Source organism: Phlebotomus papatasi, chromosome 3, assembly GCF_024763615.1.
Source record: "Phlebotomus papatasi isolate M1 chromosome 3, Ppap_2.1, whole genome shotgun sequence".
Classification (NCBI taxonomy): Eukaryota; Metazoa; Arthropoda; class Insecta; order Diptera; family Psychodidae; genus Phlebotomus; species Phlebotomus papatasi.
In genome coordinates, this window is record NC_077224.1 from 82,578,123 (window position 1) to 82,861,925 (window position 283,803).

General features: G+C 33.3%; 10 protein-coding genes across 18 annotated transcripts; 8 read left to right on the forward strand and 2 right to left on the reverse strand.

Moving 5' to 3' along the window:
* The first annotated feature begins 1,086 nt into the window (after positions 1 to 1,086).
* On the forward strand, positions 1,087 to 2,370 carry LOC129806065 (WD repeat-containing protein 82). The gene has a single exon (XM_055854382.1). The coding sequence runs from the start codon at positions 1,271 to 1,273 to the stop codon at positions 2,219 to 2,221; it is 951 nt and encodes a 316-aa protein (XP_055710357.1). The 5' UTR covers positions 1,087 to 1,270; the 3' UTR covers positions 2,222 to 2,370.
* A 4,520-nt stretch (positions 2,371 to 6,890) lies between these two features.
* LOC129806066 (trafficking protein particle complex subunit 4) lies at positions 6,891 to 7,749 on the forward strand. Its single transcript, XM_055854384.1, has 2 exons — positions 6,891 to 7,146; positions 7,218 to 7,749. The coding sequence occupies exons 1-2, from the start codon at positions 6,972 to 6,974 to the stop codon at positions 7,694 to 7,696; spliced, it is 654 nt and encodes a 217-aa protein (XP_055710359.1). The 5' UTR covers positions 6,891 to 6,971; the 3' UTR covers positions 7,697 to 7,749.
* Positions 7,750 to 11,357: 3,608 nt separating this feature from the next.
* Positions 11,358 to 27,204, forward strand: LOC129806064 (cullin-3). Of its 2 annotated transcripts, XM_055854381.1 has the most exons (6): positions 11,358 to 12,111; positions 17,435 to 18,574; positions 21,835 to 22,005; positions 22,076 to 22,504; positions 26,315 to 26,671; positions 26,757 to 27,204. In XM_055854381.1, exons 1-6 carry the CDS (start codon positions 12,055 to 12,057, stop codon positions 26,907 to 26,909), a joined length of 2,307 nt encoding a protein of 768 aa, XP_055710356.1. In that variant the 5' UTR covers positions 11,358 to 12,054; the 3' UTR covers positions 26,910 to 27,204. The 2 variants fall into 2 exon arrangements, with proteins under 2 accessions (XP_055710356.1, XP_055710355.1); XM_055854380.1 differs by having other exon boundaries at positions 26,315 to 27,204.
* Positions 27,205 to 30,403: 3,199 nt separating this feature from the next.
* On the forward strand, positions 30,404 to 67,220 carry LOC129806067 (girdin-like). Of its 4 annotated transcripts, XM_055854385.1 has the most exons (18): positions 30,404 to 30,742; positions 30,870 to 31,337; positions 34,730 to 34,807; positions 34,973 to 35,149; positions 38,407 to 38,499; positions 38,574 to 38,796; positions 38,880 to 38,974; positions 42,614 to 42,847; positions 42,916 to 43,080; positions 56,508 to 56,867; positions 58,962 to 59,156; positions 59,285 to 59,461; positions 59,529 to 59,704; positions 62,553 to 62,981; positions 63,052 to 63,177; positions 63,234 to 63,350; positions 66,894 to 66,984; positions 67,051 to 67,220. In XM_055854385.1, the coding sequence occupies exons 1-18, from the start codon at positions 30,581 to 30,583 to the stop codon at positions 67,144 to 67,146; spliced, it is 3,462 nt and encodes a 1,153-aa protein (XP_055710360.1). In that variant the 5' UTR covers positions 30,404 to 30,580; the 3' UTR covers positions 67,147 to 67,220. The 4 variants fall into 4 exon arrangements, with proteins under 4 accessions (XP_055710360.1, XP_055710361.1, XP_055710362.1 ...); XM_055854386.1 differs by lacking the exon at positions 34,973 to 35,149; XM_055854387.1 differs by lacking the exon at positions 56,508 to 56,867 and having other exon boundaries at positions 30,415 to 30,742.
* Positions 67,221 to 67,315: 95 nt separating this feature from the next.
* On the forward strand, positions 67,316 to 146,808 carry LOC129806068 (protein spire). 4 transcript variants are annotated; one of them, XM_055854389.1, is made up of 18 exons: positions 67,316 to 68,265; positions 88,369 to 88,403; positions 101,413 to 101,530; positions 101,931 to 102,022; positions 110,214 to 110,331; positions 110,440 to 110,516; positions 110,683 to 110,712; positions 110,814 to 110,944; positions 117,553 to 117,664; positions 118,147 to 118,261; positions 136,728 to 136,849; positions 140,459 to 140,612; positions 140,736 to 140,789; positions 141,445 to 141,797; positions 141,875 to 141,976; positions 142,048 to 142,236; positions 145,608 to 145,834; positions 145,903 to 146,808. In XM_055854389.1, the coding sequence occupies exons 1-18, from the start codon at positions 67,878 to 67,880 to the stop codon at positions 146,090 to 146,092; spliced, it is 2,607 nt and encodes an 868-aa protein (XP_055710364.1). In that variant the 5' UTR covers positions 67,316 to 67,877; the 3' UTR covers positions 146,093 to 146,808. The 4 variants fall into 4 exon arrangements, with proteins under 4 accessions (XP_055710364.1, XP_055710366.1, XP_055710365.1 ...); XM_055854391.1 differs by lacking the exon at positions 140,736 to 140,789; XM_055854390.1 differs by lacking the exon at positions 110,683 to 110,712.
* On the reverse strand, positions 113,094 to 115,758 carry LOC129806069 (jerky protein homolog-like). The gene is made up of 2 exons (XM_055854394.1): positions 114,833 to 115,758; positions 113,094 to 114,766 (listed from the first exon to the last, which is right to left on the reverse strand). The coding sequence occupies exons 1-2, from the start codon at positions 115,391 to 115,393 to the stop codon at positions 113,438 to 113,440; spliced, it is 1,890 nt and encodes a 629-aa protein (XP_055710369.1). The 5' UTR covers positions 115,394 to 115,758; the 3' UTR covers positions 113,094 to 113,437.
* Positions 146,809 to 147,224: 416 nt separating the features above from the next.
* On the forward strand, positions 147,225 to 156,805 carry LOC129806087 (prothoracicostatic peptides). Its single transcript, XM_055854418.1, has 2 exons — positions 147,225 to 147,260; positions 156,229 to 156,805. Exon 2 carries the CDS (start codon positions 156,238 to 156,240, stop codon positions 156,670 to 156,672), a length of 435 nt encoding a protein of 144 aa, XP_055710393.1. The 5' UTR covers positions 147,225 to 147,260; positions 156,229 to 156,237; the 3' UTR covers positions 156,673 to 156,805.
* Positions 156,806 to 162,797: 5,992 nt separating this feature from the next.
* On the forward strand, positions 162,798 to 182,976 carry LOC129806085 (zwei Ig domain protein zig-8-like). Its single transcript, XM_055854415.1, has 8 exons — positions 162,798 to 163,110; positions 172,497 to 172,567; positions 172,659 to 172,909; positions 176,416 to 176,532; positions 176,643 to 176,736; positions 176,855 to 176,982; positions 177,127 to 177,295; positions 182,720 to 182,976. The coding sequence occupies exons 2-8, from the start codon at positions 172,498 to 172,500 to the stop codon at positions 182,818 to 182,820; spliced, it is 930 nt and encodes a 309-aa protein (XP_055710390.1). The 5' UTR covers positions 162,798 to 163,110; position 172,497; the 3' UTR covers positions 182,821 to 182,976.
* A 4,746-nt stretch (positions 182,977 to 187,722) lies between these two features.
* On the forward strand, positions 187,723 to 216,139 carry LOC129806074 (lutropin-choriogonadotropic hormone receptor). 2 transcript variants are annotated; one of them, XM_055854401.1, is made up of 16 exons: positions 187,723 to 188,024; positions 192,715 to 193,130; positions 197,719 to 197,870; positions 197,973 to 198,047; positions 198,217 to 198,294; positions 198,372 to 198,446; positions 198,633 to 198,698; positions 204,880 to 204,948; positions 205,017 to 205,091; positions 205,159 to 205,756; positions 205,820 to 205,920; positions 210,557 to 210,699; positions 210,777 to 211,005; positions 211,072 to 211,270; positions 211,346 to 211,542; positions 215,556 to 216,139. In XM_055854401.1, the coding sequence occupies exons 2-16, from the start codon at positions 192,903 to 192,905 to the stop codon at positions 215,704 to 215,706; spliced, it is 2,436 nt and encodes an 811-aa protein (XP_055710376.1). In that variant the 5' UTR covers positions 187,723 to 188,024; positions 192,715 to 192,902; the 3' UTR covers positions 215,707 to 216,139. The 2 variants fall into 2 exon arrangements, with proteins under 2 accessions (XP_055710376.1, XP_055710377.1); XM_055854402.1 differs by having other exon boundaries at positions 187,723 to 187,965.
* A 7,652-nt stretch (positions 216,140 to 223,791) lies between these two features.
* Positions 223,792 to 242,837, reverse strand: LOC129806080 (5-hydroxytryptamine receptor 1B). Its single transcript, XM_055854410.1, has 5 exons — positions 242,253 to 242,837; positions 235,830 to 235,932; positions 235,451 to 235,576; positions 235,195 to 235,375; positions 223,792 to 225,017 (listed from the first exon to the last, which is right to left on the reverse strand). The coding sequence occupies exons 1-5, from the start codon at positions 242,704 to 242,706 to the stop codon at positions 224,340 to 224,342; spliced, it is 1,542 nt and encodes a 513-aa protein (XP_055710385.1). The 5' UTR covers positions 242,707 to 242,837; the 3' UTR covers positions 223,792 to 224,339.
* Positions 242,838 to 283,803: the final 40,966 nt, after the last annotated feature.

A 283,803-nucleotide genomic window follows, 5' to 3' on the forward strand; every position in this document is an offset into this window, starting at 1 on the left:
TGTTAAACGGAATCCACAAAAATAATTTAACAAAATTCTTGTAAAAGTTTTCTCAAAATCTCATTTTCATGGATATTTCTCAATAGTTGGCACTGCAAAATAGATAGTTTTCTATTTCATTTTTATCTCTTTCTCTTAAAATGGTCTTAGAATATTTTCTGTTAAATTTTTATCAATTTGGTGGAAATAATAATCACGATTTTCATGGTCTATGTTATATATAAGTATTATGCGCCGGTCGGTATATTATCTGTAGGAAATGGTTAAATAGGACTTCAGAAGTCATTTCTAACTAAAAAATCTTCTTTTTTTGTGAAGGAGAAAAGAAATTGACCAAACTTGTATTTGATTTTGTATGTTATTAGTAAAAATTGTGGTATATCAGGTTTCAACAAAATATCTTGTTGAAAATGAAGATATTATGGAGCAATTCGATTTTTATCAGAGTACCCACAGGAGAGGTTTTTGGAATGAATTACAGAAATCCCGTGAGGTATGCAAAATATTTTTGGCACTAATTTTTCAGCATTTTCTGCGCCAACAATTCAAGTATTTCAAATTTACTGTGTGTACAATATTTTCATATATTTAGAGGAATTTAAAAAAAAATGTTTATATTAGCTCCCATTAAACCGTAACGCGCTGCACAACTGACTTCGTGAGGGATATTTACAGTGCCCGCTCTCTAATAGGGCTAATAGGTCATGTATGCATGTGTGTTCAGCAATGAAAATGAATTATCTTGTGAAGTTTTTGTTTAATAAATCAAGTATAATAGTTTAGAATTCTCTAGTTATGTTTTTTAAGCTTTTATAAAACTTTTATTCTAATTCTATAAAAAAAAACCTTGTATTATATTTTCGAGACGTTGAACAAATTCAAAAAATCCATCCGAATTACGAAGCGGACATCTGTCATATTGTCTCCCAATCATCCGGATTACAAAGCGGGCACTGTATTAATTTTTTAAATTATTTTTGTCCTTTTTATCTCCTACTCGTACGCAATACGCCTGAGGTACTACTTTTAATGTTATTTCTCGTCGGGTGGTCAGCTGGGAATTGCAGTGCTTTTAACTTTTTCCGTAGAGTGGCGCTGAAGTTTGTTGACACAACATTCTGACACCCGGGGAAAGCATTTTTGGTTGCAGGAAAAGCTGCTGAAAAAAAGGCAAAAAAGGGTGCAAAAACCCCAAGAAGGGTTCTAGTTTTTCATTTGCGTGACTGTCGAGAGGTACGGCTTCAAAATTGAGCAGCATACGCCTGTAAAAATGCGCCTGGTGGATCAGGTGGTCAGGTCTTTCCGGGTAGCGAAGGTTTTCCGGGAAAACACCGACAAAATCAATGCAATCGACTTTTCGCCCAACGGGGAGCACTTGATATCCTGCGGAGAAGACGATCAGATTGTAATATATGACTGTGAGAAGGGACAGCAGACCCGGACAGTGAATTCCAAGAAGTACGGAGTGGATCTCATCCATTTCACGCACGGGAACAATACAGCAATCCACAGCTCCACAAAGGTCGATGACACGATTAGGTACTTGAGTCTACACGACAATAAGTACCTAAGGTACTTTCCTGGGCACACGAAGAAGGTGATATCGCTGTGCATCTCCCCCGTGGAGGATACCTTTCTGTCTGGGGCTCTGGACAAGACACTGAGGCTCTGGGATCTGCGATCGCCCAATTGTCAAGGTGTTATGCACCTGTCCGGACGTCCTGTGGCTGCTTACGATCCTGAGGGCTTGATCTTTGCTGCTGGAGTGAATTCAGAGAGTATTAAGCTGTACGATCTCAGATACTTCGATCGGGGTCCATTTATCACGTTCAAGCTGAACCAGGAGAAGGAATGCGACTGGACAGGGCTGAAATTCAGTCGAGACGGCAAGACAATCCTCATTAGCACAAATGGCTCCACCATTCGCCTCGTTGATTCCTTCCACGGAACTCCCCTGCAGACCTTCACGGGCTATCTCAACAACAAGGGCATCCCCATCGAAGCCTCCTTCAGCCCAGACTCCCAGTTCATCTTCAGCGGCAGCACGGATGGCCGGGTGCACGTCTGGAACTCTGACAGTGGACACAAGGTCTGTGTGCTCAATGGAGACCACCCTGGGCCAGTTCAGTGCGTCCAGTTCAATCCAAAGTTCATGATGATGGCTTCGGCCTGCACCAACATGGCCTTCTGGATCCCAGAGGAGCAGCAAGCCCAGAACTAAGCACCACTGCAGAGCAGGATCGTGACTCTCTCTCCCGCCAAAATTCTTTGCTCCTGGTGGATTGTTCCCGGAGTTGTTCAACTGCCGAGGAGTGATGTACACAGAGGATTCTGATTAACCAATATTAAAGTCTCCTTCCGTCTTTTATAGAACTTTTTTTTTCACTAGAGAACTTTTATCACAGACGAAATTATTTAAAACTTTTGTGCACTTTGCTGGACTCTTTGCGACATATCTCGGCAGACAATAAACCTTTCAAGCTCTTTCAGGATATAACCGGTGGCAGCCAAAATCCCGAAAGCCAAAATCCCGAAAGCCAAAATCCCGAACGCCAAAATCCCGAATTTTAAAAATCCTGAAATTGATGAAATTATATGGAGGAAAATGTTTAGAATAATTTCCTAAGACTCAGAATATTTCCCTTTGCCTCCAGCAAGCGTGGGTACAATCGTGGGAGTAGCTGTGGCACTTTTAAGAATTCGAGATTTTGGCTTTCGGGATTTTGGCCCATTCGGGATTTTGGCTTTCGGGATTTTGGCGTTCGGGATTTTGACCGGGACCCGATATAACAACCTTAGAACTTTAGAATCTTTAGAATAAAATTAATTCTACATTTAAAAAAATGGATTTTTTTAATTTGGAGGGAAAATTGCTCAATTTCGCTTGCTCGCTGTGTCTTCAAGAAGCCACTGATATTACTATCAGCATGAAAATGGAAAGGTCGTTTTTTTAACTCGAAGCAGGTATAGAGAGGCGTTATGGGCGCAAAATAAGTCTTTAGTTTTAATCGATTTCTTTTTCTAATAAATTAAAAATTTCACTATATAATCGCAGTTTATTTTATTAAAAACAGCCCAAAAGTATTTAAAAGGAATTTTAGCATTTTAAAACCAGACGAAAAGAATAATTAACCCTCTATCCTTGCCTCTATCAGAGGGGCAATTCACGAAATATCCAGACAAAATTGATGGGAAGGCGAATATGGCGAAGATATATTTGGTGTGGCGAAAAGTGAAATAACACTAAATACACTCAGTCCCGGCATTATGCACTTCGGAATTATGTACCTGACGGAATTATGCACATACAATTATGCAAGTTTTGCCTACTTTTTGGCGTCAATTTATGAAATCATTTTTGAAATACGCCTGTATGTATGTATACTATTCCGCGACGCGGGAAATTTGAAAACAGTTTGCAGCTTTTTCAGAATAAAACTTTAATTTCTTTTATTAAGGTAATTTTTTTTAAAATATTCTAACCATTTCGTCAGTTAAATCAGCATTTGTCGTAACTTCATTTTTGTGAATTTGAGATATATTCATATTTGGAATCGGCGTAATTTTGTTTATTAAACACACTTGAGAAAAAGAAACTTTTATAAGACCATTAAAAATTATATTAAACAAAAATTATATTATCGTAAGTGCCCTTAATTAATAAAAATTTATCAGAATTTGCCGTAACTTCTTTTGCTCGTTTGCGTGGCTTGTAAATTGTAGCAAAAATGTAATACTTCTCATTAAAACGTTCACAAACTCTCCCAAATATCCAAAGACAGTGCGAATAATGCAACATTAACTCATTTTAATTTAATATTTGTGAGAAAAAAAAAGTAAGAAACAATTCCTGCCCATCTGTCATTAATTCAAAACAAAACAAGTGACACGGCGCGCAAAATTTATTCAATAAAATTTTTGAAATAAAAGCTTTTAGGAACAGGGATATGAATTTAATTGATTAATTTAGTCAAATAAAGGTGCTTATTATCACTAGAGTCATTGAAATTGATATAATGCATTTTAGAAAATTGTCGTAACTTCCAGCATCTCCATATATTGGAAGTTACGGCTTTATAAATGATGGAAGTTACGATAAAACCTTATTGTGTTTCAGCGAACATATATCTCAATAGCTCTCAAATTATTTTATAAAAATTTTCTCGAGTTAACTTACAGTTTATTAGTGCCACTTTTATTATTTTGACTCAAAAGTATCGCATTCGCGGCTCATTTTTAAGAAAAATAATGCTGAACTGAAAATTTCGTCTCCTGAAAAGTTGTCAAAAGGAAGTTACGACAAATGCTGATTTAACTGACGATGAGCTTGAGTATTTATTATTTATTGTTTTTTCTCTTTTTTTTGGTTCATATGATTTAAGTGGCTCTTATATTTTAGTTTTTTTTCGTTTAGTTTTGTTCTTTTTTTATAATTTCATTTTATTTAAAAGTTTATAAATATAAGTTCTCAAAATTGGTATTAAAATGACTATTATTTAATTTATTTATTTCCTTGACTCTTTATATCAAACGGCTGTCACAGCCTGGCCTTTGTCTCTTGATTCAGTGGACATTTTCCATAACTTTAAAATAATTCTAATATGTTTGTAAAAATCTTTATACCATGTTGATTTCTATGGCTTATACCACCTGTGAAGGAGTTTTCCATCGTTTTGCTCTGGAGGTTGGTCAACAACACTAAGACGGCGATGGCCGCAAGGGGTGTGTGAATTATCTGAATCAAGATGAATAATAAATACAAATACAAATTTTCCCGGAAAATCGATCCAAAATTCTTAAAGGAATTCTCCAAGAGTCCACAATATATATATTTTTTTCAGTTATAAGCAGAACATCTTGGGACGGCCCGTCGGGCCGTATCCTCCAGATGTGAGAGTTTGATTTTGTGGGAAAAGCCAACTCTCCGTGTGGAACTCGCCTATTTGATATCCACGAAATTTTCGATTGGAAAATTTCACATCAAAAACCCGAGAAAATTCTAAAGTGGTATTTTCGGTGAGAGTTTGATTAATTTACAGAAAATAAGCAATTAAATTAAAATATCGCTGTTTTTTAAGTTTTGAAGTAAGTTTTTTATAGGGAGTTTATCGGTAAAAGGTTCTTTTTTAATAAGTTGAAATTGCTAGATCTCAAGAACCAACAAAACAAATATTTTAAGCAGTGAAATAATACCACTTATTATAAAATTAATAAATGGATAATAAATTGAACAAATATTTAAAAATCGTATAGTTACGTGTTCTTCCTTAAATTAGAAAAAATATATTGAGTGATATTCTTGATATTCGCATCTATATTATTCTATTTTATTCGACATAAATCAAAGAAAAATTGTAACTTCTCTATTGGAAAACTATTTACAATGCTTGAAACGCTTTCCTTTAGGTTATAGTCTTGATTTGAGAAAATTCCTTTAAATACTCCACGTAAAATAGAAAAGAAAACGGATAATGTTTAGAATTTTTCGCGAATCAATTTTGAATTTTACTCTTGAGTGATTGTATGTATATCAGTATCTTCTAAATTTAAAATTTTCAACAATCTTTGTATTTTTCTTAAATTGACTATAGTTCGTGCATGTGTTCTTATAGAGATTAAACTGGATTCTGAAAGGGAATAAAATTCTATATCTAATTCTGTAATAATCGAAAAATCTTGAAACTGCCATTAAAATAGCGGAAGTGCGAATTGATTATCAAACATTGCGAAAATATCATGAATATTTAACGAGATTCTCAAGTATTGCAAAAATGTTACAAAAATACTTGTCAAATCCAAAAACAATACCAAAAAGATTAAGAAAACTTTTCTTGGCGAAAACTCGTAACCTCTTAACATTTAATATGCCTCATCTCTTGACAATTGGTTTAAAAATCAAAAAAACAAATCAAGAAAATATGAAAATATTGAAAAAAATAAATAATAAGAATTGTTGCAGAATAATATTGCAGAGTAAAATAAGGTGAAAATTAACTTTACACCTTTTTTCCGAATTTCTGTTGAAATTTTACTTATTATTTTCAAAAAAAAAGTGCAAATTATAAATGAGAATTTTTAAATTTTACAGAAAAATATATATTGATATGAATCCAATAATCCTTGCCAAATTGCTAAAAAAAAAGAAAAATTAAATGGAAATTTTTGTTACAAAAATCTCTGAAAATTCACTTTAGCATTATTTGACAATTCTTCAGAAAATTTATACAAAACCACAAGAAAATGAGAAATAATCTTTATAAAATGAAATTTTATAAAGATTATATAAGAAGAATTTTTAATTAGAAATATAAATTGAAATGAATTGGTACAAATTCAAAAGGTTTTTTTTTTAGTTTTTCACTGTAGTACAATATTAAAAAGAGAAATTTAGCATGAAATGCCGTTGCAGTCATTTAAGTGTTAAGAGGACTCGCGACGAATAAATCAAAGCTTATAACATAGTTATTTAATTATTTACTCTTTAATTGAATTTATAATTATTTCAGTATTCAGTTTTTTGCGACCAATAGCAACACGTGGAAAGTCAAAAAGTGATTTCCACAGGGTTCCACACGAAAATCTCGCCTGATTCTCTCCGATATTTGTGGATAAACAATATTATAATATAATTCCAGTATTATTAATCTTTATGGAACCCAGTCGGTATATTAAATCTTCTGTTAAAAAAAAATCCCTCGAAATTTATTTCTATAAATTTGACCAAAATGTAAGTTCTTTTTTATTTTTTACTAGTTTTAATTGTCTTCTTTAAGAATCCCTATCCGTAAAAACGAAAACATCCTTATCGGTAATTTCAAAAATTCAAAAATTACCAAATTCTTCGTCGAAATCTCCACAGAGATGGAAGCGCCACACGGACACAAATTGAAACTATTTTTGACAGCGATTTGTTTTGGTTTTCGTGTTGGAATTGTTTTTGCAAAGAAAAAAGGGAAGAAAAGCCCTTTATTATGGTTATTTTCGGTGTTTACATTGTAAGTAAGTCTGGAGGATTGATCTTCAACCTGGATCACAATGTACCAAAGGTGGAAAATGAGAAAACATTCAGTTATCCGCTGGATTTGAAATTGGAGTACGATTCGAAGAAAGTTTGTGTTGTTTTTGGTCAGAAGGATGGCATAACAGGTGAGATTATCAGCGAATCCTTTCAGTTTCTACAGGAAATATCACAATTTACCTGACTCCTGTCCATTCAGTGGGCCATGTGCTCTCTGCGATAAATGGGGTGAATGTAAACGGAGTGACTCTGGAGGATGGTCGAGATGCCAGAGAAATCATTGAGAACAAGGACAATTACCCGCTGAATTTGAGGTTTCACCGCCCAAAGATGACCACGAATGAGAAAATTGTCCTGGCCAGTACATTCTATCCACTCTTTGCCATCGCCAGTCAATTGAGTCCGGAACCAAAGAGTTCGGGAATTGAGATGCTCGAGACGGAGACTTTCAAACTTAACTGCTTCCAGACACTCACAGGAGTGAAGTTCATCCTGATCAGTGAACCTAGTCAGGCAGGAATGGAGATCCTGCTGAAGAAGATTTACGAATTGTACGCCGATTACGTGCTGAAAAATCCATTTTACTCTCTAGAAATGCCCATCAGATGCGAATTGTTTGACACAAATCTCCAGAGCCTACTAGAGCAGGTGGAGAAAAATGGGGTGTCGAGTATTTAGGCCTATAAATATCTCTTTTTGTTTAATAAATTATTTGGGAAATACCAAAAAAAATCTTTATTTTTAAAATGAAATTTTGTGGCGCTTGGTATTTTTATAAAATTCTGAAAGATGGCGCAATGTTCCGTCTCGTGGTCTGCTGTGTCTGCACCAAACTGAAGTTTTCCAAATTTTGGCAATTCTACAACGAAAAATTTACTAAAGATACACTACAAAAAAATCATGAAAACTTAACGAAAAGTCTTAAGCGTAAAAACTATCAATCGTAATTTCAATAAAATTTTGGCGTTTATTTGAATTAAAAATCTAATTGAAATGTATTTCATATCTAAACAATTTTATAATTTACTTTAATTCGGAAAATGCGAAACAAATTCGGCAAATTAATGATTTCTCGTTAAACCTACCCAGACCGGTCAAATTGACCGGGTTAAAAACTTTTTAAAATTAAAACATATTTAAACGGTACAATATGACTATCAAAATATATTTTTTATGCTTTGAATTTTATCATTTTCCTTTTTTTCCAAGAAATATTTGTTAAGTGTCTTACCTGCCGCGATCTGCCATTTGACCGAGCGCACGGGGAAGGACGACTAAAAATGGTCGATAGGTTTAGTGTTAAAAATTCGAATACTGTGCAAACAGACGGAATTCCCACGAGCAAGTGGTAAATTTGCTATACTAGCGCTCTCTGAAAAAGAGTAAGAAACTGCCCGGACGCGACCAAATATTTTGAAATGTTCGATTTTGTGAAATGGTTTTCATCCCTAACTCATCGCATCGGGAATCACTGAATTATTCATCAAGGATGTTTTTTGTAAGTTGTATATCCTAGTTACTATACTTTGAGTCAAAATATTCAGCAAGATTGTCAGAAAATGCGATCGGTATGGAAAGTATCTCATCAAAAACAAGCAATATTCAAAATTGCAGTCCAGAAGCTGTAGTATAAAATACTATGAGACTAGTTAAAACGTTGAGACTAGTATAAAAATTACTTTATATAAAAAAAATCGTAAGATGTACCAACTTATATTTCTCTACTTCATATATCAATCTCGTCTCCTTATAAACATACGATTTCTCCATAATACTGTGAAATTTCATTAAAAATTTGATTTTATACACTCCAGGAACTTACTTTAACATATTCTTTTCAAATTTTTTTTTAATAATGAGACTATATATTGAATATCATATGAAAATAATTTAAAAACATAACATATTGTATTACAATTTGACCATTTTCATTGATAATCAACTGCAGTAATGCCTAAAATGGCAAAAAGCTATCTCACTCGAGATAAGTTATTTGGTATAGTTTATTTGGAGTGTTTTTGAGCAAATAATATATGAAAATAAATTGTAAAATACACTATAGTAATTGTAAAATTGATTTTGAAAGCAAATTTGAAAACGAATAATAATATTATAATACAGAGGTGTGCAATAACCGTTGAAACCGAATAAACGTCAAAATAACTTTCTTCTGGTAGCGTTTTGACCACTGACGTACATGTTTCATTTGACGTTTATTCGGTTTCAAGAGTTTCAACGATTCTTGCACGCTTCTCTTATAATAAATATTGAAAGCTGTGGAAAAAAATATTAACATTTGTGATAAATTCTGGTAAATGATTGGAAAGCTAGATTCAAAACTTTTTTCTCAATAGGTCCCATTATTAAAAAAATGTGAAGAATATAATAAATTAAATTAAGAAATACAAAGAATAGTAAAAGCTGTTGAAGTTCACCGACTAGAGTTATAGCCAGAACCATATAAACTACCTTCTTAATCTTCTGTTTTTTTTTTAAACAATTCGTATTCCGTTGCTATACAAATACCTAATCTTTATAAACTTCTCTGTTCAGAATAGAATGACTGTTTGGTCTGTTGGGGATACTTTATACATTTTCTTCTAACACTTTGTAAAATTTGAAATTATCAGTACTTTAAAACAATAAAACTACAGCTAATACACAACAATATTCCAAAGACTTTGTCAGAATAATATTAACTTAGTATAAAAGACAATACGTAAGTCGTGAAATAAAATATTTAAAGCAGAAAACTTTAAATACGCATGAGTTTCATATTAAGTTATTTAATCTCCATATTCTAAAAGACTCTTACTATTCGAAACAAAAATATAAACAACAAATAATCAATAGGTCTTATCAGAAAAGATATCCAAGACCAGTCGGTGATTTATCCACTTTAATTGGGGGATTTTGACGAGATATTTTCGCTATAATAACGTTTGTAGTAATATTTTAACCCATTCAGTCAATGTACCAGAAATACTTGAGATAGAATGTTCATATTTTTGGATTAATTTCCTACAGATTAATAGATGAAATTTCTGAAAAGAAAAAAATTTTATCTATGCATTAATTCATTACAAACTCTGTTGCTTTAGATAGAGTAACTATCCAAGAGAACAAATTGGCAACTAGAATTCAAATCAGAACAGAGGAAAGAGACCAATTTTAACAAATTCGACAGGATGTCACATTTTCCGTCCGCCATTTTGAGCAAAAATTTTGCATGACCTTCCGCGAAACAAGAAAATAATAACAAAATGTATTCCCATCTCTGTAGTACTATTTTACCCAAGAAATTAAAGAACTAAAGTTACTAAAAATCCATTCCCGACAGCAATTCGGATTAAAATTGCCCAGGAATAAATCATCTAAAATCACTCAATTTGCGTATTATGTATGATACCATGGTAAGGAATGGGTTAAAACATTTTCCATAAAATGTATTGATTTATAATATTAATAATATCCTTGTGGTATAGAAATATCTTCCAAATACACATTCCGTAATTTATATTCGGAAAAGAACAATTTGAAATTCAAATCTTCGGAACATTTTTGTGTTGCACTTAAAGTCCACCAGAGGCGCATATAGCAGATGGTAGAAATTTGACAGTTCAATATGGGAATTTCCATCCGGAATTCGCATCCGAAATAAAAAAAATCTTGGGAATTCCGTCTGTTTGCACGGTAAAGGTACTTTTTCAAAAATATATTTGTTTTATTTAATATTATATCGTGAAGAAAGGATAATTAAAAGAGATTAAATCGCGATGAGCCACCACGCAAATTCCGATACTCGCGGGAGAATTATCGTTACCCATTGGAGAGCTGCATCCCTGCGCAAACCCACTGCACTCACCAAAAGGCAACGATAGACTGACTGATAGAAAAGGACGTGCGCACAGCTCCCCTCAAGACGTCAACACCTTAAGTGACGGCTTCTATCCCAGCGAGCACAGATACGATGATGGCTCAAGTATTAATTATGCTACTCTAATGGGAACTTTAATAAATTTCATCGAATCTGTAATGCATTGTTCTACAATCGTGGCTACCATAGCTACTATTTGAGAGCCATTCTTCAAATGGGAAATCTTTTTGTTTACTTACACCATTTATTCCACTTTATTCGTGATTAAATTCAATAAAAAAAATACTCTCCTAATTTAGATTCATCATAAAGTTTGTTAATAAAGTATAAATTTTTTTTTTAAAAATTACCAGAAGCGTTAGAAGCGTAACAAAAACTAATAGTTTTTGTCTTTCGTTCAGTTCATTTTACCATCGTTTTCATCGGAGTGTAGTAACGGCTATTTTGAATATTTTTGTAAAATTTGTTTGTAAAAACTCGCGGCAGGTATTCGAGGTCGAAGTGAAAGCAAATTTTGATAAATAATTGCTGAGGATTTTCCAGGATATTTTCTGGCCCTTTTCCACATTTCCAGCACCTTGGGCAGTATCTCTGGCATCTGCTGGTCCACCGTTGAGCACTCGGATGATGGAATAAGGGGGCGAAAGGGCTGAAAAAGTTAATTTGGAAGTGTGTGTGCAGATTTCTTGACAATGACAATTGTCAACGCAGTGGGGAAAGTAGATGAAGAAATTTTTCAGGCAGCAAAAAAAGAAATGGTGCAAAAGTGAGACAATTTGCAAGTGAGAAAAATCCTTGTTCACTGGCGCCTTGGTGCACATTGCATTGAAAGAAAAAAAGTGTTCTTATACTGTTTAGTGATGAAGACATTGGCCATTTGGGGGCACAAATCATCAACTTAGATTTTTTAACCATTTTTGTTCACTCCAAATTGATTTAATATCCCCTTTTTGTTTCGCGTAACACGGACTCGTCTTTTTTCTGTTTACTGGCCCCTCTGTTGTCCTTGTTCCCATTCTTGTCACTGGGAGTCCCTTGAGGATACTTCTTTGGGAGAAAAGTTGCACCCAGGTGGAGGAGGAGACTGAGAAGCACCTTCCGGATAGCCTCCGGACACCTCTCTGAGATTGGCAGGAAGACATCCAACACAAGCATCAAGATGATTAGGCCGAATGCACCCAAGAAGGAGAGCAAGATGCGGATCAGAGCATTTCCTGTAAGTACATCTTCATTTCTCTTCCCCAAAAACGGGGATTCCGGGTGGGATTGTTATTCAATTGTTCAGTACAAAGAGCTCCGTCCCAGAGGCAGCAAATAAAGAACTCCCAGGAATTGGGAATGAAACAAAGCCACCCTGCGATCAGTCGAGGACAATCGCAGGGAAAATTCTCAGATTGTAAATTTCTTGTGATAAATTTCTGTTATTTTTGGCTTTCGTGGTAATTTCTGAGGGTGAATGGGGCTTTGCGATGAAGAGAAGAGCTCTGCAGGGGATGGATGATAGGCCATCGAAGCTGAAATATCCAAGGAAATCCCTGAAATTGAGGGATGTCTACGAAACTTTGGTAGTCCTCTGGGATGAAGAAAATGCTTTAGTTAAGGTTAATGGACATTAGGATTAATTCCCCGAATGCAGAATCACTGAACAGGGCCAAAAGGGCCAAAAGGCAATGGAAAGGTTTGAAATTTTAAGAAAAATGGGCATTATTTACTTTTCCTTTCGCAATTTGTAAAGAAACAATAAAAGGTAAGGGATCGAGGGGTAACTTATTGTAAAAACATAAACCTTTAAGTGAAACATGTTTTTAGAAACATATAATTAACATGCGGTAAACAATTAGAAATTTTTGTAGAGTAAAATGGGATGATTTGGAATCGGATCTAAATTAGAGAATTTTAAAATGTTCTCCTCTGTTTTAGATGAAGAAAAAAAAATCCACGAAGAAGTACGGTAGATGTGCCAAATTTCGGCATAGGGTAAGTGTGCCAAATTCCGGCCAGCTTGCAATTTCGGCCACCTTTTTTGTTCCTCGAATTTCCATGAACTTTTAGATTTAACGTACTCTACAGATTATACAATGCAAAAGAATAACAAAAATTGTAGCTTCGACAAACGAGATGACGTAAAAAAGGCATTGGAAGAATTCCTCAAGGGCAAGAAACTTTGAGAATGAAGGTGGCCGAAATAGGGCACCAAAGCTATGTCTATATTTTTATTCATTTTAAAATGTATTAAGAATGATTTTCAGAGTAAATAAAGACGGTAAACTCTTTACAAGGTTCCAAGCAACACTCTTTAAAAAGAAAGAATAAAAAATCAATTTGAATTTAAAATATTACATTTCAAACTTTAGACTTTGACGCTTGCATGCAACTATGCCGAAATTTGGCACACTTACCCTAGTTGCATGCAACCGCCAAAGTGTCAAGTTTGAATTTGAAATGTATAGTATTTTTTTTAATATACAAATTGATTTTTTGTTACATTTTTTAAAAGGAATGTTCCTTATAACCTTGTAGACAGTTTATCGTCCTTATTTTCTCTAAAATCATTCTTAATACATTTTAAAAGGTATAAAAATGTAGACAGAGCTTTGGTGGCCTATTTCAGCCACCTTCATTCCCATAGTTCCTTGCCCTTCCGGAATTCTTCCAATGCCTTTTTAAGATCATCTTGCTCGCCAAAGCAATATTTTTTTGTTATTTTTTGCATTGTACAATCTCTAAAGTATGCAAAAACTAAAAATTCATGAAAATTTGAGGAACAAAAAATGTGTCCGGAATTGCAAGCTCGCCGAAATTTGACATACTTACACTTTATGGTTATTTAAAACCTTGAAAAGTAGTTTATCATCTCTGTTTTCTTTAAATCAATTCCTCAAATATAAAGAAATGAATAAAAATATTTTTTGTGCATTATTCCGGCCGCTTGCGTGTAATTTCAGCCACCCTGTTTGTGCCAACCTTGGGTAAAACAAATGGATATAAAAGTTCAAAAGGTTATACGGAAGAAGTTTAATATTTTTAACAGATTTGTATGACCCAGAGTCCTGAGTTCTTCCGTTTAATTAATCCTGATGACCAAAGGAGGCAGTGTTGGTTTTTAAGATGAATATGGAAAATTTTTCACTGACAAGAGAAACACTTAACCTCAAAGTGATCCTTTGACGTGAAGCTTTCGAAAGTTACGAATCTCTTTTGCTATCACTTCAGTGAATTGTTCATCAATTTTAAGAGATGATCACTTCACAGTGTTACAGAATTACCCCCCTGAAGACTTGACTTTTAGCACCCCAAATTTACGTGCAGATTCCCGTAGCGACTTGCCTTTCCGGAACACTTCCAAGATTTTTTCCATAGAGACCATGCTTTTTTTCTTTCTTTGAGAATTTTATAACCTTTTAATTAAAAAAAAGAGCTAAAATAAATAAGAATTTTGTTGAAGCAAAACATTTGGCCGAAATAGTAAACTGGAGAGACGCTTAAAAATGTCTTTTTTTTTACACAAAATACTTGATCCAGCTGGGAAATTTTACTCGAAATCTAAAGAACGATTCCCTATTAACATGAATTAAAACAATCTCTAATGAAGGCTAATTAATTTTAATGAAAAACCTCGGAGGAAAATTATTTGCACTTAACTGCAAACCACTAGACTCTCCTAGCTAGTATGTCACATTTTTTGTAAGACTCTTTTCGCATCAAAGTTTCTATAACACAATTTTAATTTTAATTCTTCCACATATTTATCAATTTTTGCATTATTTCTTTCTAAAAATAATAAATATTTAAAGTCAGATAAGATTCATTGAGTATTCGAAGATTGATCCAATATTTTAGTTTAGTTTGCTCAAATTGACCAAAATTTAAAGTTGTCCGAAATTTGGCACATTTACCCTACTCTTATATGTCTAGGACATATACTTCTTTGTGATCTTCTTTTTATCTTAAACCATCTTAAAGAAAGATTAAATCTCAAGATACCAAATAGAGTCCAATTCAAAATTAAGCACTTTAAAGATTTTTAGAAACACGGAAGAATTTCTGAAAATATAATGAATAAGGGGAACCTTTTCTAAAAACCCGGGCACGTTAATAGAAAAACAAAAACGTAGTAAGTGGTTTTAGAAACATAGAAACGAATCTATAAACCAAGAAAACTATTTAAGCATCACAGAAATATACCAGAATCACCTAAAAAAATATGGAAAGCAATAAGGAACTCTTGCAAGTTTTTAGAAAAATGGAAGCATTTCTGATAATAATTAATTGAGTCGAGGCATTAAAAGTTAAAAATATCTAGACCAGAAACGGGCTGCTTCATTTCTGAAAATGTAAGAGAAATGATTCCAGAAGCAATAAATACTTTTAGAAACGTGAAAATGACTCTAAAAACTTATTATTACATGGAAGGGCAAATCGGTTACATATTTCATCCCTGCGGAATTTAGTAAAATGAAAACGGTAGAGGGGATTCATACTCGAGACACTCGCGTCATAGAGCAAGTACTCTACCTAACCCAGAAGTGCGCTCATAACAAGTTCTTGTTTTTTAAAAATACTTTGAATTGAAATTTTAGGTTAGACGTAACATAACCTCAAAGTTTATGACTCAACCAATCATAACCTCAACCTATTAGATAATAATTAAAACGTTTCGAACTTTGAACACTTGCGTCATAGAGCGAATACACTACCAATGGCTTATACAGCGGTCGTAACAAGATTTTTCTATTCTAAATATACCTGAAATTTGAGGTTAAACCTTACATAACCTTAAATTTTTGACCTAAGCTATTATATAATGATAAACTGGTGGTACAACATCACATAGACGAACTAGGCCTTTCCGTAAGCAATATTTCTAGCCTTAACATTGTTACGTTAACTCTTTCCGGACCGCAGCATATGCTGCAAGCCAATTTCACCATTTTTTAATCAAAAATGCTCAGGAATTAATTGAGGTCCTACAAAAAATATCTTACATTTGGACATCCTTATAGTTTGTAATCATCCACAAGAATCGGATTTATATCAGTTCTGAATAATTAAAAAACATTGTTTTTCATAGAATATTCATATGCTTCTTTGGGTACTACAGTCCCAAAAGAGACGAAAGAGTTAAACGAAATTTGCATTATTTATGTATATTGTTCGAGTTTGCTACAATCCGAATTTGCAATGAAGGAATCACACCTCTATAATCTGATCTAGGCTTATCACTGGCTTTAAAATTCCGGGCCTCAGGAAGTATAGATTTATTCGTCTCAGGACCCGGGAAAACAACATAACCTCAAAGTTAATTACTTAACATGAATTTGAAAGACTTGCGTCATACCTAGATTGACCCTAGGACTTGACCCTAGGATCCATAGAGTGCCCATAACAATATTTAGCTTTTATAAAAATGCCTCGAAATTAGAGGTTAGAGCTGATCATAACTTTAAGGTTTTTGACTTTAACCTTATTGGGGTTGTCTGTTATATGTGCCCTGCCCCGTGGAATTTTGTGCAGTAAAAAGGGCGAAGGGGATTTGAACTCGAGCCACTTGCGTCATAGATCGAGTACTCTTCCTAGGACCCTGGACTAAGATTTCACTATTCTCAATATAACTGAAATTTGAGGTTAGAATTGACATAACCTCAAAGTTTTTGACTTAAACCTAAACTGATTGCAAGTTCTAAGTTTCATGCCCCGTGGAATTTTGGTAAATGGGAAGGGTGAAGAGGATTCGAAATCGGGACACTTGCATCATAGAACGAGTACGATACTCAAGACCTAGGTTTAAGCCTAGGACCCTAGTCTAATTCTAAGATTTGACTGAACATTGCATTAGTCAGTTCTTCTGTAAAGTTGTAATGGTCAGAATTTTTAAAATTCCGGGTCTCAGGAAGTGGATTTATTCGTCTCAGGGCACGGGACAACAACATAACCTCAAAGTTAATTACTTAACTTGAATTTGAAAGACTTGCGTCATATAGCGAGTACTTTACTTAGACCCTAGGACCCATAGAGTGCCCATGACAATATTTAGCTTTTCTAATTATATGCCTTGAAATTAGAGGTTAGAATTGACATAACCTCAAAGTTTTTCACTTAACCCAATTGGGGTTGTCAGTTCTATGTGCCTTGCCCCGTGGAATTTTGTCCAACGGAAAGGGTGAAGGGGATTCGACCTCGAGCCACTTGCATCATAGAGAGAGTATGATACCCAAGACCTAGGTTTAGGTCTAGGACCCTAGTCCAATTTTAGATTAGACTGAACATTTTAGAAGTCAGTTCTTTTGAATTTTTATGGAATTTTTAAAATTCCGGGCCTCAGTACTTTATCTACGAGTACTGTACCAACAGCCTGGGTCCAATAGAGTGCCCTTAGGAATATTTTGCAGCTCTATGCCTTGAAATTTGAGGTTAGAATTGACATAACCTCAAAGTTTTTGAACTAACCTGCATTGATTCTGCATTCGGACCCGGGGAATTTGGATTTTGGGGGAGCAGAGCAGTGATGAGGAATTTCCGGGTGTTTGTGTGTATTGCAGATGACGATGGATGAGAAGTATGTAGAGTCCATTTGGGCTCTGCTGAAGAATGCCATCCAGGAGATTCAGAAGAAGAACAACTCAGGTTTGTCGTTTGAGGAATTGTACAGAAATGCGTACACGATGGTACTGCATAAGCATGGGGAGCGTCTGTATGCTGGTCTTAAGGAAGTTGTCACGCATCATCTGGACACGAAGGTCCGCGTGGAAGTTGAGCAGAGTCTCAACAATAACTTCCTGCAGACGCTCAATCAGGCCTGGAATGACCATCAGACGTCGATGGTGATGACCAGGGATATTCTCATGTACATGGATAGGGTTTATGTGCAGCAGCACGATGTGGACAATGTTTACAATTTGGGCTTGAACATCTTCAGGGATCAGGTGGTGAGGTATCCACCGATCCGGGAGCATCTGAGGGAGACGCTGCTGGGGATGGTGATGAGGGAGAGGAAGGGTGAGGTTGTGGATCACATTGCGATTAAGAATGCATGTCAGATGCTAGTGGTTCTGGGTATAAATAGCCATTGGGTGTACGAGGAGCACTTTGAACGTCCATTTCTGGCTCAATCAGCTGCATTCTACAAGATGGAATCTCAGAAGTTTATTTCGGAGAACAGCGCCAGTGTCTACATAAAGAGAGTCGAGGCCAGGATCACCGAAGAGGCCGAAAGGGCCAAATTGTATCTGGACAAACAGACAGAATTCAGGATTATTTCAGTGGTTGAGGATGAGCTCATTAAGAAGCACATGCGTTCAATTGTTGAAATGGAAAATTCCGGAGTGGTTTACATGCTGAAAAATACAAAATTTGATGATCTAGCATGCATGTACACTCTGTTTTCGCGCGTTGAAGATGGTTTGAAGACAATTGTTGATTGTGTTTCGGGGTATTTGAGGGAGCAGGGCAGGATGTTGGTGAAGGAGGAGGAAAGTGGCACAAATCCAATAACTTATGTGCAAAATCTGCTCGATCTGAAGGATAGATTTGATCATTTTCTCAATCATTCCTTCAACAATGACAAAATCTTCAAGCACATGATTTCGTCGGATTTTGAGCATTTTCTCAATCTAAACAGCAAATCACCGGAATATCTCTCACTCTTCATCGATGATAAGCTCAAGAAGGGAGGAAAAGGGGTAAGTTTTCTCTCTATTTTTCTCTTTTTCTTTCAGTCTTTATTTTCTCTGAAATCCTTTTGTTGATTCCTTTCTGCAGTCCTCAAGAAATACCAAAATTTCCGAAGATTCATTTGAAGAACAATCCATGAGTAGTGCAAGCATTTCCTTGGTATCGCATCCTTTTATTTCTTTTCATTTGTTTTTTTCTTAGTGAAAAAGGGTATTTGAAAATTTTGCAACATTTTTTGCTAAAATTAAATTGCCATCGCCGGCTTAACATTGCTTTGGACCCTCAGAAAAAAACGATTTTGAAGCTTTGAGTCTGGCAAAATTCTTGCAATAGTCAATAAAATTTAAAGAATGAGTAAATGGACTTAGGTTCATTTCGGAAAGGACTCTTAGATCTTCATTCCTCGTTAAAATCATCGCAATCGCTTCTTAAATACCGAATAGTTCAGGTCAGGGAACATCGAACGAGGTGTACGACCCTGCGTTGGAAAGGTCTAGACCTCAGCTACAACATACTAAAATTTAAAGACAAAGCATCGTCTACTTTTCGAAATATTCGAAATTTCGATTATATCGGATGAAATTGGGCTGTCAAAAGAGGTGTAGTACTCCATGGAAGCTTTGTAAAACAACAAATTTTTTCGAATTCCGACAAATAGAACTGGAGATATGGCTATCGAATATTTTATTATTGACCACTTCTAGCTCGCGTCAGGGGGGTCCGGATACTTTAAGTAAATATTTTAATCTATTAGAACTCTTCGCTAATTTTACAAAAGGCTTTTTATTTTCCATTTTTTAAACATAAATATTATCTGTAAAATAATTTGAGGTGTTTTTTTTTACATTTTCTGTAAATCATTAAAAAAAAATTAGAAATCCTTAGATCAGTTTTTCGGAGTGCGCTTAAAAACACTGTGACTGATAAAACGGTCCAGACTGCGCTTAAAAACACGCACAGCTCAATCATAAAACGCTTAAGATTACGCTTTGGAATACGCATAGCCTAAATATAAAACGGTTAAGAACCCGCTTATAAACACGCACAGCTCTATCATAAAGCGGTTAAGATTGCGCCTTAAAATATACACAGAACATATGCAAAACGCTTAAGATTGTGCTTAAAAATACGCACAGCTTAATCATAAAACGATTAAGAATGCCCTTAGAAACACACACATCACGAGCACACGCGTAAAACAGTTAAGATTGAGCTTAAAGCACGCACAGCTGCATCGTAAAACGGTTAAGATTGCTCTTAAAAACACACACAGCTCAATCATACAACAGTTAAAATCTTTACCGTTTCATGATTGAGCTGTGCGTGTTTTTAAGCGCATTCTTAATCGTTTCACGATTGAGCTGTGTGTGTTTTTAAACTGAATCTTAGCCGTTTTACGTGTGTGCTGTGCGTGTTTTGCAATCTAAACCATTTTGTGATTGATCTGCGTTTTACACACAACTTAGGTCGTTCATGCTGAGGCGCTGAGGATTCGATGTATATTATGTGCTTAACGGCGTTATCACACTTGCACAATAAAATTTTAATGTGATTCACATTAATTGTCGCTTGTGAGCATCCAAATATGTTATTTGTGTCTTTGAGTCACTTAATATTTGGGTTTTCTATTTATTGATAAAGAAGTGGACTTGGCCTGCAAAAATAAGTTTAAATTTACCTAAAGCATCAATATTTATCACATTAAAAAATTAAAGAGAAAATCGCATTAATTTTTCGCATTAATGCTATAAATCAATTTATATCATATTTTGCGGGCCAAGTCTACCTCTTTATCAACAAATAAATCAAATTATAAATATAAAATGATTCAAACACACAAATTACACATTTGGACTCTCACCAGGGGCAATTAATGTGAATCATATTAAAATTTTAATGTGCAAGTGTGATAACACAGTAAGATGTGCGCGTTTTCTAAAATCAATCCACTCGTTCAGTAATAACCTTCCCGATTTGAGAGTTCTCTCCGGTAGAGGTTTTTCCTTTACCGATTCGAAGGTATCAGAGAGAACTTACCTAAAAGCCCGTTGTAAGTTCGAACGTTTGAACTGACGAGTTACACAAAAATAAGCAAGTTCCTAAAAAGGACATTTCTTTGAGTGAAAGTGCAATTAAGACGTTCTGCCATCCTGAATTTAAACAAAACTACACAAAAATTCACTTTTTGCAGCAAACTTTGCACACTGTTATTGACATTGTTGACGATTGAAATGTAAAAAATATCGAAATTCGAAATGGCAGAACAATCAGTGCTAATGCGGCGGGTACGTGAACTTGCAATTTAGGCTTTCGGTAGATTTTCGAATAGATTTGGCTTGGCTTCGGAGTGGCTTTGTCTCTTCGAAAGGTTATTACTGAACGGAACCAATATGTCAAAATTTAAACTTAAGTGTTCTGTGTCTAAAACTAACCGGAAAAGTTTAATTAATCCTGCAAAGCTTCTAAAGTTAAAAAAGTTTCTAAAATAAATCCAGAAGGTTTCTTGATTTGGTTTTGTAAAATTTTTATGATCAATCGTACAATTTCTAAAATCAATCCCAAATGTACTCGAACTCAGGCTGTACTTATAGACAGTTTTAAGTAATGCTTTCTTATATCAGGGAAAGGTTTAAATCATAAAAAGTAAAATGTAAATTGTCACATGTTACAAAGGAAGTGAAAAATTTAAAAAAAGTATATTTTTAAATTTTAAATACTTACTGAAATAAGATTAGTTGTTATTAAATGTTGAATTCAATCCGTCAACTGGTTTTAACTTTATCTATTGTTTGTTCAAAATAAATTTATTTTAAATATGCTACAAAACACTCTTATTTGGGTAAAAAAAAATAAATTAAATGCATATTTTTCTTGCATATTTTTATGATTTTTCGTGCGTTTTTATGTCGCATATTTCGAAGATTTTCTTTTTGCATATTTTGGCCAGCTCTAATTATTAGATTGTTGCCATAAAGGCTTTAAAAGAAAATTAGATAAATCAACTGATAACACTTTGAAAGCGCCTTATCAAGTGCAATAGAGTTAGTCGGTAATCAGAGAGAGCTTCCAATCAATCAGCAACCCATTTCTATCATTATTATTCAGCTGAATTCTTGCATAAATGAATCATTTTGAATATTTTTCTTTTTTGAAAAGTGTTTGCAATTTTTTCAAATAACCCTTCAATGGTTTTTGATGATTTTCCCTTGGTTTTACCTCGGCATTTGTCAATGCGGTTGATGGAATATTTTTCTGGGGGGTAATACAGATGACAGAGCAGGAAATTGAAACAATTCTGGATAAGACAATGGTACTCTTCCGCTATTTACTGGAGAAAGATGTCTTTGAGCGTTACTACAAGAATCACTTGGCTAAGCGACTCCTACTTAACAAATCCGTGAGCGATGACTCTGAGAAGAACATGATTTCGAAGTTAAAGGTAAAAGTTCTGGGAAATTGTCTTTAGGACAAATATTTAATGGGCTTTTCTTTTTTTTGGGGGCGTTAAGACTGAATGTGGCTGCCAGTTCACATCGAAGCTGGAGGGCATGTTTAAGGATATGTCAGTGTCAAACACGATAATGGAGGAGTTCAAGACACACGTGATGAATGAAGGGATTACGCTGTCGGGAGTTGATCTGACTGTGAGAATATTGACAACTGGTTTCTGGCCAACGCAGTCAGCAACACCAAATAGCAATATTCCCAGTGCTCCGCGTCAGGCCTTTGAGACATTCAAGCGATTCTACTTGGCCAAGCATTCGGGGCGTCAGTTGACGCTTCAGCCCCAAATGGGCACGGCTTACATCAATTCGGTCTTCTATGGATGCTCAAAGGGAGATTCTGAGAATAAAGATGGCGCTAGTTCAAGTTCAGGAAGTGTTGCCGGAGGCCCAACAACAACACGCAAGCACATTCTTCAGGTGTCCACCTATCAGGTTAGTTGAAATTTATTTTTCATTTATTTTTTTCAAATTAAAATTCACTTTTGCGCCTGTGAATTAGGCAAAACCATTTTTTCGGTTTTTTACGTTCAAGTGACTATAGTTCGGATTCTACTTGACAGAATCCGTCCTTTATAAAGAGAAAGTTAAAGGTCTTGGAAAGGCCTAGAATTCTCTAGAACTAAAGGAGCTTGTAAATCCAACACGAGAAAGAAAAGTCATTGTCAAATATTTAACCGATTCATTACTGATTTCAAGACCTTTTAAAAAAAAATCCAAATTTAATCAAATCGGTTGAAAAATAGGCCCTCCAGACCCTATTTTGTACTGGTTAAACTTTGCTCTTCAAAAATTCAAGATGGCGATTTTTTTAGGTTATATTGGTATGGTAAAAGATGGTTTTGGAGGGGAATGGCGGGGGGAGGGGAAATAAAAATCATAATAATGATACTCGAGTCGGCTTTCCGGGGTTTTTTGCAGACCGCAAATTCGTATCTCTTACCGTTTGGCCTCTATTTGGGTGATAAATTTCCCGGACAGAAAAAAAAGAATATTTAAAAAATATTGGACATTTACGGGTATTTAACCGAATGATTATAGATTGTGACCGATGCAATCGAGTTGGCAATTTCAAGGCCTTTCCAAAAAATCTAAATTTATCCAAATCGGCTGAAAAGTAGACCCTCAAAGTAGTAAACATTTTTTCCTTCAAAAATTCAAGATGGCGATTTTTTGGGTCAGGCGTTATTGAAATAAATGGTTTTGGAGGGAAATTGATATCTTCTACCGTTTACGTTCTAGAATGGTGACAAAGTTGAAAAAGCTGCCCTATAGCTAACGGCCGCGGTAATTCCACTAGATTTCCAGCAGTCTTCTGCAATGTCCGCAGATTTTACCGCTCAAAATTCGCGTGGGTTTCCGAGATGGAATTTGGCGCTAAATTTCCTCCTGGTGTTCCATGGACGTTTGAGGAACTCTTGATAAGATCGTCTAATAAGAAATGCCCGCGAGTTTTCATAGACTTTTCCGACGAACTTCCAAGTCTTTTCCTATGGATTATTAGCGGTATAATCGTCAGTCAGCCCTTTAAAAAATCGTAAAATCCTCTTCATTTCCACGGACTTCTCCTCGGAATTTTCCATGCAACGACCTTAGAGGTTTCCATGGTTTAATATTACGGAGTTTCACGAGTTTTCCAGTGGATTTTTTTTTACATTTTTCTTCAAAACAATTCCGTAAATTGATTAAAAATAGCGTGAAATTTTCATAGAAAATTTTTACAAAAAAAAAAAAAAAAAAACATCCACAAATAAATGGAGGATCTGTGTCAATTGGCAACTTGGAACTTGGAGAGTATTCATCTATCAGGCAAACACTCAATTGTAATACTTTTGAATCGAAAATATTGCTACCATATCGTACATTTGAGTATGCCCATGCAAGAATTATAGCTCTACGCAGCATAATAGCGGATTTTTCCATGGAGGCCAATGCGGAAAAATAGCGGATAAATTCCACGGATTTTTCTTTTAAAGTAAAACTTTGCGGCTGATCGGCTATAGGGCAGTGATAAGCTTAGATCAACTTATAAAGGTGCTATTTTTACATTACAAATTCGGTTTGTAGACAAACTTCAAGGGTTTCACATTTAGAGCTAATGCTAATTTGGTTCAATTTGCACAAAGTTATATGAAAATTTTAAAGTCGATTATCTCGGAAACTATGAGAGATAGAGGCCTCAAACTTTACATCCTTTTAGAGCCTCTTTCAGACTTGATATGTGCAAAATTTCACTTGAAAATGAAGTAAATTAGGCGAGAAATGCAAAAAAAAACAGTCAAAACCCATGAAATATTTTGTGAAATTCCAATTCCGCGGAAAATTTTGCGGCCTGCAAAAATCCGTGGACAATTCTGCGGTCCGCGAAAATTCGCAGAAAATTCCGCGGTCCGTGAAAATTCCGCGGAAAATTTCGCGGCCTGCAAAAATTCGCGAAAAATTCCACGGTTCGCGAAAATCCAACAAAATATGTTCACGGAAAAATACGACTATGCATATATGTGTACATGTGTTAATCATATTGTTGATATTTGTAATTTTTCACTTTCTTCAAACTTCAACTTGAAATATCTCGAGAACTACGGTACCGTTACAGATTTTTTTTTAAATTCATCTATACTCAAAGAGCTCTACAAAAATAAAAAATATACAAGAATTTTAGAAAATGCATAGTATAGGATTTCCAGGTAATCTAAAAAAAACTGTGTTTTAGCACATATTTCCATATATCTCGGAACGCGAAATAAGCACCTCTCATTTTCGTTACCAGGGATGCTCCAAACATCTACCCTTTAAATTTGAGACTGATCAGAGCAAGTCGATGAAATTGCCCATGACAATAAGTGTGATTACAGTAGACTCTCTCTCAATCGGGAATATGGGGCGAAATATCATCCGGTTTATCGATAGATTTGGGCGTCCAAAGCCTTTGTAAATTCCATAAAAAGCGCTTAATTATAAAGAATCACGATAAAATAGAAAGAAATACAGCGAATTTGAGCGAATTAGCTTCATAATTAAGCGTGAACATTGTCAACAAAATTTGACGCCCGATTGAAAAAGAGCCGATTGAGTGAGAGTCTACTGTATGTAAGAATCACACCTTATATATAAATTATTTTGAATTTTAAAAAGTTTATAAGATTTCGTGAGATATTTTTGTTAGACCGAAATATCTCTAAATCTGTTAAATTTAGAAATAGAAAATCTGCAGCTTTTTAATTGCAAAATAACTTTCTCAAAATAAATCTTGAAAAGGGGCGTGGCTTATATTTCTTATGGAGTTTTGTAAGGCTTTTTGATGAAAAATCATTCAAAATTGATAGAAAAATGTTTATAGGGTAAGTGTGCTAAATTTCGGCATAGATGCATGCAAGCGTCTAAGTCTCAAGTTTGAAATGTAATATTTTAAATACAAATTGATTTTTTTAAATTCTTTTTTCTGAAAGAGTGTTGCTTGGAACTTTGTAAAGAGTTTACCGTCTTTATTTACTCTAAAATCATTCTTAATAAATTTTAAAATGAATAAAAATGTAGAAATAGCTTTGGTGCCCTATTTCGGCCACCTTCATTCTCATAGTTCCTTGCCCTTCCGGAATTCTTCCAATATCTTTTTCACGTCATCTCGTTTGTCGAAGCTACATTTTTTGTTATTCTTTTGCATTGTATAATTTCTAGAGTACGTAAAATCTAAAAGTTCATTTAAATTCGAGGAACAAAAATGGTGGCCGAAATTGCAAGCTGGCCGGAATTTGGCAAACTTACCCTAATTTCTCAGATTTAGATTTTTTCTTTGCATTTTCTATTTTTAATTTTGCAATACTTTGCAAAATGGGTCAAGTGGTTGAGAACTCGCTCTATGATGCAAGTGTCCCGGGTTCGAATCCCCATTAGGTCACCAGGAATTTTTCTGGCGTTTAAGGTGTTCGAATTGCATCCAGTGAGCTTCACTGCACTTGATTCCACGGGCATGGGACTGACAATCCCATCCCTGTAGAAAAAATAATAATGGATGTCCCGAACTCTCCTTGTGGGAAGGCCTAGTTCCTCTATGGAACGTTGTAGGTTGTACCACCATTATTATTTTTTTTTATTACAATAATAAGAGTATCAGCCGAATATTTATTCCAATAACATGTCTGTAATTGCCTTTATACGATCTTTTCAGTATTAGAAGTTTTACTTTGCAAATCAGTTTTGCAAAGTGCAAAGTAACTGTTTTTTTTTGTTTTGATTTTGTTTTAGATGTGTGTCCTGATGCTGTTCAACAATCGCGATCGCTTGACCTACGAGGAGATTCAGCAGGAAACGGATATTCCGGAGAAGGACCTCATCAGGGCTCTGCAGAGTCTGTCGATGGGCAAGGCGGGCCAGAGGTTGCTCGTGCGAACGCCCAAAACCAAGGATATCGAGCCAACAAATGAATTTCTCGTGAATGATGCTTTCGTGTCCAAGTTCCATCGGGTCAAGATCCAGACGGTGGCGGCCAAGGGGGAGTCCGAGCCGGAACGGAAGGAGACGCGCAGCAAAGTGGATGAGGACAGGAAGCACGAGATTGAAGCGGCGATCGTGAGGATTATGAAACTGAGAAAAACCATGTCGGTTAGTAACTATTTTTTTTCATTTTGGGGCAAGAAAATTGGGAATTGTTTTCTTAATGTCCTCTTGGTGCCTTTCTTTTTTCAAGCACAACATGCTGGTGTCCGATGTAACGAGTCAACTGAAGGCGCGTTTCTTGCCGTCACCTGTAGTTATAAAGAAGCGAATAGAGGGTCTGATTGAGCGTGAATATTTGGCCCGTACGCCCGAAGATAGGAAAACTTACGTGTATTTGGCATAAAAAAAAGGAAGAAAAGACAAAACCAACTGCAGTTGATTGTCTTTGAGCGTTGCAGCTGGACATGTGAGCATAATTCATGGATGGGACGCTAATGAAAAATTTTATTTCGTGTATAATTGAATTTTTTCCTGTGAAGAGAGTTTAGAGATGAAAAAAGCGATATCTTTGCAATTTCTTTTAATTCTTTAAAAAAATCAATTTCATTTCACTAAAAAATTCAGTCCAGTCGAAATTTTAATTCATGGTTCAGAGAGGATTCACTTGAGAAAAAGTCAATAAATGATTTTGAATTAAATGGTTTCTTTTATTTTTGTTTTCATGGCTCTACCTGCCGATTTTACTCGGAGGTTTTTTGAATTGTAACGGTATATTCTAGTAGATTCAGAGAAAATCTGTAGATTTTTCGGCAGAAATTCTTCCGAAAATCTGCAGATTCTCGGCAGAATTTCTTATCAAGATTGATTTATCAAGAAACTGTAGAAAGTTACAAAGTAAATGGTATTCTTTAATTTATATAAACTATATATTATATTTAATTTATATAAATTTATATATTTAATTTATATAAACACTGTGATATCACTAAAAAGCACTCTAATGAATTTTGCAAACAAAATTCAATGAAAAATATTCCATCTTTTCATCGAAAATCCATTTCTAAACCAATTTTTATGAACTCAAATTATTTGTAAAAACGAAAATATTTTTAGAAAAATTCTCTAAAATATTTCCAAATGGATTTTTGGTGTGAAAAACTGGGTCAAAATTTGAATTTAAAAAATTGGGAGAATTCCTATGAAGGAAAATGTGCCTAATAGTTAGATCACACTTTTTAGATCAGGAAAATTTCAAGAAAACAAAATTCACGTCCCTTTGTTTCTGACTGAATCCTTTCAAAAAAATGTCGGGAAATTGATTAAAAATGGAATAGAAAACGTTCTTTTTGGAGTTTTACATTTTTTTTCTGCAAAGTTTCTTTCAAATTCGCCAAAAAACCAACGCTGAACCTATTTTGATTATTTTGCGTGTTTTAGGCTTTCTACACAATAGGCAAATTATTGCAATAATAACATTTCAAAGTGACATTGAAATAAAACGTCAATATTGAAGAGAATATTGGAACCAATATTTCAATATTCGCCTACACATTGAACAAATTGACTTCAATATTAAAACTTCAATACTACAACTTATGGCATCTACACACTAGAGAAATTTATGTCCATATTGAAGCAAATTCCCTACGCCTACGTAGGAAAAACTCTTCAATATGGACATAAATTTCTCTAGTGTGTAGAGGCCGTTACTAAAATACCATTCTAGTCAGAGATTTAGTTCCTGTTAAACATCAAAAAACTCTTGGAATTAGTATGTTTATGAACCAGAAAGACATCTCAGAATATCATCACAGGACCAGAGATTCTGGTGTATATCCTGCTCAATTCTTCCCAGAAACCTATTCCCAGTCTTTGTCAGGACTTCTCCCCTCCTTTCTCCAGAAAATCTCAGATCTTCTGGGATTTTTTTCTGTATTTTGTCAAGAACTTTCAAAATACCCAAGTTGGTCAGAAGATTTCTCCTGATTTCTCCAGGAAATCACAGATCTTCTAGGATTTTCTTCTGGATTTCGTTAAGAACACCCAAAATACTCAAGTTGGTCAGAAGATTTCTGCTTTATCTAGGAAATCACAGATTTTTTGGGATTTTGTTGTATCTTTTGGCCAAGTAAGTCCGGAATACTCATGTTGGTCAGAAAATTTCAGAAAGAAAATCCTTGAAGATATGATTTCCTGGAGAAACCAGAAGAAATCTTCTGACCAACTATCTCGGGTGTTCTTGATAAGATACAGAAGAAAATCCCAGAAGATCTGTGATTTCCTAGAAGAAGCTGGATAAATCTTCTGACCTAGTTGAGTATTCTGGGCGTATTTGATAAAATACACAACAAAATCCCAGAACATCTATGATTTCTTGGAGGAATCAACAGAAATCTTCTGACCAACTTGAGTATTCTTGGTGTATTCGACCAAGTGCACAACAAAATTCCAGATGAACTGTGATTTCCTGGAGGAAGCAGGTGAAAAGTGCTAACCAAGCTGGGTTCTTGGGAAGATTTGACAAAAGTACAGCGAAATTTCGAGAATCTGGGATTTGTTGGAGGAAGCCAGAAGAGATATGTCCTGACTTGAATTTTGATCTTGGATGTGTTTTCGTTCATGAACAAGGAAATCCCAGTAATTCTGTGACGTTCTGAACGAAGAATATTCCTGACCACTAAAAAATATTGAAGGAAATATCAAATCAATTTGATATTTAGAATTAATTTGAAATTGTATTTCAATGTGACTTTGAAAATTTTTATTGACATTATTTGGCATAGTGTGTAGTCATTCAAAATAATGAAATAAAATATTGAGAAAAATGCTGTATATTTAAACAAATATTGCAATAATTGCCTACACACTGGACAATTTTCTTCAATTTGAAACTTTTATGTCAATAAATCTTTACAATGTGGAGGCAATCCTTGTCAATATTGAATATTGAAAAGAAATATTGTGATAAACTTTGTCTAGTGTATAGTCAGCTTTAGGCAGATATAAAAAGCTTCGATGATTCCCTAAAAGCTTTTCTAAGACGACATTGTAGCTTTTTGTTGGGAAAAGTTCATCAAAATCAAAAGCTTCGTCAAAGTCCTCTCAAAATCTGTTTGGAGTTTTAAATATTGGATTTTGTGCTACGTTTCTTTAGGGCCCCAGCACACCTTTTAGATCCGGATAATTTCATGAAATCAAAATTCACATCCCTTTCATTCTCACACGTTTTGCATATGTCTATCTCATTCTTTCGCACTTCAAATTCGATTGAGCGAAATTGAATTTGTTGTGAAGTTTAAAAGAAAAAGAAGAATGCGAAAGAATAAGATAGTCTTATGGAAATCTTTTGAGAAAGAATGGAGAGTCGAATTTTGACTTCATGAAATTTTCCTGAGTGTTTTAATGTAAATTGAATGATTTTTGAGTTTTTTGGACTTTTTGGAAAGCTCATAAGATTCCGTAAGGCTTTTATTAAAACAGTAAAGGCCCTGTTCTTCCAGTGAAAATGTTTTTAGGATCAGCAAAATCTTAGTTTAGGGCCTGATCGGCCTGATCTTCTCCTTGCCCGTACCTTGCTACGTACTTGAGCCCCTTGAGGTCCTCGAGCTTTTATTCTTTCGTAACGATAAGGATTTTTTTCCATTTTTTCTGAAAGAATTCCTGCAAGAAAAACGAATAAAATTTCTTCAAGAACAATTTTAGGCCAACTCCAATTTTGAAAAGTAATTTGAAGGCTTTTCTAATTGTTTTTCTGATTTTTCTTCCTATATTTTTTAATAAATCCCAAATAGAGAGCTTTTAGTAAATTTATTAATTCAAGTTTTCCACTTTTTGATTGATGTACGTTGGATAAATTTCATTTGAATTTATGTTTCATGGTAACCAAATCTAGATGGCGGTTGGTGTGATCTCAGTGCTCATCGCGAAAATTTGTGATTTTGTTTGTGCGTATAAAAATCTATTTTTCTAGTCACTTTTCTTGCATTTTCCGTGCCGTTCTTGTGTTGAATTGTGGTCAATGGTGTGAAAATTAGTGTGCACTTTGGGTATTGTGGAAAATCTTCCAGAAAAGGCATGAGTGAGACTGAGAAAGGAGCCTCCCAGTCTCCGGGGGAAGAAAGGGCATCTCCAGGGGGCTGTGAGGGCAGAGCATTGAGTATTATTGATGAATTCACATCTCTCTACGAGGATCGACTGAAGCTGATTGACAGGGAGATCGGTGAGAATTGTCTTGAGGTAAGAATCGCAGAGAAATTCCCCCTTTTGGCTCAAAGTGAGGTTATGTCAGGGCTCTTATCAGAGGGCGCATGCGCAGGGTGGTTTAGGTATTTTCCCGCCAATTCACCAGGGCTCTGTCTTGTAGATAAAATTGCCAATTTACAAGAAATGGGTAGAGGATCTCACGTTCCAGAACAAAGAATTGGTAAAGGCAGTTGAGGAGGTGGAAACTGTCGTTTCCGAACGCCTCAGTCTCCTGGAGGAGAGGCTGCAGCAGGAAAAGTACAATCTCCACGATCGACGGGTTTTCCACTTGGAAAGTGATATCCGGAATCTGTTGATCTTCCTGAGACGTGCCATTAGAGATAAATCTTGGAGCACTGAGGGGTTGACATTTCATGAAATTGATCTCGAGAAGACATTGTCAGATATCAGGGATGAGAAGGAGATTGAAGTTGCAAAGATCACGGTGGAAGTGACACCTGAATCTAGTAGAATCCTCACGGGAGGACTTGAGGACATCTCAAGAGAAGTTTCCAATATCCGCGAAGATATCCGGAACTCCACTGTAATTCACACTCAAGACGAAAGCTACAAAGTTTTTGAAGAGAATGTGAGTTGCATTTTACTCATAAAAGGCCTCATTTATAGCGGTGCATTTGGTGGGAAATGCCCTCGAAATACCCCTTTGAGCTTTATATATTTTTTTTGCAAAATAATTTATTTACTTTAGGCAAATATATTTTTTCTAGCAAAATAAGCAGTAATAACAATTTTATAATTTTTTTATAAACTTTTCATCATTTTCTAAGTTTTACAAATAAGCAGTACACTTCAGGCGAGATAAAATTTGCTATTAAATTGCTTTAAGTGCTGAAGTGCTGTACTGTAAATGGTACTAAAATATATACATTCCCTGAAAGAGACGAAAAAATGTCTTGTTTATATAGAAAAAACATATTTTGTGGAAAATTGTAATTATTTTCGCAAAAATATTTACAATAATTTAAAAATAAATTGTAATATTTTTCAAATTCTCTCATTATTCGGAATAAATTCACGATTTTTTGCAACACTCAAAAGATTCACAGTATTTCCAAAAATATTGGTAATATTCATTATAGAAATATTCGAAATTTTTGCAAAATATTCGCAATTTTCGCAAAATGTTCGTATGTTTACTACTCGTAAAATATTATGATTATTCAAGAAAATATTTTACAATTTCTCAAAATAATTTGTGATATTTATAAAATATTCATGATTTAATTAATTTATTATTTAATACTCTGAACTCTTAAAGCCCCAAAATTTCAGATTTACTATTCTAACATTTAATTACGAACAGTAATTAAATGTTACTGAGCCACTGTGTAATTACTGAGCCTCAATCTTGTAGAAAAAAAATCGTCCGGAAATGAACTATATAGTCAAGTGTGCTAATCCGGGCGCTTCGCTATCTGGATCGTTTATGACTAATCCACTTAAAATAATTTTATTTTTATTTCCGTTGCCGACAAAAAAAATCCGTCTTTTTTCAGTGTATTTTATGCTAACTGCAGAAAAATTGGTAGATAGCGCAGTTGCTGATAAATTTATGTGACTATCGTACAGTTAGAACATTTTCACGGGAAAATATCTATATTTAGAGAAAATGCCCAATTTTTTTTATCATAAAAAATTTAATATTAGAGAAAATACAATAGTTCCAGAATATGCAAAAAACAAGAAAATCGCAAAAATGCAGTTAGCACAGTTGCTGATACAACCGACGAAGTGATTCTTGCCGAACAGATGTTCCTTCGACCCTAATTCGGAGCAAAAATCACTGAAAAAATACTTGCAAATGAATCAGAGAACCAAGTTTTAGCAATTCTTGAAATAATCTTGAACTTAAATATATTGAATTTTATTTGACAGTTGAAAGTTAGGTTATATTTCGTTGTTTGAGAGATGCTAACCATTTCTCGGATTGTTTTCACTAATTTTTCATCAATAAAATTAGCGAAAAACTAAGACATTTTGGGAGCATCCCGTATGCAAACAACTAAGACAGAGGTGAGTAAGAACCGTTTGAAACCAAATAAACGTCAAAATGAAAATTACACGTCAATGGTCAAAACGCTACCTGGGTGGGAATTCTCTAACTCTGTGAACGCTTCAGCAGTGAAAGGTTCACAAGCTTTCCTTCACGAACCTTTTGGAAATTACCTAGGGAAATTTTCACAAGAAATTATCAAGTTCTTCAGGATATTACCGATTTTTTCCGAAGCTGAAAATACCATTGGGACATATCTGTAATCTCCATAGAAAATTTCTATTTCTAAACGAAGTAATTTCTCCAGTGATTTCTTCCGTATTCCTATGTGTGGAATCTTCGGAGATTTTTAGGACAAAATTCCATACATGAATAATGAAATTTCCATTGAAAATCCTGAGGAATTTCAGAGGAAACAATCAATGGAAAATTCTCAAGGAATTCTTTGGGAATTTCGTGGGAATTTTAATTAAAAAAGTTCAAACGAAATTTTCTGTGATCTCGTTAGGAAATTTCTACATCCCAGAAAGTTAATTTCTTCAGTTATTCCCTTCAAATTTTCAATAAAGGAATTCTTGTAGATATTTGGGGGAAAATTCACTACGCAAAACATTGACATTTCCTGGGCAAATCCCAAGAAATCTCAGAGGAAATAACACACAGAAATTTCTCTAGGAATTCTTTGAAAATTCCCTTAAGAGACTAACGAATTTTCCAAGACTGACAATTCATAGGGAATTCCTAACAGCTCTAAGGGGAAATTTCTTAAGATATTTCCAATTTGGGAAGTGTACGAGAATTTTCGGGTGAAAATTCACTGGGTAGATGGTGAAATTTTCTCAAAGAATCAATAAGGAAATTTCTCTTAGAACGTTTTTTTATGGGACGAATTCATCCACAAAACGGATGATATTTCGCTGTTTGAAAGGACGTTTGCCACTGTAATAAAATTCGAAATTCAGGGAAGAATGGTGAAAATACTCGCATATTCATCAAAACGGGAAGAATACTCATTATTTACCAATATAATTGGTCTGTACTCTGTACTCACCAGTTATCACCCCCTTGTTCACAACTGCTAGAAAAGTTATTCTGTAACTTTGCGTGAAGCAGAGATGAGAAGTGTGTTGAAAAGGGGCCTCTCGACATTTAATTTTTCCATAAGTTTTTGCATAGAGGCACTGAAGACTATTGGCAAGTTTTTTCCTAAAGAGAATTGTCTTATCAGTCTGATATATTTTGAAATCGTGCATTAAAAGCTATTTAAAAATACATATTTCATTATGCTCGCCGAAGCAATAAAAGAACTACGAGCAAATTTGTTTAAGGCGCGGTGCAATATCTGCAAAATTTTAACAAGGAAAAGTGAAAAATGGCTTCACTTTTTATTACGCTTGATGGGCCCCTATGTTCATCAATATTTTAACCAAATGGAAAATACTGGAATTAACTGTTAGAAAGTATGTAGTGTTGGATTTTTAGGTGAATATGGAAAAATTTTTCACCGAAAAATTGACAAGTGAAACACATAACTTCAAAGTGATTCTTTCACCTGAAGCTATCGCAAGCTACAGAATCTCCTTTGCTATGACTTTAGTGAAATTTTACCAATTTTGACAGATGATCACTTCATAGAGTTATGGAATCCCTCCCAAAACTTTAGAGCAGGATAAAGAACCGTCTGAAACCGAACAAATGTCAAATAAAAATTGTACGTTAATTGTCAAAACGCTACCTGGACAAACTTATTTTGACGTTTATTCGGTTTTAAACGGTATTTGCTCAGCGGACTAAGAATTGAAAAAGTTGCACACTAAATGCAAATTCACTTTGGCAAGTTCAATTTCCTATGCATATTCAAGACACGAACCACCAAGTGGGATGCATTTTGAAATGCCCTGCTGTAAATGAGGCCTAAAAGCTTCTTCTTTTGCTTTTTTTAAGATAATTAACCCGATTATCCTTAGGCAATCCTCCGTGAGAAATTGGAGAGCACTCAGAGAGAATTGAATTTGTTGCAATTGAAGAACAAGGAACTCGAAAAGGTTAGTAAATTCAATTCAAAGAAAAATACTAAGAACAGGAAGATTATGCATTACAATTAAAAAGAAATTAACAAAAAAAAGTCCAAAAAAGGTGAATCCTTGTGAGAGAAACAAAAAATTAAGAGTACTTAACAACAAAATTTAAATAAAAAAAACTATCGATAGGCTGCCAGCGATACTAAAGTTCTTGTTGAGGAAATTGCTGCGAAGCATGATACAATACAGAAAATGCGTACAGACAGTGCATATTTAGAAGAACAAATCCGCCAAGCGAGCATGCAAATAAACCTTAAGGATGTTGTAATCCGGGCATTGAGACAAGATGTCGCTTGTCTCAAGAAGGTAGACAAAATCCACCAAAAATTGGTGGGATAATCCAAAAGATTTTTCCTTTAGATTTGTGTCTGTTTTTTTTTCTTTTCTTTTTTTTCAATCAATTTTTCCAGTATCCAAATATTCTTGATTCTTCAGATGATTGTGACTCATGTGGTGATGGGGATTCTATCTATTTTCTCCCTGTGGTGACTAACCCTGTTCTTGATCAATCCTCATGCTTGAGACCGAAGAAATTTGTCAAAATATTCCGGAAGAAGTCTAAAGATAATCTTCTTTAGATTATTTCTTTCCTTCCTTCCTGGTTGTTGGTTTATGTTCCAAGGAATACTTTTAAATTAAATCAGATTTTGGGAAAAATAATTAAATAAAAAAAACCTTATTTCAGCATTGTAAAGACTTCACTTTATTTTCTGCATAGTAAAGTGGTTTCATTCTGCTTTGAATTGTTTTACAAACTTTGCCGAAAGTGGGATTACTTTTGAATTGGGGCACTTTAGAAATAGTGCTTTTGTTCCCTGTTTTTAAAAAAAATTGAGTCGAGTTCCATTCAAAAATAGTGAAAAAATATCGAATTTTAAAGCTGCCCCAATTCAAAAGTGCCCCACTTCTCTCTACTCATTTTGAGATAAGGAGACCTTCAAAATATAACCTAATAATTTGAGGGAACTTTGTATATAACTTACTAAATCCCACGAGTAAACAAATTTAAGCCACGCCCCTTTTCAGGAAATATACACAACTGAAGTTGAAATATTTGCATTTTCAATGTGAGAGTGGGATGTTGCTAAAGCATAAAGGTATTTTCGGACTTAACCAGAGGAGTTTTGCCTGATGGAAAATAAAGTAAAGCTTGTAAAGCTTTTATGAAGTCTAAAAGTGGTATATCTTTTAAAGATTTTTTTCTAATCCATTTTCATTTTTTGTGAAAAACATTTTTCTAAGAAATTTGTAGGATAGGAAATGAAATTGGGAATTTGGGTGGTAACAATGAAAACAAGTGGGCGGAGCTTAATAAGAGGCGTTGCGATTTTTTATCCTTTCTATTATTATCATTGTAAAGAACATCAGTTGGAGACCGTGCCGAAAGTCTATCGACTGACTCCCCTTCCATTTTATAACAAGAAACAACTTCCAATCAGGGATAATGTAAACATGAGGGCGAGTTTTCATAAGAGGTATTGCATAAGTATTATTCCTATTTGCTTTTTGACCTTTTAAAAAAGATCTTACAGAATGGCACAGAGAAAAATTTAAAGAACTCTGGGTGGGGTCAATGTAAACTAGGCGGGGCATCGAAAAGGAAGTGGCGTCGCTCTATCTTTGCATTTGCTTATAATTTAAAATCTATAAGATTTATTCCATTACTGCTCTAACTTACCGCTCTGGAGCTCAAACGGTAAAAGATATCAATTTCCGGCCTTCGGTGACTTTCCAGTTTTTAAAAAAAAATTGGATATTTCTTAGAAATTACCTACGCGGACAGTTTCTTATACGAAAATATTGTTGAATCATTTCTAATGTCAGTTTTTCTAGGTTAAAGGTGAAAAAGGCTCTAGGAAGCGTATTTCTTAACCGAATAGGGTCGTTTTTGGGCTTGTTGGAAAGGTCTTGGAATTTCTGACAAGACTAAACCGATCCATAACCTATAACTAATTTTGGATAGTGTTTCGAGGGTTTTGAGTGAGTTAAAATCGGTTCAAATCGCGTATGAAGCGGTAATGAATTGATAAGTAATTTTTGTCCAAAAATCAATTCAATTATTCTTAAAATTATTTCGGGGGATCTGTTGAGTAATTTTTGAATCGGTTTAAATCGGTTGATTACCGGTAAACGGTAAAGGATGTAAATGTACTTTTGAGGTATAGCATCTAAGTCACGAGTTCGAGCATTCTGCAAGACCGAATAGGGCCGTTTTTAGGCTTGTTGGAAAAGTCTTGAAATTCCTAACAACTCTAAATTGATTTCAATCGGATCTGCAGGGGTTATGAACCGATAAGCAGTACCGACAATATTGAGGAACGATCAGAGAAAGAGATGACAGTGTTCTCAGCTTTGCGGAATGCTCAAACTCACGAGATAGAGCTCACCGTGAATGAGTTTTTCGCATAATATTTTGGTGCATAGTGGTCTAGAGATCAAGTTGATTTATAAACCACAAAAGCATTTGCAATTTAAAAAAAAAAATGGTACTTTACCGATAAAGACCGATGCAGCTGGGTTCGAAATTTCAAAACTTTTCCAAAAAATTCAAATTCAACCAAATCGGTTGAATTTGACCTTCAATAATTCAAAATGGCGAATTTTCCGGTCATAGGTATGTTTGGGCGAAATGTTCGCCTGGACCAGCTCTAAAACATATTCAAAAATCATTGAAAAAGCTTGGGCCAATTTTGAGAAAAATCGAAAAAACATGGTTTTTAGGGAATGTTAATAATAAGGGATATAAAATTATTCAAAAATCGGTACTTAACCGGTTCATTACCGACATTACTCGTGTAGACATTTATTTAACTTTTTTACAGTAGACTCTCCCTCAATCGGCTCTTTTTCAATCGGGCGAGAAATTTTATTGACAATTTTCACGTTTAATTATGAAGCTAATTTGCTCAAATTCGGTGTAGTTCTTCCTATTTTATCGTGATTCTTTATAATTGAGTGCTTTTTGTGGAATTTACAAAGGCTTTGACGCCCAAATCTATCGATAAACCGGATGCCATTTTGCCCCAAATGCCCAATTGAGAGAGAGTCTACTGTACTAGATTTTGCTTTAATTTTCGGGACAATGTGGGGTACTTTAGAGATCGGGGATAAATGGTTCTCCCCCATAAGATCACCCTCAGAAAAACCAAGGCAGATCTTCAGAATTTTGGCTCCCCCAAACTCCAAACGCATTCCAAACTGACGAGTGAAATATTTCACTCTCTTATAATTTGCATCGTTTCCATGGTTACCATTGTATAAGCGTTGCTCGCAAGAATTATAACCTAAAAGCGAAAAATTGTTTTTTTTGCAGAAAATGGCATATTAAATCGCAACAATATATTAATAGATTGTTCCTGAAGTTCCATATTATTTCTGTGTTTCATATTTTTGTGAAATATGAACAAAAAATCAACTTCAGTTGACTATACTTCCTGAAGGGGGCGTGGCTAAAAAATCTTCTTTGTTGGTGCTTAGCTTAGGAAGTTTAAACTACTAAAAAAAGATGTTTAATGCTGAAATAAGGGGTGGAGATTGGACAAAGAATTTCTTCTTAATTTCAGAATGGTTCCCAAAGTGATGGAGATTCCATTGAGTTGTCAGTTGTTGATTTATCTAAGGAAGTTCTTGCGACAAAGGCTGATCTCACTGAAATGGTTATATCTTAAGCAATTTTATTTGTTTTCTCTTTAGCTTCTAATTTGGGGAATTTTTCTTGTTGTTGTTTTAGGGAAAACAACAGAAAGAAAGTGAGAAAAATCTCAAGAGTATTTTTGAGGAGTTGAATCAGCTAAAAGTGGAATTGGGATTGAAAATTCCGGAGAAAAGTCCATCAGAGACTTTTGTGCCCGAAGTAGAAATGTTGAGTGCCATTAAGCATGAATTTTTCAATTTAAGACAAACCAATTCACTGCTTAAAGTTGAAAATGCCGAAATGAGGCAGCAAGTCCAAAGTAAATGAAGAAATCAAAATGATGAAGAAGAAAAAAAATGTTTGAATGCCTATTTGAATGTTTTTTTGTTTCTTCTTTGCTAGATTTTTCTCATCAGGCAGATCACTTGAGTAAACAGGGAAAACAATTAGAAGAAATGCAACAAGTTATGTCCAAAATAAGGAACACCATCAACTCTGTGAGTACATAAAAGGCATCTTCTCAATGCATCAGCATTTATTAAGATTTATTGCCCATTCTGAGATTTTTCTCTAAAGTGTTTTACGCTGTCCCACTTTTATGGAGCTTATGGAAAAATGAAGGGGGGCAAAGTCGAAAAGACTTTGCAGCGTACTCGATTTTATTGTAGATTATTTGGACGAATAATCACTATTTTGCAAAATAAATTCATGTGCTTAATGTTTTATTGAACAGTATATTAACCGTTTTGAACAGATACGGTAAATGTATCAAAGTGTAAATAGCGTTGTCAAAACTATTACCGAAACTTAGATTTCTAGATTCGATTAGTGGGGATCTTAAGGAAAAAAAAGTTCAAAACGAATGCCAAGAGTTCTTTGTAGATCTAAATGGAATCCCAAGAGAACTTTGTGTGTTCAAATGGAATCCCAAGAGTTCATTGAAGTTCAAATTAATTCCCAAGAACTCTCTGTAGGTTTAGAAAGAATCCCAAGAGTTCTCAATGGTTATAAAAACATTTTCAAGAGCTCCATGTATGTTCAATTCGGATAAAAAGAGTTTTTGTAAGCTCAAACTGAATCCCAAGAGTTCTCTGTAACTTCAAATGCAATCCCTTGAGCTTTTTGTAGTTTAAAATGTAATCCCAAGAGTTCTTTGTAGAATCAAATCGAATACCAAAATCTCCCCGTAGGTTCAAAACGAATCCCAAGCGTTTTTTTGAAAGTTGAAATAAAATTTCAAGAATTCTCTGTAAAAGGAATCCCAAAAGTCCTTTGAAGGTTCAAATAGAATCCCAAGGGCTATCTGTAGATACAAGTGGAATCCCAAGAGTTCCTTTTGGGTTCAAATGGAATCCCAAGAGGTCTCTATAAGTCCATATGGAATCCCAAGACCTTTCTGAGAGCTCAAAGAATTCTTTGTTGGTTCAAAAGGAATCCCAAGAGTTCTCAATGGTTTTAAAAACATTTTCAAAATCTCTCTGTCCATTTAAATCGGATCAAAATAGCTCTTTGTAAGCTTAAACTGAATACCAAAACTTCTTTGTAGGTTCAAAACAAATGCCAAGAGTTCTCTGTAGGTTCAAGTGGAATCCCAAGAGTTTTTTGCGGTTTCAAATGGAATCCCAAGAGTTCTTTGTAGGTTCAAATGGAATCTTAAGAACTCTCCGTATGTGTAAAAGGAATCCCAAGCGTTTTTTGAAGGTTCAAATAACATCCCAAGAACTCTCTGTAGGTTTAAATTCAAGTGAATTTTAAGAGTACTCTGAAGGTTCAAAAGGAGCCCAAAGAGTTCATTGAAAGTTCAAATAAAATCCCAAGAACTGTTTATAGTTTTAACAGGAATCCCAAGAGTTCTCTGAAGATTCAAATGGAGTCCTAAGAGCTCTCTGTGGGTTTAACGGGAATCCCATGATTTCTGTGTGGCTTCAAATGGAATCCCAAGAGCTCTTTGTAGGTACAAAAGGAATCCCAAACGTTTTTTGCTGATTCAAATAGAATTCCAAGGGTAATCTGTAGATACAAGTGGAATCCCAAGAGTTTTTTTTGTAGATTCAAATAAAATCCCAAGACTTCTTTGAATGTTCAAATGGAATCCCAAGAGTGCTCTGTAGGTTCAAATGGAATCCTAAAATCTCTCCGAATGTTTAAATGAAATCAAAAGAACTCTTTGTAGGTTCAAATAGAATCCCAAGAGGTGTAGATGCAAATGGTATTCCAAGGGCCCTCTGTAGGTTCGAAAACATTTCCTAGAGTTTCTTTTAGGTTTTTATGGAATCCCAAGAGGTATCTGTAAGTTCATATGGAATCCGAAGAGCTTTCTAAAGCTCAAAGAACTCTTTGTAGTTTCAAAAGGAATCCCAAGTTTCTCAATGGTTTTAAAAACATTTTGAAAAACTCTGTAGAATCAAATTGGATCAAAAGAACTCTTGGTAAGCTCAAACTGAAACCCAAGAACTCTATGTAGGTTTAAAAGGAATCCCAAAAGCTTTCTGTAATTCCAAATGAAATGCCAAGAGCTGTCTGTAAATTTAGTTGAAATCCCAAGGTCTCCCTGTAGGTTGAAATGGAATCCCAAAAGCTTTCTGTAATTTTAGATGAAATGCCAAGAGCTCTCTGTAGGTTCAATTGGAATCCCAAGGGCTCCCTGTAGGTTGAAATGGAATCCCAAAAGTGCACTGTAGATTCAAACAGAATCCGAAGAAGAATCCGAAGACACTGTAGTGTCAAATGGAATCCCAAGAGCTCTCTGAAGATTCAAATGGAATCCCAAGAGCTCTCTGTGGACTCAAATTCAATCCCAAAAGCTTTCTGTAATTTCAAATGAAATGTCAAGAGCTCTCTATAGGTTCAATTGGAATCCCAAGGGCTCCCTGTAGGTTGAAATGGAATCCCAAAGTGCACTGTAGATTCAAACAGAATCCGAAGAAATCTCTGTAGTGTCAAATGGAATGCCAAGAGCTTTCTGCAGATTCAAATGGAATCCCAAGGGGTCTCTGTGGGCTCAAATTCAATCCCAAAAGCTTTCTGTAATTTCAAATGTATCTCAAGAGTTGTCTGTCGGTTCAAATGGAATACCAAGAACTCTCTGGAGCTTCAAAAAGCATCCCAAGAGTGCTAAATGGGTTTAAAAGCTTTTCCAATGGAGATTCAAATCGAATCCCAAGAGCTCTTTGTAGGCTCACCCTGAATCCCAAGAGTTCTCTGTCGGTTCAAAACGAATCCCAAGGGTTCTCTATAGATTCAAAACGAATCCCAAGGCTTGTCTATAGGTTCAAAACGAATCCCAAGGGTTTTCTAAAGGTTCAAAACGAATCCCAAGGGTTCTCTATAGATTCAAAACGAATCCCAAGGGTTCTCTATAGGTTCAAAACGAATCCCAAGAGTTCTATGTAAGTTCAAATGCAATCCCAACGAATTCATTAAAAAAACATAGGAAGAAATCATCGTGATCTACAGTCAATTGATAATATAAATTGCAATGTCTTTGAATTGGAGCAATTAAATAGATCCATGATTCACTCTCTGCGATCTAAGACAATTTCCTGGGTTAACATATGGGAGAGATAGACGTTTTATTTTTGGAGTGACTCTGTTTTGATGAATTTCACCACAATTTATTAGAAGAAATAGTCTGGGCAAAAGAAGAAGAGTTCTCGGAGGTAAATAGCCATCAATATTTCATAGAAGCGCATCCAGAAGAAAAATGAAATAATTAAAATATTTTATTTTTTCTCTTTTGGTTGATTTTTAATGAGATGAAGTTGAAAATATCCATAATATGGAGGTCAAATGCGTTTTTGCTCCTTTTCTTGCCTTCCTCTTTTTGCGTTTCTAATAATAATCTCTGCATTGGAGAAAGCACACTTTATAAACGAAAATATTCTCTCCACACTTGTTCCTGATGCCACTATGAGACACTTTAGTCAAGTTTTTCTCTTCTGAAGGTGTGGCAAAGGAAATTAAGTTGGATAGAATTAGTGAAGTTCGTGATTTGAGACAGTTTTGTTGTTTTGTGGGACCGTACCAAGAATATTTCTTCTTTAGCACAATAGAGAAAACGTCTTATTTTGGGGGGAATCTTTGAGAAGATTATCTAAAAGACAGGATATTTTAAGGACAAAATGGGACTATTTCAGTTTGGTGGCAATCAGGACGATGCCGAAGCAAGTGATGGTGATTTTTTGGCAAAGTATTGTGATGTTCTTGAGGAGTTGAAGAGCGACAATGCCAGAAAAACCGATGACTTAGCCAAGAAAGATTCTAAAATTGAGTCACTAAAGGATGTGATTGAGAAGCAAAGCCTAGAAATTGATAATTTAACTAAGAATCAGGGTTTTATGGCTTCAGAACGGGCAAAAAATGAACAAGTGGTGAGAGTTTTTAGTGAAATTCAGTGTGATTTAAAATTTTAAAATGTTCAAAATGTAACGTTTTGTAGATTGAAGACTTGAAGAAAGCCGTCTCAACTCATACGGATACAGTAAATGAATTAAAAAGTGCCAATGATGTACTAGTTAAACGCCTAAAAGACATGGAAACTAATCATCAATCCAATGAAATTTTTGCCAAACTTCTTGCTGATAAAAATCGATTGGAAGTTGAGGTAAGTGCTAAGTTGTCCTGATTTCCCCTATAGCCAAACTTTCAGCGAAAATACACTTGTGTGGAAATACCCGTGGAATGTCCAAGGTGTTTCTAGTATTTTTTGGAAATGACCTCAAATATTTCGCAGATTGTTCCGTGGATATTTTCCTAAATGTTCTGAAAGATCCCCATAGCAAAAGAAAGCGGAATAAGGAATCACAGGGAAAAATTCCTCGGAATTTTCCAGTATTTTTCCTTGGTAAATTCCACCGAAATTCGCCATGGTAAATTTCCAAGGAAATTCCCAAGGATTTATAGTGGATTTTTTATGTGGAATTTCCTGTCCAATTTCCAAGGAAATTTACGTGGATTGAACATGGATTTTTACACCGAAAAAAAAATGGAAAACAAATGAAGCTGTCACATGCATCTCATATTTTCATTTCCCTATAATTAAAAAATTGTAAATATCACGAGGATTTTGATATGTTTTATTAAATCAGCGATAACGAATTTACACTTTAGATAAGAAAAAGCTATCGTACAAAAAAATTATTTTCCTAAAAAAAAATACATTCCATGAAATAAAAACACGTAAACACAGAAATCACTAAGATCTTTGCATAAAATTCGCGAGCAAAATAATTAATTTTTTTTTGTAGCGCCACAAACATTTTCTAGCCGTAAAGCGAAGAAACAAACGTGTGGAATTTTCTTAGAAAACTCTATGGAAAGGTAGTAGAATTTTCCGTGGAATTATTCCTTGGATTTTCCCCAGGAAATAAGCAGGAATTTTCATGGTATGGAAGCATGGAACATCCATAGGAAAACTTCTGGAAGATTCCATGGAAAATTCCAGTGGAATCCGCGGATATTTCACGTGCAATTTTCCATATAAACTTTCCATGGACTTCCACTAGAAAGTGACGCTGGATTTCCATGGGTTGTTGTTCAAATTTTCCATGGAATGGACGTTTTCTATGCCTGTCCTTGGAAAAATTCCATGGAAGACTTTGCGGAAATTTAGCGTCCGAATTCCATGGAATGAGCGGAATTTGACGCAAAATTTCCAATGGAATTTCCGCGGAAGTTTGCTATGGGGATATTCCGTGGTATTTTTTTTTTCTAAGAACCTAGGGAGTGGTATCGTACACTCAGAAAAATAATCGAGTAAAACTTACTCGACTCGATGTTGAATTAACTCTTTTTCGTTGTGATTTTCGAATAACTATATTTTAGAGTTGATTTTACTTTTATTTAGGTGTAATATTCAAAAGAGTTGTTCTTTTTTTTCCTAAAATTTACATGACAAAAGAGTGTAAATAACTCTTTTTAAGACTGAAAATAACTCGTTTTAGGAGTTAAATTATCTCGTTTCAAAAGTTAAAAAATATTTTTTTAGTGTTAAAATAACTCTTTCAAATTCCAAAATGAATATGTTTTACAATTTTATGTTTTTTTAATTTTATCATTTTCTTTATTAATATTTTCTTGACCTCAAGTTCCCTATGTTCGTTGATGTACGTTGATCTTCCTTATGAACTTTGTCACACGAAAATCTTCTTGACTGAAGTATGTTCTTAAAACGAAAACACTTAAGCATATACTTCAGTCGAGATGAAATTTTACATCGAAAAAGAGTAATAATTATATCGATATCCGATGAATTAATTCAACTCGTACGGAGAATTGTTTTAACTCTATTTACTAAAATTTACAACGAAAAAGAGTAACAATTACATCTATATTAGTAGAGTTAAATCAACTCTGCCATAGAGTTGTTTTAACTTTTTGGGTTTTTTCTTAGTGTAGAGAGATATAGTATAGTATTCAGAGTTAGGTCATGTTGGATCGTCCTTGGGAGTTGATTGTTAGGAGGAACGCTGACGAATCTAATACATGTTGGCAAAAAATAGAGCAACATTTTGCTCAAGTTTTCTTTTGGTTTTTTGAAAGAACCATTATTTGAGAAAAAGTGTCCACCGCCGTCTTAGCGTTCTTAATGTTCCTCTAAAATAAAAATATTATGCTCATTTGCCAATTTTCTGCTCATTTAAAATTTAATGGAATTTGGTACGGAAGAGTTGCCTGAAGTTTTTCCTGATAAGATAGTTTGGGAAATTGGCAGCAAGTGGAAACTTGGAAAATTAAATTAAAATACATATGAAAATTTCAATTGGAATCCCCAGAAAGTAAATAATCAAATTTACTTAGACGTAAAATATTTTGGGAGGTATTATTCTGTGCTATTATTTTGTGAATGACTTTCAATAGGTATCATTACTGGAAAATTTTGATTGCTTGTAAATTTTATTGGAAAATTCGTAGAATCCTTCCATGGGAAAATCCAAAGAATTTCATGGATATTGTCTATGGAATCCTTCTTTTTAATCCAGAAAAATTCCCGGAAATATTTTTTTATTGTAAAAGGCGTAAAAGGCGTAAAAGGCGAGGATTATTCCAAGGAAAATCCGTGGAGCGTTGCGGATGCGACTTATTTCAGTTTCTTCTCGGAAATTGTCCATGGAAAACTGTGCAGTACAGTAGACTCTCTCTCAATTGGGCATTTGGGGCAAAATGTCATCTGGTTTATCGATAAATTTGGGCGTCAAAGACTTTGTAAATTCCACAAAAAGCGCTCAATTATAAAGAATCACGATAAAATAGGAAGAACTACAGCGAATTTGAGCAAATTAGCTTCACAATTAAACGTGAAAATTGTCAATACAATTTCTCGTCCGATTGAAAAAGAGCCGATTGAGGGAGAGTCTACTGTGATTCCACGTCAAATTTCTTGGAAGTCCGTGGAATTTTTCTACGGAGAAATTCGCAGAGGTGTCTAAAGAATATCCTTGGAAGGTCAATAGACTTTCCACACAGTTTGGCTATAGGGTTTTTTCACTTACAATTTTTTTTATTTAACTGAAAATGTAATATTTTCTGCACGATAAAAGTGTCATCATCAAATGACAACAATTTCCAATTTGAAGTCAGCTGTGGAAAATATGAAAAAAGACGGAAAATCTGTGAGTTCAGCATCGGGTTCGGGGAGTCAGCAGAGTGGAAGTAGCTCCCTTTGGGGCTGGTGGCGTACAGTGCATGATGTTTAGATAGGGATACGCTTTTTCTCACAGCGCCTTTATGTTTTTAATTTGTTGTTTAATTTATCATTACTGCTTCACTAATTGTTTATTGAAACATTCCATCCAATTGTGAGACGAAGAGTTCAAAAAAAAACTCTGACGTTCACGATAATTTTTGGATTAACTTCGAGGGATTGTTATGTAGAAAAAATCGTTATTGGGATCGTTTTTGCAAAAGATATTTATTTTCACCAGTTATTTTTGACGCGATTCCTATCAATTTATTAATTACGTAATACCACAGAGAGCTTCATACTAACCGTGTTCTTAAGAATATATATTTTTTAAGATGAAAAATAACGTTAATGGTCGAAATACGCTTATTAAAGTTGCCTGTAAATGGGCTGAGCACAATAATTGATATAAGGAACTTATTTTTCTGCCATTTACGCTGCCAATGTTTTACGAATTCATCAAAACCATCTAGGATTAACTTTGGATTAAAAAATAGTGGTGAAAAAAATCAGCCTCAACCGGGACTTGATCCCATGTAGTTTCTTTAGGAACTTTTAAGTTTAACGATAATGATTATGCCATAATAAATTGTGTTCAAGCACAATTTTTCTTCACTTTTTTAATCTTCTATCTTGTGAATGACAATTGATAATAATTCAGGCTAATAATAATAATTGATTATAATAATTGTACAATCATAATGCTAAGTAAAATTCTTACGTAGCATGTCACCGGTTCGATCCTCAGTAGTGTCAGATTTTTTTCACTTCATATCAAAGATTTTCATTCTATATTTACCCTAAATGTATGTCAAGCATCCTTAATTTGAATAAAAATTCATGAGATCTGGTAGAATGGGACATATGACTCAAGAGAAACTCCATTTGAAAAATTTTCCAAAATATGTATTTTAGCTGAAATTCTTTACAAATCTCAGCTTTTTGTGGTCCGCTGTGAAATGCGACCCCGTCAGATCACGGTCAAACTTTGTATAAATACGTTTTGACACTTCTAAATTACGAATATGATGTGTGCTAGAAACCAATTTTCATGGACGTCCTGTTCAGTCCGTCGTAAAAGCTTTTCTGGAGAGAGAACGAAATGAGATATCGACAAGCGGTTTTCGGCAAAGGTTAAATTTCGATGGGCGGCTAGAAGTAGGCGATATCAGATCCACCTCCCATACCCCCCCCTACCACCATTTTGGACCACCCTTAAATTTTATTTTCTCAATAACTCAACCCCTATGGCATCGATCGATCTCAAATTCTAGTTGTTACGAGTATGGGTAGAGGACCCCCCTAACAAATGCACCCTGGTGGACCGACTACCCCCTAGGGGGGGTGAAGAAACCCATCCGTGGCCTCCATGGAGTAAAAACATCGTGGCTTTCCTTAGTGATAATTTATTTCCTAATCAGTATCTCAACTCGGGAAAAAAAACCTTTGAATTTCAAATCCGGGACCCCTGTAGACGTAGTTAAGGGTTGATGTAGGCTCCGGGTGGTTGATGAAAAGTCTCCGAAAGATGAGTCGCAGGAGAAATCTTCCAACTCCTACGATTCTGGCCCCTTGCCAAGAGCATTCTTTTTCACTGGTCATTAGGGCATCTCCAGGGTTTTCAGGGCAGTAGGAGGTAATCCTTATATCTCATCTCTTGGTCGAAGTTTTTCTGTATCCCAAATCTCTAGAAGCCCTAAGATCAAGGCCACACCAAATGCTCATCAGCTCGATCCCGAACAACGAAGCAATGGAAAACTCGTCCTCCGGAACTATTTCTATTTCTCTCTATCTTCTCTACATACATTGCCTTCCTTGTCTTTCACACGTAGGTGTGTTGCCCTCCCGAAGTTTATGCTTAAGTGTAAAAATTGCACTCAAGCAAATATGCTGCAATTTCCCCCCCAAAACAGGTACATGGGGCTATGGGAGGTCCAAGGGTGCATTGTGGCGGGGAAAACCACAAAGGTGAACTTTGTTGGTAGAAAAAGGTACAGGGATCGATCAGCTGAGCGTTCTTTTAGGAGAGATTCCGGCGGGAGAAAGAGGCGTTGTCGATCAGCTGGTCAAAATCGAATGCAAGAGTCCAGTTCCAGAAGTGGATCAATGTCACGAGAGAAAAAGAGGGAAGTACAATGCTCCTGGTCCTCATTTCGTCTCCTCCATGTCAATGGTACGCCGGATCATTTAGTGGTCGTCACGATACATGATGTGGCCGTACCACCTCAAGCGCTTTTCTCTTGCTTTCTCCGCAAAGTGCTAAACTCCGAGACTGTCTCTGATGGCATCGTTCTTCCCTGAATTACTTCTTCTGCAACTGGCCCAACGTAGTGCAGTTCAAGTACTTTCTAGGGCGGTCTCTTCGTCACGACCTTTAAACAGCAATAACGGGGACTTTTGTGTAGCACAAAGAATTCTGTGGGCTTTTAATAAGCATGGAATACTTGAATTTTTTCCCCAATTCATTCACGGTCTCATACCGTACTTAGCCTTTATTTCCCCTTACCAGGGGTTTCTGTCGCGGAATTCGCCATCACGCACGCGATTCACTCACGCACTTTCTACAAATTAAACACTTTTTGGACTTTTAATTCTCGTGTCCAAAATGTGGCATCCGAGTGGAAATAACAAGATGGTTAGTTTGGGGTGAACTGGGTGAACTGGACTGAACGTTTATTGCATCCTTAGTTTATATACATTTGAGATCCTATTACGAGGACCGCTACTTTATAGTCCTGATGGACTTTGCCATGTTATTGTGGGTCTTCTCCAATGGATGGTACATTGGACCCTACTCCCTGGCAAGTGGCCTTCAAAGTTGAACCCTCTCACATTCACATACAGATTCGTATGAAAATTTTTCTGCATTCGTGACCGTTACACGATATATAATATGTCACAATTGAGGTGTGCCTTGTACACAGGACTCTGTGCCTTGTAAAGAGGGATAAATATTCTATATTTCCCTCTTAAAAAGTTTTTCGAAACTCGAAGTATAAGCTGAGTTTGGAAGTAATTTATGAGTTGGCTTCAAACAGTTCTATATTTAAAAAAAACCTTTTGCCAGGGAGTAGATTGGACCCTATTTGATCTTTGTCTCATACATTTAAATAACTCAAAATATACCCCACCTTTTTTCCATTTGGAAAGCGTTCCAGAATATGTACTTTATTGAGTATCGAATCAAATTTTCCTTATCAAAGAAGAGAGCATTCGTGATTAAATTTTTACAGTTGGCTACGCTAAGCAAAATTCTCGCAGAAAATGTCACAGGTTCGATTCTTGGTAGTGGCAGATTTTTTTTCACTTCATATCAGTAATTTTTTGAAATTATATTTATCCAAAAGATCGATATTTAATGTAAAAAACTATTGTGCTCTGCTCATAATGTTTTTTCTTGCAATATCATGTTACTTGCTGTGGAAATGAGAAAAGAAATTCTATATCGTATATTTTTTCTATATTTTTGTTATTTTTCCCGAATAAATTTATTTTTTTCTTTAAAGTCAGTTTTTGTATAATGACTTTTTGATGTGTGTAAAATATTTGTTTTAACCAAAAAGATATAAAATCGGAGTTATCAGGTGAGAGACTTCTTTAGTAAAATCGTTTAGGGATTTTTTTCTTTTAAATTTATTAAGTATTTTTATTATTAGGGTAATTTAGGAGATGGTGTCGATTTGTTAGGAGACCTGCTGAAGGATCTCTTCAGTGAGAATATCAAATTAGATCGTCAGATAGGCTATCTTCAGGATGAAAATCTTAAATATAGGATTGATATGCATGAGGCTTTGGTGGATTTTGCTGAATTGAAGGAGAAATTGCTGAGAGGGGTGAGTTTTACAATATTTTATTAATGTTTTTGTGTCGTCATGAGAGAATGTGAGAGGGAAAAGAGAGAGTCAAGTTCAACCTTCTTTGAAGGGTGAGAAATCTATTTTTGATTGACGGACAAAACTAAATGCAATCACACAAATTTCCATACAATGCCAAATCGCTCTATATATTGATTCACCCTTCGAATTAAAAGGCTATAAAGGAGAGAGCTTCCTCACTCAACACTCTCAACCATTATTGCAACAATTGACTGCAATTTTCACTACAACACCACAAAATTTTGCAGAAAATTTCTAACCCTAAAGCACAAAAGGAGCTTTGACGGGAAAGTTTACGAATTGAGGGGTTGATGTGAAGAAAAGTTCGTAAACGGTTTTATGAGTTAGTTTGTCGTAAGGACGGAGGGAGAGTAGTATTTTGTTGTTGATGGGAATGAATAAAGAGCTTTTGGTATTTTGGAAAATATTTTTGGCGCGTTGCTGTCGTGCTGAGGGGTTTGCTTTCTCTTTTTTTTATATTTTCCTGGGGGGAAAAATTTCGCGCGCGCCGAAAAGTGATGATCACTGCACCTTTGCATGAGTGTGTGTCGATGGCGTGCTGAATGATGCGATAAACACAGCAATAAATCTTATTTTTCGTGCCCAAACTCAATATTATTTATTATATGTTATTCAAGTATAAGGCAAGATTATCATACTAATTTTTTTCTCCCTTTCTTTTCAATCATACCCCATCGAAAATCAAGTTGGAAAAAAATCATTTGATGTTGGGATTTCACGTGAGAAAATCAAGGGGTTTTCTTGCACTTGCAACCCTAAATTATCCCCCTCCAAAAACTGAAATTAATCCTAAAAGCCTGAACCTTCTTGGGACAGAAAGTCCATTAAGAGAGATAATCGAATGCTCAACAATTTTTTAGAACATCATAAGTTCAAGTGATCACCGTTTGGGGCGTTAAAATCACTTAGAGATGAAGGAAAGTTAGAATGTCACCTTTTGTCAAATTAATTGAAATATCACATGGCTAGCCAGTTTCTGAAAGCATTCAAAATTCGATAGGACTATCACCTTTCACAAGGACGAAATAGAAAAATAGACTTAGACGGTAGAAAGGTTTAGGCCAAATAGGCTACTTTAGAAGCCGGTGGAGGGATGGGACGGCTTTCTACTACAAGATAACCCTTGGACAAACCGGGGTGGATTTCCAAAATTCTTCAAGCTCTGTCTCAATTTAACAACTGAATCGATTTCAAAAAGGATGGCAAAGGGTGATAGGGAGACGGGGGTATTATCGATCAGTTAAGGAAATGATCAACTTTAACAGACAAATCGATTTTCGATTAATCGATCTCGAATATTTCGAAAACTAGGCAATGCTTTTTCTTCAAATTTTAGTATGTTGTAGCTGAGGTCGAGACCTTTCCAACGGTGGGTCGCACTCCTCCCTCGATGTTCCCTGACCCGAGCTATAACCCAAAAATATCATGACCGGACTGCATTTTTGGTGTTTCTGAAGCGATTTTGACAAAATTTTTGTATAATTTATATCTGAGATCAAGATCCCAAGGAGCATTTATCGCCATAAATGAGTAGAGATGTCTGATATCTATACAAAAATGATGGCAAAGACTTTACAAATTTCTTCTATATAACCGCATAAAACAGGTCCGTATTCGGGTGAATGGGGAATTTTTATAGCCGAAATATAACAATTTTTTATTTTAGAGTTAATCAAGTCATCGTGTACGGTAAAATGTATTGTTTATGACTAAATAAAATATAATCAATAATCACTCTGTCATACCAATATTATAACTATCGACTAAAGAACTGTGATTTCTTGTCCATTTTTCTTTACGACTTGCTCAAATATTTTCCTCAAATGAATAAATATTTATCCTCAACGATTCAGTCACATTTTTTGTGCCTCGTGCACTTTTATCGCGTATGAAAGTTTAATGCAATTGTTTTCCGTTAGAGGCTAAAATATTAGTGAACAAAATTTAATTCCCGACTTGAAATTCTTAAGGGAAAGCTGAGAAATTAAATAAAACAAAATTGAATAAATTTATTGCTTTTTACATTACATCATTTAAAAAACTTATGGTTCTCAAATTTTTACTGCGTGTATTGATAGAATACAGCCCTTTAAACAATAGGGGAATGTTGGCATGGTTCGCACAGAGTGAACTTTCAAACAACGCAAATTTTCACTTTGTTTGCAAGGAGCTAATTCGTCTTTTCTTAGCCAAAAGATAGATCATTATTAAGCTCATGAAACGAGATCAGAAATGGACAGTTAGCTCTTTGCAAACAAAGAGAAAATTCGCATCGTTTGAAGGTTAACTCTGTGCGAACCATGCCTACATTCCCCTAATTTGGACAAATATCATTGCACTGCAATGTTTTGTGTATCATTTTTCCATTAATTTGAGTTTGGCGTCACCAATTTTCTGTATTTTCCACGCCATAATCTTCTTTTTGTTCTGATAAAATAAAATCAAGATGTTGTAACCCGAATAAGTAAGAAAAGCAGAAAATAAAACACATGTATATATTTTAGTGATTATATTTACAAAATGTCGTATATCATATTTACATTTTGTAGACTTCTTACGTCAATAATATCACTATACAGCAAAAATGTCAAAACACTGAAAGATTATGCTTTTGATAAACTTTTTCTGCATTCTGGGCACTCATTCTGCAATTTGATTTCATAACAAATGATCTGGAAGCTGTCCTAATGCTTGTACTTGCGGTACACTGCAATTAAAGGAAGAAAATATTAGCTCTCACAAACGAAGTGTTAATTCACTACTTTTTCATCATTTGCACTTACTTTGTAAAATTTAATGCCTTTTCTCTGTATACTCGATTTTTCTGCACACGCTGGTGCATTTCAGGACTCTAATTAATGTGAGACATCACTTTTTTCACAAATTTTCACTCGCAGATGAACTTTTGCTTAGTAAACAAAGTAGAATTTGACAATCTGGCAGCGCCATACAAAAAGAAGACAAGTTGTATATAACTTGTGTCTTTTATGGAACAAATGTAACTAAAATATATCAGAACATGATGTTCATACAATTTCACGACATTATGTGAACATAATGGCATGAATATGTAAGATAAATATACTTTAAAAATATTTGACATAGTTTTACACATTTTCACTCAAAAATAGATTATATTATGACTTGTTTATAGATCAAAAATGTTTGATCGTAATTTTAAGGGAAAATAACAATATTTTAACTGGAATTTATCAAACAAAATGTATTATATGTATTAATAGAAAATAACTGATATTTTCTATACAATTTTTAGTCAAGTTATTATACTGGCATTCAACGCACATAATTTTCATATAATTTACATCCATTGCGTTCATACATTATATTTTTAAGAAATAGCTCGATTAGGGTCGGAGGAACGTCTGTTCGACAGGGAACCCCTATTGACACTTTTGTCAAAATGTTGAAAATTATTTAATGTATTTAGTAAAATATAAGTAATATAATGTTTTTTTTCTGTAATATACCTCTTACTATAAACAGAGATGTTCAAATTTCATATCCCAAATGGTACAAAGTAGGTTGTCAATAGGTGCTGACACGAGTTCTTCAAGTGTCAATAGACATTCCTTTCACCCTACGTTGAAAATATGTTGGTTACATTTGAGACATACATTATTTGGATATCAAATGCCCCTTCTCTAATATTTATTGACCGATTTCAATTAATCTTTTTTCTTTTGTTGGTCTTCCCCACTCAGACTATTTAAAATAGAAAATGACCAGTGATAAGCCCAGATAAGCTTATGGTAGCTGAGATTCTTTACAGGTGATCTCGAAATGCGTGCAACTCGGGGTGCTTGCAACTCGGATGCGTGAAATTTCGATTGTGAGTTGAATTTTGTGGGTAAAGAATCGCGTCGAGCTAATTTTATTCGTTTCGACCGACAAAAACAGTGTACTCGACGCGATTCTTTATCCCCAAAATTCAATTTACAATCGAATTTTCACGCATTCCGAGTTGCAAGCACCCCGAGTTGCACGCATTTCGAGGTCATCTGTAAAGAATCTTAGCTACCATAGACTTATCACTGGTTTTTTATTTGACATCGTGAAACATAAAATAATTAAACAATCATATAATAATTAATGTTCATGTAGAAAAATTACTTCTTTTATCCATCAATTGGAAGAGAAGTCGATATTACAAGCATCGCTTGATCGATATTAGGAGCGTTTTGGTCAGGGGGTGACATTAGCTTAGCTCTGAAAAATGCGTCCAGTTTTAGTGTGTTTTTTTCCCTGTTTTCGTACACATTTCACGAGATATCTCCAAAAATATGTAGGTTACCAATTTAGGGTTTTCGGTTGCCTCTTCGTTATTAAATTGGCTTTTATTTTGTATTAGTATTCTTTGCTAATTAATTCTACAATGACAGAAAACAGCTAATAATCTCAAAATTTTTTTCGGCTTGCTAGAAACATATGGGAAACAGGAAATGTCATGCCCCTGGTTTTGGTAATACCAGCGTACCCTACATTCGCAGCATTTACCGTTTACCAGTCCTTAATCGATTTGAACCGGTCCACAAATCACTCAAAAGCTACTCCAAAATAGCTTAAAAGTTAAAGAATTTATTTTCGAAAAGAAACTGCTTATTGTTTCAGAATTGTTTCTCAGCCGTTTTGAACCGGTTTAATTTTAACAGAAATTTCAAGATCTTTTCACTAAGATCTTTTTTCACTCGGTCTAGTAGAAATTGTGTAAGTGTTACTCACATGAATTATAGACTTATGATGAAAAATCGTGTTTCTGTGGTAAATGACATGTAAAATCGTGATAGTATGAATATTAATATCCTAAAGTATCTTAATGAAAATATATGGAGTTATATATGCGTGAAATTACCCAACCTTCCCCTAATTACCTCAATAAAGGCAAGTTCTAAATATTAGGCAAAATCGATTGATCGTTGAAAAGAAAGTGTCTTCATTAGCTGAGACATGAGTTTGTCATCGCCATGGGAAATTGCGCGGAAGAAGACTCAAGAAAATGATTAATTATTATGTTAGCCTCCCATAAAGGCCTCAAAGTGCTCAAAATGTTTTTGGGTTTGTGTAAAATAGTCTTCCAAAATTGGAACTTTGTTTGCCACACGGAGGGAATGACACAGAAAGAGACTTTTGTGAAGAAATTGTGGAATATATTCTAAAAGGTGGATTTATTGCAAAATCAATATGTCTTTTTCCAGTGTGTGTCAGGAAGAATGTGAGAGGGTGAAAGGAGGAGGAGGGAGAGACGATCCAAAAACGCAAATGTGTGAAAATTCTTCCCTTATGGTATATCCTTTTTATTAATAACAATCACGCGGGGAGTCTTCCAATTGGTGCTTTGAAGAGAGAAATAAAATATTTTTTCTGGGTCAAATAATTGGGATGTTCCTGGAGGGGATTGGGAAGATAGTGTTCTTAAAAAGGACGAAAAAGTTTTGTGAATAATGTGTTTCACTTTCTCTCGAGAGGATTATTGACAAAATGATCCTGGTCGTACTGAAAGGTATGTCGTGTGGTACATAAATATACAACATTTTACTACATAAGAGGGTAACAATACGTGCAGACTTATTATTTGTAAATGGTATAACACATTTCAATCTCAAATTTCAGGTGCATGTGTCGAATCCTTCGATTTCTATTTCAGTTGAGCAGACGATTGCTTCCAATTTGGTCATATATATATTCGCTCTTGGGGCTTTTCTTCTAACTTTCGTGCTTTTTCTCAAGACACTTTTTTTTCCTTTTTATTCTTCTCCTTCGCGAAGGGGGAAAAGACCTCACCTAAGAAAGTGTTTTTCTGCCGTTCCGATTTATATTATATTTCAGAAGTGGGATGGGGCTCCTAAGCGACTGGAAAGATTTAGTGTGAACAAAAGGATTAATTGTGACTATCAGCAGTTTTTCATTTCTCTCTCTGTTCCGAAAATTGGTTTAAGAAACTTTTGCTAAACTAATTTTTGAGAAAATTGTCTCAATTATCATTTGCTAATTTTCCATTTGAATAAAATAAAAAGTTTTTTTTCACCTGGAAAATTTGTGTCTTTTGCCTTGGAAGTTTCTTGTGTGCAGTGAAATGTTTATAGAGATCAATTAAACTATAATTTTCAATTGAATTTCCCGTACCACCGCGTCTGAATATTTGCAAAAACAAAAATGAACTGAAGAGTTGTGACACTAACAAGTGCAGGAAAAATGATGAAAAGTCATGAAAATGGGGAGAAAATGTGCATTGTGGGTGGAAATCGAATAAATTGAGTGAAAAATGGAGACATATTCCCATGCTATTTAGTTGGAATTTCCTCTGCAGAGGCGCACATAAAGGCTAATAAATTGCTCAATTCCACACAAATAATTTGTGAAAATAATATTTTATAACGGAATAAAAAGCAGTGAAAATGGGCTTTTAATCCGCATTTTTTCCCCATCATTTTGCAGTCATCGAAAGTCAGTGGAAGTTCAAGCTCGGGAATTATTTCGCACAATGGTGCTTCTGAGGGTGGTTTAGGGGTCAAAGTGTTGTCTGGGAGTGAGATGGAGCAGGAGGGGGATTCGAGGATGCATCAGCAGAATCAGCAATATTCACAGATCATCGATGATCTGTCCAATGAATTGGCATCGCTCTCGGAGCAACTTCTGCAGCAACCGCAGCAGAAGGAGCTCATTGAGGAGTCACTGCAGCTGAAGACTCTCATGGAAGATCTGGAGATACAAAATGACAATCTTCAGCAGACCATTGAGACCTACATCGAGCAACTATCCACGGCTGAGACGAAAATTCAAAGTCTTGAATTCGAGGTGAGTGTTTTTCTTCCGAAAATTTTCAGCAATGTATCAAAGTAAGGAGGTACAAGTTCTTTAGAATTTTCAAAGGAATCATCAACAATCTTCCACAAATTGTTGAAAGTTAAAGTGAAAAACATGTGAAACTATTGAGAACAAAGAAAAACAATCATGTCAGAAGTGGGATTCGAACCCGAGACCTTACAATGAAAACCCTGTACTGAACTGAAATTTGATGTCAAATGAAGTCTTATTGAGATTTCTGACTTGACTCTCTCAGTTGTGAGTACAAGTTCCGCTCGGTACGAGTAACTAAATGTCCGAATGAGATATTTTTTAGGCAGATAGATCCCCAGCTTGACTCATGGTTATGAATTAGACTCCCGCCCGGTGCAAAGATCTGAATATCTAGAAAAAAGTGGCCATACTTTTTACGATTACGATCTCAAGTCTCGTAGCATTTTAAAATATGCACGCGATTAGAGTTTCCAATACGGGATCCTGAGGTCCTGAAATCCCGGGATTTCGATCCTTTTAAGATTAAGATTAATCCTGGGATCGACGCATTGATAAAATGGGAATTTGAAATCTCGAAAGATGATCAGTAAAAAACAAAAAGTGGTCAGTAAAAAATAAAAAGTGGTCAGTAAAAAATTTAAAATGAGCAGTAAAAATATTGAATTTGGTCAGCAAAAAATTAAAAATGATCAGTAAAAATATTTAAAAAAGCAGCAAAAAATAAAAAATGGTCAGTAAAAAACAAAAAGTGGTCAGCATAAAATTAAAAAGTGATCAGTGAAAAATAAAATATGGTCAGTCAAAAATTAAAAATGAGCAGTAAAAAATTAAATTTGATCAGTAGAAAATCAAAAGCGGTCAGCAAAAAATAAAAATTGATCAATGAAAAATAAAATATGGTCAGTAAAAAATTAAAATTGAGCAGTAAAAAATAAAATTTGATCAGTAGAAAATAAAATGTTATCAATAGAAAATAAAAAGTGGTCAGTAAAAAATTAAAAATGATCAGTAATCGTAAATCGTAATCAGTAATCGGGAAATTTTTAGTCTTGTCCTTTGGGACAAGGGTGTTTTGGGATGTTAAAAGTATCGCCTATCAGGACGAAAGGAAATTTTCTGTTTTTGGGAGATTTTTAGTTTCGGCCTTCAGGGCAAAGGGAAATTTTCTGTTTTGCGAAATTTTTAGTTTCGTCATTTTGGGCAAAGGAAAATTTTCTGTGTTTTGGGAACTTATCAGTATCGTCTGTCGGGGCAAAGGGAAATTTTCTGTGTTTTAGGAAATTATCAATATCGTTTGTCGGGGCAAAAGGAAATTTTCTGTTTTTTGGAGGTTTTTAGTTTCGTACTTTGGGGCTACGAAAAATTTTCTGTGCTTTGGGAAATTTTTAGTTTCGTCCTTTGGGGCAAATGGAAATTTTTTGAGAAAAAGGAAATTTTTGGAAAGGTATAAAATATACTTGTGCAAAATGTGTTACAGACAGAATTTATGAAAATTGTGAAAAATGTATGAAATACAAGATTTCCAAAGACAAAGTTTTTAAAAACAAAAGTTACCGAAGACAAAGATTCCAAAGAAAAAACTGGGAAAAACAAAAGTGTAAAAAACAAAATGGAAAAAACGAAGATTCCCGATCCCGAAGGAAATGCACCTCTATAAGCTAATTTAGGATTATCACTGGCTTAATTCTTCGCTGACCAATTTATATTTTTTACTGACATTAGTGGTCATTAATGCAAATCTTTTTTATTACGTTATTATTTGTTGTTGATCCTGTAATGAGGACAAGACCGATTTTTCTGTCTTTTAGCACGGTTTTGGTTATAACTCGATATTTACTTAACCGATTTTATTCGTATCAAAGACAATTTTAAAGGTGTTGAAGTGGGCGACAATTTTCTAAAAGTGTTGAAGTTTGTAAAACCATCACCAGGGGCGTTGTAGTCGAGTATATAGGAACTATGAATTTCTTTATTTTGAGATATCTTAAGAATCAATATAGATTTTTAAATTTTCTTTTTTGCGTCTTCTTAAAGTTTTTATACACTTCCGTTTCACTTGATATATCTGTTCAATTGTCCTTTAATCCTAAGAAATCCAACCTTGAGGGTGAGGTGAAGAATGCTCGGTTGGAGTTGGAGAGAAAAGATGCCAAAATTGAGGAGTTGATGAGGGAAAATAAAAGCGCCCAGTCACAATTGGAGATTCATCGACGCTTCTGCACGTGCAGAACCTCAACGTTGGTCGTTGACAATGGCAATGGAATCCGCCGAGCAAGTGTGAATATGGTAAATACGCCAGAGTTGTACAGAAAAAAAAACAATAAAAGCTTGACGCTAAATCAATGCAGAGTTAAAATAAACACAAAACTCTCTCTTTCTCTCTCTCAATGATTTTTGGCGGGGTTTTGATCAAGGACAAAGACACGCAATGTATTGAGGAGTTGCAGAAGTTATTGAACCAGAAATCAAGTGAAGCCTCGAAAGCCACCGTTGCATTGCGATGGAAGAGCCTGGAATGGGGCAGAATGCAACAAATTGCAGCTGAGGAAAAGATCAAATTGACGCAGCAGATGAAGGATTTGATAAAAAATGTATCTCAAACTTAGAGATTTTCCCTTAAAAATTGAGATTTAAAAGGATTCCCTTTTGGGTTTTTAGGTGGGAGACCTGAAACAGAAGATAGCATCCTTGGAGGCGAATTTGGAGAAGAAGGAGCAGGATCTTCAGAGAACAACTCAAAAACTCCAAATTGCTACGCAAAGGGAGGCTGAGCTGGTGGCGGATATATCAGTGAAAAATGATCAAATAACTTTCTTCGAGAAGGGAGAAGCCAAGTAAGAAACTTTTCACACTCCTTTAGCCATTTTTATCCTACATGAAGCATATGCAGCATGTAGATTTTGTAGCATGCAGCATATGCACATTTCGCGCTCTGTTCAAGGGGTGGCTCATTGAGATTTTTCACTGACGGAGAATTTTTTGCATGAAATATCTCCTAGATTTTACGAAAGATTTATCTAAGTTCTCTGACGGTTTTCTGGTTTCGAGCCTTTAACCTTGTTTTAAGGGGTAACTCATATCGAGAAACCCTTCTTAATTGTTTCAGAAATGCTTCGCAAACTTGTAAAACCTGATTTTTCCATAGCAAAATAACCCTAGAAACTCATGTTTTGCATCGTGAAGCCCTGAGAAATCCAGTTTTTGCGTCGCGAAGCACAGAAACCCAGGAATTGCACCGCGGAATCTGAGAAACTTAATTTTTGCATAGCGAAACCCGAGAAACTTAATTGTTGGATCGTGAAATCCGAGAAACGCGTAAGGATTGCATAGTAAAACTCGAGAAATCAAGTTTTTGTATCGCAAAATCCTAAAAGTTTAATTTTTGCATCGCATAATCCCAGAAACCTAATCTTTGCATCGTGAAATCTGAAAAAATCCAAGAATTGCATCAGGAAACCCGAAGAATCCATTTTTTATATCGCGAAACCCGAAAAACCGAAGAATTACATCGCGAAACCGGAGAAATCTAGTTTCTGCATCAAGGAGCACGAGAAAATCCACTTTTGCATCACAAAACCCAGTTTTTTTTAAATTGCGAAACACCTGAAACCCAGTTTTTGCATTGCGAAGCAGTAGAAACCCAAGAATAGCTTGCGAAACCTGAGAAACCTTAATGTTTTTGCATTATAAAACACGAGAAAATCTACTTTTTGCATCACGAAACCCCCTAAACCCAGTTTTTTTCACCGTAAAGCCCGAGAAAATCAATTTTTTGCATCGAGAAACCCCAGAAAAACAGTTTTGCATCGCGAAATCCGAGAAATCCAATTTTATGAATTGCGCGAAGCATGAGAAAATCTACTTTTTGCATTTCGAAACCCGAGAAACTCAATTTTTTCATCGTGAAACACGAGAAACCCTGTTTTTGCATCATGCAAAACACGAAGTAATCCAGTTTTGCGCCGCGATACCCGAGAAATCCAGTTTTTGACTCACGAAATCCGAAAAACCAGAAAGCTTTGTAACTAAAAATGAGTATGAGCTACCCTTTGGCTCGGTTACTTTTATTTAGAGAATATTTGTGGGTTATGTTCGGCATAACCTCATATTGAGCTAGATAAATGAGAGAGCTATCCGTTTAGTATAATTATTTTATTTATTTCGGAAAAAAGTTATTCCAAAACTTGAGGTTATATATTAAATGTAAAGTTATCCGAGGCTAACTTAACCTTACAAATGTAAAAAAGATTTTTTTTGTCAAATCAATATGATTTTTGGTCTTCATTGTCTTACTTTGCCAATAAATTAATTCAAATAATAAATTAATTTAGGTTATCTTAGATCTAACCTTAAAATTTCAATACATTTTAAATTGATTTTTTGTCGATAATTCAGCCTTTATGATGTTTATGAAAACTGTCGTAACAGTAGAAGCCAATAAAAGAAAAACTAACCTAAAAATTATTGAATTTTATTCTAACCTAAGATGTTGAAATTTGAAAATATTTCTACCAGCGTTTGTGAATTTCTGAAAAACGTGTTTGAAACATTTGAATTCCATAACCTCATATTTTTCATTTTACTGAAATCTAAAATACTTTTTGAGGTTACGATCCGATACAGTTTTAAATGTATAAAGGAGTTTCAACTCGTTCTAAAATTTCTCACATAGGAAAAGTTAGAATTCCAGTTTTTTGTTGTGTCAAAATTATCGCTGAAATATATTTTAGGTTAGACCCGATATAACCACAATGTCAATAAAAATCCTTTCCTAAAGGATTTCATCCTCGAAGATCAAAAATAAATAAAAGTCATGGAAAACTTAGAGGATCTATATCACTTCTAGTTCTTGAGATAATCTGCTTTAAATGAAATCATGTAAAGTTTATGATGTTTATCTCTCCTCTTAATTCTAGACTGTTTTATTTGTTCTTAAAATGCCTGAGATCGGAAAGGTTAGAACTTTAAATTCTTCTAGCATCAATATCGTTCTTCGTATATATTTTAGGTTAGACACATTATAACCTCAATATCATAAAATTTTTTTGCTAAAGGATTTTATATTTAGAGATAGGAAAAAAATAAAAGTCAAGCAGAGCTAAGGAGATCTATCTTTTCTAGTTTCCGAGATAATCAGCTTTAAAGTTTCGCGGACAATTTGAGGTTAAATCGTTTTTTTCCCAGAGGAATCATGCAAGGTTTAAAGAGGCTTCGTCTCTTTTAGTTTCTTTTTGGATAAACAAATTATTCAAAGTTTAGGTGTTTTGTAAAAGCTTCTAACCTGAAATTTTTTTTGAGGTTATGATTGAATGGAGCTTGAAATGCAATAAGACGTTTAAAACCTCTCTCTAGAAGTGAATTAAAGTGTTCCAGTTTTCTGTAAAATTCCTGAAAATTCTGAAAATGTTAATTTCTTCTTGAATTAAAATAAATTGAGCAAATATATTTTAGGTTAGACACAATATAACCTCAATTTTTATGAAACTCTTCACCAAAATAAGAGAATTAAGTCCTTTTATGTGAAAAGGACATCTAGGAAATATGCTGAAAAATCTTTTAAAAGTCAGATAGGAGAATTTAGAAAAATTGGGTTTTTAAGGTTAGGTTCGACATAACCTAATATTCCATTGAGATTTTCCGTTAAAAGCTTGACACAGACATTCCTTGATCATTTTCAATCAGATACCGAGAGGCTATTGAGGAATTGTCTGAAGAATTGTCAGCCATTCGGACATCTCGTGTGAGGAGAGAGAGTATCAAGATTCAAGAGCTTAATGCTGCCAATACCTCACTCAGAGGAGATACGGCAGAGCTGGAGAAACAAAATTCAGCTCTGCAAAGAGAGAATGCAAATCTCAAGAGCGAAATGTCCAGCCTGAGGGACGAAGTGGCTTCCCTGGAGGGCAGAAGTAAAGCCCTGACGGATCTCTTGAAGGGCAATCAGGGAGAAATGGATTTGTTGAAGCAAGAGATAAATCGATTGATTAATCTGGAAACCGAAATAACAGGCATCAGGCAGGACAAGGCGATCTTTGAGAAGCACAACCAAGATCTTGTCAATCGCTATCAGACTCTTCAGAAGGATTACGAAGAGCTTCAGAATGAGTACAAGTGGGTAACTTTGGGTGACTAAATTTTGGCACTTGACAAAGATAAAAGTGGTAACATTTTTAATCTCTAGATTGCTGTTGGAGATTAAGGCCCAGACGGAGATAATTCTGGAGAATATGAAGATGTGGGAGAATGAGCATGAGGAACGAGAGAAGATAATTCAGAAGAAAATTTCCAAACAATCTGAGCATATAAAGTGAGAAGAGTTTTTTTTTGTTGAAAATTGTTTTTGCAGGTTTAATTTTTTTTCAGTACTCTCCTGGACGATAGGAAAATGCTGATCATGAAGATTAATACTATGCACCAGGATATTGTGGTCCTGAATAGCGAGCGCCAGAAATATGAAGATAAATTCAAGGAAGTGCTGAAGTAAGTAATTTGTTTTAATCTTAACGAAATTTGTTCTATTTTTTAGAGAATTTTTGTAGGTTATGTTTAGCATAACCTCACAAAATTACTTTCAATATTTTATTTAATTTTTTTTTATTAGAGAAAAACTGCTATTTTTTAAGTTCAAATGAAGAGAAATTCGAAAAATGAATGTTGAAAGAATTTTTAAAGGTTATATTCATTCTAACCTCACATTGGCCTTTACCGTTGTGCGAAAATCCTCTACTCAATGCGGAACTTCCTGCATCACTTATCATTCCCTACTTTTGCAAATATATTGGAAGAACTTTTAATGTTGGATCCAGTTAACGGTTTGAAGGTTATATTGAACATAACCTCATTTTGAAAAATTGAAGCGAAATGAAAAGTCGTCGGTGAAGTTTTCGCGGTTTATTGAGCAGCACTGAACCAAATTACAATGGGTCGCGAACATTTTATAATGTCGCGATATTTCTTGTATAAAAATAACAATAAATTTAATATAAATAATGGGAAGAGGAAGAGTAAAGGTGTCAAAGCAGGAAAATGCATTCTAAAATGCATTGGAACTTTTCCTGTTTTGCAACAAAATATTTTTTTTTTAGAAAAATTAACATTCAATGTGGTTTGCAATGGATCTCTATGTCTAGAATCTTGTTAAAGAAAAAGATATAGTAAAAGGTTCATTTTAAAATGTGAGGTTATATTAGTCCTCAACCTCAAATAAATTAAAAAATATTCCGGATATCACAATCTACTGCAAAGCTATTCAAATTGAGATATAAGTGACTGAGAACATAAGTAACTATTTTTTTTTATATCTAAAAATTCTTAAAATTTATTGTATATTCGCGATTGGATAAATCTTCTTATTTGAGGTTACTTTAAAATGTCGGGTCATGTTTTCACTTGGGGCCTCTGAATCTGAGGTTTTATTGATAAGTCAAAGCGATTGATTCTGTTTCTTTTTGGGACAATTAATAAAGTTAAGAAATTCTAACTACATGCATCTTGACTTTGACAGATCTTTAACCTAAAAAAATCAGTCAGGACGGTCAGGATCAAGACATTATTTTGAGATGGGATATATTACTGATAAAAATTGCATCTGACTCAAGAACTGAGTCAAATTGTATCACAATATGAATCGTTCTTTTATTCACAAGTAAATAAATTTTGAATTTTTGAGATTATGTTAGGTATAAACATTTAAAATTCTAACTAAACATATTTTGCATTATTTCGAATTGGAAGAAATTTCTAATTGGCTTTTAAAAGGAATGACTAATTTGTACTTCACCTTCGTAAAGACGGATCTGTAAATTTTAAACAAATTAGATACTAACCTCAAAAAATTGCTCCTGAACGATAAGTTTTTTTGGTTAAAACCCATATTGAAGTTTGAAAAGTCATATAGCAATTTTTACTGCTTGAACTCCACAGAGAAAGCAAATCTCTCGATTTTGAGATATTTTTCGACTACTTTACCACCAAACACTGAAACCGTCTCTATTGGATTTTCAAGGTTTGAGGTTAAACGTTTTATATTTTTTCTCTTTCTGAGCAAAAAATTTTTGGATTTGAAGGAGTTTTACTCTATAATTCTCAATAATTTGGATGTACAGCATAGTCTCTCAAATCCAAATTATGCATTGGTTGATAAAAAATGTTTATTTTTTGAGGTTATGTTAAAATATTCTTGTTGAGAATTAGTGAGAACCATAACTGCGTCCTGGGTATTTACACACTTTATATCTATGAATTCATATAGATGTCATCCTCCAAAGTCTAATAACTAATTAATTAAATAATTACTGCCCTAGTCTTCCCTGTCACAATAAAAATTTGTGAGTAAATACAGTCATTTGATTTATTAAAGTATACTTTAATCCAGTTTAATCTCTTGTAAATTCTGTTATTTAAGTTACAGTACAGTTCCTCAAATTTGAACGACGTTTGAGTTCAAAATGTAGTATTTGAGGTTATGTGAAGAAAGTTTTGCGTGGAGTCTGAATTAGAACCATTTTTCTCTGGTGTTTCCCAATATTATCTCATTATATTAACTTCTGCAACAAATTCCTTTTATTTTACAAAAAATTACATTGATATACAGTGCCCGCTCTCTAATTTGGATCGGCGTAATTCGGACGGTCCGGACGAATTCTCGCCGGTTACATATAAAATAATTTTGAGGTTATGTATGCATGTCTGTCATGTCTGTTCACCCTGTTCACCAATGAAAACGAATTATCTTGTGAAGTTTTTCTTTAATAAATGAACTATAATAGCACAGACTTCACTAATTAGGGTAAATGTCCTAATTCAAAACCATTTCCAGACGCTTTAACTTTGACAGAAGATTCAACACATTAAGTTCAATTTTTTTCTGAAGAGAATTACATAAATTTGCTCCTTGACTCTTCTAGAATGTTACTGTTTAGTGAAAATTCTTTAAAAATAATTTGAAAACTTCTTAAATACAAGAAAAATACACAAGTGCAAAATGCTTCTATTGGAAACAAAATTAATCTAAATGAAGACAAGGGAATTTTTCTAATTGGAGACAAACAGTGTAAGTGAAACCGCGACGAAAGGCTTCCAAAACCTTGTTGAGTTGCTTTTGAGGGTAGGATTTGTTCTTATTTCTCGTGTTTTCTCCTTTCCCATCTAAAACAATAAGAAAATCTCTCCAAAAAATCGTATTTCCGGGGTTTCCTATTGAAACATTTGCAGACACTTCAGAAAAAACCCTTTTTGTTCACGAAATAGGTAATTATTTCATTTGATAACTTCACGTACCATTAACAATAAAGATTAGCACACAATTTAACTAAAATTAGCCAGAAATATGACATAAATGTTAAACAAGACGAATAAACAACAGTCACCTCATTGTGTTTTTCATTGGAAAACATGGTCGATCTATGAAAAATTCAATGTCGTAAAGGTACACTTTTAATTTTTCTGAGAAATTAACAAATTAAAATTTGTGACTAAGAATGTATTTTCGCTTTATTTGGAGCAAAATTAACTAAATAATGAAACTGTGGTATAGAAAATACCTAAATATAATAATTTACTACTGTATTTATCATGAAAACAATGACGTTTCCATTTGGAGTAGCGAAAAATTTCCATTTGGAGCAGGTTTTGAATTAGCTTAATTTACCCTATGTCTTTTTAATCTTCTTTAAAACTTTTATACTAATTCTACAAAAAAATCTTCTATTATATTTTCGAGACGTTGAACAAATTCAAAAAATCCATCCGGATTACGAAGCGGATATCTGTCATATTGTCGCCCAATCATCCAGATTACAAAGCGGGCACTGTACTCTCTAAAGTTATTTTTCTTAATTTTTCTTAATTTTAATGTCATCTATACCTCCCAAATGTTAAAATTTGACGAATTGTACTGTATCTTTCGAATTTGGAAGACTCCTCTACCTTGTTGTGATTTTTTTTAGGTTAAGATCAACTTAACCTCACTTTTTACAAAAAACCTTCTGGGGCATTTAAGGAATGTGATTTTATGTATTTCAGCGGTCCCTCGTTCTACTTGGCCAATTCGCAGGACAACTTTTCACTTCCCACAAAGATGATAAGGTACAATAGCGATCCTCAGCTCAATAATGTAAGTTTTAAAGCTGTTTTTCGATTTCCTAGAAGTTACTGAAAAGCTTTTCTATTTGCCGTTTAGTCTGAAAGCATTTGGAGGAGAGTGAGAAATACAACAAAACGATTGTCCAGGACAAGGCGTCTGTGGGAGGAACACATGAAAGAGGCATTTCATTGACGGCAAAAGATAGCAAAAAAAAATTATTAATGTATTTGATTGAGAAAAGATAAAATTACTGCGGAAACCGTTAATGATTTGTTTGAAATATTTTCCGTGGTCTTCGTCCCGCTTTTAGCGCCATCAGTGTTGAATGGTGGGAAGCATGGAGAGTGGTCGTGAAACGGAGTTTCGTCCATCGTCAGTTGATGTTGAACTTTGGAAGAGTACGCAGGTCTTGCCGAGTGTTTGTCTATTAAGTTTTTTTCCTTGCTCTGCTTCTGTGTTCTCCTTTCCCTTTTTATATTATTCGTTCTTTTTTTCTGGGTGTCCAAGAGTGCATTGAAATTGTGGTGTAAAGTGTTTTTTTTTTTGGGGGAGACCAAAAAATGGGATTAAAGTGAGTGCAAAAGAGAAAAAGTCAAGTGCAACGAGCTTCCTGCTCCCCCAACCTTGTGGAATCTCCGTTTGGGGTCACCTGCACAAAATGCGCAAGTGCATCAAGTGTCAGAAGTACGCATCATTTGCCAAATCAAGCTATTCCTGAGGCAGCACTTCCTGACCTGCATTTCCCACGGATTTACTTGTGATTAATACTTTGTGTAGCCATGTGACTCAAGTGGCTGGAGAGGTGCTCGTTTTGTGGCCAGGAAAGTGTGTGTATTCTGTTGACAACAGTACTGTGATAGTTTCTGACAATAGACACCGCTGATCATCTCGGGAATAATTTTTTTGTTTGTTTTTGTGGAGAGATGAGCAAAGTGAAGAGTGCAAGTGCCGAGATGGCATCAAAGAGCGAAAACAGTAAAAATCCCAGTTCCAAGAATTTGGAGGATACTCCAACTCCCGGGCCCAGTCACAGTCACCGATCCAGTGACGATGTGACAGCCTCCCAATCCCCACATCCTCTCTACTCCTGCTCAGATCCCGATGGCTGTGTCAGCCTTCAGGACATCCTCAAATCCTTCAATGCTTCCATTTCCGAGGAGCAGGCCTGGGCTCTCATCTATCGTTTTGTCTCTGCGTACAGAGCTTCTGTGCGAGAACCGGAAGAGAGCGGGGACTTCAAGGTACCAGTGTCGCCCAGAAATTACAAGCTCCATCGTGACGGAATGGTTCACGTGCAATTCAGCGGTGAAGGTATGTTTAATATGCAGCACTCTAAAGAAAAAACACGCAAACCCTGCAGTTTTATCGATTTGGTATCCTTCCAAGCTTCTTCTTGGTGGATTCCTATTAGAAAAAAATATTACTGCGGATCTTTCCATTCAAATTGGCCTGAAAATGGCAATTGGGGAACTTAAATAATGATTATCTCATTTACTGACCTCACTGACCCTTTAAGCCTAATTCAGACCTAAGGATTAGTCATTTGGTTTATACGGGCTTTAGACGTTCAGTCCCGTATCACTTCCTAATCATTCTAGAAGAATAATAGGAGAAAGTACTCTACCTTCGAACGTTCATGCCTTCGAATAATGTGAATTTTCTTTTATTTTTCCTAAGAGATTTATTTATTAGTCAGTTTATCATCAATTATTGATATTTACGTGATAATTATGTTATGTCCAACGCACAATAATTTTTATTTTGTAAACATGTTTTGGACATTTCAATGAGAATGAGTGAGATCTGAATCTAGTCATCTCGCTCACTCTCATAGGAAACTTTGAAAACATATTTACAAACAAAAGTTATTGTGCGTTGGGCATTAAACTCTTTTAGGAAAACTAGAAAAAAACACATTATTCGAAGGCATGAACGGTCGAAGGGAGAGTACTTTCCCCTATTGAAATTCCCTTCAATAGGAGAAATGTTTGTAATTTGGGACATGGTGTATATAAGCACCAATTCAAATTAACTCCTTTTCAGGGTTGTTTGCAACCTTGAAAAGTAGTTTTCCGTCTCTGTTTTCCCAAAATATTAACCCCAATACGTTTGAAAATTGATAAAATCATAAACATAAATTTGACTGTAATTTCGGACATCTTTTTGGAGTTTTCGACACTGCTTGTAATTTCGGACAGCTGATATTTTGTAATAGAAAATCCATCCTCGTCTTTTTCGAGAACACAATTTATCAAGTCCTCTTCCTGTTTTCGAAAAGGAATAATAGGATGTCTCAAGGAGTCCGGAATCTTTCCAATAATGCCCTCCAAGTATGCGTATTCACATATTCCCTTGCCCTTCCGGAACTCTTCTAAGTTTTTTTGCACTACGACTACACCTTGTTTGTAAAGGGAATGCTCCATTATTTCTTTCAACATTATACGAACTATTCATCGCAAAAATTAAAAATTTATACAACAAACAACTAAAAGATTCACTACTTAAAATTCTGTCATATCCTCGTAAGGATCTGCTCACACTGAAGTTTCAACAAAGCAATTTTAATTCAAATCCATTCCATAATTTTAATCAAAATTAAAAAAAAATTCCATAATTTTAATCAATTTGTTTGTGGTGTCCAAAATTACCCTCAAAGTGTCCAAAATTACAAGCTGTCCCACATTAAAAACACTACCTCTAGTTCTTTATGATTTAAAGATCTACTGCAGCGAGTTAAACCTCCAATTCAAATCCAATGTAAAATGGGTTTGTTTCCGAAGATTTTCGGTTTTTAAAAATTAACTAAGACTAGTGGAAAATGTCCTTGCTTTGCACGGTCCCAAGCATTAAAATGACTAATTTTTTCCTATGTTCCTGAATTAATATGACTCCGCAATATATTTTAAAAACAGGACACTTTCCCCTAGTTTTTAAAATATGGGTGCAATAAGGCATATTTATTGAAAAACATAGGAAAAATTTAGTCATTTTAAAGCTTGGGACCATGCAAAGCATGGGCGCTTTTTCTTATTTAATTTTAAGAATTCAAAGAGGAGTAATTGCAATTGTTCTACGATCCTAAGTCAAAATTTTTGTAAAATTCGCTTTGACAGATTTTAATTTTGACTGCTTTCTAAAAAAAAATCCGATTACCAGCTTAGTAAAGTTGAATTTGTAATCGTTTCAAACAAATTTATATTCTAACCTAAAAAAAACTGCTCCTAAACTATTTAAAATTTTGGGAAAAAATGAACTTAGGAAGTTTTCTTTCTGTTCTGAAAGTTCTTTGATCCATTTCTGCACCGATTTTTACGGTTTTGACAAGTTTAAAGAAAAGGTGCAAAAACGTTCTAACTAGCGTTTCTTGGAGGAAGTTGCTTTTAAGCTCTAGGGAATAATGTCCCAAATGCAATATTTTTAGACCGAAAAGGCTTTAGACTTCACAGAAAAAATCGGAGTAATGGTACTATTCCAATGAAAAATAAAATAGCGAAATTTTTTTCTGAACATTTTTTTTAGTACATGACTGTCCTCATGTACTTCTGCGTTTTCGACTTTTTTTGTGTTGGTTCTTGTCACGACTGTTTAGTGGTTTTGAGACACAACGAAGACTGGGCAAACAGTTGAGGCAGGAACCAACACAAAGCAAAGTTGATAACGCTGAAGCACATGAGAGCAGTCATGTACTAAAAAAAATGTCCAAGAGAAAGATTTCCCCTGTCATTCTTGATTAGAAGAGCACAATTCCATTCTTAATCCGATTTTGATAATTTTAAGTGATTTATGTTGATCAAGTTTTCATTAGATTTTCAAAGAGTGAATTTTAGTTTTTTTTTTTAAGTCAGTTATAGTAGCTTTGAGTTTTCTTTGAAGCTCTTGAAATGTTGCTAAATTGATTAATAAATGCTTTCTTTAGAGTTTGAAGAGATATATTCTGCAAGGTTTCATTTGAAAAATTCATTAAAAATTCAAAGCAACAGATTTTGATTATTTTGGGAAGATTTAGAGAGCTTGACAGATTCCGTAAAAGCTCTTCAAAAACATCGTTTAAAGCTTTCTTATAGAAAAGTTTATCAAAATCTTCCAAAAGTCCTCCCAAAAATCTTTAGATTGGATTTTATACAACGTTTTTTTTAAATCATCATAAAACCATTTTTAATCCTGATTGAATCATTTTGAGCTTTTGGAAAAGCTTATTAAAATCCATAAAAGACTTTTAAAGCAGTAAAGAGTTTTGGGTAAAAATGTCCTTAACGTTAGTTGAATCTCGCCTATTGTGAAATTAAACCACGTGCTAAACCTCAGGTCTGAAGAGGTCTTTAAGACGCCTTATTAAGGGCGAATCGATTCGTGGCAAAGTCCAATTGAGGAATTTGCGATAAAATATTTCGATAAGCACATTTTTTATTTACAAGTCCATGGAATGCTGCTGAATGTTGTTGCATTAATAATTTCGATTAGAAATGGTATAATATTGAATTTTACCGACTGACTATAATTCTGACTATAATTTTAATGTTGCTTGCACTGTTAAAGTAAGAGGGAAGCTTTTTTAGTGAATTAAGGTTACTATGATAAATTTTGATTACCGTTTAGAACGAATTCTTGTAATTATTTGTTACTGAAAGTTTAAATTCTAACCTTAACTTTTTTCAAACTCAGAAGGCATTTTAGGATATGTTTTATATAGTGCCTAGACAGATATATCATCCCTTTTTTCATTGTTAATATCGGGTTTTCAAGGTCAAAAGTTCAAAAGGTATTAAAGAGCCTAATTTTCAACCAAATGTCTAGAGTTTAGGATTTTTGGAAAGGTCTTTGAACCCCTGCCTATTGAAACTATTCTTTATTAAACTCCTCATCACGATTTTATTGATATTATTTATATTATATTATATTGGTCATATGTGTACCAATTGCAACTTACATTTAATCTGAATAATTTTCAGTTGCTTAATAATGCAAAACAAAATGAATTTTAATACGTGCATAAAACAATGCTAATAATTTCCAAAACCATTAATATAATATTATTGAGCTGCAAATATTTTAAAATCATAAATCTTGTTTGATGTGAAATTACTGACTTCGCGCATGATATTATAAATTTATTCAAGGTATTCGATCTATTCAATTATATATAGAAAACTTTAGATAGCACCTAAAGATTTAGTACTTTCATGTACTAAAACTAAATTAAAATGACAGGAAATTGGAAGATTTTAATTTGAATTATTAGACAAAAATAGATTTTCAGAATTTTCGTTCTTAAAATATTTAAAATGTATGCTTTAATATGATCCTAACACGATGTTTAAAACGTGGTAAGAAAATCAGAGTTTTTTGAATAAGGTCTTCTTTTGTACTAAATCTTAAACTTGCATAAAACTAACCTAGTTAACTCATTTTTAAATAAAAGTGATAAAAGTAGTAAAACGTCAGATAATGTAATAATGGAACATAAAATATCTGTGCTTCATAGTGGAATACATCGCATTATTATTTTTTTTGTATTTTTTCTTTATATTTGTTCTATAAATCATTATTCAAGCTTTCTTCTTTACTGGAAAGTTCTCAAGTTTGTGCTTTTATTTTACACCATTTTTTTCAGGTTCAATTAATATTTAGTTTTTGTTTTGTATCGCAAAAATGGGAATATTTATAAAAAAAATTTTTAGTACATGCACGTACTAAATACTATGTACGTATCCATCACATTCTACCATTTTTTGGTTAAAAGATCGTTTTATTGTTCCTTTAATTTTGAGTTATATATACTGTTGCGAACAGTCTAAAAAACTATAGTAAAACTAAACCGGTCCCAATCGGTTCTGAACCGGTATTACATCAGTTCATAACTTATAATTATTTTTTACCGAAATCCAATTGGATTGCTCCTAAGGTGTATTGTGAGCATTATTTTGAGTGATTTATAAATCGGTTCAAATCGGTTTTGAACCTGTTATGCACCGACAAGTAATTTTTGTTCGAAAATTAATTTTATTACTCTTAAAACTATTTTCTGGGATCTTTTAGTGTGATTTTTTATTTAAATCGAATCAGAACCGGTAAAGTACTTTTGAGGCAAAGTATCTAATACGGGCTTCAGACCTAAGGCTTATCCATCTGGTTTAACTCCTTTAATCCCTCATCAAGCATGATATTTTAGGAAATTGTTGTTTAGAATTGGATATTAATGACAAATGTTCCATTAGATTTTGAAAAATCAATAAAATTGCTTGTCATTTAGATTTTTGAGACCTTCGAGAACTGGGTTAAGTCTCCAGTCTGAAGCCGGCATAAGTCACGAGTTCGAGCACTTTGTAATGCCCAACACACAATAACTTTTGTTTAGTAAACATGTTTTTGACATTTGAATGAGAGTGAGCGAGATCTAGATCTAGTCATCTCGCTCACTCTCACAGACAATTTTGAAAACATGTTTACAAACAAAAGTTATTGTGCGCTAGGCATAAGGCCTGGGACGCTTTTCTTCCTCTTTTTAGAGTAATAAATAAATAAAAATATGTTTTACCAAACGCCTAAATGGTTTAATCTGTTTTTATCCTACTTTTATATGAATATTAAATCCCAAAGATATTTTGATCCCATCTCGTTATCTGATTGGTTAAGATTTGAAAGCTCTGAATGCTTTCAAGCTTTAGCCAATCAGAGAACGCTATGCTACTAAAATACTTATCGAGGTCATTTATTTTATTGTTATATAAATATAGCTTAATTCAGTATAATTTCTTTAAAATTAGAAGAAATAGTTGAAATTTTTTAGTACCAAATTTTCAAAATTGTATTTATTTTTTTTAATTCGCAAGAAAATTCATTTCATGCGAAGTGTGCCTGAATTATTTTACCTATTAAATAATTCATTGACGAGATGTACCATAGAAGTGAAACCAACAAGATTCACTCTTTTTATTGCTAAACTAATTGCCCAAGAAGCCACTCTCAAATACCTCAACTTTCCGCATTACATTATGAAGACCAAAATGTTTCGCACATTTTTTCCTGCTTTGGAACAAATACATTTAGAAAAAAAAAGAGACCATCGACAAGGTTACTTAAAGACTTTTATACCCTATTAGAAAAAAAAAGAAAAAAAAGAATTGTGTGATATTGAACATTCGTGACAAGAATTCTCCGGCAAAATTGCATTGATTTTAATGGTGTACTTTATATGTAGAATGGTGGTAAAGTCATTGCATTGCTCGTTGAATTAAAATTCTTTGCTGAAGAATTTTATGTATATAGGGAGGGAAAAATGTAGCATTCAGAGAGGTGAAACACTCTGAATTAATATTAAAATACTGTTGAAATATAAATTGAAAGAAAAGTGCATGGAATTAAAAGAAAAAAAAGTATCTCAAGTATGAAGAAGATTTCTTCATGTTTTGAGATGTTATTTGCGTTTGTGGTGCTTTCCAGGGAGTGTAACTTTTATTTTTTAAACCACATTTCCTTACAATTCTTGCGTATCTGTTACGTCTTCTCTCATTGTCTTGGGTATGCTTGATATGCTTGGAAGAAAGCCACATGAATGTAATTTTTTTTTTAGCTGGGCTCTTAATAGAGTGATTCTTGATATTTCACATGGGGCTTCCAGTGCGAGAAGGTAACATAAATTTACCTGGAAATTAACAGACCTATTGTAATTATTCAATTAAGCTGTTTTTTTTCTTCATCTTCTCCTTGAAATGAACTCTTTGGATGCATCATAGCATTGTGGATTTTTTTTTCAAAAAAAAAATCTTTTAAAGGCGAAAGAAAACTCTCTGGATTTTCATTGAGAGAGAAATGAACCAATTGAATTGCAAAAGATCAAGCTAATATTTCTCTGAAATAAAAAAAGATATTATGCTAATGCACGTGATAATGAATTTTTCTTTCATCTCCGGCATATTTCATAAATATTTGATATATTTACATACCAAATATTTTTGGCTATATATGTATTTGTAGGTTTTTGGGACAATTGAGATAGAGATTTTGAGATGTTGAACAACAATTTTTCACCACGATGCGACAATTTGTTGACTCATCCGATCATTAATGTTGGCCTCACACAACAACCAAAACAAAAAAAAATGATAGTTGGAGAGATAGATGAAAGAAAAAGGGAAATTGATGCTTATGGTTTTGGCTACATAGATGCGTGTGGGTTGAATACAAGAGAGATATGCGAAGGCTGAAATGTTTATCCACTCTTTTTTATTACTGCTCGAACTCTAATGATACAGAACAATATGTCTGTAAGCCATCATTATTGAGATATCAATGTTTCTTGACCCCCACCACCAAGAAACATTTTCTTCTTCCAGTTGGAATTGAACTTGGGGTAGTATCTGGTCAGATCCCTTGACAATAGTAAAAATAAAAGTAATTGTAAATGTAGGGGAAAGCGCCTTACCTTCGGACGATTCAGGCTTCGAACAACTTATTTTTTCAATATGTTCTTCATGCCTAAAATTTCCTAAACTCAGTTAATACAATAAGTGCTTATTAAGTAGTTAATAAGTTTTTAGCTCAATGATTTAATTTTAAGGAATTGTAGAACATTAAAAAATATAATAAAAAATAATTTAAAAAAAACTACTAAAAAGAAACTAAGTGCCTTTGTAAAAATTCTTAATTTAGTAGTTTGTATTAAGGACACAAAAGATATTTTCACAAAGTACTTTATTAAGGATTTTCAACTAAGCACTTTTTAAGTAGTTACCCTAATGTCTATAAAACATTGTCGTTTTAATTTTTCTTATTTTAATTCTCAAAGAAAAACAAGGAAAAAACACTTTAGCCTAATTGGCAAAGGGACCACATTGTTACCATCTGTGTTATATTGCCAGGCACCACAATTTTTCGCTGGTTGCAACCTGTGGCCGGACGAAACTCATGTCCCTCGAAAGAAGTGTTTCAGATTCATTCTGGAACAAGAAATCTAAAAGATGATCAGTTAAAGAATTACCATTAGTACACTCCTGGAATATGACTTTCTAGAACTCAAGGGAAGATATGAACTACATAAGCTTCCGGATTATTCGCTGGTAGGACTAAAGAAAACTAGAGAGATGATTAACCCATTCAGTCAATGTACCAGAAATACTTGAAATAGAATGTTCATATTTTTGGATAATTTTCCTATAGATTAATTAAAAATTTTGCATGACCTTCCGCGAAGCAAGAGAACAATAACAAAATGTATTTTCATCTCTGTCGGACTATTTTTCCCAAGTAATTGAAGAACTAAAGTTACTAAAAATCCATTCCTGACAGCAATTCGAGTATCAGTTGCCCAGGAATAAATCATCTAAAATTACTCAATTTGCGTATGATGTATAATACCATGGTAAGGAATGGGTTAATCAAAGTTTGGGAATCTTGTAGATAATTTCAGCGGGTGAATAAGTATAGCCAGCAAGTGAACCGTGAGCGATAGATCGGCAGATCGTGCCGATTAGTCTACCAGATCGCGCTGATTCAATCTCTAAGATCGTGTGGATCAGTCTCTGAGATCGCTGTGATCAAACGAGCAGTTTCCAAGATCGCACTGATCGACACCCATAGTGGACCATGAGTGACAGACTTGATCACTCCCTTATGAGTAATTTACACTCCCGGATCTCGTGTCGAAGGGAGGATTCCACAGAATCTGGTACAGTTGTTTGAAATTTATGCTTCCATATCTCACGTTCTGACATGCAAGGAAAGATTTAAAAGGTTTTGGGATACTTGTGGTCATAATTACAAGTTCCTGGGAATAAAGAGCATGCCCTGAGCAATCTAAGCTGTATCTGCTAAAATACTAACAAAAATTTTTATCAAAATGCTAACAAGAATGTTAAATTAAACCTCACTGATATCACTAAACTTCCCTTTTTATACAAAGTAAAAAATTTTCAACTACTTCACCATGATTTTCAGTGTAAATCTTTACATAAACATGTAATCGTGTATACTGATACACATTTGTGTAATTTGTACACATTTTGTATGAAAATTGTGTAATTTTACACGAAATAATAGTTTCCTATTACATAAAATTTAAATTGCACATTTTCAGATTATGCGTTTTACTGAAATACATATTTGAGTAACTTTATAAGAATAATCATGGTAAAATAGCAAACCAACAATTATCCTTGTAATCTTTTTTACTGTGTAAATTTTTCACCAAAAGAAAAGGTAACTTATGAAAGCATTTCATGTAGTAAATAACATTTTTTGGTTAGGTTTTTCCGAAATGTCAAATTGTTTCATCTCTTTTTATGTGTCCATTGCATTCTCTATTCCAGTTTCAATTTTTGCCATAGGACGTCGCTAGTGTTGTCCTAAAAAATGTCTTAAGCAAGGATTTATTAAGTACTTATTAAAGACTTATTTTATGCACTTGGACAAAACCTTTTTTTAAGAGCATATGCAGTGCTTTTAATATTAGCTTTGTGCTAGTAACAGCTTACCTTTTGTTAGACGGAGGCTCATGGGTCAAATCTATTCAGAACGTAGTAAAAAAATTGAATTGTCCGAAGCTTGAGGTGGCCGAAGGTAGCGAGTTTTTCCTTACTAACGTAAGAAATATCATGAAATAGATAAACTCCCTCTGGTTGCATTAGGGATGTTTATACTTTCAGGACAGGAAAACACAAAGTATTTTTTTTTTTCGAATTTTGTCTCTTCTAAGTCCTTCGATCCTTATAAGGATGCACTGGGAAAAACTTGGAATTTTGCCGGGAAATATTTCTCTAGATATGCATTGGCCTGTGATCAATGTTTAAAGAGATATTTCCATTTCCATTTCCCCACATAATTTCAAGTTTTTCCCGATGCATTCTCTTTAGTAGCAGAGGAGTTAGATAAGACATTGCCAAAAATATTTGTGTTTTCCTGTCTAGAACGGTTAACCTTGAATCTTTCAAAATATTGGATCTATTTGATACCTCGAAAGGTTTAATATGAACCTTTCCGAGTTGAGTTTAAGCCCCAAATGGTTTGAAATAAACTTTTAGGGGTTGATTTTGAACCACAAGAGGTTCATTTTGAAGAAAAGAAGGGGTAATATTTAACCTTTCGGCGATCTAATTGATCCACTTCTTCGAAAGATTCACGGTGAACCTTGCATATTCACTTTATAGGATTGAAGCAGGATTTTTTTTCTATATCTGTTCAGGGAAAAATTGAAGATTGGGTATCCAACGTTCTGATTGATGTTCTGTACGATAATATTTTGTTATGTAAACTTACCCATCAGTTTTAAGATAAAAGTAATGTTGGTTTAGGCCAAATATTTGGTTTCTAAATTAAATGATTTTATATTCTGAGATAAAGGCTAATTTAGGCTTTATGTATTACATATTACCAATAAAATTTTAAGTATTGAAAGATCTTTGAAAAACTTCGCAACTAAATTAAGAAGAAACCTAGTAATTTTGACATGTTTTATTTCAACGTTATTGTGATATCTAATGCGTTTTATTTTGAAATTAAACATCTTTGTCAGAGAATATTTCAATATTTTTAATTTAAGTGATAAATATTCAACTTAAAAAGAATTTCTAAATGTTCGAAGTGAGAAAACTTTTCGAAATTTTGGATAATCTTTAGTACCTTCCCACAAAACAATTACCAAATTAAACTGGTGTGACATGATAACTTATTTTCGATACTATCGACTTTCGATTCTGAAAATTTTAGACGATATCAGGACTTGCTGTAACTAATACTGAAGCTTATCAACAGTCATATTCTTTAAAGAATGTCATAATAAATGATCCAACAATGGGTAAAAAATCGACATCCTCGTAATCTAATATAGATTTATCGCTACTAGCGATTCGATAGTATCGAAGTTATCATTCCACTTCTGATTTATTATGCATTAAAAAGATTTCCCAAATTAGATCAGGAGTAATGCTCTTGAACTTGGGACAGAACTTATTTATGTTTTCATTATTGTCTTATAATCGTTCCATAACCGCTTGGGAGTGGTTCAGACTTTTTATGGATTCCAAGACCTTGCACATGAAAGCAAGCTTGCTTAAATCCGCTGAGAAATACGCTTTTCTGAGTTAATTGGTTTGTGACCTTGAAAAATCTTCTTAGGATTTATTAAAGGACATTTCCGTATAATATCCTGTGATGCATTTGCAGTTCTGAGAAAGGAGATGATTGCTTATCCTATTGAGAAATCTTGGGGTTGAAGTAAGAGATAACGATTTGAGGTCATCGAGACGTTCAATGTACCGTAGATTCGGCAGACTTTGTCCTCCAAGAGTGACGGCCTCTCTGCTCTTCAGAAGCTTTTTTTTTTTAATAATTCTTATACTTTAAGGATGGTCAACATCAATCCAACCTACTATATCGGTATTTCGAAATTTCATTAGAGCATTCTCCAAAGTCTTTTGCACTCTATCATCAATTTACTCAATATTCCAATGTGTGGAAAAAAACAATTTTTTTCTCACTGGCTGATTAGTTTTTCTGTTTGTTTTATCAACATGCGTGCTGGTGATAAGATCAATTGGCAAGAGGGCTTATAAAATCATTCAAAGAGCCACTGGTGGACAAAGTTTACGATTTATTAGATACTCATACTCTTTTAATTTCTTCCCATCAAATGGCAATTTGAAATTCATCTCGATGCATCTGCCTAAATCAATGGGGAATGCTTTCCATTTTATGGCTGGAAATTGGAAAAAGTGTTCCACTCTTCGGACGTCAATGGCTTTATAATTTAACATAGAATTTTATTGGTTCGTTTTCTCCTTTTTGCCAAACAGAGATTTCTGCAATTGGTTACAGTATTGTGTTGAAATTAGGAAATCTCTAAATATTTAATATGATTGTGTTTTTTCAGGATTGAGATTATGGTAAGGCTCAGTTTTATTTAAAAATAAGTGAAAAATGTTTTATTTCAAAGGTGTTCAATGGTACTCCATTTTCCCGTACGGCTTACGTTCTTTGTAATCTGCCTTTATTGCGCAGACATCCATTAAAGTTTTTTTTATAATGAAAACTAATTTTAGGACAAAGAAAATAATATTTATTTAATTTAGCAACATATTAAATATTCTATTTGAACGAGTTACGCTCTTTATTCTTTATTTGATTAATCGTTGTTTATGAGCTAAATATTAAGTATTTTTCTTAGGATTACCATCCACTTATCAATATGAAGTTGTGCTAAATAATTTTTTTATTTATGTTTTTTTTCATAAAATAAAACTAATATCTCATATTGTTTAGTTCATTAACCATTGAATGGTTTAGTGTGAGAAGTAGTGTAAATAAGGTGAAAATTGCTTTTTTATTTGAAGAAAAATAACAGCGTAAACCATTTTCTACACAATTTGTGGCACATGGAATTTTTGTCTCCAATTCACAAAGTACATAAAATATTTTTATGCGAAACTAATGTGTACAATAAATATGACTTGGATTTCATCTTCGTACGCAATTATGACATAGACAATTGCAGAAAATGTTCGCATTATTAATTGGCGGTAGAGAAATGAGTTGAAAAGAAGATGCTGTGAGAACAATGCGTACAGATGCAAAAATAACCCAGAAAAAAAAGTAATTCCAACAAGAAAAAGAAAAAAAAGAAGAAAAAAAAGAAATGGAGATATTAGGAGAAGAAAAAAGAATGTACAAAGATTCATTTCACGGGAAACAATAAAATAATTAAATCCACCAGACAATTCGTATGGTCTGTAAATGAAAGCAATGCCTAGAATTATGTACATCTTAAATTGATTTTCTTTCCCCCTAATCTATGAGAATTTTACCTCCATGGGAATTCCTCTGGTGGAATTCTCTTCTCTTACGAAAGATTATTTCTTTTCACCTTTCAACATTTCAATATAAAATGTTAGTTATAAACATTTTGATGGAGCTACTACTGATCACAAAGGCGTTTCCTCCACAATCAAATTGGTCTGTCTTGGACTTCCGTTTTGTGGTTAAATTTCCACAGTAGAGTAAATCAGAAATGAAAAGGGGAATTCTTTGAATTTAAAAAAAAAAATAATGTTTATGATGTTCATCACAACTGAATGAACAGAATATTTATTCAAACTTAGGGAGAGTTAGAATTTTTAATTATTTCTCCTGAATTTTGTTCCCATTACATCATGTATTATTTATACAATGAAAAAAAAAAAACCAGGTAAAGAAGTCCAAAAGTTATCGCAAGAGATTTTGACGAATGCGCTCGTTTATTTTTATCAGAGACTTACCTGCTAATTTTGACTCATGTCGTCTCAAGAGAGTTTACTCTGATAACAAATCAATCTATCTACCGCAATAAAAAGTGCGTAGATGTCGTCACTCACCATTTGGTCATTCAGGAAACATTAGAAAGATTACTCACTGTGACGCTTTGTTATTGAGTTTTTGATACAAAAAGCTCTTTTTCTTGATCTAGATTTCAGGAGGGTATCAAGCTTAACTCTTTCGCGTCTTTAGGGTAATGTCATGACTCGGGGAAAAAAGTTTTTTTTGGGTATTTACATTAATTGAAATCTATCTGTTCGTGCACGACATCATAATAGAAGGATGTAAGATTCTTGGCTCATTTTCTCAAGACTCCAGTTAGATTTCAATTAATGTAAATAGCCAAAAAGAAACTTTTTTCCCCGGGTCATATATGACCCTAAAGACGCGAAAGAGTTAATAAACATTTTGCAGATATTCCACAGCGACTCAAACAAATTTGCTCGTAATTCTTATATTATTTAGCTGAAAATTTTGAATTATGAATCTGGAAAAATGAATGTCGATAGGTGCGTGTTTAGGATACTTCTTTTCGATTTTAGAATTATCTTAAGGGAGAACTAACGTTGGATCTTGAAAACCCAAAGGAATAATTGAAAGACATTTGTTCATATGGAACAGACCCATACTCCGTTCAGCTGAGTTCTCGAAGATCGAAAATCCCGAATGAGTCAAAATTTCGAAAATTAAAAATCCATAACCGGTCAAAATCCTGAAGAATCAAAATCTTGAATCACATGATTTCGAGGGTCCCAGTCAAAATCCCGAAAGCCAAAATCCCGAATGGGCCAAAATCCCGAAAGCCAAAATCCCGAATTCTTAAAAGTGTCATAGCTACTTCCACGATTGCACCCGCTCTTGTTGGATGCAAAGGGAAATCTTCTGTCTTGGGAAATTATTTTAAACATTTTCCTCCATATAATTTCATCCCTTTCACGATTTTGAATATTCGGGATTTTGGCTTTCGGGATTTTGGCTGCCACCGGATTTCGAAATTTTAACCAATTCGGGATTTTGGCTCTTCGGAATTTCGACTACGGAATCTTGGCTGTCACAGATACCAAATTCCAAATGAGCTAAAATCCTGAATGTTCACAATCCTGAAAGGGACGAAATTATACGGAGAATAATGTTTGGAATAATTTCCCAAAACACAGAAAATTTCCCTTTGCCTCCAGGAAGTCCGGATGCAATGATAGGAGTAGTTTAGGAATTTTGGATTTCGAGATTTTGATCTTTTGGGATTTTGGCTATTCAGGATTTCGACCTATTTGGGATTTTGGTCTATTCTGGATTTTGGTGTTTGAGATTGACCCTTACGGGCTTTTGACTATTCAGGATTACGATCTATTTGAGATTTTGCTGTTCGAGATTATGGTCTTTTCGGGATTATGGCGTTCGACGAGATTTAGATCTTTACAGGATTTTGGTGTTCGAGAACCCTTTACGGGCTCTTGGGTATTTAGGATTTCGACCTATTTTGGATTTTGGCGTTCGAGACTTTGGTCTATTCGGAATTTTGTAGCTTTTGGGATTTTGAAGGGGATCCATAATAGATTCGGATCATAATGTCTACCGAGATTATCTCTCTATCATATTCAGAATTGAGGAAAATTTTTGAAGTCCCTTTTCTCATAATCCAATTTAAGATAATCCGAAATAGGGTGGAATCACCACTACCCGCAAATGCCCCACTTCTCGCCACGTATATTGAAATCGCTATTTTTCACGATTTATGAAATGTATGAGCCACAAAGTTAACTTGTATTTTTATTGCTGCTACGTATAGAGTCGAAAAAAACTCATTTTTTTGTTTTGAATTTAAATGTTTGAGAATTTTTTAGAGGAATATTTTAAGCAAGTGCATCGAATCCAATATTTCTTACCAAATATATGTAGTAAGTGTCATGAAACTTTTATCGAACAAAATTTCCTATTTTGAATCAATAATTTGTCTATTGAACAATAACATTCGACGAATACATAAAATTTGTATTTAGTTAGTTAATATTTCATTTTTTATTATTTTTATGTAAAAATGAGCGATGGCGGAAAGCGTTAATATTCTAAAATTGATTCACCACCTGTCGCCATAGCTTTTCAATAGGCGAAGCTAACTTCACTTCATAGATTCTCAGTTGTCAAATCTGCTTTGTTTACTTTCTGCAATAGTCTAATAATTTGATTTCTCAAATAAAAGTGAGGAAAAATCATTTAAAGTGAGTAATAATAAGGTGATCATGAGGAAAAGAAATACTGAATGTATTCTTTGCATAATTTTGCTCTAAATAAGCGAGTGTGAGCCTTTCCAAGTGAGTGGCGAGAAGTGGTTACAGAACTGGCGAAGAGTGGTAAAAAGTGGCGACGAAGTGGTTATTTTTGCATTGTTAATAAAAATCAGTTTTTTATGTACTTCCGCGTTAAATTGTAGGACAATTGTTTTGAAGAATCTAGAGCCAATATATCTAAGTAGGTTTGTGTCAAATTTGAGTTATCTGATAATAGGGTCGGAGGAACGTCTGTTCGACGGGGAACCCCTATTGACACTTTTGTCAAAATGTTGAAAATTATTTAATGTATCTAGTAAAATATAAGTAATATAACGTTTTTTCTGTAATATACCTTTTACTATAAACAGAGATGTTCAAAATTCATATCCCAAATGATACAGAGTAGGGTGTTAATAGGTGCTGACACGAGTTTTTAAAGTGTCAATAGACGTTCCTTTCACCCTAAGGGGTCAAAAGTTATAATACAATTAATTTCACTTTTTCCTAAAAGTGGCAATAAGTGGTTACTCCACCCTAGTAGGTAATATTTACTTATGGGGGAATCGTCTTTCACATTTTATGCTCATAATTTTCCGGTGACTGTAGCGCCGTCTTGCGGAACTATGGTGAACTTTAAATATTCTGGAAAGTTGTAAAGTATTCAAAAAATTGCTTTTTAATTATTTTTTACATTTACACGTTATATCAACATAAATATTTGTAGTTAATTTATGAGTATTGCTGTAGATTCCATGGGAAATCTGTTTTGTTTTATTTTTTTTATTTGCAGAAGAACACACAAAAATTTACATTGATTAGTGTTTAACTAAAAATGTTTAATTTAACAGTGAGCTCTCTACCCTTTCACACAGAATAATTTTAATGTGATTTTGGTGACCCAATTTTTACCAAAAGAAAATACAAGAAAAAAAAACAAATAATATTCTCATCAACGCTGTTTCTTCTGAGTGAAAAATGTGTATTAATTTTGTGAGATACAATTGTCCATTGACTATTTTTGCAAAAGAGTTCTCATGAGATGAGATGGAGAAAGACCGAATAACATTCCAAAGTCACGGCCATGTGGGACATCATGAGGTTCGCTTTCTTTTCCTTCTTACCTAATGGCTCTCTGAAGATGAATGAATAGACTTGGAGTGGCCAATTAAAGTAAGAATCGTGTGTATGCTTGACATTTTGCACCTTTAGCCGGGTTTTCTCTCTGAAAATTTCTTTACCAAATAGATTAGGCCAATTTAACTAAAGCTATATCATTTCCAAATGAAATGTATATTCCTAACAAACTGTCTTTTAAATTATTTTAGAGGTCTTTTTTTTTAAAAGCTGAAGCATAGGAAAAATTGTTGAACGTGTTTGTTCATTGAAGTGCAAAAGAACTTGCAGACTGACAGGATTGTTTTTTCTTTTGCTTTGAGACATATGTAATGTGCATTCAATGGTCAGACATTATATGTATAAAATTCAAGTTGAACTTGTCGAGAGAGACGAACAATTGAGAAACTTTTTTTTTATCCGTGTTATTCACTCCAAAGGAGAATTTATTGTGAATAAGACACGCATTGAACTGTATCTGAATCTCTCGGCAATTTTTCCTCTAATGAAAATAATCTAATAACAGAGAAAAGAATGGGTTTGAAAAAGAAAAGACAACCGTTTGAAACAAATCGATTTAGATCCGGTGTAAATCAAGCGCGAATGATTAGACTGCAAGAGTCTCCCCATATGGCTTTCTTAGTGCACTCAGAAAAAAGGGATATTTTAAGCGGGTTAATAGTAAGTGTAAAAATCAGGGTTGGGCTCTTTAATTCACACAAAAACATTGTTTTGTAAGGGAACAGGTTGGTGAGAGGAAAAACAAAAAAATAATACTTCAAGATAATTTTGATTTCCAACGGGGTTACTGAAGACCGGGAGTCGATATCTCTGACCGTTTGGCCTCTAGTCAGGTAACAAGTTTATGGACAAAAAAAGAAAAATAGCAACATATTCTAAAGTAAAATAATTTTTTAATGAATTTTAGGGAAACGGTGCAATATTTCGGACAGGTTCGAAATAAACTCCACTGTCCTAACTTTGACACAATTAGAATTTTTGTCACCATTTTTGCAAGAGGGTTGCTTGGAACCCTATATCATTTTTTTCTCTGAAATCAGTCTTATTATATGCTTAAAAATTAATAGAAATATACCGTAGATATCTTTTTGGGTGTAATATCGGACATTTTGTCAAAGAAAAAATATAATGTTGCGGATATATTTTTATTGATACCCTGGCTAGGGGATGCTACACGGTGGTCTTTTTAAGGTGACTGTCGTGTTATGCCAAAATTTACAATCATCCCTATACTTCATGTGAGCAACTCATACTCGTAACGAAGTAAGTCGAGTGTGAGACCTCAGTGGATTAGTGAGTATTTTTGAACAGACTTCTGTTCACTTGGTACGTTTGTGTTTGAGAGAGAGAGGCGACAATCAGAACTAATGATTCCCAACTCCACAAATTTCACCCAAGTATAGACAGAAAAAAAATCCTGCCTCCACCCAGTCTTGAACTGGGAGTTTTTCGCTGTCTAGACAACTGCTCTACCAACGGAGCTATAAGGGCACCGGCTTTGATTGTCTTTTGCCACTGATCTCAACCAATTGGCATATGCACTTCAACTCGTTTTGACTCACTACGAGCCTAAGAAACCGAAATATACAGCGGTACAATAAGTGACCTAGGTGTAGCGGTTCCGAAAGAATAGAACCCACCCATAGACCATTCTTAATCTTAAGTCGAGTGTGCTTTTAGCTTAAGTTTGAAATTTCGTGCATAATACGAGTTTGAGTGAGTGAAAAGTTTGGTACAGCTATCGTGATGGCGAAATTGTCAATCTTCTCCGAACTGTGAATTCTTCCTTATAAAATTATTATTGTTATTAATAAAAAAAGACAATACTTTGAGGCAAATGCTCTTGAAATAAAAAAATACATGTATAAAAATATAAAGATTTGTCAGAAAGCAATGTTTCCGTCCATCGCTGTTTTATCGTTGGTACACAACCTCCAGAGCCAAATGGTGTAAATAATCTTTCTTTCTCAGTGCACTTTAAGCCTTTAATTTAAGACAATATTTGACAATTTTATACGGTCAAATTCATTCCCATAATATCGTCCACCTTGTTCGAAATATCGTACAGAAAGTTTGTGTCCATTTAAGTTTTGCAGCATTCTTTTGGTAGATTTGACGCTTATTTGTTCTCACATGAATTCTGCTAACCTTAAAACGAGACTGGTGAGGCAGTACTATTTCTATATGTTTGGTTAGCATTTTTTGTTCGAGAACAACTAATCGGTTAGCATTTTTTTGCTGTTCGACTAAGAAAAAAAAATTCTGAAAACGCTGCTGTTTTCAGCTAACTGTTCTCGCTGCGATTAGGCATTTATAAAAATTTGAAATGAAGAAAAAAGTAAAATTTTGGAGAATTTTTATATACAAACCAAGTGGACGATATTAGAAACATAGCCTCAAAGGTGAACTGTCGTCAAGATATAAATTTTTACATGAAAAACGTAATCTGCTGGGAAAATTTTACTTTCGATCTACAAAATCGTGCCGCTGTAAATACAAATTGGGACAATAATATTTATTTAATATCTATGAATATTGAAAAAAATCAAAAGCCTTTCACACTGAAGTTTCAATAAAACAATTCCAACCCAAATTATGATAAAACTGAGTAAGAGAGAAAATTCTACCGTAATTTTTCTACCGTAAAATAATTCCGTAATATTAATAATCTTGCAGTGTCCGATATTTAAGTCAAAGTGGAAGATATTTCAAGGTGTACGAAATAATAAACATATCCTTAATGTTTTTTTTGTGAACTTCCCGAGGGGCACCGCGTAATGCACTTCTAAACCTACTTTCTCCAAGCCTACCACACTTGTTCTCCCGTCCCCTGATAGCGCCATCTATCCAGTCATCATATTATCCTGCTATCGTTGGTCGATTTAGAACAAATCTAAGCGCTTTTAACTAGTTTACTTTCAGGCATTTTTATTGACGAGGTTAGAATCAAGTGTTAAAATCTAACCCCAGTTGGTGTATATTTTACACTTGATTTTTTTGAGTGTTTAGATATCTCAAAGACTAGCCAAAAAAAGACAATCTGTCCAAGTGGCGTGTCTTATACGAGAAGGTATTTCATGTTGACCTTCTTTTTTGTACCTTTTTTTCATCGCTTATCCATCCACTGGGTTTATCTTCACGGGAGTTTTCTCAATTAAAATCATTTGATGTATTGTTTTTACAGTGAACTTGACATTGGTTGGTTTTTCTCGTTTCTTCTGGAAGCTCTTTGGGTTTTGAGATTTATTCAGAATGTACGGATGTTACTCTTTTTTTTACCGTGGTCTTCCTCTGTTGAACTGAAAAGCGCAGAATGCTAATAATATGTAATGTATAAACCACAGGTGAAAATACGAAACTCTTCTCTTTTGCTAAACTGACCATTGAGGTCATAAAAAAAGATCCTAGTTCAAGGTCCTCTGTTTCTTTTTTTTCACACAGTAATTACAGAATTGTTTTATTTTGCAAATACAGATCAGATTTCCAGATTACTTTTTGAGAATGAAGAGTGAAATGAATTAGCATTTTTATTTATTCAAAAAAATTCTAGAGAGGTAAATGATATGGGGAAGTGAGTAGCGCATACAAATGAGATTCATTTATTCTAAACACGGTCTTTTATATTTCTATTGAGACTGCAGACATGTTTTGTTCACCTTAATAAATTTATTTTAATATTTATTTTTTTTTAGGGATATTATCTAATTAGAACATTTATTTTGCATTTCAGATGTGAGGAGTTGCGTTGTGACGTCCCAGAAGAAGGTATGTTTGATTATTAAATTCCTATTTAATTCTCAACAGAGATTTTAATGACGATTTTAAATGCATTATTCGCGTGTCATAATAAATTTAATTAGAATTTATTTAATTAATTATGGAATATTTTTATTTATTTAATTGAAATTCATAAAAAAATGTGCTTGAAACTGGGTGTTTTTCAAATTAACAAAGAGAAGATTTATTATAATTAAAATAGACGATAAACTTTGGCCGGGAAATAAGCGTTTACCATAGGGCAAGATGGGGTAATTTGGAATCATGTCTATTTTGGAATCTTTAGATTTTCTCACTGTTTAAGATGGTCAAAGAGAAAAAGAAAATCACGAGGAAGTACAAGACTAAGACGTACAAGAGTACATCGAAAACTGATGGGAAAAATCAAAATTCCGAATTTAGACATTAATTCCAAATTATCCCATCTTACCCTCTTATTGATAATCAACCTGCAGATAAAATTAGCAAAAAAGGAAAGTAAATAATAAACTGCAAGAATTTATAGATGGAACTGTTAGAATGATAATGAATTGCCGAGAAGGACAAAAAGAGATTAAATATTTTGGATAACTGAGGTTATGTTCAATTTTTTTTATTTGAACTGAGGAATGTCAAAGAAAAGATAGCAAGTGTTTAATCTTTTCTCCCACTCGCACTTTTCAACTCCGAACACTGACGTACACAGTTGGCAAACATGAAAACTACTCGAAAACTGCCCGAAACACAGTTGGCACGCATGGAAAAGTGCTCGAATTGCTTTGCTGATGGTTCAGAAAACAGTCAATATGAATAGTAATATCTTACTGATCTTATTACTTCAGTATAGTGCACTCTTTCTATCACACCTGTTTTTACATTTAAGATTTAGTATACTACACATCTCTCTTTTCAGTTTACTAAAATCTTATAGAAGATTTCAGAGTTTCTGTATCTAGTTCAGTTCTTAATTTGAAGTAAGTTTAGTGAAATCCACTAGTAAGAACCTTATACAGACTTCAGAACTAGGGCTTAACCGTATGGCTTAACTTCCTTAACACCTTAAAACCCAAAGTGGCATTTTATTCCAATTTTAAGTTTAGAGCATCATAGCCAGAATTCTACTCAATATTGTGCTAAAGTGATATCACGAATAGGGGAAAGTACTCTCCCTTCGAACGTTCATGTGTTCTAATAATGTGAATTTCTTTTATATTTCCTAAAATACTTAAACATAAATATCACACAATTATCAATAATGATAATAAGCTAACTAATACGCAGTAGAAATGTTTATCTCTTAGGAAAAATGAAAGAAAATTCACATTATTTTGAGGCACAAACATTCAAAGGGAGAGTACTTTCCCCTATTCATGGTATCACTTTATAGAGAATTTAATTAGCTTTCCTTTTGTACAAAAGGACCGTTAATATCATTTGTATAATTAAAAAAAAAATAGGTCAAAAACTAACAAATTGACGTAGAATACCAAAAATTGGCGTGAAATGTCATCTTTTTTTTTACATGGTGTTTGACATTAGAATTAAACATTTGAATGGTTTTTACTATACATAACCAAAAAAGTTTTAACATTTATTGGTTTTCGTCACTTAAAAATCGGTTCCAAATAATAAAATAATTTTATGAGTCCTAGAACTGCTGTAGAATTTTTGCGAAACGAAAAACAATTCAAATTTCGCTTTTTTTTGTTAAGAATATCTACATTTATACTACTGGGCATATTATTTTAATTTGGTACTCAATGTGATTTTCTGGCTCGGGTTTTGAAGTGTTCAATTCTTATCAGTCAAGATTTCTTGGAGAATTTTAATATAGAGTTGGATATTAGTCTAAAATAATAATAGATTCTAAAACAAAAACAATACAAATACTCAATATTTAGAATTTTGAAAACTTCGGAACTAACATGAAGGTTTAGTCCTAGTCTAAAGATCGCTTTAGATTATTTAAAATTTTAATTATTGTGATTCAATTTTTTTTTGTAATTAATCGTGAAATTTCTATGAAATATTTTAAAAACATTTGAATTTTGATAGTAAACGCTTCAATTTCATGACATTTGAAACTTGTCAAATGAAAATTCCGGTGGTTTGACGTTTTTCAAAGTTTATGGTTATATTATTTAATATTCCGTAGATGCAGGTGCCTTAACGCCCCTCTTTTTCTAAGCTTTAATTGAATTCTAGCACTTGAGGATAGTCTTAAATCGGATTTAATAGACTGGATTGATGAAAACAATCCTTAAGTGGTTGAATTATAGAAGAAAAGCTTACGAAAAGCAGGGGTATAAAATAGTCGAAGTTTATAAAGTTCAAGCTTCTTATAAACTCAATTAGAAGTGAATTATATTGTCACAATTTTTCAATTTCTTTAATTAAATTATTGAATTTTAATGAAATATTTTGTACAAACATCCTTAACTCCTATAACTCTTGAAACCTGTTAAATGATTTTTTCTGATTTGAAGGTTTTGAATATTTGTGGTTATGTTAAAGATTTTTCGTAAACTTTTTATCAATTTTCGTTACTCAGAGGATCAGAAAGCTAATGATTGTTTTGTTAAGAATTTTAATTGGTTTATTGCATTTTTCTAACTTCTTGAAAAAGTCTTGAAATATTTCTTTAAAAATTTTAAAGCACTCGATTGTTTTTTTTGTTGATTTCTCCATGCTGATGATTTCAAGGTCAACAATATTTTACTATTTGACCTCTAAGTTTTTTTTTAAGAAACGGACAAACGCTTTGGATGAGGATTTATCTCAAAACTAAAAATAAATATTGCTGAAATCACAAAATCACCGAATTTTTCTGTCTTGAATTAGAGCAATCAAATTGTTTAATTAAACATCATTGATTAGGTCCAATGACCATTACAATATTGTTATGTTTATTTTGTCTTAATAGCTGAGAGAATCAATTTTTCTCTCAATGCTGTGTCAAGCTGAGTGCCTTTTGCATTTGAGAAGGTTTTAATAAAAATAAAAGAATGATTTGAAAATTGAAACGGGCAATTAAAAAAGGAAGAAAATGTTGGAATAAAATGTTAAGCAGCGGGTGTCCTGGAGATTATTGAAACGTGTGTCGTTTTAATTCTTAAGCAAAAGAGAAGAAATGCTGTTGAAGAAAATATCATATCACAAAATGAGAAGTAACAGAACCAGTGTGACTTGATGTTCTTATGGTTGTGATAAATGATACCACACACATTAATTCCAATAATTATGTCGCATCTCTATCATTCTCCTGGAGGTCTTTGCATGGTTATTGCTATACAAACATTTAATAATAAACTTGTGTGTAACATGAGAAGTTAATAATTCATCTTCACTGAAAATTTTGTGCTTTAAGAGATGTGTCTGTGGATGGGTTTTGTGGAAATTTTGCCCAAAACAACAAATTTAACTATCTTATGTTAAACAAGGCAATAAACACAAAATGTATAACTTCTCCCAAGATCGGGGTTATGGTACTAATTGGCAATGTTTTACCACATTATTTGGACAGGCAAATAAAAAGAAAACCAAGAGACGCATAAAACTTCGATACACTTTAATTAAAAGCAAGCACCTCATAAGCCTTTATTTTGCAACAAAGAACTGACTGCGTGATATAATCAATCTTTTAGCGATACATTTTTGTTGCTATCTTATCGAATATGTTTTGGTCTTTTTGACAAAAGGCCCAAAACACTATCACGGAAAATTTTTTGGAATGAGCTAGTTTGTACTTGGGGAGCTTTTAACATAGATTATTGTATCTCACCTATTGTTTTACCCTGAAAATTAAAAGGCATAGGATGGACCTTGAAATGAAATGGGAGTTTGAATGAGGTTTCCTATATTACAAAATTGACAATATGTAGCTCAAATAACTCTGGATGGTGTAATAAATGCGTTCTTGTTGTCTGAATATGTTAATAAGGTGGACAAATAAAAATGTTTGTGGCAAATGAATCTTTCAAAATATCGAGGGTTTGGACAACAGCCACTATTGGCGCTTCAGTAGAAAAACATTTGTAATAATACTATAATATTAAGCTAATAGCTTAAATACTTATTAAGTACTTATTAAATTCCAGACTCAATGACTTAATTTTAAGGAGTTGTAGAACATTCAGCTATTTAAAAAATATTTAAAAATTAGACAAACGTCTGCGCTTTGTGGCAAATAGCGCAATTAATATGGCATGACTCAGCATTAACATTAAAAGTACTTAATTAAGGACTTTCGGTTAAGCATTTTTTAAGCAGCTAACCAAATGGCAATAAAACGTATATTTTTAATCCCTCAATTTGTTATTTCTCAAATAAAAAAAAATGCCTTTGAATACGTTACTACTATCTTTGTTCTCTTACCGGGCACCACAACAGAAGATTTGTTGTACTAAAATCTATCTGGAAATAAAAAATCGATAGGACGATTCGTTAAAAAAATTATAATATTCAAAATTTTGTAAAATGTAGACTTCGGGAACATGAGGATTTGGGTAAGCACAAAAGGTTTCCGTATTTTACGTTGTTGAGAGTGAAGAGAGAATTCGTCGGAATTTGAGAACATTGTGGGTAATTTCCTTTTTTTAAAATTTGAAATTATTTATTAATTTTCTCTCCTGACGTATACGATGAGATTGAAAATTTTTGTATTTGATGTAATTCTAATTGGTAATATTATTACATAGTAATTTTACACTATTTATTTCTTTAATGAGCATTACAACCAATTAGTAATCTTGAATTGACTCCTGGGTCAGGTTGTCATTATTCGCCTTTATTAAGTAGAAACTAAATATAACGTGCCATTGTTCTTCAATTCCGGTTACTGCTCGAACTCCGCAGACAGACCTGCATAATATCCCTCGATTTTGAATTATATGTATATTTGGAACGCTTGCCTTCGAAGGCAAGAATTTTGGTAGAATTTTGGAATTGTGAAGTTTCGAATTTTTGACGTCACGCTGTTTGTCCGTCTGACCGTCCGGCTGCAGCTAGCTCTAGAGGCCAAACGGTAAGACATAGAGACTTGGGACATTTGGGAAATCCCCTACCGAGAGGTTTCCCCTGCCCTTTGGTCAATGTTCTTTGGGATTGCTAGAGAGAGAAAGAGCTTACTTTTAGAGATTACCCAGGCAGACATTTCATCCATATACGAAAATCCCATTGAACCATTTCTAACAAAGATATTTCAAAGTCAAAGCTTAAAAGGTTCTAGAGAAGGCATTTATCAACCGAATAGGGTTATATTTGGGTTCATTGGAAAGGTCTTGGAATTTTCGATTAAACAGAACTGGTTCAAATCGATTCAAACCGGTAAACGGTTATAAGTTACGAGTTCGAGCACTTCGGAAAGCCTGGGACGTTTTACCACCTCTTTTTATGTGATATTCAATTAATATCACGGCACTTTGTGCAATGTTTTGAGTGATTTATAAATCGGTTCAAATTGGTTTTGAACCGGTTATGAACTAATAAGCAATTTTTGTTCGAAAATAAATTCTATTACTCTTAAACTATTCTATGGGATCTTTTGAGTGATTTATATATGTGTTCAAATCACATTGAAAAAAATTAATTGTTCGAAGCATAAATCGTCCGAATGTAGCGCACTTATCCCCAGGGGCATGACATTTCGTATGTTTGTCATATGTTTCTAGCACGCCGAAAAAACTTTTGAAAAGTTAAAATAAAAGCCAATTTAATAACGAAGAGGCAACCGAAAACCCCAAATTGGCAATCTACGTAGTTTTGAAAATATCTCTTGAAGTGTGTACGAAAACAGGAAAAAATTTACACTAAAACTGGTCGCATTTTTCATAGCTAATGTCACCCCCTACTTACCCCTATAGCATTTATGTCAAGAGTTCGAACACTTCGCAAAGCTTGGGATTGCATGGGATGCTTGTCACTTTTTTAGTGAACTGTAGTTCTGGTTTACGCAGTAGTTCATCGGGGACTGGATAGCTTGGTTCTTTTCGAAGTATAGAGTCTACCTTCATAGGGTATCCTAGGCTGGAACAGTCGCATCATGTTTGCGAAGCATATTTGTTGCACATTTACTCCTCGGTATTGCTTGTAGACTTCATAGATTTCGTAATCGTCCTTCCTTAAATACGGACAGGAAACGAATATCCGTTTTGGAATCCTTCTCTCACACATGAATAATCTTAATTTTGTTTCAAGCTTTGTTGTTAGAGTTTTAGGTGTGATTCCTTCTAATCATACCTATTTACATATAGTATAATACTTATGATATACTAAATTAGGTTCTGTTGATTTTCTACGAAGGTATTTATGGCGTCTGTGATGGTTTATACAAGGAATACAAGCGATCGGTGGCATCCAAAATCCCGAAAGCCCAAATCCCGAAAAGGCCAAAATCCCGAAAGCCAAATTCCCGAATGTTCAAAATCGTGAAAGAGATAAAATTATATGGAGGAAAATGTTCAGAATAATTTCCCAAGACACAGAAGATTTTCCTTTGCCTCGGGATTCTGGCTTTCGGGATTTTGGCTTTCTGGATTTTGATCGGGACTCTAAGCGATACAAGGAATCCACAAGTTCTATATGTTAGTTCCCCATCGGAAGCGTTATTTTCTTAAATGGTCTCCGTAGATATAGTTAGACTTGGTTCGAACGAGACGATCCATAAGCTTTTTTCTGATTTGTGAACCTTTTTTTTAGATTAAGAAGATTTCGTAAAATAAAAATTCACATTTTTTGTCTCAAACGTTTTAGATATATATACAGTAGAGCCTCGCTATAGGCCATATTTGGTTCCACATTTGACACTTGGGTCGTACTATAGTCCATGTCATTTTTTAAAATTATCAACGACTTTTAGTAATGAAATTGCTCGACGGCTTCCACTTTCTTTGCGATTGTGATACTTGTCCTCGCTCTCTTCATAATGGATCACAATTATCACAACTACTCAATAAAGTTTGTCAAAAATATTAAAATAATTATGACAACATTACATGTCGCGTACTAAAAAACATAACCTAACTTAAAATCAGTGTTTTGAAATCAACGGTCGATAAATTGTGGACTATAGAGCGATGGCCTCTAGCGGGGTTCTACTGTACCTTATTCTTTCGAACCCTTCTTCTTCTTTTTAACGTCACAACAAATTCAATTCAGTTTATCCAATTTTGATCGCGATAAAGTGGGATAAAAAAAACTCATAAAAACGAAAGTAGATTTTTATTTGTCCCTTTTTGCCAATATAAAGGAAAAACAGTAAGAGATATCGACTTTAAATCAAATTTCCTTTAAATTTTTCGATTAGAAATCCCAGCTCGGAGGGTACGTGAAAACTTAAGAGTTCTCACTTATTTTAAAATACTGTTTGATAAGTTTTTGCATTTATGGTTTTTGTGCTGTATAATGCTGTTTCTTCCTGGTGTTTGCAAGAGCACTTTTCAGAGTCATTGAATGAGTTGTAAGTTTAAATTGTTAAATGAACATATTGAATTGCGTTTAAAAGACATGTGATTTTCCCTTCTGTGATTCCTCATCACGTGAAAGTGATAATAAAATTGTCGTCATTATCAAAAAGGAAAAAGAAATGGAAAAGATTTCATTGATTCAGTTACGTGTTTAACGCAATATCTCAGACGATTTGAATTGATGATAAGTTTTACAGCATATTCATGCTTAGACTGCTAATTATTGTGAAATCTCTTCTTCATTTCTCATACCAAGAGTTATATTGCATAGAGAGTTGAATTGAGAGAAGGCCCAAAGAGGTTCTTCACATGGAGCAATTCTATTCTGTTTTGTGTAAAATTGTCGATAGTTTTTTGTTTTTGTATTTGGAAGAAAATGATCTCTGTGTGACCTGTGAAATGTATGCCACATGATCTGCCATAAGCGAAAATTCTCTTGGTACCATTTTGCTCGCCATTTATGATCTCGCAATGACTTTTGTCATGGATTTAGAGTGGCCAGCAGCGATGATGATGAAATTTTTTTTGACTGAATTTGGCGCTTGAGAGAACTTTACATAATAAACTATGCGGCAAAATGACACTTAAAGCATTTTTTTTAGCACATTATGGGGTGGTGGAGCAAAGAGAAAGAGGTGCACATAACTATGATGGCGAGGATTCATGAAATATCGCGCAATTCGCAAAAGCCATTGCATTAATTTTATTGGTGATTTTCTTTCGAAAATTCACATTTCTATCCTTAAGTGCATGCACGATACTGGTGAGAGGGAGTATTGGGTTGTAATTGGCAGAAGATTAGACTCTTATATGGAGTTTTATAAGAGGAAGGAGAAATTGTAAAGAGAAGAGATAACTATCATAACTGCTGTTAGTGCGATGACCTAAATAGCATAGAGAGATTCATATATATGAAAAATTATTCTTCTACATAGAAAGACAATGTTGTCTCTCACTCAAAATGGTTATAAATCTATGCAAGAGATTTGTCTTCTATTTAAAAAGCACTAACAGAGATAGATACGGAGAGAAAACTCCTCATTCACATTTTTTCTAAATGGATAAAATGCATATATGAGAACTGTGAAGAAGGTGTTTTGATAAATCGAATTAAAATTGTTCACAGACATAATTTCATACAACTTCAAATGATGAATAATGCTGGAAGAATATGGTGTAATGCTATGCCACTATAGAATGATAATTTGCGCTATTTCACTCACAGAGATTTTGTGTCCTTTAAATGCCATTCATGTCTTTATGGTAAATGTCTTTTACACTCATCTTCACAATAAACTATTCTTTAATAACCATTTGCGTTTGCAACGCATTTTGCATTCACTTTACTAGCAACCTGTCATTGTTCCAAATGATATTTTGATAGTTACTTCTTGAAATTCCATATGCTCGAACGTATCATCGCATATTTTGATGGAAATTATCATAAGATCAGTTTTTTGTGTTCAGGGTACGCAACGGCTTTAAGGTTAGACCTTTCGCTTTATGATGCTAATGTCTCGGGTTCAAATCTTCTTCAGGCCACTAGAAATTCTTCTGGCATTAAAGGTGCTCAAATTGCTTCCAGTAAGCTTCACTGAATATAATTTATTAGGGTTTTAAACCAAGTTTCAATGAAGTTCAACACTTTTTGGTTAGATCATTTGGTTAGGTATCTAGAGATCCTCAGTTCAATTCTGAGTGGAGATAGGGATTTTTACCGGTTCTACACTAATTAAGGGGATAGATAATCCTAACCGGCTTATGTAGGTGAGATTCTTAACGTGAGCTAACTCGGAATGCTTGCAATTTCGATTTAGAGCTGAAGTTGGGGGAAGCCATTCAGTTATTTTGAATCAAATTCGTGAAATTAAACAAATTTTGGATTTAAACCAAAATATCAAGGATTTGAATGGACTGGCAGAAAAGTGATATATGGGTGAAATGTAGATCAGAATGTTCTCTATAATTTTGCCAAAGAACTTGATCTTATCGATTACTCAGAAGCAGAGATAATCGAGAGAGTTTATTTCTGAACTAATTTTTGATCTTAGCGCCCCTACTGTCCATATGACGAACTTCGATTATGTCAGAGAATTGTTGAATTTTGTGAAACCTTTCATTTTAACGTCACTTTAAATGAAGTAGTTGAATAAAAGCGATCATATCAGTACCTGTGCACTTTCTCAGCGCCATTATTGGAAAAAATTATTTTTTTACAATAAAACGGAAATGTAGAGACAAATAAATGGCGTCTACAATTATGTCGAAGAAATCATCAAAATCGGTTCAGCGACAGTCGAGATAATTGAGGTTATGTGATATTGAAATTGGTATTTCGACTGTGGCGCCCCTGCTGGTGTTGGTTCCACGAAGTTCAAGCATTCTATAAAGTTGTAGTATTTTGTGAGATCTTTCATTTGAGTCCTCACTCATTAAATTCGGTCAAATAGCACAGGAGATGTGACGTTTTGAATTTCGTGAACATTGACCCCTCATATTTCCGCTTCTATTGTAACCACTGCGAATCCGAACCACTGCGAACCCGGGGGATCTCAGTGGCGCAATAGGCAAGACCGTTAGCTCTTGGGCGGATCGATTTCCGGCTTGGCTCACAGTGTTGTGAGTTCAAGTCCCGCCCGGTGCAATGATCTGAATGTCCAGAATAAGACATTTTCATTGTGATATAACGTAATAAAAATGCACCGTTTCTGCCCCGAAAACGTGGAAAGAAGCATCTGGATGGACGATAGATCCATTTAGATGGATCCATGATGGTGGATGGGCGATCAAAGATCAGCAGATTCTTCCAATAAGAGCACGTTGTAAAGATTACATTGTAATATAAATGACGTGTCTCGATACGATTAATAATAACTGCGAACCCACGCCACTTATTGTAAACTTCATAGCCTAGACTACAATACACTAAAATTTGATCAAATTGCACAATTGCGGTTTCCAGAAAAATGAGTTTGACTTTTTACGCTATTGCTTTGGTGAAGTTTTGAACTTGATGTTTTGTCATCTGAAAGCGCTCGTCGAGACACACAAATGAAAAAAAATGCAAGTCGAAATGTTGATTATAACCGGAGATACAGTCCGGTCAATTTTTCAACTTTGACCGCTTATACCTCGGGTCAGGGATTTCAGAGCGACTTAAGTTTTTTTTGTTTGATAGGTATAATATATTTTGTCCATTTTTTATTTTTGAACTACAAAATTTCTTAAATTCAGATTTTCGTGTATCTGTTAGAGTAGGCCTTGGCAGATAATTTCACCGGAAAATTTTTGGAAAATTTTCAAAATTGAACTGTTGAGAAATGGTATGATCACACCCTCATTTTTTCCGTTCTCATGTTTTTTCTAGCAGATTCATCATAAATCCATACAACTAGTATTTTCTTTTAGGATATGAATGTGGGCTTGTGCTTAACAGAAGACTTCTTTTTAAATTTTTTTCGATTTTTGGCATTACTTTTTTCAAAAAAATTATCATTTTCAGTCACTTTTTGACATGTTTTATGCTATAAAATCCGTTAAAATCAATATTTATAAAAAACCTCATGTTAAGCACGAGCCAACTATATCTAGAAGAAATGTGCAAAGTTTCAGAAAAATCGTTTCATGCGTTTTCGTAAAATCTTGACAACCGATTTTGAAAATGGTGTTTTGATCAAACTGATTGTGAAAGTATATCTTTCATTCGATGTGCACATTGTGATTGCACTCTATGTTATAATCATTGCTTTACTGAAATCCATATTCACAAATTAGTTTGAAAAAACTAATTCGTGTATTATGGATTTCGATAAATGATTAAAACAGAAAGTGCAATCACAACGAGAGCATATGGATTGAAAGTACGGCTTAAATATTTATTTGAGCACAGGTTTCCAAATGATTTTTCCAAAAAAATTGGTTTGGGTCTTCAACCTTTCTAATCTTTTATAAAATTTCAATAAAAAATTTAAATATTATTTACAATGATCCTCAGATAGCTGATTGTAAGTGCATACAGCTTTTTATTCTTCTATTTACCTAACAAATTGATAATTCCATCGTTTTTATCCCGGAGTAGGTTGGAACCGACGCTAAGACGGCGATGGCCGCATTGGAGGTGGGTCAAAAAAGAAATAGAGAGATGATAATAAATAAATAATAATATAATAAATAATAATAATTCGATTAATTATGCGATGAATTTTCATTGCTATAAAAATTTGTTGAGGATTTTCATTCGGCACTCTAGATAAGCAACTTACACTACAATAATAAGTACTACTTAATAAAGAATAGAATTTTTTATTGAAAACAAAAAAAAAAGATATCAAAAGGAAAAAAAAACAGACGGAGCCAGTGATCGAACCCGAGGCACTCCCGTTGAATATCCCGCGCTGTACCGCTGAGCCACCGCTGCATGTAGTCTCATTCGAATTTTCTTTATTATGTGCTACGTAAGGTGTCATTCTCAACTTTAGGGAATTAAAAAAAAATTAACCAAATTTCGCACTTTTTGAATATACCACGTTTAATTTGATGCCTTTCTGCGTAGTTGAGCAAAGCCCCAGAATTTTCTGAAATTGATGACTCGAGTACTTCCCTTGTAAGGCCTAGCTATAACATACTAAAATTTGAGCCGGAGGGAGAAGATTGAGGAAAAAGGAAAAAGGACTTTGTCTAAATAATGTTGACTTATAGGGGGGTCGTCGAAGCCCGGGGAAACTCGTTTCGAATCCACATCAAACTTTTATACCTTAAAGTCTCAGTGCTTCAAAAGGCAAAGTGCTAGCTTTATGATGTAGAATTCATATGATCAATCCCTGAAAATCATTACAATACAGTCAAAAATAATTTGCCATAATTTCAAAGTAACACCATAAAAATAATTCGGATTATAGCACCTGATATCTGAACCAAAGTGCTTTGGCTAATATTTCTTACGGTTCAATAGACAAACTGGTTGTGAATCAATTCATTTTAATGCGTTTGTACATACGACTTTTGCATTTTTCACTACATAATGACATTGTACATTTAGGCGATTTTTTTTAATGTTGCCTGGTTGATTAACGTTGCAGTTGGTTGTAAATAGCACCTGAGGTGAAACTGGACGATTAAATGTTTGCAACATGAAAATAATATGATCATTTGGGCATAAAATCCAACAAATTTACTCATTGTCCGACTTTACGTTTGATTAAACGCACAATTGTACCACTTAATTGAAGAGAAGATTAATCACAGAGTTCAGATAGCAAATTTAGAATTGGTGAATGTTTCTTTCATTCCACGCATTTTTTTTTAGAATTCAATGGGATGCAAACGAACATTGTAAAATGGAATTAGAATGAATTTTGAACAATGAGGCGTTTTTTGTTGTTGTTGTTGTTAAAGTGTGATTAGAAAATTATTACAATTGCGAAAGAAATTAAAGTGGAGAGATTTGGAGAGCCATCGTGTGGTACTAAAATAAATATTGTTGGAAAAATGAGATGTGAATAACCGCGGTGGAAAAATAGTTGAATAAGACTGTTTTTCTAATTTTTTATTTGCAGGTTCTTCAGAAAATTGGGTATATTGTCTACAAAGCTCTCGATTATAATTTCTCGTCGGATGAGGAGTGTGTAATTTCTCCAGAACTTGATCAACTTATAAATGAGATGACTTATGAAGGTAAATTGAGTGTGTAAAATCTAACAATTCTTTCTGGTGGATTCTGTTATGTTTGTTGGGCATAAAAATTCTATCGTGAAGATTATTTTATTGTGCGTTGTGTTCTTTTTTTGTTGTTGAAGATCGTCTGTATAAATGCTCTCAAGTCCTATGAGAGCCCAAAGACTCTTGTTTGCTTTACCAAGATACACAGAGATTGAGAATGATGTTACAATTAAAATATAATGTGTGGGAGTAACAAGATAAAAAATTTATTATCTCTGTCATTGTCTCTTTTTTTATCACCACAAAAGATGTGATAAAGTTGTTCATGGAGCACGTCAAGAAATGCCTTTGAGATGCTATTTTTAATAGAAATGTCTTGACATAATTAGCCCCTAATGATGACTCTATTTCTCAGATGTTGATGATGAGGGAATCGAAAGGGATTCCGATGATGCTGTTGATGGGGAGAAATTTACAGAAACCAAAGAAATGGATCATGTATTGGATGTGAGTACCGACTTAATGCTATTTATATTGACATTGAATATTGGGGAGATATATTAATTGTTCTGCAATCGAGAGTGTCTCGAATTGTACATGAAAAGCACCAGAAATTTCTCTCTTTCTCACTTTATTATTATTAATTTCCATTGCGAGCGAAAGTTTTTAATAAATTGGAAAGGAAGTTGGTGTTAATTCAGTTTTTATTAACCGACTGCCGGAGGGTTGTATTCCCTGTACATAATGAGGCACGTACAAAAAATATTTGTTTTGTAAACATGTTTCTGCGACTATAGGGGGGATCCGGGGGTAAAATTGACCAGTAAATAAAATTTTTCTTTACAGATTATTTATGAAAATGTACTTGGATTATCACGATGTGCAATTAAAATTTTATTAAACATTAAAATTTTATGATAACTCGCATAAATGTCGCTAATAAGCATTTTAATGTCTTATTTTGGGTTTCAATTAATTATTTTCTTAAACGAATATCATTTTAAATGTTAGAAGAGGAGAGACAGGGTTGTTTAAGTCCGAGTTTAGCTATGAAACTTGTTTTGTGAACATGTTTCTAAATCTTGCAATGTGAGTGAGCGAGACGACTACAATTAGATATTTTTAATATCAGCGGCACAAGGGGTTAATGCCCAGTACACAATGACTTTTGTTAGTAAACATGTTTTCAACATTTCCTATGAGAGTTAGTGAAATGTTGATCTAGTCATCTCGCTCTCTTATAGAAAATTTTGAAGACATATTTACAAACAAAAGTTATTGTGCGTTGGGCATAATACCCAGCGCACAACAACTTTTGTTTGTAAACTTGTTTTCAAATTTTTCTATAGGTGTGAGCGAGATAACTAGATCTAGATTTTACTCACTCTCATCGAAATGTCAAAAACATGTTTACAAAACAAAATCTATTGTGCGTTGGGCATTATGCCCAACGAACAATAACTTTTGTTTTGTAAACATGTTTTAACTCAGTGAGAGTGAGTGAGACCTGAATCTAGTCATCTCGCTCACTCTCATTAGCAATTTTGAACAAATATTCACTAACAAAAGTAATTGTGCGTTGGGCTTAATGCTCAAAGTACAATAACTTTTGTATTGTAAACATGTTTTCTTATGACCAGCGCATAATAACTTTTACTTGGAATCATGTTTTCAAAATTTCCCATGTGAATGAGCAAGATAACTACATTTAGATCTCACTCACTCTCATGGAAACGTCAAAAACATGTTTACTAAACAGAAGATATTGTGCGTTGGGCATATTGCCCAGCGCACAATAATTTTTATTTATAAAACATGTTTTCAAAATTTTCTTTGAGAGAGAGCGAGATGACTAGATCTACATTTCATTCACTCTTACTGAAATGCCAAAACATGTTTAGGGGGAAGTGGGGCACCTTTGAAAGTAGGGCACCTTTGAAATTGGGACAATCTGTTTGTGCAGCTAAATTATATCACGATAGGGCTCAATTTTGTTTAAAAATAGGTGAAAAATCCTAATTTCAAAGGTGCCTGACTTTCAAAGGTGCCTCACTTCCCCCTACAAAGCAAAAATTATTGTGTGCTGCAGGCAAATTCTGCTATTCTGGAGTTTCTCACGTGAGTACAAGAATCGAGAAACACATAAAGGTTACTAAGGAAAAATCGAGTCAACCACTCTAAAATAATGTACATTTCTCGGTTTTTGTACTCACGTGACAAACTCCCGAATAGCAGAATTTGCCTCCTGGGCATAAACCTGTGAGAGTGAGCAAGTCAACTAGATCAAGATCTTTTTCAGTGTCATTGATATGTCAAAATATGTTTACAAAATTCAAGTTACAGAACGCTGGCATCATACGTAGTGCCAAGTGCACAATAAATTTTGTTTTGTAAACATGCTTTTGACATTTCAGTGAGTGTGATTGAAATCTAGATCTAGTTATCTCTCTCACTCTCGTAGGCAATTTTGAAAACATGTTTGCAAACAAAAGTCATTGTGAGCTCGTGATAATGCCTAATGCACAATAACTTTTGTATACATATTTTTCACATTTCAGTGAGTGTAAAGGAAATCTAAATCTAGCCAACTCACTCGCTAAGTGGGTGTGAAATTGGCTACGAGAGTGAGCGAGATGAATAGAGATTTCATTAATTTTCACTGAAATGTCAAAAATATCTCAACAAAACAAATATTTTTGTGCTTTATACATTGAACTCATATTTACAAAAGAAGATTAAATAATTTATTTTATCTTTTTATAATATATTTGTGTTTTTTGTCGTGTTTATTCCCCTGTATATTATTTTTAATATTTTTATTGCTCCTTTTTAATTACTAACTTTTTATTATTTTGTTTGTTTACTTATTTTATTGATTTGTTTATTGATTTTGCTATTACAAAGTACAGATATTTGTATCGTAAACAAGATTTCGAAATGCGTATAATAATGAGACTAACAAATACAAGCTTTTCGATATCCAGATGACAGCTGTCAAACACTGGATAAATTCAAAATTTCCCCATCACATTTGTAATGTAAAATCATATCACCAATCCTCCGGATATCGAAAAGTTTAGTGTACCTCTACTTAAAAAAAAATGTTTTGTCAAATTAACAAGACAAGTTTGTAAAAAGGATGTTCTTCTATACAGAATATGGAAAAGTTTTGTCAAATCGACGGCCAACTGGATCTTGTTAAAAGTTTGTCAAAAGGGTGTTTTTCCATATTAAATTCGAATAAAAGTTTTGGCAAATTGGTCAATAACATCCTTTTGACAAAATTTCAACAAAATCCATTTGTTCGTTTAACAAGATATTTTTTTCAGAGTAGATATTTTTCATTCTTGGTGAAATGTCAAAATATGCTAACCTTCAAAATTTTAATGTGTTATATTCCTTGGTATCTTTCTTCTCATTTGGTTACTTGAAAGGAAATGAAACGTTCAAATCTAAACCTTCCTTAAGACTTAATAAATTTTTGTCATTATTTTGGAGGTTAGAAATGGAAGAATTTCAGTTGAAAAGAACAAAGGTATCATTTCATCACGAATACTACATATCGAGGTACTTTTTATGATGCTCAAAATTTATTTTTTGTCACTATAAAGTCGCATCATTATTTTATTAGTTTTGTTTTAGGACTTTTGTTTAGAATTTACCGTGACTTTTTTAAGGTTAGGTTAAAGTAGAGATGAATTTTTAAGGTTAGGTTTCGTATGTCTATCCCATTCTTTCACACTCTTCGTCCTTTATTAAACGTGACAACAAAACGTTTATACAAAACGTTAGAGAAAGAAAAGGATATTAATTGTGATTTCATGAAACTTTCCTGGTCTAAAAGGTGTTTTGGAGCCATGAATATTAAATTTATTACAGAATATTGATGGTAATACTGTCACTTTCCTCATATATGGACAACAGCTATTGATTTTTACCTCTGAAATTTGAAGTTTTAGACCCGTTAGACCCATTTTTTCTGGTTCTTCTTCAATATTATCGTTATTAACTTCTTCCATTTATCTAAATAAGTCCATTTATTTCAAAATAAATTACATTAGTAAATTTTCTAAGCTTGTTTATTTTAATTTATGATCTCTATACACACTAGAGAAATTCATGCCCATATTTGACAGAAATGTAGGCAATTTGCTTCAATATAGACCTAAATTTCCCTAGTGAAGTACGCCATTAATTGTGTATAAAATTGCCCCATTTTGTGATTCCTTTTATCTCTACGAAATGTACATATAGACTTTCCAAAGTTGCTCATGGATGGCGCTTTTATCAGAATAATGAAACAATTCAAGAAAGAGACCAATAGGGTAGTTATACCAAATTTCGGCATAGTTGCATGCAATCGCCAAAGTCTTTAATTTGAAATGTAATATTTTTAATATCAATTGAATTTAATCATGTTTGTTACTTCTTTTTAAGAGGTGTTGCTCGTAACCTTATAGATTGTTTATCATATTTGTTTTCTCCAAAATCATTCTTAATGTATTTTAGATAAGATAAGATCTTATCTAAAAAATAATGTATTTTAAAATGAATTAAAATATAGACCAGAGGCGTGCAAGAACCGTTGAAAACGCTACTATAACAAACTTATTTTGACGTTAATTCGGTTTCAACGATTTTTGCACACCTTTGATATAGATTTAGCTTTGGGTAATACAGTAGACTCTCATTCAATCGGCTCTTTTTCAATCGGGCGACAAATTTTGTTGGTAATTTTCACGTTTAATTATAAAACTAATTTGCTCAAATTCGCTGCAGTTCTTCCTATTTTATCGTGATTCTTTATAATTGAGCGTTTTTTGTGGAATTTACAAAGGCTTTGACGCTCAATTCTATCGCTAAACCGGATGACATTTCGCCCCATATTCCCGATTGAGAGAGAGTCTACTGTATTTCGGCCACCTTCATTCTCATAGTTCCTTTGCCCATCCGGAATTTTTCCAATCTCTTTTTCACATTATCCTCGTTCATCGAAGCGACATTTTTGTTTTTATTGCATAGTATAACCTTTAGATTATGAAAGAAAACTGAAAATTCATGAAAATTTGAGGAATAAAAGAAGTGTCCGAAATTGCAGGGCGGCCGAAATTAGGTACAGTTTCCCTAAAATTAGAAAGTATTAAGTTTTTATAGTATGATTCCTTGCCTAATCCTTAGTTTGTTTTATTTGTTTTTTTTTGAGCAGTCGGATTTTCTAATTACTATTTATTTTCTTTTTTACTGCATGTTGATATTTCTGTTGTTAAACATGTTTACAGGAGGTTGCCTAATTGAAATCATCCGAAATGGCAAATATTAGACAAGTGAGCGATTATAAAATGAAAGAATAAATATTGGACGATGGAGAATAATATGCGAGAGAGTAATAAATATCGCAATAATATGAATCTATAATAGACCTTGAAGTAATAGACTATTTTTCCACACCTTTAAAAATATGTCTTAAATTTATGCTTACAAGCAAACTATGAGGAAGTGTTTTTGTTAAATGAAATCATACCGAATATTTAAGTGTACATGGTTTCTCTCTCTCAAACCATTGTAATCGCCACACATGCGATTCATAATCAGCATTGTTAATTAATATCTCTCATAGAGTGAATTTATAATTGCTTGGCGCCGATAGTTTCAGGTTAAGAAGACCTTTTAAAAAGCTACAAATCTTCTAAGGCGTGATAGAGGTATTTATCTCAAGTCAATCTTTTATGATTTGCAAATATAGGGAGGAAAAATAAAAAGTAAGGAGGTACAGAGGCGTCGAAAGAGAGTCTTTTTGGGTAAAACTGGTGGAATATCTGCCGGGTGTTCTATGAGTAAGACAAACATGTGAATAGTTGCTATTGCATAATAATCGTTTTTATGCATTAGAACCATCCCACATTGCGGACAAGCCCAATTTATATTTGCTTTTCACTGACTCTTTGGGAGCACATTTTGAGCTACATTCATGACTCTGTGAAAATGCTGTTGGATGAATAATCTTAACACCATATACAGAGCTCATTGCACATTGCAAATCCTACAAGAGCCCTCCTTAACAGCTTTTGGACCGCATTTCAATGGGTTTTTAGAGTCAGTGGATTTTATTTAAAATTTTTTGAACGATAGCAATCTTCACGTTGGACGAAGTGAATTACAAAATGTAATTTATTCAGGGGGTTTCTTAATGCCATCTTTTTCTCTGATTGAGAATTTGTTAAGTTTTCTTTTCTCAAGAAAGGAAACAGTGAAAAGAGAGAATTGCATTCAATGAGTTTTATGCAGAAAATTGAAATGTAGTATACCAAGGGGTGAATATATTAAGTTATTGTATTAATGCTATGCAAAGTTGAGGAGTTATGCACGGAAATTTTGACATTGCTTCTATTTTGATAATATTTTCCTTCATTTAATTTCCTAATTTGAATTCTGATTTACGAATTCTTTTCTTAAATAGTTACACTGTTTAAATAAATGGTGTTTGAAAAGGTTAGTATAAAGAATTTAAATTCAAGGACCGTTGAGCTACAGTGAAACCGATAGTTATTCGAATGATTTGAAAGCAAGTTGGGCCTAGCCATAAATTAATTTAGATCCACAATTGTGGAGCTCAGAGGCAAAATGACACATATCCTATGGCTAAAGCATAGGATATGTGTCATTTTGCCTCTGAGCTCCACAATTGTTTTGTACGTCAAATCCGGACATTTGGCACCAAAATAAGGCATTTGCACTTAAGGCTAAAATTCATGCGAGCAACTCATATGCCAGCGATAGACATGGAGGCTTTGTTGAAAAACAAAATAGGCTACGCTGGAGTGTAGAGCGACTCGTGCTCAATGAGCGGCTTCAATCGGCTCTCCATTGAGTGGGACTTTAGTAGCCTACGCCTATCGCTCCTTCGCCATTTCAGGAATTCTGATTTTTTTTAATTTTTACAATATTTTACAAATATTTTGTAAAAATGTTTGTAAATGTTTGTGAATGCCTATGGGGGAGTTACGAAATGCTCGTGAATCGTATAACCCACAAACATGTTCGTAAAAGTTTTTACTTTTTTCACAAACATTGTTCGTAACATGATCATTTGACAAACATTTTTTGTACTTTTACAAACATTTGTTCGTAAATGCTCCTAAACATACAAAAATGTTTGTAAAATGCTCAACAGGAAAACAAACAATAACGAACAAATGACAAAATATAACGAACATTTTTTTGTGTGTTTACGAACATTTACGAACAAATGTTTGTAAAAGTACAAAAAATGCTCGGCAAGTGATCATGTTACGAACAATGTTTGTGAAAAAAGTACAAACTTTTACGAACATGTTTGTGGGTTATACGATTTACGAGCATTTCGTAAGTCCCCAATAGGAATTCACGAACATTTACGAACATTTTTACAACATATTTTTTCTGTATACGCCGCTTTCATCTTTCTGACCTTTTGGGTGCAATACCGTTGAAAACGGAAAGTCAGTCTGATGAACGGTGAGCCTGCTGTCCTGGCCCCTACGTAGCTACCATACCGATACCCCTAGATGTGGGATGCCGCTCCAAGAGGTCTATTCTGCTTTATAAGAGGAACTAACAACTGCCCGGTCTTTCGTGTTTTGCCAAAGTTCTAGTTCAATAAATCGTGAAGTTCGAAGTTAACGCTACGCCTTCTAAATGTCGCTATCCCAAGACTTAGTCTCTTCCTGTCGCTGTAAAGCTTGAAAACCTCTCTCTATGAACATTTCACATATAATACAGCTAGCGGATTGTTGTAATAGATTGACTGAGCCCCATTTAAAAAAAAAAAAGAAAACGCGTCAAGTTTATTTTCATTTGAAGGTTATGTTTAACATAACCTCACATTTCTAGCGAACTTATGAATACAGTAGACTCTCTCTCAATCGTGAATATGGGGCAAAATGTCATCCGGTTTAGCGATAGAATTTAGCGTCAAAGCCTCTGTAAATTCCACAAAAAGCGCTCAATTATAAAGAATCACGATAAAATAGGAACAACTACAGCGAATTTGAGCAAATTAGCTTCATAATTAAGCATGAAAACTGTCAACAAAATTTGACGCCCGATTGAAAAAGAGACGATTGAGTGAGAGTCTACTGTAAATAAATTTGTGAAAATAAATCCTTGTGTCCGAAGAATTTTGAATTAATCTCAATTCGAAACTTTCAAAATAATTTACTGGAACTTATTTTGAACATAACCTCACATTGCTGACACATCATCAGTTTTAATGATAATTTTCTTTCTTGATTTTCATTGCGAAGAAAATATTTATTAGCCAAGATAAGAGGTTAATTTTGGACTTTTTGGCGGGATCCCTTCATTCTTATTAACTTGAAATTTTTGAAAACTTCAGAAAGATTTCATGAAATGTTGGAAATCTTTTGAAATTTTGGTTTTTTTTCTCAATTTTCAACAAAGCTTTAACCAATTACTGGGATTATGGAAATTTCTGGATGCTTTTTTTATACGCTAAAATATATTATCTCCTTAAGTGTAATATGCAAATTGCAGAGGTTAGCTCTAAAACAAACAATTTGTAATGTCATTTGCACTTTCGAAAAACAACACAACTTGTCATATTAGAAATATATTAATTTCACAAAAGTCTAGCAATTTTCTTCCTAAATTGAATGATATTTTTCATTGGTCATGACTTATTGTGAACTTTCTTCACTAGCTCTGCTCAAAACGTGTTTCACCATCATTTCCAAATGATCATTACAAAGCTGTGTGTCGTGCTCTCGCCACTGAAAGTATAGAATTGCGAATATTTCTGCAAAAAGTACTACAAGGAGGTAAATATATATATTTTTATTTGTATATCTATCTACAGCATTTCTTTCGTGGACTTTTCCGAGACAGTAACGTCTGTAATTTATTATTGTTGCCTTTTTTTCGTGCAGAAGCAGAAGTTCTGCGGATACAAGCCGATGCAGAGACTTCACAACAAGAATTAGATAAGCTAGGTTTCAATGATTGGGTAAGATTTTATATTTTGCTAAATTTGTTACAACTTCCCTCTAGGGAGAGGTTCATTGCCCTTTCAACTCTTGACTCTGTGATTTATCTCTTTATGACAAAGAATTTTGCACTAAAAGATGTTTCTCTCTGATCATCTTCCTTGCGAACTAACATAAAAAATATAGTCTGACGTTAGAATATGGAGAGCACTGCAAGTAGGTTTAAGATTTCACAGAGATTTTGAAGTTTATTTTTGGCAATTGATAATTACAGAAAGGTTATTTTGTGAATTTTAAATCATTTTGGGCTTCTTTAGGCGCGGTTTTGGATGCAAGTGGTTGATGAGCTGAGGAGAGGTGTAAGACTAAAGAAGTGTTCTTTTTCTCGAACACCTGTTGAATACGAATTGACCCCATATGAAATTTTGATGGAAGACATTCGGTCCAGGTGAGTGATATTCAAAATTATAATTTTGTAGAAACAGAAAATTGAGTAAGCTTCATCTGCAGAGTAAAATTATCGGTCACGTACCCTTCAGGGTTGCTTCAAAATTAACTATTGTTATTGGTATTTATAAATATTTATACAGAGTACTTATACAGGGAATACCAACATATAAATTTTACAATTTAGCGAATACCACTTTGTGAATTTTGCATTATAGGGAATATCACTTTGTAAATTTTATAATTCAGGGAATACCACTTAGTACATTTTACTATATAGGGAATACCACTTGGTAACTTTTGTATTATAGGGCTACAATTTATTGACAACGAATACCACTTTGTAAATTTTATAATACAGGGAATACCACTTTGTAAAATATATTTTGCAGGGAGTACGACTGCGTAAATTTTGCTGTATTGGGAGTACCACTTTGGAAATTGTATTTAAAGCGAATACCACTTTGTAAATTTTGCATTATAGGGAATACCACTTCGTAACTTTTGTATTTTAGGACTACCATTTATTGACAACGAATACCACTTTGTAGATTTTACTTTATTGGAAATACCACTTTGTAAACTATATTTTATAGGCAATACGACTTCGTAAATTTTGTTTTATAGGGAGTACCACTGTGGAAATATTATTTAAAGCGAATGCCACTTTGTAAATTTTATAATACAGGGGATACCACTTGGTAAACTATTTTTTTTTGCAGGGTGTACTACTTCGTAAATTTTACTTTTATAGGGACTACTACTTCGGAAATATTATTTAAAGCGAATCCCACTTTGTAAATTTTGCATTATAGGGAATACCACTTTGTAGATTTTACTCTATAGGGTATACCACTTTGTAAACTATATTTGCAGGGAGTACGACTTCGTAAATTTTGCTTTATAAGGAGTACCACTTTTGAAATTTTATTTAAAGCGAATACCACTTTGTAAATGTTGCATTATAGGGAATACCACTTTGAAAATTTTGCTTTATAGAGGTACCAGCTTATGAACGATGAACACCACTTCGTAAACTTTATTTTACACGGAATACCACTTCATAAATTTTACTTAATAGGGAGTACCACTTTAGAAATATTAGTGAAAGCGAATACAACTTTGTAATTTGGCATTGGTGGAAATACCACCTTGGGAATATTACTTTATCGTGATAAAACTTTGTGGACAGGGAATACCACTTTGATAATTTTGCATTACAGAGAGTATCATTTCGTAAATTTTGCATTGTAGGGAATACCACTTCATAAATTTCACTTTATGGGGAGTACCAGCTTGAAAATGTTAGTTAAAAGGAAAACCAACATCTAAATTCAACAATTAGGGAATACCACTTTGTAAATTTTACTTGATATGGAATACCACATTGTGGGTTTAGTAATCCCAGCGAATACCAAGAGGTTAACACAATTTTCTAGCTCACTCTTAATGTTAGCAAAATTTTATTAAATTTCATCAGATTTCATGGTCTTTTAATGCAAATTCTGAAGAGGATATGACTTTTTTCATGATTTGCGGGTGGAGCTTATTCACTTTATTACTATCTACCTGTAAAACTTTTTAATATTAAGCCGTTCCATAATGAATATCTGGTTTTGCATGATTTTTAATATTTATAAAGTTTAATTTGTTATGTTGTCGCCATTTTGACCGTCTATCGCAACTGTCGTAGAATTCCTTGTTTCTATCTTTAAAAAAATGATACAACTGATTTTTATAGCCTTTTTATGATAGATTTAATAATGTTGCCAAAGGCGTTTTGTGGAATGAGGTAGAGATTTGTGATGCGATGGAACGATTTATTAAACCTTCCCAATTGTGAGAGCTTTTGGCAAGTCGCCAATGATTTGTGTGGTCCTGCGTTATCCTGATAGAACACAATCCCCTTCTTATTGAGGTATACTGGTCGCTTCTGCTTGATGGCTCTCGTGGCTCTCTTTAATCGCTTTTAGGTTGTTCAGCAACTATTATTGAACGATTGCCTTCCAATCTAACCAAAGACACAAAAAAGCTTCCTGGCTGACAAACCTGACCACCAAATTCAAGAGAACAGTTTTATTGCATGATTGAAGCTTTTCTGCGAAACTTTTCTAGGTTATGTGAGACTAATCGGTTCCGCGGGTAAAGTAGGGTCATGTGTGGTATTACGGGACACTTTTTAGAACTCCCAAGTTTGAAACAGCTTAACGACTTCAAAAATTATTTTTTCCTCTGTTGATATAAATATTTATGTTCTTTATTCTATCCAGAATAAGATTCTTACCGAAAAATAATGAAAAATGCAACATTTTATATACAAAATAGTAAAAAAATGTAACAGAGTAAAAGTAGTGTATTTCTGGACAATGTTTGTATTATGGGACAAGTAAATGTGGCTATTTCGGGACAAGCCATATTTGTGTGTATTATTCTGTATTTAGACAACTGAAGCGAATTTGATAAAAAGGAAAGTAATTTTTATTATTAAATAATTTTATTTCATGTTTTTTTTCAATTTTGGTTTCTTATTTTTTTGTTCTTCTTCTTTGATCTTTCTTTTTATCTCCCTTTGCACCTTCCTTTGCTCCTTCTCTTCAATCAATTGTTTCTTTTTATTTTCTTTTTCCTCTAGAGTGGCGATATTTTGATCACTGGTTAATATAGACGGCTCTTGTGACACGTTTTTCTTTTTTGGCAAATCTTTCGGAGAATATAAATAATTCTTCAAAAAACATTCCACTGATAATGGTTCCGAAAAAGCAGGATCTCCATGAGGACTGGTGGACTGATGTGGGGCAGGCTGGTTAACTTCAGAAACATTTGCTACCTCTTCTAAGTGTCCATCAGAATTATCGAGGTTCCAAACTGTTGGCTCTGCATCCCAAATCACAATTGGAACATCATTGATGTCCACAAACGATTCATTTTTGTCACAAGTTGAATCAATTTCGGGAGATCTTGCTTTCTCATACAAACGCTTCGCGTTTTGCCATAATTTAAACAAGCCTTCTTGCTCTACGGGACCATCCCATAAATTACTTTCGTCACATTTAGTGAAACTCTCTAGCGTGGTCGGTGAAAGATGAGCTCCAAAAAATCGAAGAGCAGCTGCATAGTCATCGGCAGGCAGGATTAGATCTTCATTGACATCATTTTGGGCCGTTTGGATAACTGTTGTATTTTCAGATGATTCATTTTTGTCCCGAAACCTTTCCTTCTTTATGGCGTCTGGATTAAAAGGTAGTAATCCACATCCCCTGAATCCATTCTCTGCAATGACTTCCAGATTTAAAGCCTTCAAGGCTTCGAATAGAACTTTTGGGACTGATCTTCGTTTCAACTTTACCCAATCATTTGCCATCATCCACTTGCACAAAGCTTTACGCCATGCAATTTTAAGTGGGGCAAAAAATGCAGTGTCCAGGGGCTGCATCAAGTGGGTTGCATTGGGATAGAGTCGAATTAACTCTATTCCTTTCTCTTTGCAAAATTTGCTGACTTCCAGGGTGATATGCGATGAATGCCCATCTAGATAAAGCACCACTGGTAGTTCAATCCTTTGCTTCTTCAGCCAAGGGTAAAAATGATTGGCGATGTACTCAAAGAACAGACTGCTCGTCATCCACCCTGAATCGCTTTTTCCGGACAACCATCCATCGACATTATTTTCCGCGATGTCTCGAGTAAATTTTTTAATAGGATGGACTACCATGGGTGGTGGTAGTTCTCCTGATGCAGAAACAGTAAAAAGTACTGTCACACATTCTTTTTCTTCAGAAGTAATAATTTTCCCCGCCACACGATCACCTCTTCTTACCAAAACCTGCAAAATAGGATACAATATCTTATAAATATCATTCTATCTTCCTTGTATATTTTTGTTACAAACCTTTTCACCTTTAGGCGCCAAGAAGAAACCACTCTCGTCGCAATTAAACACGCGATTGGGAGGAAGATCTTTAAGATTATTTTGTGTCAAGTAATCCCCTACATGGCTAAACCAATTCCTCACATTTTCATGAGTAACGCTGGCTCTGCGCATGGTATACCTTTCAGGAATACGGCGACTTAATTCTGGATGTCGTTTCATAAAGCCTCTGAACCATTCATGCCCTGGTCTTCCATTGCTGAATTTATTGGGTATCTTGAAATGCTTGCACGTCAATTCAACGCTGTCCAATACTTGATCTTTGGTTATTGGATGCCATCGATCAGAGCAATCCAAGATCCATTTCACCAACTCCTGCTCCTGCCCAGGAGTGAGAGTTGTGGGTGGACCATTGCGGCACTGTACAGGAAACTTGCCTGTCAATTTATTGAAAATCGTAGTTTTTGGCACATTGAATTGTTTCGCTGCTTCTCTTACAGACTTTCCGCTCCTGAATGCTTTTAGAGCCTTCTCCACATCATCCTGAGTATACTGTTTACGTTTTACAGGCTTCCCTGGCATCTGAAATTCAAGAAAAATAGGAAATTATGTAAAGATTTTTCGTGTCCCATAACATAACCAATTGGTCACTTTTGTAAATTCGCTTTTTTCACTAAAAATTTTAATAAATTTCACTGAACCTGATTGCTTACCTTCGACTAGAAGGTCCAAACTTCACTCTTTCATAAAAATTTTGTTTAAATTTCACTTTTAAAGTGGCTTAAATCGAAAAAAAACTAAGCACTGTTTGTGTTGACATCTGCAAAATTGACCACACTGAAGGTTTTGTAAAAAGTGAAATGTGACACTCACAATTTTCGCGCGTATTTCACACTTTAAATTAAATTAAATTTAAGAAATTATAGGTTCATCCGATACGTAAAGAGTTTAATATTTAAAATAGAACTTAAAAATAATAAGAAAACAAATATTTATATGGTTTTCAGCGATATATTTTTGATGTGTCCCATAACACCTACAATGTGTCCCGTAAAGCACGTTGTCCAGTAATACCACACGTTACCCTACATGCCGCTATTATGAATCCGAAAAGACTGGGTACACAATGGGCTTTGTCGCTTAGGATTAACTCTCTTAGAATTTAGGAAGAGAGCTAATGTGCCTTCCGATGGTACGCTCTCAACAGATTGTCAATTGATCCTATGCTGTGAATATGTCAACAGGGGATCTCAGTGGAGCAAGAGACAAGACCGATGGCTCTTGGGCGGATAGATCTCCGGTTTGACTCACATAGTGTTGTGAGTTCGAGTCCCTCCTGGTGCAAAGATCTCAATTTCTTCGGTAACCGTTGAATTTTTGGGCCCTGCTCTACGTTTTCCATCATGCTGCCTCATTCATGCGGTAGAATTGCCTGGTCCACTTCCTAGAGACAGAGGAGATAGGAACCAGCGACTTCCGGATATACCTTTTCCGGGATCACTACTCGGCACTCCGCCTGGCCATTGAGTTATTATTATTATTAATCGTGTAGAGGCCTAAAATCAAGTTTGTCTTGCCCAAAAACGGGCCCCGTCAATGGCAAGCGGACTTGCCGATATGAAATCCCCTGATGATGATTTAAAACACGGATTATGACCTATGTTTGGATTTATTCAATTTTAACTTCACACGACGTTTCGAAGATGCTTGTCTCCTTCTTCAGGTCTACAAATATTGTATAGGAACAATTTAAAAACATTAAATAGCAAAGATTTTAAATCATCATCAAGTATAACTAACTGACTGTATCATCCCAATATCAAATCCCCTGTTTCGCGTGGAGCAGGAGACAGCGAACAAACACAGAAGTAGGGGGTGGTTTGGATCACCCCACAGTCACAAAGTCCATGTCTTTCAGTTTTGGTCACCACCAGGAGGAAGGTCTTCCCTTAATTCGACAAAATTTGGTGGAAAGACTTCCTTCCACAGATTGAGTCTGGCCTCTGTGGAGATTGGTTAAGTAGTTTGACAGAGTGGCAAAAGCTCCTGCAAGACTTCAGCCTTGCTCTTGGTTTTTTGTGACCATGGAGAAGATGCTTTGGTTCAGAAAGAACCTTGGACATCTCTCTGCTGGAGATGATTTGTCTCCTAACCCGTGGTGGAGCAATTCCTGCTAAGGGATAGTGTTTGTCCACTGGCGTGCCCTTTAGGCACCCTGTTACCGTACGGGCGGCATCGTTAAGAGCGACGTCAACTTGCGTAGTTCCAATTTTTACACGTCTACATTACTAAAACCCGTAAAAATTAAATAAAGAAGTTTTTTGGTAAAAAGGAAAGACAGAGGCTTCTTATTCTTGGGCAAGGGTGTCTTTAGTAAACGTTCTCAGGGTACCCCTTCACTCTCAGGGAACGTAACAATTAATCTTGCGATGTGATTCACAGATGGTTTCACCTTTTACTAAGAATAATGTCACAATAGAACGAAATCTAGCTTAATAAAGCTTACTTTGATGAATATGGAATACCAAGCTATGCGAAATGTCAGAAATGCATTTGCAACTAACTTCATAACATTTCAAAGGCGCTTCAGAGTTGCCAGATTCAAATTCCTTTTTGTATCCTATCTGGTTTGAGCTCCACCTAGCGTAAAATTTAGCAAATAAAATATGGAACGGCCTAATAAAATTGTTTATTGTAAATTGTAAATTCAAGTAAATTTCATGGAATAATAACTTTTGCAGAAAGTACAACTTAAGAAAAGTAATGGTTAATGGAGACATTCCGCAGCGTGTAAAAAAGGATGCCCATGCAGTTATTTTGGAATTTATACGATCGAGGCCACCACTGAAGAAGGTGAGAATTTAATTTCCCAATTTTTTTTTATTGTTATATGTTGAAAAAACAAAATCCTTCCTCATAATGTCTCAATCTAATTTTGTTATCGTGTTTGGTTGAAAATAAAATAGAATCATGTTTATTTTCTCTTATCAGTGAGAAAAGGTATAAGAAGAGTCAGTTTTAATGAGTCTAATGGAAAGAGTGATAAATAGAAACCTTCGCAAGGTCGATTAGATGTGCCTTTTGTGTAATGATCTATCATTAGAGTTGCGGTGAGATATTACACAAGAGAAAAGAATGAGTGTTATTTGCGTCACATATTGCATATGATTAAGAAAAATGAAAGAGGGCCTACATTTAGATATGGAATTTTTTCTTTCGACAAATAATTGATAAAGGAATGTGTTTAATTGTTGACGAAACTTGTAAAAATGTTGACCTAATTTTTGGTTACATTTGTCTTCAAATATTCTTTTTTGTTGTATTTATTTTTGTAGGCCTCTGAAAGGAAATTGCCACCACTTAAGGCAAAGCCAACACCAAGAGATCAACTTTTGGACTCAATACGAAAAGGTCGAGTTCTGAAGCCAATTCCACGACACAAATCAAGACGTGAGTTTCACTTCTATATTTCTATTAGTTACTTTTTTTTCTATATAGTCTAGTGCTTTTTTTTGTGTTAGAGGGTGTAGAATTTAATAAATAATTTGCAGCTAGGGAATTGCGCAAGAAGATTCAGATGATTGTTGAGAAAAGATTGTAAGAGCCCCAAATTCAATGATGTCAATCATCGTGATCGGGGCAAAAAAAAAGAAAGAGAACTTCTCTATGCTCGATGATGAATAAGAAAGAATATTGAGGCTCAATGCGAAATATGTACCACACCTCTTACAAGTGAGATTCACCTTTCCCAAAGACATGCAATTGAAAGTCAATTTGGTACGTTGATTCTTCCAAAGGTATTGGGGTCTTTCTGCACCATTTGGTATCAATTTTGTGGGGCATCAGAAACAGGTTGCTGCAGTGTATTCTTTATGTTTGCATTTTTGTCTGATCTCACATGTTCTTCGCATGATGTATGTGTATGTCAATAAAAAGGAGTAAAGTATCGTGACATCAATAATGAGACACTCTCAGCATATTATGTCTGATGAAAAGCTCAAATGAAGAATTCTTTTAGTATTCTTTTGCTTTGAAAAGACATTTCACGTAAATTAAAACCGGAATTTCATTATTGTTGCGATATAAAAAATAATGAATTTTGCAAAGAAACGGGTGGTTAAGTGAACAATACTTTGCGGAATGCTCGATGACTTCCCAAGTGGAACCGCATTACTAGCGGCACGACATATAGGTCATGAATACGTCACTGTAACGTCCTTAAAACTACGTCAAAAGAATGACTAAAATTTTACTAGTTTGACAGAAATCAAGATGATGTCAGTTTAATGTCGAAATGCCGACGTCACGATGACAACTCTCAGTTCGATCCTTGATCGCAGCGCGTTCGGTGAATAATTGGAAAACGGGGGTAATATGATAACTTCTTTTCAATAGTATCGATTCTGAAAAATTCAAACGATAGCTGTACTTTTTACAGATGATACATCAGTGTTTATCAACAGTCACATTCTATTAAGAATGTCACAATAAATGACTTAACAATGCATAAAAAGTCATCATTCACTTCAAGGGGGTGCCATTAGCTCTGAAAAATGCTACCGATTTTAGTGTAAACTTTTCCCTGTTTTTGTGCACATTTCACAAGATATCTCCAAAACTACGTAGGTTGCCAATTTGTAGTTTTCGGTTGCCCATTCAGTATTAAGTTGGCTTTTATTTTGTATTTATATTGTTTGCTAATTCATTCTACACTGACAGAAAACAGCTAATAAACCCAAAAGTTTTTCCGGCACGCTGGAAACATATGGGAAACATAGGAAATGTCATGCCGCTGATTCACTTAATCTACGAGATACAGATTTGTCGATACTATCGATTCGATAGTATCAAAAAGTTATCACTCCATCCCAGTTTTCCACCGTGCTTCACCGTGCTCTCACATATTAAGATTAAGAAAGAAAGAAAAGAAAGGAGTTTCATATTGAAGCGCCCCAAATCACCCCCGGACTCCCGGAACGCGAAAAAACCCTTAAACGAAGCACTTACGATACACAGTGGTGGTGGTCCTCTGTGCTAGCTCCTTGCACACATGATGTACACTGGCGAAGCTCTCCAGACTTACTGAAGAAGGCGCACTGTCGTGCCGAAAGCTTTGGCGAAAAGAAACATTGTTGTTTGGTCTCTGAAAGGATCAGAATCCCTGACGCACCCTCAAGCAGGTCATCTCCCTATTGAATTAAGATTCTGCTGTTCGTGTTAATTATTTTCTGTACAATATCACAGACAGGCAATTCGAACAATTTTCCATACATGCCAACTGTGATTCGGTCAGTTTTCGAGCGATTTAATGACTGACAACTTTGTACGCTGTGATCACATGCGAAAGGGAGCAAGACATAACACTTGCTATCTCTCTTTGCCATTCTCCTACTTCATATAAACATTTTTACTTTTTGATATTTCCGCAAGGTGGCCGAATTCTTTTCTGTTTGAATTTTGAAGTGCATGATTGTCAAACACGTCCGTCTTCATTTGTTGTGAGAAAAACATAAAGCATTTATGCTTACTATTCTTATTCCTTTATTTAATCACTCTATGTTCGTGAGTAACTCTTTTCCCAGCTTTTTAGTAGGATATTTCATGAATTTTCCTCATCTTGTGCGGAAATGTTAGTGTGAAAATTCGAAATAGAGTTTGAATTCTTCGAAGATTAACAACTTTTTGTGCAAATAGCTAGTTACATTACCTTTTAGTTGGAGAATCAAATTCCACTTGTGTGTGCACCCATTGGGACATTTCTAATTAATTGAATGGGCGCAATACTCGCGTAATAAAAAAGTATTAACAGCGTTGTTCTCACATGTTTTCCTTAACACAGTCTTTTCACAATATTGACAAACGTTTGGCCAAGTACAACATTGCCAACATTACTAATGTTGTCAATATTCTGCTAAGAATTAGTCCTACTGCTTTCAGGAATATGGCAAATTGCAGTTAACCCGAATTCCGACTACGTCAGACATACTTTCCTACTTCAGACTTAATAAAATTTGATTCTGTACAATTGAGAAGTAAAAATATGAAAAACGGTTGGCAAAAAAATCAAGTTTAATGAGTAGTCAATTAAGAACTTTATGCCTCCACCTTTAAGATCAAGAATATTTCATTAAGCCAAAATTTACATTCCCTTCTTCCTCAACCGTTTTGTATGACTCTATCCCACTTTTTTGCACTTAAAATTGGATTCAAGTAAATTGAATTTGTAGTGATGTTTAAAGGAAGAAGAAGAAGAGTGCGAAAAAGGAGGATAGTCATACATGCAAGGCTTTTAAGAAAGAAACGGATGTAAATTTTGATGTCATGAATTTTTCCTGATCTAAAAGGTGTGTCGGAGCCATTAAAAGCAAGAACATTTTCGTAGAGCTTTTTTTTTTAAATTGAAAATTAAGACGTTTTCATTTTACCTCCAGCCTCCGTCATCTGACGCCGTCTGACGGCAATAAAAACGTCAAAATTCTGTCAAAAAATTTAATAAATTATACACATATTTGTTTTTTCTCTGACAAAAAATTAACATTTTTCTGATCAAGTTTAAATTTTTACTTCCATTTGTGTTTTACCTGAAAATTTTCCTTGTCGCAAGGCGTAGTTTTTATTATTTGGAATAATTGATGCATAATTTTTGTTTCGATTTACGAAAACTTTCTTTTACGTATTTGTCTTTGCAAAGTTATGCCCTAGCGCCCTCGGTCAAATGACAGACCGCGGTAGGTAAGATACTCAACAATGTTTTATTAAAAAAAGAAGAAAAAAATTACAATTTAAACACAAAAAATATATAATGCATATTTTAAGAAATTCATAAAGTTTGACAGTGATATTGTACCGTTTAAATATGTGTTAATTTTAAAATTTTTTAAGACGGTCAATTTGACCGATTTTGGTAGGTTTAGTGTTAACAAAGCAAGAATATTCTAGTTTTGACCACTGAGTAAGGCTTGAAGTCCGAGTCAAAAGTGGAAAAGTCCCAGAAAAATATATGAGTGCCTCGTGAGTCCCCTGGTCAGATTGGCTCGAGTTCCCCGAAATGAGTTACCCTTGGTTTGGATCGTCTCAGACTTTTAATGTTTGTGGTACCAGAGAAATACGGGCTTCCGGTCTAAGGTTTAGCCACATGGCTTAACTTCTCTAATTTCTTATCAAGGACGATCTTTGAGACAATTTTCACTTCGGACTATTATTACACTTAGCACTCGAATTCTTACTTCATGAACAAATCTCCCAAGATTTGGATGACTGTGTCAGGTACATCTGGGCTTAAATCGTCGAGATCACATAAGCCCTCATAGAAACGTCTTTATTGGCTGTACTCTTGTAACCCTAATGAAATGAAAGCTGTTGCGGCTGTTGCCGAGTACCTGTCAAGTTTTCTGCTTAAAGGGGGTTCGGCCTGGGTTCGAGGACTCATAGTTTCTAAAGCTCTAAACAGACACAGGGATCGACTTAGGGATCAGCTCGAAAAATCAGGATTGGTGTCAATACACTCAGGGATCAGCTCAAAATTTAGGATATCAGGCTGAGCTTTTAAATTATTCATGATCATGACATTCATGAGGTCTAGTGAAAGTTATAAGAATTAGCGACATCAGTGCCAGTGGCAAAAATACAAAACTTCCCCTTGAAATTCATAAAGTTTGAAGTACTTAATGAGAAGGTCAGAGTGATATACTAATCCTTGATCCTAAATTCTCAATGTATGATAGCTTGGGCTGATCTTGTACAGCTAAATATTTCGAGCTGAGTATTCTCGAGGATCAGCCTTTATGTATTTTCGGCATATGGTTCAAGGTAACTGCTTCTATCGATCGTTCTTTAAAGGACGTCACTGTAGTTAATTCGATTCCGGGTATAGTGGCCGTATTTCAGCGGGTGTAGTCCGCGAGATTCTCTTGTCTTTCAATTTTGTTATTTCTTCCTCATTTTTTTTGTCTAAATTATTACATTTGTAAGTGGGATTACCCTATTTTTTGTGAATAAAAAAAAATAATAATAATATTAATAATAATAATAATAATAATACTAAGTATTATTATTATTATATAAGGGTAAATGATCCATTAGATATTGAAAAAAAAACCATTTAAAACTTGATTTTTATTTGGGATTTCTTGACATTCGGGAACTGGGCTAAACGTCCAGTCTAAAACTCGTACAAGACGAATTAGATAATCTTACTGGCTAATGTAGCCCCGTTTTTTCTATTTGGTAGCCAAATTGTGTCAGTTTAATTTTGCAAGATACTTTACTCACAAATTAGAAATACTCACGCACAGATCTCATCATATTTAACACGAATTTACTAATGAATCTCTATGATTTTCAATAAAATTGCTAAGCATTGCAACAGCAAAAGTTCCTAAAGTGCTTTTTGACGCATGGCGCTATTGCATTAATGATAAGTTTCTGAGTTTTCGGGAGGTTTCGGAGTTCAATTGGTTTAGTATTTAACTCAGCTTAGATTACCGTAGGAAGGTGATTCTGTACGGTGCTTTTCATTCTAGTAGGGGAAAATACTCTCCCTTCGAACGTTCATGGCTTCGAATAATGTGAATTTTCTTTTATTTTTCTTAAGAAAATTGCACATTTCTATTAAATATTAGTTAGATTATTACCAATTATTGATAATAATGTGATAAATGTGTGTAAGTATCTTAAGAAAATAAAAGAAATTTCACATTATTCGAAGGCATGAACGTTCGAAGGGAGAGTACTTTCCCCTACTTAAGGATGATCTTTACGGTATCTTTAGGTTCCTAATTTCTTTGACTAATTTATATTTGAAAAATGTAATGTTAGTTCGTAATTTCCATCAGCTTGTGTTCTATTTATTGTGCTTTTATACATTAAATAGAACAATTGCTGATTCAAGCGACGTATTTCAACTGATCTCTTATTTTAAGAGTTTCAATTAAAAATACGATAAACTCCAGAATGTAGGCAATTCTGCCCCGAGGTATTCAAAAGATTGAAAGAGTTTATGGAGTTTGTAAACTTCTTGCGGTTCCAAATAAGAAATAGTAACTAACAATCCGTGCACGATTTCTGTTGTCTGTGGATCAAAGAATGTTGCAATGCTAAACCACGGGAATATCACTACAGCAAATGATTCTTCTCAATAACAAATTATGATTGAATTTCGCTTTTATCCTATTCAATCGAAATTAGAGCGGTTTTATAGTTTAGAGTGTTTGTTGTAAAAAGTTTTGTATATAATGTTTTGTTAGATATTGTTTCCTCATCCCAGGTGTATTGACCTCAATTTGCAGCAAACATTCTCTCTTTCATTCGATCTCATATACTCAGTTTCACGATTGAAGTTTCTGGGATGATTGATCTGCTTAGTTGTTGTACCTTTTTGGAGGTGTATTAATTAAGAGGCCGCATAGAATAAAATCTCTTTCACATCGCTGTAAAAATTATCTCTTGTCTTTTGGTGTATATAATAGTACTTACCTGGGGGGCTATTATCTTGGGTAGATTATCCAAAGTGGGGAGAAAATCTCTCATGGTCACTTGTATGAGTCTCTTTTGTGAATGGAATGTTTGAGAAAACTGGTTGTTCCTCTAACGAGAAACTATTTCCTCTCAGACCATCTGAAGAAGTGTGACAAGAAGGTGTCTCGAGTGGATGATATTTCTTTCACGATCAGTCTTGTGGCTTATGGTCAGCGGATTTGTCAGTATTAAGTGGTATTGCAGATATTTCCGATTTCTTAGTGATGATTCATAATTCCCTTCCCGGTGGTCTTCATCTATTAGAAAACGTTTAAGAACGAAATTGATGTGTGCAAAGTGATCGAGTTTTTAAGCGAAAAAAAATGAAAGGTTTCTATCAATTTTTTTCTTTCTCCTCAAAAAAAATTGGACTCAAAATAGAAATTCTAAAAAAGGAAAATAATGAGGAAAGATTCACTTACTTTACGTATGAGTTAAAGGTTCAATTTTTAATGTCAGAGAAAGTGTGTCTCATCGAAGAAGTTCCATGGCTATTTAAATGGATAGTTTTTTCCATCAAACCACTCTTTATCTCTTTGAGCACAACACAATAACCATTACTTCATGTTGAAATTTCGCTTCCGAGATGATGATGCTGCATGAAACAGAGATAAAGAATAAAAAAAACAGACATTTTTTTCCAGTCAGTGTGTTAATGATAAAATTTTTTGCATAAATAAGAAATATGTTTAACTGTTTAAGGGCATGGTGTGTGAATTTATTAAAGAAGTAATGTTTACATTTGATAATCATGTGCAGAGTTATTTTAATGTCTCTCAAATCTGGAACTTTTATTCATCTCGTTACACATTGATGATTTGTTGTTTTGTACATCTTGTGAAATAGAGTTTCATCATGTTCTACTTACCAAATACTAATATCTGTTTGTTGGAGATTGATGTGTTTTAGCAGATGAAGAAGTGACGTAGATGTTTTTTTTTGCAAACTTGTCTAGCAAAAATATGTTTAGCCCATTCGAGGGAGGTACGACTTTTCTCACAAATTAACTTGGGATAGGAAAGGTTTTGCATTGCGGTTTTATGTGAAAATACATTCAAATCAGCAATTACATGCTCTTACATAAAAAGGATCATTAAAAATATTACGTATACTATATAGTAAACTTTTGACCTTAAAGGGCTTAAAATTACTATCTTTAGCTTCAATGTGTTCAATGTAGTTCATTCCTTTATTGAAAGTCAGAAAAAATGAAATAAATAAACGGTAGAAACTGATTGGAAGATTGATGTTCTCAAATACCTTTCACATGAATCCAAATTTGTCTTATTCAAAAGATAAATACATTCTACAGAGCCCTTTAAACATTGACCTTGAAATAATTAAATAAATAATTCAAGGCCATCGATGCGGCATATCTAAAATCTGTACTATTGCTTTTCAAGATACCTATGGCTGACATAATAGAATCAAGGATCAAGTCTTTCGAAAGTATTTATTATCCCTCTAAAATGATTAATAAACAATTTTTATTGTTCCACGCAAAAAACCTAACAACTAACAGACGATACAATAATTTTTGAACAATATAATCAGAACAATTTTAATTGAAGAGAATGCTTCCCGTTTCCAAAGGGAATAGGGAAATATTTTGCATAACGATACGAATATTTACGAATATTAAACGAATTAAGAAGAAGCCAGGAAAACCAAAATCTGAAAGCCAAAATGTTGAAAAAAAATCCTGAATGGTCCTAAATTCAGATTGAGCCAACCAAATCCCGAAAAGCTATAATCCTGAAAAGCCAGTATACCCAAAAACCAAAATTCCGAAAACCCCACAGCATCTTGAATGGTCGAAAATCCAGATTACGCCAACAAAATCCCGAAAAGCCAAAAGTTTTAATAAGCCGTAATCCCGGATGGATCAAAATCCTGAAAAGCCGAAATTCCGAATAGACCAGATTCCCGAATGGACCAAAACCCGGAAAACCACAATTCAGAAAAGCCAAAATCCCAAAAACCAAAATCCTAAAAATCCCAGATCACAACTATTCCAAATTTCTGATTGGGCCAAAATCCCGCAAATCCTAAAATTTCGAATGGGCCAAAATCCTGAAGAGCCAAAAATCCCGGAAAGCTAAAATCCTGAATAGCCCGTATTTCCAAATGAGCCAAAATCCTGAAAAGCTATAATCCTGGAAATCCTGAATCGCGAAAAGCCAAAATCTTGAATGGGCCAAAATCCAGATTGGGCCAACAAAATCCCGAAAAGTCATTATCCTGAAAAACCGAAATTTTTAATGGGTCAAAATCCTAAAAAGCCGAAACTATCCCAAACTATCCCTTATTCCTGATTGGGCCAAAATGCCGAAAACCCCAAAATCCTGAATGGGCCAAAATCCTGAAGAACCAAAAATCCCGAATAGGCCAGAATCCCGAATGGACCAAAATCCCAAAAAGCCACAATTCTGAGAGGCCAAGATCTTGAAAACCAAAAAATTCTGAATGGAATAAAATCCAGATTGGGCCAACAAAATCCCGAAAAGCCAAAATCATAAAAACCCCAAATTCTCAATGGGCCAATATCCCGAATAACCAAATCTTAAAAAGCCAAAATCCCGAATTGATTGAAATCTCGAAAATCCAAAATTTGGGAACTTATTGATTTCACTTCAGTTCAGCCGTTGGCTTGGAACAAGAATTTTGTGTAATCACTATAGTGATTGAAGAAGGGGTTATTCAAACAGACTAAAACCTTAGACTTTCGTTAATAAAACAAAAAAATGAAAAAGAAAAAATAATTGCATTTCCATTCAATTATTTAGCTCAAATTGTGTCCTTGTAAATTCGAATTGTCGCTTTCTTTTTTTTTGGAATTAGTGTTACAAGTTGGACAATTTGCCGGTACAAGTTGGACATGGTTTTTTTTTGATAAATACAGTACAAAATTTGTTTTTAGGCACAAGGAACCAAATTATAAAACTAAAGCATTAAAAAATATACAAATAAAAATGAAGTACTAAATTAATCAAGACAAAAAGCCCTGTCCAAATTGTACCATTGTCCAACTTGTACCACTTTACCCTACATTTTTTAATAAATAATTTAAATTTAAAAGAATAAAGTTTAGAATGGGTTTTATTGTTGAAAAGTATTTGATATAAATAAAACCGGTCAAAAGATTTTTAAATTAACAGAACTTTGCATAATTATCGAAGTTTCTTTAGCTTCAGTTTAGTTTGAAGATTATAAGAATGCAAAAAGTATAAATGGAAATTTAAATATCATCATTTATCATAATTTATCATTTCATTTTGGGGTGACTATCCAACCCTCAAGCATGGTGGATACATGCTTTATTTACTTTAAAATCTGTTACTTGTCTGTGTCTTGGGACCTTCGGATGACCCCCCCCCCACACATAAGTCGACCCAGGGATCTTTTACCCTGGACTTATTCCTTAAAAATGGGTTTTTAAGGTCAAGGGTTAAAAATGCCGTAGAGAGAGTATATCCCAATTGAATGGGGTCTTAGGGCTCATTGGAAAGGTCTTGAATTTTCCGCCAATATTGTTTCGGTTCCAATCGGTTATTAACCGGTAATGAAATGGTTTAAATTTAACAGATAACTAATTTTTATCTGAAATTCAATTAAATGACTCCCAAGGTATTTTTGACAATGTTATGAGTGATTTATGAATCGATGTGAAGAATTTCGGTCCGATGGGGTGTAGCAAGAAGTGACGGAAACACTAGACCTTTCTTGACTTTCGCAATTTTATTCTTTACGACGTTTCGAGGATGAATGTCCTCTTCATCAGGTATCGAATTTTGTTGGGAAAATCACGTACAGGCGGGAAATGGTTACACTTTTCTTGGACTTGGATCACAGATTGCACTTTGAAGTTCACCATTCGACTGATCGACACAGAAACTGTCCACACACAGAAACTGTTCTGTGTCGATCAGTCGAATGGTGAACTTCAAAGTGCAATCTGTGATCCAAGTCCAAGAAAAGTGTAACCATTTCCCGCCTGTACGTGATTTTCCCAACAAAATTCGATACCTGATGAAGAGGACATTCATCCTCGAAACGTCGTAAAGAATAAAATTGCGAAAGTCAAGAAAGGTCTAGTGTTTCCGTCACTTCTTGCTGATTTATGAATCGATTCAAATTGATTGAGAAACGGTAAACGGTAAATGATCCGGAAAGTATTTTTCAGGCATAGCATCCAAGTCATAGGTTCGAGCATTTCGCAAAGCCTGGGACGCTTTGCTACGCTTTTAATTTAAAAACAACTTATATTATTTTGGGGTGGAGATTTAACCCTCATGGTTCGTACATGCTTCACTTACCTTAAAATGATCTTGAAAAGGGATTTTTGGAGAAAGTTTAAGTTTTTCTTTGCTTTGTGGAAATATTTAGTAGGCTTTTTTTTAATTTTCTGAGAAATCTTTATCTTTAATTAGTTTAATTTTAAATGTAAAGAGATAAGCATTTGTCATTAAAAAGCTAATTAATCTTCAGGCATACAATTTTTTAATTTTAACTGTTTTAATTTTGAAAAAAGTCGCTCTAACTAGAATTAGTTTTCTCTTAAAATTAGTAAGATAGTTGTTATAAGGTAAAGTGCCCTCAAGTCGATCGGTAGAGTTATTTATTCAATTTATTTATATTTGCACTAATATTTGGCGTATTATCTAACATTAATAGGTCAATTATTCCATAAATAAATACGAATCCGTGAAAATTTTTATAGAAAACATTCAAATATTGACCACTGGTCGAGTCAAGGAACCGGTCGACTCGGGGCACTTCACCTTATAACATATTTTTTTAGATAATTGTTTAAAAACTGAATCTAGCTGAACAAAATTCGAGGAACGTAAAAACGAAAATACTGCAGCACCACTAGAAGCGGTTCGACGAACTTCGTAGGTTTCATAAACATTGTAGGGCTATCAACTAGCATTTTAGGGTGACTCTTACGTGAAGAAAAGCAGTGTCGTAACATTTTTTCTGATTGCAATTGAAAGTTGAAATAAATTGGCGAAAATAAGCAAAGTGCATTAAGAATTAATGGTTCCTCGAAATTTTAAATTGGCATTTTTATATTAAGAGATTGATTTTTTATTAATTCAGACAAATGTATATATAGATATGTATATGTCCGTGGGCGATGGTTCCGCGCCGTCGCGAATATGCTGAGGAATTGAATGGCCAAGAGTTGTGGTATGGAGAGCAAAAAAGAGAGAGTTCCACGAGTAATTGTCGTAGCCACGGAGTTCAGTTCCTCTTGGTATCTCCAAGAGATTCGTAGTGCTTCAGAGAGTTCTCCATTGTCTCCCCGGGATAGTCCAATTAATTCCAGAAGCTCTATCACATGCGTTTTTTTTTCTTGGTCTCTTGAGAATGCTGTTCTCTAAGATATCTCACCATTTGTGGGTTTAATTGGTGCGACAAATCTAATGTCCGTTAGACGAAAATGTTGCTCCATTTCTTACCTTATTGATAGAAATATTTTGTGTGAGAATTTTTGTGACTTTGTGGCATGAAAGTGCAAGAGAGATTTTAATCTTTTTGCAGAGCAAAGAGAAAGGGCAATCAATTGTTATATCACCATCCATGGGATAACATGAATCATGTGGTGCTTCTCTCTATAGATTTTATAATATAGGTAATATGTATAAATCAGCTGTTTGTAAGCCTACATCCTCCTCAGGACGGCGCATCTACCGATCGATAGAATGTTCTTGTGCTCCATAAAATTGTGTGAAAATGTCGGATTTCAAGTGGCCTTAGTGTTATAAAGACAGAAAACTTTTCTCCAGAAGGAGTATCCCAACATTTTGTTAGATCAATCGATATCTCAGCACTAAGGGGGAAAACATAGTAAAACAGGATTAACACCATTTCATTTAGGGGAAGGGAGAGTTCTGTGATATCAAGGCGTGTTTTAGTAACATTTTCTCTCAAGGAGTGACGCATTGGGTCGATTTTCACAATTCTTACAGTTTTTTGCCCTAAATCTCAAAGAAAAAGAAGCAAAAGACCACTTAAAGTGTCTAGTGAAAAAGTTTATAAAGTTGAATTGCAATTTTGTGTGATAACTAGCCAAGAATTGGACTATGCTGTTGGCTAAAAGCTCCCCAGATGCTCCACCATGTGGAGTTGATGCAGCTAGAGATTCACTGTATTGTCCCCAAGAACCACCAAGGGCAGCTCCAAGGGGTCACCCACCTACTCCAAAACCTCGCTCAGGTAGACATTTTACTGGTCTGATTGCAAGAAAATTCCATCCAAGGGAAATGTGGCCTAATTAGGAGGGTGAAAAATCGATATAAATAGAATTCCGGGGACCCTCTCAATGTTGAAACAATTCTACCAAATTTGTATGCAATTGCTCTCTTCCACTTCATTTAATATGTATTAGGAGCTGGCATAAAGGTTTTTTTTATTAAGTACAGCATAACCCGATTTTTAAGCTGGCATTTACCATCACAGCTTCTGTGATCTGAAATGAAACTCAATCTTAACAGATTGCCTTGACATTTCAGATTGAGAAAGACCTTTTAGAATTTAAAAGATTAAATTTGATTTCCGCGTAATCTTGGTTTTATTGTCCGACTGTCGTGGGTCATCCGGTAATGGAACCGCTTACAGACTGCAGATACGGTAAATGTCATATAACCGCAATACACAAGATTATTGTCAAATTTGTGCTAGACTTTTAATATATAATAAATTAACCTTAGGCCTTATCACTAACATTTCGAATTAACCCTAAGATCATCGAAAATCGGTTTTCGGACCAGGGGTTTAGCCCAGTTCCCGAAGGTCTCAAAAATCTTAATAACAAGCAATTTTATTGATTTTTCAAAATCTAATGAATCATTTACCCTTAATATTCAATCCTAAACAACAATTTCATAAAAAACCATGCTTGCTGAGGCATTAGTGGAGTTAAGCCAGATAGCTAAGCCTTAGGTCTGAAGCCCGTATAAAATGTCCTTGTTGGTGACTGAGGATGAGTTAGAAATATTTTCGAACCTAAATTGAGATTTAATGCTTAGATTCTGACAACATTGGAATCGGAAGGGCTGTCAAATGGCATTTTCCGAAAACATAAACAAAATGCGTTTTCAAACGTTTATGCGCGAAATTATTTCTCTCTCGAATTCGGAGGATAATTTTTATTGTTTCTTTTTTTGGTATCTTAGTTTTTCGTTCACATCAAAAATACTACCTGGATAGGCGTATAACTCTTTTTTCATCTCTGTAATGACTGATTTCATGTTTCACTGTGTCACTGCAAAGGTGTGTAGTGTAATCATCGATAAGCCACTAACAATGCACTAAACCTTCGTTTCAACAAGGATTTAACTAATGCCGGCTTGAGACCTGAGGTTTAGCCTAGTTCTCGAAAATCTCAAATTTCAGAATAGCAACCAATTTTATTGATTTTTCAGAATTAACCGGATCATTTGCCCATAATGTCCAATCTTAGTCATATTTTCCCAACAAATCTAAACTGATAAGGAATTAGAGAAGTTAAGTCATATAGCTAAGCCTTAGGTCTGAAGCCCGAATAAGTCTGCAAATTTTTAGGCTTTGCCATAACCCGATATTTTGAAACTAAAGGTGTCTACACATTATAAGAAATTTCTATCAAAAATGAGCTTCAAGAAGTGTTCTTCAAGAAAATTGCCTACACATTGGTGAGAATTTTTGACGAAAAGATGGATTCTTGAAGAAAATTTGTCTAATGTGTAGACAAATTTCTTCAAAAATCATATCCAATTGAAGGAAATTTCCATCAAGAATTTTTGAAAGAAATTATCGGCTACACATTGGAATAAAATTCATCAAAGTCATTCTTGACAGAATTCTTGAAGGAAACCATCACGATTCAAGATTGTTTTTCACGAAAATTTGTTATTTTCTGCTGGAAAAAGTGAGAAAAGCGTTTGGTGAAGTTCCTTGGGATAGTATTTAGTGAATTTGTGAAGAAAATCTTCTAAATATGCAAGGGAATAGTGTTTTTCTGGAGATGTGGTTCCTGGTGGAATCCAACCCAGTCTTTGAAGGAACATTTCCTGTGATTTTCCTCCAGAAATTGCCGGAAGTTAATCCATCTGTGTATTCTTGAGGTGTTCCACAGTACAGTGGCCTCGTACTCCATGGATTGCAAGATGGATGGAAAGGAGAATACGGGCACTTTGGAATCTCTGCCTTGGTTACCAATCAAAACAAGAGCTAACCAGAGCCACCGAGGAGATCTCAATGCAAACGAGAGCTGTCCGAAGCTACCAGAAGCCATCACTTGAACCCCCAGAAGAACATCAGAATGATCTTTTATATCATTCACTTTCTCAACCACTAGGAACTCTGTGGGATTGCTTCCTTTCGAGAACATCAGAACTGGATAGCCACATGCCTTCAATTCCTCATGTCAATGGAACATGGAACCCAGTAAATAAATCAGTAGTGGAATTATTTTGGAACATCCATGGAATTTTCACAGGAATATTCTTCTATTATATTAATTTTAAAAAAACTACATTTTTACATAATAGAGATCCTTTATGTAATTTTTTTTATTTATTAAGGGGTCCATCTGGAAGATGATTGCCCCGCCTTTATGTAATTTCTAATGATTATTTATTAAAAATTCCTACTTTTAATAACATAATGCAATATAAAGGACTAGATTCAAAACTAGATTTTTTGGGAGTCTTAAAGTGTAATTTTTGGAAAATACTCTTAAGATCTCATAAAAAAATCCTCCTGATATTGATAAAATCCTTTCCACAAGCGTTAAAAACTTGAATGAAACTTTTTACTGATCAAAAAAGACAATAAATTTCAAAGGCTGTCTCTTATTTGAATTTTATTGCGAAATTAAAATTGAAATAAATTTTATTTAATTTTTGGGAAACTGCTCTTAACATTATACTAGATTTTTTTTAGTTCATTTATTTTAAACCGCTTGTATTATATTATAACATCCCCCCATCAGATATATTTTCTACTACTAAAAATAAGCAAACCTAAATATTTAAAAATCCACGTAATCTTCTAAATTAAAAGTCCTTTACATTGCATTATGTTATTAAAAGTAGGAATTTTTAATAAATAATCATTAGAAATTACATAAAGGCGGGGCAATCATCTTCCAGATGGACCCCTTAATAAATAAAAAAAAATTACATAAAGGATTTCTATTATGTAAAAAATGTTGTTTTTTGTAAATTAATATAATAGAAGAATATTCCTGTGAAAATTCCATGGATGTTCCAAAATAATTCCACTACTGATTTATTTACTGGGTTCCATGTTCCATTGACATGAGGAATTGAAGGCATGTGGCTATCCAGTTCTGATGTTCTCGAAAGGAAGCAATCCCACAGAGTTCCTAGTGGTTGAGAAAGTGAATGATATAAAAGATCATTCTGATGTTCTTCTGGGGTTCAAGTGATGGCTTCTGGTAGCTTCGGACAGCTCTCGTTTGCATTGAGATCTCCTCGGTGGCTCTGGTTAGCTCTTGTTTTGATTGGTAACCAAGGCAGAGATTCCAAAGTGCCCGTATTCTCCTTTCCATCCATCTTGCAATCCATGGAGTACGGGGCCACTGTACTGTGGAACACCTCAAGAATACACAGATGGATTAACTTCCGGCAATTTCTGGAGGAAAATCACAGGAAATGTTCCTTCAAAGACTGGGTTGGATTCCACCAGGAACGACATCTCCAGAAAAACACTATTCCCTTGCATATTTAGAAGATTTTCTTCACAAATTCACTAAATACTATCCCAAGGAACTTCACCAAACGCTTTTCTCACTTTTTCCAGTAGTGAAACAACAAATTTTCGTGAAAAACAGTCAGAAGAGGTAGAGACTTGGAAATGATGGCAATCTGTCAAAAAAATTTTTGATGGAAAATAAAAAACCCAATGTGGAGGCATTTTTCTTCAAAAATTCCTTCAAAAATATGAATTTTTCTTTAAAAAATTCTTGAAATAATTCTTGATGAAATCAGCTCCAATGTGTAGACACCTTAAGACAAAGCGCTAAGTTTCAGCTATAAAGCGGTCTTCAGACTAGAAATTTAGACCAGTTTCTCAAAGTCTGAAGATTCGGAACAGCAACCAATTTTATTAGTTTTTGGAATCTAATGGTTCATTTACCTATAATATTTACTGCTGTATCAAAGTTTTTCAGAAAATCATGATTAAGCCTTAGGTCTGAACCCCGTATAGGTATCTAGTTTTAGTCCGAAGCCCTTATAGGCCTTATGCGGGTTTCAAACCTGAGACTTAGCCATATGGCTTTACTTTTCTAATTTCTTATTAGCCAAGATTTTTTTTGGGAAATTTTTGACTTAGGAGTGGATTAATAAAAACAAATGATCTATTAGTTTCTGAAGAATCAATTCAATTGCTTGCTATTGAAGATTTGAGATCTTCGGGAACTGGACTAAACCGCTAGTCTGAAAACTGCTTTATGCACTAGGCAAACTTGGTTTATGCGGAGGGACGGCTTAGTGAGGAGGTGATGGGAACGTAGGCTAATCATTATTTAGATTATAATTCCGTTAATCTGTCTTTCGGCTTAAGTCGTAAGTGTGTTCAGCTCATTAGCTCTGAAACTCGCAATTCAAAAATTTTCGGAATTAGAACTTCTTTTTTGATATGCTTCGGCTACCGAACTTACTCAGGTTGATACAGCCTAAAGCATTCGAAGATGGATTTTAAATGTCAAAGAAAGACATCTTGTCATGTAAAATTCGAAAGGGGCCTCATAGGATTTTTTGCTTGAATTTCGAAAAATTATTAATAATAATAATAATAAGTTTATTGGTTCATGCCCAGGATACAGAAAGTAACATGTAGGACTATACAATATAAAATATGTAGATAGAGATAGTTCGAAATAATTACAAAGGTGTGTAGCACAAAAAAAAATGACTCAACATGGGAAGATTTCGGAATGTACATTTGTTTTGAAAGAGTGTAGATCCTTAACATTATTTAAACTTGGGTATTTTGTAACAATTTTATTGTAAGCGCTGATGGCTGTAAATTTTATGGATTTTTGTCCAAATCTTGTAGAGTTAGGTCTGATGTTTTGCAGGGTGTGAAGATTCCTTGTATTTTTATTGTGTTGTAGTGTTTCAAATTTTTGATTAGAATGCAAAAAATTATTAAAAACTTTGAAATAAAAATTACTTTCTAATTACTAATTATTAGTTAAAGTTTTGATTGGCTTTCCACTTTTGACGTACGGAAAATCAAATAAACGATGTTTGTAGTTTTTACTTGATGTAGTTTGTAAATTATAGCGAACACCGAAAGCTAAAAAAACATTTTTAAGTTTAATTTTGCTAGAAATTAACAGTTATCCTTAAAACTTAGGAATTTGTCTATTTTCTGGGAGCCGAGGTTTAATTTGAATATTCGAAGTTGGAGCTTTCTGAAGAGAAAAGGCGTTCGAAGATCGAATTCGAAAGCTAAAGCAAAAAAATTCTCGTTTGGTTCGGAGTATTCGAATTCGAACTTCAGATTTGAGAGACTCTATCATTGAAAGCTGTCTACGTCTTAGCCGAGACACAGTGTATTAACCTTTCTATTCGAGACACTTTAAAACAGAATAGAAAACCAAATTACGGATGTGAAAAGGCTGAATCTGAATCTCAGCTTCTGTAAGCTTATAATAGAGTCTCATTGCACATTTTAATCGCCTAATTTAAAAAAGCACTTACCAGGAAAATGTGTATGAATGAACTTTCAAAAAATTATCAGGGCTTTAATGCATTAAACAAAATACTTAAAGAGGTGTGGTTTTTGTTTATGTGTAAATGATGCAGAGAGTTTTAATTTATTGTTATTAAAGAGACTGTGATGCATGATATCCAATTCTTATTAATTCGCGTGTGCTTTAAATAGCAAATGATTTATTAATAGTTAAATTAATGAAGAGGGCAAGCAATAACACCATGAAGCATTTCTGCTATGGTTGTTTTATTTAGACCGAAAAAATCTTTATCGTGATCAAATAGTTATCAATTCAATGCTAAATGATTCTCGGCGAAGTCCTCTTTTCCTCGAAAGCCAAATAACACGTCCTATATTGCTACTTCTGTTTTTTATTCTTGCTCTAATGTTAATTTTGCTGTGGTAAAGGCAACGTGGAATGAGTCAGAATGCAAAGAAACATGTTTCTCAGCCGAGAAGAAAGATAAGAAGAAGTGCTTTCCACTGGCAATTATTTGCTCAATTGTGTGATTAGTCAAGTGTTTTAGCTTAAGAAAAAAATATCTTTCAATGAATTGAATACAGACTCAATATTTGAGTACGTGTTTTTTTTGGATCTTATGCAATGTTGTTTGTCTTTTTCCCAACATCTTCCGCGATATCTAAGGCTGTTTTTCTCTTGCAGTTCTGAATTCTTGTCAGATGGACAATGTTAAAAGAGGAGAGACTCCCTGTGATTCACAGACAACGTCTTCACCAAGAACCAGTCGACAGAGATTAATCCCAGTAGATCCTGCTTTATTCCAGGTACGTAATTATCTATTTCGTAAGAAACGTTGACCGCAAAATTTCTTTGTGGTTAATATTAAAGGGGTTAATATCTGACAGAAATAGCAATTTATGAAAATTGTAAGGAATTTTGACTAATGACCAGCGTACAATAACTTTTCTTTGTAAACATGTTTTCAAAATTTCATATGAGAGTGAATGAAATGTATTTCTAGTCGTCTCGCTCTCTCTCATAGAAAATTTTGAAAACATGTTTTCAGACAAAAGTTATTGTGCGCTGGGCATAAGAGAAGAACCAGTCTGCGAAAAACAGAAAACATATTTTTATTTCCATTAGAGAAGGGTGGGGCTACTTTGAGCTGAAGGGCTACATTGATACACGATATTTTGGCATATTTCAAAGATTCCGAAATTCGGAAATTACGTTTTACTTAGGTAGCTGATAAAAATTGTTACTCTATCATATTTCACTGATTACATTAAGCGAGAAATAAAGAATACAGTAGACTCTTCGATATCCGGCTTACTGGGGGACAAATGACATTAAGGTTTTTTGAATGATCAACGGTTTTTTTATTTTGTGCAGTGTGAATTTATTTTCTGTCTGACAAAGAAAAAGAGAATTTTCTTCATGGTGTGCTTATGTTTCATTTTTTATCACAATTATGTATTAAAAACTTCGATACAATGTTAATAATACTTTAATTCACTCTGGACAAACTTCATGTTTAGTGAAAATAATTTTGAATTATATCAACCGCCAGTGTTTGGCAGCTGTCACCCGGATATCGAAGTGCTGGATATCGAAGAGTCTACTGTAGAATGAAGTAGAAAATGTCACTTTGCAAAGTGAGGTTATGTTTAAAATAACCTTGAAGATGCATATTTTACGAAATATCTTCATCACAATTAGAGTTTCTTGACAGTATTACTCGTAAAGAGCTAAATATGTAAAACTGTTTTCAACTGTAAAATGCCGAAGAGCTGTTTTACATTGTTCTGAAATAAATTTAGTGAAAAAAGTAGTAGTCTTCTAAATTCGAAAGCTTGGGGAGTATTTCTGACATTTCTCACCTTCCAAGTTCAAGATACTCAGGAGTTAATACTCAAAAAGCAGCGCAGAAATATTGTTTTCAATTATCCACAACACAATTTTTTTTAACATAACCTCACAATCGACATTTTAAATTCAACCGTCCGTCGGCGTTCGTCGTTCAGATTTGAGAGATTCTATTGCAATGTAGTGGTTCTTAACCTCAAAAACAATTTCATATTTCACAGGAAAAAACATCTCATCTCACTGAGTAAAATTTTTATCATTAATTAGTTAGTGAAATGGTTAGTGAAGTACTTTGGGGTGTTTTCCTTTCAGTATTCCTCAAAAACAGTAGCGAAAACTTTAATTTGAATAATTAGTATTTATTTGATTATCAAATACATTTCAAAAGAATTTTTTAGTTGGAATTTAATAAGATGCAGTGGATAGAATTTTAATCATTTCTTCTTACGATCATAACCTTAAAAATTAGTGAGCTCTAACAGATCTAAGAGATAGCCTTCCACTCCACGTATGTCTTTTGGAATTTGGGAATTCTTGTACAGTAATTTGCTATCCATACCCGTACATGGTTTTTGCTAAGTAAAATTGCTGACAGGGAGGGGAATTCTGTAGCAGTATGACAAAGTCATATGACAAATTTAAGCATTTTTATTGGGTAAATTCTCGGAAACTATACAAAAAATACGATTAATATCAATCACTAAGAGCTTCATAAAACTTTTTCCAATGACCGATGCTCGTCGCATTTTAATATTGTCCTGCTTTTGAATCTTACCATGATAATTTGTCATATCGATCGCTCAGAATAAGAAACGAATAACTCAAGAAACTAAGAAACCCACACGAATAACTTAAAGGGAGGGCAACGATGAGCTGCCAGGTCCAGGAAAAACACCGGAAGTCCTCTTGGTTGTAATTTTATATGCGTTGCTCGCAAGAATTATAAAGTTAAAGCGAAAAATCACATATAAAATCGTTACAGTATTAAAGCAAGAGAATTACGAGCATTATTGTACAAAAGCAGTATATGAACTAAATTATTATAATGAATATGAATTAACTTCCTTAGTTTTAGCAAGATTTTAAAAGGTGAACTTCTTCTTCAGCTTCTGTTTTACGTTTAGGCTGTCGGACTCACTCAGGTCCATACAGCCGTGAGCTAGAACCGTTTGAAACCGAACAAACGTCAAATGAAATCTGTACGTCAATGGTGAAAACGCTATCTGTAGGGGGAATTCTGTAACAGTATGGCAATGTCATATGACACATTTAAAATTTTTTATGTGGTAAATTTGGAGGAACTAATCGAAAATCCGACTCATGTTAGTTGTTGAGACCTTCACAGAGCTGTTTACAATGGTCATTAGCTGCACACTGGGTTTCAATGTTGTCCTACTCCAGAATTTATTATGAAGATTTTGTCATATGACATTGCCGTACTGTTACAGAATTTCCCTATTAGACAAAATTATTTTGACGTTTATTCGGTTTCAAATGGTTCTTGCTCACCCCTTGCTTTAATGACTTACTTTACAATGCAAAAATTAAAGCAATTTGGACGTACGACATCCATATATGAAGTTCTCCAAATAAATCAAATAAAGCATTCTGCAAAGGTTTCAATGCAAACAGTTTCGAAAAATTGTAAAATGCCAGTATAACTGTCAATTTACGAATAAATGTCATACTTAAGTACCAGATATCAGTCAAGAATCACTGTACATTCTAACCATTTAGCCAGGAAGCATACGATCCTCCAAGATATAGAATACTCAAAAGAATCGATCCTGTCAATCTCCCTCATCGCTGAGAGATAGTTTCCCTGGCTCTGCCCCACTTTTTCAAAATTTTCTGACAGCTTTATAAAATCCGCGTAAATAATTAAGGTTAGAATCTTCGAAAGACAAACATGGCCAACAGTTGATTCACTGAAAACTTTTTTCTGTTAAAATTTGCATTTGTGTTCAACATAACCTCACATCGCAAAATAACCTCTTATCCAAATGGCAGAACAATGGCAAATTAAAAGAGATAAAAACCCCTTGGTTAGAGTCAAAAAAATAGCTTCTTATGTCCATGCAAATTAGACTAGAACGCGTCAATTGTCTTAACACTTGAGAGTATTGAGGTCTTTTTTCACAAATTGTGCATTCTTCTTTTAATATCTACGACCAAGAGGGCATTTCACAGTTGCTATTTTGAAATTCGCATGAGAATTTTGCTATTACGCAATTTGTGTACCTTCATTTGGAAGAATAATGTGTATTCCACAAGAAATGTGGTTTAATTGTAGGATTACTGAATACGCAGCAGATACAATTGTGCAAAAAAAATGTTTCTTGCTGAGAGAGAGAGAGAGGTTTTTTTCAAATGGGTATGTTGTTTCTTTTGGTTAAGAATTACGACGATTGAAGGAGAAAAAATTCCAATCGTGACTTGTGGAAAAATATTTTGTACAAAATTTCCATAATAAGGAAATCAAGTTTTAGTTTCTCTCCCAAAATGAGCTTCTGGCAGCGAAAGTTTAGCCATGTTTATGAATTTTTATTTGGTATTTTGACCAATAGGATGAGGATCTTTGCTATCAGCCCAGAGATGATGATGATGGTGTTGTGCTGAGAAATGCTGGTGGGTCATCTGGGAGTGGAAGGAAAGGCGATGATTCGACTGCCAACAATGAAAATAATCCCAACAGTGTCAATACCGTTCTACGAAGGACCAGTAAATCAAAATTTTTTTCTTTAGACGTTTTTGTTGAGTTCTTTAAAAAAGGCTCAATTTAAGATTATAAAGCTAATTTTGAATGATCTGTCGATCAACACAAAGTATTAATTGTTGTTTCAGGAAACACAATCACTCACGATGAATATCACAGATTTTGTGACACGGCTTTAGAATGTAAATAAGAGTCTAATAAATTTAATTTTATTGTTATTTCAAATCAATATCAAATGTTTAGTTTTGTTTTATTAGTACAATAATTTAATTTGATTTATGAGCTAATTTCTTATTGTTTTATGTGTCTAAAATTTGCTTCTAGAGTTATTATTTGCTTCAATATGAGCCTTATTTAATACGAATAAAATATTACAACTCAGATTGAGTCTTTAATAGTGGATCAGTTAAAATGCGTTCAGTAATAATCTTTCTGATTTGACAGCTCTTTGCGGTTTAAGTTTAGGCTTTTCCGACTCGAAGGACTCTTTAAAAATACCTTGAGAATGTTTTAATAACTAAACTTTCAACTAATTACTTTTAAAAATATCACAAAACTAGAAATTAAAACTTGTTGCGTTGTAGCTGTCAATCGCGTCCCTATAACCAGAAAATCTACCGCAGCAGCTACTTTGTCACGTGTCAAAAATTGAAAGTTCGAATAGAAAGCGCTCAAGCGGCGAGCACGTGAACTTCCTTTTGAAGCTATGCTGTTTGATCTTCGAATTAATCTAAAGATTATTACTGAACGCAGCCATTTTGAATGCATGTCTTCTTTCAATTGCTTCTAAAATAGTTCCCAGAAGAATCCTTCAATGTTCCCAATGACTTCTTCCAGCCTACGACTTGGCCACGCAATGTGAATCCAGAAGAGCTTCAATGCGACGACATACAATTGTCGGATGCCATCAGGGTATCTCGGAATGTCAATCAATGCCACCATCTCGTCCAGAATCGCGACAATCTGAACATACATCCGTCACTGTGGTTGCTGACAATCTCACATCCATGGAGACCTGGTCGAAAAACAGCTTGGATGAGAAGGAATGGAAGGAGGGTCAGGCGAGTATTAGTGATCGCCTATCGCTAACCCTCAAGGAGATCATGCATATCAGATCAGTGATAACCAAAGCGGACCTGGAACTTCTTCCAGTTGAAGTGAAGATTAAGGAAGATGTTGAGAAGAGAAAGGTAAGTCTGATCTGTCCTCAATTCCCCAAATATCAACAGCCTGCCTCAGGAACTTTTTCTCTGTTCGCTCTCAAAAGGTCTGCTTCCTGTGCTTAAAGACACGCTTTAGCATTTTTGGCCCATGGGGTGTTCTCTGTAAGCTGTGTCAAAAAACTGTTTGTTCCAAATGCTACTCAAAAGTAAGAAAATCCTCCGCCGCTGTTAACTGCGAGAAGTCGCAAAAATCTCACTTAAAACTTTTTATATTTAGATGAGGATTCCAACGGAACATTTCCGCAATGTTCCGGTGATGCTTCTGTCGCCGTCTCTGGTGAGCAGTCCTACGGCTTCCGGAGCTCCATCTCCCAGTCACTACGGACATGGTTCGTCTGGCGTGGACATGGAGTCCTTCCCGCGGTCGCTGATGGAGCGGCTCTTGAGGCCAGAGTCAGACAGGAAGGTAAGTTACAAAATATTTTTATTAGGAAGACACTTGAAGGCGTAGTCTATCTATGTAATGTAAGGATATCAATTCTATATCCTTAAATTCGTAAAAGGATACACATTAATTCTACATAAACTTTGAACAATTCTGACCAACCAATTCTGATAAAGGAATAAATTGATGCGATTCGGATTGTTTGCCGTTGATTTAACACTGATGACAATCAACCGAAGTATTCCGGTATTTCGGTTGGGATACCCATCGGGCACGTCCCAGGTGGCAGAGAAAGGCTGTAATTGGTTCTAGAATCGTCTATAGTTTGTTTGGAAATAGCTAAAGTCACGTATCGGTATTCTTGCGTCTACGAGAAATCCTTAGTGAATACTAAACCGCGGACCACTACAAAACCCGTCTCAGGAAGAAATTAAGAATCGTTTTTCGATTCGTCTTTTGATCGACTCCGAACACTTTTCTGACGTGGCGGAGGATCGATAGGCGTAGGCTGCTAACCAAATATAATGCGGTCTAAGCGAAGATAGCGCTGGACAGTCTCCCAGAAAGTGCTCCACTGTGCACCATCTGTACTCCGGAGTGTAAGCAATCCAATGATAGTTCTTGTAGATTTCCTAGGAAATTCCAATAATTGCCCAAAAATGTTCATTGAATTAGTATTCAGAGGCTTTGTGCATCTGCAGACATTTATGTTGTCCCAATATTTCTTGTGTTCCTTAAGAACAATGTTTTTTAATTCATCATTCTTTATTTCTTTGCGCACTCCTATCACATGTCCAGATCCTATGACAGTACTTTCCCTACCGAGTTTCAATAGCCTGTCCGCAATCTCATTTCCCAGGATATCTGCGTGTTATGCGACCCAGAACAAAATAATTCTATTATGTGCTGAGAATTTACTGAGGTAATTTCTTGCTCCCTTTTTCAATAATGAATCAGTTGATCCCTCTACAATTTCTCTTAAAGCTCTTTTTGCTGTCCGATGCAATGCATATGTCCTTGTTTTCTACTCCATGATTCAGAAGGCAAAAAAATGCTGGCACCACAGCAAAGATTTCTACAGTGAAAGCTGTTGCAAATTGCCCCACACTAATGGATACCTCTATATATTTTGGTTTGTCCATACAAACCCCGGATCAGACTTCCCACCTTTCTCTGAGTCATCCGTGAAAACTTTAACGTCACATCTAGCGACCAGATCAAGGTCATACTGGTAGTCTGTCGTATTGATCTCAGAACACAGAATACATGTAGAGTCACTTGTCATAGCTAGAATAGGATATTTACGTGTCATTTGATTTAGTATACAAAAATGTCCGGTTATAGTTCCTCTGAGATTATATCGTTGAGATCAGACGCATGACGTTTCCTATGTTTCCCATATGTTTCTAGCGTGTCGAAAAAACTTTGGAGTTTATTCGGTATTTCTGCCAGTGTGGAATGAATTAGCAAAAACTACAAATGCAAAATAAAAGCCAATTTAATATGGAAAGGACAACCAAAAAGCCCAAATTGGCAACCTACGTAGTTTCGGAGATATCTTGTGAAATGTGTACGAAAACAGGGAATAAATTACACTAAAACTGGTCGCATTTTTCAGAGCTAATGTCACCCCCTAGTTGAGATTTAGAATATCTTTTCTCTTCAGTTTCCGGTTGGTTCCAGGATAAACTCAGCACGTCGAAGACTAAGTCATTTAGCTCAAGTGTATCTCGTGCTCAGTGTCCGCTTTCTCGTTCAGAAGATGCCTTATAGGGCTTCCAGAGCAGCTGCAAGCAGGCATTGGGCCAATGAAGAAAACTTCTTCATATAGTTTTAGTAGCTTTAGTAAATTTGTAATAGCTTGAAGACGGAAGTGTACAATTCGATATTTTCCAATGTTCTTTGATGAATCTGACCCATGATGTATTGTTGAAAAATGATTCGCAAAACGCACGGCGATTATAGCATGAAATTTTAAAGAGGAAACCTTTAGTTCAGTGCTGTTTACCGTCTTCTGAGAGGTGTTGACACAGTTAGCACATCAGAGAATCAATCAAATTTTTAATATCCGGCTGAGAAGGACGAATTATTACGCTTTTCCGTTGAAAAATATACATTTAGGGATCGATTTCTATGAATTTTCATTGAGATATGAAAAGGAAATTAGGGCAAATTAGGAAGAAATTAAACCAGATATTACAAGAAAATCAAGGACGAGAACTCCTTCCGGATGCTTCGGAGGGTGTAATCATCTCAGGACAGGGGATCTCAGTGGTGCAAATGGCAAGACCGTTTCACAAGGACATTTTCACTGTGATAAAGCGTAATAAAAATGCATAGCCTCTGCTCGAAAACTCCGGGAGCAGGGAAGAATATTTTTAATTTTGTGGTTTTTCGAAATCATTTTGTAATATTTGATGTTTTTGCGAGGAGGCCATTAGTAGACAGAAACCACAAGTAATGCCCTAAGAGTTGCTCTTGCCGCCGAATCGGCTATGCTTTTATTTGCTTATATTTTGATTTTTTTTTTGGTTTTTTCCTATCTTCGTATTTTTTTTCCTTTTTCTGCTCCTTCTGCAATGAATTTTTCGCGCTCTCGCACTCTCAGTCTCGTCTTCTCCCTGACCTTTTTTTATCTATCTCTCTCTTCTCATCCTTATAATCTTGAAATTCTATAATCTAAATTAGACAATTAAAATTCGTATCTCGAACTCAGTAGCAACAAAATGAGCCACCTTGTGAGCCTGTTGTTTCTTAGCCCATCTGTCTCATCTGCCTGCCTATGACTTCCCTTCCTCTCCCTATAAGTGAGATTGTTCTCATAAAATTTTATATTGAATTTTGTTTTGAATTACATTTGTACTAAATTTTCGGCTTATACGGTCTGTGAACCAAGGTTTCTGCCGTTTACTTGGGGAGACCGGTTGTGAAGTTGGTCGGCAGTCGCAATCTGAGATTTGATGATGGAATAAACATATTATTATTATTATTATATTTCAATAAATTGCAACACGAGTGTTTATGTGTTGATGCTCCTTTAACTCATGCGGCCTCCGTTTGCTTCCATCACTCTCAAGCTATTTCACGAGTTTACAACCAAGTTATAACAATCTTTATCCTGAATCAGGACTTAGCTTGATCGTCTCCCAAGGAGTTAAGCTAAACGCAGATTCCTTTCCTAAAAGAATTACACAACTGCACGTCACGCCACGCTTTCCACAAAAAGACTGACAAATTTGCCAGAAGGGCTTACATAGCAAATTTTCAAATATTTCCGTCAGTTGGCGCTCGCGTTTCCAATTGCTGTCAAATTTTATTTAGGGTTGCCAGATGATTTTACCGCGCTTTTTTCTATGAAACACGATTCTTCATGAAGAACTTTCGTTTTTAAGACTCGCAACACTGTGGGAAGTGCTCCGTCGTCTCCTAAGCACCAGAGATCAGCTTCAAGTACACCTGGATCGAGCATTGTGGCAGATGCAGTTCCATCAACCCTCAAAGATCCCATTTCAGCCACGAGAACCTCCTCGATAATGTCAAGGAGCATGGAAGGACCACGAAGTCTTCCACCGCAGAGCCCAGCTCGGCCTCATTCCAACAGCAGTACCCTGGACAGAAGGTTCTTGTCCCTTTTCTTTCCCAAATTGTCAATCTCTTTTCAATGTCAATGTCTGGTGGCTTTTGCAGAAATAGATTTACGATGCTAACGGCTGAGCAGAAGGAGGGACTCAGGGGGGAACTGATGGCTGTTTGCAATGATTGTCGTGGACTTGTGCTGGAGATTATTCGATCATCTCGCCAAACACGTTCAACAGCCAGGAATATCGTGCTGAAAAACTTGACTCTCGATCTGTCTCCGGTCTACAAGAGATGGTAAAATTGTTTTTTGGGACATGATAGAGATGCAACCAAGTGAGTATCCTGCGATATTTAATTTTTCTAATAAGAGGCTACACAAAGAGAGTATTGATAATTATTTTCATATTAATTTTATTGAGCTAGATAAAAGGCTCTAAAAACATTAAAAAAAAATAAATAAATAAAAATTCTGCTGATGGATGATTTGAGAAAAAAAGTTAAATGCAATCTGTTGTAAAAAAAGAAAATTGTCTATAATATACGAGAGAAAACTTCCCAAAGTTCTTTTTTGTATTATTATTTTTTTCTCTTCAATCTCCTTTAGCAAGAAGTGTAAAGTTTTCTCGTTAAAAGAGAATGTATTACAAATAAAATTGAAAGTATGAAAGAAAATTGCTTTAATGTTCAAAAAAGAAAATTATTTAACACGTGTGAGAATAAAAGAGTTCTAAAAACAAATAGAGGCACAATATTTTAGGATGGAAGTATTGAAATAAATTTCCCAATGTTCTCTATCTTCCTTCCCCCCCTCTTCACTGACGAATGTTAATAAAAAGAAAACTTATCTTACATTCATAAAATGATGAAAAGACTAATGTAGTATTTAATTTTAATGAAAAGAAATAAATATTTAAATTTCATATCGTTATATGATAAATTGTAACTAATTATAATTTTTTCTCATTATGAATGATATATAAGAATGTCAGTTAATAAATCATATTTAAATGATAATTCTGGGTTCTCTTATTCTTTTGCATAATTCATTTTTCGTACTTTATGTTCTTATTCTCTTGCACGATATTTCACCAAAAGAAACCCGATCAATCATTTTCTTTCCCGCTTTATCCACTTAGTTCATTATCCATCCAATAGATGGCGCCAGGGTCGCTAAAATGAGCAACTACATTTTATTTGAATCGACTCAACCGTTAAAGATCCCTCTTGAAAAGTTCTTCAATCTTCTTGTCCTTGCTGAACTTGCAACATTGTTTCGCAATACGCTTTTAGTTACAATTTAGCAGCATATTTCCTTGAAGTTCCTTCCCTACATCTTGCTTTACCTTATAATTATTCATTTTTTGATGTTTGTCAGGTAACGTGAAGAAAAAGTTTGTGATACTGAACGAGGAGAGTTTTCTAAAGTAAATGAAGGATTTCCAAGTCACTTGGAAGGCTACAGTAAGGTAAGATTTTCATTTTAATTTAGATCATCTTAGAAACTTTTGATTTTTAATGCTATAAAATACAAAACACCGTAGAATTTGTTGGTCTATTGATAGGAAAAACTTATTTCTTTCAATTATGTGTCAAGCGAAGTCAATGTAGACGCAAATAAAATGGACGTAAGAGAGACTGGAGCAGTATTAGCCACAAAATAAAATTTTTCTTGCTTAAAATTTGAGAAAAACATTTTTGAATCAGGTTGATAAATATTTCATAAATATAAATATTGATAAATTGAAGATTCCATTTCATACTACTCTATTTCAGAATGACAACTTTTCATGAGAGCTCTTCGAAGTTGACGGTTTTCCTATGCTGCCCGTGTAATTTTTTTCGAAAAAATTGAATAGAGGTAGTGTGCCAAATTTTGGCCAGCTTCTAATTTCGGCCACTTTAAGTGTAATTTCGGCCATGGAAATACAGTAGACTCTCGCTTATCCGTGGACTCTTTTTCCGGGTGACATAAAAAAATCCGTGAGACAGTTGAATTTTAAAAATTTTGTTGACATATTTTACCCGTTTTGGGTTTTTTTGTTAAAGCAAATGTGCTCTATCTACTGCTAATTCTTTCTCATTGTAACTTTTTTGGACAGTACGCATGTTTAGAGAGAATGTCGATTCAGTCAGATCAGAATTCACTCCATAAATTTGCAATGTAAACAAAAAAATCGTTAGATTTCAAACAATTTGATGTGTATCACTCTCAAAATCCGTGTAACATTTCGGTCCCGTTCCACGGATAAACGAGAGTCTACTGTAAATAAATTAAAATTATGTAGGGTAAGTGCTCATAATTTTGGACAGTCTGCTTATAACCATCGATGTTCCAAGTTTGAAGGGCGATATTTTCAATACTAATTGACTTTTTTTGTTACTCTCTTTTCAGAAAGGGTTGTTTAGAAACTTTGTTTTTACTAAAATTAGTCTTAATACGTTTAAAAATGAATTGATATGTAGAGGTGAATTTGACTCGCGAAAAAAAGCGAAGAAACATTGTTCGTACTTCACCACAGGTAAATAAGAGTCAAGTAAAAAAGAAGTTCTGTCATTTCTCGTAAGCAATTGCTCAGACTGAATTTTCAACAAAGCAATTTCAACTCAAACTCAAACTATATTCAAAATTTAACGTATTTAGTGTTAAAATCTTCCGAAAAGAACAAATATTTAGATAGAATTCATTATTCATCAAATATTGGAATAAAAATCCATAATTTTAATCAATTTATTTTTAATGTCCAATTTTACCCTCATAGTGTCCCAATTTAGAAACTGGACAAAATTATGAGCCTTTCCCCTATCCTATTTTAGCATATTTAAACATGAGGCCAAGTAAATGTAAATATGCAAGTTTATGTGAATAAATAAGCGAAAATCTATCAATTCAAATGATTTTTAATGCAAAATAACACATAGGCACAATTCATCTGAAACAAATTAGAATTTACAAATTGAAAAAATCTTAGTGTGATGGCACGGTTAGAATAGTATGGAATGAAGCCGTCGAAATATTGTCTTATTTACGTTCTCGGAGCTTGTTTTGTGCTTGGGCTGTTCGTATTTTGCACACGATTTTACAGAGCGTTTTTTGCTTGCGCTGTGTGTGCTTTATGTTTACGCCGTGCGTGTTTTTTACACCATCTTAGCAACTGCTTTGTGCTAGCGCTGTGCGTGTTTTACTCACAATCTTATAGAGCGTTTTATGCTTACGCTGTGCGTATTTTAAACACGATTCTAGAGAGCATTTTGTGCTTGCACTGCGCGTGTTTCAAACACGATTCTAGTTTGCTATGCGAGTTTTACACACAATGTTAGAGAGTGTTAAAATAATAAAAAAGGAAAATTAAGATTTAAAAAAATAATAAAAAAGAGCATCGTGGAAAATTTACGTGAAATAAAGTTTTTTTTATTGCAAAAAAATTGTGGAGGAAAGGTGTCAAAAGAAAAGGATTTTAGAATATGGGTAAAATACCTTAGGAGTAATATAACTGAATTTCAGATTAAAAAAAAGTGGTTATCCGGTTCATTACCGATTCGTAACCAATTGGAACCGGTTCGCTGCGCTTTTTAGGGTCTTTTTAACCTTTGACCTTGAAAAATCGTTATTAGAAATGATTCAACGGTGTTTTCGTATAAGGATAAAATGTCCGTCTGGGTAATATCTAAAAATATCCGATAATGACAAAAAAACGAATGACACATTTTCGAGCAATCCCGAAAAAACTGGTTTTGGTGGGGAAGGGAAGAGGTGGGAGAAAATTAGAGATTAGATTTATGGGGGTCCCCCGAAGATCTTAAGTCGCTATCTCTAACTATTTGGCCTCTAGACCCGTCGACGACCCCGCCATCTCCAAGGCCGATGCGAAACCTCTAGACCGCGTTAAATAAATTTCATGTCTAAGAAGTATTTTGTTGTCTCATTATATAGAATATTTTGACAGGTTAGGTATTCGAAAACAAAAAAAAAAATTTAAACACCCTAATGTACGTTCATTTTACTAATTTTTGGTTTTCGTAAGCTATTTGTCTTCTTGTATGTCTATAATGAATTCTGAAATTCAGGGGGAAGTGGGGCACTAATCGGTAATGAACCGGTAATTCACCCGCAAATGACATACGTTTCTCGAATTTACTTTCTTATTTGTCCGTATGTTTGTTACTCATGCTGAAATAATCTAAAATGTGCATAAATATTTATTCTTAATTCTTAAGCAACTTCTTATTTCACAATTTTTTTTTAAGTTTTCAACCAAAAGCAGTATGTACTGAACATACGAATTCATTAATAATAATTTATTCATAAATAGTTATTGGATTCCTCTTCTGCCTACACATTGCTTGGTCATTCATAATCATGCACTCATACTGTGTTTTTTTTATTAAATAAAAACTACTCATCTGCATCTTATCACAAAATTCGTCACCATAATTTTATATTGCGGGCTGTAAATCGCTGATTTATGATGTCAACCGCGAAATGGATCAATGCTACTTCTTGTAAAAAATCAACCTAGGCCTCTAATCCGCTTTTATAGCAGCCAGATGGTGCGAAATGCATCCTATTTGGACGAATTCTCATGAAGGGAGGATGGGAAACACCTTTAGCACTATTTCATAATTTTGGATGATTAAGGTACGGTCAGAAATTATGCCATAATTGAACCGGATGCTGAGGGTCCTTTTTTTCTGAGAAATTAATCCATATATCCGCGAAAGACTTGGACAAATCCCAGTCGCCTGATGAGGGCATCCTTTTACGTGGGCTCAATTGCGTGCGATTTTGATCTCGTTTGCGGTGTGAACATGCGCCAGAAAGTGCCTCAAGAATGATATAAAAGAGCGATATCAGTTCATAAATTCCAACATTCACCAACGATTTCTGCAGCCAAACACCATCCAACACGGTGGTTAAGTTTAATTTAGAAAACCGTGAATGGCCTGTAAGTGTGATTAAGAGGATAGTGCTTTGAGAGGAGCAGTGAGATAGGTATCTGCTGAGAGAGACTCCCAGAAAGTGCCCAAAAATTCAACCAAGAGGACCATTGAGGAATTCAAGAGGACAATTTGACCAAGAGTGTAAGTGAATTAGGAAATAAGGAATTTTCTGGGATGGGACGATAGCAATATGTGGAGGATCCTTTCTGCCCCGGGAGAGTATAGAGTGGGAGGTGGTTGAATTTTTCCAAGCACTTGAGTTACAAATCCCTGGAATTTTTGATTGTGTGGCGATGCATAAAAAGGCGAGATTTATTCAACTGCTTCTCCTTGGTATATATTTTGTGTGGTGAATATGATTGAAAGTTATTATAAAATATGTCCAGGCACAATCCATCAAGTGGTAGATGGTATTATTGGTAGAGAAAATTGTGTGAAAATGGTTGGAGCTCCAAAGTGACCACAAATTGCTCCTCAAATACAATTTTGTGGATGGATTCTAAAACCACAGAAATGCATCTAAATTATACCGCCTTTTTTGTTTAAAACACAAATCACTTCTCAAACACCCTTCTCTAAAACTTAGACAATACCAGAATCCTACCTCCTAAAATAATCTTCCATCATTCTTTAGCCACAATTTACAGCAATCCCCAACCTTTTAGCCTCAACATCAGCCTCTTCCTAATCATTGAAAACACCACGGGTGCAAATTAGCTGAGGAACATAAATAATGTATTTAATTTAACTTTACGCACCTCCCCCAAACTCCCACAAAACCCACCCCCGGACCACTCCTTCTCGTTGTCATGCTGAGATCCATGATGCGGTGGAAATTGGCGCCAAAAGGTGTGAGATATCGATGAGGAAAAAGCTCACAGTATCGGACATTGATGGGGGTCAGTGCAAAAGGAAAACTTGTGTTGTCCCAGCATGCACCCATCACCAGATGGATTCACCAGAGAAGAATTGTTTGGCTGATGAAATGATGGAAAAATCATTAGATTTTCCGACTGACCGACAACTTCCACAACACATTTATTCTCATGGATCCAATTGGACCATTGCCAGGCTTTAAGAATCATTCAGAAAGGATTATTACTCCAAAAGCTACTAATACACAAAAAAATTGTTGCATCTGCCAGTCCATGAGGCATACTCAGGTACAATGCTAACGTATGCATTGATGCAGCAAATGTGCAGAGGATCATTGGGGTGTGGCATGTCAAGAGTTGTTCTGATTTTTTTTTCTCTAAAAACTGACATCCTACACCACAGAACTTCTAGAGTAGCATCAAAGTCTTGTATGTTTCATATTTTCTTATTGTAGTTCAATGTGTTAAGCAACCATTAACCTTTAACCCTTTAAGGGCACCAAGCAATTTACTGAAGAAATCTCCCTACGTTTAAGTTTAGGAATTTAAAATTATGCAACCCTTTCTTGACAAATGCATTGTACGTATTCGGCAAAGGCTCTGCATTAGGGGGAGGTGGGGCTGTTTTGAGCTAAAATAAAGCTGGTCCTTACAATTATTTTATTTAGATCCACAATTATTTTGTCTATCCAAATTGCATTATGTTAAAACACATTTTCCATTAGAAAAATGCGAAAAAATCGTATAACAATATAGCCCATAGCTTAAAGTAACCCCACCTTCTCCTATTTGTCCAAAAGGATTAATAAAAAAAAGATATTTAATGAGGTTTAGGAGGTCAAACTCAATTTGTTTTTAAGATTTTCTCTGTCTTGTCAGCTTGTTCATTTTTCCATTAACCCTTTAACAACGAGACACTTTTTACGGAATGAAAATCAGCAATAAGAATTGAATTGAGAAATATAATCAATTGTAAGTTTTACATCTAACCTTGGAAAGTCCAACAGAGTCTGATTCGATATATTTTGTGCTTCTATGAACGATAGGGACAAAAATAGCCCAAAAATTTAAATAATTTTTCTGACAATACCAATGAATAATATTTTTCGCTTTAATGAAAAATATTACGTATGAGTAAGGTAAAGTACCCTCTAGTCGGCCGGTTTCTCAACTCGGCCAGTGCTACTATTTATTCAATTTACTTAGATTTGTTATAATATGGTCTTACCGATTTAACATTATAAGGTGTATTATATTATATATAACGTAAATCAGTGAAAGTTTCATAGAAATTGACTATAAAACGTTAAAAAATTGGTTAAATAATTCAACTGGCCGAGTTGAGGAACCGGCCGACTAGAGGGTACTTTACCTTATTGTAGTTTTTATTGCCAAAAGGGTTTCGCTTAAAAAAAATTGGAAGTATAAAAAATAAAGAAAATCAATTATGAATTTAAGAATTTAAAAATTCGCCATTTTTGAGCTTAAATATTTACTGCATAGCAAATAGCTACAGACTTGCAAAAAATATTCTAGATTCACTTAACCTTCTACTTTACAATTATGTACAGACATAAGAAAAAAATAACTTTAGGTAGTCAAGAAAAATTATTTTCTTTATGGGACACCGGTGTTCCAATCGTCCTTAAAGGGTTAAGCCTTTTTTTTGTAGGGTAAAGGTATAGTTTATGGCCATATCATGCATACATTTACTCAGTAGAGACCGGGGCAGACTTAACCAGAAAATGAAATTTTTCTTTGCAAGGATTTAATTACTCTATATAACTATATAATTAGTCGTATAACGCACTAATAAGTTCGTATAAGTTTGTACTTTTTCACTAACATTGTTCGTAATATGATCGTTTGATTCGTTTTTTTTACAAACATTTGTTCGTACATTTTTATCTGTCTGGCAAAACTTTACGAGCAAATAACAGAATTTTACGATCACTTTCTTATGTGTTTACAAACATTTACGAACTTTTACGTACAAATATTTCTGAAAAAAAAACAAAAAAAAATTGTTCGTCAAGTGATCATGTTACGAACAATGTTTGTGAAAATGTACAAACTTTTACAAACTTTTCTCTGGATTGTACGATTTACGAGCATTTCGTAAGTCCCTACACTGAGAAAAAAAAGAGGGTGCGATAACTTTTTTTCCTCATAACTTTAACACTTTTTATGGTAAGGAACCGACGTAATAATATTAGGTGAGATTCTTAACAATCTCACCTACTATAATCCTAACAAAATTTCATGTCGTCCGATCGACCTCAAACTTGGCCAAAATGTGTTTCGCCACTTCCTGATCACGAATATATATGTGGCTAATTTACGTTCCAGGCCGGCTGGCCGGCCGCTCTTTGGAGCTTAATAGCTCGTAAACTAAAAAAGATATCGACTTGCGGTTTTTGGCAAAGGTTAAATATCGGCTGAAAATTGCAACATGGTGCATTGACCCCCACCCCCACCCCTCCTTCCGCCATTTTGAAGACCCCCCTTTTTTTGTTTTCTCAATAGCTCCGCCCCTATGGCATTCAGCGGACTCAAATTTTATTATGTTATAGCTGGGCCTTAGAGCTTTCCATCAATACCAAACTTAAGGTCCCCCGACCCCCCTGACCCGAGCTATAAGGGTCCAAAAAAAATTTCTTAAAATGGCCATAACTCCGGTTCTAATTGTCAGAATTTAAAAAGTGAGGGCTTTTTGGAAAGCTCTCGTGAAATGCCACTTCCCTTTCTAACATCGCAAGTTCATAAAACCACCGCTAGGGGCGCTATTTTTAAAAAGAAGATTTTTTAATTTTCTGAGTTAAATAACTCAAAAATTCCTTTATGAATCGGGCTGAAATTTTAGTATGTTGTAGCTGCTAATTATACCTATCAAACAAAAAAATACTTAAAACGATCTAAAACCCCTGACCCGAGCTATAAGGGGTCAAAGTTCGAATATTGACCGGCCTCTATCTCCGGTTCTAACTAACATATCGACCTAAATTTTACCTTTTTGGTTTCGTCTCGATGAGCACTTTCAGATGGAAGTTCAAAAAGTCTCCACAGGTAGCGCTGCGATAGCGTCAGAATTCATCAAAATTCAAACTAATTTTTCTCAAAAATTCCTTTGTGCAAGTTAATGAAATTTTAGTATGTTGTAGTCCAGTCTAGGACGTTTACAAAATGGGGCGTAAGTGCGCTCTGGTTTCAATAGAACCGGAGATATGAGGGGCCAAAGATCACGAAATTCAAAAAATCATATCTCCGGTTCTATGTGATCGATTTTGATGAGTGAGGGCTTAAACGAAAGATCTCACCAAATGCTACAACTGTATAAAACATTTGAACTTCGTGGGACCAATACTAGGGGCGCTACAGTCAAAAAACCAATTTCAATATCACATAACCTCAATTATCTCGACACGTGCTTAACCTATTTTGATGATTACTTTGACATAATTGTAGAAGACATTTGTCTCTATATTTCGTCCATACATTATTTTTCGATCAGATAATGCGATCTGTCCGATTTTGCCGTTTAAGTGTGAAAAAATTGATTTTTCCCATAATAACGCTTTGAAATCACTTAGATGCCAATTTGACTGCCTCTACTCGACCAAGACACTTAAAATAGGGTTTTAAATGGAAAGTCTCACAAAAGACAACAATTCTTTGATATAGTTGAAGTTCATCAAATGAACACTTGAAGCGACCTGGTCGAAAAAACGAGTTGAGAAACAAACAACCTCGATTATCTCGGCTTCAGATTAATCAATGATTCAATGTATTATTGAATTATTGATTAATGTGTGAATTAATCAATGTTCTTCGGCAAAATTATAGAGAACATTCTGGTCTACATTTCACCCATATATCACTTTTCTGCCAGTTCATCCAAATCCTTGATATTTTGTTTTAAATACAAAATTTGTATAATTTCACGAATTTGATTCAAGATAACTGAATGGCGTCTCCCAACTTCAGCTCTAAATCAAATTTGCATGCATTCCGAGTTAGCTCACGTTAACAATCTCACCTATAATAAGCTGATCCATTCTTGTTACTAGCTTTAATAATAATATTAATAATTTAGGGTAAGTGTACCAAATTTCGGCATAGTTGCATGCAATCGTCAAAGTCTTATGTTTGAAATGTAATATTTTTAATACAAATTGAATTTATTTGTTACTGTTTTTATAAGTAGTGTTCCTTGGAACCTTGTAGGTAGTCTATAGTCTTTATTATTTCTAAATTCACTCTTAATACATTCTAAAATGCATAAAAATGTACACATTACATTTGTGGCCTATTTCGGCCACCTTCATTTTCACAGTTCCTTGCCTTTCTGGAATTCTTCTAATGACTTTTTTAGATCATCTTGTTCGTCGAAGCGACATTTTTTGTTATTTTTTTCGTTGTATTATTTCTAGAGTATGCAAAAACTAAAAATTCAATGAAATTCGAGGAACAAAAAATGTGGCCGAAATTACAAGCTGGCCGGAATTTGGCACACTTACCCTAAATAGGGAAATAATATTTAAAAAAAAAAACATGCCAAAGCGTCCCAGCTTTGCTTAGCTTTCCTTAAAACCGAACTAACCACAAATAACTTTTCTTGCAGATTTTGCCGATGAATCGTGGCGTGGGATTGACTTTGGTGTTCCTGTGGGGACTATGGATGGCCACGAACACTTTAGAAATCCCCGATGAGGATGCCGGAGACTCCAAGCGCTCCTCGTGGAACAATCTCCAGGCGTCCTGGGGCAAACGCTGGCCGGACGATTTCGACGATGTTGACGATGCTCGACTGGAGGCTATTGCTGGTGGGCAGCAAATGCCCCTGGTCGGGCAAAAACGGACATGGAAAGCGATAAATGGGGCTTGGGGCAAGAGGGTGAATGCAGGATCAGGTGACTGGAATAAATTTCGAAGCGCCTGGGGCAAACGTGAGCCAGGATGGAATAATCTCAAGGGATTGTGGGGCAAGAGGTCCACCAATAACTGGAATCGACTGTCATCAGGATGGGGAAAACGATACGATGCTGACTTGGAGATGGACATTTAAAAAGCATTTCACATCAAATCATCCTGACTATTTCCTGCCCATCTCTTTTGTAATGTGTGTGTGTGTCTCTGAGCCATTGATTTGACGTTGTTCCTTCTCCTTGATTACTAAGAAATAAAAGTTATGGCTGGAAGAAATACGTTAAAGTTGTTTTCATTCAGACGAATTGAGGAAATTTGATTAGTACATTATTTTGAATATGAATATTTGGTATGATGGATTTTCATAATGAACGATTGCGTTATGCGATGGAGTAATTCTGATGCGATAATACTAATTCTATGCCTTCGGGATAGATATTCTTACAGTTCAATTAACACTCAATGCTCCCATTTAACGCCACTGAAGCATCTTTTAGTGGCTCTATAAGCAGTTCATCAATGAGCTCCTTTTACATAAATTGCACCAAGAGTATTAATTTACTAATATTTGAAATTACATTTAAATTTCTTGTTTCTATTCTTATCTTTTTTGTTTCTTGTAGGAGTCTGAATACCCAATTTGGAGGCTCATTGCTAAGATCTTTTAAAACTGAGTAGTTTTTTCTCATCGTAAATTTCCTATTAAGGAGCTAGAACCAGGGGAGTGACATTAGCTCTGAAAAATGCGCCCGATTTTAGTGCAAATTTTTGCCTGTTTTCGTACACATTTAACAAGATATCTCCAAAACTACTTAGGTTGCCAATTTGGGGTTTTCGGTTGCCTCTTCGTTATTAAATTGGCTTTTATTTTGTATTAGTATTATTTGCTAATTCATTCTACAATGACAGAAAACATCTAATAAACTTAAAAGTTTTTTCGGCACACCAGAAACATTTGGGAAACATGGGAAATGTCATGCCCCTGGCTAGAACCATCCATGAATTAACTTTTCGCATGATTTTTGGTTGTATAAAGGTTTATTCAATCAATTCCGAACTAGAAAATTGCTTAAGATGTGTGCATGTTAGAATGTTTGTGACACTAGTAACATGCCTATGCACAAATGAAAAGGGTAGTCGAGAAACATAAATCAATTACGATTACTTGACCAAATTATTACCGATTGGGAATTATAAAGCAGGAGAAGAAACGTCAATATCTCTCGAAAAAATCCGAATTTAACCAAAACGGTTAAAAAAATTAACCCTCAAAAGTTGAACTTCAATAATTCAAAATGGCGAATTTTCCGGTGATAGGTATGTTTGGACGAAATGTTCGCTTAGACCACTTATAAAGTATATCCGAAAATAAAATACTTATATAGTGTAGTTTTCGAAATAAACCAAAAGAAACAGTATTGGAGAGGGTGAGGGGAAAATGAAAAAGAATTTGGAGATAATATCGGTTCTTTTATGGGGGTCATCGAAGATCAGACATTGATATCTTTTACCGTTTAAGCTCCAGAAGGATTACAACTTGGAAAAAAGCAAAGAAATTGTTTTCTAGTGCCTAATTATCATCTTATCATCATTGTCTGTGTTGTGCGCAGTGTGTATGTAAAAAAAACTTATTAACCTTTTGAGGAAATCTTGAGAACGTCACATATACAAGAAACACAAGTTTAGAAAATCTAAACTTTTGGAAAATCTTCAATACAAATTAATTGAGATAAAAACGGATTGTCAAAGTCCACGAAATTCTCTATCTAATTCTGAGTGCGATTTAATGCATTTCATGAAAGTAATTTGAATTAAATGACCGTTGAGCGTATGTCGCTAGAGTCTCGCCGCTTCTTATTAGACTTTTAATTTCTCTTCACAATAATGGTGGTAATCCAATGAAAAATGAAAGAGGAAGTCTTTTCCCTGAACATTTTTTTCTGCACATGACTGTTTTCAAATGCTTCTGCATTATCGACTTTTCTTTGTTTTGGTTCCGGGCTCGACTGTTTTCCCCAGTCTTCGTCGTGGTCCAAAGCAAACGAATAGTCATGACAGGAACTAACGCAAAGAAAAGTCGATATTGCAGAAAGGTTTGAAAACAGTCACGTGCAGAAAAAATGTTCAGGAGAAAGACATCCTCTTTTTCTACATATTAAGACTAGAAAGCGACAAGAACCGGGGAAAACAGTCGTTACACGAACCAATACAATAAGGAAAGCACTTTATAACAGTCATATGCTAAAAATATGACCAAGAGGGGAATTCTGTAACGCTCTGGCAATGCCATATGACAAATTGGGTTCGAATCTTAGGAAAGCTTTTTCGAAAATGCGATTCTGTAGCAGTGACATTGCCATTTCAGCTCACGTGACATTATCAGAAGTCACATATTTGAGATTTCTGGCAATTCAAATGACAATGAATTTTGTTAAATAAATCAACCAAGACGTACTGTATTTTCACAAGATCATCAAGTAAAGCGATTTTAATTAAAAATCAATGAATTGCATTTTCGAACTCATATGGTATAACAAAAAAGCTTGATTGGCATTGTCAGGTTTCGAACTCACGCGTGACAATGCTACGAAAATTACAGAATTCCCCTACAGGGTAGGGATTCCATGAACATTTCATGAAGAAACAAGGCCTTCCCGCAACGGTTTTTTCTAGATCTACACACACATTGTTATATTTTCTTGTACGGGATGAGGTTGTCAGTCCCATGCCCGTGGAATCAAGTGCAGTGAAGCTCACTGAATGCAATCCGAATACCTTTAACGCCAGAAAAATTCCTGGTGACCTAAAGGGGATTCGAACCCGGGACAATTGGGACATTTGACCCATTGAATGCCTACGATTTTTTGAAAAAAATTAACTTAGGCTTTGATTATCAAAGATAATTAACCTATTAGGATCTCAAAAAGGAATAAAATTGCTCCCTATTTAGGATTTGGAGGATATTCGGAAACTAGGCTGAACCTCTAGTCTAAAGACCGCTTTAGGTCTGTAGAGGATTAAAAATGCTCAAAACCATGGTAAGTATTGTATTATAATCGCCTAAAATTTTGCTATAGTTTTTGTCTTTAGAAACCAGTATAAAGTGACTGGTTTTCCTCAATGAATAGCCTCTCAGATACACTTTCCTATCAGTTTCCTTTTTCAAAAAATAACGTATTTGGTAGCAGTTTTATTGAATCTTTGCTTTAGTCAGAACATCAAATTGCCTTACTACGAGAAAATTCTTTTATAAGGAATTCAATGTGTCTTGGCTTTTCGTCTCTTTTGCTAAAGATAAAAGAACTGTGAAAGGTAAAGGAATCCAAACAACTCTTATCATTATTTCTTGCTCTAGGCGTCTATGCAATTTAGCTATTAGAAAACACTAGCGAAAGGGGGGATGTTTAAATTTGGAGCAGCTTTGAAATTGGGATTTTTCTCTTCTTTTTAATTAAAATTGAGCCATATCAAAATATAATTTAGTTTCTCAATTTGTTTGTGAAACAAAATGATATCATGATAAGGCTTAATTTTAAGATGCCCTAAGTTCAAAGGTGTCCCATTTCCATTAACTGGTAATTTGGTAATTGAAACTATTTTCATAAATTGTTAAATTTTTTAAAAATATTGGGATATTCTAGAAAAGAGGAATATTCTTATATGAAGCCGAGTAATTTTTTTTTATCAATTTTACATCCTTTTCTGACTAAAGGTGTCTACACATTGGAGCTGATTTCATCAAGAATTATTTCAAGAATTTTTTAAAGAAAAATTCATATTTTTGAAGGAATTTTTGAAGAAAAATGCCTCCACACTGGGTTTTTTTATTTTCCATCAAAAATTTTTTGACAGTTTGCCATCATTTACAAGTCTCTTGCTCTTCTGACTGTTTTTCACGAAAATTTGTTGTTTCACTGCTGGAAAAAGTTAGAAAAGCGTTTGGTGAAGTTCCTTGGGATAGTATTTAGTGAATTTCTGAAGAAAATCTTCTAAATATGCAAGGGAATAGTGTTTTTCTGGAGTTGTCGTTCTTGGTGGAATCCAACCCAGCCTTTGAAGGAACATTTCCTGTGATTTTCCTCCAGAAATTGCACCACTTTCTTCTTTTTCGAGGTATTTCCTCCATCATTTCTTCCAAGTTTACAACAAAAGCGCTCAAAATAATTAATTTTCGTCTTCCCGCCCTTCGACACACAAGATCACAAAACACGGTGGGAAATTATGAATGATATTTGACCAACTTCACACTGGACGACTGACGGTCGATTTTTGTTTTCGGAATACGGGACCATAACCTCAAAACATTATTTTTATTTTCATCTACAAATTGTGTGATATTCGCAGTTTGCTGTGGAGAAAAAGTTGTTTTTTTTTTCGGGATAATCTCATTGTAAAAAGAAAAAAGATTCAATAAAAATTTTTTTTTAAGGATTTTACTTTAGATTATTTTTTATTTCTCACCACCTTTTCATGCACTACTACTCAAACTGGGAGTCCCACGGAGGAATCGAGGGCCTGTGGCTATCCAGTTCTGGTGTTCTCGAAAGGGAGCAATCCCACATAGTTCCTAGTGGTTGAGAAAGTGAATGATATAAAAGATCATTCTGATGTTCTTCTGGGGGTTCAAGTAATGGCTTCTTGTAGCTCCGGACAGCTCTCGTTTGCATTGAGATTTCCTCGGTGGCTCTGGTTAGCTCTTGTTTTAATTGGTAACCAAGGCATATAGAGATTGGAAAGTGCCCGTAAATTTTCTCCTTTCCATCCATCTAGCAATCCATGGAGTACGAGGCCACTGTACTGTGGAACACCTCAAGAATACACAGATGGATTAACTTCCGGCAATTTCTGGAGAAAAATCACAGGAAATGTTCCTTCAAAAGCTGGGTTGGATTCCACCAGGAATGACATCTCCAGAAAAACACTATTCCCTTGCATATTTAGAAGATTTTCTTCAGAAATTCACTAAATACTATCCCAAGGAACTTCACCAAACGTTTTTCTCACTTTTTCCAGCAGAAAATAACAAATTTTCGTGAAAAACAATCTTGAATCGTGATGGTTTCCGTCAAGAATTCTGTCAAGAATGACTTTGATGAATTTTATTCCAATGTGTAGCCGGTAATTTCTTTCAAAAATTCTTGATGGAAATTACCTTGAATTGGATATGATTTTTGAAGAAATTTGTCTACACATTAGACAAATTTTCTTCAAAAATCCATCTTTTTGTCAAAAATTCTCACCAATGTGTAGGCAATTTTCTTGAAGAACACTTCTTGAAGCTCATTTTTGATAGAAATTTCTTATAATGTGTAGACACCTTAAAGGCGTCTACACATTGCGAGCAATTTTCGTCAAAAATTGCATTTTTGACAAAATTTTGACGTTTTCCCGTACAGCACTGCAAGTAATTTCCTTCAAAAAAGCGATTTTTGGCGAAAATTGCTCCCAATGTGTAGAGGCCTTACAACGCTACAGGGAATTTTCTTCAAAAAAGCAATTTTTGACAAAAATTGCTCCCAATGTGTAGAGGCCATAACTGTGTTATTACACTTACACATTAAAATTTTAATATGATTCACATTAATTGTTGTTGGTGAGAGTCCAATTGTGTAATTTGTGTGTTTGAATCATTTTATATTTAAATTTTGATCTATTTGTTGATAAAATGGCCTGCAAAATTTGATATAAATTGATTTATAGCATTAATGCGAAAAATTAATGCGATTTTCTCTTTAATTTTTTAATGTGAAAAATATTTATGCTTTAGGTAAATTTAAACTTATTTTTGCAGGCCAAGTCCACTTCTTTATCAATAAATAGAAAAACCCCAAATATTAAGTGACTCAAAGACACAAATAACATATTTGGACGCTCACAAGCGACAATTAATGTGAATCACATTAAAATTTTAATGTGCAAGTCTGATAACGCCGTTGGGAGGGAATATTTTTATTTGTATTTCTTTTAGTGATGTTCTTAAGGAATCGTATTCAAATTTCTTTCAATAGTACGCAAAAAATCGAACAGTTGTCCATTCGACCAGAAAATTACCCCTTTGAGAGTTCGGTATTTGGGTCCGTGAGAAAAAGTCGCTGAGATTTCCTTTTCGACCACTCTCAGAGGATTCAGGAGGACCTTCCAGTCCTACTCGAAGGGGACTTGAACCGATTCGCAATGCGCAGAATCCTAATGGAATTTCCCTCCACAAACCCCATTAGATTCGCATTTTCACCCAAATATTTCCCACTTTGTATTATTGTCGGCAGTAGCTTCACAATCATGAAACCGAGTGGTAAATCTTTCCGATAGAACAAGCAATTGAGTTATTCCAGATAGTGACTTTGAATATTTGGGAACCAAATGGATAGTTGTGGAATTTGTGAGATGGTGCAAAGACGATGGAAAGCAACGAAATGTCATTTCCACATCATCCAATAAATTACTCAGTTGTTGGCAATTCCAGTGAAGTTGATATCAAATTGGGAAAATTGGGGGAGAACAAGATCTATAAGGCTTTGTGGAGCCGCAATGTTTGCAATAATACCATATAAGATATGTGAGAACAAAAGATAGAGAAGTGAGTGAGATTTTTTTTTGTTCTGTTTTTTGGGTTTTTTGCTCGTGAATAAATGGATACAATTTATTTTTGGAATATAAGCTTAAGATGGAATGATAAGAGATAAATTGTTGAATTTATTATTTGGATTTCAACATTATAGCTCAGCAATTTATCTCTTAAAATTATTTTATGCAAAATATTTTCATATCATTTTATTCGGAGGACGGTTGCAGTGGAAACTTCATGAAATAGCTCTTCATCGAATTTATTTTTCATTGAGAAAAAATAAATTTGCTAATATTTGTGTCTAATTTATTTCTTCAGAATTTTTTTGAAAACAAAAAAAAGTTTATTTAATTAGTTTATTGGACGAAAAACACTTTGAGAATTTGAAAAACAATTTTAAAGAATAATTAATGTTTTAAGATAAAGAAAAAAATCTATGTAGTTTTTCTTAAGGATACAAGTGTAAGCATTAAACGTATTTAGTGAGTTTATTATTTGATTTACTACAATTAATCTTCTAACTGAATCAGTAAAAAAATTAAAAAATATATATATATCTGAAACTTCTTTTAATTTATTTATAATATATAATATTTCATTGAAAAAAATTAGTGAAAAGTAATTTTTTGTGATATTGCTATCAAATTTAATTTTTATTACGTTTATTTTTTAATCAAAAATTAAATAGACGGCATTTGATTCCATCGGTAGATTTATCAAGTTACTACTGTTTGATATCATAAGTAATATATAAAAAGCATTAGGATAAAGTGATATAATTTGGAATTAGTGTTACAATTTGGACAATTCGCTGATACAAGTTGGACATGGCTTTTTTTCTTGATAAATACAGTACAAAATTTGTTTTTTAACACAAGGAACCAAATTATAAAACTAAAGCATTAAAAATATACAAATAAAAATGAAGTACTAAATTTATCAAGACAGAAAGCCCTGTCCAAATTGTACCATTGTCCAACTTGTACCACTGTCCAACTTGTACCACTTTACCCTAATTGGGTATAATTTTTTTCTCAGTAAAAAATTAAAAAAAAATTATTTGCATTACCTTTAAGGGGTTATGTCGGTCATGCAGACTAAAAAACCAGCATATTTTCCTTACATCTTAGTTACGGCGTTATCACACTTGCACATTAAAATTTTAATGTGATTCACATTAATTGTCGCTTGTGAGCGTCCAAATATGTTATTTGTGTCTTTTAGTCACTTGTGATAACACAGTTAGGCTTATAAAAGTAGGGTGAAAGGAACACCTATTAACACTTTAAGAACTCGTGTCAGGACTTATTGACACCATACTCTGTACAATTTGGAATACGATATTCGAACACTTGTCTTAGACGAATAAAGCAGATTAATGGAAAAACTTTATAAGGTAAAGGTAAAGGTACCCTATGTCGACCACTTAAGGATAGATTTTGCGAAAAACTTATGAAAAAACAATTATAATAATGTACTTTTTGATATGATTTTTACCTAAAACTATAGAATAGATCTTTACTTATCTAATTCTGAACTTCATTTAGCCATAATATAATTTAAAATTACAAAAAAATTAAAATCTTTCAAAAATGTCAAGTTTTCTCTACTCAACCATCCATTTTTTTCTCAAAATTAAAAAAAAAAACAGAAAACTATAAAGTAATTAGGGTAAGTGTGCCTAATTCCGGCCAGCTTGCAATTTCGGCCACCTTTTTTGTTCCTCGAATTTCCATGAAGCTTTAGATTTTACGTACTCTAGAGATTATACAATGAAAGAGAATAACAAAAAATGTAGCTTCGACAAACGAGATGACGTGAAAAAGGCATTGGAAGAATTCCCGAAGGGCAAGGAACTATGAGAATGAAGGTGGCCGAAATAGGGCACCAAAGCTATGTCTATATTTTTATTCATTTTAAAATGTATTAAGAATGATTTTAGAGTAAATAAAGACGGTAAACTCTTTACAAGTTTCCCAGCAATACTCTTTCAGAAGAAAGAATAAAAAAATCAATTTGTATTTAAAATATTACATTTCAAACTTGAGACTTTGACGCTTGCATGCAACTATGCCGAAATTTGGCACACTTATCCTAATTTAACTTAGTCTTTTTGTACACTTCATGGATAACACTAAAAATTAACTAATTCGAGATCAAACTGTACGAACTGACTTGGCTATGAACTAGCTTGGTCGTCTCTGGACTTTAGTCGTAAGTGTGTCTAGGGCATTAATCTAAATACATACTCCCCTTATTATTCATTGAAATATTTATTAGCCTGATACAAATATTTTTTGTACAAATTATACACAATGAAAAATTTTATTTGGTGGCTAATTCTACCCCGGTCTCCCCTAATAACAAATAATACGAATCAGTGACAATTTCATAGAAATTGACCATCAATACTCAAAACTTTGACCCACTGGTCGAGTCCAGGAACCGGTCGAGTAAGGGTACTTTACTTTACGATGCATGGGCACTTTCCCCAATGAGCTTATCTCATATGATGATGAGAAAAATTTGGTTTTTTTGATATCTGCTGAATTTACTCTGAATTATCGTGCTTACCGAAAAGTAAATTATCTTTTTCAAAAATGTTTTCGAAAAACTGATCCCAAAGTTGAATTTTTAAAATTTTTAAATAAACATTTCAGAAAATATAGTTTATAATGTTGAATTTTTATAAGCTTTAGAGCTCATATTAAAGAAATTTCATTATGTTGAAAAAGAGACTGTCCTAGATAATGTTGTCTTATGGGGGGCGGGGGTCATCGAAGACCGGAAGTTGATATCTCTTACCGTTTCTCTAGCCGTGTCACAAGTTGAAAAAACTGAGTTATAGGGTGAAGTCTACACTAATGGATGCTATACACTTATAGACAGCGTCAAAAAATCTTGAGTTTTTACGTAAAACAGATTTCGAAAAGTTATAAAATTATTAGTTTATGATGTAATTAACACTTTTTTGATTTTTCGAAATCTGTTTAGTGTAATAACTTAAAATTTTTGCGTTGTTCATAAGTGTATATAACATCCATAAGTGTAGATTCCACCCTATAACTGTTTTCTCTTTGAGTTCGAGCAGTAAATTATTTAAAGAAAACGTCCTGATTTTTTTAATCTTCGTGACCAACGTAACCCCTTAAATTAAATAAAGAGCGTGCATTTTTTTTTGTAATTTTGCCTCTCATCAAAAATAGCTTTCATTACGCAAAATTGAAAAAAAAGAACTTATTTTTCTGGCATTTAATTAATTATGAATTTAAATTGCATTAAATTTTTATGCTAGAAAAGAAAATGTGTAAAATATTTCTGGATGATTAATAAAATTATTAAAATGTGCAATGAATAATTTTTGCATAAACATTCTTGGTTGGTTATTTGGTAAAATATTCCATTTCGGTTTGTAAATTAAAAAGGAATTGACTAGGAATCTCTTTAAATTAAATAAATAATACACAATATATTTGGAATTTATTTCTCTCTGCAAAAGAAAATTAATTGAAAAGAGATTAAAGGAAATAAACAGAAAATTTATTTGACAATCAAATTAATTATTAATTTTTATTGTATTTTTAATGTAAAATATTCATTCATCGTGTTATGCTTTTTATTTAATTGATTTCAAAATTGAAACATCAAATGCAATTGATATAAAATATTTTTAGTCAGTGAAAAATTTAATTTTGATCACAAATTCACTTTGAATTGAGCCTTAAAATATTCTAAGATATTTTTTGATTTTTTTACTTCCAAAAAATTAAAGTAAATATAAGTACAGTCCAGAATACTATCCACCTTATACAAAAGAACATTATTATAAATAAAATGTTAATTCACTTAACTTTATACTTCTTAATCCTTTGTGGGATTTGTTTTGTGAAAGTGATGGAAAATTGTGGAAAATTTTATGCACTTGTACATGGTGAAGATTTTCGGACGAGTTCTAGTTTATGTGCAAGTTTATCAAAGTGAAACTTGATGCTACAAAACTTTGCTTTGAAACGATAATCGTCTCAATTTGGATAAAATGTGTTTCAATTTAAAGTTTTTAAAGTGTATAGCTACTGTACAAAGCTTTGGATTATATCAATCCGAGGATAATATATAATGCTCGTTTAAGCGGAAATTTAGACAAAATATTGTGCTTTGTTTTATTTGAATTACATAATAAAATTTCATGAAAATTTATTCATATGAAATAATTGATGGAAAATTTGCTTTTAGTGCTTAAATATCGGATCATATATTTTATTAAGCACACATCAAACATAAAATCAGTATTTTCAAAATACCTTTTAAATAAAATCAATTTTCGGTGTTTTGACAGTTCAATACAAAACAATCTAGCATTAATGCCAGGGTGTAATTAATTACTCTCTATTATTTAGAAATATTTTGTAAATGAAAAAAATATTTTTCAATATTTGCGACAATTAATTTGGAATGTGTTTGTTTTTAAAGTTATTGTATAATTGAATTTTATATAATTTTCAAACATAAATGTAACTATTTGAAGATTACTAAGTAACAAAATAGAGTCAGTGAATTATTTTTTGTTTTTTATTTTTTTTTTATTTAGGCACTCAATCGTCACATTTTCAGAATTAGGAATAACCTTAACGTTGTAGTGTATGAAAATTATTGTAGTCAATGTAAATTACCATATGGTAAGTTTTACATTATTTAATTTTTTAATCAATTAAGGGGTTACGTGGGTCTAGCAGACTAAAAATACAGCATATTTTCTTTAGGGGAGACTGGGGCAAAAAGTCACAAAACAGATATTATATTTTTAAACAAGCTACGCGAGCACCTCCTAAATTTCAAATTAGCGCAGTTTTATAGGAAATTAACCGCTCTACAACTCTATGAAAGTCACTTTGTTCTATTTTATAAGGAAATACGTTTATCGAGCCGTTTTCTAAAAGGTAATTTGTGACCATTCTCAAAAATGCTGGAGCAAATAGTACCAGGCATGAGATACTATCACATTTTAATTAGCTTTATTACAGGGTTCTGTAAATTTAAATAAAATACCTAGATTATATATTTTCATAGGAAATTTATTCCTCTACATCTTTGTAAAATACCGTTTTCACACAAAACACACAAAAGACTGCAAATCGTTTGACCAATGCAAGTAACAAGAGGCGACACATGACATTGACGTTTCTTTCACCATGGGACATCAGAAATAACTTCAGTTTCTCTTAGTTTTTGCTTTATAGCTTTTGTTACTTTTTACCCCAAGTGGTCGTTTTTAATAAAAGGATGCCTGGAGAAAAGAACTTTTGAGAAATTCTAAAATAGATAGCGGATTCGTTCAAAGAATATCAAGATAATTTGGGAAATATTCAGCAGTGCATCAAATTTAAAATAAGTAGCTAATTTGATATCTTCTGCACGGAAAATATTTCAAAAATAGGGCTAAAAATTTCGATATTTTTTTATTTTCTAAATTCCTTATTCGAATTATAAGAAACTTACTGCATTAAAGAAGGGCTATGGAGGCTATCTATGGTAAAAATTTTAAGCCGCTATCTTATTTATCTTGGAAGATATTGAATTTTGAAATTTTCGATTTGTGATTTTTTGCCCCAGACTCTCTTACATCTTTTTTCGCCAAATTAAAAAAAAATAATTCAAGCTCTTAAGCATATAAAAAGTCCAACATTTTAACTATATTTTCTGAAATTTTTATTTCAAAATTTCAAAAATTGAGACGTTGGGACCCGATTTTGAAAAAGTCTTACGTTGCGTAAGTACGAGTTTAACTTATCAGCTAACAGGTAATATTTAGTCTTTGATTTTTCAGATGGATATATACTTTGAGAAATCTTGTCCACGGAAAAATAGGGGAAAGTACACTCTATTCGAACGTTCATGCCTTCGAATAATATGAATTTTCTGTCATTTTTCCTAAGAGATTTACACATTTTTATAAAATATTATTTGGCTTATAATCAATTATTGATAATTATATAGTAATTATGTGAAAGGGTCGTAGGAAAAGTAAAAGAAATTCACGTTATTCGAAGGCATGAACGTTCGAAAGGAGAGTACTTTCCCCTATGTTTTTTCAAAAGATCGATTTCGAAAATTAGGTTCCAAACAGATGAATTTTTAAGATGTTGAAATAAAAATTTAAGAAATAAGAAAAGCTTAAATGTTATATTGATATATTTTTCATCTTGAATTAAAATAAAAATTTATTACGAAAAAAATAGAAAAAATATGCTATTTTCCAGGCTTTTTGACTCACGTAACACCTGCCTTAAGGGGGTTTCTTGAATTACAGGGTTAAAAAATTGATATATTTATCATTGGTAAATTCAATGCATACACTTTCTAGAAATATGCCATAAAAATTTCAGAAGTCAATTCGAAGTATTTTCGAAGATACCGAAAGGAATACATCCAAAATTTTAAAGCGCGTTTTACAATTTTATCAAATTCACGGGAATGATAGCTATAAAAGCTTATTGCCTGAATAAAAATAAAAGCTTATTCTCTTTGGAATTAAATTCACTTCTAGTGGAACACAAAAGATTTTTGAAAGAAAATTCTCCTTTTTATAGCATGCGAATAAGCCAATATTTTATCCGAAAATAAACATTCTTTTCAAAACAACCTTAAACTGAGATTGTAAAGATTATCACAATTATCTACGGTATTGGTTTAAGAATAAAATACGAGTTGTATTACAAAAGATGAATTTTTATTTTTCTCGAAAAATATTTATTCAACAAAATCTATTTTGTTCCCTTCAAAGTAATTTCTGTCAGAGATATGCGCTTTTTGATATGATTTCGAGCTCTTCCGGCGATGGGGTTTTATCTCCTTAATTGTGCCAAAACGCCATCTCTTCATGGAGCTTTTTAGTTCTATAGGAATAGGAAATAGTCTGTCTGGATCAATTCAATTAAAAACGATAGCCGAGGTATGATTAAGGCTTTGTTTTTGGCTGAAAAATCACAAACGAACAGGGATGTATGGAGGAGCTTTTCGAGCCTCTACCGAATGTTTCATGTCCAAAATATCCAGAAAGAATTGCAATGGAATGAAAGAGCTGATATTCCGATAAGCTCAAATATTTCTTTAATAGTGATTCCAAATTTTCCGTAAAAAATATCTTTACTGCTTCGACATTTTCATCAGTTTTCGACGTCCAGGGAGTATATACTCATTAACATGTTAATAGGCCTTTTGAAAAGAGCCTGTGCTACTTATAAAAATTCTTTTTGTTTCAAATAGACTCCCTAAATACCATTGTTCCTATTTCAAGTGCGATGGATTGTTTAATTCTATTTTTCCACGCTAAATTTAATGTTGAATCGTTGATCTTATTTTTTTTTCAATATCGAAAAAAGAGATATTTACTCATAAAAAAGTTCAAATTTCACAGCTGAATGTTGGAACAAAGAATGTAGCCTCAGTTGTACCACAGATTAACGTTATTTTAGATTTAAAATTAAGCTAGAATTAATTTTTTTATGCAGAAATGTGGAATAATACTTTCGTATAAACTGCTTTTCTCATATCCTAATCGCATATGCTGGCTTTTCTTTTAATGAATCTGACCTAAATTTTTCAGGAAATATGTGACTTAAGATTAATTATTTAAATATGCAAAAGATAAGTCAGATTCATTAAAGAAATATGGGAAAAATATAAAGTATTCAAAGCCAGAATGTGTGCGAAACCTGAAAGACTTCCCTACCAAAAATTTTATCAATCTTGGTCTATTCTTTTTTTTTTAAGTTCGCGAAAACTTTTATTTTACTTATTTATTCATTTCACAAAGTTTTCCACTAAAGTTACAAGTATGTTTGCCAAAAGTTAGCTGAAAAATTCATTGAGAGGATCGGACTCAATTCTGATACCAATAGAGATTGGGCTGACACAGTTGATTGGGGGGTCAATGATAAGATGTAACGAAATACCCCATCAGTGAGCATTTGACCATCACGCTGTGCGTATCAATTGTTCCAAAGTGAATGTGGTAGAAATTAATTAGAAGACAATATTTGTTTTGTTTTTTATTTTTATGTAAGTCATGATATTTAATTATTTTAAGTCTATCAAATAAAATTAAAAAAAAACACTCTCATATTATCGATTAGAGGTCCTTTGTATCATTTCGGAGACAGACAAAATCCCGAACGCAATAATCCTGAAAACCAAAATCCCGAATGTTTAAAATCCTGAAAGGGATGAAATTATATGGAGCATAATGTGTGGAATAATTTCCCAAGCCACAGAAAATTTCCCTTTGCCTCCAGTGAGCGCGCCATTCGGGATTTTTTGGGTCCAAGCGCCTGGCAAGTTGGCCTTTTTATATGGAGCTATTTGAAGCCAATTCCTAAATTGATCTCGGACTCATCTCACAGTGCTCCAAGGAAAACATTTATTTGAACAAAAATTTAGTATATTTATCCCTCCATACGGAAAGGTATCTTATAATACGGAAAAACTTCTCACTTTTTAAATATTTAGCATAACGATCACGAGTGCAGAAAAATTCCCATACGCATTTGTATTTGAAAGTAAGAAATTGGCTTCAACTTTGAAGGCCACTCAAAGTTGGGATTTTTACCGGGACTCTATCATTTACCTCATCTTTATTGCAAAAGTTTACATGATAAATATTTTCGAGAATCAGTCTAATACGGGATTCAGACCTGGGGCTTAGCCATATGGCTTAAATCCTCTAATTACTTATCATGCAAGATTTTTGAAGAAATTGATGATTTGGATTGAGTATTCAGAGAAAATTAGACATTAGATTTTGAAAAAAAAAACAACAAAATTGTTTGTTATTAAGATTTTTGAGGCCTTTGGGAACTGGGCCAAACCTCTAGTTTGAAGCCGGTATAATGCCCTAAACACACTTCCGAATAAAGCCTTTAGACTGTTTAATGGTATTATAATCAAAATAATGATTCTACTATATTCTGATTAGGCTGCTACTAAGTCGTTTCTCTGCTTAAACCGAGAGACAGCTTGGGCAGAAACTGATGGCAATGTAATCTAATCATCATTTTGATTATAATCACATTAAGCAGTGACTCGGCTTAAGTTGTAAGCATGCCTAGAGCATAAGTCTAATTGAATCCTAATATGCTAGACAGAAATTTCGAATATTTCTTTTAAAGAATTTCAAAAGATAAATTTTTCAAAATTACTATCAATGTTTTTTGTGTATTGTAAAAAGAACATTAATGTTAAACCAATTGATCTACATTTATAAAAGCTATTTCATGGAATTCCATCTCAATTGAATGGATAATCCTCTTTATAAATACAAAATTAATTAATATAACCTAAATCAATGGAGATTAATAAAATAATTTTAATAATGTGGAATATTTTCAACAATGTAATTTTAGTATGGAGATAGCAAAGAATTGGACATCGACGTATTTTTCTTTGGGATTTCTGCTTTTGTGTATTCAGAGCGGTTAGTAAGATTAATTAAAAGTGCCTCGAGTGAGTGTCCTTTTGTTTGATAAAATGTTTGAGAAATATTTTCTGTCAATTTTGCTGTGTAGGAAAAGCAGCTGCCATTTCCACAAATGGTATTCAAATCAAAGACACTCACATTCAGAACATTGACTTGGAAAATGAATACGAGCTAGTAGAAATGGATCATCAGGCACATCAAGAATCACCAAAACTGATAGGGACTCCGGTGATAAATCGAGGACCCTATTTCGATACATCAGCTTCGAAGAATGTAACTGCTTTAGTTGGAAAAACTGCCTATTTGAACTGCAGGGTCCACAATCTTGGCAATAGGACGGTAAGGCATCTTAAAATTAATTTGCAGTGTTATTTTTTAATTAGAAAATTTCTTATAACTTTACTTTTGCAATTAAATGTCTACAAGATTAACAATTTTTGGAAAATAAAACAAAACTTTCTAATTTGTTATACAAAATCGAAATAATTGCTTCTGGAGTATTAAATGAAAATAGTTTCATTGGAATATTGTTAGAACTTTTCACTTTCAAATGACAGAATTAACACTTAAGAATATTTTAAATAGTTTAATAACACTGCTTAATCTTGTGCTTAATAGTTTCTAAAGATATTTAATTAAAAGATTTTTGTTTAAGTAAAATCTCAAACTGGTAGAATATTTCCCTAATAAAGCTCATTTCCTTTAAATTGTCTTGTAAAAGAGATGGCAAAGTATTCTGGCTTCTAGGAACATTCAAACTCACGAGATAAAGCTCTCTGTTAATTATCTTTCGCAAAGTTTTCAGCTGTAAACTGATTATTCACCAATTTGGTTAACTAATTAACAGAAAAGCATTCTGAAATTAAGATTTGGAAAGTTTAGGCATACCTTGAATATTGAAAAATCGATAGAAGGAATTAATTGAAATCGTAGATTATACGGGCGAAATATTTATCCGGTGTATCTTCGAAACTTATTCCAAAATAACAGAAATCATTAGAATCGGTATTTGGAAAATTCAAAAAAATCAGGGTTTTCGGGGATCTCGGTGGCGCAATAGGCAAGACCGTTGGCTCTTGGGCGGATCGATCCCCGGCATGACTCACAGTTGTTGGAGTTCGAGTCCCGCCCGGTACAACAATACCCACAACAATACGGGGAGGCCCTCCTAGGCGGTCTATAACGGATTAGCGGATACTTCTAATACGAGAATTAACATTCAAAAAAGTGTTTTTAATGGGAAAAATACAAAAAGACCATCCGAGATAATATCCATGGGGAGGGGTCACCGAAAACCCAAAGTTGATATCTCTCACCGCTTGGCCACTACCTCAATAAAAAGAGTTCCGACAAATATGCAATATTAAAGAAAGATAAGTCAATTCCGGGTACTTTTCCGATTCATTACCGATTGGAATCGGTGTAGTTGTTTTGGAAATTTTCAAACTTTCCTAAATAATCTAAATTTGGTTAAATCGGTTGAGAAGTTAGCCCTCCAGATTTTTTAAACTTTTTAAAGTTAAATTTTGACTTCGAAAAACTGGAAGTTTCGAATTTTCCCGTCATAGGTATGTGAATGTATGAACGAAATATTCGTTCGGCCTATATACAAAAATAAAATAAATTACTTAGAAGAAAAAACATTGATGGATACACTTAGTCCCGGCATTATGCACTTCGAGATTATGCACCTAATGAGATTATGCACATACAATTATGCATGTTTGCCTACTTTTGGGAGTCAAGTTATGAAATCATTTTTGGAGTACGCCTGAATGTATACTATTTTGTGACGCGGGAAATTTGAAAACAATATACTTGTTTTTCAGAATAAAACTTTTATTTCTTCTATTAAAGTATTTTTTTTTTAATTTTCTAACAATTGTTACTTCCTTTTCATACATGTTAATTGCAACCTTGACAATCTGTTTATCGTCTTTGCTTCTTCTAAAAATTAATTTTAATACGTTTAAAAATGATTCGGTAAATTTGACTCTAATTTTGGACAACTTTCTTGTAATTTCGGACATTTCGCTTGTAACTTAGGACAGTTAATCCATTGCTAATAACATGTCCATTGTAATTAATTTTAAGAAGAGAACTTACCAAGTTCTCTCCCTATTTATAATGGACCGTAGCAATTTTCCGGAAATTTATCGGAAATTTTCCCTATTCATATTTCTTAACTGCTCATACTGAAGTTTCAACAAAGCAATTTTAATTCAAATTTCTTTCTAAATTCAACGAAATTAGTGTTAAAACCTTATAAAAAGAATAAATATTTAAATAGAATATATTTTTCATTAAATATTGGAAGAAAATTCCATAATTTTAATCAATTTATTTGTAGCGTCCAACTTCACCCTCTAAGTGTCCAAAATTACAAACTGTCCTAAATTGCAAGCAGTTCCTCTATTTGAGGTAAAGATCATACAGCAATGTGGGCATTAGAATGGCCTATGGAAGTCAAGTATTATCGTTTTAAAATATCGCTTTCCACTGAGGTTTTTGAACACTAAGATCACAATGAATGTCAATTTTGCATATCGGAAAATTATTCTTGAAAGAGTTCTGATACCATGGTCGTGCAAAGATTTCGGTTAGAGGGAGTAGATGTTCCAATAAAAATTATCAACAATATTCCTTGCTGCTCTTTTTTTTTATACATCGCAACATTTAATTTAGCTCAATTCAATTTCAGGGCCAAAGAGTTTGACAGCTGTATGCGAAAAATATGAGAAAGAAAATGGAATTTCAATATGTGAACTTTGATTTCATGAATTTTCCTGAAATGAATTCCATGAAAGTGTGCAAGAGGCGTAATAAATCAAATTTGGTCAACAAAAAATCAAATTTGATCAGTATTCAGTTCGGAAATTTATGCATCTGGCACACCTTTTAGTTCAGAAAAATTTCATGAAATCGAAATTCACATCTCTTTGTTTCTCAAACGTTTTGTGTTTATCCAGTTCTTTGGCACTGAAAATGGATAGAACTAAATTAATTTTGCTATTATTAAAAAAAAATAAGAAGACTGAGAAAGAGAGGGTTAGATAAATGCAAAGCGAATGAAGTTGAAATTTCACAGTCTTCTTCTTCTTCTTTTAAAGATCATAACAAATTAAATTTAGCTCAACCAAATTTGTAGTTCGAACGAATGGGATAGACATACGCAAAATGTTTGAGAAACAAAATGATGCGAATTTCGATTTCACGAGATTTTCCTGGTCTAAAAGTTGTGGCGGAACCATTTAAAGCAATAAAATTATCGTTCCAGTTTCGATCAAAAGAAAATTGATAGGTTTTCATTTTAGCCTGAGACTATCTTAAATTTTAATGGCTCTGACACACCTTTTATATCAGGAAAATTGCATGAAATTAAAATTCACATCCCTTTCCTCTTTAAACGTTTTGCATATGCCTTTCCCATTCACATTCTTCTTTTTCGTTTGAACGTCTTAACAAATTTAATTTCACTGACAATTTTGATTTAAGTCATTATGGCTCCGGCATACCTTTTAGATCAGGAAAATTTCATGAAGTCGAAATTCACATTCCTTTCTTTCTCACACGTTTTGCATATGTCTATCTCACTCTTTCGAACTCTTCTTCTTCATTTAAACATCAGACAATTTGAATTTAGTTCAATCAAATTTGGAGTGCAAAAGAATAAGTCAGACATATGCAAAACGTCTGAGAAAGAAAGGGATGTGAATTTTGATTTCATGGAATTTTCCCGATCTAAAAGGTGTGCCGGATCCATTACTGACCAAATTTAATTTTTTAATATACTATTTTTCTGCGAATTGTCCAGGAAATAATAAAAGTCGGATAAAATCTTTTAGGTATCCTGGATCCGTCATCGAGATCTTCATCTTTTGACTGTTGGAAGGTTCACTTACACATCTGACCTCAGATTTCAGAGTGTTCACAATCCACAGACGGAAGATTGGTCACTACAGGTACTTATTTATGCTGAAACTTTGTGCAAATGATAGACAGAAAGTTATGCTCACTTGCCTTGCTTATGGTATCATGTGTAACTTTTTGCAAATTTCATGTGCTATTGCAGGTCAGATACCCACAGAAAAGGGATTCAGGCATTTACGAATGTCAAGTGTCAACTACTCCACCAATTGCACATTGTATGCAACTCTCAATCGTCGGTAAAGATTCTAATGTTTAATAACTTTGCCAAATTTGCGAGAAAGTCGGTTTAATTGATGAAATTTCCTGAATTGATATGTCCAGCATTTGTGACAACATAATACGATTTATTTGCAGAGCCCATTACATCCATTCTGGGTGGACCCGAATTGTTCATCAATACAGGATCGACGATTAACTTAACGTGTATTATTAGACATTCACCTGAGCCTCCGCCAGGCATCTATTGGACACACGATAATTTGGTTAGTATATCTGATGCCCTATTTGGGAAGTATTAATTCGAGTTTATTGCTATGGGAGGGACACTGAGAGAGACAATTGTTCATTTGAAATAATAAGGTAATAACTTAGCTCTTGATTAAACTTATGTGTCTTTAATCTCAAAGGAAATCAGCTATGATTCACCCCGCGGAGGAGTTTCCGTCATCACGGAAAAGGGCGAAATTACGACATCCTACCTACTAATTCAGAGAGCCAAGGACCCAGATTCTGGGAAGTATACTTGTTCACCGTCAAACGCCAATCCAGTCTCCGTTACTGTCCACGTTCTCAACGGTTTGTAATCCATTAAAGTGTAATTAAATCCCCTATTCTGAGCCACGTCTCTTAAGCTTTTTAACATTTAACAAAAGGAGAAGTACTATAGTCAAGAGTAGTGTACAGATATAAAATGTTTGCTACATAAATTGTGGAAGAGAGCCGAGGAAATCTTATTTACATTTATAAGTAGTGTACACTTTTTCCCACAATCACAGCGAACAGACTGGGCTTTTATACATGATCATTGCTTTTTTACTTTTTTACGCCTCGAATCAAGAGCAAAAAGCAATTGATCGGTCAATTGCTTATTGCTCTTCGCTCAAAGTACTTATAAACGGAAAATTTTACTAATATAGTAAAGAGAGGTAATCCCGATGCTTTTTATAGAGTGCGACTTTAAAGCTCGTTTTTGGACTGATGAAATATATTTTTCCGCATTCCAAATCAATAGAATTATTCTTCGTTTCATTTAGAATCATGATAGAAAAAGAATTTTAGCAATAATATTGAAGAAAATTAATAAAATTACGATAGGGTAGAGCGGGGACGTTTGGGACAGGGGTAGTGTGGGACAAGGCGATTTTTTCAATTAATTTTTTAAATAAATGGGATTTAACCATTACTGTATCGTAGGAAATATTAAGATGTATCTTGACTAAAAGAATGGATATCCTCAGTTTTATTGTTTTAATTCTATGAACATTTTTTTTAAAAATTGATAAAAATTGTATATTTTGACGTCTCAGTTTTCCTCTTTGTATTTCATATCAGCGATATATAATCAAAACTTTTTTATCTCATTAGGTAGCAGTGTAATCTGGGACCATATTTTTAATAAAGTTTCAGAGATTATACGCTCTTGTTTTTTACATAAAGGTTTTAAATACCAAAACTACACGTGGAGATGTTTGGGACACCTGAAAGGGGATGAATGGGACGTTGATTTTCGACAAGATTGTATGTGGTATGCAATTGTTTGTTGTCAAAGATAGATGGAAAATAAGAAGAAAATACTTTAAATAATTGATTGACAATAAATGACTCTACTGCACAAATAAAATTGATATTAATTTCTAAATATGAAATAAAAGATGAAACATTTTTATTTCTATCAGAAATATTTTTAATTTGGTATTTAAAATTAATTAACGTGCTCCAATAATGCAAATTATGCGAGGAAAAACGCGTCCCAAACATCACCTTTTGCGTCCCATACTGCCCCACATCGGGGAGGTTTGGGACAAAGCGTCAAGTTAAATGTTTTATCTTCTCCAAGAAAACTCAGTTGTTTTTCAAGTTCTATCGAGTACTTTTTATAAAGTCAATACCCATAGGTATCCTATATACCGCATAAAATTGTAATACACTATCGTGGTTTTTTGGAATAGTGTCTCAAAGTCAAAACATGAAAAAGTGTCCCAAATCTCCCCGGTCTCCCCTATACCATTTTCTTTTTAAAGAATATTTTCTCATACGGCGTAAGAAATATGAAATTAGTGCAAAAATTGGTTTAGTGCCGCAATTTCACGTGTAAAAAAGCAATGAGGGCGTAAAAAAGCAATGGCCATGTAGCAAAACTCAGTCTGATCGCTGTGAAAATGTCCTTTTGCCTTTAACGATTAAGGGCGCAAGGAATTTCATGGCCCAATTACTAAAAAAAATACTTTTTTTTGGAGATTAGTGTAGAAAAAAATTTCATTTAATAAATACAATAGGGGAAAGCGGGCTACCTTCGGACGACTCAAGCTTCGGACAATTCAATTTTTTCCCTATGTTCCTTATGGAGAAACTCATAGCTCTTTTCTGAAAATTTGAAGTATTGGACTATTTATTAAAATAATAATATTATAATGGACCAAATTCATCTATAACACATTGAAAAAAATTATTTGTGCGAAGCATAAATAGTGCGAAGGTAGCGCGTTTTCCCTTTTATTTTTTGCACTCCAGATAATGCATAAAAAATATAGGGAGTGCTTTCATAGGGCTCCGCACACACTTTAGTTACGAACATTTCATATATCTTTATGACGAAAATTTGAAGTGTTTGAAGCTAGAATGATGCGGAGCTTTTTTTTTAATTAAAATATTTTAATAAAGAAATTCTCATATTCTTTCGTATAGAAAGAAAGTTTTAAAATTTAGAAAAAAGTGCAATTTAAAAATGAGAGGACGGATCAACTTAACGTAGCCTAAAACTTATTCATGGTTATGTGGCCAAAGAAGGTAGTATCATAAGTTTTGAGAAATAGTGTGCATTGAGGCAGTTTCATGCACAGCATTTTAATTTTCTTTCGGCTATGTCACTAAATAATTTATCAACTGCATTTAGGATATACTCTATTTATCTTGGATAATGGCTATTCGTAAATGTATGACCCAGGATTTTCTTAAAAAAAAACACATTTTTTTAACAATTTACACTTTCATATGTAAATATGCCTCACTCTTTCTCTCATTTGAATAAAATAAAACGTAAAATTGCTAAAAAAAAATTATATAATAACTGTACACTAAAATTATTTAGTAATACCTAAGGTAATACAGTAGACTCTCACTCAATCGGCTCTTTTTCAATCGGGCGTCAAATTTTGTTGACAATTTTCACGCTTAATTATGAAGCTCATTTGCTCAAATTCGCTGCAGTTCTTCCTATTTTATCGTGATTCTTTACAATTGAGCGCTTTTTGTGGAATTTACAAAGGCTTTGACGCCCAAATCTATCGATAAACCGAATGACATTTCGCCCCATATTCCCGATTGAGAGAGAGTCTACTGTACCACTTAAAAATATTTTTATTACAAGCAAAAAAAGGTATGACTCGCACTTTTCTCATATGAATTTTGAAAATGAATTTGAAAGAGTTTGTGTGAAATTTAAAAGATAATGTCCATCACACAATAATTTTTGTTTCGTAAATTTATTTTTGACATTTCAGTGAGGGTGAATGAAAATTCAGATCTAGTCATCTCACTCACTCTCATGGACAATTTTGAAAATATGTTTACAAACAAAAGTTATTGTGCGTCGGGCATAATAATTAAATTTATAAAGGCTAAAGTACAAATTTTGGTTAAAATAATTTAATATGTATATTAGGGTAATTTGCTAAAAGTCCGACAGTTTTAAAAATCGGACTACTTTTAGAAGAAGATGAAGAAGAAGTTTTGTCAATTTGGCAGGAAAATTTTGTCAAAAGGATGTTCTTCTTGTTTATAGAGTTAGTAAGATTAAGAATGATTTTATAAAGACGAGGAATTTTCTACAAAGTTCCAAGCAATACTTCTTATAAAAAAGTAACAAAAAAATTCAATTTGTATTAAAAATATTACATTTCAAACTTAAGACTTTGGCGCTTACATGGAACTATGCCGAAATTTGGCACACTTATCCTACTTGACCAATTCATTACCTATTGAGACTGATACAGTTAGATAAAAATTGTCAAGATCTTTCCAAAAATCCAAATTCATCCAAATCGATTCACAAAATTTTTCCCTTCAAAGTAATTTACCTTTAATGCCTTTAATCTTTATTGATTCAAAATGGCGAATTTTCTACGCTTATGGGTACCGATTTAAACTAATTTGTTCACCCATTAACACTTTAAGGACGAGAGAGCCAAAAATCGAGGGTAAAAAAAATCACTTTTTTTGACTTTTTAAAGCAGAGGTGTGCAAGAAACCGTTGAAACCGAATTAACGTCAAAATAAGTTTGTTATAGTAGCGTTTTGACCATTGACGTACATGTTTCATTTGACGTTTATTCGGTTTCAACGGTTCTTGCACGCCTCTGTTTTAAAGCAAAACGCAACATTAGAAGACCGTAGGAAAAATTTCATTTTTGGGTCACCGGTGACCCAATCGTCCTTAAAGGGTTAACTAAATTGTAAAATGACATTAGACTACTAAAAGTCATAAAATAAATTAAATGCTTATAATATATTTTTTCTAGTGAAAGTGATTTTACAATTTTAATTGTAAAAAGTAATTCAGTGAATAAAAAAAAATATTTGTTCAAATATATAGAAAGAAAAATAATTTAATCTTTCATTTATAATTTTTTTAAGTGGCATGAGAACAGAGCTCTATTTGTTGTGATTAAACGTATAGATAAACGAGGATAAAATATTAAAATAATGTTTGTTAATAGGAAATGCAATTTGATAAGTTAATTATTTAAAATAGGTCACAAAAAATTGTTTTAATTATATTCAAGAAATTCTCTTTCATTTAAGGCTAAGGTAAAGTGCCCTCGAGTCGACCGGTTCCTCGACTTGACCGGTGGTCAATATTTGAATGTTTTAATGGCGAATTTCTATAAAATTGTCACTGATTCGTATTTATTTATGGAATAATTGACCTATTAATGTTAGATCATACGCCAAATATTAGTGCAAATATAAATAAATTGAATAAATACCTCTACCGGTCGAATTGAGGAACCGGTAGACTTGAGGGCACACCTTATAAGAAAGTTTAAGAAAAAATAGTGTAAAAGTTAAAGATTTTTTAGTTAAGAACTTATGACAGTGACGCCTTATAATTTAAGTTCATCTGATTTTTTCTAGTATTTTTATAGCTTTGAAAAGCTTTCGTGACAAACTTTAAAATTAAAGGAAACTTGGAGAAGTTTGACTCATTAAAGATTGGATTGTTGAGAAGTTTATTGAGTTTTTTCCCTTGAGGCTCAAAGAAGTTTGACACTTGAATGCCTTTATAGAATCCTAATTGAGTTTCAAAAATTTATATTATATAGAGATTAAATAGTTATATCAGGTTTATTTTTCTTTTTAATAATCTTGCCATGTTTTGAACAATATCATGACGTTTTAGGAATTTTTGAGATACATATTTTTTTCTTTTGCACTTACTTATCATAAATGTTTTTCATGAACATCACTAGAAGAAAGTGCCCATGTTTCGTACGATCCCAAGGTTCGTAATGACTACATTTTTCCTATGTTTCTCAATAAGTGTGATTCCGAATTTTAAAAACTAAGCAATTTTCCTTTTTTTTAATATCAGTGCGATGAGCCACATTTATTGAGGAACATAGGACAAATTTAGTCATTGCGAAGCTTGAGATCGTATGAAGCATGGGAACATTCCCCTAATTCTAAGGATTATAATTCCTCATAAATTTCTTCCTTGATTTTAATCTCAAATAATAAAACTTTTAGTTAATACAAACACTAAACTATGACAAATGTATTAAGTTTGATCTTTGGAAGCTAAGAAGCTTATTCTCTTACGGAATTGTGCTACTTCCTATTCGCAGTTTTTCTTTATCCCCTTAATTTTCGTAAATTAGCAATTAGGCGTGGTTTTCTTGAAATTTGTGGTTGGAATAGGGGAATTAAATCAGCATTACATCTATGATGTGATAAATTACCAAAATTAATTGTTCCTACTAATTGAAGTATATTTAATTTCAGGTGAACATCCAGCAGCAATGCAGCATGGGGATCAATTGAAGATAAGTGATCCAATCTACGTATTCGTCTTAGTTTTCTTCACAATAATGTGCGGACGATGAAAATCTATTTACCAAAAAAAAAAGTTGTGTAAAAAAAATTACTTCCATCTCGTTTGGAATAGAAAATCAACCTCCAGACCGTGTAAAGAGCATATTTTGTTATTTGAAGTTATGTTTTCTCATTAAAGAATTTACACAAGTGAGAATTGGATGAAAGAGGATGTTTTTTTATTGCTATAGTTACATGATTACTCCCCACGTATTTTCCCTATAATTACCAACATGAGCCAAAAATAATGATTGTTTGATTTCAGGCAATAAGAAAATGTCATTAGAAGAAATAAATAAGATTTCAATGGGTGGGCAGATAAGTGAACAATGTACATAATTCCTACAGAATATACGATTCAATTTATGTAGGATTTTTATTGCTCGAACTCAAAGAGAAAGCAATATAATTCTCAGTTTTTTTTACTATTCGTACTCCACGTCTCCTATTCGGAGGAATAATATTTTGATAGAATTGTACGAAATTGAGATTTCTAACAAAATTAATGTGAATGTAATTTTTCAAAAATCTGAAAAAGTGTCTCGGATGGTATGTTGTACGTGCTAAAATGTTACATGAATTCTATCATTCGTTGCTTTAATTTAAGAAATTGAAAGATCGGTTTCGAAAGCCAAAGAAAACACATTTTTACTTCTCATTCCGTCCGCGAGGTGGGCAAACTACTTCTTTTTCGAATTTCGAAGTTCCTCAGGTATTAAGATGTATCTTTTTTCGCTTTGTTCTTGGGAAAATCAAAGCAATAGGGCTTTAATTGTAATTTCCCACAACATGACTGAGTAATACTTTTAAAAAGCTGCGTAGTGTGTTTCTTAAATTTTTCCATCGTGTCCTAAAATTTATTTTGGAAATTCGAAAATGATTTTGAAATTTTCAAATGTCAACGACTTTGTATACAAATAGGATAAAGTGATATAAGTTGGACATAGTGTTACAAGTTGGACATGGCTTTTTTCTTGATAAATACAGTACAAAATTTGTTTTTAAGCACAAGGAACCGAATTATAAAACTAAAGCAATAAAAATATACAAATAAAAATGAAGTACTAAATTTATCAAGAAAAAAAGCCCTGTTCAATTTGTACCATTATCCAACTTGTACCACTTTACCCTAGAGTTTTCCAAAAGAAAAGGCATTCGAACATCGGTGGCGGCTGAAGTACTTCCTGTTAGAATTTCGAAATGCCACAATTGTCAACATGTATCAAAATTCTTTTGTATTAAGAAAATTAAAAATTAGGTATTAAGGAAAAATAAAGTAAAACTTCTTGATTAATTCTGGTCCGAGAAGAATACTTTGCAAAAAGTTGGTAAAAGTTGATTATTACTCCAAAAGTTAATAAAGCTTTTTAGCTGAGATTCTTTACAATTACAGTTTATATTTGATTTTTCGTCTGGTTAAGATCTGTTGGTATGTGAAAGTAAGAAACATATCCTCATAGTTTTTGTAGTTGCTTCTCAATTTATAATCTACACAAGTTGTTCTAAGATGCAATTCAGTGCATTAATAACAAAGAATTCATTTTATATTGAGAGTATCACACTATCAGGCGAGTATGGGAGAAGGCTTAGTTAAATATGCTTAGTTAAAGGGTCTTCCCTAACCTGTGTTACCATGTCGAATTACAGCTTTCTGCCTCCTCTTACGGCGTTATCACACTTGCACATTAAAATTTTAATGTGATTCACATTAATTGTCGCTTGTAAGCGTACAAATATGTTATTTGTGTCTTTGAGTCACTTAATATTTGGGGTTTTTCTATTTATTGATAAAGAAGTGGACTTGGCCTGCAAAAATAAGTTTAAATTTACCTAAAGCATAAATATTTTTCACATTAAAAAATTAAAGAGAAAATCGTATTAATTTTTCGCATTAATGTTATAAATCAATTTATATCAAATTTTGCGGGCCAAGTCTACCTTTTTATCAACAAATAGATCAAATTTTGAATATAAAATGATTCAAACACACAAATTACACATTTGGACTCTCACCAGCGACAATTAATGTGAATCATATTAAAATTTTAATGTGCAAGTGTGATAACACAGTTAGAAAGGAGTTGTAAGGCAAAATGGTTTCATTTTGTATGGAGGCTACCATAAGGGGTGATGGAGGAAGGGTTTGTTATGCATGGTTAAAAATTCTTCTTTAAGCCTTGTTACCATGCCGTATTTCTGTACTTGTAGGGAACTACTTACCCAAGCAGCAAGTCTTGATTATTCAACTGTTTGATAACTTTTTTATAACTTGTTTGGTTAAAATAACCGTGCTTTAACGTTACCACAAAGATAATTTCTGGTTAAGTTATTTTGTGATGCTTAGGTATAATTTAGGAATAGAATTTTTGCTTTGGGAAATAATAGAAAGAGAGATGGCAAAGTGACACTTCCAATAATCACCAGTGGAAATTTTGTTTCACCTAAAGCAGAAAAACAAATCTTCTGTCTTTCCCAGAGCTTTCGATCGGGATTTGGACCTTCTTTAGTGGTTACAGAAAGGTTTTCATTTATTTTCAAAATATTCTTATACAAGGCCGCTTCTTTTTCATTTAAAAAATTTTTAAATTTCGACTAGGCTATGTTTTTTTCGATTTCCTGAAGTTCGTTATTTTTGCAAAATACAGGATCATCACAAGCTGTAAATCACTTGGGAAGATTTTAACTAAGAGATGGTTTTCTTGTTTTATTGGATTGAAATTTGAAAATTGTTCAAATAAAAAAAAAAGATCTTGTATAAGAATATATTGAAAATAAATGAAAACCTTTTTGTAGCCCGTGAAGAAGGTCCAAATCTGGACCGAAAGCTCTGGGAAAGACAGAAAATTTGTTTTTCTTCTTGAGATGAAACAAAATTTCCACTAGCGATTACCCGAAGTATCCTTTTAGAATATCCATTACACCAGCTCATTATCCTGCAATCACGAGATAGAGCTCCTCGTGAAATAGTTTATCGCATGATCTTTTGGTGCTTATTGGTCTACTAGAGATAAAATTGATTTAAAGATCACAAAAACATTTGATAATCAAAAAATCGGTACTTAACCGAGTCATTACCCATGAAAATTAAAGCAGCTGGGTTCGAAATTTCAACATCTGTCTAAAAAATCCAAATTCAACTAAATCGGTTAAATAATGAGCCCTCCAAAGTCATTGACCTTTGACCTTCAATAATTCAAGATTATCCGGTCATGGGTATGTTTGGACAAAATGTTCACCTGGACTACCTCTAAAACATATCCGAAAATTTTTAAAAAAGCTTGGGGTAATTTTGAGAAAAACCGAAGAAATATGGTTTTGGAGAAGATGGAGGGGGGCGGGAAGAAAAAAAACCGTCTGGAGATTTTTCTGTTTCTGTTAATCTCGTTAATCTTTATTCTGGTTGTATTTTAAAGTAATAATCATTGTATTTGTATAGTCCCTTAATTGTAAAATGCTTTGCTTGGGGCATGAATAAATGTTTATTATTATTATTATTATTATTATAGATATTGTTTTTTTATTGGGGTCATCGAAAGCCGGAAATAGATATCTCATACCGTTTAAGCTCCAGGACGATGCCAAGTTAAAAAAGAGACGATTATTAACTGCTCTCTCTTTGATTTCGAGCAGTAATATTAAAATATTCAAAGACAGGCCACTTTCCCCTATTAGGGATAGGCTTTTCGGTTTTTCAATACTCTGCCTTCGCACACTTCATATTTTTTCCATATTCCTTTAATGAACCTGATATATCTTTTTCATGAAATGTTCGACTTAATATTAGCTTTCAAAATATATTGTCATTACGTTAGATTCATTAAAGGAATATGGGGAAATATATGAAGTGTTCGAAGCCAGAGTGTGTGCAAAACCTGAAAGCAATCCCCTATACTTGTTTTATGGCATATTTTAAATGCTTTTAAATGCAATTTTACTTTGCGTAGCTTAGCGTAGCTTTTAATATGATTTATGAACAATTACGAATGGGTTATAGGTCGGTACACGCGCAAGGGATAATCCTGAAAGGAAATGAAGGAGGGTTTTTAAGCCTTATAAATTCGAGCATTTTACGAATTTTTCTTGGCAATTGGTTTTCCTTCTGCAAACCTTCATAAACAACTCTTTAAGGACGATATGTATATTCTTAAGCAGGATTAAGTTGTGTCTTCGAGACCATTCAAGAGAGCTACAGGTTTGTTTATAGCTATTAATCGCCTGAACCCAGATCAAATTGTTCCTTCCTTGTCATCATTTGACCCAAATTTTCAAGATAACAAAGGGACACTATGCTTATTTATTTTGTAAGGGCAATATAATATATCTCTATTGACTTATTTAGTGTGCAACATGAAGAGCTTGAGTGTATTCATGGAAGAATTGGTAGAGACAATTGCAAGAAAATTGCTGAGCAATTTTAAAGTACATTCTGATGCATTTCCAATTCATTTATCAATAACCATATCAATGGAAGTTTTCCATTACATATTGATGTATCAATTAATATCATGAGCATGCGTTTTCCAGTGACATAGGTGACAGTTATTTTTAGCTGTGATTTCTTATAGAACAATTCACACCTACTTCTGCACGCAATTCTTCCAACCCAGAAGTCTCACATATTTTTTTTCATCTTCTTCCTGCACAAGAAAAATATTATGTTGGAAATGGTAGAAAATTTGTACAAAATAGCCTTGCCTATTATCGTCAATAATTAAATAAATTGTTTCTGCTAATTGCAACCGTTATGGTTGACATAAGGGATCACATAGAAATGCCTTTTTGATTTTCCGTAATTTTCCTTTATGGCACTTTTAGATATCTTATGTAATTTGGATATTATATACTTGGGTCAGTGCGAAGTGAAATGATTTGCCGTGCTATTCGGAAATTCTTATCAAGAAGATGCGAAACGTATCTCAGTTGCGTTTCCACCGTTGTGGCGTTAAAATGTACCCTCTGCTCTGGATTATAAACTTTTGTGCTCTAACTTTTATCTCGATATTCAGTGAACATTTTCTAAATCAAGTGATTTGAACTATGGTGGTAGAAAAATAAAGTTTCCCCATATACATTTTTTTTTTCTAAAGTATAAATGAAACTTAATCTGAACTTGTGAAGAAGGTTTTCGTTAAAGTGGCCATTACACCGAGAGTCATGTGCATATGGAAATTTGATTTTAAATTAAAACAGATACTTGATCACTTAATCTAAACAAGTACTTCCCTAATATTATACTTCCCATATATTGGTATTGTCTTTCACAAAGTATGCAGCAATGAGTCATTTTAATTTGAAACTCTAACACATTTTTTTTTTAAATTATGGATACTAATTTTTCTTTTGCTACAAATATGATGAGATACTTATATTACTCAAATTCTCATCGTGTCGGAAGAAATACTGCGCAATTTAGGAGTCTTTTCACTGCTTCTTCTTTGCCATATTGTGGTTCTCATATAACGTTCTTTTATGCTTGATTACACTTTGAGAAAAAACTGTGGTCCTACGTGCTTTGAGATGAGTGTTGTATTTACACTTACCTTTTCAATGATTAATTATGCATTCATTTATAGCTTTCACATTTTGCTTTTTAACCTGTAATTGTTACAAAAAGCTTCTGAAATACAAGGGCTAAAATAAAACACGTAGGTGTTGAGATGAGCCATAAGGAAGTGTTGAAATTAAGCTATTAGCAAAAATATTTATGACTTATCTGTAGAGTCGTCTACACACTAAAAGCAATTTAAAAAATGCTTTTTAAAGAAAATTTCACCTAACATTATAGTCAGAAACGTTAAATATTTTTTAAAGGGCAATTTTTGACGAAAATTGATTCTAGTAAGTGCTATAGGCCTTTGCAGCTTCGTATACACTCTGGCTTCAAACACTTCACATTTTTCCCATATTCCTTTAATAAATCTGACCTAATTTTTCCAGAAAACGTGTGATTTAAGACAACCAAATTCGCTGTTAAAACATATTGCCGCAGATAAGTCAAATTCATTAAAGGAATATTGAAAAAATATAAAGTGTTCGAAGACAGCGTATGTGCAAAGCTTGAAAGCCCTCCCCTACTGAGCAAAATTCATTGATCTCGAAGTAAATCCTTACTTTGAATAATAATAACTTCCTGAATTGAATGTTCTCTCCGGTTGATGTTTATAATGAACTAATTCGAAAGTATATCAGAGTGAACTTACCTAAAAATCCGTTGGATGTCCGAAAATTTAAATAGAAGAGTTGCACAAAAGTGAATAAGTTCATAAAAGAACACTTATTTTAATAAAATAAAAATTCAAATGTTTTGACATTCTGAAATTCCAGAAAACTACATCAAAATTTCCTGATGTTGATGATTGAATTGTCAACAATACCGAAAATTTTAAATAGATGGTCAAACAGTGCTAAAGCGGCGAACATGTGAACTTGAATTTTAGATTTTCGGGCGCTTTTCGAATAGCTTCGGCTTGGCTTCGGTGTGGCTTTTCCTCTTCGAAAAGATATTCCTAAACAGATCCAATATGTCTTGAGATCTAAGGAATGATTTTGATCAATTGAAATTGAGATATTTGAGGTTATGTTACTAAAAGCAGTTTTTGAAACTAAAGTTCGTGTGTTCTAAAACTATGAAAGACTGTCAAACCTTTTTCCCTTTAAAATAAATATGATAGCACCTCTTTTAGAAAATACCTACTTATTTTTAGCATTTACACTCACCTGCTACAATTTATTATTCAGTTTTTTAATATTATTACCTTCGATCCAAAAGTTCTAGACAGTTTTCCCCTTACATCTGAGTCCAAATTCACGAGCGCAACCAGATAAATTTTGATCAGTTACAGCTTAATAGGGAGAACTGGGGCTGTTTTAATTTGTCGTGCTAGATTTATATACGATTTAACATGATGTAATATAGCTCTTACAAAAAAATTGTGGAACTATATAAAATAATTTGAAGAGCCAAATTCATTTAGAAATATGCGAAAAAATCGTAGATTAATGTAGGCGCATAGTTTTCCATAGTCCCACCTTCCCCTATATATTTTGTAAGATTTTGCCTCGCTGCTTAAAAGGAAGGAAAGTGTCTCAGATTAATATGAGATATTTGGTTTTGGCTATGACTAAATTTCTGATTATCCCGGCAATCGACAAAAACTAGACATATCGTCGGTTGCGGCTACCTCTGTCGTGTCTGCATTTGTTTTGTATCTGCATTCGGAGCATGCTACAATACAGACGTCCCCTCTTGCGTGAAATGCTGACACAAAAGAAATGCAGATACGACAGAGGTAGCCGCAACCGACGAGTAACCAGTTGTAACTAGTTACGTTCAAGAATTTGACCTTTGGAGTTTGTACAAGAGAAAAGACTTTCGAATATCAGCTGCGAAAGCCAATGGAAAGGCATTCCTACTTCTTATTTTGTCCGCATGGGGGCTCAAATACAGTAGACTCTGTGAAATTTTGTCATATGGAACCGAAATGTCATCCGAACTATGGAGAAATTCCAGCGAGAAACCGTTCGAAATTATTCATAAAGTTATTGTGAATACCTCAAAAAATTTTTAATAAAATGAAAAATCACAAAATTTAAAAAATTGTTTCTTTCTACAATCATAACCAATCTTAAAAGAACCCAATTAACTAGAATGTACTGTACTTCCTGTTCATATTTCGAAATGTCTCTAATGTCATCATGTAACAGTTTTCATTTAGTTGTGAGGGAAACACGCTAGGCTAGAATATACCTATTCCATTGCAATTTCCCCTTGAAATAATTAAATAGCCTTTTCAGTGGCTCCTTACCGTGGTTGAAAAAATATTATGTAACATTTATGCGAAACTTTTGTTCGAAAATTGAGTTTGAATTATTCGAACGTCAGCAATTTATATTTTAGCCTAGACACTATTCGAAAATCAAACTCCGTCTGTGAATAAACAGGGTGCACTACAGAAAATTCTCCAGGAGGGGAATTAATAAGGTGTAAAATTAACATTAAAAAATGTTGGTGTATTTTTACACCCGAAAGGTGTTAAATTTATGACGAAAAAAGTTAATCGTTGCCTCTTTTTTCTCAGTGTAGATTAGTGTGTTGTAATTAGTATTGATCTTTAGTAAATTTCTGATTATAACTGAAAATTGGATTGTGAAAACTGCTCTCTCTTGACGTTCGAGCAGCTAAAAATGGTAATTGGAATATATTGTGATCTGTAACTAGTTTATATCTGGTTATTCTCGTTTGTTTGGCCTCAGACTTTCAATAATGGTAAATATTTATTAAAAGAATATCTAAGAACTTATAAGAAAAAATTCCAAACTTTAGCAGTGATTTTTCTTTAATTTCATTTTTTTTTCAATTTAGTCTAACATTTCAACGTTCATTTTTAAATTTAATTTCCTACTCAGAGATCTTTTGAATTTTCAATGCGAAAAGAAGTGTTAGAGAATTTCAATGCCTTTCCGAAATCCTCAAATGTATATAAAATGGTTAAGTAGTTTAGCAGTTATGAGGAATTCAGTGACTGAATTTTTCTTATCAAGCCGGTTTCTTGAACAATGTGACAGGTATTAATTTCCCTTTATGGCAAATTTAAGTAAATAGGAAAAGAAAGCCCAATTTCGAAGTTGTCCCAATTCAATTCCCACTAGGATGTTAATAAATTAACATCAAGTAGAGAAAGAAAATTGCCTATGCTTCGTATGATCCCGAGGTTTATAATAATTAGATTTTTTCTATGTTTTTGAATAATTGTAACTCCGCAATTCTAAATACTGGGCACTTTTCACTAATTTTTAAAATATGGATGCGATGAGTCACATTTATTGAGTAACATATTTAGTCATTATGAAACTTGGGATCGTACGAAGCAACGAAGCATAGGAACTTTCCCATAATAATTTTAATGTATGAAATTTTACTAAAACGTCAAGTTTGTGTTCACAACAAACTTAGTTAGTTTTATTTAAAACAAGTGTAAATTTTGGAGTTATAGTAACACGTATTTGATGTAGCTTGCAACACTTACTTTTATCTCTGTGTAAAATGAAGGAATAATAGAAACACTTTTGTGCACAACACTCTAATTTTTATTATAATCAGTTTAGAGACAGTGTTCTTGATAAGAACTAGAATAAGGGCAATTCACCTCTCTCTCTCAATTAAGACAGCAATATCCAGCAGTTGACGAGACTTTTTTCATTAGTACCATTTGCATGAAACATAAGTAGGCTCTAGAACAAACAAAAACCACAAAGGACGGCCTACTGCGATGAATTTTTTTTTTTGACAAACGGAAAGACAGAAGAAAATGTCATCAGTATAATCTGGAAATTAACCAAATTGATGGAATATAATATGGAAAATGTGCCAGACAATTTGGGAAGAGACAAATAGTGGTATCCTCGTGTGACCAGAAAAAATAAATAATTCACTTCTCATGAATATATCTTTCATAGTGCAAAATTAATTTTTTTTTTGTAGGGGAAAAATGTATACATAATACTGCAATAATTTTTCGTCATAATATTCTCCTGTCGAGATTCTTTTTTGAACTATATTTGCGACTACTATGTTGGTTTTTTCCATTAACTGTAACCTTCAGAGCTATTTTCTGTGTTAATTTTAACCACACATGTAAACTAATTATCATCTTGGCGAAATTTTTATACAATTCCAATCATATTCTTCGCACAGTTCGTCCATATCTCTCATGTCACAGAATTTTATATTGTTTGCAGCACAATTCCTTCATTTATGTATACTCGGAAAATGTTTTATTTACCTTCATTTTGTCCACAAGAATACTTCTTCCTTCTGCGCCTAGAATAAGAAATTCAAGTTTGACTTTAGTCAAAGGTCGTCGATCTCATCAACTTTACCACTATTACTTTGAAAAATCTTTTAGCAAAAATATCAAGAAAAAAACTTAAGAAATGTGATGAAATTTGTGAAAAAAAATGAAGAAAAACTGCAAAATTGCAAGAACTAATAACTGATGAACCATCCAAATACCCAAAAATGGATAACTATTTGTAGTGTTGTGCTAAACCTGCCAAAAAAAAGACTTCCTAGTTTGTCATAAGAAATTGAAAAATGGTGAAGAGAAGAGGTGTGATGCAAAAAATATTCCACTTAATTGTGTTTACTGTGAAATTAACTGTATTAGATATTACTATGTATAGCTTGTTATCACCTGCTGTTAGTGTTTCAAATACCACAGACTTCCATAAAACAACAATCTCAAGTGGGATCGAAAGCTTTGAGTCCAAGCTCAATGGAGGCTACGAACTACAATGCTGGAATTCTACCTACAACATGGAGGTGATGTACTATTTTTTTTCCTTACTAAATAAGTTATCTAATAATCTTTTAAGACAAGGGGTTATAAATTCTTAACACTTGAAAATCTTCTTTACACATAATTTACACAAATTGAGAAAACATTTAATTAACTTAAGAATAAATAAATAAAATATTTAGTCATAAGAAAAGAGTAAATAAAATAGACTTGAGACCAAATCAACAGGAAGATCAACAAAACATTGGGACAAACCTATCAAAACTGGTCAGAAAATATGATTTTATTGGATACCCATAAACAAGTTAGATTTAGTATTATGCCCAACGCACAATAACTTTTGTTAGTAAACATGTTTTCAAATTTGTCTGTGAGAGTGAGCGAGATCACTAGATCTCGGTTTCATTCACTCTCACAGAAAAATCAAAAACATGTTTTCAAAACAAAAGTTATTGTGCGCTGGTCATTACACGCAATGAATGCAACCTTATGATATTTCACTAACATAGTAAAAGTAGATAAAAGGGACAGATAATTCTAACCGGCTTATGTAGGTGAGAATCTTAACGTGAGCTAACTCGGAATGCATGCAAATTCGATTTAGAGCTGAAGGTGGGGGACGCCATTCAGTTATCTTGAATCAAATTCAAGAGATTTTGGATGGACTGACAGAAAAGAGATACAGTGGCGACAAGATAAATAGCACACCTTCAGCGATTTTCCTATTTTGATGTTTTATGATACAATATCAATCTTTATACCTGATTATTCTTTATTTTTTAGAAAATATAATACCCATTATAAATAAAAAATGATAATTATTTAATATTTGTATCTGTTAAAACCATGTGTTTTTGTCATTTATAATTCATGCGGCCAATTTAAATAGCACACTTTCATTTTCTCTAAAAATATTACCTGAAATTTACTTTTATTTTAAAATTTATTATAATTCTGTATTTTTGATCATTTGCAGACATTAATGCCACAAATTTTAAATAAAGCCTTTGCTGTAGATGTATAGGCTTTACGTAAAAAAGTTTAGGATAGCTAAGATTTTTTTTTAATAAATTGTATTGTTCAAGGAAGAGAATGATTAATTCAATAACTTTTTATGCTCAATCTTAAAAATCACGCAACAAACTCGAAAATTTTGAGAATAATGTCCATTTCTAGTAAAGACTGTGACATTGTTCGTATAATAAAATTGAATTCTTCTGCAGCCGTACCGAAAACAAAAGAACAAATTGAACGAAATTTGAAGAAGTAACTCAAGTGAGCATTACTGAAAGTCAATTATATAAAAATACCCGTTTTTGAAGCGTTGCCAGACGTACTGAGTTAGTATTCTAACGAAACCGTACCTGTTGATAGATTTTTGTTAAAGAGCATATGCAGAAACACCTGTAATTCTGGAATAATATTCTTTGAACCGATGTAGTCCTGTTTAATATCATTGGATATAACATAACAAAATATTAGATGTCTCAAAAGTCAAGACTTTTGTCCTTGATACATAATTAAGAACGTAATACTTATCGGTGGTAATTTTATAGTATGGGGTTACTTTTTGCGAAGTGGCTTATGGCCTGTATATGGAATATCAGACAATATAAACTAATTTGTTTGCAAGGATATCTTAGGACAAGAGATGTACTTTAAGATCGAAAAGAATTTGCTTTTGGTTTTTAAGGTTTAACAAAGCTAATAATCCCAAACACAGTGCCAAGAGTTTTTAAAAGTGGTTCAATCAGAACAAAATTAAGCTTTTGGAATGGCCAGGATAGTCTAAGGACCTCAATTTTGTTGAATTTAAAGGAAAAGATTGACCACAAGATAAATCTCTCGAATGTGACTAATTTGGATTAGTTTCAAGCAGCAGATATCCACATTATGTGAAATACAATCACATTAGAATAGTGCCAAATCCTGATTTCCTTCATGATCCTTCGTTGTCAAGTGCTTATTTTTTCCAAAAGTTACTTAACTAAATACTAATTAATCCAAATTTAATTTTTAAATAGAATTCGTAAGTTATAACTTGCAGTAGAAGCCAAAAATAACACTTCAGAGTGTGCTATTTATATTGTCTTCTTAATATGTGCCATTTAAAGAATTTTTTAACCGTACTAAATTTTTTGATAGAACTTTCAGGTTTTTTCTTCATATTCAAAATGTAATTATATACAAGTTCATTTATTATTATTAGTTTCATCATTTAAAAGCATAATTTTCGGACAAAAATAAAGCATACATTACATTGTCCAAACTGTGCTATTTATCTTGTCGCCACTGTATATGGGTGAAATGTAGACCAGAATCTAAGAAATAAATTGCCGTCGATGTAACAGTGGGATTATTCGGAGAGAATCTGGTGGAGTTTTCAACCTGAGATCAAAAACTCAACTTTTCAACAGAGCTTTCGACACGCTCCGTGTCTTCCTCAGTGACTGGGAAAGAAGTTTTTATTTAAAATCATCCTTCAGAATTTTTCTCAGTGTACATTTTTGAAGACTTACTCGACTGTGTCAGTGATTTTTGGGTTTCGTTAGGTTTGGGAATATTGTATTTGGTAAAAGTCTCCCATGAAGAATTTTATGAGATCTTTTATTTGAGCCCTCACTCATCAAAATCGGTCAAATATAACCGGAGATATGAGGTTTCGAATTTCGTAAATTTTGACCCCTCATATCTCCGGTTCTATTGCAACCACAGCCACTTTTTTGGAAACTTCATAGCCTAGACTACAACACTCTAAAATTTGATTAACTTGCACAATGCCGTTTTTGAGAAAAATGAATTTGAATTTTTGTGAATTTTGATGCTATCGCAGCGCGACCTGTGGTAATTTTTTGAACTTTCATCTGAAAGTGATCATCGAGACGAAACCAAAAACCCAAAACTTAGCTCAAAATGTTGATTAGATCTGAAGATATAGGATGGTCGATTTTCAAACTGTGACCCCTTATAGCTCGGGTCAGGGGTTATTGGTCGACTTAAGTATTTTTTGTTTGATAGGTATAATGTGCGGCTACAACATACTAAAATTTCAGCCCGATGCACAAAAAATTTTTTGAGTTACTTAACTTAGAAAATTGAAAGATTTCCTTTTTAATAATAGCGCCCCTAGCGGTGGTTTTATGAATTTGTGATGTTAGAAGGGGAAGTGGCATTTCACGAGAGCTTACGAAAACGCTCTCACATTTTATATTCTGACAATTAGAACCGGAGTTATGGCCATTCAAAAAAAATTTTTGAACCCTTATAGCTCGGTCAGAGGGGTTCAAGGGAACTTAAGTTTGGTACTGATCGAAAGCTCTAAGACTCACCTATAATATACTAAAATTTGAGCCTGATCGATGCCATAGGAACGAAGAAAGTGAGAAAACAAAAAAAACCGAACACCGCAAGATATCTTTCTTAGTTTGGGAGCTATTAAGCTCCGAAGAGCGGCCGGACGGACGGACGGACGGACGAGAACGGTTTTTAGCCATCCATATATTCGTGATCAGGAAGTGGCCAAACACATTCTGGCAAAGTTTGGGGCCGATCGAAAGACATGAGATTTTGTTAGGATTATAGTAGATGAATTGTTAAGAATTTTACCTGATATATGGATACATAACCTTAAAAATTGATTTATTAACCCCTTCATGTGCTAGAAATACTGGGGATAGAATGTTCATATTTTGGAATGACGTCCTTACAGATCAATAGAAATTATTTTTGAAGAAAAATATGAGATTGTTAAGAATCTCACCTAACTTCGAGCAGGGGAAAGTACTCTCGTTAGAACGTTCATGCCTTCGAATAATGTGAATTTTCTTTTAGTTTTCCTAAGAGACTTATACATTTCTATTAAATATTATTTGGCTTATCATCAATTCTTGATAATTCTATGATAATTTAGTGTAAATCTCTTAAGAAAAACAAAAGAAATTCACATTATTCAAAGGCATGAACGTTCGAAGGAAGAGCACTTTCCCCTTTAGGAGCGCGGGGAGCCGCTGTCAAACACGCGTCTTAACGGTCACTGAATTTAAATTCTTTGCATTAATTCATTACAAACTCCATTGATATAGATAGAGTAACTATTCAAGAAAACAAATTGCCAACTAGAATTTAAATCAGGAAAGAGAATGAAGAAAAATATTAGCAAAATCGGTGCGATGTCAAACTTTCCATGCGTCACTTTGAGCAAAAAAAATACGTAAAAAAGAACGAAAAAATGTATTTCCATCTCTGTCGGGCTATTTTTCTCAAGACAGAAAGTATAATGCTATAATAATGAACGGATTGAATGTAAGGTAAAGTGCCCTCGAGTCGACCGATTCCTCGACTCGACCGGTGGGTCAATATTTGAATGTTTGATTGTTAATTTCTATAAAATTGTCACTGATTCGTAATTATTTATGAAATAATTGACCTATTAATGTTAGATCATACGCCAAATATTAGTGCAAATATAAATAAATTGAATAAATAACTACCGGTCGAATTGGGGAACCAGTCGACTTGAGGGCACTATACCTTATATAATATAGACATACGCCTGTGTAATACTGCATTATCCATACGAAATTAGTGATTTTCTTTTTTATTGATTTTCAGACTGAACTTGAGTGCCGATGCAGCGGAAGCTCTTTAATGAGGATCCCTCAAATCTTTCCAAAAACTGTTCAATCTCTTACAATTGTATCAGCTGGTATTCAAACTCTAAGAGCAGCTGGACTGAGGCTCTATTCACAAAACTTAAAAGATTTGTAAGTTGAAAGTGCACCCCAATTGACCCAATTAAACTTTTACCCACCAAGACAAATTCAACTATAAAAAAGTTTTTCTTTTCACACACAAAACCACTTTAGAACACTCACCGATCTACCCAACTTTCGAGAAATTGAATCAAGAGCTTTTGAAAATATGAATCAACTCCGCACAATGTAAATAAATTCACCCTAATATTCCGTAAGCTAGTACTTTTATTTATTGAGATTTCTTTTATGTACATAAAGTTATCACATAGATTGAAAGTTTAGATACTAGCACATAGATTAATTTTTGATATCTTTTTCTATCAAAATGTATATTTCTAACCCCATGGGGCTTTAGATATATTTCTCAAGCACCAAATTTGCAGTTCTTGTCAGCAGATGTATTTCAAGGAATCTCCAAATCCCTCAAGACACTGTAAGTTCAATATTTCTCAATTTACCACCCAATGATCCTGGATTGGAAACACTATGCTTTGGTGTCTGTTTCTGCAGGAGAATCCTCAACTGTGGTCTAGAGAAAGTACCCGATTTGAGATATTTGTATTCGGATGTGATTTTACAGATGGTGTGAGTAAACGTAAGATGTTTCAATTATTTGTTAAAAACTTCCCACTTTGTTTGCAATTAAGATACCAAAATTATTGGGCAGTACCACATCCTAAATTGTGACTTTTATTAATGCTTAGTAAATTGTATCAACAAATAATTCTCTCAATTTCTTTTCTCCAATTTCAACAACATTCGGAAAGGCAGTGACTTGGAGGGGAATCGTATATCCAGGATAGAGGAAAAGTCTGTGAGAGTGAAGACTGAACAATTGTGAGTTTTGTTTAAACTATCTAATTTTTATTATATACAAAATTTGTTGCATTTTTTGCTAAAGAAAACAAATTAAGAAAATAAAGCTTAACCTATGCGGGTACATTAGTTTACGATTTATATTAACCAAGGTACAAAAATAGAATTAATTATAAATATATTGGTCGTAAATGTAAAAATAAAGGCAGAGTCACATTAACCGTCGAATTTAAAAAATAACTATATTTAAAGTCTTTATCACAATTTACAAAAAGCACAAAAATGAAACAATGAGAAGAGATTCAGGGTCAGCAAAACAGAAATTGTTATTGAAAATAGAAGATTTTAAGAAATAATAGATATAATGGTGATAAACACAATAGATAAAGTGTGTCTTAGCTAAACTTTATCAGCTAAACTTTACACTTATAAAAACTCTCTTTGTCTTTTCCTTTTTCGGTTTTTATTTTCTGATAGTGTGATAGTTTGATGTAACAAGATAAAATAATTTTACTGAATAAAATGAAATCAACGGAGTGATTAAGTGAGCATGGTTTATGTCTCAGCTAAACTGAGACTGTGCGATTATTTTGCTCTCCGTTTCTAACGTTTTCGACTTGTTTGTTATCCTCTATAATTATCGTAATGTTGTGATTAAGAGACAATAATAATAGGAATATTCAAAATTAATAAGACAAAAACTAAATTTGTATAAAAATTTGTATAAACGATGAACGTAGTTTGTGTCTCAGCAAAATCTTTCAATTAGTATTTTTTAGTTTTTTTGCTATACGCTGTCACGAATTATCGATGATTTATTACGTCTTTCTGTTATAACGATATCTTTCGATTTGAAATAACAACAATTCTAAAAAAAAATTAGGAGATTGGGCAAAGGGGTCAAAATTCGTGTTTGTGTCTCAGCTAAACCGTACGACTAGTATTTGATTCGTTTATTTATTAGACGGTTCGGTGTTCTACATTTTTCCGCCAATTTTTACTCAACTATGACTTTATTAAATATCTATAATAAAAATCTGTATATAATAAAAATAAGGATAGGGCAATACTGTGAAAAACGGAGAAAAATAGATTTAAGAAATAGCTTGTGTCTCTGCTATACTTTAAAATTAGTTTTTGTTTAGTAATTCCACTATCCTCTCTGCTTTAAATTATCGACTGATTTAATAGCAGATATTACAATATTACAATGCATAATAACAATATTAAAAAAAATTAAGAAATAGAGCTGAATTTAAATAACCCGTGGATGTAGTTTGTGTCTCCGCTAAACTATACGATTAATATTTGTTTGGGTTTTTAACCATCCGATGTTTTGAATTTGTCAATCAGTTTTATTCCTTCCTGATTTTATAATACTCTCATACATTTGGTAACTATAAAGGCATCTGTACACTAGGAGCAATTAAAAAAAAGCTATTTAAATTCATCCTATCATTGTAAGAAAAAACATGAAATTTTTGATAAAAAATGCTTCTGTGTAGATGCCATAATGCAAAAAGGAATTAAGAAATAGAATAAATTGTGATAATTGGCGAGCGTGGTTTGTGTCTCGACTAAACTGTCCGATCAATATTTGTTTAGTTGACTGTCCAATATTTAGAATTTACCTACCAATTCTTACTCCTTTCTGATTTTATGCTACTCTGAGATATTAAGTAATGATAATCCTTGAAAAGGTCAAGAAATGAAGCAAAATTGTGATAAACGGTGTACGTGGTTTGTGTTTTAGCTGAACTGTACGATTATTATTTGTCTAGTTATTTCACTGTCCCCTCTGCTAAAAATTATAGACTTTTTTGCAATTTTTTCGATACTCATAGATTTTAGATATCAATAATACTAGAAAAATTAAGAAATAGACCTAAATTGTGATAACCCATGAACGTATTATGTGTCTCACCTATACTGTACGATAACCACCAGATTATTTATTTCGACTTACCTGTTGTGACTTTAGTTTTTAGACATTTTTTTAATTATTATAATTTATTGTTTACAAGTGTACTCCGTTTGTCCAAAAAAAAATTGTCGTTACCTTTGTGAAAATACTTTACTTTATTTAAAGAAAATTGCTTTTTTTTCAGTAAAGTTATTGAGAATAACAAATCTTTTAAGGTAAATCTTTAATGTACCGCAAATACCTCATGTGTAAACATATTTAGGATTTTCACCAATAACAAAAGAATTCCCAGAAATCTTTTCTTAATCTCAATTTTCCCCCAAACGTAGGATTTATTGTTACAAGTGGAGTATTATCTTCGACGTATTATTTATTTTGCTTTCTTATTTCGACTTTATTTCTTCTCATTTCTTCATGTATTTAAAAATGTTTTAAATCCTTGTATTTTAGGACAATTTAAAGAAAGAAATATAAAATTTTCTAAACTTGATAATATCATTTAGACAAATTTATTCAATAATTTAAGAATAAAAATAAGTAAATGAATAAGAAGAAAATTCCACGACTTCAGGAATATTCTCAATGGGATTAAGCAACCAAAACGTCCTTTTTAGCAAAAAAATCTTTTGTGATTAAAATGAAATTCTGCATACCAATGCTCTGTAGACTGAGCAATACAGCCAGATTGGACTTGCTTTCCTATGAAATCCAAGAAGGTCACCCTACCATTCTTACCACTATTTTCAATTTTCAATTGATTTTTGTAATATTTGTGGCTTTTGCTCCTTCAGCATTCGATTAATTCTGAATTTTCGGAGCTGATATCATGAAGTGACTATCAGAGATACTTACAATGCAGTTATCAGGCCTGTGAGTTGAAACCCTGGGTCTGTCAGTAGCGTTTTCCAAATGTACTTGTGCCTTATTATCATAATTTTTTACGATTTCATGTAGAGGAGACCGCGGCAGAATTATGCCCTAGCATACTTACGACTTAAGCCGAGAGACGACTTAGTGAAAAATCTTAGAAATGAAATTTAACCATTATTTCGAATATAATTACGATAAGCGCGGTATGCCGTCTGTCGGCTAATCCTCAGATCTGTCAAGACCCTTAGCCACGTATAGTATTAGATGGGCACTCAATGGGTTAAGTGGTAGAGCACTCGCTCTATGATGCAAGTGTCCCGGGTTCGAATCCCCTTTAGGTCACCAGGAATTTTTCTGGCGTTAAAGGTGTTCGGATTTCGGATTACATCCAGTGAACTTCACTGCACTTGATTCCACGGGCATGGGACTGACAACCTCATCCCGTACAAGAAAAAATAATAATGCATGTCTAGAAATCCCCTTGTGGGAAGGCCTAGTTCCTTCACGGAATGTTGTGCCAGCATTATTATTATTATTATTTATTATAGCATTAGATAGTGGTATCTTATAGTTTGCCTTCAAAGGAATATTGAGGAAACCACTCTTTATTCTAAATATATACTTCCCTTCCTATTCATTGAAATATATATCAGCCTCATACAAACATTTTTTGTACAAATTAAGCGCAATGAAAATTTTCATTTGGTGGCTAATACTACCCTGGTCTTCCCTATAACTTGTTGTGATTTTCCATAAAATTAAGCAATTATTCCTTCCGGCAGTATCTCCGGACGATTACCTATTCTTTAACTTATTCTAACTTGCCATTTTAATCTAAATTATTAAGTAACACAAATACATTATTTTATTATTATTTATTGCAAATTTTAGAAATGTGCAAACCCACCATTTGTCTCTCAAATGACATTACTTCAAAATATAACTGGGTTAAAAGAAGTTAATTGCACGTATTTGAACAATTTGAATAGGTTTTACGAATGTGTCAAGAAACTTATGGCCGATGAGAAATACTCAATTTTGGGAAAACAATTATTTTTGATATGAAATAAAATGAATTAATTTTTTTAAATACATAAATAATATCTATGGATTACAGAAACCTCATTTGCAAAACGAAAAATTTTATGGAATTATTTTTTCTGTCATTTTTTCCACCTGGGGTGGAATGATAACTTTTTGACACTAACGAATCGATAGTATCGATAAATCTATATCAGTTAGTTTAAGTTAATTCGACTTTTTACGCATTGGTGGTCCATTCATTATGACATTCTTAAAAGAATGTGACTGTTCATAAATATCTTAGTTATAGAAAGAGCAATTATTGTTTAAACAGAATCGACAGTCGACAGTATCGAAAATTAGTTATCATGTCACCCCTGGTTTCTTAAACATGCATAGGGCAACAACGGCAACAAACTTATGCTCTGAAAAAAATGTCTTGTTAAACGAACAAACTAATTTTGCTGAAATTTTGTCAAAAGGATGTTATTTACCAATTTGACAAAGATTTTCCTTGCATTTTATATGGAAAAACACCCTTTTGACGAACTTTTAACAAGATCCAGTTGGCCACCGATTTGTCAAAACTTTTCCATATTCTGTATGGAAGAACATCCTTTTTACAAACTTGTCTTGTTAATTTGACAAAACATTTTTTTCAGAGTGGGCGACACTGTGCAATAGTTCTTTGAAATAGGACACACTCATTAAATTAGAACTACTCATCTAGTAGTTAGGGGGAGGCTTTCAGGCTTCGCACATACTCTAGCTTCGAACACTTTATATTTATTCTTTTCAAGGAATGTGTAACTAAGATAGAAACACATAGAAAATAGAAAAAATGAACTGTTTGAAGCCAGAGTGTTTACGAAGCCTCGAAGTCTTCCCCTATACGAACTTATTGTTTTTATACATTGATGATTTTATTTTAAGTATCCGAAAAGGTGTTTACGTGACTAAAATGGTTATTCTACCCACAATCTCTTAAAAGAAAAATGTATTATCACACCATAATTCATTGCATGTTCGACTTGATTCAAATTATGCAATCAGATAACTTAATATTACCTAAATGACATGTTCATAATAAATTAGAATCATACTAAATGTTCAGGGAATTCAGTACAAGATGTTTCTAGAGGAATAGACGGTAAGGGCAGAGATAATAATGTTCACGTTCCAATTCTTGATTGATTTATAAGGAGACAATCTGATGATCTCAAGCAGAGTTAAGATGCTTAAAACATAAATCAATATAAGGACTCATAAGAGAAGCAAAATCGTATAGGGATTTATGTATAGAGCTCTCTTAAAAGGCAATCAAAAACAGGGGATGAAATATGATACACGGGAAATGATATTTTAGAAACAAAATACACCATGTTGGAAAATTTTCAGAATGAATTTCCTGGAAAATAAATAGGTAGAGCGGCTTTAATGTCAATATCCTTCTGCGTTTTAAATTTAGAATTTTTAGGAAAACAAATCGAAATTATTTTCTTAGAAAGCTTTAAAGATTTTAGAAGCAAAATGATCGGATAAGGGCAGAATCATATTGACAATAAAATGCTCATCGTAGCCTCGCTAATTCTCGGTAATCGAGAATTTGCGTAAGAATTGCAATGAAAATGCGTAAATTAACGAAATACGTTGAGCATTTTACTGTCAATGTGATTCTGCCCTAAAAATCAAATGGACTTCTGGAAAATGAGTTCGAATTAAGGATAAGCCTATGATGACATATTAAAATAAAATATTAAGTAGTTCTGCTTTTTTAAAAAGAAGCAATTAATATCGCTCAATTTTTCAATTCATGCTTCCAACGTAATGATCAAGGCTTTTCTTGTATTAGGGGAAGGTGGGGCTACTTTACTGTACGATTTTGTTTGCATATCTCTAAAGGAAACTGTATTTTAACATCATGTAATTTGGATACACAAAATAATTGTAAATCTAAATAAAATAATTGTAAGGACCAGCATTATTTAGAAATAGGCGGAAAAGTCGTATAATAATCTAGCCCCATAGCTCAAAGTAGCCCCCCCCCCCCCCTATCCTTAACAAGGGGGAAACAACTCGCGAGTCTAGAACATCTACCAACGTGAATATTGCGAATATGGCGAATATCGCGAATATTTAGGGAAATATTCGAATATTTTCTTCTTCCCATATAAAATTGTGAATATTTTGTGAATATTGATTCTACGACATGAAATTTTAGTCAGTTGTTTGTCCCTTGATCCTTAAATAGTTTCACTTGATTTTATTCCATCTCCCAGTGTTTAATTAATTTTCTTTAGCAAAAAATACATCAAATTCCTGTTGAATTTGAGTATAAAATAGCACTAAAACATTTTAATCATCTTCTTGTATTTTTCCAATTAGTATTCTTGACAATAATGACTTGAGAATTGTGGAGGATTCTGCATTTGAGGGATCAGAAATTGCTACATTGTAAGTTTATCATTTAATCTCACCATGTCAAAAAGTTCTTTCATTTAGCAAAATATTTTTATTTTCAGAAGCCTGAAGGGCAATACTCAATTGAGGAATTTCCATGACCTAGCGTTTCAGGGTATTCTCAGTATTCAAGAACTGTGAGTGTTGAATAATTTAAAAAGTTCTGTTTTTTAAAACATTTCAATGTTGTTCTTTTGCTGGCAGTGACTTGTCGAGTACATCGCTTGAAGCCATCCCAACTGATGGTCTTGGTGGTCTTGAGATTCTTCGTATTCAAAATACTCACTCCTTGAAAGTCATTCCGTCTGTCTACAAGTTCAAGAGCTTGAGGGAAGCCTGGCTAACGCATCCCTTCCACTGTTGTGCTTTCAAGTTTCCCTCTCGACATGATCCCCAGAACCATGCTAAGCGCCAGAAGCACTTATCCCTCCTTCAGAAGAAGTGCCAGGTTTTCACCAATCAGGAATCCAACACAATTTCCATAGACGAGAACACCAGCTATGGCTGGCACAGTCGGGAACGTCGCAGTTGGACTAAGGGTGCAAGAATGCTGAAAGTCAGCAAAATGAGAAGAGCACGGGAATTGGCAGATAATTCATCAAACAGACATTTCGATAGGTTGCTGTCTACAGAAGAAGGTAGCAGCAGTAATTCCTTTGAGGACAACGATGGGGACTTTGGTGTCTTTCATGACGACTCAGCTGATGTCTCGCCCCATCTTCAAGCAACTTGTGGGAATCTTACTCAGGAGAAAATTGACATCAAGTGCTTTCCCATTCCCGATGCTTTGAACCCGTGCGAGGTAACCAAGCGTGTGCTGCAGTCAATTAGGCGGTTAATTTAATTTTGCTATTCAATTACGCAGGATGTTATGGGTAGTCACTGGCTGAGGGGTTCTGTCTGGATAGTTGTGCTATTGGCTGTCTTCGGGAACACGGCTGTTCTCATTGTTCTCTTCTCCAACAGGTAAGATAGTTAACCCTTCATTGCTCTTTGAACAAACTTTTAATACGGAATATCTCAGGGTGGATTCTGTACACTTGTGAGAATTGTCACTCATTAATTTCGTTATGAGAAAAGTCATATGAGTTTGAATTTTGAAAATTACAGTAGAGCCTCGCTATAGGCCATACAGTAGAGCAGACCTGAGCTAAAAGAAAAGCCGAAGTAAATTTGGTGGTGCCTGTTGACATTCCTTGAAATGCCGCGAAAATTCACGTAGAGAAAATGAGAGTTTTTTTAATGTGATAATTGTTTAATTCCTTAGAGTTAAGTCATTTTCACAAGAAAATCCTTTTATTAATTTAGTTGAATACAGTTATTTGGGTTAATTGTAAGTAACTGTCGATATTCCAACAAAAACATTGGGATGAAATTTTGAGCTGGAAGACTCATATTCTTTTGAGCTGTCCCAAAATTCAGGATAGGTTTGAGAAGAAACCCTTTTGTACAACACTATTTTGATTAATAAGCAATGCAAAAGTACATATTACAAGAAGAGACACGACCTGCTAATAAGGATAAAATAGAGAAGAAAATTTTTTGTCGCATTTCAGAGATTTTTTGCAACCGCAGCGCCGCCAGACGTTTGTCAAGTGAGTTATTTGTGTCTCTATCTCTCTCTCACAGTTGAATTGCGCGCGATTTAGAACTTTCCATTTGAAGTGATATTTGCATTTAATTTCTTTGTATTTCTGCAAGATTCAAGTAAAAGGACGTGTAGTGAACAGCTATCCGTCTTCCGATAAAGATATCAAGAAGACAATTTCTTTCTATATGGTTTTTTATGTCTGTTATGTCTTTTTGGCGAAAAAATATTTATCATGGCACCGTGAATGAGCGGGATTAGTGTTACCAGTATGGATATCTGTAATTTCCATTAAAATTATCAACACAAAATTTCCGATATTACACGACTTTTAACGAGCACAGGTCTGCAGTAGAGTCTTTTAAATTCGAACACTCGGGGGGTATTTTTGACATTTCTCACCTCCCAAATTCGAACGATATTTTCAAAACTAACGAAATTTGTGTGAGATTAATTTGTACTTTGAATAAAATTCGCGTACTTTCACGCAAGCCTTAGTGGTAACGTACTTCCTTTTCATTTTATACGATCATAATGTACGTAAACATTCGGGAAGAAGCACATAAATATGATTTTCATTCACCTAGAATTCGAACTATCTAACATAACCTCACAATTGACATTTTGAATCCAAACGGCGTTCGAATTTGAGAGATTCAGATTTGAGAGACTCTACTGTATTTGGTTCCAGATTTGACACTTGGGTCGCACTATAGACCATGTCATTTTTTAAAATTATCAACGACTTTTAGTACTGAAATTTCTCGACGGCTTCCACTTTCTTTGCGATTGTGGTACTTGTTCTCGCTCTCTTCATTATGGATCACAATTATCACAACTACTCAATAAAGTTTGCCAAAAATATTAAAATAATTATGACAACATTGCATGTCGCGTACTAAAACACATAACTTAACTTGAAATCAGTGTTTTGAAATCAACGGTTGATAAATTGTGGACTATAGAGCAATGGCCTATAGCGGGGTTCTACTGTAGATTTTGCAAGATTCGTTTGATAATAAGTACGGGAAGGTGAGGCTACATTGATAAACGACTTTTTCGCATACATATTTCCGCAAAGGGATCTGGGCTTCAACGTAGGCATACAAAATAATTGTGAATCTAAATTAAAAGCGCTTTTCAAGTCATTTTCCAATGTCATGAATTGGAAAATGACATTTTTGGAATGAATTGGAAAATTCGTCAACCATTCGGAAAAGGCGAAAATGGCGAAATGAATTTGACGAAATCTGCCGAAGAGTTGTCGACTAAATGTCACTTGCAGAATAAAAACAAAACAAAAAAAATATAAAAAAGTGTTTTGTGTTCTTTTTAAACTAAATATCTTAAATTCAGTAAGAATTTTTATTTTCCAAAGTATACATTGCACTGAGAGAAATTCGAAAAAGTCAAAATCAAAATAAAAAAAAAACATTCCGATAATATTAATTTTACCCTGCAGTATTGATCCTAAAACGGTGTAAATATTACCCTTTTTATGTGTATTATGGGTTAAAGTTACCCTTCTTTCCTCTTGATTTTACCCTTAAAAGGTGTAAAATTAACATTAAAAAGTGTTGATATATTTTTACACTCAGAAAGTGTTAAAGTTATGACGAAAAAAGTTAATCGCAGCTCTTTTTTTCTCAGTGTGGGCTGTCCATATTACTAAATTTTTTCGGAACTCTATTATCACAGTATATACAACAACAAAGCGGCGAAATGTAGCAATGACGTTTCTTTTCGACATGAGATATCAGAAATTGCTTCAGTTTCTGTTACTTTTTGCCCCATACCTTTTATTACTTTTTACCCCAAGTGATCATTTTTAATAAAAGGATTTTTTGAAAAAAAACAGTGGAAAATGCTTAAACGGATAGTGGGTTCGTATTCAAAAAATCCAAATAATTTAGGAAATGTTGAACGATGCATAAATTTTTGGAAAATAAGTGGATAAAAATTGATATCTGCTGGAAGGAAAACCTACTTAGAAATCGAACAAGGAATTTAAAAAATAAAAATATCGAAATTTTTAGCACTATATTTGAAATATTTTCCTTGCAGAAGATAACAATTATTACCTACTTATTTTCCAAAATTGATGCACCGGTGAATATTTTCTAAATAATTTGGGTTTTTTGAATATGAATCCGCTATCTATTTTAGAATTTCACAAAAGTTCTTTTCTCCAGAAATCCTTTTATAAAAAATGGCCACTTGGGGTAAAAAGTAACAAAAAAGCGAAGCAATTTCTGATGTCTCACGGCGAAAAGTAACGTCATTATCATGTCTCGCCGCTTGTTGTTTGCATTGGTCAAACGATTTGCAGTCTTTTATGTGTGTTTTTCTAAAATAGTTCGAAGAGTGCTTTACTCGTTTTCTCACTTTTTTCGTAGAGAAAACGGTGTTTTACAAAGGTGTAGATGAATAAATTTACTATGAAAATATGTCCTCTAAGTATTTTTTCAAATTTTCAGAAGCCTGTAATGAAGCGAATAAAAATATGACAATACCCATTTTCCTGTACTATTTGCCCCAACATTTTTGAGAATATTCACAAAATTACCTTTTAGAAATTGGCTCGATAAACGTATTTCCTTACAAAATAGAGGAAAATTACTTTTACAAAGTTGTAGAGCGGTAAATTTCCTATAAAACTGCGCTAATTAGAAATTTTTGAAGCGCTTGAGTAGCTTGTAAAAAATAAAATATCCGTTTTGTGACTTTTTGCCCCAGTCTCCCCTACAATTTTTTTTTGCTCACCGTTTATCGAATTTTTATTTTATATCCTCAATTTTCTTATATTATTTTCACCTAATGCCACCGAGTATGAGATAAGGTAATACGGTAATCGAGAATTGCAATGAAAATGCGTTAATTAACGAAATACGGTGAGCATTTTACTGTCAATGTGATTTTGCCCTTAACGTTCAGTGAATAAAGAACCTTTTAAATAGTATTGATGCCTATTAAACATATTAATTTAACACTATCCCGTACTTAAATTCTCATTTGAATATAATTTGTTTATAAACATGAATCCAATGGAGCCCGTAACAATTCTATTGTAATATATAATTTGGAGATAAACTGTTTACAGCAATAATTAAAGTTATTATACTATTTAGGATCAAATATTGATTCGATGTTGTTGGGAAAGTAACATTAAACCTATTATGAATCTACATTAAACATTATTGCGTGATTTATTAGCCTATGTCTAATTTGTTGTTGTTGTAAATCTCAGGGGATAGAGCGCTACCTTTGGACGGCTCCAGCTTCGAACACATGATTCTTTCAATGAGTTCTTAATTAATTCGACCAATTATTAATATTAGATTTTAATAGCTAGTCCAGTGTCTCAAATTTCTTAAAAAATAGCCATGGGTCAAATCCATTGATATTTTTGGAAAAAAATTGATATGTCCAAAGCTTGAGTCGTCCGAAGGTAGAGCGGTATCTGATATATTTTTTTAAAATTTTTTATTAAGAAATTAAAACTTATAGGTTGATTGATCTTTTTTTTACAATTTAATAATAATAACTTAAAAACAAATGAGATACAAAAGCAGAAAAAATGTTAGGAGATAATGTTTTTTTAAGGGGGGTTTTCGAAATGCGGAAGATAATATCTCATCTCGTTTAATGGCGTCTACACTCTAGTAGATTTTTTTTTTAAAATGCCTTTTTTAAAAAATTCTGACGATTCTGCCTACAAGGATAGGAGAAATTTTCTTTAAAAAGGCATTTAAAAAAAATTTCTACTAATGTGTGGACGCCATAAGCTTCAAAAAGCTTTTTTCTTTGAGTTCGAGTAGTAAAAAGAAAACCGTAAAGACAAGTCAAGTTTCAATAAATCGTATCATTTTAGAAATAATATTAAAAAAAGAGAATATTCAAGGGTTAATTGAGGGTTAAATCTATTTAAAGATTTTCAAAGACGTTGTATACAATATATTTAAGCCTTGTTTAGACTATTTGATGTCAAAAAAAATGTTTCCGTCCAATTTTTAGATCTGACGTCACTGTTCCAAAATTCTTGATGAGCAACCTGGCTTTTGCTGATCTCTGTATGGGCTTCTATCTGCTGCTGATAGCTGCCATTGATGCCCATTCAATGGGAGAATACTTCAATTTCGCCTTCGACTGGCAATATGGTGAGCATAAAATGCTTTTGATCTCTTACAATTGTGCCAATATTGGAATACTTACTTTTAAATTTATTTGCCATCAGGATCAGGATGCAAGGCAGCTGGCTTCCTCACCGTCTTCGCGAGTCATTTATCAGTGTTCACATTGACAATAATCACCATTGAAAGGTGGTTTGCCATCACATATGCCATATATTTGAACAGACGTATTAAATTGAAAGCGGCTGCCAACATCATGATTGGTGGTTGGATATTCTCAATTGTTATGGCTGGTTTGCCATTGCTTGGCATCAGCAATTACTCCTCAACGAGGTACCCATCATCTTACAACACGATTATTGTCATCAAGAATGTAAACATGTCTCCTTTTCTTTAAAGTATCTGCCTCCCCATGGAAGCTCGAGATTCATACGATATCTCGTATTTGATCACAGTTCTTGCAATCAATGGATTGGCTTTCGTTATAATTGTTATTTGCTATGCCCAGATTTACTATTCTCTGGGCAAGGAGACTCGACAAGCTGCAAGGAATGCTTCGAGTGGAGAGATGACCATCACCAAGAAGATGGCTCTTCTAGTGAGGATACTTTTTTTTGTCTAACTAAAATCCATTACGGAAAAGGCATTGAAAATCAATTCAAATTTCTTGCAGATATTCACAAATTTTGCCTGTTGGAGTCCTATAGCATTTTTTGGTCTAACAGCTCTGGCTGGATATCCATTGATTGATGTGGCCAAATCAAAGATCATCCTTGTCTTTTTCTACCCTCTCAATTCATGTGCAAATCCCTACTTATACGCCATTCTCACTAGTCAATATCGACGGGATTTGTATCTGCTTCTATCAAGGTAATGGCTAAATAATTTTTGCACATAAAATATCACGAAATGGGACATTAAGGGGAAATAGTATGACCGGTAGTAGTGTACAGATATTGAAGATATTTTATATAAAAATTGTGGAAGTATATATAAATTGTACCGAAAAAGTATCACGAGGAAATGGTATATATTTTACATCCATATTCCCTCCTTTTGAAAACGTTTAAAAGTGGACTAAATCACAACAACGTATAAATTAAATTTAAGCTTTAGGGATAGATGGGGCTACTTCGAGCTGTGGGGCTACATTGTTATACGTTTTTTTCCACACATTTCTATAGAAAACTGTGTTTTACGGCGTTATCACACTTGCACATTAAAATTTTAATGTGATTCACATTAATTGTCGCTTGTGAGCGTCCAAATATGTTATTCGTGTCTTTGAGTCACTTAATATTTGGGGTTTTTCTATTTATTGATAAAGAAGTAGACTTGGCCTGCAGAAATAAATTTAAATTTACCTAAAGCAAAAATATTTTTCACATTAAAAAATTAAAGAGAAAATCGAATTAATTTTTCGCATTAATGCTATAAATCAATTTATATCAAATTTTGCGGGCCAAGTCTACCTTTTTATCAACAAATAGATCAAATTTTGAATATAAAATGATTCAAACACACAAATTACACATTTGGACTCTCACCAGCGACAATTAATGTGAATCATATTAAAATTTTAATGTGCAAGTGTGATAACACAGTTAATATGATGTAATTTGGATAGACAAGACAATTGTGGATCTAAATAAAATAATTTTAAGTCCTAGTAGGGTGAAAGGAACGTCTATTGACACTTTAAGAATTCGTGTCAGGACCTATTGACACCCTACTCTGTACCATTTGGGATATGAAATTTGAACATCTCTGTTTATAGTAAAAGGTATATTACAGAAAAAACGTTATATTACATATATTTTACTAGATACATTAAATAATTTTCAACATTTTGACAAAAGTGTCAATAGGGGTTCCCTGTCGAACAGACGTTCCTTCGACCCTATGAGGACTTTCGAAGTGTTTGCAAATCGTATAACTCAATAAAAAGATCGTAAGAGTTCATACATTTTCAACCAACTTTGTTCGTAAGATGTTCAAGATCTACAATATTCTGTCCGCCATTTTGAGTAATTGTCAAGACTTAAAACTCGTTCGATTAGGCTGAAATTTTCGTATGTACCTGATGTCAAAACTTCTTTAGAACGTTCGGTCTCGTTCCGGTCGAGGTCACTCAATTAACTATATAGAGAGAGGCTCAAAGTTTTAAATTTTGAAATAGACTATTTCGGCGGTCTTCTGCTTTTATTTTAAATATTAATTTACCCCTACGTAATTGAAAAAAAAAAACGTAAAATTAATTTATTATTTTTTATCTTTAGAAAAAAACAGTTTTCAGGTCTTCGTTAGATTTCATTACCTAGCACAGTCTTTTTTGTGATGGTTTCAATAAAGGAAACAGCTCATAGTTTCTATTGATAAGAGTGTCAAAATTTTGACTTGGAACTCCTGTGTCCAGGCAATCTCTTAGCTTAAGACCAAATCCCAGATACGTTTTGAAAAGGCCTTGCCAACTTTCAGGTCAATCGGAAAAAAATTGATTTCAAATACTTTTCTACTAAGACTTTTAGAAAGACCATCATGCCATTATACGACTTAAATCACGCATTAAAAGGAAGAGAGTAGTAAAAAGCGTATTTTAATAAAAATAAAATAACAAATTTTAAATGGATTATTCTAGCCAGATAAATATAGAATAGATCTAGGCAATTTATTATTCTCAAATCGCTTTCGGAATTAGATCTTTAAACAACTTTTCACAGAGCCGTTTTTAGCAAAATATCAATATTTCCATTTTATTGACTACTGAAAGTACAAGCAAACTTTTAAGGACTCTTGAACACTACTTGGTACATGAAATATCTCAATATATTTTGATGTAGTAGATAGGATCGGCGAAGACAATCAATGAGTGCTTGAATTAATAAAAGTCTTACGGACAGTAGGTTAAAGTGATATAATTTGGAATGAGTTTTACAAGTTGGACAATTCGCCGGTACAAGTTGGACATGGCTTTTTTCTTGATAAATACATTACAAAATTTGTTTTTAAGCACAAGGAACCAAATTATAAAACTAAAGCATTAAAAATATACAAATAAAAATGAAGTATAAATTTATCAAGAAAAAAGCCCTGTCCAAATTGTACCATTGTCCAACTTGTACCACTGTCCAACTTGTACCACTTTAACCTAGTGTGCAAAGTCACCCGGAGCGACGGTATTTTTCTTAGAAAAAATAATAGTTACCATTATTTATCTACAGCTTATTCTAAAAAAAAAGGAATTATATCTTCTATAAATTTAAAAAGATCAATAGGAATATTAAGCACAAGCAATAAACTATTTACATCATTCTAAAAAATTAAACAATGATCAGTATTTTTTTCAATTTCGGTTGAAGTAAATAAATTAGGAATATTAAGTAAATGAAGAAGTTAATGTAGGCAATCTAAACCTGGAAATACAGTAAAATTAACTAGAGAATTTTAGTAAAGTAAAATTTAAGACAAGTCACTTTTTCTTACTCTTTATACATTAGGAGAATGGGGCACTTAATTAGCAAATTTTTAATTAATCTAGCTTAATCTAGCTATAGTTTTTCTTGGATATTTGTCATTTGCAAATAACTATTCAACTCTCCCAAAATTATATTTTTTGTTTGAAAGTCGTGCATGCGTGAAACTGCCCCATACTCCTCTATTTACTGAATTTACTGAAATGTTTTTTTTTGTAATTAACGTTTCTTCTGACAATTTCGTAATTTCTACTGACGGTTTCACTTATATTTCTCTAACCCTTTAAGGACGATTGGAACACCGGTGTCCCATAAAGAAAATAATTTTTCCTGACTACCTAAAGTTATCTTTTCTTATGTCTGTACATAATTGTAAAGTAGAAGGTTGAAGGAATCTAGAATATTTTTTGCAATTCTCTAGCTGTTTGCTATGTAGTAAATAATTAAGCTTAAAAATGGAAAATTTTTAAATTCTCAAATTCATAATTAATTTTATTTTATTTTTTATACTTTCAATTTTTTTAAGCAAAACTGTGAATTTCGATTACATAATTTTCCTGATCTAAAATATAAATCAAAGAGCCATAAAGACATGTTTTAACACAAAACCTACCAAGATCGGTTAAATTGACCGGTTTAAATTATTTTTAAAAATTAAAACAATTTTAAGCAGTACAATGTTGCTATCAAACTTTATGAACTTCTTAAAATTTGCATATAATATATTTTCCAGTGTTTTATTCTAATTTTTATTCCTCTTTTCCAAAAAAAAATGTTGAATAGGGGAAATCGGGGTAGAATTAGCCACGTATAGTATTAGATAGTGATATCTTATAGTTTGCCTTCAAAGGAATATTGAGGAAACCATTTGTTTATTCTAAATGCATACTTCCCTTACTATTCATTGAAATATATATCAGTCTCATACAAACATTTTTTGTACAAATTATACACAATCAAAAATTTCATTTGGTGGCTAATCTACCCCGGTCTCCCCTATCCTACTTACAGCGGTCTGTCATTTAACTGAGCGCACAAAAAAAAACAAAAACAAAAAACGGTCTGTAGGTTTAGTGTTAAGATATTTAATTTTTAATAGTTCTGCAGCGACTTAACTGCGATACCTGTACCTGTCATAAGGGAAAACGTTGCTGTGATGTATTCCCCAAGGGTTAATTATTTCAACGTTTAAACATAATCAATTTAATAGCCTCAGGAATCTATCATATGCCAATATCAAATGAAGTTTAGAATCTATAAATGAATGGAATTTAGGTAAATTAATCAGAGGCATTAGATATTGTACCTGAAACCTATTGTGCGCTTTTAGTGACATTTGAAGGCTAGAAATTTACTATATAGCATAGGTGTAATTAAAGATTCATTTAATAATAAACTAATTCCTTGCAGATGCGGTTTCTGCAAGAGGCGTGCCATGGAGTACAAATTGACGTATTCAGTTGCAACGCAAAATACATTTCCTCTCATTGCTAGGAATTCCCTTCCTGAAAACCAATCAAGGAAAAGTAGCAGAGGGATTACGTCTGAGGTTTTCGTTTGATGCCATTCCACAATTCCAGCATAAAATAATAATAAATGAGCAGAAGGAAATTAAAATTTGTTGACAACCACTAGCCTGGCTTCAGTTTTTTTTTGGAATCATCATTGTGATACTTGTAATTACATTTAAGGATCAAAAAGTAGAACAAGTAACAATTGCTATGTATACATATTTAAGATCTCTTTTTTTTTTGGTATATCAGAGCTCGATATTAAATTTGCATTGGAAGATTGCGAAGTTTGAGTCCATTTAGGTTTATGAATTGTTAAAATATTTGTTTCTCTGTCGAGAAACATTTCATAACGTAATTTTATTTCATGTACAACTTGTATGTATAACACTCTTGAAATCTCTTACTCAAACCCATATATATAGCGTTGTATTATTAATGTTATTAACTAGTGCAATAAAGGATGAAAACAGTATTACCTGCCATGAGTGTCTTTTTTTTCTTGTGCAGAGTAATACTCACACAATAGCCCTTTTAATATACCTTCAAAGCCTTTTAACACCTGGATTTATGACTTAGACTTTTCCAATAATAAATTATGCTTTCTTTTATTATCTTGGCTAAAATATTGTGATAAGTACATTTAAAAAATTCAACATTCTTTCACAAAAACACTTTCTCATTAAGTACAAAATATAAATATTTTTTGGCCATTCTATTTCTTATGCTTTAACTTAAGATACTAAAAAAAATACAGCAACAGTCGATAGAAGAAAAATCTATTTTCTACTTGTCACTCACTTTCTCAATTAAATTAGGGGAGAGTGGGGCACTTTCATTCAGGGACAGTCTTGTGCAACTTGCTATGCCATCCCTTGGAGAAAGATTAAATAAATCATTAATGTGACTAATGTCATTTCCTACATAACAAAAATTATTCATCAACGTAGTAAATTTAATATTCTGTGAACGGTGGCAGCCTAAATCCCGAAAAGGCTAAAATCCTGAAAGCCAAAATCCCGAACGCCAAAATCCTGAAAGGGATGAAATTATGTGGAGAAAAATGTTTAGAATAATTTTCTAAGACACAGAAGATTTCCCTTTGCCTCCAGTAAGCGCGGGTACAATCGTGGGAGTAGCTATGACACTTTTAAGAATTCGGGATTTTGACTTTCAGGATTTTGGCCCTTTCGGAATTTTAGCGTTCGGGATTTTGGCTTTCGGGATTTTGACCGGGACCCTCTGTGAAATATCTCAAATGTTCTAAACATTGAAGCTTCATGTTATCACCGCTAATGGTGCTGCTGAAGTATAATAAAATTCTACGAAGTTTGAAAATTTAATAGTAAGAGCCCAGGGGGTGACATTAGCTCTGAAAAATGCGACCGATTTTAGTGTAATTTTTTCCCTTTTTCGTACACATTTCACGATATATCTCCAAAACTACGTAGGTTGCCAATTTGGAGTTTTCGGTTGCCCATTCTATATTAAATTGGCATTTATTTTGTATTTGTATTATTTGCTAATTCGTTCTACAATGAGCGAAAACAGCTAATGAACTCAAAAGTTTTTTCGGCACGCTAGAAACAATTGAGAAATATAGGAAACGTCATACCCCTGGTAAGAGCAATAGAAAGGTTTTTATGAAAGCTTACAATTTTTTTATTTTGGTTATTTAATTAAAAAATGCATATTTTAGGAATTTGAATGAAAATCAATTAGGGTAAGTGTTCCAAATTTCGGCCAGCTTACAATTTCGTCCAGCTTACAATTTCGTCCAGCTTTAATATGACTTCTTCCAAACAACTGAATTAATTAAAATTATGGATCTTATTCTTCCAATAGTCAATGATTTTTTTTCCTTTAAATACTTATTCTTTTTAGAATGCAACAACATTAAAACCGGTAAATTTTGGGTAACATTTCTATTAAAATTGTGTTATAATAACTTCGGTGTGGAAAGATTCTAGTAAAAAATGTAACAGATCGCTTGTGCTCCTCAAAACTGAACAGATTCTAATCGGTTTTGAACTGGTAATGAACCGGTACATAACCGATAATTTATTTTTATTCGAAATTCAATTGTATTGCTTCAGATGTGTATTTTGGGCAATATTTTGAGAGATTTATAAATCCGTTCACATCGGTTGTGAACCGGTTATGAACTGATAAGTAATTTTTGTCCGAAAATCAGTTCTATTACTTTTAAAATTATGTTGTAGGATCTTTCGAGTGATTTACAAGTCGTTTTAAACCGGTTGAGAACCGGTAAACGATAAGGCTTGCGGAATCTTTATTTTTTCCCATTTTGTTTTTTACACTTTTGTTTTTCCAAAGACAAAGTTTCCAGAAAACAAAGATTACTGAAGACAAAGTTTCCAAAAAACAAAAATTACCAAAGACAAAGATTCCAAAGACAAACTGGGAAAAACAAAAGTCTAAAAAACAAAATGGAAAAACAAAGATTACCGATCCCAAACGATAAATGATGCGAAAGTGCTATTGAGGTATAGTATCTGAGTCACGAATTCGAGCACTTCGCAAAGCCTAGGATGCCTTGCCACCCCTTTTTTCAATATTTTAGGAACTGATTTAGACTTTTTTGTTTTTCTTTTTAACTCGTTTTTGATATAATAAATTTATTCAAGAATATGATTGTATATATGGGATAATTTTTCAAAAAATAAAGAATATTGACATATTTAAAATTTTGTAAAAGTCCTTTTTATCTTGATCAAAAAAAAATCCTATATATTTCACTTTTTTAGTTAATTTAGGATTAATTTTTAAAATAATCTTTTAGATAGGACTTTTTTAAAAATTTGTCAATAAATATTTTTTAAGACCAAATACAGCTACTTGAAAATTTATTTTTTCCAGATTTTTTTGTCAGATGAACATCCTTAAGCAAGGGCGGAGCCAGGATTTTACAAAGAGGTCTAATTTAAACCCAATTGTTATTAACCTGGTTCATTGAGTAATTACTAAAAAGGCCAAGAAGAATTTTTCTTTTTGAACAAAATGCCAAAAATTATCAAAAATTGGATAAAAATGCTTATTGAAGCCTCAAGAGATTTTCTGTAAAGTTTCTTGCAAAAATGTGCCAAAAAGTCAATGAGGTCATTTATACCGCCGCAATGGATTGAGATTGAATTGTCCCAAAATCGAAAATGCGACAGTTTGATTGAATAACCTCAATGAAACCGTTTAGATTGCGGCCCTAGATTGAGACTTAATAATCCGAAATCCGATTTTGGAACAGTTCAATCCTAATATAATGCGGCGGTGTAAATAGCTTTAATGTTAAACTGATTTTGATTATTTAGGGAAGATGTATCATGCTTGAAAGATCCCTTAAAATTTTTTCTAAAGCAATATTGTAGCTCTCTTTGAAAAAAATTGATTAAAAGCTTTCCCAGAGTCCTCAAAAAAAAATTAATTTGAAGTTTTTAATAACGGATTTTGTGTTACATTTTATATTTAAAAAAAAGGCACAAGCAATCCATTTTTAATCCAAATTCAATTACTTTCAGGCTTTTTTGAAAGCCTAGAAGATTCAAAAAGAGCTATTTCAAATTGGACACCGGTGTACTAAAAACGAAAATATTTTTTTCTGAATATAGAAAGTTATTTTATCCTAAAAATAGTCAGAAAAAATATTTTCGTTCTTAGTACACCGGTGTCCCACTCGTCCTTAAAGGATTAAGCTAAATCTTAGTAACTGCGAACTATTTTTAGCTTTAAATATGTATGTTTTTTTTATTTATTGAATATCGTATAACGTGGGGCATTAGCATCTTGCTGCCCCTCCTACGCTATGCCTTGCTTCTCAAAAATTATTTCAAACAGAAATTTAAAAAAAAATGTGTTTTCGAGGATCTCAATAAATAAATTGTCAAAAGAAATCTTGTGTTCAAAAAAAATCTTTCATTTGCTTTGACCATTGCAAAAACATTTACTTTAACATTTTGAATATAAGAATATAACAAAAACAATACCTACTCCACAAGAAGCTCCTTACTGATTGCAATACTTTTAACTAAAATTTCAATATTTTTAAATTTATTTGTTTTTTTTATAGTTAAAGTCACTTAGCGATTTTTTGATTTTTGTTTTTAACATATTGAGAAACCTAAATAATTTCATTGTTACAGGAAAATATTTTCTTAATCTCATTGTGAAATGGGAATAAGTAAATTTCAAGAAATAAACTGACAATGACAACCTTTTCATCCGCAAGAGGGCACTATTTTCTCCCACAAGTGTCGCTAGTAACTGTTCCCAATTTTTGTTTTTATTTTTTTTTAAAGTATAATTAGTGTAATTTGTTTTCAATGAGAAATTGTCATTTTTTCCATAAATTTTCAAACAAATATCTATCATTGGAATAGACCAACACACCCAACATTTTTTGATTCAAAATTACTGCATGAAAATGCCTTTCTCTCCCCTAAAACTCATGTACTTAACAGATAAACATTCTTACTTAAGAATTAACTGAAAAATATCAATTTAGATGGAATGTTTTCTTCATGATATCATTGATAAATGGGAAAAGTGTCAATATAAAAAATGATTGTGTAGAGCAGAAAAGCGTCATTTCTGAAAAATTGACTAGTTTACTTTGGAAATTCTTGGTCACTATAATAAACTTCTTTTAGTCCTCTGTCTCAGTAGTTTTTCTTCCCATAAATCATTTCTCTTATCTAAATTTTCATTAACATTTTCTCAATTCTAATTATGTTAACACGTACGATGTCTCTATGTTAATGTTAGAACCATATAACACGATTTTCCTATGTAACCCTTTTAAAATTTCGCATTTGACCTTATTTATAATTTCTATCAATTTCGTCTATAATAAGCTGGGGCAAAGGTTGAATGTCACAAGATGAGAATTTTCAGGAAAATCCCAAAAATACTCGTATTTTCATTTAAAATTTATTCAATATAAATTGAGATGGAACGTCTCCTTCAGAATTAACTTAAATGGGTGTTTTTGTTGTAAACAAATTACATAGTACTCGGAAAATAAATTTATCGCCAAGAAAGATTCTTGGGGAAGAGAAAAATAGGGGAGACAGTTCGTCCGTCTTTAACAAAGACTTACGACAAATTACCCTTTTGCTCGATTCTTCCCCTTCCAGAAACAGCTATAGCTTGCCTTTTGTAAAGTGTTTTGAAACATTTTGATGGATGATTAACTTTAAAACTTACACTCTACCTACTTAGCTGCACAAGAACATACCAGAAATCTCTGTTTGAAATACCTTCATATCAGTATAAATTGATTTTTAGGACATGGAATGTGAATAAAACTTCACTTCAACAACAAATACAATTAGTAATATAATATAAATTATTCTATGTAATGTCTTGAGTAGAAATTTAGGTCAAATTATATTTTTGATTTTCATTTTTCTTAAAATATAATTTTTCAATATATTAAAATTAGGTCTTAAGTCTATTTATTCTTAAATCTAATTTTTGACTAGATTTCTATTGATTTTCATCATTCTAATGGCCATTTTCTTTGATTTCTGATACTATTTTTAATTTTTCATCATATAACTAATCTTTAAAAAAAACAAGTATTTACAGTTGCTTTTTATTTTAGTTTTGGGAAAAGAAATACTTATTAAATAAAAGATTTTATAATATTATTTATAGGAGCATTGAGAATTAGAAAAATATTAAAATAATATTGTTTTGTTAAGGAAATTTTTACCTAATTGCGATAAACCAATTAAGAAACTTAAGCTTGACTATGAACTTGAAGGTAGAGTAACTTTAAACTCGAAGGAAAAGAAAAACATTAATCATAATTAATTCTATTGTGTTTATTTTGGTGTATGTCTCAGCTAATTAATTTTAGTTTGGACAATCAGTATGTATTATCCTTCCATCCTTTAATTTTATTTAATTCAATACAGTTTCTGCGAAAAAAAAGCAATGTGAAATTAATCCAATAAAACAAGCATGTGGGATTCTTAATACAATTTCAACAAATTTTCAACTATATATTGCACAAATTGCCAATTTAAAATGCAAAATAATGTGAAGCAATTACAGAAAGTAATTTTGCATTCTCTTTTCATTTTAAATGTAACAATTTCCGACAATAGTTCCTTTTAATCAGGAGGAAAAAATGTTCTATTTTATTTTAATTTAAATTTCTTATTGTCAAGAACTGTTTTCTTTTGTTGATGGTTAGTTTTCTCTAAGTCCTAAATTGTGCTGAAATATCTAAATGTCGGAGTCAATAACACTGATTTTCAGGTTAGGGGAATGTGGGGTACCTATGAAATAGGGTTTTTTTCAGCTGCGACTTTTTGGTCAGTAAAAAATAAAAATTAGTCAGTAAAAAATAAAATATGGTCAGTAAAAACTCAAATATGGTCAGTTAAAAAATAAAATACGGTCAGTAAAAATTTAAATATGGTCAGTAAAAAATAAAGAATCTGGTCAGTAAAAAATGAAAATTTATCAGCAAATATTTTGGTCACTAAAAAATAAAATTTGGTCAGTAAAAAATCAAATTCGGTCGGAGAAAATTCAAATTTTGTCGGTAAAAAGTCAAATTTTATCAGTAAAAAATGAAATTTGGTCGGTGAAATATAAAAAATGGTCAGTAATGGCTCCAGCACACTTTTTTGATCAGGAAAATTTCATAAAGTCGAAATTCGAAACCCTCTCTTTCTCACATGTTTTGCATATGACTATCTCATTCTTTCGCATACCAAATTCGATTGAGCTAAATTGAATTTGGAGTGATGTTTAAGAGAAGAAGAATAGTGCGAAAGAATGAGATAGACATATGCAAAACATGTGAAAAAGAAAGGGATCCGAAATTCGACTTCATGAAATTTTCTTGATCTAAAAGGTGTGCCCGAGCCATAAAAAATAAAGAATCTGGTTAGTAAAAAATCAAATTTTATCAGCAAATATTTTGGTCAGTAAATTTTCATGGTCAATTTTTAATATTCAAAGCTCTAAATCGGCTGTTGAGGCAAAGGGAAATTTTTCGTGCTTTGGGAAGTAATTTGTATCGCCTGTTAAGGTAAAGGGAAATTTTGCGTTTTTTTTAAAGTCATTTGCACCGCCTGTTGAAGCAAAGGGAAATTTTTTGTGTTTTTAGAAGATATCAGTATCTTCTGTTGGGACAAAGGAAAATTTTCTGTGCTTTAGAAAGTTATTATCAGTATCACCTGTTTAATTTTTGTACAAAATTTATGAAAGACGAAATATGAAATGCGAAATAGTAAAATATGAAATATACTAAAATACGAAATTTCCGCAATACGAAAAGTGCAATACTTTTTATCTGGATATGCAAAGTTATAACTTTTATTGATTTCCTTTTAGTTTTTTATTAGACTAAATTATTATTCACTGATCATATTTAATTTTCCACTGAATAAATTTTACATTTTACTGAAAAAAAATATTTAAAAAAAATTACTGACCAAATTTGACTTTTTACCGACCAAATTTGACTTTTCTCCGACCGAATTCGATTTTTTACTGACCAAATTTTTATTTTTTACTGACCAAATTTTTATTTATTACTGACCAAATTTTATTTATTACTGACCAAATTTAATTTTTTGCTGACCAAATTTAATTTTTTATTGACCAAATTTTATTTCTGACTGACCAAATTTGACATTTTACTGACCAAATTTAATTTTTTCCGATTTTTTAAAAGTTTTTTTTACTGACAATATTTAATTTTTTACTGACCAAATTTGAGTTTTTGCTGCCCAAATTTTATTTTTTACTGATTTTTTTAAAAGTTTTTTGCTGATTTTTTAAAAGTTTTTTACTGACCATATTTAATTTTTTACTGACTATATTTTATTTTTTACTGACCGAATTTGATTTTTACTGAACAATTTGAATTTTTTACTAACCATTTTGATTTTTTTACTGACCAAAAAGATTTTTCCGGTTCTTTCTTCTATTTTTGAATGGAACTGAACTTTATCAATTTAGCTTGACAAACTATGGAGCTAAATAACATCATAGAAAGCTCTAATTCCTTTTAAAAATAGGTTATAAAGCCTGATTTCAAATATATTTCAATTCAAAGGTGCCCCATTTTCCCCTACTAATTTTTTCACAAATGTTTATCATTTTTCTTTTTTGTTCTCAAAGGCATTTTAATATCGCTTTATAGTTCTTTTAAGTTTTGTGCGTTTTGATTTTTCATGAGTTTTTAAAATAGTAAAAAAAAATGGTTTTGTGAGAAAGGATTAAAGAAAGCGAAAAAAATCATCTTTATTCTACAAACTTGTGCTTTGTAATTGTGATATTTGTTCTGATCTTGCTGACTAATAGTGCTATTGTAATTAAAAGGAGAAATGTTTCTTTTTTAATATTTCCTTTAGAACATTTCTGTTCTCAAGTGCTTCTGCATTATCGACTTTGTGTTGGTTTCTGTCTCGACTGTTCTTCCCTGTCTTCACTGTTTTGTTTTTTTTTTTTTAGGTAAACATAAAACAAAATATTAAATACATTCTCTAATTTTTTAATTAACCTCAAGTTTATTAAATATCGCTTAATTTTCTTAATTAGAATATCGCTCACAGAAGAAAAAAAGCTCCTAAAGTATCAGTTTCTTTCTTTTTAGAAGGACAAAATAGCCTAAAGTTCTAAATATCATGTAAAATATTATCTAAATTTATCGTTTAATAGACATGGTGTTGCTGGCAAATGGAATTTTGTGCGAATTTTTATTTTTAAAGAATTTCCTCAATGTCAGTCTCCAAAACGCTGTCCTAAAGTCAACACTATAGAAAGCATAAATGAATGGATTGACGGCACTATTGAACCAACCCAACCATGTGAGGAAGCCCGAAATCATTGGATTGACGGACTTATCGGGTAGGAATGGGGTAATGAGATACAGTACAAAAAATGGCAACCAACACGCTATAAAACCACCCACAACAATACTAAGGGTCTGTGTTGTCTTATTTTCTCGCTTGAGGGATAGGATCCTATTGGACATTGACTTCTGATGTACGCGAATTTGCTTGGAAATTGCAAATCCAGATGCCGGAATGTCCTTACTAGTGGCACTTAATTGATTTGACCATGTTTCATTTGTAGGCTGTTTGGAATTGAGACCGCCATAACGCTTCAGGGATGGTGTTCTCGATGAGCAATCCACAAGTTCATATAGTCCATTTCGGGATTGTTTTGCATTCCGACCGTCGATATCCTCGGCTGAGTTTGTCTTCACAAAGTAGTCGCGCTTTGTTAATTGACCAAATGATTGTGACCTCTTGGGACTTGGGGGCTCCTGTTCCGATGTATCGTGGTCCAGGTAAACTTCTGCCTCTGCATTGGTTCTCTTCTGAAAATATTTGTACAAGTTAGAATGCAAATAAATATTAGTTCCGCATAATTTAAAATCTAAATTGTTTTTTACTGTAAAATAAATTAAAATTCCAAATAGTTTCACAGCAATAATCTGGTTTTTAATTTTTATTTTAAAATTTAATTAAAGTTTGGAAGACCTATCCCATTATCCATTACCTCTGGGTAAAAAAGACATTCGAAAATCGATTAATTAATTAATTCTTTTTTGTTACATTGATTAAAAAAAAAGAAATGAAATAAGTCAATTTATTTTATTATTTTATTATCAATATTTCGAAAGACAAAGAAAATATATTTTTACTTCTCATTTCGTCCGCCAGGTGGCTGAAGTGTCTGTTCCAATTTCTTTAGTCTCTCAAATGTCAATATGTGACAGTCTTATGAGAAATTTGGAAGACTCTAGGGGAAAGTAGGGTACCTTTGAATTGAGGTACCTATGAAATGGGATCTCCTATTTATAAACGGATTTGGATTTGGACCTAACCATGATATTGTTTAGCTCGACATAGCACTTGTGAAGCTAAATTATGTAATGATAAGGTTCAATTTCTTTTGAAAATAAAAGAAAAAGCCCAATTTCAAAGATACTCTAATTCAAAAATGCCCCACTTCTCACTACTGCATTACCTTTTAGCCGAGACTATATTTGACAATCAAACTCCGGCTGTGAGCACACTTAAATCTTCTCACTCAGAGCTAGAGTTTGATTCTCCAATCGTGTCTGTGCTAAAAGGTAAATGGAACTCTAATTGGACAAAAAATATCGTTATTATTCGAAGAACTCAAAGTCAGTTTCGAATTTTCGAACTTAGTTTTCGCACAACGTTGTAAAGTTTGTGAAATACAGTAGACTCTCGCTCAATCGGCTCTTTCTCAATCGGGTGACAAATTTTGTTGACAATTTTCACGTTTAATTATGAAGCTAATTCGATCAAATTCGCTGTATTTCTTCCTATTTTATCGTGATACTTTATAATGAGCGCCTTTTTGTGGAATTTACAAAGGCTTTGACGCTCAATTCTATCGCTAAACCGGATGACATTTTGCCCCATATTTCCGATTGAGAGAGAGTCTACTGTATCATGCTAAAAAGCTTTTAAAAGTATTACTCAGTGATTATGAGGGAAATTATAATAGAACAAGAAAATTAAGAGCGTTGTTGCTTTGCTTTTCTTCACAAGACTGACATTCGAATGTACTCGAAACTCGAACAGGAAGTATTCCTGCGACTACGCGGACAAAATAATAAATAAAAATGTCTTTACTTTGGCTTTTGAAACCGATTTTCGATTTTTTTTTAAAACTCCAGTTGTAAATAAAGATAGTCTTTCCGTACAGAAGTAGATCTTGAAAAATTCGAAAATCTTTTTGAAGATCCAAAAAAGAGACTTTCTTACTTCTTAACACTTTCGCAAAGTGGCGGAAGTTACATCCTGTTCGAATTTCGAAGTTCTCAAGTGTCAAAATGTGACGGTCTTCACATTGTTGTGAGGAAAAAAAACAGAACAACGACGTTTACTGTTCTTGCCCTAGTATTTAATCACTCCATACCCAGCGAGCACACTTAGCTGAAAAAAGTAGCGTTTTCAGCATATTTTTGCTGAATCGACTAGCAAAAATTTGCTGACTGATCAGCAGTTGTCGAACAAAAAGTGCTAACCAAATATATGGAAATGGCACTGAATCGCCAATTTTGTTTCAAGGTTAGCAGAATTCAGCTGAAAATACATATGTTTTCAGCTGAATTGCATTCGGTTAGCATTTGGTGCTCGCTGGGTAATCACTGAGTAACTCTTTCTTCGAAATTCAACGACTTTTTGTGCAAAGAGAGTTCAATTTACCTTTTATCCAAGACACTATTGGAAAATCAAAATCTACTTCTGTTTGGGCTCAGTATATCTTTCGATTTTGCAAAGCTGTTCGAAACCTCAGTCGAAAATTGATCGTATGCGTGTTCGTTCTTCAGCGTTAGTGAGTTCGAAAATTTAATATTTTAGGCAAGTAAAAGAATAAGAGATTTTTGTAATTCAGAAGAACTTTTTCGAACAATTAACAAGACATTTTTTTAGCAAACTTTTGTTAAATTTTTACATATTATTGTTCGCTGAGTAGTATTCTATCAAAATGTAAATTAAAAAATATATAAAATAAGAAACAAATAAGAATGTAATAAAATTGTTAAAAGTAACTACATATTTAAATTAATTTTAAAGCAATTTCTTATGTATTCTGCACGAATTTCTACTTCCTGTATTAAAAATTAGGAACTTATATTTGATATTTTTAATTAACTTTAAGTCGTTGTTCAATTTTTCTAAAGTTTGTTTTTGTGAAGAATTATTAAAAACACTTGTTATAGGGTTGAAAAGTCCGTAAGGGAAAGAAAAAAAATTGTCACTGCTCTGGGGCTTAAACGGTAAGAGATATCTAATTCCGGTTTTCGATGACCCCCAATAAAGAAACATTATGTCCAGACGTTTTTTTCCCTTTTCCCCTCACCTCTCTCCATGTCTACCAAAAGCATGTCTTTTTTGGTTATTCTCAAAATTGGCCCAAGCTTTTTCAATGACTTAGAAATGTTTTATAGGTATCCCAGGAGAACATTTCGTCTAAACATATCTGTGACCGTAAAATCGCCATTTTGTATTTTCTAAGTAGAAAGTTTAATTACTTTAGGGGGCCTTTTTTTCAACCGACTTGGTTAAATTTGGATTTTTCTCAAAGGTATTGAAATTTCGAATCCGGCTGCATCGATATTCATCGGCAGTGAATTATTAATTACCGATTTTTGAATAATTTTTTTCGAAAGTTATTTTTTACTTAATCTATTTAAAAATAAATAAACAATAATAGCTTCTTGAGCGTGAAAGTTAGATTTCGTACTCTGACTTGTTCGTAATTTTGAAAGATTATCAAATACAGTGTTCAATGACTGTATATACTTTATCATTCCTTATGGCCACTTCTGAATGAAAGAGTATTATTGAGAATAAAATTTGGTGAATAAATACGGTTCTAGGCAATTGGTGGGAAAATTGATATGCTTTTATTGATAGAGCAAACTGCTGTAAAGCACGAACAGTCCAAAACAAAGAAATAAAAATAAAATCACAATAAATTACGATGTGGTTGATTGTTATTAAGCCACAAAAGGCTAGATATAACATCCATAAAATATTTTTTTCACTCGATCATATTACTTCCTTCGCTTTATTTATTCGTATGAATAGATGGCTCCATTCAATATTATTCTAAGACGACTTAACCAGAATAGTTTTACGGCGAGAGGTATGATATTACCATGCACAATCAATGTGTAATCGTGTGTAACAGATATTCGATTAACAAGTGGCACAAAGAATTCCTGAAATTTCATGTGAATTGGTGGAATTTTATTATTTTGAGATAGAATAGTAAGGTATGTATGGTATGGAATAGTTGCTTTTATAAAGTAAAATATAGAGCTATTTTCACTCAGTTCTTGAAACCACAATAATTACTCAGGATCTGATAATCCCCTAAAGTTGTGGCATGAAAAAGGAAGATTAAGTAAAGGTATATGACTATAAATAAAGAGAACTATTCACATTATTTTAAAGGCGACGAAAATACTTGAGCTTATCTTTAAATTTATTTCTTTAGAGTGATACAAATAAGTAAGTCTAATGACCATTGTAGTCTACTGTGTGAAGCTCTGAGTAGGGGAAACTGGGGCACCACCAAACAGGGGTACCTCCAAACACTGCGATTCTTTAAATAGGTATAAGATTTCAGAGAATAAGACTTACATGAAATCATAGATAGGGGAGACTGGGGCAAAAAGTCACAAAACGTATATTTTATTTTTTTACACACTACTCGAACGCCTCAGAAATTTCTAATTAACGCAGTTTTCTACGAAATTTACCGCTCTACAACTTTGTGAAAGTAATTTTCCTCTATTTTGTAAGGAAATACGTTTATCGAGCCGTTTTCTAAACGTAATTTTGTGACCATTTTCAAAAATGCTGGGGCAAATAGTATCAGGCATGGGATATTATCAGGGGGGTGACATTAGCTCTGAAAAATGCGACGCGGTTTTAGTGTAATTTTTCCCTGTTGTCGTACACATTTCATGAGATATCTCCAAAACTATGTTGATTGCCAATTTAGGGCTTTCGGTTGCCTCTTCGTTATTAAATTGGCTTTTATTTTGTATTAGTACTTATTGCTATTTCATTCTACAATGACACAAAACAGCTAGTAACTCAAAAGTTTTTTTTGGCTCGCTAGAAACATATGGGAAGCATAGGAAATGTCATACCCCTGGGATATTATTATATTTTGATTCGCTTTGTTACGGGATTCCGTAAATTAAAAAAAATACCTAGATAACATATTTTCATAGGAAATTTATTCCTCTACACCTTTGTAAAACACATTTTTTCTAACTGAACGATATAAACGATTTTCAAGCTACTTTAGGAAAAAAACACACAAAATACTGCAAATCGTTTGACCAATGAAAACAACAAGCGGCGACACATGGCATTGACGTTTCTTTTCACTGTGAGACATTATAAATAGTTTCGGTTTTTCTTACTTCTAGCTCCATACCTTATGTTACTTTTTACCCCAAGTGGTCGTTTTTAATAAAAAGATTTCTTGAGAGAAGAATCTTTGTAAAATAGATAGCGGCTTCGAATTCAAAGAATCCAAGTCATTTAGGAAATAATCATCAGTGCATAAATTTTGAATGATAAGTAGGTAATAATCGATATATTCTTCAAGGAAAATATTTTATAAATAGGTTTAAAATTTTGATATTTTTTTATTAATTCCTTGTTCGAATTCGAAGAAACATACAATATTGAAGTAGGTTTATGGAAGCTATTTGTGGTAAAAATTTTAAGCCGCTATCTTATTTATCTTGGAAGTTATTGAATTTTAAAATTTTCAATTTGTGACTTTTTGCCCCAGTTTCCCCTACCATAGGGATGTTTGTCCCTTTCATTCAAAATTCAAGAGAAATGGGTGAAATATGTAGTTTAACGAACCTGATTTTATCTTTAATGAGTTTTTAATCAAGAATTGGTGGATGATTTTACGATTTTATCAAAACACATCTGAAGAGCTCGCAAAATTCGAACTTTGAGTAAAATGTTCGCCATGATAAAGTGGCGCTGCTTACCAAAAAGAAGTCGATTGTTGTCAAAATGACGGAAAGTCAATGGGAAAAATATGCTTGTTTGTGTGATACCTAATTAAAGGTATATGATCCTAGGTTCCATAAAAATCCGATAAAATCGGTTGCTGTTCAAGATTTTGAGACTTTGAAGAACTAAGCTAAAGCTAAACCTCTAGTCTGAAGACCGCTTTACACTCAAAGATCTTTAGGTGAAGCATAAAAGGTGAAACAGTGAGAAAATCTCAAAATTCCGAATAATTCCGAATTAATTCATTTTTCCTTATAGGGGGACAGTGCCCTGCCCATGCGTCGTACGATTCCAAGCTTTGTAATGACTAGATTTGTCCTATGTTTCTAAATAAATATAACTTCGCAATATAATTTTAAAAAAAATCATCACGATGCTTGAGATCGTACGAAGTATGGGTACTTTCCCCTACTGCATTATTCCTAAATTTCCTGATTCGCAAAAGTATACTAAAACACAATTACAGGGTAATGAAATATTAAGTTTATGTACAAATTGGACTGCTTTTAGATTGAATCCCTGAAAATGTTGCCTTATGAGTTATGCTAAAATCGTCGTGGGTTGTTGAAAATACCATTGCAAGCAAATCCATGCTGTCTAATTTATTGCTAATTGACTGAAAAAGGTATTTTGTAGCAATAAGCTCTACATGATTCTTTCCAGACGTGAAAAGTTTAAAAATTGCTACTTTTCACACAAATTCATATTATTCCACGTGATGGATTTAATATGGCATTTTTGATTGATGGATTTCACTTGACATTAAAGCTCGTTGGACCTTTTTTTCTGTTACAATGAAAATGTAAGGTATATAATTTTAAGTAATTGTGATGATTTGAGTCAATCGTGGGAGGATTGGGTGGGATCGTTTCATCCGTCATTTTTACAAAACTCACGATTTTCCTTGTATATATTTAATATTCAAAATTTGATTCGGAGATTTTCCATGAATTATTACATTGCATAAGCATTAAAGTGTTCTTAAATTTTCCTAAAATACGATTTATGTACCCAAAGCAACACCCAAAGAAAGAGATAGGTAACTTCTGATATTCAAAATGCACTCAGAAGAAATTTTAATTGAACCTTTATTGTTTTATGCTTTGCGATTTATACTATAAAAATATTCAAGAAAGCATTAAAAAAGTATAGAAAAAATAACATAAAAAATTGAGTGAAGCTTACATCTTCTCGTTTACATAAAAATGATAGTCAAACAGGAAACTATTATATTAAGCTTTCCCCAGGCTAGAATAAAATCTCTTCAAGGAAAAAACTGTTCTAGTTCTAGTGCTTCTCATGGGAAAATACGAATAAGAAAAAAATTGAATTATAAAAATAGTTTTTATTTTATCAACGCCATTAAAAAATAATAACGTCAAGATGAGCAATAATTTTTATTGGAAATAAATTACACATCTGAGTGGTTAGAGGCATCCATCAAACGCATCCCAGATGGCAGATAGGGGATTGCTGTAATTGGTTCTAGGCCCTAGATAGCTTAAAGAAACACTATACCTTCAAAGTTTTTTTTTTCATTTCGATCCTTTCAAAGAGATCAACACTTAAGCGTATACTTCGGGAGGAAAAGACAATAAAAGGGACAGATAATCCTAACGGCTTATGTAGGTGAGATTCTTAACGTGAGATAGCTTGGAATGGACGCAAGTTCGATTTAGAGCTGAAGTTGGGTGACACCATTCAGTTATCTTGAATCAAAATCGTGGAATTATATAAATTTTGTATTTAAACCAAAATATCAAGGATTTGGATGGATTGACACAAAAGTGATATATGGGTGAAAATTAGACCAGAATGTTCTCTATAATTTTGCCGTAGAACTAGATCTCATCGATTAACCAGAAGCCGAGATAATCGACGTTGTTTGTTTCTGAACTCGATTTTTCTCCCAGAGCGCTCCAAGTGTTCATTTTTTGAACTTCAAGTATATCAAAGAATTGTTGTATTTTGTGGGACTTTCCATTTAAACCCCTATTTTAAGTGTCTTGGTCGAGTAAAAGCAGTCAAAATGGCATATGAGTGGTTCCAAGGCGTTATTATGGGAAAGATAATTTTTATCACACTTAAACGGCAAAATCGGACAGAATGCATTGTCTGATCGAAAAATGATTTATGTATGAAATACAGACATAAATGTTCTCTACAATTATGTCGAAGTAATCATCAAGATCGGTTAAGCACGTGTCGAGATAATTGAGGTTATGTGATATTGAAATTGGTTTTTCGACTGTGGCGCCCCTGGTGTTGGTCCCACGAAGTTCAAATGTTCTAGAAAGTTGTAGCGTTTGATGAGATCTTTCGTTTAAGCCCTCATTCATCTAAATCTTTTATTTATTTTAAATTTAAAAAATCTTTAATTTGCATCCCCCAATCATCAAAATCAGTCAAATAGAACCGGAGATATTTTTTTGAATTCGTAAACTTTGACTTTTTATATAAATGTTGAGGTTATTTTAATAGTTTACACAAATTCAGTGTGTTGATTTTGTTTTTAAGCACTTTTTGAGGTTAGTAAATTACTTTCGGTAATTTGAATACATGAACTATATATTTTTTGCGCAAATTTAGAGGTTATTTTAGTGTTTTTGGCAATTTCAATTAATTAACTAAGTTTATTTTCAGTCTTAGAAATTATTTAAAAGTTTTCTTACCAATTTTAGTAGGTAAACTATGTTTTTTCTGCAAATTTGGAGGTTATTTTATTGTTTTTGACAATTCCAATGAGTTAACTATCTTTTCTGTCGAATTTTACAGGTTAGTTTATTATTTTTTTTGGTAATTTTAATAGGTTAACAATGTACAAAATTTTGAAGTAGAGAGATTCAATAACAATGACATCAAAATCAATGCCATAAGTATGCCAAGATCTCTTAAATTTAGATCCATTTTGGCATTAACTTCGAAATATGCTCAAAACTAATGAAATTGTGCCATTAATTTTAGTACATTTTGTCATTGATTTTAAAAGACCCGAATTTTAGCAACAAATAACATTGAATCTAGAGAATCCTTTATTGAACTCCAAGAGATTTTGGCATCAATTTTAGAGCATTTTGGCATTGATTTGAAAACCTGAATTTTAGTAGCAAAATGGTATATTGATTCTAAAGGAACGGTGTCAATTTAAGATCATTGTAAGCATAAATTTAAGAGCATTAAGGAGCATCTGTGGGATCAACTTTTAGAGCATTAGTGGCATCAATTTAAGAGCATCGTGGTATCAACTTCTTAGAGCATTATAGCATCAATTTAAGAGCATTGTGCGATCAACTTTAGAGCATTATAGCATCAATTTAAGAGCATTGTGCGATCAACTTTAGAGCATTATAGCATCAATTTAAGAGCATTGTGCGATCAATTTTAGAGCATGGCTAGGGCATAAAATTTTAGAGCAATTGTGGCATCAAATTTTAGAGCATTGTGGCATTCAATTTTAGTGCATTTTGTTAGAATGCACTAAAATCAATCACAAAAGGTATAGGAGCCGTTTTGATGCCATAAATAGCGTAAAAATGCATTGATTTTAGTCATTTTAGTCCATTTTCTCTTTCTGTGTATTAATAGGTTGAATATTTTCAATTCAATTTCAATTAATTCATTTTGGAGGTTAGTTTATTGTTTTTGACAACTTCAGTGTGATGTTTATGTTTTTAGAGGTTAGTTTAGTGTTTTTGACAATCCCAATGCGTTAAATAATTTTCATTAAATTTTAGAGGTTAATTTTGTCTTGATTCGGCAGAACATACACTAAAATTTGAACGATGCAGAGTCGAGTACCATCTTATGGCTAGAGGTTAATTTTATTGTCAATTTGACAATTTTAATGTACTCTCTATGTTTTTTGTACTATTTTATAGGTTATTTGAGTGTGTCTGCAAATATAAAATGATTAAATGTGTTTTTATGCAATTCTAGGACACAAAACTTTGAATTTCTAATTTGTGCATAAGAATGTTTTTTTAAGTATTAAAAATTTAAAAAAAAAACAAACATATTAAAAGCTTAGGAGAAGGTGGGACCACTTTGAGCTGTGCGGGGCTACATTGTTATACAATTTTTCTAATATTTCTAATGGAAGCTAGGTTTTAACATGACGTAATTTGGATAGACAAAATGATTGTGAATCTAAATAAAATAATCGTAAGCACCAGCTTCATTTAGAAATAGGCGAAAAATTCGTATAACAATCTAGCCCCACATCTCAAAGTAGCCTCACCTTTCCCTAATAGTGGCGCTGCACGAAGAAGTGGTATTGCCCGATGCAAATTGGCTGATATAACACCATCTGACGGTAAGTTGTAATAAATTCATACCATTCATATTACTTTTAACGTATTTGATCAGTAGATTATTCACAATATTAGTCTTTTTTAGATGAAATTGGATGTTGAATTCTAATTTCTTCTTTTAAGATCAAGAAAATTTCATGAAATCAAAATTCACATCTCGTTTATTCTTACACGTTTTGTATATGTCTATCTCATTTTTTCGCACTCCAAATTCGATTAAACTAGATTGAATTTAGAGTGACGTTTAAAAGAAGAAAAAGTGACGTTTAAAAGCATGTAAGTAAGAAAGGGATTCGAATTGTATTGTATTGTATTGTATTTATTTTCATCTTGCATTTCACATTTCCCACCTTCCATGCATCCATCAACGTCTTAGCGTTGGTGACCAACCTCCAGAGTGAAAACGATGGAAAACTCCTTCACAGGTTGTATAAATAATCTAATTTCGACTTCATAAAATTTTCCTGATCTAAAAGATGTACCAGAACCATAAGGAGCATAGTAACATTTTCCAATGTCTTTTTCCGAGTGTATAACGGAGTTCATATTCAGTTGTCCATCAAAATTGAATTATTTATCAAGTGGCCAGATTTTCTGCTATGTGCAGACCCATGTAGTGTAACCAACATCAAGTCATCAGGCTTACCTTGTGTACCTCAATTTCAGCCATATGGTCATGTCGGGATGCAACGACACATGATATCTTCACGTAAACATATATCATAACTGTCATTGGAATGAAGAAGGAGCCCATTGCGGAGAATACAACATAGCCCTCATTTTGATTGTAGCGACATTCAACTAAATCTCGTCGTCCTGGTTCATACCTGTGCCATGGAAAGTAGAAGGATTTTTTGAAAATTTCTGGCAAATCAGTTAATGTTGTCTTTTGTTGTACAAACCATCCAAGTATGGGGGGACAGGTAATTGCCAGTGCCAAGATCCACACGACAAGTATCATGAGGAGAGCTAATCTCTTTGATCTCCTCCTCCGTGAATAGTTAAGAGGCTGTGTCACCGCCAAATACCTGAAATTTTCGAGAAGACTCCTTGTAAGAAAATACCGCGAAACTTTCATTTTGTGCGGTTGACATGTTCATATTTTGCATTTTGTCGCGCACAAAATACTTCTGATTTATGTAAATAAGGAATTGCGTGTAAATTGTAAGCAGCTGGTATTTAATTAAATTTCATGCAATCTACCACCTCATGTGCTTTTGTTAAATATGTGCGACTAGTTGGATTATGATGGTGCTTATTTAGAAAATCATAATGTCTCACCTGTCTATGCTAATAGCACAGAGGCTCAGAATGGATGCTGTGCAGAGGAGAACATCTAGTGATATCCATATATCACATAGTACCCAACCAAGTTCCCATGAACCTGCAAACATGAAATTCTTTATTAAAAGCACAAATATAAGAAATGTGGCTTGGATAGTCTTTTTGAACAAAAATGGCTCGAAGATCAAACAAAGTGTTGAAAATCTGTAACACAAACAATGAGTAGCTAAATTTGGACTGAAATAAACGCTATGGTGTCGCTAAACTTGAGCTCAATTAAGCTATTTTCCATTATATACTTTATTATTGTGGTTTCTATGCCAGAATTACAATTCAATATCCTATAAAATCTATTACAAAATCCTCTGTAAAACAAGCCCCTCTTTGAAAATCAATATTTCAATTTGCTTCAATAAATAGCGAGGCAGTCTGTAAAATTAGTTTTGCAGCAGTAAATTCTGAAATAAAACTCTATATACCCTTAAGTGAATTAAGCTATACCCTAAAGTAATTTTAATACTATCATGTAAAAATAAATTCAATTGTCTTGGAAAACAAAGTTCTCACACAACGCCCTATAAAAGCAATCCAATACGACGAACCTGTAGAATGCATTTCAGAATTCAAAATCTCTGTTTTATTTAAATTGAATAAAGGTTTCCAATCACAATAGATAATAAAATTCACACCATATCATAATGTAAAATAAAGCAAATATGCCATGAGGCAGATTTCTCATTTTCCTATAAAATTAATCTCATCACATTCTAAAATAAATTCTGTATTAGAATATTCTATTAATAAACTTCCCTTTCTCTAAACTTCGAGAAATTATTCTTATCGTATCCTATAAAATTTATCCCATAATTTTTGAAATTACTATTGCATCGAGAAAGATAAGTTTTATTCCATAATGAAAAGAAATTGTGCTATAAAATGTCCTATAAAAATAATGAACGGGTGCCATAAAAGCTAAATATCTCTGAACTTGAGGTATTTTTTGCTACAATCTTTTTTTTCAAAATTTTCAATTTATTTTTTTTCTAAAACCAACACTATAAAAAAATATAATAATAAAAAGTAGGACAAGGACATTTTTTGACACGTTTGATCTTTATTATAGGACATAAAATTTTGCCGAGATTGCTGTAGGTACGAATAATTTGAAAATAAATAGTACTATAAGAAAACTATAATCAGGGGCCCATCAAGCCCAATAAAAAATGAAGCTATTTTTCAGTTCTCCTTGTAAAATTTTTGCAGCTATTGCACCGCGACTTAAACAAATTTCCTCGTAATTCTTGTATAATTTTGGCGAACATTATGAAATATGTATTTTTATATAGCTTTTATTGCACGATTTCGAAATATATCAGACTGATAAGTCAATTCTCTTGAGGAAAAAACTTGCCAATAGTCTTCAGTGCCTCTATGCAAAAACGTATGGAAAAATGAAATGTCGAGAGGCCCCTGACTATAATATAGTTTTGACAATAAGTCTAGACACATTCAATACTGCTATACAACAACATTGAATAAACTGGTACACACGATCTTATGCAATTTGACAATTGGCATTGTCTTTGGATCTAAAGACAATGGTACAAGTAAATTATAAATAAAATTATATTATTGATTGTATCAAAGATAAATCAATTATAAAACAAAACGACTAAAAATTTCAGCATTAAAACATCCCAGTTCACCTTAGACTAAAGATAACAGAAGGCAAGATTGTAAAAAAACATCAGTAAATATTTAAGTAAAAGAAATAAGTCCCATGTTTCTATGTTGCCCTGGATCATGACATAATGTAATTTATCCATGACACGGAACCTGATGCATCCTCTTCTTCTTTAGGATACCACCCTGCATAAATAAGGCCTAAGGCCTTGAATAACATTCGAATTTGACAAATTTATAATAATTTAGTAATTATGCAAGTCTCGAGTTACTTCGAAGATTAGGGGAGACTGGGGCAAAACTTGTCAAAACGCATACTTAATTCCTTTACGAGCTCTGAGGAAACTTAAACGTTTTATAATGAGCATATTCTTATAGGAAATTTACTGCTCTACAACATTGAAGAAGACTATTTTCCTCTATCTCGAAAGAAATGTGATTTTCGAATCATTTTCTAAAAATTGCTGGGGAAAATTTTGTCAGTCTTCGGATAATTTGTAACGTTTTACTCTCCCAAACGTTAAAAATAGAAAATACTTGTAAAAATATCAAATAGACATATTTTTATAGGAAATTTGTTCCTCTACAACTTTGTCGAAGATAATTTTTCTCTATCTTAATCTTAACGAGAAATGTGTTTAAATTGAGCTAATTAGTATTGATATTTTCTGTAAGTCAAATATTCCAAAAATAGAGCTCAAAATTTATTATTTTTTTTTCTACATAATCCTTCCTCGAATTCCTTGAAACTTTGTAAGTTTAAGAAGGTTCATGAAGGCTATCTATAATAAAAATTTTAAGCCTCAGTCTCTGTTATTTTAGAAAATAGTGAATATTGAAATTTTCGTTTTGAAAAATTTTGCCCCAGTTTCCTCTATTTATTTAACTGATTTTATTTTATTAAGTTTTATGGTAGTTATCGAACTCAAAATTTGTTTATCCGAAATTTAAAAGGGACAGATAATCCTAACCGGCTTATGTAGGTGAGATTCTTAACGTGAGCTAACTCGGAGTGCATGCAAATTCGATTTAGAGCTGAAGTTGTGAGTCGCCATTCAGTTATCTTGAATCAAATTCGTGAAATTATGCAAATTTTGTATTTAAACCAAAATATCAAGGATTTGGATGAACTGGCACAAAAGTAATATATGGGTGAAATGTAGACCAGAATGTTCTCTATAATTTTCTCATAGAACATGATCTCATCGATTACTCAGAAGTCAAGATAAGCGAGGTTTTTTGTTTCTTAACTCGTTTTTTCATCCAGAGTGCCCCAAGTAGTTATTTGTTGAACTTCAACTATATCAAAGAATTGTTGTATTTTGTGGGACTTTCCATTTAAAACCCTATTTTAAGTGTCTTGGTGGAGTAGAGGCAGTCAAATTGGCATCTGAGTGATTTCAAAGCGTTATTATGGGAAAAATCAATTTTTTCACACTTAAACGGCAAAATCAGAGTGATAGCGTAGTCTGATCGGAAAATGATGTATGGACGAAATGTAGAGACAAATGTGCTCTACAATTATGTCGAAGTAATCATCAAAATCGGTTCAGCGACAGTCGAGATAATTGAGGTTATGTGATATTGAAATTGGTTTTTCGACTGTGGCGCCCCTGATGTTGGTCCCACGAAGTTCAAATATTCTAGAAAGTTGTAGCATTTGGTGAGATCTTTCGTTTAAGCCCTCATTCATCAAAATCGGTCACATAGAACCGGAGATATGATTTTTTGAATTTTGTGAACTTTGACCCCTCATATCTCCGGTTCTATTGAAACCACAGCGCACTTACGCACCATTTTGGAAACGTCCTAGACTGGACTACAACATACTAAAATTTCATTAACTTGCACAAAGAAATTTTTGAGAAAAATGATTTTGAATTTCGATGAATTTTGACGCTATCGCAGCGCCACCTATGGGGACGTTTTGAACTTCCATTTGAAAGTGCTCATCTATACGAAACCAAAAAGGTAAAATTTAGGTCGCTATGTTAATTAGAACCGGAGATAGAGGCCGGTCAATGTTCGAACTTTGACCCCTTATAGCTCGGGTCAGGGGTTATGGATCGACTTAAGGTTTTTTTTGTTTGATAGGTATAATCAACGGCTACAACATACTAAAATTTCAGCCCGATTGCATAAGGAATTTTTGAGTTATTTAACTTTTAAGATTTAAAAATTTTCTTTTTAATAATAGCGCCCCTAGCGGTTGTTTTACGAACTTGCGATGTTAGAAGGGGAAGTGGCATTTCACGAGAGCTTTCCAAAAAGCCCCCATTTTTTAAATTCTGATAATTAGAACCGGAGTTATGGCCATTTTAAGAATTTTTTTTGGACCCTTATAGCTCGGGTCAGGGGGGTCGGGGGACCTTAAGTTTGGTATTGATGGAAAGCTCTAAGGCCCAGCTATAACATTCTAAAATTTGAGCCCGATCGATGCCATAGGGGCGGAGCCATTAAGAAAACAAAAAAAGGGGGGTCTTCAAAATGGCGGAAGGAGGGGTGGGGGTGGGGGGTCAATGCACCAAGTTGCAATTTTCATACGATATATAACCTTTGCCGAAAACCGCAAGTCGATATCTCTTTTAGTTTAGGAGCTATTAAGCTCCAAAGAGCGGCCGGACGGACGGACGGACGGACGGACGGACGGACGGGAACGGTTTTTAGCCATCCATATATTCGTGATCAGGAAGTGTCAAAACACATTCTGGCAAAGTTTGGGGCCAATCGGAGGACATGAGATTTTGTTAGGATTATAGTAGGTGAGATTTTTAAGAATCTCACCTAATATGACCCTAAAACTTGTTTAAAAATCACTATACCGTGAAGGCTTAATGGTGCTATTTCAATGAAAAATGAACATCTTTTTTAAAACTTCACTGTTCTCAAGTACTTCTGCATTATCGACTTTCTTTGTGTTGGTTCCCGTATCGTCTGTTTGGTGGTTTTAGAACACAACGAAGAATGGGGAAAACAGTCGAGACAGGAAGCAAGAGAAAGAAAAGTCGATAATGCAGATGGACTTGTGAACATGTTGAAACATCTTGAAGGATGTCTTTTTATGGGATCTTACGGATGTTCTGTTTTCTTCAAGTCTTCCGGTGTTCGTCAGAATCTACTTTCTTTCTTCCAAAATAAAAAGAATCAGCTTTTTCTCCAGAGCTTTCGACCCTTAGTGTGGTTTTTCTTCAGTGGTCTGATTTTTTTATTTGAGAATCATTTTAACAATTTTACATTGGGGGAGAAGAAAGAAAATTTAGAGAATTTAGTACACAAAGCGACAGTGATAGATCCAACTCGTTGAGAGGAAAGAAAAATTTTAAAAAATTGTAAAAAATTACTAAAGTAGTGAATATCGACGACGTTAGACGTTTTTCAAAGTTCAAATTGTTAAAATGATTTCCAAATAAAAAAAAAAATATTTTCTCAGCTCACTGAAGAAGACCCTCACCAAGTGTCGAAAGGTCTGGAGAAAAAGCTGAATCTTTTTATTTTGGAAAAAAGAAAGTAGATTCTGACGAACACCGGAAGAATTGAAGAGAACAGGATGTCTTTTTAGCACTTTACTGTTCTCAAGTGCTTCTGCATTATCGACATATCTTTGTGTTTGTTCCCGTTTTGACTATTTCCCCAATCCTCGCCGTGTTCTAAAATAATCAAACAGTCGTGACGTGAAAGGTAGTTAAAAACACAAGTTAAGTTTTCATTGGAGTGGCACCATAATTCCTCTTCTCTAGTGCAAGATACTGAATTGTTACACTGATGAGAGAAATCCGAAAAAGTTAAAATAACATTCCGGAAATGTTTATTTTACCCTGCGGTATTGATCCGAAATCGGTGTAAATATTATGCTTTTTAGGTGTATTAGGGGTTAAAGTTACCCTTTTTCGTGTTGATTTTACCCCTAAAATGGTGTAAAATTAACATTAAAAAATGTTGATATATTTTTACATCTATAAAGAATTAAAGTTATGAGGAAAAAATGTTAATCGCACCCTCTTTTTTTCTCAGTGTAGAAACTTTGGGGACTCGGGGACTTAGGGTAAGTGTGCCAAATTTCGGCATAGTTGCATGCAAGCGTCAAAGTCTCAAGTTTGAAATGTAATATTTTAAATACAAATTGATTTTTTTATTCTTTCTTTTGTAAGAGTGTTGCTTGGAACCTTGTAAAGAGCTTACCGTCTTTATTTACTCTGAAAATCATTCTTAATACATTTTAAAATGAATAAAAATATAGACATAGCTTTGGTGCCCTATTTCGGCCACCTTCATTCTCATAGTTTCTTGCCCTTCGGGAGTTCTTCCAATATCTTTTTCACGTCATCTCGTTTGTCGAAGCTACATTTTTTGTTATTTTTTGCATTGTATAATCTCTAGAGTACGTAAAATCTAAAAGTTCATGGAAATTCGAGGAACAAAAGCAGTGGCCGAAATTGCAAGCTGGCCGGAATTTGGCACACTTACCCTATATGACTAAATATGTATAGGGTCGGAGGAACGTCTGTTCGACAGGGAACCCCTATTGACACTTTTGTCAAAATATTGAAAATTATTTAATGTATCTAGTAAAATATAAGTAATATAACGTTTTTTCTGTAATACACCTTTTACTATAAACAGAGATGTTAAAATTTCATATCCCAAATGGTACGGAGTAGGGTGTCAATAGGTGCTGACACGAGTTCTTAAAGTGTCAATAGACGTTCCTTTCACCCTAGGTACAGGTAAAACACTCACCCATTAGATGAACAGCAACTGCAGGTGGCATAACAAAGATACCGACAAGCCAATCAGCCACGGCCAGGCTCATCACGAAGCAATTGGTTACAGTTCTTAGGCGTCTCGTGGTAATCACGGACAATATCACAAGGGTATTTCCGATCACTGTTATCACAATGAGGATACAGAAGAGGCTCACAAGAGCTATATCTGTCCAATACAATGCACCAATGCGATTTTCTATTGTCCCATCGTCCGTTTTGTTGGTTTTTGTGGCGTATGTCGTATCATAAATGATATCAATGGTCGCACTTGTGCTCTCACTTGTGCGCAATTTAGACAAATCCTCCAGCAGTGTTACACCATCGTGTACATTATTTTTAATTGTTGTTGTAGACACTTTGTAGGCCATGTCCAAATGCGTATCCGTTGACATTACCAATTTATTTATCATGTTGAATGAATTCATCATGTTCAATGTTTTTTATCACTTCACCAATTTCAAGTATCATTTTTTTCCCACTAACTAAATCATTCACATCCACAATTTCTCTCCTACCTATATTTCCACGTCATTCCAGTCCATTCATCCAGGGGATACCCGGAGGTACCAATGAAAATTTTGAGAACACAACAAAAAAAATAATCTCATAAATATTTAACAAAGTACAGCATAATCCTCTTTGAAAATACTACTGGTTTTTTTTTGTCATTTGCCATCCTCCCCTCCTGTGCAATGTATCTAAAATTTATTTATGAGAATCACAGAAAACACTCTTCAACAAATAAATTAGCTCATTGATATTAACGTCAATTTTCAATTAATTTTCGAATAGCCACACATTTCCGATTTATTTCTGGTTAGGCGAATTTTCAATTGTTCATTCCGGTGCGTTTTGCCTTTATTTGAACGATGGATTTGTGTAGATGGAAAATGTTTTTCACGCTCAACACCTATGCCAATAGGTAAATATAGGATGGAATGTGATTTAATACTATTTATAGAAAATTAACTTTCCTACAAACTCAACAAGACTCCTCTATGTTCCATTTGAAAGGGAAGTTGATGTATTTGAGGGATGCTTGAATACGGATGGGATGTCTTGGTAAGTTCAATTCAAAACCAGGGGAATATCTTAAGAAAAGTCTCTAGTCTCTTAATTGATGAATTTCCTGCTTAAAACGTCTTACATTAATTGATTGTGAAAGCTAAATAAGCTTAATTTGAAAGATTCTCCAAAAAATATTTCCTTCCTCGAGATTTTCCACTTCGTTAGCATTTCAACTTCACATTTTCACATTCTTTTTCCTCCTCTCCGTCCCCCACTTAAGCCACTTCAAATGCAATTTTTCATCCTAAAATAGTAAAACTATCAAGAAAATGTGCAGAAAGAAATACAATTTTATTCTTAAAGCCAAGTGTTGAGAGATTGTTCTGCGAAAGACAAATGTTTACCCCATCAATTCACTTTATATGGGAGATTGGGAAAGATTTAAGAACATTAAAGTTTCCATGAAAATGATAACAAAATGCTCTAAATTTCGATACAAAGGCTTTCCTTTCTGTATCGGAAAAAACTTCACTTCAAAGTGCTTTTGCATATGGCTTTGTACTATCAAAATTGCTTTTCCATGAAAAAGTTCAACGCTGAGCCTATAAGGCGCTTGCAGTTTTTCCATCTCTTTTTTTTTATAAAAGCAGAAAGTTAAATCTTACAACATGTATGACATGGGAAGTACAGAGATGTAAAAATGAAAATTTAAATGAAGATGCTAAAGAAAATTATGCAAAAGTCGTAGCGGGAACAACCAAAAACATTCATTCTTATTAGCAATGCACAGAAATAACGAAAGAGAACGTTCATTTTTTCACCTAGAAAAATATTATAATAAAAAATATTATTGTAAAATGTTTTAATTTCACGGTGGAAAATAACACTGCTTATCTTCAACTTTCTTTACGTGATTCCATTCGCTTATTCGTTGATGCTTCCTAAATTTCTATTAACCCTTTAAGGACGATTGGAACACCGGTATCCCATAAAGAAAACAATTTTTCCTGACTACCTAAAGTTATTTTTTTCTTATGTCTGCACATAATTGTAAAGTAGAAGATTGAAGGAATCTAGAATATTTCTTGCAAGTCTCTAGCTATTTGCTATGTACTAAATATTTAAGCTCAAAAATGGCGAATTTTTAAATTCTCAAATACATTATTGATTTTATTTATTTTTTATACTTCCAAATTTTTTGAAGCAAAAGCCTTTTGGCAATAAGAACTACAATACTCATACGTAATATTTTTCATTAAAGCGAAAAATATTATTCATTGGTATTGTCAGAAAAATTACTTAAATTTTTGGGCTATTTTTGTCCCTATTGTTCATAGAAGCACAAAATACACCGAATCAGATTCTGTTGGACTTTCCAAGGTTAGATGTGAGACTCATCAATGATTATATTTTTCAGTTTAATTTTAATTGTTGATTTTCAGTCCGTAAAAAGTGTCTCGTCGTTAAAGGGTTAACCCATTTCTTACCATGGTATTATACATCATACGCAAATTGATTGATTTTAGACGATTTATTTCTGGGCAATTGATATCCGAATTGGTGTCGGGAACAGATTTTTAGTAACTTTAGTTCTTCAATTACTTGGGAAAAATAGTCTGACCGAGATGGAAATACATTTTGTTGTTCTTTTCTTGCTTCACGGAAAGTCATGTAAAATCTTTGCTCAAAATAGCGCACGGAAAATTCGACATCCCGTCGAATTTGTTAAAATTGGCCTTCATCTTCTTTCCTGATTTGAATTCTGATTGCCAATTTGTGTTTTTGAATAGTTATTCTAACTAAATTAATAAAGTTTGTATTTAATTAATGTAAATAATTTAAATTCAGTGACCGTTAATTACGTGTGTTTGAGAGCGGCTCCCTGCTCCCCTATAATAGATTTTTTTTCTTTTCGAAAAAATCATACACAGAAAACAATATTTTGTAAAATTGTTCGTAAATGTTTGTGAAATCCTATGGCAGATATTTCGTAAGTCGTGAATCGTATAACCCACAAACAAGTTCGTAAAATTTTGTACTTTTTTCACAAACATTGTTTGTAAAACGATCATTTGACGAATATTTTTTTTGTACTTTTACAAACATTTGTTCGTAAATGTTCGTAAACACACAATAAAATGTTCGTACAATTTTGTCATTTGTTCGTAAACTTTTGCCAAACAAAAATTTACGAACAAATGATAAAATTCTACGAACATTCTTTTGTGTGTTTACGAACATTTACGAACAAATGTTTGTAAAAGTACAAAAAATGTTCGTCAAATGATCATTTTACGAACAATATTTGTGAAAGAATTACAAAATTTTACGAACTTGTTTGTAAAATTTTTTTTTGTTCCACAAAAATTTACGAACAATTTTACAAAATATTTTTTTCTGTGTAGTTTGTAAGAAACTAATTCCAAAATATAAACATTCTCTCTCAAGTATTTCTAGTACATTGACTGAATGGGTTTAGGATTACGAACCTCTTTTTCATAGCCAATCTCTGAATAAAAGAAATAACGTTAAAATATCTATGTAGGGAAGGGTGGGGTAGTTTCACGCACGCATTATGGTGCAGTAGTGCTATTTCATTGAAAAATTAACATGTTTTCTTTAGGACTTCACTGTTCTCAAATGCTTCTGCATTATCGACTTTTCTCTGTGTTGATTTCTGTCTCGACTATTTTTCACTGTCCTCGCTGTTCTAAAACCACCAAACAGTCGTGACAGGAACCAATACAAAGAAAAGTCGATAATGCCGAAGTACTTGAGAACAGTAAAATGATAGAAAAAAATGTTCAGTAGAAAGACATCTCTTTTTTTCTACATATCATGACTAGATGTTTGTTTTAGTCTTGTTTAAGCTACAAGAACTGGGGAAGACAGTCAAAATGTAAAAAAGCAAAAATGCCTTTTGTAAATGTACAAAATGTAGCTTAATGAAATATTCTAAACTAAACTAAAAAATATACAGGGAGTTCCGCTTTGAAAGGCATTTTCAGGACCAAACAATCCCATGAATTCACTCCAGTGACACAGAAAATTTGCATAGAAAAGTGCTAGAAAAAAATATATTCATTTTTCATTGGAATAGCACTTTAAAGGTACTCTCACATTTAACATTTTAAATACATTTTACCACAATTGGTTTGTGGAACTAAAAAATAATGGTTCTATTCCAATGAAAAATGAACATGTTTTTTTAGCACTTAACTGTTCTCTATTGCTTCTGCATTATCAACTTTTCTCTGTGTTAGTTCCTGTCTTGACTATTTTTCCCTGTCCTCGCTGTGTCCTGAAACCGCTAAACCGTCGTAAGAGAAAAAAAATACAAAGAAAAGTCGGCAATGCAGACGCAGAAGCATATGAGAACAGTAAGAATTAAAAAAAAAATATTTATTTTTCATTGGAATATTGGAATAGTTTGTTTTGGAAAATGGAATTTTTTTAGGCAATAAATAATTAAACTACAAATTCTGCTGTATAACTTCAGATAGTCCTTACTCAAAAAGACCTAAAAATCAGTCTTAATAAAAATTCAGCCAGTTCAGCTGCGCTAAAGTACCCCATACCTCCCCTACCCTAAAAGAAAAAACTTTAATAAATACCATCGGCAAGATGTGCCAAGTAGAAGTGATTTTCATATAAATATCCGAAATATCTTGATGAAATGTCTGGCTAGTTAATTGACTTCGTTAAACAAGCATCATTATAAAAACTTTTCTTTTCACAGCAAAAAATAGCCACCAAAATTAAGAAAAAGTACCCACTGCCAAGAAAAAATTGATGCAGTGCCAAGAATCATTGTCCTGAATATCATCCTTTTAAATCATTTCCTCCTGATTTTAACAAACTAAATTACAGAGTTCCAAAACGTTTTTCAAAACTTTGAGAATTTATTTCAATTTTTTTTTGAGAAATATAGGTGAGCTCACAGTTTGAGTTTAATATTCCAAAAGTGTCTCGACAGAAAGATAAATTGCTTTCCATTCACGCAAAATATTGTCGATGTTCATAAATATTAAACAGAATTTCAAATTTTTATACTAAAAAAATCGCCCAAGGTTGTGAAAAATTATGATATACCACATTAAGCAGTGAAATGAATTATGGTAATGGAAAATGGGTTTTATCATGATGCAATTTGGATAGACAAAATAATTGTGGATCTAAATAAAATAATTGTAAGACCCAGCTTCATTTAGAAATAGGCGAAAAAGTCGTATAAAAGTCTAGCCCTACAGTTAAGTAGCCCCACCTCACCCTATTTCAATTAAAAATGAAGATTATTTTCAGCACTTTACTGTTCTCATATGCTTCTGCACTATCGACTTTTCTTTGTGTTGGTTCCCGTATTTGGTAGTTTAGAACACGGTGAGAATGGGTATAATAGTCGAGACAGGACCCACTTGAGTCGAGACAGAAGCACTTGAGAACAGTAAAGTGCTTATACTCTCAGCTCTTCGTTATTCGGTTGACAACACTGAGAGAAATCCGAAAAAGTTAAACTAACATTCCGGAAATGTTAATTTTACCCTACAATATTGATCTAAAATCGGTGTAAATATTACCCTTTTTAGGTGTATTATGGGTTGAAGCTACAGCTACTACGTGGGCGAAAAGAGAAGTAAAAATGTCTTTTCATTGGCTTTCGAAACCGATCTTCGAATAACCTTTCTCTTAGAATGAAGTCAAGACAGAAACATGTTTACAATTAAACCATTTCGAACAAGAAATAGCACCAACCACCATGTATATAAAACGAGAGATAAAGACCTCTTTTGGCTCTCGAAACCGATCTTCGAATCTCTTTATTCTTTCCGTACAGAAGTAGATCTTGAAAAATTCGAAAATCTATTTGAAGATCCAAAAAATAGACTTTCTTACTTCTTAATACTTTCGCAAGGTGGCGTAAGTTAAATCCTGTTAAAATTTCGAAGTGCTCAAGTGTCAAAATCTGACGGTCTTCATATTGTTGTGAGGAAAAAAACAGATCAACGACATTTACTGTTCTTGTCCCATTATTTAATAACTGCATAATCACTGTGTAACTCCTTTGCCAGCTTTTTAGTGTCATATTTGATAAATTTTCCCCATCTTGTTCGAAACTTTAGTATGAAAATTCGAAATTGAATTTGAATTTTTCGAACTTCAACGACTTTTTGTGGAAATAGAGTTCCATTTATCTTTTATCCAATACAGTATTGGGAAATCAAAATCTACTTCTGTTTGGGCTCATGGAGTGTAAACACAAGTAGATTTTCATTCTCCAATAGTGTCTTGGATAAAAGGTGTATGGATGGAACACTATTGCTATTTACACAAAAAATCGTTGATTTTCGAAGAATTCATAATTATTTTCGAATTTTTAAGCAAATTTGTCGCACAAGGTGGAAAAAATATGAAATATCACAGTAAGAAAGAGTTAAAAATATCACTTAGTGAATATGAAATAATATAGTGAAATGAACCTTGTCGCTTTGATTTTCCGCACCAAAAAAAAATCAAAAAACACATACAGTTTGACACTCGAGATCCTTTAAAATTCGAACAGAAAGGACTTTTAACGCCATGTGGACAAAACGAGAAGTAAAAATGTATTTTTCTTTGGCTTTCGAAATCAGTCTTCGAATTTTTAAAATTCTGAAGAGGTAAAAGTGTTGAGACTCGAAACAATTATAAATTCGAATAGATAATACTTGAACCGCATATAATTTTAAGGATAAACTCCGGCTCTGAGCGCTCAGATTATGGATATCTGCATCTCTATTTTCTACACTTTCACAATTTGAATGTAGAACTTTTAATACTTAAAGCACTTGAGAAGTTTTTAATACTTAATGCCCTTGTAGTCACCTGAGATGAAATAACTAGTTCAAGACATTTATGAATGTAACTTTGCAACAAATATAATATCGTCAGCCTCAAATAAAAGCATTGTAAGTTTACTTATAGCAGATTAAGAAGATGGTATCATTGCAGGCAGAAACCTTAAATCTGTACCCTAAAAAAATTATATCGATTCAAGTCCTGCAAAAGATAGGGAAGAAAACTGAAAATAACAATGCACAAGTATTAAACATTTTGCCAAAGGGTGGCAAAGCATCTCAGGCTTAGCGAAGTGCTCGAACTCGTAATTTAGATACTATACTTCAAAAAAGCTCTCGCATTATTTACCGTTTACCAGTTTTTAACCGATTTGAACCGATTTATAAATCACTCAAAAAATACCCCGAAATAGTTTTAAGAGTAATAAAATTGATTTTCGGACAAAAGTTGCCTATCGGTTCGGAACCGGTTCTTTACCGGTTCACAAACGATTTTAGCCGATTTATTTAAGACTTTTTCACGTGAAATAAAACGTAATAAAAATGTACTGCATCCATATTACGAGGAAAGCGTTCCTGTAGGGGAATTCGGGGAATTCTGTAACAATCCTATCGTTCAGTAATAACATTCCCGATTTAAGAACTCTCTCCGGTTGAGGTTTTTCCTTTACCGATTCGAAGGTATATCAGAGTGAACTTACCTAAAACACCGTTGGAAGTTCGAACGTTTAAACCGACGAGTTACACAAAAGTGAGTAAGTTCATGAAAAGGACATTTATCTTAATAAAATTGGTATTAAAACGTTCTGTCATCCTGAAATTCGACAAAACTACACAAAATTCACTTTTTGCAGCAAGATTTTGCACACTGTTGTTGACATTGTTGACGATTGAAGTGTCAAGAATATCGAAATTCGAAATGGCAGAACCAGCGTTAAAGCGGCAGGTAAATGAACTTACTCTTTAGGCTTCCGATAGATTTTCGAATAGGCTTGGCTTGGCTTTGGAGTCTGTCTCTTCGAAAGGTTATTACTGAACGGAACCAATATGACAATGTGATATGAGAAATTTTCTTGGTAAATTCAGGCGTAGAATAATATTAAAGCTTAGTGTTCAGTTTATCGATTGATCATTATAAGCGGATCTATGAAGCTCTCAGTAACTCATACCAATCGAATATCCAAATAGTTCTTCCGAATTTACTACATATTTGAAAGTTTTCAAATGTGTCATGTGTCATTGTCATTTGGTTAAAGAATTCCCCTAATGGGCGGTCTATATACGAGCTTACACCGATTAATAATACGATTAATAATAACCGATTTATAAATCAAACAACAAATTACCCAAAATACTTTAGGAGTAATATAACTAAATTTCTGATAAGAATTATTTATCAGTTGTGAAACGGTTCATTACCGGTTTATAACTGTTTGGAATCGGTTAAGTCTTGTAATGAATTCCAAGACCTTTCCAACGAGTGGAAACGTGATACCATTCGGTTGAGAAATACGCTCTTCTAGAGCCTTTTTAATTTTCAAATTCGAAAAGCCTTTAATATGAATGTGTTAAAGTGACAAAAAGGGCTTACTCCACCCTACGTTTTTTTAATTGAATATGATTCTTATAAAAGAAATTTTGTAAAAAAGCAACAAGTTTGCTCCTCCTAAGGCAATTCCATTTTTATCGTCCTTGCAAGAGAAATTCGTTCACAGTTTTTCTGAAGATTTTTGACTCAGATTACAAAAATTGCATATAACAGTGTCGTTATAAGGTACCAATTAACGAAACATTAAATTCACCTTAAGTCAGGCATGATATCGAGTGTGTGGTGCTTTAAACACAGCTGAAATAAGCATATTTTAGCATATTTTTAATAAGCACGTTTGTATTCATACGGCTTAGCATTTGGTGTTTGCTGTGGTAAAGCATTAGGAGAAAATAAGTTTAGGTATTAAATTAAACTTTTGCACAACTGAAGCTGCAAGCACGAGAAAAAAAGCATATATTGCAGTAGTGCTTTTTCCAAACAGCAAAGAAGATAAAGATAATTTTATTTGTTATCACTTTAACTTTTTAACAAACTATATACACTTCATTTCTCATATTCATTCATTTTTATTTAATATCCGTATAATAATCTAAAAGTTATTTTATTATTATCTTTTAAAAACTTTTGATTAAGTAAAAATTTATATTTCTTTCTTTGTTTTCCGTATTATAAATATTTATTTAATCTTATAAATTTGTTGAAATAATTATTTAGTAATTTATACACCACCGTAAATTATATTATGCTCAATTTATTCGAAGTTCACCTCATGAAGTGAGAATAATCTGAATTTTGCAGGGTGTATTATAAATATTTTTCTTTAATTACAAATTCCGAGTTTGTGTTTAAAGATTAAAAGCAGGACTTTAAATATGTTTCTTCTTTCCCATTTGATAATTACTTAAATCCAAAAATTACATAGGGGAAAGTACTCTCCCTTCGAACGTTCATGTCTTAGAATAATGTGAATTTTCTTTTATTTTTCCTAATTTCAATTATTGATATATACGTGATAATTATGCGTAGTTTCCTAGGAAAAATAAAATAAAATTCACATCATTCGAAGGCATGACCGTTCGAAGGGAGAGTACTTTCCCCTATAGCAATTTAATTTATTATTTTGCTCTTAATTTCATGCCATTTTAATCCTTATGACTCCGACAAACCTTTTAGATAAGGAAAATTTCACAAAGTCGAAATTCACATCCTTTTATTTCTTGAAAGCTTTGCATATGTCTATCTCACTCTTTCGCACTCTTCTTCTTCTTTTTAACATCACACCGAATTAAATTTAATTCAATAGATTTTTGAGTTCGACCGAGTGAGATAGACCTGTGCAATTTTTTTTGAGATGGAAAGGGATGTGAATTTTGATTTCACGAAATTTTACCGAATTAAAAGGTGTTTCAAAGGCATTAGAACTCTATACTTGGGCCAGTTTTTTCATATCTAATTCAATTGAGCAATATTTTGATAAAAGAAACAGTTTTAAAAGATTCTGTCTTTCTGAATCGTATTGCCTACATCTATCTCACTCTTTCGTACTCTTCTTTTTCTTCTAAACGTCAAAAGAATAGACATAAGTAATACGTTTAAAGAAGCAAGGAATGGAAATATCAATTTTATGATAATTTCTTTTATAAGAAGATATGTCAAATAATAAAAAGATTCTTGAATAACATGAAAATAGTGAAATATATTGACAAAAGGGGAGTCCATGGTGCAATTGGTAAGAGCGTTCGGTTCTTGGGCGGTGTAGCTCCCGACTGAACTGTCACAGTTGTGAGTTCGAACCCCGCCCAGTGCAAATGATTGAAGCATCTGAATGGACATTTTTCACGAAACACTGGCAACTGTATAATAAATTTTTAAACTGAACAATGTACAAGTAGCAGAATTAGGCCAGTGCATTAAAACAAATACAAATAAATAAATATATTGACAATGAGAAAACAGAAAGATTTTAAGCATCTAAATGACTTTTATCATAGATTAAAGTGATTTCTGATCAATTATACATTATTTATTGACTTTCCGGTTCCATTATTAAATCTCTTCATATTTATTGCGTAGGGTAACATAAGGTAATTTGGAATCATTTTTATTTTGGAATTTTAGTATTTCTTCACTGTTTGAGATGGTCAAAGAGAAAAAAACCCACGAAGAAGTACAGGACTTTACATTCGAAAGTAGGGTAAACTGGTACAAGTTGGGCAATGGTACAAGTACAATTTGGACAGAGCTTTTTTTCTTGATAAATTTAGTACTTCATTTTTATTTGTCTATTTTTAATCCTTTAGTTTTATAATTTGGTTCCTTGTGCTTAAAAACAAATTTTGTACTGTTATCAAGTAAAAAGCCATGTCCAACTTGTACCGGCGAATTATCCAACTTGTAACACTATGTCCAACTTATATCACTTTACCCTACTTCTTAGTTGCTTTTTCTTTTGCAATCTAAATCCGATAAGAAATCTCACAGTTCCAAATTATATAAGGTTCCAAATTACTCCATCTTACCCAACTGTTTTGCGAGCTTTGTAGCGTAATAATTTCATAAATCTTCCTCATCTTCTGTGAAAATTTAGAGTACAGATTCGAAAATGAGTTTGATTTCTTCGCAAATCAACTTTTTATCCAAATAGACTTCCATTACCAGACTTTTAGTACTGGTTCTGTTCAGTTGTAACCTTTCGAAGGGACTAAACCACTCCAAAGTCAAGCCAAACCTATTCGAAAATCTACCGGAAGCCTAAATTGTGAGTTCACGTACTCGCCGTTCTAGTGCTGATTGTTCTGCCATTTCCAATTTAGATATTCTCTAGTCTAGACACTTAGTCGTCCGCAATGTCAAAAACAATTTATAAATGTTTGCTGCAAAAAGTGAATTTTTGTGTAGTTTTGTGGAATTTCAGGATAGCAGAACGTTTGAATTGCAATTTCATTGATTTCGTTGATTTCACTCAACCACAGCGAACAGACTGGTTTTTTTCTCCATGGCCATTGCTTTGGTCTTTTTTTTTAAAAATATTTTTCAAGACAATATTCATTAAAAAAAATTATTTATTAGTAAAATTTGCGAATTCGAATACCAGTCAATTGTTCTATTATAAAATATTCTCTGAAATTCTCTGTTTAAATTTAGTGTTCGAAAAATGTTCGAAATTTCGTTGAGCATAATTTTTATCAGCTGATATCAGGAAAAATCAAAACAAAGGAGTTTTTACAGTTTTTATTAATAAAACCCTTGTGAAAACTTTTTAAATACTTTTCAAATGAACCTGGGCATTAGTGAAATTAAAGTTTACAGTAGAGTTCCTCAAATTTAAACATTTGGGGTGTATAGATGACATTTCTCACTACTCAAATTTGAACAATATTTTCAAAAACGTAACGGAATTCATGCAAAATTCACTTTTCCTAAATTAAGGAAAATAACTTTTGAGAAGTTTATCACTTGAATTTGTTGTTAAATAGGTGGAATTTGTTGAGGACATTAATATAATACGACAATATTGAGGAAACACTAGAGAAAAATAGTTCTAATGCAGACTCCATGCAAAATTTCATTTACATAACCTCATATTTTACATTTTGAATGCAACGGTCGTTCAAATTTGAGAAACTCGCCTGTAGTATAAAATTCACGTGTATAATGTGCAAACCTAAAAATATTTCCCATCTTCGACATTTTTTATACACTAGAGGCGCTGCGTTCTTGTGTTCTAAATTCGAAAATAATGAAGGTGTGCAATTGACATTTCCATTGCATCTTCGAAAAACAATGAAAAACGTCTATTTACTGTGAATGTAGGCACTCTTATCATTCACAAGTAGAGTTTGAAAAAATCGCAGATCTTTTTGAAAAGCCAAAAAAGAGACATTCTTACTTTTTGATAATTCCGCAAGGTGGCTTTGATGTACAGTAGAGTCTCCTAAATTCGAACGCTTGGGGGGTATTTTTGACATTTCTCACCTCCCAAATTCGAACGATTTTTTCAAAACTAACGAAATTTGTGTGAGATTAAATTGTACTTTGAATCAAATTATCGTACTTTCTCGCAAGTTTTAGTGGTAACATACTTCCTTTTCATTTTATACGATAATAATGTATGTAAACATTCAGGAAGAAGCACATATATATGATTTTCATTCACCTAGAATACGACCTTTGTAACATAACCTCACAATTGACATTTTGAATCCAAACGGTGTTCGAATTTAAGAGATTCAGATTTGAGAGACTCTACTGTATATCCTGTTAGAATTTCGAAGTGTTGAAATATCAAAATGTGTCGGTCTTCACATTATTATAAGGAAAAAAACCAACATAACGAATGTTTAGTATTCTTGTATCATTTTTAAGCTACATGATAAACACCGAGGAACTAATTTTCCAGCTTTTTAATGCGATATTTGATAAATTTTCTCCACCTTGTGCGAAAAAATTAAATCGTAAATTTAAAGTTTAAGAAAAGAGGAAAAAAAGAAATATAATATGAATAATCCCACATCATAAAGAGAAGAGTGAAATGAGAGAAAAACAAAATATAGACATAGCTTTGGGCAATATTTCGGCCACCATGATTCTCATAGTTCCGGAATTCTTACAAAGTCTTTTTTCACATCATCTCGTTTTTATTTTTCACCTCATAATTTCTGGAGTATGCAAAAACTAAAAATTCATTGAAATTTGAGGAAGTAAAGAAGTGACCGGAATTATAAGCTGGCCGAAATTTGGTACACTTACCCTAATTCTTATTAAAATTCACATAAATCCCTCTGTGTAATTTCCCTGAAATTTTCCTCAGTGTTACGCATTTGATGGTTGATCTTGAGTGTTGTAAGATAATCAAATTGTCAATTAGACCTCTATTGATTTTATAGCAAAAATTGATGTAATTCAGCCTATAATTTGGTTTATTAGTCTAGCTTATCACTTCCGCATTTCCTGTGAGCTTGAGCTATCCGGTTGGAGTCTCTCGCATAAAGCTAATTGCAAAATGAAGAGCAATATTATTGTGGAATATTGAGTGTAATTTGAATGCTCAAGAGGCACTTTGGATAATTTATATGAGAAAGTCATATACCAGCTAATGATACTTCTATTTTTGTCCCAAGCTTTTCATACGAAAAAAAAAAATTCTACGTTATGGTAGTTTTCGTGAAATATTCGCCTATACTTGTGCCCGATGGTACAGATTATATTTTCATTTACCAATGATTACATGAATTATACATACAGGTCAGAAATATGTATTGGACGAGATATATGACTTCTCTCTTAGTACATAATTAGATATGTATTAGGATTGTAAACATAGATATGTGCACAGTAGGAATCTTCATGAGAGCTGTAAGCACATTCTGTTTTGAATATCTCATTATAAATATTACAATTTTCCCATATTTTCTCTCCGCATCTATATCCACCCATCATTTCCAATATTGAAGTCTGCACATGGACTTTTTTTCAGTTTCATGGTTAGGCTTCTCTTTATCATGTTCAATTAGACGATGTTTTCACTATCATCATTAGATTGTCAACACTATGTAATGATTCAGGCCGATGCAAACACATAAGGTATATAAATATTATCATTTAATTACAATAAAGGTTTTTTTTGCACTGAAATATTCACAAAATATATCGATGATACCTCCAATATTTCATAAAATAAAAGGAATTAATTTTTACTGCATTTTGTTTTATTTGTTCCGAAAGCATGTGGGATATTTTGATTATTAAAAAAGTTTTATTTAACTAGTGAATTAATAAAAGTCCTAGAATAAAATGTAGGTAAAAAATAGGTCACCTGTTAATCTGTACAACTACCAAAAAAATGTTTTTTCATTGTTCTGCAGTTTTTTTTTAAATGCATCTCAGTAAGAAAACTAATTAAAAACTCCCATGTGTTCAACATTCTTGTAAATAAAATAAATCAAAAGGTACATAAAGATTAAACGGAAAAATGCTGTGTGCTAAAATTTTTACACAAAGTCGAGACACCCACCATAAAAGCTAGTAAGCTGCCACTATGGAAATTTATTATTTATTTTGTGGGTTTGCAAATTCTTTTTTATGTGACATTTAAAATTTTCGTGAAGTGATATGCAGAATTTTAACCGCAATTTTAATAAAGAAAATTATTTAGTGCTACTTGGTATGTGTCTCGGCTTTATAGTTTTCTCATTTTGTCATCCTGATGCATTGTGCATAGAAATCAAAAAGCTTCGTCAACAGTAAGACAGAATTCTTGCCTTCGTAGATCTAAATGCAAACTTTAGTCAAAGTTTCAATCAGAAACTTTAAAATAAATCACTTGAAAATATTTCATTTATCCGAGACACACATTTAATATCTTTGAAGAAATCATAATATCCTGACTAACGCTCAGGGGAGTTATTGTATCTGCCAAATGTGATTTAGGAAAAATTATTCACTCCAAAGATCGTTTTAAAAACAGGGTTATTACGATTTTTTTAATGGAAAATTGGCGTGTGTCTCGTCTTTATATTCTTATTGTGGATAACAGTTAGAGCGATTTAATTCGTGCTAATATTCAGAATTTGAATAACAAAATGCGGCAAGTACAGTATTAAGGTGAGAAGGATAAAGGCTTCTACACATTGGGAACAATCTTCGTCAAAAATGGCATTTTTGACAGAATTTTGACATTTCCACCTACAATGATGCAGACAATTTCCTTCAAAAAAGCAATTTTTGACGAAAATTGCTCCCATTGCCTAAGGGCATTAAGGCAAAGTGCCCTGTAGTCGGCCAGTTCCCATCTCAGCCAGTAGGGTATATTCAATTTACACAGATTCGCTATAATCTTATCATTAACAAGTTGAGTTTGAAAAATTCGAAAATCTATTTGAAAAGCCAAAAAAGAGATATTCTTACTTCTTGATAATTCCGCAAGGTGACTGAAGTACACCCTGTTCGAATTTCGAACAGAGAACGAATTGTTGTGAAGAAAAAAACAAAACAACGATGCTTCTCTTCTTGTCCCATTATTTAATCACTCCATAATCATTGAGTAACTCTTTTGCCTGCTTTTTAGTGAGAAATTTGATAAATTTTCTCCACCCTGTTCGAAAATTTAGTATGAAAATTCGAAATTGAATTTCAATTCTTCGATCTTCAACGACTTTCTGTGCAAATAGAGTTCCATTTACCTTTTATCCAAGACACTATTGGAGAATCAAAAACTACTTCTGTTTGGGCTCACTGTCTATTACAATAATGTAAATCAATCGAAAGTTTATAGAAATTGACTATAAAATATTACAAAATTGGTTAAAGAATTCCACTAGCCGACTTGAGCGCAGCTGACCATAATTATACAATTAAATAAATTGTACAATAAACTTTTATACATAGCCGAGGCAAATAACCGCAAAAGCGAATAATCTATGCTACCATAAATAACATTTCTTTCTTTTTGTGTGTCTGATTCTAATAGTGCTTTTAGTGCCCGAAAAATACAGGAAATTATAGATTAGAAAAGTTTTATAAAATTGAAAAGCAAAAAGATGATTTATTATAGTGCTTTCAAGTAAGTTTATGCATATTTTCTTTTTGGTTTGTGTCTTAACTTATTTGCATTACAAAAATTACATATGATTAAAATTTGATATTTTTTCATAATATCACCTATTTTTAAACAGTATTTATAGACAGTAATGTCTGACTGACTGAGAGAAATCCGAAAAAGTTAAAATAACATTCCGGAAATGTTTATTTTACCCTGCAGTATTGATTCGAAATCGGTGTAAATATTATGCTTTTAAGGTGTATTAGGGGTTAAAGTTACCCTTTTCCATGTAAATTTTACCCTTAAAAAATGTTGATATATTTCTACACCTAAAAAGTGTTAAAGTTATGAAGAAAAAAAGTTAATCGCATCCCCGTTTTTTTTCTTAGTGTCATATGAGTTTCACACCTTATCCATTTAGTCAATTTAAACTTCAAATAACTGAAATTCGTTTATCAATTGGTTATATACTATTGCTATAAAATTTACTGGTCATTTCGTGTTTTTATGACTTATTTAAAATCAAGAAAATTTCATAAAATCAAAACTTACATCCTTTTCTCTCTCAAATTGTTGGCAAATGTTTGTGAATTCCCACTGGGGACTTACAAAGAGCTCGTAAATCTCCTAACCGACAAAAAGTTCGTAAAAGTATGTACTTTTTCACAAACATGGTCACTTGACGAGTATTTTTTATTCTTTTACACGCTCCGTGTCTTCCGTGTCTGTGTCAAAAGCTCTGAAGAAGAGTTGAGTTTTTGTTTCAGGGTTGAAAATTCCACAAATAACCTTACTGTTACATCAACGGCAATTTATTTCCTATAATTGTTGCTACATTTTTGTTAGTCTGGCAAAACTTTACAAACCAATGACAAAACTTTATGATTTTTTGTGTGTGTTGCGAACATTTACAAACAAATGTTTCTAAAAGAACAAGAAAATGCACGTCAAATGATCTTGTGGCGAATTATGTTTGTGAAAAACTATAAACATTCACGAACTTTTTAGTGAATTATACGATTTACAAGCTTTTTGTAAGTTCCCAGTAGGAATTCACAAACATTTACAAACAATTTTACGAAATATTTCTTTCTGTGTATCAAACAATTTCATACTCTTCTTCTTCTTTTGAACTTCATAATAAACTCAATTTAGTTTAATCCAACTTTAGTAAGAAACAGTGAAAGAGACATATGGAAAACGTTGGAGAGAGAAAGGAATAGCAAACTTTGATTTAAAGAAATTTTTAAATTCTAAAAGGTGTGCCAGAGGCATTAGTTTATTTTTTTCTAAAATGCGAAAATATTGTATGCAGTTTGTTAACTAAAGTGATCAATTAGAAAAATGCCAATTCACTTATAATTTTATACCAATGCCCCTGGCGTACCGTTTTTTTTTTCAAAAAATTGCATAAGTCTATCCTACTCTTTCGGTCTCAAAATTTGATTGAGCTAAATTGAATTTATTATGACGTTCAAAAAAAGAACAAGAGTGCGAAAAATTGGGATAGTCATATATAAAGCTTCTTAAGAAAGAAAGGGATGTGATATTCGATTGAATGAGATTTTCCTGATCTAAAAGGTGTGCCAGACCCATAAAATTTGAAAATGTTATCTAACCAAAATTTGTTTTCAGGAATTATCTCATTAAATTAAATCCTATAAAATATTTTAGTAATTTTATTCTTATTGCTTTCTTTCATTGGCTTGGCAACTTCCAAAGCTGTAACCAATTCGATTGAGAACACAATTGGATTAAAATTATTTATGAGACTAAACAGTGTATTTGATTGCATTTAGATAATGCTTCAGTGTACAAATTTCTATTTCTTCAGTATATTTATTTCTTGTTTTGGTAAGAAGAAATAGGAAGAACCATCTGCAAAATAGTTCTCAATAGAATGTGAAATTTATTTAGACGATAAACTTCAATGTCTCGCAAAACAAGGATTAAATTGGAAATTCTTAACAGCTTAGAATTCCGGAAAAGCTAATTCGAAAGTTTGGAGTTTAATTATCTGGCGATAATAATTGTAGAATTCTTCTATAGTGCTTTTAAACTATTCACAATACGACTTTAAAAGTGTCAACACATACAATTTTTGAATACTATTCAAAAGAAAATGTAAAATTTCACGGTAAATGTTAGCTTTTCAACTACTTTTGTTAATTAAAAACCTGAGATAACTTGTCTCCGCATTCACAGCTGGATTTTAATTCTCAAATAGCGATGCACAAAAGGTAGGTGGAACTTTATTTACAAATAATGTCGTTGATGCTCAAGGAATTCAAATTAAATTTCGAATTTTCATACTAAATTTTTACACAAGGGTAGAAAAAATACAAAAAAAAAACAATAAAAAGATGAACCTTGGTATTTTGAATTTTCTGACAATAGAATCAAGATACTCATGATACATTGAGATTCGAACAGGAACTACTTCAGCCACCACGCGGACAAAACGAGTAGTAGATATATCATTTCTTTGACATTCGAAATAGGTTTTTGAATTTTTAAAACTGCATCTGTGAATGAAGTATCTCATCTTTAAGCGTCGTTGTTTGTTTGTCCTCACAACAAAGTAAAGATAGACACATCTTGATACTTAATACACTTCAAAATTTTAGTAGGAAGTACTTTGGCCACCAAGCGGACAAAACAAGACACTGACTTTCGAAACAGATCTTCGAATTTTTTAAATTTCAAGAATAAATGACGAAATGTCTTACTCGACTTTCACTTTCTATGGAATTTGGTAAAAGAATATACCGGTTCGGTGTTCTTAATCCTCTTGTCCAGTAATAACCTTTCCAATTTGAGAGCTCTCTCCGGTTGAAGTTTTTTTTCTGTACCGATTCGAATGTATATCAACAGAGAACTTATCTAAAAACCCGTTGGAAGTTCGAAAGTTTCAACCGACGAGTCACACAAAAGTGAGCAAGTGAAACAAGTGGAACAAGTTCACGAAAGTTACATTTATTTTAATTTCAATTTCAATTTTCAATTTCAATTTACTCAAAAATTGATTTTGAATTTGTAGTTTTCAAAGCCTAATACACAAAAAAATGAATTACAGAGAGTTCCAGATGCTTTATCTTTGACAGAAGTTTCAATACATTAAGTTCATTTTTTCTAAAGAAAATTAAATAAATTTGCTTCATGACTCTTCTAGTTTAGTGAAAATTCTTTAAATATAATTTGAAAACTTATTAAATACAAGAAAAATACGCGAGTGTAAAATGTTTCTATTGGAAAAAATTAATCCAAATGGAGAAAAGGGAAAGTTTCTAATTGGAGACTAACAGTGTAAGTGAAACTGCGACGAAAGGCTTACAAAACCTTGTTGAGTTGCTCTTGAATGCAGAATTTCTTCTTATTCCTGGTCTTTTCTAATTTCCCATCTAAAACAATAAGAAAATTTCTCTAAGAAAAATCATATTTCCGGTGTTTCCTATTGAAACATTGGCAGACACTTCAGAAAACCCCTTTTGTTCACGAAATAGGTAATTATTTCATTTGAAATCTTCACGTACCGTTAACAATAAAGATTAACGCTTAATTTCACTTAATTTTACCAGAAATATTACATAAATATAAAAAAAAAGATTAAAGAACAATCACCCTATTGTGTTTTCTTCAGAAAACATGATTGACCGATGAAAAATTCGATGGTGAAAAGGTACACCTTTAATTTTTCTGTGAAATTTATGAATTAAAATCTGTGTATATGAATGGATTTTCATTTTGTTTACAGTAAAATTAACTAAATAATGAAACTGAGGCATAGAAAATATATTAATAATAATTTCATACTGAATCATGGAAAAAAAAATGTTTCCACTTGGAGCATCGAAAAGTTTCTATTTGGAACAAGTTTTGAATTAGCTTAATTTACCCTTCATATACAGTAGACTCTCGCAAATTCGGACATTTGGGACCAAAATGTCATCCGAATTAGAGAGAAATTCGGGCGACAAATTTTTGAAATGCAACGATTTTTTATTCATATGCATACACATATTGAGTTTACATACTCATATTCAGAGGCATGACATTTCCTATGTTTCCCATATGTTTCTAGCGCTCCGAAAAAAATTTTGAGTTTATTAGCTGTTTTCTGTCATTGTAAGAATGAATTAGCAAAAAATACTAATACAAAATAAAAGCCAATTTAATAACGAAGCGGCAACCGAAAACCCCAAATTGGCAATCTACGTAGTTTTGAAGATATCTCGTGAAATGTGTACGAAAACAGGAAAAAATTTACACTAAAATTGGTCGCATTTTTCAGAGCTAATGTCACCCCCCTGCTCATATTTATGATAAATTTCATGATAGCCCCTTAATAATCCGAAAATACATCAGAACTAATAAACAACTTTATTAGAAGGGAACTAATTGTGTGAAAAATTTTCGATTTGTGCCAAATTTTTAAGAGAAAAATTAAATTGTTTTTGTTAGTAAAGTGCCCCCACATCCTCTGTTATGCCCTGTACCATCCCTAGACAGATTGAGAGACAAAACTTTGGAAGTTACTAATTGATTCGAGTAAGTGTGAAATTGTTGTATAAAAATTTATTGTAAAAAGAAAATAAAGAAGGCTCTCTTTATGCTCCAGCCACTGATGAAGGCTTGGAGACCGAGCCGAAAGCTTTGGAAAGGATTGTCGTTTTTCCAAGAGTGACTCCATTCCCCCGACGAGATCCGGTTCCCTTCTAATAAATTTCCCTAACGTCGGTTTTCAATACTAAAACAACCACGGAAAATTTGAGCATATTTGCTTCATTCGATAATCATAATTAAACTTAAAAAATGTCAACAAACTTTTTTCAAATTTAACTGCTGCCCGAATTAAAAAGTAGCCCGATCTTAAAAGAGCCGAATTAGCGAGAGTCTACTGTAAATAATTAAATAAATAAATGTGGTCAAGAAGCATTATTTTGCGCCCACCGGTGTCTAAGTGTTGGTGACCAACCTATTCCAGAGTAAAACGGTGGAAAACTCCGTTTTACTCTGTAAGGAAATTGCAATTGAAACGTTCTACCATCTAGGAATTCCACAAATTTGTTCAAAAATTCACTTTTTGCTGCAAACGTTTTTGTTTTGTTGACATTGTTGACGATTGAAGTATCAATACAGTAGAGTCTTCTAAATTCGAACGCTCGGGGGGCATTTTTGACATTTCTGACCTCCCAAATTCGAACGATTTTTTCAAAACCAACGAAATTTATGTGAGATTAAATTGTACTTTGAATCAAATTCCCGTACTTTCTCATAAGTCTTAATGGTAGCATACTTTCTTTTCATTTTATACGATCATAATGTGTGTAAACATCCAGGAAGAAGCACATAAATATGATCTTCATTAATCCAGAATTAGAATTTTTAAACATAACCTCACAATTGACATTTTGAATCCAAACGTCGTTCGAATTTGAGAGATTCAGATTTAAGAGACTCTACTGTAATACCAAAATTCGAAATGACAGAACAATCAGCGCTAAAGCGGCGAGTACGTGAACTTGCATTTTAGGCTTCCGGTAGATTTTCGAATAGATTTAGCTTGGCTTTGGAATGGCTTTGTATCTTCGAAAGGTTACTACCGAATACCGGCTTCAGACTGGAGGTTTAGCCCAGTTCTCGAAGGCCTCAAAAATCCAAATAACAAACAATTTTATTCATTTCTCAAAATCTAATGGATAATTTGCCCTTAATATCCAATCCAAAATAAAAATGAGGCCATTTATACCACCGCATTGGATTGAGATTGAATTGTCCCAAAATCGGTTTTTGGGACAATTCAGTCAGAATTTATTATGTCAGTCTAAATGACCTGAATGATCGTTCAGATTGCGGTCTTAGATTAAGACTTAATTATCCGAAATCCAATTTTGGAACAGTTCAATCCCAATCTAATGCGGCGGTGTAAATAGTTTCAATGTCTTCAAAAATCTCGCCTGATAAGGTATTAAAGGATTTAATCCATATGGCTAAGCCTCAGGTCTGAAGCCCATAGAACGGACCCAATTTGAGCAACCCCTTGTGGAAAACTTTAAAGGTATAACAAATCAAGAAAATGAACAAGAAAAAATGTCTATTTGTTTTTCTGCTCTTTTCCCGGTTTTCTTTTTCTTCTTGTCCATCTGAGACAGTGAGGAAATTTCAAAATAGAAAATAAGATTCTGTACAAAATTACCATAATTGATTTTTATCAAGTTTTAAAAGAGTTGTCCAAAGTGTAAATTGTTTTGTCCGGAATTCAAAATTTATTCCACAATTTGTGAGGAAAATTTTATTTCCTTGATTTTATTTTTTTTGTTGTTGAAGGTTTTTTAAAAAAAAAACACGGTACTGGCTTTGGTAATTGCTTGCGGTTTTTAAATTCTTCAACTGGTAGAATTTTATTCTCTACGCTGTGCAATGATGAACAATTTTAAAAAGAAGCAAGTTCTTTGTCTCTTTTAAATAAAAATATGTATATCAAATAAGGAAACTAGGAAAGAGGAAAGGTTAATCAAATATAGACAAATATAAATTGAATGTTTTGTAAATGAAATTTGCGAAAAGAAAATAGATAGGGAAATTTGAAGTCAAATATCCTGTTGTATATGTAATACATGATGTAAAATCTACACCACAAAATTCACTGTCTATGTAATATCTAAAATGTTTATGTACAAGGTACTTTTGCCAAGACTTTTGCCACAATTCTAAATTTCTTTTTCTTTTTCACAAACACCATAAAAAAAAATTCTCTCTTTTTTTTCCTTTATTCCCACAAACAGCAATTTATTGTGTGACTTTGTAAAAATGTTATCATTTTCGCAATATTAAGTCCATTCATCTCCTTTTCCCGTCCTTTGATGGGTTTTAGTGCTATGTAGTTTGGCACACAATGCAAGAAGCTTTTGAGAAACTTTCGCTTTACTTATCCGCGACAAATAGCGCGGGCTATTAAGGAACACGATGCAACACCTTCGAAAGGTAGAGAGTTACTATTGTGCGTGAGAGATAAAAAAAAATGCTATTGGGCCACCCGAAAAAAAAATATAAATTACATTTTTTTCTTCGGGCAATCTACCACACAAATAGCCCCTCTTCTGCCCCACACAACACCATCGCGGTATCTTCTTCCGAAGCGCAAAAATTCACTCGCACATTTAGCTCGATATTCCTTGGGAATAAAACTGAAGTAGTCACATACAATTCATATTTGAGACTGGTATAGGTCGAGATTTACCTTCAATAGTGCCACTCTGCGCGGGCGCAGAAAGTGCAAAAAAAAAAACGGCAGGAGAGAAAGAGCTTTTCCCACTTTCACCCACATCTCTGTTTTGCCTTCTCCCTGTTTTGTCATCTGACTGATGGATTCTATTTTACATGGTCACGATTTACTGCTCATATGCGCCTTTTTTTATATAGAAATCGAAAAGCATATATCGTTTGAAAATAATAGAACATTCTACCAGAATAACGCATTTGTTAAGAAGAAATCCCACACGGTTATATTGTTATTTTCTTCTTTACAAAACTCACCTGGCCTTTTTGTCCCATTGCAAAAGCTCTTTTCCTTTTCAAATGCACCTAGCATAAAACAAAAATAAAAAAAATTGATTTTACAATTGTGCAACACTCTTAATTGAACGACAAAGCTGCAAATGATAGTTATGCCCAAGCTTTTTCACCCCCAAACAGGACATTACAGAAAAAAAATGCTGATGGTTTGTACGAAATAATAAATGAAAATCCGGCTCTTTTGCCCCATGAAATTTGATAAACATGGAATAAAATTAGGTTCCTTTGAATAAAACATGCTCTCCGTTGAATCCTTTTTTACCAGCTCTGAAAGTCGTTTAAAAAAAAATCTCACAGTTGTTGCAATTTAAAAAGACAACACATCAATTTGAGAAAAAAAAACTCAATCATAACGATGCTTTCAGATGCTCACTCCAACAGCTAATCAAATTATGATTCTGTATTCCGGAAAAATGTCCTAAAAGAGACGAAATGGACTAACTCAACCCTTCCGGACCAAGAGTTGAAGAAGCACCATAATGCCCCAGGCACACTTACGACTTAAGCCGAGAGACGGCTTAACGTAATTATAATCAAAATGATTTAGGGGAGGGTGGGGCAGTTAACGACGGGCAGTTTCAATTTTTGCATATACTTCTTATCCCTTTGAAAAGAATGGGATAAAACCTTTATGTTATGGAAGAGATAACTGAGACCCATGTTTATAAAAATAATTAATTTCGTGACGCTTCTCGTTTGAATTCTGTAATTGATTTTATAAAACTGCATCAAAATGAAACATTTTGTAATATTTTATTTTCAAGAAATTCTGAACTATTGCACTTATCTATCGAAGTAACATAATTGTATTAAATTAATAGTGATTTTATGTTTATTATAAGGCATTTAGCGTTAAAGGAAATCTAAGACGTTTCTGACAATTTTGATTTGAGTTCCGAAACTTCGTGAGGGGCAGTTTCATGCAAGCACACGAAGAAGTTTCCAGTGTCTAACAATTTACTTTTTTAATCAAAATTAACTCAAAATAATAATTGAAAACATTTTGTAGCTGTTTTTGTCGATAAAGTTCGAAATTATGGAAAGTAGTATTTCCTAAAAGTTCATAAAAAAAAATTTTAAAAATAATCTTTCAGTGTTTTTTAAGTGCTTGAAAATGATAAATTTAATTGTTATAATATCTTTTCAGAATATTTTCAGCAAGATATTGTAAATTTTTTTATTATTATAAAAATTCAAGACTTTAAAATAATATTATAAAACTGCTATACTAAAAAATACATGTTCTAAGGCGATATAATGATCCAATAATGCGCAGAATTGGCCTAGCACTACAAAAGACATTTCTTTCGTATAAAAATTCAAAGTAAATTGCTCATTCAATGAGAAATAGGCTTCAAAATCTTTGGCGATATTTTATTTTCTCTGTATCATTAATTAGTGTTCAATTTCTGTTATAAAGTTTTTGTTCGATTATATTTTTAGGTCTAGAGTCTTAGAAGACTTCAAAATAGTAATTTTAATCAATTCTAGAATCGCAAGTTTCCTATAAACACGTTTTATCTTTCTCAAAAATTGGCTCATACTTATCTTGAAATTGCCCCACAACGGGGGACTTTCACGCATTCTGCCATTCAAGTAAAATCATCTTCTCCACAATAGACCAATGAAATTAAAAGATTATTATTATTATTTTTATTAACCCTAAACCAAAATGTAATTCACAGAATATACAAAGTTTTACTTTTGTTTATCATCTTTTTGCAAAGTAGTCCTAAAATCCATTTTGCAAATTTAGGGGTGAAACTGCCCCACCCTCCCCTATCAGAGTACATTTCCATCAGTTTCTGACTAACACTATTTCGGCTTAAGCCGAGAAACGACTTAGTTAGTGGGTAACTGATGGGAATTTAATCAAATCATTAGGATAAATGTCCTAATTCAAAACCATTTCCAAACGCTTTAACTTTGACAGAAGATTCAATACATTAAGTTCATATTTTTTCTGAAGAGAATTACATAAATTTGCTCCATGACTCTTCTAGAATGTTACTCTTTAGTGAAAATTCTTTAAATATAATTTGAAAACTTCTTAAATACAAGAAAAAGGGACAGATAATCCTAACCGGCTTATGTAGGTGAGATTCTTAACGTGAGCTAACTCGGAGTGCATGCAAATTCGATTTGATGCTGAAGTTGGGAGACGCCATTCAGTTATCTTGAATAAAATTCGTGAAATTATACAAGTTTTGTATTTGAACCAAAATATCAAGGATTTGGATGAACTGGCACAAAAGTAATATATGGGTGAAATGTAGACCAGAATGTTCTCTATAATTTTCCCATAGAACATGATCTCATCGATTACTCAGAAGCCAAGATAAGCGAGGTTTTTTGTTTCTTAACTCGTTTTTTCATCCAGAGTTCCCCAAGTAGTCATTTGTTGAACTTCAACTATATCAAAGAATTGTTGTATTTTGCGGGACTTTCCATTTAAACCCCTATTTTAAGTGTCTTGGTGGAGTAGAGGCAGTCAAATCGGCATCTGAGTGATTTCAAAGCGTTATTATGGGAAAAATCAATTTTTTCACACTTAAACGGCAAAATCGGAGTGATAGCGTAGTCTGAGCGGAAAATGATGTATGGACGAAATGTAGAGACAAATGTGCTCTACAATTATGTTGAAGTAATCATCAAAATCGGTTCAGCGACAGTCGAGATAATTGAGGTTATGTGATATTGAAATTGGTTTCTCGACTGTGGCGCCCCTGGTGTTGGTCCCACGAAGTTCAAATATTCTAGAAAGTTGTAGCATTTGGTGAGATCTTTCGTTTAAGCCCTCACTCATCAAAATCGGTCACATAGAACCGGAGATATGATTTTTTGAATTTTGTGAACTTTGACCCCTCATATCTCCGGTTCTATTGAAACCACAGCGCACATACGCACCATTTTGGAAACGTCCTAGACTGGACTACAACATACTAAAATTTCATTAACTTGCACAATGCCGTTTTTGAGAAAAGTGACTTTGAATTTCGATGAATTTTGACGCTATCACAGCGCCACCTGTGGTGACTTTTTGAACTTCCATCTGAAAGTGCTCATCGAGACGAAACCAAAAAGGTAAAATTTAGGTCGCTATGTTAATTAGAACCGGAGATAGAGGCCGGTCAATGTTCGAACTTTGACCCCTTATAGCTCGGGTCAGGGGTTATGGATCGACTTAAGGTTTTTTTTGTTTGATAGGTATAATCAACGGCTACAACATACTAAATTTTCAGCCCGATGCACAATGGAATTTTTGAGTTATTTAACTTTTAAGATTTAAAAATTTTCTTTTTAAAAAAAGCGCCCCTAGCGGTGGTTTTATGAACTTCCGATGTTAGAAGGGGAAGTGGAATTTTACGAGAGCTTTCCAAAAAGCCCTCACTTTTTAAATTCTGACAATTAGAACCGGAGTTATGGCCATTTTAAGAAATTTTTTTTGGACCCTTATAGCTCGGGTCAGGGGGGTCGGGAGACCTTAAGTTTGGTATTGATGGAAAGCTCTAAGGCCCAGCTATAACATACTAAAATTTGAGCCCGCTGAATGCCATAGGGGCGGAGCTATTGAGAAAACAAAAAAAGGGGGGTCTTCAAAATGGCGGAAGGAGGGGTGGGGGGTGGGGGGTCTATGCACCAAGTTGCAATTTTCACCCGATATATAACCTTTGCCGAAAACCGCAAGTCGATATCTTTTTTAGTTTAGGAGCTATTAAGCTCCAAAGAGCGGCCGGCCGGCCGGCCGGCCGGGAACGTAAATTAGCCACATATATATTCGTGATCAGGAAGTGCTGAAACGCATTTTGGCCAAATTTGAGGTCGATCGGACGACATGAAATTTTGTTAGGATTATAGTAGGTGAGATTGTTAAGAATCTCACCTAATATGCGAGCGTAAAATGCTTCTATTGGAAACAAATTAATCCAAATGGAGACAAGGGGAATTTTCTAATTGGAGACAAACAGAGTAAGTGAAACCGCGGTGAAAGGCTTCTAAAGCCTTGTTAAGTTGCTCTTGAGTGTAGGATTTATTCTTATCCCTGATCTTTTCTCCTTTCCCATCTAAAACAATAAAAAAAATCTCTCCAAAAAATTATATTTCCTGGGTTTCCAATTAAAGCATTTGCAGACACTTCTGAAGAACCCTTTTTACTCACGAAATAGGTAATAATTTCATTTGAAAACTTCACGTATCGTTAACAATAAAGGTTAGCACTTAATTTAACTAAAATTAGCCAGAAATATGACATAAATGTTAAACAAAACGAATAAACAACAGTCACTTTATTGTGTTTTTCATTGGAAAACATGGTCAATCGATGAAAAATTCGATGGGGAAAAGGTACACTTTTAATTTTTCTGAGAAATTAAGAAATTAAATTTTGTGAATATGAATGGATTTTCGCTTTATTTGGAGCAAAATTAACTATATAATGAAACTTTCCCCTATAATGATTGTAAATTATAAATCTCTCATAATTTTTTATTTAATCGTATCAAGATAAGACGGTAAGTCCGTATCTATAGACCACCCAGGAGCACCTCCCCGCGGTGTGCATGCTCCTTCTGTTGCCTTCCGTGCTCCCAAACATGGAAGAGCAAAAGAAACAAATTCTTAAATATATTTCCTTTTTAGATGGGAAAATTATCCATAAATCATTGAAATATTTTCACCAAGCGGTATTGGAACTTACAAGTGTGAATCAAATCAGGGATCTAGCTTTCAGGACTTCGGTTTCTAGGATTCTGACGCATTCGGTATTTCTTAGACACATTCAGGATTTTAACTCTTCGAAATGTTGGCTTTTCGAGATTTCAGTTTTCGGGATTTGGGCTTTTCGAGATTTCGGCTTTCGGGATTTAGATGTTTGGGATATTGACTGGTACCGCGAACAAACCATGGCATAGGTAATCCAAAAAATATATAATAGAAAACGAACTAAAGCATAAAACATAACGATTAAGAATTAGGTTGAATTATCTTACAAAACTCATTTTTTTTTTAAATAATGTTTTACCTGAACTCTTTCGCGTCAGGGTAATGTCATGACTCGGGGAAAAAAGTGTTTTTTGGGTATTTACATTAATTGAAATCTATCTGTTCGTGCACGACATCATAATAGAAGGATGTAAGATTCTTGGCTCATTTTCTCAAGACTCCAGTTAGATTTCAATTAATGTAAATAGCCAAAAAGAAACTTTTTTCCCCGGGTCATATATGACCCTAAAGACGCGAAAGAGTTAAGGCGTCTACACACTAGAAGCAATTTCTTTAAAAAAAAAGCCTTTTTAAAGAAAATTTCCCCTGTTCTTGTAGACAGAAACGTCAGATTTAAAAAAAAAACGGCAATTTTTGACGAAAATTGCTTCTAGTGTGTAGATACCATTACGTTGTTGGTGTGAAAGTACAATTTGTAAATGAGGACTCAAGGAGATTTTCCTAGAACAAATCATATTGGTATCTTTTCATTTTCTATATTTCTCCAAATTTTTCTCATAAATCCCTGAATATCCTTCAAATCCATGAAAGCATGTGGAAATGTATCTCGTATGCTAAAATATTTCCTTTAGAAAAAGAGTTAAGGTATTTAAAAGTGGTAGGATTCAAGGTAGGATTCTTTCGATTGATATACGATTCTTTCGCATATTTCTATAGGATTTTTTATTAACCTTCCCATAACTTTTTTCTAACCTACGATTTTCAGTAATTATAGATCATTTTTGAAGGAGAACATTTTCGTAAAGAATAAAGTTGTTACACGTAATTAAAGGATATTTAAGAATTTATAAGAAAAATATGAAAAAAATCAGAGAAATCGTTCTTTGGCACGTAAAAAATTATGGTGTAGCATTATTGAAACAAAGCAAGTTTCATAAAATAATTTTACCGATTTCTTAAGAACCTTCATCTGAGAATATCTCAGAAACTTCACGTGATATGGATTATAAGTTTGTTCAGGAGATATAAATTGTGATCTTAAATCTCAGTTGAATTGCCCAACTTTATTAATTTGTTAATATTTTACATGTTAGAGTTAGATATTAATCTCCAGAGTTAGAAAGTCCACATACCACTTAAGAAATTCCGGTGTCAATTCAAGTTGAGACTTTGAAGTTTTAAGTAGAAGAAACCAGGGCACATTTAGGTATCAAATGAAGCTTTTGCTTCGTGTATAAATTCTTAAAGTTATGAGGAAAAAAGTTAATCACACCCTCTTTTTTTTCTCAGTGTGTCACCCAAATCCCGACTGAGGTGTGAGTTCCGGGAATTGGTGAATCTACGCAAACGGCCTAAAAACCATCAGATCGGCTACCTCTATTTTTGTATTCCGCGGCAGTTGTAGTTCCAAATGACGGATTCCTGATGCACAGCCTCAATTAATTCGGCCACCATCTCATTTGACAACGAAATCCTAGAAGTTTATGAAGGAATATAAAATGTAGATCGAACACATTTTTGTTTAGCTTTTTTCTTACTTATCCTCTTCACCGATTTTTTTCAATGTCTTGTCCTTTTTATCACAATTTAATCACGAATAAATTGGTGAGAAAATTGTGGCGCAGAAACTACCTGAATGACTGCAATAAAGTAGTATCTGATGAAAATTTAATGAGCAAATTTTGCTCATAAATTTGCTCAATTCTCATTAATTTGCTCATTAATTATCAATCGCATTTATGCTATTTTAATCCATTTGAACCAATTTTTGTGACTCGAGTCCACTTTTTTATCACCAAATGAATCGATTTGTTGAAGCTCTTGACGAATATTACACATTAGGACACATATCAGCAACAATTAATGTGAATAACATTAAAATTTTAATGTGAAATTCTCTAGTATGATACCATGGTAAGGTTAACAGAATTTAGCTAAAAATACATATATTTTAAGCTTAATAGATATCGGTTAGCAATTGGTTGATCCGGGAAGCTTAAATCAGCGCTAAGACGGCGATGGATGCATTAAATAAATTTAAAAAAAAATCACTTTTGTAGGCCAGGCTTAATATTTCGAGTAATAAGAAAAATCAACACCGGTTGCTTTTAAATTAAATAATAGTAGCAATAGTGTTAAACAGTGCAAAGCTTTTGCTTCTTTATGATATGTTATTTGCCAAGTGGGCGTGGCCTAATTTTGCACAATGGGCTTTTTAAGCTAGAACCTTTTGGGAAATTATATAAAGAGAGTGACTTGTAGTATATTAAAGTCAAGTATTAAAATTTAAATAAAATGTACGTATTATAATTTATATATTATATATCTTGAGATGGTGAAACGTGATCGGCAGACTGAGCAGGGCTTATTCACAATACCACCTTCATATAATTTTTTTTTTAAAAAGTAAAGTAATGTCAGGTGAAGAAGGTATTCTGAGAATATTGCAAAAAATCAATGTTCAAATTCACCTTACCTTAAAAGCTCTATTTTATTGCTTTTTGAGCTCGAAATTGATGATTTCTTATCCTTTTTATTGACTAAATTCAAATGCTTTTACTGTCCATAAAATGCTGCTATCAAAAATATTCCCAAAAAATGGAAAAAGCTGTTTTCTTTTCCTTTCTTTTGTAGGTCAGTGCAGCTTTAACCGATGATTTTGGTTGGAAAATTTATAGCTTTGGCACTCGACAGTTCTTTTATTAAGTTTATCATGCACCGAGTAGCGTGGAGATGTTAGAAGAAAATTTACAGCTGAATTTTTTTGACATTGATACGCCCAGAAGCTCAAATCAAAGTCCTCTTCAGGCTAAAATAAAAATCGCTTCTCATTTGAACTCTACACAGCCTCATCGTGATGGACTTCGGGGAGATAGAATTTCCACCCAAGAGAGGTTGCTATTGAGGATATATTCTATTCTATGTATACCTAAGCCATAATACTCGGTCTTATACAGTATTTTGATTCTCTTTCTCACGTTGCATGCTCTAATTACGAATTCATGATATTCGATATCATTTATGAATTGATATTATTATTGCGTGTCTTTACATACTTTTGCCCTTTTAACTATATAAAAATATTACTTAGTCAATGAGGAACCTGACCAGCACAATGGTTGCCAATAATCTGAATTATTGATGAAATATGAATCACAAAAATTGTGGGTGAGCAAATATTATATTAGGTGGTGAATAATCCAACCTTGTGAAATCTGGAAATGTATACTAAAAATTGATGATTACCACAATATTGTCATGTGAACTTCTTAATGGGAAATTTTGTTAAACACTTCTCACGATTTTATCATAACATTTTGCAAAATAGAGGTTAGATTACTAGTACAAATTTTCGCAATAAAAAGAAGCATTAGAAGAAATTTTGGGTGTTTGAAACAGTCATGAAACAGTTCCGACTGGAAGAAATCTTGGAATGGATTTAAAAAATACCCCAGTAACATTTTCTTATAAAAATAGGTGACAAAGCTTCCAAACTTTCCATGCTTTGCGAAATGCTCGAACACGTGACTTGGACGATATACCTTAACCCTTTAAGGACGATTGGAACACCGGTGTCCCATAAAGAAAATAATTTTTCCTGACCACCTAAAGTTATTTTTTCCTTATGTTTGTACGTAATTGCAAAGTAGAAGGTTGAAGGAATCTTGGATATTTTTTGCAAGTATCCAGCTATTTGCTATATAATAAATCTTTAAGCTCAAAAATGACGAATTTTTAAATTCTCATAATGATAATTAATTTTAATTATTTTTTATACTTCCAATTTTTTTAAAGCAAAACTGTTTTGGAAAAAGAAACGAACAATACTCAAACATATTATTTTTCATTAGTGTGAAAATTATCATTCATATGGTATTGTCTATTGCTGATAGAGGTAAAAAATACACCGAATCAGACTCTTCTGGATTTTCTAAAGCTAGATATAGGACCTTTTACTGATTTTGTTTATCTGTTTAATTTTTATTGTTGATTTTCGGTTGATTTGTTGAGTGTCTCGTCGTTAAATGGTTAAAAGTGCTTTCGCATAATTTACCGTTTACCAGTTGACAGCCGTTTTAAGCCGATTAGATTAATAAAACCGATAGAATTTATTTTCGAACAAAAATTACTTATTGGTTCATAACTGGTTCAGTACCGGTTCACATCCGATTTATAAATCACTCAAAATATTGCCTCAACACCTCAGGAGTTATATAATTGAATTTCGTATAAAAATTACTTATCGGTTAGGAAGTCGTTCATTACCGTTTCATAACCGATTGGAACCGGTTTAATTTTATCAGAAATTACAAAACCTAATGAAATCATAACTGTTTTGGAAGTGGCTCTTAAAAAGTCTCTTAAAATAACCTAAGAATAATGTAATAGATTTTTAAACAAAGACTACTAATCAGTTTCTAATCGGTACACTACGGGTTCATAACCGATTGGAACTGGTTCTGTCCAAGCGCCTAGCAAGATGGCCTTTTTATGGAGCTATTTGAAGCCAATTTCCTAAATTGATCTCGGACTCAGCTCACAGTGTTCCAAGGAAAAAATGTATTTAAACAAAAATTTAGTATATTTATCCCTTCATACGGTAAGTTATCTCATAATACGAAAAAACTTCTCACTTTTTAGATATTTAGCGTAACGGTTGCGAGTGCAAAAAAAATCCCATATAAATTTAAATCGAAGTATGAGAAAATGGCTTCAAATTTCAGGCAACTTGCCAGGGGCTTGGTTCTGTCTTATCAGGAATTCCAAGACCTTTCCAACGAGCCCAAACATTATACCATTCGGTTGAGAAGTGCGCACATTAGAGCCTTTTAAACCTTTGACTTTGAAAAATCGTTTCAACATCTTAAAAGTTATTAGGAAGATGTCAATGTCAACCCAAGCGGGCATTTGATATCCAAATAATGTATGTCTCAAATGTAACTAATATATTTTTAATGTAATCGAGCTAATTCTAAAACATATAATTTATGAGCATGATGGAAGTATTATATCTTAAAATTATGTGCGTTTTTGCCAGAAAAATAACTCAACTAAGAAATACGTTGAAAATATCAGTTATTTTCTATTTATAAGTATAACACATTTTATTTGATAAATTCCAGTTGATATATTGGTATTTCCTCTTAAAATTACGACTAAATGTTTTGAGATCCATAATGCCCAACGCACAATAACTTTTGTTTGTAAACATGTTTTCAAAATTTTCTGTGAGAGCGAGCGAGATGACTAGATCTACATTTCATTCACTCTCATTGAAATGTCAAAAACATGTTTACTAAACAAAAGTTATTGTGCGCTGGTCATAAACAAGTCATAATATAATCTATTTTTGAGTGAAGATGTATAAAACTATGTCAAAAATTTAAGTATATTTATCAACATATTCATGCTATTATGTTCACATAATGTCGTTAAATTGTATGAACATCATGTTCTGATATATTTTAGTTTTATTTGATCCGTAAAGGAGACAAGTTGTATACAATTTGTGCTTTTTTGTATGACGCTGCCAGATTGTCAAATTCTGCTTTGTTTATTAAGCAGAAGTTAATCAATTGAAAATTTGCGAAAAAAACTAATGTCTCACATGAATTAGAGTCCTAAAATGCGCCAGCGTGTGCAGTAGAATCGAGTATATACACTGAGAGAAATCCGAAAAATTGAAAATAACATTCCGGAAATGTTAATTTTACCCTGCAGTATTGATCCGAAAACGGTGTAAATAATTCCCTTTTTAGGTGTATTATGGTTTAAAGTTACCCTTATTTCATGTGTAAAATTAACATGAAAAAGAGTAACTTTAACCCATAATATACCTAAAAAACATAGTATTTACACAGATTTCGGATCAATAATGCAGGGTGAAATTAACATTTCCGGAATGTTATTTTAAGTTTTTCGGATTTCTCTCAGTGTATACTCAACACAAAGAGGTCCTTTTCAGGACCGGCCCTTAGTATCATTTCTGATAGGAAGTGTTCATTGGGAGCCCACTGACTGTAGGGAAATTGTCAAGGGTTGTAGCTTAAGAATTAGTTTTCATAGGGCAGTTTCTGGCTTGTCCTGGGGTGCTTATCCCCATCTTATGCTAATTTTGGACAAAACTACCATAATGCCCGTGTCGTGATTCGGGTGTGCTGCCAACATCAATCTTCTGAAACTATCAATTGGGTTGATGCCAAGTACACAAAATGGCTCTGTTGAGGTTTTTGGCGGGAGTAATGCCTCTGGATTGCAGGTACCAATTTATTATCGATGCCTAAAATGCAGCCGCAATTTAAAAAAGGATATGGTTCAGATTAAGGAACAAGACACTAATAGTCGGATAGCAATGTCTATGTGGGAAGAATACGTAATTACGGTATTTTTCTCACAAATTGAAACAGATGTTACGGCAAAATAAGTGACCATTCTTTGCAAGTATGGCAGGATGGGTGGGATTTTGTAGAGCTAGACAGGTTTTGCCATTCTGTTTTACCTAAAGTTGGAGTTAAGGCGTAGTTTAGAACTTGTAGAAAGCTGTCTAGAACAGAAATTGTGCTATCTAGCATAATTGATAAACAATCATACCAGAGTAAATGTGCATTTGTACAGAATTATTTATTAGTGATACCCAACTCTGTGATTCTTGCAATATGTAAGGTAAAGTGCCCTCGAGTCGACCGGTACCTCGACTCGACTGGTGGTCAATATTTGAATGTTTTAATTGTGAATTTCTATAAAATTGTCACTGATTCGTATTTATTTATGGAATAATTGACCTATTAATGTTAGATCATACGCCAAATATTAGTGCAAATATAAATAAATTGAATAAATAACTCTACCGATTGAATTGAGGAACCGGTCGACTTGAGGGCACTTTACCTTATATGGTTGCAGATCATGTTATTTTTATTTATCCCCAAGTGTCATCAGATCGGTTGTGGTTGAGCAAGTGTTGTTACTTGGGTACCCTTATATAATCACTCTCCTTACCAAGAAACTTGTACATTGCACAGAATACTTAAATTTAAACTGCAAAGCAATTCAATTCGTTGGTTTTATGAACTTTAAAATATAAAATTTTTCCTTATAGAAGCAGTGCAGCAGAGTGGAGTAATTTCAGTCAAAATGGAAAAATTTAGTATGAAGTTTTTGAAAAATCATAATTCGTGTACCTAGAAAGATGACGTTAACAAATAAAATATTTGACTGCTGATTGAAGCATTTGCAGAAAATTGCATAAAAGCAAAGTCAGATTTTTATTGAGAATGTTAGGGATGAGAAACTCGTAAAATTTGAATAACTGACATCTTGTACTAAAAATAAAAATGTTATCTCAGCACTAAAGACAAATTAGAATAATTTACTCTAATATAACTAAACCGTAGAGGAAATAGTATCAAAAATATGATTTTTTATGGGATTTACATAGATGAGAAAATCGTAAAAGTTAGAGAATTGACCACTTGTACTAAAAACACAAAGAGACACTGTTGTTCTCGTTGTTCTATTGTCAAAGTATTACGCTAAAAATATTAGACAAAGCATACATAAACAACAGATTAGAGAAGAATTGAAATTCCCATCAGAGTATCACTGTTGACAAACTCAAGAAAGTCAGAGAATTGGTACATTGTACTAAAATGTACCATTGTAACATAATTGTACAAAGATCATTTGACGCCTATCAAATCGTGGATAAACCTGAAAGAAAAAAGTATATTTCCTTGAGATTTTCACTGATGAGAAATCCACCACAATGCGATGAGGCAATTTATCTTCTGTACTAAAAAGTTTTTCAGCACAAGAGCAACAGTTGCCAAATAACTTCAAGTTAAATATTCAACTTTAATGTTACTAAAGCAAAAAAATAGAGGAAAAAAGTCGAGAAATTAGATTTTTTGTTTGTGAAATTGTCTATGATGACCAACTCTCAATCTCAATACCTAATATTTGTACTAAAACGATTTCCTCTACAAAAAAAGGTGTTATCAAAACATACAAGCTGGTTATAAAACTTCAAGCTTGCTAAAGCGTAAAGCTAAAGCTCTTTGATAAAAAAACCCATGAAAGTTGAAAGATAGTTCATTGTACTAAAAAGTTTTCTTCCACAAGAGAAACTGTCATCAAACAATTCAAAGTAAAATACTTCACTTTGATTAAGAATTAAGAACTAAAAATCATAGAATAGAAAAGTTACTGAGATTTTTTTCATGAGATTATCACTGTTTACTAGTTCTCAGTCCCTATTGTTTGTACTAAAAAGTTTTCTTAGACAAAAGCACTGTCCTTTAAAACTTATAGGGTTGTAAGAAATTTATTGTATGCCACCAGTCTTGTTAAGGCAGAGAGGTTACTTAATATAAACAATAGATTTTCACATGACATTTCCACTGGTGACTAACTTAAGAATAGTCTCTTGTACTAAAAAGCTTTCTTCCAAAAAGAAGAAGTATTATCAAAGAATTACAAATGAAATATTTCTCTTTAAATAGTAGAATATCATAGAATACAAAAAGAAAAAAATAATTTTTTTCCAGAGATTTCCACTAATCATAAACTCAAAGTCTCTCCTTGTACTAAAAGATTTTTGTACATAGACAAAATTATTGTCAAGGAATTACAAGCAAAATATTCTGTTTTAATCTTGCTAAAACATGGATAAACAAATGACAGAAGAATTAAAATAAGATTGTCAGTGATGACAAACTCATAAATGTTATGGAATATGTCATTGTACTAAAAGGTTTCCCTTCATAATAAAAACCCTTTCCAAAGGATTAGAAGTAAAATGTTCGGCTTTAATCTTATTAAAGCACAAAAAACATACGTAATAAAAGAATTGAAATGATATTGTCACTGATGACAAACAAATTCATGAAAGTTATAGAATATATCATTGTACTAAAAGGTTTCCCTTCATAAGACAAATCGTTTCCAAAGGATTAGAAGTAAAATTTTCTGCTTTAATCTTATTAAAGCACAGAAAACATACGTAATAAAAAAATTGGAGTGACATTGTCACTGATGACAAACTCATGAAACTTATGGAATATATAATTGTACTAAAAGTTTTTTTTTCTATGTAAAAAAAATTATTTCCAAGAAATTACAAGCAAAATATTCAGCTTTAAACTTACTAAAACGTAAATAAATATATAACAAAAGAATCAGAGTCATATTGTCGCTGATGACAAACTCATGAAAGTTATAGAATAGGTCATTGTACTAAAATGTTTCCCTTCATAACAGAAATAGTTTCCAAAAAATTTTAAGCAAAATATTCTGTTTTAATCTTGCTAAAACATAGATAAACAAATAACAAAAGAATTAAAATGAGATTGTCACTGATGACAAACTCATGAAAGTTATACAATATTTCGTTGTACTAAAATTTTTCCCTTCATAAGAGAAATAATTTCCAAAAAATTTTAAGCAAAATATTCTGTTTTAATCTTGCTAAAACATAGATAAACAAATAACAAAAGAATTAAAATGAGATTGTCACTGATGACAAACTCATGAAAGTTATAGAATAGGTCGTTGTACTAAAATATTTTCCTTCATAAGAGAAATTGTTGCCAAAGAATTGGAAGAAAATTGTTCAGCTTCAAGCCATGCTAAAGCATAGATGAGTACACTATAGAAAAATGTTATTAGTAATGAGATTGCAAGTGATGACAAACTCATAAAAGTTACATAATTAATTCCCTGTACTAAAAAAAAAGTTTTCCTCCACTTGAGAAACATCTAGCCAAAGAATTTTGAGGAGAATGCTTGACAATAAGCTCACTAAACTTTTAGCGGAAAGCATAAGAGCATAAAGCTGATTTTTCGTCACAAACTTGACACGAATGAGAAAGTCATGAAAATGTTCAGGACACTTAAAATTAGGTGGATTAAGTAGGAGCAACTTGAAAAATATGGAACATTTCTCAAGTTTCACTTGGTCTTTATGATATTTGCTAATTGCTTGTTTAACTCGCAGTATTATGTTTTGTGCTGTTAACGATTACGTGAAGTGGCCATTAAAGATACAGGTCATCATATTTAATGACTCTCGTAGCGATACATAATATAACATGTTCTTATTTAATTTTAATTCGATTTACTTCATTACCATCCGGAAAATTTGCCAGTCACTCGTAATCTTGATCGTTATCGCAAAAATCTCCAAGAAAAGCTTTTTGGCCTTTTAGGTAATGTAATGTAGTGTTAATTGAATTCTATTTAAGGGGCATGTTGCCGTTAAATTGAATTTTATGTGGAGTGTGGAGCCTTTTTTTTCTCTATTTAGAGCAAAAACTATATTATGTGGTGTAAATGATGTTGAAGTTACATATAATGTGAAGGCACCGCAAGTGTCCACATGGAGGTTTGATAAATTGATCATAAATTAATCAAATATAGGGGTGGTTGTTCTATGTGGACCTGTTTACTAACAAACACGCACTCTTGTCTCCATATACAATAACATTTATGAGTGAGTATGACTCACCATTTAGGCAATATATAAATGTGTGACTCTAATTGGAATACACTAATTAATAAACGATTTCACAGCATAAGATTTTAGTCCACAAGAGCGGAAAATGAAATATACATGGGAATTATTTGGCAAATGCAAATATTTAATGCATATAATTAGTGACAGGCACATTTCTCAATACACTTTCTATGATGGGGAAAATCCTCTTTGCATTAATATGCCAAATTTTCCCCGCACTAAAAGATTATTATGCAGAAAATAATAATGAGGTGCAGCAAAAGGTAATTAAGTTCACAATACAAATAAGTTTTAATTTACCTTGTGCCTAAAATAACCTGAGCCCATTTTATCACAAAAAGCAAACCTTATCGCAACACTCTGCAACATTTTGTTCGTGAGATAATAGAAAAGCACAGATAATAAATTATATTAATATACGAGGGTGTAAGTGAGAACTCATTATATCCCACGTATGGAATTTAATATTAAATCTGACGCTACAAGTATGGCATAAATACCCCGAAGCTTATGGTTCTCCTAAATTCCTTTTATTTAATTTCGTGATGTAAATACGTTGACTCAATAATGAAGATTTTATCTTGGACTCACCCTTTTGGGTTCAATGGTCAAATTCACACACACATGAGGACCATTTAATGGTACATTGTGGTCAAACTTAGTCCTTAGAGCATCCTCAAAAAGATAACCACTGAAGTGGTGTATCTAGGAAGTTGCCCTGGGGCACTAAAATTGAAAAGGAGCAACAGAGTGTTTAAATTTAAACCGTCAATAAGAAGGAGTGTTCACATGATGCGTAATTACCAAGGTAATTACCCAAAGAGGGAGTAAATATAAGAAATTTAGACCATTCCTGTTTGACGTAATTTTGGCATAAAGGTAGCTTTAGTAAAAGAAAAGTTAACTTAGTTTCTGGGAACTCGAGCTGATCTGGCCAGGGAACCCAAGGAAAACCCGAGGAACCCACGGTGAACCCGATGAACTGACAGGAAACTTGTCGAACTTGTATACATTTTTCAGAGAACCTACACACAGAAAAATAGAAAATTCTTAAACAGAAACACCCAGGAATTTAATTTCAAATTTCATCCAATGAATGCTAATGCCCTAATTCTAAATCCTTGATCATTTATTTTTAGTTGCAATTTGCAAATCTGTAGACATTTTTCATTTTCCAGATAATGCAGAACTTAAGTTCCCGATCTCTTAATTTGAAAGAGCTAGGGATTCTAGCCCATTTCTTTCGCTCAGAGCTTCTAAACTTAAACGCGTCGGGGATTCACGTCCAATTTAAGTTCCCAGGATCATATATATTCTTAAATTTAGAGTTAAAATTTTTCTGTGTGTAGAAAAACATACCATAGGGTTACGTGTGGTATTTCTGGACAAGGTACTTTTCGGGACATAATGTGGGTATTTTGGGACACATCAAAAATCCTATAAATATAAGTTTTCTAAATATTTTTAAGTTCCACACGAAATATTAAGGTCTGTACGTATCAGATAAACATAAAACTTCGGAAATTTTATTTAATTTAAAGGGTGAAATACACGTGAATTGTTGAGTGTCACATTCCACTTTTTACAAAACCTTCAGTGTGGTCAATTTTGGAGATGTCAACACAAAAAGTGTTTAGTTTTCTTCTATTTAAGACACTTTACAAGTGAAATTTAAACAAAATTTTTATGGAAGAGTGAAGTTTAGACCTTCTACTTAAAGATAAATAATCAGGCTCGGTGAAATTTATTTGCATAATAGCGACTTTCGTCTATCCCGAAATACCCAACTGTCCCGAAATATACCATTCTTACTTCTTTACATTTTTTGCTATTTTGTATAACAAATAATGCATTTTTCAACATTTTTCGATAAGAATCTTGTTCTAGATAGTATAAGGAACATAAATATTTGTATAAACAAAAAAAAATAATTTGAGAAGTCGTTAAGCTATTTGAAACTTGAACGTGCTAAAAAGTATCCCGAAATACCACACGTTACCCTACACATTTTCTGCACTGAGAGAAATCTGAAAAAGTTAAAAATAACACTCCGGAAATATTAATTTTACCCATAAAAAGGTGTAAAATGAACACTAAAAAATGTTGATATATTTTTACACATAAGAAGTGTTAAAGTTATAAGCAAAAAAAGTTAATCGCACCCCTGCTTATTTTCTGTTAGTGTGGGAACTCATATTTTAGGTATAATTCCTTCTAATCACACCTATTGTAATCCTCCGATTCTCTCAAAGTGCTCAGATTGAGCTAAAATTCACAGGGTATATGATTTGAACATCCCTGATGCTGAAATTAGGTTTTGATAATATCGTCTTTAACCCTTTAACGATGAGACACTTTTTACGGACCAAAAATCAACAATAAAAATTTAACCGCTAAACAAAATAAATGAAACGTCTTATATCTGACTTTGGAAAATCCAACAGAGTCTGATTCGGTGCATTTTTTACCTCTACGAGCGATAGGGACAAAAATAGCCGAAAAATTTAAGTAATTTTTCTGACTATACCAATGAATAATAAAATTTTCAGTCTAATGAAAAAT

Excerpts from the sequence above, each read along its gene's own strand:
- LOC129806065 (XM_055854382.1), top strand. The coding sequence starts at position 1,271 with ATGCGCCTGGTGGATCAGGTGGTCAGGTCTTTCCGGGTAGCGAAGGTT.
- LOC129806066 (XM_055854384.1), top strand. The coding sequence starts at position 6,972 with ATGGTTATTTTCGGTGTTTACATTGTAAGTAAGTCTGGAGGATTGATC. Across the intron at positions 7,147-7,217 it reads TCAGAAGGATGGCATAACAG|TGGGCCATGTGCTCTCTGCG; the intron begins GTGAGATTATCA and ends CTGTCCATTCAG.
- LOC129806064 (XM_055854380.1), top strand. The coding sequence starts at position 12,055 with ATGATTAGGCCGAATGCACCCAAGAAGGAGAGCAAGATGCGGATCAGA. Across the intron at positions 18,575-21,834 it reads TCAAGAAGGGAGGAAAAGGG|ATGACAGAGCAGGAAATTGA; the intron begins GTAAGTTTTCTC and ends GGGGTAATACAG. Across the intron at positions 22,505-26,314 it reads TTCAGGTGTCCACCTATCAG|ATGTGTGTCCTGATGCTGTT; the intron begins GTTAGTTGAAAT and ends ATTTTGTTTTAG.
- LOC129806067 (XM_055854385.1), top strand. The coding sequence starts at position 30,581 with ATGAGTGAGACTGAGAAAGGAGCCTCCCAGTCTCCGGGGGAAGAAAGG. Across the intron at positions 59,705-62,552 it reads TTCGAGAAGGGAGAAGCCAA|ATACCGAGAGGCTATTGAGG; the intron begins GTAAGAAACTTT and ends ATTTTCAATCAG. Across the intron at positions 66,985-67,050 it reads GCGATCCTCAGCTCAATAAT|TCTGAAAGCATTTGGAGGAG; the intron begins GTAAGTTTTAAA and ends TTTGCCGTTTAG.
- LOC129806068 (XM_055854389.1), top strand. The coding sequence starts at position 67,878 with ATGAGCAAAGTGAAGAGTGCAAGTGCCGAGATGGCATCAAAGAGCGAA. Across the intron at positions 101,531-101,930 it reads AAATGAGATGACTTATGAAG|ATGTTGATGATGAGGGAATC; the intron begins GTAAATTGAGTG and ends TCTATTTCTCAG. Across the intron at positions 141,977-142,047 it reads GTTCCAAATGCTACTCAAAA|ATGAGGATTCCAACGGAACA; the intron begins GTAAGAAAATCC and ends TTTTATATTTAG.
- LOC129806069 (XM_055854394.1), bottom strand. The coding sequence starts at position 115,393 with ATGCCAGGGAAGCCTGTAAAACGTAAACAGTATACTCAGGATGATGTG. Across the intron at positions 114,767-114,832 it reads TGGCGCCTAAAGGTGAAAAG|GTTTTGGTAAGAAGAGGTGA; the intron begins GTTTGTAACAAA and ends CCTATTTTGCAG.
- LOC129806087 (XM_055854418.1), top strand. The coding sequence starts at position 156,238 with ATGAATCGTGGCGTGGGATTGACTTTGGTGTTCCTGTGGGGACTATGG.
- LOC129806085 (XM_055854415.1), top strand. The coding sequence starts at position 172,498 with ATGGAGATAGCAAAGAATTGGACATCGACGTATTTTTCTTTGGGATTT. Across the intron at positions 172,910-176,415 it reads ACAATCTTGGCAATAGGACG|GTATCCTGGATCCGTCATCG; the intron begins GTAAGGCATCTT and ends AAAATCTTTTAG. Across the intron at positions 176,533-176,642 it reads CGGAAGATTGGTCACTACAG|GTCAGATACCCACAGAAAAG; the intron begins GTACTTATTTAT and ends GTGCTATTGCAG.
- LOC129806074 (XM_055854401.1), top strand. The coding sequence starts at position 192,903 with ATGGTGAAGAGAAGAGGTGTGATGCAAAAAATATTCCACTTAATTGTG. Across the intron at positions 197,871-197,972 it reads TCACAAAACTTAAAAGATTT|AACACTCACCGATCTACCCA; the intron begins GTAAGTTGAAAG and ends AAACCACTTTAG. Across the intron at positions 198,699-204,879 it reads AGAGTGAAGACTGAACAATT|TATTCTTGACAATAATGACT; the intron begins GTGAGTTTTGTT and ends TTTTCCAATTAG.
- LOC129806080 (XM_055854410.1), bottom strand. The coding sequence starts at position 242,706 with ATGATGAATTCATTCAACATGATAAATAAATTGGTAATGTCAACGGAT. Across the intron at positions 235,376-235,450 it reads TGTCCCCCCATACTTGGATG|GTATGAACCAGGACGACGAG; the intron begins GTTTGTACAACA and ends TCCATGGCACAG. Across the intron at positions 225,018-235,194 it reads CTGAAATTGAGGTACACAAG|AAGAGAACCAATGCAGAGGC; the intron begins GTAAGCCTGATG and ends AAATATTTTCAG.